This window comes from Leopardus geoffroyi, chromosome A2 (genome assembly GCF_018350155.1).
Source record: "Leopardus geoffroyi isolate Oge1 chromosome A2, O.geoffroyi_Oge1_pat1.0, whole genome shotgun sequence".
NCBI classification, from domain to species: Eukaryota; Metazoa; Chordata; class Mammalia; order Carnivora; family Felidae; genus Leopardus; species Leopardus geoffroyi.
The window spans coordinates 3,361,114-3,567,346 of record NC_059331.1 but is presented as its reverse complement, the minus strand read 5'-3'; the positions used below and the strand labels follow the sequence as shown (position 1 = coordinate 3,567,346).

The following is a 206,233-nucleotide window of genomic DNA, read 5'->3' as shown; positions in this document are numbered from 1 at the left end:
AAGTTTATTTATTTTGAGAGAGAAAGAGAGAGCAAGCACACGTGAGCAGGGGAGAGGGAGAGAGGGAAGAGAGAGTCCCAAGCAGGTTCTGTGCTGTCAGCATGGAACCCGATACAGGGCTCGAACCCACGAACCGCGACATCATGACCTGAGCCCAAGCCAAGAAAGAGTCAGACGCTTAACCGACCGAGCCCCCCCCCCCCCCCCCAGGCACCCATCCACCTTTTTGGTCTATCCAGACCCTCAACAGATTAGATGAGGCCCACCCTCATCGGTGAGGCCATCTTGCTTACTCCATCTACGGATACAAATGCTAGTCTCTTCCAGAGACACCTTCACAGACACTCGCAGAGCAGTTGAGCGCATTACCCGCTCTCTCGGCATCTCGTAGCCCCGGCAGGTTGGCACATAAAATAAACCATCGCAGTGGCTACAAGGACAAAACATTTATTTCCCACAGTTTGGGAGGCTAGCAGTTGGGAGACCAGGACGCCAGGGCGGCTGGGTTCCGGCAGGGCCCTTTTCCTGGTTTGGAGATGCCGCCTTCTCACTGGGTGCCCACGTGGAGGAGGGACGGTTCCGGTCTCTTCGTCCCCTGACAAGGGCGCTAATCCCACGTGACTTCAGCTGACTCTGATCGCCGCGGAAAGGCGCCACTGCCCAGAGCCATCCCACCCGGGATGGGGCCTCGCCGTGGGGATTCGGGGCACACGAATGTTCGGTGCATAGCGCGCTCCAAAACGGCTTCCTGAGATTTGGGGCCTGTTAGTGGAATTTCTCGATTGCTGCACTAAAGGAGGGGGAAAAGCGAGCGGCCCGAGGAAGGAGAGGTGAGGACAGAACCCCTCACACAGGCTGGGTGGGGCTTGTTTCGAACGCGGGGACCAGAGGCAAAGGCAGCTACGAAGGCCCCTGGGCTCACGAGTGGTGTGATGGGGGTTCGAACCCAGGCCCGGTGGCTCCAGACGGGGCCTGGACCTTTAGTCACAGCAACGTAGGGTCCAGCAAATTGTGATATCGTTTATGTCCTCGGCCGTACGTAGTTTCCACAGTGTTTCCTGTTGCACAAACGTTATACATTCTCTACAGGGTAAAAACTAAAAGTCAGAAAAGCTGAAAACTCCGTACCATATCCCCTCGCCAGAAACAAAACTGCGAGTGACCTACAGACATTCCTTTAAAAAAAAGGGGGAGGGGTGGGGTCGCTGCGTGGCTCAGTTGGTTAAGCGTCCCACTACTGGTATTGGCTCAGGTCATGATCTCGTGGCTCGTGAGATCGAGCCCCGCATCGGGCTCCGCGCTGACGTTGTGGTGCCTGCTCAGGACTCTCTCTAAATAAATAAATACACCTTAAAAAAAAAAGAAAAAGAAACAATTTAAAAAAAGATTTGAAATAATTTTCACACCCAACGTGGGGTTCGAACCCACAACCCTGAGATCAAGAGTTACACGCGCTCCCAAGCTCTCCCGGCTGAGCCAGCCGGGTGCCCTGACCTACAAACGGGTCTCTTGTATATCGTGTTCTGTGCACATGTCTGAATTTCTTTCATCCTTGAGTGCCATCAGGTGTTGAAAACAACACCTTTTTTTTTTTTTTTTTTTTTTTTTGTCCTTAAAGTGGGCTTCATGCCCAGCACGGAGTCCAACATGGGGCTTGAACTCAGGACCCTGAGATCAAGACCTGAGCTGAGGTCCAGAGTTGGACGCTTAACCGACTGAGCCACCCAGGCGTCCCTTCCTTCAATGTAATAACGCTCTCCAGGGGGAAAAAGAAAAATAAAAACAAACACCCCTCCCCCCCCCAAAAAAAAACACCAAAAAACACCCCCCACCATGCTACACACGCCCATGGCTTTAAGTTAGATATAGTTCAGCATTTCTTTCTGTTTCCTGCGTCGATAAAACATGGAAAAGTGGTCATTTGAGGGACCAAGAAATTACAGGTGTTACATTACCTCCTCTTGTGCCCTTAGCATTATAGCTTGAATATTGTACCATTCATTCAACAGGTACCACATTTTACACGCACAGTCTCCCGCTGGTGGGTATATATTGGGTGCCCACTAGGTGCCAGGTACCTCTCCGGACATCAGGGGTATGAAAATGAACAGGACGGACAAAACTCTGCTCTGAAAGAGCTGACACTCAAATGACAGATTTTCCCAGCAGTATTTTTGGGATAGTGTAGTATTCCATTGTGGGGAATTGTGCGTAGATAACCAATCCCCTGCTATTAAAACCCCCACTAGCTACATATTTGTGGCCAAACATTTCTGCGTTTTCTTTAATTATTTTTTTGATTGGGGTAAAATATACATAACATAAAATTAGCCTTTTGACCGTCTCCAAGTGCACAGCTCAGAGGCGTCAGGCACGCTCACGCTGTCGTGCAAACGCCCCTGCCACCCGTCTCCAGAACTTTCCATCTCCCCGAACCGAGACTCTGTCCCCATGAAGCACGGACTCCCCACCCCTGGCTCCCACCATCTGCTCTCTGTCTCCGTGGACGGGACTCCTCTGGGGACCCCCCTGTGCCTGGGGTCACGCAGGGATGTGTCCTTCTGTGTCTGGCTTCTGTCCCTGCCCACAGTGGCCTCCGGGGCCATCCATGTGGTGGCAGGTGGCAGGAGGTCCTAACCCACTTCCTGTCTATGGATTTGCCTGTTCTGGACATTTTGCAGAAATGGAATCACACGCCGTGTGGCCTTTTGTGTTTGGTTGTCTCACCCATGCTGCAGATTCTTCTGGAAGCCACTATAATTCTGGATTTTCTGACCCACAGTGGGGGTGCATCATCCTAACTGGTCCACTCTTAGGGGAGAGCCAGGGACCAGGGGAGGAAGGGCTGAAGTTTGCATGAGATTAGGGGTAACAGATAAGTCAGGACAGCAGAGGAATTGTGGGGGGGGGGGTGGGAAGGGGGGATCCATAAAGTGGCTTGAACTGACCCTGGATGCATCTACCCTCCGGAAGGAAGACCGAGAACAGGATTTAGGCCTGGCAGTGGAGAGATTTGGGGAACCAGGTCTCTTGCCCCAGGGCAGAGTAGGGACCCGCCCACAGGACTTTTGAGACTTTTGATTTCGATGGTGTGTGAGGACCTCAGTCTTCTCTCCTGGCAGAGCGGGACCCTGCCCCCGGGGTACTGCCTTCCAAGAGTTGATTGTCAAATTTTCAGCATTTTTGACAACTAGATGTTAAACCCGGCCAGTATTGAAATTAAATTCTAGGTGCCTAAAAGTTAACAAATCACGAAAAACAACCACCACAACAACAAAAACCAAAGGTGATGAATACAGAACACGCATCACGTCCTCATTATTCTACTACTTACTGATTTTAGCCGGGCCCTCGGGGTGATCCATGCCTACCACGTGGGCAGGGTGGAAATCCTCCCCGACCCTGACCGTGACCCGGTGACCCTACCCATTTCTTCCCAGTTTCCTGCTCTGCGACTCCACTCCCCCAAGCGGGAAACCATCCTGGTGGGAGTTCCTTCACCGCAGAAACGGACTCATGATTAAAATGAGCTACCCCGCAGGGGCGCCTGGGTGGCTCAGTCGGCTAAGCGCCCAACCTCGGCTCAGGTCATGTTCTCGCGGTTCGTGAGTTCGAGCCCCGCGTCCGGCTCTGTGCCGACAGCTCAGAGCCCGGAGCCTGCTTCGGATTCTGTGTCCCCCTCTCTCTTTGTCCCTCCCCTGCTCGCGCTCCGTCGTCTCTCTGCCAGCCACCCCTCCCCCCAAGGCCCCCTGACTCTGCTCCGTCACATGTCACCTTGCATCCAAATCTACTCTAGAATTTATATATCGAAGCCATTATTCTCAGTCTGCGCTCGCGACGCGGGCTGGGACGAGCCGCGATGTTTGCCTGTGGGTGCTCGGGGCTGTGTGTTTGCTCAGCAGGGCCTGGCATACAGCAGGCGCTCCATATATGACGTCGAGTGGACAAAGGAATCGTTCCAGGCAGGCACAGCACCACCCTGCCTGAGGACGGTGGCCGAGATCGCCCCGGTGCCGGCACCGTCCACCTCCTTCTCTTTCGCTCCGAGGTTTTCCTGCCGCCCTCAGGCTTCGGGAGGCAGCGCGGGAAGACAGGGTGGGGGTGGGGCCGCCGTTCGGCCGGGACTGTGGCCCGGGGCCAGGCGACCGCCCCCTCCCCAGCCCCTCCGCAGCCCCTCCGCCTCCGGGGAGCCCGCTGTCCCGCTTCCGGTCCGTCCCCGCGCGGGACAAACGTCGGGCCGCACCCGGGGCGGTCGGCCCGGGGCGCCGGGCGGGACTTCCTAGCGCCCCGCGTGGTGGCCACCGGCGCGGCCGCGCTCCGGACGCACCAAGTTGGCCAAGAGGCCAGGCGACCGCTAGGGGGCGCCAAACCTCGGCTGGGGGCTGGGGGCTGGGGGCTGGGGGCTGGGGGCTGGGGGCTGGGGGCTGGGGGGTGAGACGTGATGCCTTGCCCGTTACTGGGTTACCGGCTGCATGCCTCCCACCCAGAGGCTGAAATCCTAACCCGCAAAAGGCAACGGTTTTAGGAGGTGGGGCCTCCGGGAGGCGATTAGGTCAGAGGGCGGAGCCCCCCTCGAGAGAGAGAGAGAGAGGCCCCGAGAGCCAGAGCCGGCGCCCTGTCCCCTTCCTCCGCGTCAGGACGTGGCGAGCAGAGGGCCCGTCCCCCAAGCAAGGGGGCGCCCGGGGTCATCGGCGCCCCCAGCCTGCTCACCCGGAGGAAACAGGAATCTGCGGTTTGGAGGCCCCCAGTTCGTGGCATTTCGCGGCCGCGGCCGGGACAGGCCCAGGCGGGCTGCTACAGCAAAGTGTCCCCGACGGGGTGGCTTAAACAGAGACGGATCCTCCCACACTTCCGGAGTCTAGATGTCACAGGTCAAAACGTCAGCAGATGGGGCGCCTGGGTGGTGGTGACCCCGCGGTTTGCGGGATCGGGCCCCGCGTCTGGATCTGCGCTTGGGATCCTCTCTCGCCCTCCCTCTGCTCCTCCCCCACTCACGCTCTGACTCTCTCAAAATAAATAAATAAAGTAAAAAAAAAAAATGCCAGCAGGACTCCTGGGTCCTGTCTCCCTCCCCCTCCTCCTCCTCTTCCTCCCCTTCCTCCTCCCCCTCCTCCCCTTCTTTGTCCTCCCCCTCCTCCTGCTCCTCTCCTTCCTCCCCTCCTCCTCCCCTTTCTCCTCTCCCTCCCTCCCCCTCCTCCTCCTCCTCCCCCCTCCTTCTTTGCTTATTTAATAGCTGTTTGTGGCACTTTTATAACACGGCCCCCACACTCTCTGACCCTTCTCCCGTTCTCTATGTCCCCTCCCCGTGAATGTGTGTGGTCACATGTCTGCTTGACCTGTAGAGTAAAGTGGAAGTCATTCTGGGATTTCTTTTTTTTTTTTTTTTTTAATTTTTTTTTTTTCAACGTTTATTTATTTTTGGGACAGAGAGAGACAGAGCATGAACGGGGGAGGGGCAGAGAGAGAGGGAGACACAGAATCGGAAACAGGCTCCAGGCTCTGAGCCATCAGCCCAGAGCCCCACGCGGGGCTCGAACTCACGGACTGCAAGATCGTGACCTGGCTGAAGTCGGACGCTTAACCGACTGCGCCACCCAGGCGCCCCCATTCTGGGATTTCTGAGGCTAGGGCATAGAAGGCTGGAAGCTTCCCCCTCCCCCCCCCCCCCCCCCCCCCCAGTTCTCTTGAGCTGCCCATCACCATGAAGGAAGTCAACAACCCAGAGATCATGGTGCTGGGCAGGCCACTAGCTGACCCCCCGTCCACCATCCCAGAAGGGCTCAGCCTTCTGGCCGTCTGCTCCCAGCTGTCCCCTGCAGAGTAAAGGCCTCTTGGACCTTCCAGCCCAGCCATCCGGGAGCTGCCACCACCCACGTGGTTACAGAAGCCCCCCCTCCCCCCCCCCCACGCCCAACGTCCTCACCTACAGAATCAGTGACATCTGTGACAAGATGATTGTTTCAAGCCTGTGTGCCCTCGGGTGGTGGTCGGGGAGGCAGCAGTGATACTGGGAACGGTGTTGCCTGTAGCTTGTGGCTCTAATTTGCATGTCTGTCTCCCCCCCCCCCCCACCCCGGGAGCTGCCTGCCTGCCCGCTGGGGGAACCCCGCCACGGTTCAGTTCCCAAGAAACGGGCTTGACGTGTCCTTGCGGGGAGTAGACAGATCTGTGCCAAGTGCGTCTTTTGCTCCATTCAGCCCTCCAGCCACAGTTCTTGACGTTCTGGGTACCTACAGTGTTCGGGGTCATGTGCTAGAGGCTGGGAGTGCAGCACCGAGCGGCCCAACGCCATTCTCAAGGGCCCGGAATCTGGCCGACGGCGATAACTCAAGTCCGGCTGTGTGGTTAGGGACGTAGGGGCCCGGGGGATGGACAGACAGCCCCTGGCTGGGGAGGGAAGGAGAAAGTAGGGGGCTGTTTGTTTCACAGACAAGGATTTTCCGGGATAGCTGTTACAAAAAGTGGAGTCCCACATCATTCTAGTTGTCTGTTTTGGCTTAACAAACTCCCCCAAGCTCCGTGACTTCTGTGGACTGCCTTGCGTCGTCCCCAAATCCGTATGTAGAAGGCCTAAGCCCCAACGCGACCCCATCTGGAGATCATCTGTAGGGGGTATCCCGCAACCCTGGGGGTCACACTCTGGTGTCACCCGGGCCCCCGTTCTATCGGCTGGAAGGCACTCACTAAGTCTGGTCCACTTCAGAGGGAGGGAACCAGACGTCCCCCTCTCCAGGGAAGGAGATTCAATGTGAGAGGGATGTCCTAAAGTTTGTGGATGTTTTTAAGCCACACGCTTGAGCAGAGACCAAGAGCCTGGACCACAGAGCAGGCACGACCCAGTCGGTGCCTCCTTGAGTCGCCCCACGCCTACAACTCAGCGTTGTAGCGGAGATCTCCAACGCAGGGGTCCTCCACTGGAGACCGTGGTGCATCATTCTAGGTACAGCTTCTGCAAGCAGGGATGATTGACGTCAGTGGCGTGTCATGTATTTCTTTTTTTTTTTTTCTTTCTCGTTAAGGGTCTTCAGAAGCGACCCTCCAGCCCTCCTCCAGCCTCTAGCAGGAATGTTACTGAGTAGCAGGTGTATACGCTTCCTTAGGAAAACAAACAAGAGAGAAGCGTTGTGTTTGTTATTTTCTTTTAATTGAAATAAATTAACCATGTTCAAGTGTATAAATGAAACATTCAAGGGGAGCCTGGGTGGCTCAGTCCGTTAAGTGTCAGACTTCAGCGCAGGTCATGATCTCACCGTTTGAGGGTTCGAGCCCCACGTGGGGCTCTGTGCTGACAGCTGGGAGCCTGGAGCCTGTTTCCGATTCTGTGTCTCCCTCTCTCTCTGCCCTTCACCCGTTTAGGCTCTGTCTCTCTCTCTCTCCCAGAAGTAAATAAACATTTAAAAAGTTTGATGAAACATTAAAATAACCACCTTGAAATGTACGATTCGGTGGCATTTAGACCATTCTAAGTGCAACCTCGACTCCTGTCTAGTTCCGAAATATTTCCAACGGCCCTAAAGGAAACCCCATCCCCAACGGACGGTCCCCACCCAACTTCTTTGGACCCGCTTCTTCTGGACAATTCATGTAACTGGAATCACACCCCAAGTATCTGGCTTCTCTCCCTGAGCATCACGTTTCCAAGATGTATCTACATTGTATCGTGTGTGAGTGCTTTGTGCATTTTTGTGGCTGAATAATATTCCCGCCTAGGGATGGACCACATTTTGTCTCTCCACTCATCTGCTGATGGACATTTGGGTTGTTTCCACCTTTTGCCTGTTAGGACTAGTGCTGCAATGATAAGAATTTGTTTGAATCTGTTTCCAATGTTTTTTTTTTTTTTTTTTTTTTTTTTTTTAAAGTGGCCTCACGCTCAGCACGGAGCCCAACGCAGGGCTTGAACTCAAGACCCTGAGATCAAGATCTGAGCTGAGATCAAGAGTCAGATGCTTAACCAACTGAGCCACCCAGGCGCCCCTCAGTTCTCTCGGGTATAAATCTAGGTGTGGAATTGCCAGATTATATGCTAATTCTATGTTTTAACTCTTTGAGGAACCATCAAGCTGTTTTCGTGTATCTGTGATTAAAAAAAAAACAGCTTTATGGAGGCATAATTGGTATATAATAAATTATGCATATTAAAACTGCACAATCACATCATCCGCGAATAGAGACAGGTGGTTTTTTTTTTTCACTTCCTTCCAAAATGGATGCTTTTGATTCCTTTTCTCACTGCTGTAGCTACGACAGACCTGTTCTGTTCCCAGTCTTGGAGGGAAGCAACCAGTCTTGTATCACGGGAGTGTGCCGGTCACTGTGGGGTTTCATAGGTGTCCTTTGTTGGCAAGAAAACTCCCTTCTATTACCCTTATCCCCAGACTTAAAAAAAAAAAAAAAAAAAAAAAAAAAGGATAGATGTCGGATTTTGTCAAGCGTTCTCTCTGCATTTATCGAGATGATCGTGCAGTTTGCTTTTGGTGACTATATCGCGAATGACGCGGACTGATTTTTCAAAAGTTAAACCACCCCTGCCTGGCTTGTAACTTCTTGTTTTGCTAGAATTTCAAGCTTATAGAAAAGTTGCGAGAAGAGGCAAAGTAGTTTTGCTTATCCTTTACCCAGATTCCTCAGTCGTTTGCATGTTATCATGTTTGCTTTATCTATGTGGTCTAATTATGTAGATTATTGTTTATATAACATTTATTATATAGGAGTATATAATATGATACATAATATTTATATTATGCTCTATATTTTAAAGTGTATTTATTTATTTTGAGAGAGAGAGAGAGCAGGGGAGGGGCAGAGAGAGAGTCCCAGGCAGGCTCCACTCAGAGCCCAACGCGGGGCTCGAACCCACAAACCGTGAGATCATGACCTGAGCCGAAACCGAGAATCGGACATTTAACTGACCGCATCACCCAGGTGCCCCTACGTTATAATTTATAACAAAATATGGTAAGGTGTTACAAGTAATACATTACATAATTATATAAAACATATAAAATAACGCATAATGTATAAAATACAAATTCAGATGACAGAGAATAAAATGTAATGCATTTGTACACATACATATACACATAATGCATATATGTTTTCTGAACCATTTGAGTCAGGAAGTTGGGGTCTTGACCACCTTTACTCTTTTTTTTTTTTTCTGGAGAAAGAGAGAGACAGAGAGAGAGAGAGAGAGCTCACGCGTGTGCGGGGAAGGGGCAGAGAAAGAGAGACTCCCAAGCAGGCTCCCAGCCCCGGGCTCGATCTCACAGCCCTGGAATCATGACCTGAGCTGAAACCAAGATTCGGACGCTCAACCGTCTGAACCCCCCCTCCCCAGGTGCCCCATTGACTAACTTTACTCTTAAACACGTTGGTGGGCGTTCCCTTGGAACAAGGACTTCTCCTACAGAGCCACAGTTCAAGGATCAAAATTGGGATATTTGACACGGATGAGCCTACGGGCTTTGCCATGCGGATTCCAGTGCTCCCTCCTCCCTTCACAGCTGTGCTCCTGGAAGGTCAGGAGCGTTCGCCAGCCGCTGATGCTTTCCTTCTCTCCACGGCTGGTTTTATCCCTGAGTCCGAACCAGGCGGGCTGAAACAAGGATGGTTTTGTGTGTGTGTGTGTGTGTGTGTGTGTGTGTGTGTGTGTGTGTTTTCTCCAACTGTTTCCTCCCCGCTGTCTGTAAAAATCTCTCTTCTCTGCCCTGAGAAGCAAATTCTGTGACCTGTCTGGTCACTGTCAGCTAAAAAAGTCTTGGGGCCCTTGGGTGGCTCAGTCGGTTGAGCGTCCAACTTCGGCTCAGGGCATGATCTCAGAGTTTTGTGAGTTCGAGCCCCGCGTCGGGCTCTGTGCCGACGGCTCGGAGCCTGGAGATTCTGTGTCTCCCTCTCTCTCTCTGCCCCTCCCTGGCTTGTGCTCTGTCTCTCTCTGTCTCAAAAATAAATAAACACAACCACAAAAATCTTGCCCTGCCCAGTTTCCATCTGACAGCTTTTTCCATCTCCTCCTTGGCTGGCTAAACGTCTCTGGGCGTGGCATGGTGCCCCCCCCCCCCCCGGGACAGGACCCAGTGCCCTGTCCTTCCTGCATCTCTTTGCACCTGTGCCTGGCCATGTGCTGTTTCTGTCCCTTCCGTCCCTCACCAGGCTGGGGCAGGGCCAAGAAGCAGGAGCACGGAGCAAACCAACAGGTGTGAGCGCTGACCCCCCCCCCCCACAGATGCCCTCTCTGGTCAGCACTGGGCACAGGCTGGGCTCCTGGGATCCAGAAAGGCAGGTACGGAAGGGGACAGATTCCAGAGCCAGATGTGGGTCAGGGGAGGAAGCTCAGCCATCTCCTTGTGATGCTGCCTGCCTGTCGTCATGGAAACCGAAGCCACTCTCTTTTGAAGGACCCATTAAGGTACTGGATGGGACGTAATCAACTCTCCCCCGGGGTGGCCCCCAGCCACCCTTGGGACCAACAGGAAAGGCAAGTCCTGGAGACCATGCAGCGTCTGAGCTCTGCCCTCGCCATCCTGACTGCTGCCGATGCACTGCACGACCGCAAGTCGGCTTCTGTTTGCATCTCGACATGCAAATGTCGTGGAAATGACAGAGGGACACGTCACAATCGCCACACTGTCTCTGAGCACCAGGCTATGGGAGGAGCATAAGGTAATGGCTTGAAATGCGGACGCTGGCTGCACACTGCCCGCGTTCAAATCCTGGCTCTGTCCCCCACTAGCTGTGCGGGCCCCAGAAGCCTGCTCATCTCTGGCCTGGGCCTCTTGTCCTACAAAACGGAGCGTGACAGTCATAACCACTTCATGCAAGGTAGTGTATCTAAAGCTATGAAAACAGTGTCTGGAGAAAGAAAATGTGGTATGGTCATGCAGTGGAATATTATGTGGCCATAAAAAGGAAAGAAGCGCTTTCTGACTCTTGATACAATGTAGATGAATATTGGAAACATTATGCAACATGTCCGACATTATGGAAACATTATTATCCGAGAGAAGTCAAACATAACAGCCCACACAGCATAGTATAGTATTTATGTGAAATATTCAGAGTAGGCAAATTAATACAGGTTAGTGGAGCTGGGGGGGGCGGGGTGTAGAAGGAGCATGGGAAGTGACTGCTTAACGGGATGGGGTTCTTTCTGGGGGTGATGGAATGTTCTGGAAGTAAGTAGTGGTGATGATTGCAGAACACTGGGAATGTACTGAATGTCACTCAATTGCCACTTTAAAATGGTTAAAATGCAAGTTTTATGTTATGTGCATTTGTTTGATGAGATTGTAATGTTTGTTTTACTTTTGAGAGAGACAGAGCGTGAGCAGGGGAGGGGCAGAGAGAGAGGGAGATACAGAATCCGAAGCAGGCTCCAGGCTCCGAGCTGTCAGCACAGAGCTGACTCGGGGCTCGAACCCACAGACCGCAAGATCATGACCTGGGCCAAAGTTGGGTGCTCAACCGACTGAGCCACCCAGGCGCCCCATGTTGTATAAGATTTTTTCTGGTGGCATATCACAACACAGTGACACTTGCAGAGAAGACGTGCAGAACACTTTGTCACTTGGAGTTCCAAATAAGAGAAGGATACGGGGCATGCCCTGGGGGGCGGGGGACAGCAAGCTGGAGCTGTAAGCAAGCTGAGTAGGGTTCGCTAGGTTTCCAGGACTTCTTGGGATTGGCTAATTTGAATAACTTCCCGGGCTCCTGGACAATGAGGCTGTCCCTAGTTGCCTGGCTCCCAGCCCTGGGGCAATCGAAGCAGGTGCACATTGTCCCTTGAACATGAGAGCTGATAGGGAAGTGGTCCAGGTGTTGGATTTCATCAGCTGCTCAAGAGGAAGGACCTCGTGGGCCTCTGGCCTGTGGCTCAGAAATGGGTCCCTCTCTTACTCCCTTCCTTCTCCTTTTCCATCTGTCAATCCGTTACGTATCCACCTTTATACTTTTCTTCCTACTACCCACTTATTTATCTGTCACTATTGCCAATGTGCTCGTTGTAATTTCTTGAGCACCTACTATGTACTAGGCGTGGTGCCATGCATTAACACAATCATCTTGACCTCTGCAACAGCCCGAAGAAATTGCCACAATTGTCACTATTTTTGCAGATAGGGAAGCTGAGCTGGGAGGGAACGCTCTTGCCCGATGTCCCCACTCAGCATTCTTCACCTTTCTGCCCCACTGACCTGTGGAGAGGTCTCTAATCCCATCACAGAACTAGAATTTTTGCTCGCACCAAGAGCTGGCTGATTTTAATTTTCAGCCCACATAGTGTTCCAAAGGCAGGGTCCCACACACTTCCCATGAGTCTCTGAGGTGTTTCATTCCACATTTCAAACTCTACATTTTCCTACGGCTGCTTTTTGCCTTCGGAACTGTGTTGCATCCGCTGTCGACTGGATCGCGTGTTTTATTTGTTCTGTCCTTGTCTATCTCCCCAGGATATGGGCGTGTCTTTTAGGCAGCTCTGCCATGTGAGCCATTCGTATGCCTTCCCTCTCCAGGAGCTTATAACTCTCTTTTGAAACGTGAGCCTGGAGATACAGGCTCACAGGAGGTCCCAGTTGGAAGCTGGCTTGGAAAATGTGAACAACACTGGGTGGGCTTCCAACTGTTTGAGATACGTGTAGCAGAGATTGTTGGCTGTTCTCAGCAACCGTTCTCTCTTTCTCTCTCGCAGCGCTAGAACCCGCGATTTAAAGCTGAGCACATCTGGCCTCAGAAAACAGAAACAATATTCCAATACATGGTGTATCATTTTGGACCACGGGGGGTGAGCGCGATGCACGAAGGGCAGCAGAGCAATGATGCAGAAGGAGCCTGGGCCCTGCCATCATGGGCACTAAACCATCCCTGAAGTGCATACACCCAGTTATGTGACATAAAATGAATGCATTAAATGGTTTTTTTTTTAATAAAAAAAATAAGTTGGATTTTTTTTTTTCACATAGTAAAATGCACAGAACTTAATTAAGTGGGTAGATGCTTGGCAATTGTATATACCCCCATATGGTCACTCCCCTAATCAAGAGAGAGAACTTTTTCCAGAACCTCGGACAGCTCCACTGACCCATTTCCAATGGATTCCTACCCACCTGGAGGCACCCAATCCTCCAACAAATATCTCCTTCCTCCTCCTCCTCCTCCTCCCCCCTCCTCCTTCCTCTTCCTGTTCCTCCTCCTCTCCCCCTCCTCCCTCTCCCTCTCCTCCTCCTCCTTCTTCTGAGTAATCTCTATGCCCAACGTGGGGCTTGAGCTCATGAGCCTGAGATCACGAGCTGCACTCTCCTCCGACTAAGCCAGCCAGGCACCAAAGCCCAATGTTCCGACTTCTCTCAATATAGATTAGTTTTGCCCATTGTTCTGTGTCCTGTAAATGGAATCATGCATATGTGCTCAAACTTATTTTGTTCAGCATGACTTTCTAGTCCTCTATACTTCCGTGTGTATCATAAGTTTGTTTCTTTCTTTTTGAAGTTTATTTATTTATTTATTTTGAGAGAGGGAGCGAGAGAGCACAAGCAGGGGAGGGGCAGAGAGAGAGAGAGAGAGAGAGAGAGAGAGAATCCCCAGCAGGCTCTGTGCTCCATGCTGAACCCAATGTGAGGCTCAATCTTATGACCGTGAGACCATGATCATGAGATCATGGCCGTGAGATCATGACCTGAGCCAGAATCGAGATTTAGATGCTTAGCCAACTGAGCCACCCGGGGGCCTCTCATTAGTTTGTTTCTCCCCCCTCCCACACACACACACACACACACACACACTGAGTAGCCCATGGTGGGATAACCATAATTTGTTTACCCACTCACCAGTTAGTTTTTGGCTATTATGACTATAACTGTTGAGGTTGTTTCTGTAAAATTCATTCTGTGGAAACACATGTTTGTTTCTCTTCTATGTAAATCTAGGCATGGGATTGCTGTGCCAAAGGGGGGAAATTTATTTCCATTTCATTTAAGCACTGCTATTTTGAGTCTATCAGCATAACCGGGCCACATTCTTGTAGATTGGCCTTGCTTGCTTCTTTGCCTTATTCTCAGGTCCCTTGACTTCTACTTTCTGGGACCACCTTCCCAAGAAACTACACTCGTCTCGTGGATTCCCAAATGAAGATAAATGGGCACAGATCAAATACAATAGGATAACTCAGTGGGTTGTATCTTCAGTTCAGACGCCCACAGCAGCTCTGTGTGCTGGTTTATGTTTATAGGTGCACATGGCCTGCGTGATTTTGTGTCTGGTGAAGGTAACAGGGGCTTGGACACCAGCATTTATATCTCAACTGAATGCTTAGCATGTCGCTGGCATGAGGGCGTATGAAGGTGAACCTGATGAGATTAGCTGAAGTGTCTCCCCAGAGATCTTTGGGAGAAATAAAAGGTTGGTGGTCTTTCTTAATCAAAAGAAGAATTCCCTAAGAATCAGTGGAGAAGCTGATCGAAATGCAGGTTTCTGGGTCTCCCTCACCTCTGCTTATGGAAGCTGGGAGGGTCCTTGGAATGTGCATTCTCTATGAGTTTCTCAGGAGAATCATCCTCACGTTAAAGTTGGGGAATCCGGGGCGCCTGGGTGGCGCAGTCGGTTAAGCGTCCGACTTCAGCCAGGTCACGATCTCGCGGTCCGGGAGTTCGAGCCCCGCGTCGGGCTCTGGGCTGATGGCTCAGAGCCTGGAGCCTGTTTCTGATTCTGTGTCTCCCTCTCTCTCTGCCCCTCCCCTGTTCATGCTCTGTCTCTCTCTGTCCCAAAAATAAATAAACGTTGAAAAAAAAATTAAAATAAAGTTGGGGAATCCAAGGAAGAGGTGGTCCTGGGTGGGCTAATTGCAGGGAAATGACGTGCAATTCCTCTCGGCAGGTGCCAGACCAGGTGAGCTATGTGAGGATATTTGAATTTTATCCTGCAGGCAATGGGAGTCTTTGAAGGATTGAAGACAAAAGTGGGACTTGATCAGATTTGCGCTTTAGACGACCCCTAATGTACGTGGAGAAGGAGTTGGCTGTGTGCGTGTTGGGGAAGGAGGGAAGAGACCACAGATGGCCAGGCAATGGTGGAGGCAGGGGGCTGGGGGAGAGGTGGGTTTAGCCAGAATGACTTACCTTGGAGGACACAGGGATGGAAGTTGCTGGATGAGGAGGGGAGGGTCTCCGGGTGTCTGTGTCCCCCTGCCACATTGACGGGGACGTGGAGGGAGGGGCATACTGGTGGCTGGGTGGATTGGGCGTTCAGTTTGGAATGATTAACTTGGAGTGAGTGTGAAACACTCAGGGGAAGGCATTCACAGAACTACCAGGGCAGGATCTCTCCTTTCAACCGAGTCCCTAAGTGGGGGGACAGTATTCAGGTGTCTTTTCCTATCCAAAAGCTCTCCCACACCCAGAGGGTGATTCTAAATATACCAGATAATTTCACAATTAGCCTTCACCCAGACATTGAACCCCCTCTCCCCACACCATTCATGAAGCGCCTCTGGCATTTAGGTGTCTTAGTAATCGTGTTTCTCTGCTTGTTAATGGACCCACTGAGGCAGTACTCCTGGGAGAGAGAAAGATTTCATTTGTCTGGGACTGAAGAGGGAGACAGGGGTTGCCGGAGCTAATGAGGAATCAATGCTTCATAATTGCTAATTAAATGAGCCTGGCTCTCTCCTGGGGCTATTAGTTGGCTGGCTGGCCCTTGAGTGTCCACAAATTTAATTACACTCCCCAATAAACACCTGCAGCAACCATCACCCTATGGTATGTCTCTGGGGGAGACCAAGGAGAAGCAGGATCTTTGTGTATGCGTGCTGAAGCCATCAATTAATTTATTGATTGATGTATTGGTTTATTCTCTGGTGCCTTTATTGATCCAACAAATGTTTATTGAGCACCTGCTGTGTGCCAGGCCCTGAATTGGGTGCTGGGGGCACAGCTGTGAAGATACAAACACAATCTCTGCCTTCATGGGGCTCACAGTGTGATGGGAGACAGTCCTGCAAACAGATAACTGAAGTTATTGGAGAGAAGTTCTGGAGAGAAGATATCCCAGGTCTATGCGAATGTGTAATATAGACTTGACATGGGGGGGGCGGTGAGGCAACCAGGAAAACCTCCCTTGATGACACGAAGCTTGGTGAAGAGGGTACAGTGAGCCGTGGGGGTGCTGTAGGGGGCGGAGTTTTCCAAGTTGATGGAGTCGCAAAGACAAAGGTTCTAAGGCTACAACGAGCTCGAGCTCGCTGTGGTGTCTGTGACTTGATTAGGATGCCATAGAGAATTGGGGGTGAGCCTCATGGAGGCCACAACTCACCTACCAGGCACAAGTTTACCTTGTCCTGTAAGTGGTCCATGGAACTGATGGCAGGATGGGGGAGGAAAAAACCATTCCTTGAAATGTTATTGAGAAGGCGCCAAAGAACTATGGTCTAGGGAGGGCTTCACATGCCATTCCTTCATTGATTTCCATCAGGAAAGTGTAGTAAGATGGTTAAAGACCCTGGGCTCTGAGTCAGATGTTTTGTAATTCCCGGCCTGTGGGGGTGTACAAGTGACATGGCCAATACCATATATGGCACGTCGCTGTATGCTTCTGGGGCGCGTGTCCCTGTTTTATTCCCTCCCTTATCCTTGGTCCTCTCCCTGGATGTAAGTGATCCTCTATGATCCCCTGTCCCCCACACTTGCTCGTCCGTCTCAGGCGGAGGCCGACGGGAGTCCACGCAATGAGGAAGCTGTGACTTGTTGTCATAATACATCAGAACAACAAAATCACTAGTCTTCCACACAGCACTAGACCACAACCGCTCCAGTCTTCTTTGCCACCCTCTGCCCCTCCCCTGGGAGCCCCCACCCAGCTTCTACCCCTCACTTGAGCCAAGCCATAACATCTGGGCTTCCTATTTCTCCAGTGCCTCTTCTGGTCCTCCTGGAGAGAGGCAGGATCTGATTCCCACGGGCCCACCTCCCACCCAGGCACGTCAGGAACATGAAATTTGGAGTTGGACGGAGGTGGGGTTGACTTACAGCTTCATTCACCCTTGGGCTAGTTGCATCCCTGCCAATCTCTGGGTCTCGGTTTCCTCATGTGTCACCTGGGCCCAATAACACCCATGTCCTAGGGATGAAAGATGGCGTGATATAATGTACAGAAAACGCTTGGCACAATGCTTCTCACAGAAGTCTGGAAAGAGCACAGCAATGTCATCTTGGCAGGCGCGTGTTCCCCCACGGTCCTACTGACTGGCCATCTCACCTGTTAACAGGGAATTACAGGTTTGTGTATGTGGTTTCATTTCACCTGCTGATCTAGAAGAGAATTCGTCGAAACGTCCATTAAATGAGGGGCAGGTCTCCAGAAGCGTCAGACCATCCTCTGTTCCCCCATCAGGGCGCAAGGGCGAGCTCCCCCGTTACCAGGGAAGCTGCCCGGTTTCCTGGTGCTGAAATTAAGTCGGCCCCGGAAAGCCTCTGGGAGCTGTCCGGAGTCCTGGTGCTGAAGCAGATCGCGGTTCCCTTCCTGGTCCCCGGGAGGCGCTGTCCGGAGTCTCGGTGCTGAAACAAATAGCAATTTCCTTCCGTGGTGGTCGGTGAGCTATCCAAAGCCTCCGTGCTGAAGAAAACTTGACTTGCTTCCCGCTCTTCCCTTGGCTCCCCCCACTCCCCTCTGTTATCTGTCCTTTTGACTCTTCCCCTCCCCCAGATTTCTTTACCTTCCTATTTTCTTCCCGGGGAGCTTCAGAATGATAGTAGGGGAGACACGGAGAGGTCGCAACCAGGACTCATACCTGCTCCCCACCTCGTGGCTGTTCCCAGACTTACCTCCCAGGTAGTCAGCCCCGTTGGTCTCCGCTTCCCAGACCGCCAAACTTTGCCGTCTTTGTCACTTTCTTGGAGGATATCCATGCGCTGAGCTGCACACCAGCCCCATCCCCGGGGTCCCTGGTCCCTCAGACCACCCTCCCCACCACCACCAGGCAGCCTCTGTATGCCTCACCTGCTTCCAATCTCGTGGGCAGATGCAGGTGACCAGTGGCTGCCAAGGCGAGGACGTGCACTTTTATGGGCTTTGGGGAAGGCGGGGCACCGGGAACCCGAGGAGGGGCTTCACCGGCCGGCCAATGGGACTCCGTCTGGAATGCAGCTCCAAAGATTACCTCATAGGCTGTGGTCTCGGTTTCAGAATAAAAGTCTGGCATCTGCCCAAAAACTGGGTTGGGGTTTTCTGGAGTTGGGAGGGGGCACTCACTACGGTCCTCAAGGTCTCCCCACTACTCAGCCCAACCCCCTCCTAGGTCTCTCACATCCAGTTTGGCCCAAAAGCCCTGGATGGTACCTACATCTCCCCATCTCCAGCTTGTGCTATTGCTGGATCAGAAGAGAGAAAACTGGTAAACTGAGTTGGGGAAAAAACAGGGCAAGCTCAGAATATTTAAGTTCAGTTCCAGATAGGGAAACTGAGGTCTGTGGGAGTGGAGGGCTCAGAAGAGCCTGGGGCAGAAGTGGGTCTCAAGACTAGATCTTTTGATTCCTCAGTTCAAAACCCATCTCATAACTTCGTTTATTGTTTTACTTTACTGAGCAGGCTCTGAGTCAAAAACACAAATCCAGACTTTTCTCCTTCTGGCTAGGACTTTGGGCACAGTCGAACCTCTCTGTGCTTCAGTTTCCTTACCGGTGAAATGGGGATAATGGTAGTACCTTCTCAGAGCGTTGTGATGAGGAATTAGTGGTATGGTGTGGATGGATGTTAGAAATAACGCATGTGAGCCAAGACTAGGATAAGCAAGACACCTGCCTCAGGTGCACATTTAAGAAGGCACCAAAAAAAAAAAAAAAAAAAAAAACAAAACAAAAAAAAAAAAACCCCAACCCCTCCCACACCTCAGCAATCAAGGTAAATAATCTTCCAATGCAATGTTCTAAGAAATCAAAATTAATGTATGTAAAAAGTCAACAATGAATAATTTATCAATTTTTTAAAAATTTTAAACATTTATTTATTATTGAGAGACAGAGAGACATAGAGCATGAGCAGGGGAGGGGTAGAGAGAGGGGGAGACATAGAATCGGAAGCAGGCTCCAGGCTCTCAGCTGTCAGCACGGAGCCCGACGCGGGGCTCAAGCCCACCAACTGCGAGATCATGACCTGAGCCGAAGGCGGTCGCTTAACCAACTGAGTCCCCCGGGCGCCCCTATCAAATTTTTAAATAAAGATAGGATCCGCATTACTGGATTTTTCCTTTTGCCTCAGGGTCTAATGCGTGGCATGGCACCAGAAATAATGTATAAACATGGTAAGCTTTCTGATAATGTAGCTTAATCACCCAACTTTTTTGTAGTCGGCATGGGGTAGGGGTGCATACATGAATTCAGCAACCAAACTTGTCCTTAGGGAGAGTGACAACCTGAAAGTATAAGCATACTCAGATGCAGTCTGGTGACAACAGAGGGATCTGTGTCCCAGCTTGTGCTCTCCCCGGTATGAAAGTCCCCTAAAGGGGCTGCTCATTTTGTGGAATCTGAACTCACAAATGAGCTGTCTGCACATCACCTACGGAGCCAGGAGCATCAGATGAGGCACCTAGCATTTGTCAACAAAGATGCCCAAACCCAGAGTTAATTCCACTGATGCACCGGGGAAAAGTTCAGTCAAACCCATGGGAAGCGGGTGCAGAAACTATAATTCTGACACATAGTAGATACTCAACAAGTCCATTGTGAAGTGTGGACTCCACTGGGTGCGTCTGAAACACTCGAAACTGCTACATCTGTTTCCTTCTCAGAGGTCAGTTCTGGCCTCCCAGTTCCTAAGGAGCACCAGGGAGCATGCCACAGAAGGGACCAGAATAGATGGGAAGGCAGCCTGGAGATGGCTGCCTTGGTTATTTGTTTCTCTCTCTTTTCTTTTATTTTGGAAAAAAATTGTTTTTCCAACCCACAGGAAAGTTGCAAGAATCGTGCAATGAACTTCCATGTTATCTTTAAAAAAAATTTTTTTTAAAGTTTATTTATTTTTGAGAAAGACACAGAAACTGAGGCAGGCTCCAGGCTCTGAACCGTCTGGACAGAGCCCGACACAGGGCTCGAACCCGCACACCTAGAGATCATGACCTGAGCTGGTCGGACGCTTAACCAACTGAGCCCCCCAGGCGCCCCTCCGTATCATCTTTAACTAGATTCACCCAGGCATTGGTAACATTGTTGCCACATTTGCTTTATCTTTGTTTATTTCTCTATGTCTATCTTTGTATCTGTCCCAACCCTGTAGGTTTCAAACACAACTGCGCCTTCATTCCCAAATACTTCAGCATGCACCCCCTCCAAGATCAAAGACAGTCTCCTACGTAACCCGAATGTAATGATCACAACCGAGAAGTTAAAACTGTTACAACGCTACTGTCTAACCCCCGACCCACGTTCCTGCCTCACCGCTCTCCTGAGACTGCGTTTTAGGGCATTTCTTCCCAAGCTCGGATCCAAGTCAGGTTTGGGCACAGCGTTTCGTCGTCCTGTGTGTCCCATCTCTACCGCAGAGAGGAGGGTCACAAGATGATTCTTAGACCCTAGGATTCGCCTCTCAGTCCTGGGATCAGGCTTCCTCACTGTCCTCCCTGCGGGTGTCCACTCTACACCGTGTCTGGCCCCCCTTATTTACAACGAGAGTCTGTTTAGAGGACTTCTTAAGTCTCTTTCTCCTCCAACATTCTGGAAAGACATAGCCAGATGTACGCACCCCCAAGCCTACTTTATGAATTCATTCACGCTGCAAAAAATATATTTTTTTAATGCCTGCTATGTGCTATGTGGGAATCCAGCAGGGAACCAAGCTGATGTGATTTCTGTCTTCCATTTAGTGCAGAAGACAGATGATAAGCAAGCAAACAAATAAAGGAACAAAGTGACCTCACACAGCAATGACGGCTAGGAAGATAATAGATCAGGAAGGTTAGACAAGAATTTCTGTTGAGGGCCAGAAAGTAAATATTCTTGGCTTTGTAGGACAGCCAGTCTCTTGTGGCTACCCCACTGTGCTGTCGTAGCTCAAAGGCAGCCTCGGAGAATATGGAAATGAATGGGTGTCACTGTGTGCCAATAAAACTTTATTTATAAAAATGGCAGCAGTTTATTTGAGCCGAGGGCTGCAACTTGCTGGCTCCATGTCAAACCCTCTACATGCCAGGTATTCCTAAGGCCTTGGGGGCAACCCTATACTGCAGCTACAGTTGTCCCCACTTCACAGATGAGGAAAGTGAGACTCAGAGAGACTAGCCCAAGGCCACCTAGAAAGCAAGCAGCAAAGCTGGGATGTGAACACAGCCCTGTCTCTTGGCTCTAAAACTCATGCTCTTGACCATTCCCCACCCTATCATTTGGGGTCCTCCTTACGCCTCTAGGAGACGCCTTGACACCTAGGATTCTGAGATTCTCTTGCCAATTCTTCTAGGCTGCAGAGAAGATGTGATAAGCACTGGGTTTACGGACATGGCAGGAAGCTCAGACAGGGAAAGAGACCTGCCCAGAGAACGCAGTGAGACGGGGTTGGAGCTCGGATGGGGACCCTGGTCCACCACCTGCAAGGTCAAAGCTCTCGTCAGTCGTCCATTGTCTTCTCTGCCCCTTTCCAGATCCTTCATCCATGAGGAAGCTCATACATCATTCTCCTCCTGCACACACACACACCTTTTAAAAATCTTTTTCAGAGTTCTTTTTATGTTTTTTTTGTGTGGTAACATTCATGTGTTCAGATGTCCAGTTCTAGGCATTTCGGCAAATGCAAAATCATGTCTCCCGTGCCACAGTCGAGACGCAGAACAGCTTCACCACCCCCAAAAGTTCCCTCATGCCCCCTGTGTCGACTCTCCTCTCCCCACTCCCCTAATCCCTGGGAACCGTGGATCCGATCTCCATCAGTATAGTTTGTCTTTTCCAGAACGGCGTGTAAATGGAATTACGCGGTGTGCAGCTCTCTGTCTCTGGTTTCTTTCACTCAGCATAATGCACTGAACGCTCGCCCCTGTTGTTTGTGAGTATCAGGAATGAACTCCTGCCTGTTACCGAGTGGCATTCCATTATGTGAATGGACTTCGGTTTGTTTATCCACTCACCAGTGCAGGGACATTGGGTTCGGGAACATCTCTAGCTTTTGGAGATGATGAATAAAGGGGCTATAAACATTCGTGTACAGGAGTCTGTGTGGACAGTATGTTTTCATTTCTCTAGGGTAAATACTTAGGAGTGGGTTGGCTGGGTCGAAGAGTAAGGGTATGTTTGACTTTCTAAGAAACCGCCAAATGTATGTTTCAGAGTGGCCATATAACTTTGCGTTTCTGTAAACAGCAGACGAGGTGTCCCAATAGTTCCACATTTTCATAAGCACTGGGCATGGTCAGCTTTTTAGCCACCTAATAAGTGCTGTGTCTTCTCCCGTTTTGATGCATAAACTAGCATTCTATACGTACCTTGTAAAACGTGTTTTCTTTTTTTTTTTTTAAGTTTATTTATTTTGAGAGAGAGAGAGAGAGAGAGAGAGAGCAGGGGAGGGCCAGAGAGAGAGAGGAGAGAGCTAGAATCCCAAGCAGGCTCCCTGCTGGTAGCTCAGAGCCCGAGCTGGGGCTCCACCCCACGAATCGTGAGATCATGGCCCGAGCCCAAGTCGGACGCTCAACCAACTGAGCCACCCAGGTGCCCCCAAACCTGTTATCTTTCATGTACTAGTATATGTAGGAGAAAAAGACATAATCCTCAACAAAAGGTCTAATTGGAGAGGCAGACAGTCCCAGGCTATTACAACTCAGAATGAACAAAGCTGTGATGCAGGAACCCAGTGCAGTCACCTGCTCCGATCCAGGTTGAGGAAGGAGGGGGCGGGAATCACGGAGGGCTTCCTGGAGGAGGCTCCGCGGTCTAAATTGAGACCTAAGGCTGAGGAGGAGTGAGCTGGGCAAGGTTGCAGGGAAGCAACTTCCTGACACAAAGAACAGCATGTGCAAAGGCCAGGAGAAGATTCTGGACTTGGCACGCTGGGACCCAGGACCAATTGGTTGCGGAGTCCCTCCTCCTTCTCCTCCTTTCTGCCTGCCTTCGGGTCCGACGGATCCTTTTAAACAGAGGTGGCGACTTTCCCTTGCGAACACACTGGCACCTTAGGAGGCTCCATTCCGCCTTCCAGAATAATCCGAGCTGGCATTTTTAAATCACTTGCTGTGTCCGCACTAATTTGGGCTCTGCCCTTGCCATCTCGCTGGGGAGCTCAGCTTCATAGAGAGTCGCCTTTGTTCCACTTTCTCCCCTCTGGGTCCCCAGGGTCTGCAGCATTTGCCCATGTCCTAGGAGGAAGGCAGGTGTAGGTAGGCAGAAGTGAATGAATCGCTTTAGCAAATGTTCCCCATGGGACTCCAGTTCGGAACAGTATCTAATTATCTCCTGGGATAATAAAGCAGCAGCGAGTATTAATTAATAGCTCATCACGGTAGGAAAAAAGGTTTGAGAATAAGGTTTGGGGCTGATCCTTCCTCCCTGTCCTCTGCCTTGCACACACAGACACACACACACACACACACACACACACACACAGCCCCTTCCTCAGCCGTTACTATAGAGACCTCTTTCCTGCCACCCTCGTGAGCATTTACAAATCGAGACCTGCACAGATGGTGGCCTCAGCAGGCCTGTTGTTCTCTCTTCTAAGGACAATTTCTGGAGCCCCGAGGATTAAGGAAACAGGGCTACTCTGGACAACATCTGCCTGGGGCCCCGAAACCTGACCCGCAAGCCCTGGCAGGGGGAGATTCATGGAGGCATTTACCCAGAAGGACTGGAACACACAAACAGGACCACACACAGGTTGCCCTCCCCACCTGCGGCCGCCGGGGAATCCCTAATGAAGGTCTCGGTCGGGTCTCGGTCCGGTCGGTCCCCAAGCCCCTGAACAAGAGTCACACTTCAACGCTTCACCCTCTGCGAAAGGAAACAATCTCGCCGTGTGTGTCTGGAGTTGTTCCATAATATAAACTAGTGTTTCCTGAGCATCTGCTTTGGGCCAAACGCCGCGCACATTTTATGTATCACGAGTGCACACTGATGCCCTTTGTGTATAATAATCGTGATGATGTGGGGGCTCTTTTCTTTGTCATCAGCTATCGGCTAAGAGTTTTTCGAATGGATTTTTTTTTAAATTTATTTATTTCTGAGAGAGAGGGAGAGAGAGCGTGTGCACACACATGTGCGTGGGGGGAGGGGCAGGCAGCAAGCGAAAGAGAGAGAATCCCGAGCAGGCTCAGCGCGGTCAGCGCCGAGGCGGACGCGGGGCTCGAACCCACGAACCGTGAGATCACGACGGGAGCTAAAATTAAAGAGTCAGGGGCTCCTATGCTAAGGGCTTCATATATCGGGGAAGGGCAAGGATTGTTAGTAATTGAATGAAAGAATGAATGAATGATCTCATTTGCTCGTCGTACCCACCCTGGACCATATTAACTGCACCCCATTTTGCAGATGTGGAAACTGAGGCTCAGGGAGGTGGAGAGATTCTCACCAAGGACACGCGGCAACTAGGCGGTGGAGGAGGGCTCTGAAAGGAGGTCTTCCTGTTATGGCGCCCCCTACCCCTGGTCTTGACGAGGCCCGGAGAGGAAAGCAACTTTGTCCAGCCCCTGAAGCAGGTCAGGGATCCGGCCAGGACTAGAACCCCTCTCTCCTGTGCATTTTTCTTTGGCTCTCTCTTATTCCCTTGCAGCCTTAGCACCAAGCACAGTGGCCCACAAAAAAACCAGGTAGATATTTTCAGATGATGCTGTAAGTACCAGGTTCAGGCCTTCCAGAATCTTCTGGACTCCTTCTCAGGCGGTCACGTCCCTCCAGGAGGCCGGGACATGGAGTTTTGTCCCTCTTTGAAACACGCCAGGGAGACAAACACGAGTCGATTGCCGGATTGTGGTCACACCCAGAGGGGCAGGCTGGCTGGGCTGGATATTTCCCCCTACGCCATTCTGCTGTTCCCCGGAATGGTTCCCCTTGACATCTGCCAGTTTCCAAAATCAATTTTCTAGCTTTCCTGTTGGTTCTGTGACCTTCACAACGTCCTTCCAATAACCCCCTTTCCTGTTGAAGTAATAGCTCCAGTTACCATGTATTGAGCGCCGACCAAGTGTGGGCTCTCTCGACCTATCTCATCCTTACACCGGCCTCCAAGCTCTGTGCAATTCCCCATTTCCAGAGACAGAAGCAGGCCCAGGGAGGTTGAGACACCTGCCTGAGCTCACAGAGCAAAGAAGTGGGGAGAGCCGCCACTGGAAAACAGAACCCCCGCTTGCAGTCACATCCCGTGACAGGTGTCTGTGTCCTGAGTGGGAGCAGCCCCCAGCCTCTGAAAGGTGGCTCTCGGGCTGCAGAGTCAAGGAGGAAAGCCAAGTCCCCGCAGGCCTGGGTTCCACTCCACCCTGACTCCTGGAAGAACCTGGAAAGAATAGCAGGAACAAAGCGTCCTCCCTTCTGGGCTTTCTGAGATGCTTCAGGAACTGGTATGGACAAAATTTCCCCTACAACCCTCCCCCGCAACTGTCCTCCCTCTGACTCTCCCTCCTAGTGGCTGGGGAGGGGATGGGAACAGAATTCCCGGCAACCGCAGTGGCGGAGGGGAGCGTATCCCTAGAGGAGGCAGAGAATAAGATGTGCGAGTGTCAGGGAGGCCCCTTCGAGGAGGTGCCATCTGTGCAGAGAAGGGGAAAGGCGAGAAAGAGCCAATCAGCGGGAAGAGACGTCCAGGCCGAGGGAACAGCAGGTGCAACGGCCCGGAGGTGGGAGCGGGCGCTGCAGAAACTGAGAGCAGGCCAGGTGCACGGTCTTGTCCACTGAGAGCCTGGGCCACTTCCTGTGGCCAGTGATAGAGCTGGTTCTTGGAGCCTGCATTCTCCATCATGAGAATGAGGGCTCGGACCCACAGCGGGGCTCAGTCCACAGTAGGTGCTCAATTAATGCACGCTAATGAAAGAAAGGACGAAGAGAAGGGACCCAGAAGGGACAGAGGGATCAGCCAGTCCAGGAATCAAAAACTCACATGCCCGCAGGAGCCTTCCACACAAAGACTCCCACAACAAAAACACCCTGTGATGAACAGACTCGGTGGCAGCCAATTCAGCGTGAGGCCTCCTGCCCAACCCCTTTATTTTATCTACGAAAGCAAAACAAAACAAAAAACAAAACTGAATTCAGAGCGCTTAAAGGGCAGGTGGACGTTCTCACAGCTCATAATTAAGCTGGACCATGATGATAACTTGTCTACTGACTGCAAACCACATGCCTCACACACATACTCTCCATAAATACCCAAAACTCTCACGAATAAATACCGCGCCCCCCCCCCCCCCGTTTGCTATTTTAACTGACAAGAAATCAGAGGCTCAGAGAGGTTAAGGGATTCATCTAGAGTCACACAGCGGTAAGTGGCAGAGACTGGCTTGGAACCCCGTCTGCCCGGCGCTGAGTCTTGTATGGACGCTCCCTTCAAAAGTTAAACTTTCCGTATTTTTGTAGCAAAGGAAACAGACTCCAAGGACTGCAGAGGGTGTGTGTGTGTGTGTGTGTGTGTGTGTGTGTGTGTGATTTAGTACAGTCAAGAGTTCTGAGACCCCAAATCTTAAGAATCATACCCACCGAGCTGATTCACGCCTCCAAACCCAGTTTACCCCGCCTGGAGGAGGCTCGGGTTCCCCGCCCCCACTGCAAGCGCTCCGTCCTCCCCCCACCCCCGCCCACACCGGGTGTACACAGTAGGCGCTTAATAAGCGCTCCGACGGCGGCCACGGCGGCGGCTTCGAGAAGGCGCGACGGAGAGGGTCCCGCAGGTCCGCCCTCCGCGCCCAGCGACTCGGGGCCCGCCCAGCCCCCCGCCCCGGCCCCCGCGCCCCCGCGCCCCCGCGCCCCCGGCCCCGCGGAGCTCTCCCGCCGCAATTACGGTAATTAGCTCGGCGCTGCGCGCCCGGGAGGGAGGAGGCGGGAGGCGGACTTTGGCCCGGGCTGACCTGCTTCCGCGCGGGTCCCCGGATTGGTCGGCGCCGGGCACGTGACGCGCGGCGCGGACTTGTTGCTGGGCATCCCGGCGTTGCCGGGGCAACGCCCGCCGCGTGTCCTCTCCGCCGAGGGCCGCGGAGAAGTGGCTGCGCCGAGGGTCTCCAGACTCGGCGGGAGGCGAGGAGGTGGGGGGGGGGGGGGATCGGCAGAGCGAGGCTGGCTGCCTCCCTCCCCCCGCTCTCCCCGGGCCCCAGGCCTCCCCCCTCCCCCCTGCCCAGTCGCCCCAGGCCCCCACGGACATGACATGCACGTGGGTGGTCACATCCCGAGAACCAAGGGGCGCACGCGCAGCCACCACGCACGGGCCCCACTCCAGGGGCAGACACAACACAGACGCACAGAGCTTGCATTTAACAAGCAGTACTGACCCCCCCCCCCAACCGAGGTGTCACAGCATGTCCGACAGGGGGTGACGCTAGACAAGGTGGCAGGGACACAGTCCCTGTTCCCAATCCTTATCCTCGTCCCAGGAGCCCCTGCACCTGACCACCCCCGCGTGCGGGGCCCCAGCTAACCGCTTTCCCTGCGTTTCATCCTCATTACCCTCCTATACTGACCCCATTTTACAGATGAGGAAACTGAGGTTAAGACTAGGTCCAGCACCTAGCTGGGAGAAGGGGACTCCACCCGCAGGGATGTCTACGACAGCTCACGTCCTCACTGTATAAAACTTACTCTAATAATAACAATAGTAATAAATCTAGCTCTTGCCACCTAATATATTACCCCAAAATATACTGGCTTGAATTGTATTATCTCATGGCGTCTGTGATTCAGAAGTTCAGGTAGGGCTTAGCTGGGTGCTGTGCCTCACAGCCTTTCAGGCTGCACCACGTGAGACCTGAAGGTCTGAGCGGAGAAGGATCCACTTCCAAACTCGGTGTGTGTGGGGGGGGGGCGGTGTTAGCAGGACTCAGGTTTTGAAAGGCTGCTGGCGGGAGCCTGCCCTGAGGTCTTTGCCATGTGGGTGTCCCCAACACGGTGGGTTGCTTCAGTAAATTTTTAAAAACGTTTATTGATTTTCGAGAGCGAGAAAGACACAGAGCGTGAGCTGGGGAGGGGCAGAGAGAGGTGGGGGGGAGACACGGAATCCGAAGCAGGCTCCAGGCTCCGAGCTGTCAGCACAGAGCATGACCAGGGGCTCGAACTCACAAACTGTGGATCGTGACCTGAGCCGAAGTCAGATGCCCAACGGACTGAGCCCCCCGCCCCGGGCGCCCCGATTGCTTCATTAAACCGTCCAAGGCCAGGAGACAAGAGCCCTCGAGCAAGATAGAAGTCAGTTTCTTTTATTTTTTTTTATTTTTTTTTTTTATTTTTTTTTTTTAAATTTTTTTTTTTTTTCCAAGGTTTATTTATTTTTGGGACAGAGAGAGACAGAGCATGAACGGGGGAGGGGCAGAGAGAGAGGGAGACACAGAATCGGAAACAGGCTCCAGGCTCTGAGCCATCAGCCCAGAGCCCGACGCGGGGCTCGAACTCATGGACGGCGAGATCGTGACCTGGCTGAAGTCGGACGCCCAACCGACTGCGCCACCCAGGCGCCCCAGTTTCTTTTATAACCTAATCATTGAAACGTCAGCTCATTCCTTTGTGTGGGTTCATGTTGGTTACATGCATACGTGGATAAAGTGGCAAATAGAGAGAGAGCCACTAAGTTACAGTTGAGTATACATTTAAGTACATTCACAATGGAGGGTACCTGGGTGGCTCAGTCGGTTGGGCGTCGGACTCTTGATTTCAGCTCAGGTCATGATCCCAGGGTCGTGGGATCGAGCCCTGCGTCGGGCTCTGTGCTGAGCACGGAACCTGCTGAAGATTCTTTCTGTCTTTCCCTCTGCCCCTCCTGCTCCTTCCCTTTCAAAAGCACACACATACGTACATTCACAATGTTGTGCAGCCATCACCACTATTCCCAAGCATTTGCATCACCGCACACGGAACTCGTCAGGGGCCTCTTCCGCGTGGAACTGCACCGTGTTTGTCCTGTGGCGTCGGGCTTATTCTGCTCAGCATGTTTGCAAGGCTCATCCATGGTGGAGCGGAAGTCAGAGCTTTGACTCCTTTCCAAGGCTGGGTGACGTTCCCTCGCGAGTACCTAGTACCATTGGCTTGTTCAGCCGTTCCCGGACACTTGGGTTGTTCCTACCTTTGGGGTACTGTGCCGCGTGCTGCTGTGAACCCGGGAGAGCGAGTACCCGAGCATCCCATTGCCTTGACTATGTTTCCTTTGTTAGAAGCAAGTCCTTTGTAATGCACGAGACAGAGGCTTAGGGGAGAGGGGCTGCTTTAGGTTCCGGAGTGGTCAAGGGAGGGTTTTCTGAAGAAGGAAGAGACATTTAGGCTGAGATGATGAGCCAGAGATCTGGCAACTTGGTGGAAGGATAACCCAGGCGGGGACCCAACTCCTGGAGGCAGGAGGGAGCTTGCGCTTTGGGCCCCGGGGATGCCAAAGCGGCTGCGGGGCAGGAGGAAGCGGGCTGGAGGGCCTGGGGGTTCCCCGGGTGTCACCACGGCGGGTGGAGGCTCCCATCTGTCCGGATGTGTGCATGTTTTTGTGAGAAGTAAGGGAGACGATTCATTTTCAGAAATGCCCAAGAGGAGCTGTGCTGTGTAATTAACAACAGGGTTACAACCTAGTGGAGATGTGGGCGGACCCTCCCCCCAGGGCACGCCCAGACCCTGGAGGGCTGGTTCACTTCCTGGTTCCTCCCTGCCCTCCCTCCGCGTCTCAGGCTTGTTTTCACAGGGTTTGCAAGGAGCACGCGCCAAAGAAGCCAGCGGGGACTGTAAGAAAGTCTCTGGGTCAGCTCCGGAATTGTCCGTGTGTCCCAATCGGGCTACTTTTTGCCGTACGTGGACATAGGCGACTTCTGGGTAAGGCTGCACCCTCTGCGGTATTCAGCCAATGAGGAGCCAGGGGAGGGACCAGCACGCTGGGAGATAAATGGTCTGCTGCACACCTGCTCTTGCAAGAACGTTGGTCAAAACCTCCCCTCGCTGTCCGTGTCCCTCCTTTGATTGAGTCAGGGGGTTGATTTCTCACAGTTTTCCAACTGTTCTGGAAGCTGATACAGGTGCGGAGGAGGGGAGACGCGGATGCACTGTGTCTATTGTGGTGAAAACGGAACACGAAATTTGCCACCTTCATCATTTTAGGCGCGTAGCTCAGTAACGTTGAGTACGTTCACGCTGTTGCGACACAGAGCTCCAGAACTTGGTCAAGTTGCAGAGCTGGACCTGGGTCCCCATGAAGCAGGGACTCCCCGCCCCCAGCCCCAGCCCTGGCCCCCACCGTCTGCTCTCTGTCTCTGTGGACCGGGACTCCTCTAAGGACCCCCTGTGAGTGGGATCCTACAGAATTTGTCCTGTTGCGCCTGGCGTCTCTCGCCACGCACCGTGACCTCCGGGTTCATCCACGCGGTGGCAGGTGTCAGCATTTCCTTCCTTCTCAAAGCCAGACGCTCTCCCACCGTGCGCAGAGACCACATCTTGTTGGTCTGGTCTTTGATCGGTGCCTTGGTTTGCTCTACCTTTAGGGCCGCTATCCACAAGCCCCCACCTTCGGTTCCTTCGTGTTACACACCCACAGCTGGAATTGTGGGATCGCGCGATCATTTCATTTTTAACGTCTGAGGAAATGCCAAACAGCTCATACTATCTTCCACGGTGGCCGTTTTACATTCCCACCGACAGGGCACAAAGGGCTCCAGTTCCTCCGCATCCACACCCTCTCGTGCCGTTTCCTGCTCTTGTGGTTTATTTGGTTGGTTGTTGTTTTTATGTTTATCCTCATCGGCGTGAGAATTGGCTGCCTTTTGTATCAGAGTCTCGTGTGGTGAGTTTGAAAAGCTTGGAGGACAAGATGCAAATGAATACTGGGGGACAGCTTTGGCCATGGAAGGGGGGTTACAGGTTCACACCACAGGTTCGGGGTCATGGGGAGGGAAGGCCAAGAGGATTATGGGGTAAAAATTCAGAGAGGAAAGCCGGTGGGAGGGCTCCTTGAGGAGGTACGATATTGTGATTTTTTTTTTTTTTTTGGTGAGTTTGTTTACTTGTTTTGAGAGAGACAGAGAGAGTGTGAGCAGGGGAGGGGCAGAGAGAGAGAGGGAGAATCCCAAGCACAGAGCCCGATGTGGGGCTCGAACTCATGTAACCGTGAGATCCTGCCCGGAGCCAAAAGCAAGAGTCGGACGCTCAACCGCCTGAGCCACCCAGGTGCCCCGGGATATTGTGATTTTCAATGAGATGGATATAGATCTGGGTCTAGAGCGAGGTGCGTTTGGTCTTTCTCCCTGTTCCGGGCACCGCGCTGCTCAAGCCCTTGGAATTTCCTAAAGAATAAGAGTAATAAAGGTGACATGAGTGTCTTCACCCAATGACCGATGATTTAATCAATCATGCCTACATAATGACGTCTCCATATAAATTCCCTAAAGTCTGGGGTTTGGAGAGGTGGGTTGGTGAGCGCTCGGGGACGCTGGAGGGAGGGCGTGGCAGCTCTGGACCCTTCCCCGTGCCTCGCTCTGTGTGCCTCCTCCATCTGACTGTGGCTGAGTGTATCCTTTTATACGAAGCCAGTAGTCTCGTCAGTAAACGGTTTTTCTTGAACCTTGGGAGGTTTTCTTGAACCAGAGAGCTGGCAAATGATCCAACCCTCGGTGGGGGAGTCTTTGGAACCCCCGACCTATACACACAAGTGACAACCTGAATTTTTTTTTTTTTTTTTTTTGCTTATTTCTTTTTGAGAGAGAGAGAGTAGGGGAGGGGCAGAGAGAGAGGGAGACACAGAATCAGAAGCAGGCTCCAGGTTCTGAGCCATCAGCACAGAGCCCGATGCGGGGTTCGAACTCACGAACCCTGAGATCATGACCTGAGCTGAAGTCAGACCCTCAACCAACTGAGCCACCCAGGCGCCCCATATGATTCGTGATTTTACAGAACGACGGTGATTCGAGCCATCCACAATGAGATAAAACGCTCCGCGTCGACGCAGCTGAGGCCCGAGAGAGGCCAGCGAGTCTGATGTCACTTTCTAAGCATCTTTGAGCCTCGGGTCTCTGCTGGCACGGGGTTGAGATTCCCCAAGCTGTGCTCACACACTCCATTTGCTGCCCAGACAGGCCCCCCGGAGCACCGCCACCCCGGCTCATCTGCGGTGTCCCCGGTGGGTCCGGGAGAAGAGGGGCTCAGGTTTCTGCTCAGGGCAGCTGTCGGGAGGCCCCCGGGCAGGTGAAAAGCTTGGGAGTGAGGCTCCGGCAACGGAGATAGAACCTGATAATCCCGTGTTGCTCTCGTCCCTCACAGAGTGTCCCAGCTCACCTGTGACAGCCAGCTCGGGGACCCGGGACACAGGGAGCCTGTGCAGGGGGGGGGGGGGTGGGTCTGGAGACATTTCTGGGCTGCAAGGACCCTGGTCTGTGTCACCGGAAAGGAGTCAGAGCCGGGTCTCCGCACGCGTAACCCACCTTCAGCCCCGGACGGCCACACCCCGCCCCTGGCCACGGCATTCATCTCCGCTTCTCCAAAATAACCTGCCGTGTTGTCTTTCCATTATTCAGCGAGCACATGTTCCCTGCAGATAATTCAAAAGCCGGGGGAAAACAACAAAGAAAATAAAAGTCACCCACGACCACCCCACGGCAGGGAGTTGTTGCCAGAAGTTTCTAACATCCTCCCCCACTCGTCCCTAATATATCTGCTCTCCTTCGTGTGTTTACCAAAAAGGGAATCGTGCAGCACATTGCTTCCCTTCGTAGACGGAAAACATCTTCTCCTGCCTCAAAATTCTGTCCTCTGCTAGCTCTCCCGGTTCAGCTCTCCCGCAGCGTAAGTGACGTGCACCCCGTCATTGGACATCTAGGTTGTTCGCCGTTGGGGGGGGCGAAGCGACTTGGTAACCAGCTCTTTGTACAAGTTTGTGGAGGCAGAATTGTCCTGTCTGTAAATGTGCTCATTTAAAGCATTAAAAAAAAATTGCTTAAACATTGTTTTTAGCACGTTCATTTTTGAGAGCGAGAGGAGAGAGAGAGAGCAGGGGAGGGGCAGAGAGAGGGGGAGACACAGAATCGGAAGCAGGCTCCAGGCTCCGAGCTGTCAGCACAGAGCCCGACGCGGGGCTCGAACCCACGGACTGTGAGATCATGACCGGAGTCGAAGTCGGACACGCAACAGATCGAGCCACCCGGGTGTCCCTTAAGGGACAGCTTTCTTCCACCCACAGCGGCAGGGCAGTTGATAACTTCATTATTAACTCCAATGCAATTTGTGAATAAAGGCAAAGAGGGCCAGTGAGTTCACGCTTGATAGTCTGGAGCGAACCCTGACGCAGCCTTCTCTGGATGGACACAAACCTATGTTCGTGAATTTCACTTTTGCAAAAGAGGAGTTCGCTCTGTTCTTGACCGCAAACCCCCCCCCCCTTTAAAATGAGTAAGACGAGGGGCGCCTGGGTGGCGCAGTCGGTTAAGCGTCCAACTTCAGCCAGGTCACGATCTCGCGGTCCGTGAGTTCGAGCCCCGCGTCGGGCTCTGGGCTGATGGCTCAGAGCCTGGAGCCTGTTTCCGATTCTGTGTCTCCCTCTCTCTCTGCCCCTCCCCCGTTCATGCTCTGTCTCTCTCTGTCCCAAAAAAAATAAATAAACGTTGAAAAAAAATGTTAAAATGAGTAAGACGGGGGCACCTGGGGGGCTCGGTCGCTTAAGCGTCTGGCTTCGGCTCAGATCATGATGTCTGGTCTGTGAGTTCGAGCCCCGCGTCGGGCTCTGTCTCCGTCTCTCTCTCTCTCTCAAAAAAAGTAAACAAACATTAAACAATTCAAAAAGTAAAATAAAATGAGTAAAACCATCTCCATCCCCCTCTTTTTTGTGTTTGAATCACCCCCAACGCCTGGACCCATCTGACCCAGTTTTCCATTGGTGGCATGGCCCGATGGCTGGACATCTCTTCATTCATTTGTTCACTCGGCAAGTATTTATTAAGCACCTGCTGTGTGCCAGGCATCGTTCCAAACGAGCAGTGAACAAGGTAGACAGACATCCCTGTCCACGTGGGGTTTAGAATCGAGAGAGGGAGACGGACACTAGACCGGGAAGCGGCTGGGGAAACTGCCTCACACAGGCAGCTGGAGGAAAGTGTAGCGTGACGTCAGTGAGGACGTAACAGGTGACCAGGGCGGGCTTCCCCGAGGAGGCGATGTCCGAGCTGAGACCGGAGAATGCGTTGGCACAGCTAAGAGAAGCAGTCAGGAGAGCATTACTGGAGGGGGGCACAGCGTGTGCAAAGGCCCTGGGATGGATGCAAGCCCGTGTGGAGCAAAGCGAGTGACAAGGGTCCTGGTTGGAAATGTCACTGGAAGGACCCTGATTCTGATGCCAGCTGAGACCAAGCTGGGTGTGTGGGTGGGAGGGTGGGGGGGGGGTGGGACCGGGGTTGGAAACAGAGGAGGAGGCAAGGGGGCCTCGCAAGATTCTGGCCTCTGAAGCAGGACAGGTGGTGGTGAGGTTTGATGCGGGCAAGGTTTACAAGGTCTGGAGCAGGAGTTCAAGTTTGGATGCACTGAGGTATCTGTTAGTGGGGGGCGGGGGAGGGGGCACTGAGGAGGGGTCAGAGGTCAGGCGGGAAGTGGCCGAGAGGCCGGGCTAAAGGAGAAACTCGGTCTCACAAGTACCACAGAGGGACAGGCAGAGTGAGGAACGGGGGGCCTAATGGCCTGCGCACCTGCTTTGGGGTCTGGGAGAGCCACCCTTGGGTCCCCCCCACCCCCAGCCGCCAGCAGGATCCCTTCCTCCGACACCCGAACAAGCACAGAGCCTGGAGAGGGGGCTGCGAGGGCTCCACTCGCGGGCCTCGGTCCAGCTTTATTTCTCTTCCCTTCCAGAACTTTGAATACATTTCTCTACCTATTAAATTCAAAGCCAGAAAAACGTCCACCGAGGCGGCAAATGTGTTCTTCAAACACCGAGAGACAGAGAGAGAGAGAGAGAGAGAGAGAGAGAGAGAGATGGGGAGGGGAGGGGAGAGAGGCAGACAGCATCCTCCTGAAACCATGGTGACCAGTATGATTTGGGGGGGGGGGCGCTGATGACATTAATCATAATTCCCTGTGTGGATTTTTCCAGCATGGGTTATTGTATGCGCCAGGCCGCGTGCGTGCGTGTGTGCGTGTGTGCATCTGTGTAGGTGTCTGAACGCGTGTGTAACACTGCATGGATTGCAGGCATGTGGCTGCGCGTGCACGAGCGGCACACAGATCTCACTGCTCACGTGTGACTTTTACACGGATGTTCAAAGCTGGGTGTGGATGTGGGAGTCCCACGCGCGTCTGAGCGGCCCCGCACAAGCATGCGTGTGCTTCGCCGCGAGCCCCCGTGCATCCGGGGGCGTGACGGTGCACGTTGGCGTCTGCCCTCGAATCTGCTTGCGCGTGCGTGTGCACGCAGCGCTGTGGGAGCGACCCGCGGGCTTGCGTCACGCCTGAGCGGCCCCAGAAGTGTGTACCCACACGTGTCGCTGTGTGTGCACGAGGGGAGCTGGAAATAAAAACCTGGGAAGCGAAACCCCGTGGTCTAGTTGACAGTCTCCTACCAGAGTCGGTTCCCCGATTTAGAGGATGTGCTAGAGTTTTGCGAGATGTTACGATGGGGGAAGCTGGGGGCAGGGTACCAGGGACGGCTGTGCTATTTTTGCTGCTTCCTGTGGCGCCTATAATTATTTTAAAAAATCAAAGGTTAAAAGACTCTGGGGGTGAGCAACAGGAATTTCACACGTTTGTGTCTCCTCAAGACAAGCAGGAGAAAAAGGGGGGGGAATGGTAAGCAGCTAACCTGTGATTTTTTTTTTTAAAGTAGGATTTTCACCGAGAACACGGTCGGTGCCCCGAGTCTCCCAGGTGGAGGGTGGCCATCCAGGTGCTGTGCGTGTGTGTGTGTGTGTGTGTGTGTGTGTGTGTATGTGTGTGTGTGTCGGGGGCCGGGGGTGGGAGGTGTGGCGTGGGAGGCTTAGATCCTGCGACCCAGGCAGGTGCAGTGGTGTTATCAGGCATGTGGCCGTCTGGTGACCCAGGAGGACGTGGCGGGCCTGGGAACGCGTACAGAGTGAATGGTGAGTGCGTGGGACTTCCCAGGCGAAGGGGAGGAAATTTGATCAAGGCGGAGTTAAAAAGGCAGCGGCCTCAAATCCCTTGGGGCTCGGGGAGTGGGGGGCAGAGCAGCTAATCCCCTGGGTGTCAGTTGTCGGACCACCTGCCTCAATGGGGTTCGCCCCCCACCCCAGGGTCCCAAGCTTAAAGGGGGGCAGGGAGAGAGGCAGAGACACGGAGGTGCAGAGGGGAGGGGCAGGGAGGGAGAGAGACAGAGCCCAGGCAGAACAGAGAGAGACAGAGAGACAGGGACAGAGGGAGAGAGAAAGAGAGACGAGACAGAGAGAAGCTGTCCAAACATCTTCTTCCTCGACGAAGCCATCGTCTGCTTGCTTCAAAGGACCGATTAGTCCATTCCAGGGCATTCTCTTGGCCAGCCAGTAATGTATCAGTTACCTGTTGCTGTGTAACAAACCACCCCCAAAATGCAGAGGCTTAAACGACAACAATTTCTTATTTGTCATGATTCCGTGGCTTGGCCGGGGGACTCTTGCCTGGGCTCATTCGTGCGGCTGCAGTCAAAGGGCAGCTGAGCTGGGCTGGAAGGTCTCAGCTGGTCCCATCCACTGGTCTGGGGTCTTGTGTGGAGGTGGACGGGCTGGGACCTCTCTCCCTCTACTTGCCTCGCTGCTGGGGGCCGGAAGCCTAGAAACTACAGTTCCCAGAATCCCCTGCAGCTGAGCTCGGGAGGCCATTAAGTTCTAAGTAAGGGAGCATATAGTCATGCCATGCTCCATGCAGAGGCTGTGTTTCTGTTCTTCTTCTTTTTTTAATGTTTTATTTATTTATTTATTTATTTATTTATTTGTTTTATTTTTATTTTTTAAAAAATTTTTTTTTTCAACGTTTATTTATTTTTGGGACAGAGAGAGACAGAGCATGAACGAGGGAGGGAGACACAGAATCGGAAACAGGCTCCAGGCTCTGAGCCATCAGCCCAGAGCCCGACGCGGGGCTCGAACTCACGGACCGCGAGATCGTGACCTGGCTGAAGTCGGACGCTTAACCGACTGCGCCACCCAGGCGCCCCTGTTTTATGTATTTTTGAGAGAGACGGAGACAGAGTGTGAGCGGGGGAGGGGCCGAGAGAGAGAGGGAGACACAGAATCCGAAGCGGGCTCCAGGCTCCGAGCCATCAGCACAGAGCCCGACGTGGGGCTCGAACTCACGGACCGCGAGATCATGACCTGAGCAGAAGTCAGATGCTCAACCCACTGAGCCACCCAGGCGCCCCAACCCAGAGAATCTGAACCACCACAAGGTAAACTGAGTCCAGCAGGGACGGGGGCTGGGCCACACAGTGATGCCAGATGAAGCTCTTTTCCTGCCGGTGGCCGTGGAGGGGGGGGGGGGGAAGGTGTGGGAGGGAACGGTAGGCAATTTCTCTGAGTGCAGGATCGCTACTAAAATAGGGATAAAAAATGAGTCATTAGCGAGATTGACAGGCAGAGCTTTAAAATGTCGCTGGTCCGGGAAGAGCCAGCTATGAGAAAGGATGGAGAGATGTACAGACGTCAGGGGAGATCGTGGCACGGACAGTGCTTTTCTCCAAGCCCTCCACCTGGTGTCTGATGTTGCCAAGGTCACAGGCACAAAAATGACTCCTGTTGTGCTAGATGTAGACGTACCAACAGTTACACTACGTTACGTTGGACCAGGTCACGCAAGATCTCTGGTTGTGTCTGTGGTGGAGACAAGGAGATGTCAGAAACCCAGGGGTGTATCAGTTAGGGAAGGTTATACGCGGTAACAAACATCCCCCAGATCTCCGTGGCTCAAAAGTGACCCAAGATGCATCTCCTGCTTGCGTTCATCCCTCTGTCGGGGTTTGGCTGAGGATGTGTTGCATCCTCCTTCTACAGGCACCGGTTGGTGGAGCCACCGCCCCCTCTGACTTGCCGGTCACTGCCGCTGAAGAAAAGAGGCAACGTGACAAGTGGTAGCCTGGCTGCAGAAGTTTCCGTCCGGAGGGGGCACGTGTCACTTCAGCTCCCATTTAATTGGTCAAAGCAGCTCCCGTGGCTCCCACGGGGCTTCGGGGGGAGGAGAGAAGGGCAATTCCGCCTGGGAAAATGACCGGACATCTTTTTTGGGGACAGCGTCAATGGTTAACTTAGGGGATGGGGGAAGGGCAATGTTCGCCAGCAACGAAACTCACACCAGAAAAAAAGTACCCGAACATCGGCCAAGGCCAGCTACCTCTAATGCTCCTGGATGTCGGCAACCTTCTAGAATCTGATAGGGTTTAATTCGTGTGATCCTCAAAGCAATTCCATTTGACGGACGAGGAAACCGAGCACAGAGAGGTTAGGTATATTTTCCGAGGACCCACAGCTCTGAAGCAGCAGACGGGGAGATTTGATCCTAAGCAATGTGGCCCTAAACCGGGTGCATTTAAATGCTACAGCAGAACGCCTCAGACCCAGAGAAGCTTCCGGAAGACAAAAAGGGCCAAGAAATGTCGGCCGCAGTGACTGATTCAGGGATAGGCCGGTGATCCCCCCTGAGCCAATCGGATCCTTCACTGGGACTCTGGCTGGATCCCGTAGGGAAGAGTCTCTGCGTCCACCCGAGTTGCTAGGAGAGAAGGGTGTGGGTCTGGGGAGCTGGTGACTGCGTGGAGGGTTGCAAGATGGCGACGATCATGTTTGAACCCCTGGAGGCAGCCGTGTCTGAAGCCAGCTTAATCCTGGCTTCCCAGTCCACAAGCCGGCACGCCCGCCCCCCTTATTATATCTGTTTTTCAAGGCAGTTTGAGTTGAGTTGCTTTCCCTTGTAAGCAAAAGATCCCTACAGAGGGCCAGTGTCCTTGTGCAGATCCCCGGAGAACTGACTCGAGACGCTGATGCCCTGGAAAACGAGGGTGTCTCTACTATGTGACAGATGCCGGTGAGCCCGTGCCTCAGAGCAGGGAACTCGAGTCCAATTCAGCCTCCAACACGGACCCCACGACCCCCGCCTCCTGGTGTTTACAGCGGGGTAGGCTTCTCCCTCTCTGTGTCAGGCTGGGTCCCTGTGACCAATAGATGCGGTCACACAGAGGTGATGACTGTCGCTACCGAGATTAGGTTGTAAAAGACTGTGTTTTCTACCTCATTTGTTCCGCGCGTGAGCTTCTCTCTCTCTCATCTCCCCCTCCCACGGCCGCCTCCCTCTCTCTCTCTTGTCTCTCCCTCCTCCCTGGCTCCCGGCCGGTCCTGCTCTCGGACCAGCCTTGGTCTCTCCTGCTTTCCTTCCGCTCTCATCTCCCTCCCCCTCCTCCCTTGACCTCTGGTCTGTCTCCCATCTGTTTCCTCTGTCTCCCTCTGTCTCTCCGTCTCTCTATCTCTGCATCTCTCTTCCGCCTCGTCTCTGGCTCCCTGCCCCCACCTGACCCTGTGTGCATCTCTGGGGCTCTCGGTCCGGGTTCCCTGCCCCCTCCCCGCGCAGGCAGGCAGCCCAGTGGGCCTGGGACACCCCCTCCGTGGTTGCCAAGCTCTGGGGCTGGGAGGGGCCCAGAGCTCATTACCCAAGGTTGCCAGCCAGCCCCGGAAGCGGGCCACTTAAGCCCCTTGGAGCTGATGGCAGCCTGAGGCCACTTCTCCCCACCCGGAGCTGGGAGAGGGGAAGGGAGGAGGGAGAAGGAGAGAGGGGAGGGCGGGAGGAGGAGGGAGGGGGGATGATGGAGGGGGGCGTATCTCCATTGTCCTGGGAAAATGCCCTGGGGCGGTTGGCAGGGGCGAGGAGGCGGGGCCAGGCTCCAGGACCCGGGGCCCCCCTTGCACACACCCTCGCACACCTCGGAGAGCACCGCCCCCACATTGTCACTCGGTCCCCCGGAGCCACACATGCCCGCGGTCACCGGCGCCCCTCTGCTGCCCAGGCGGGTCTTGGGACATCCCACCGGGTCCCCGCAGCGGGTCCAGCCCCATCGGCTAATTTCTTTCCAGAGGAGCTGGGGATCTGGATCTTTCTGGGAAGCCATTTATGGTGTTTTTAATGTTTATTTAGTTATTTTTGGGAGAGAGAGTGGGAGCAGGGGAGGGGCAGAGAGGGAGAGAGAGAGTCCAAAGCAGGTGCCGAGCCGTCAGCACGGAGCCCCACACGGGGCTCAAACTCACAGCCCGTGAGATTATGACCCCAGCCGACGTTGGACGCTTAACCGACTGAGCCACCCAGGCGCCCCTGGGTGAAACCATTTAAAAGAAAGCGGGGGGGGGGGGGGGGGCCCTGGGTGGTCCAGTCGGTTAAGCGCCCGACGTCAGCTCAGGTCATGATCTCCTGGTTCCTGGGTTCGAGTCCTATGTCGGGCTCTGTGCTCACAGTGTGGAGCCTGCTTCAGATTCTGGGTCTCCCTCTCTCTCTGCCCCTCCCTTGCTCTCTCTCTTTCTCTCTCTGTCTCTCGCTCTCAAAAATAAATAAATTAAAAGCAATTAATAGTAAAAAAAAAAAAAGAAAGCGAAAAGGAGGTATACACTCCCACCCAGCAGAGCTAATGGTCCAGACCCCAGCCTCTGATTTGCAAAGGGACTCCAGTCAGGTCGCTAAGAGTTGGGCCGGGCCTCTCCCAGCCTCCACCTTCTCTTCTGGAAAATGCAGTCAAACATTCCTCATCTCAAGGGCCTATTTTGAGGACTGACGCAGGAGGCCAGCTCAGCCAGGGACCGGAGGGAGGGCCTCCTGTCCTCTCCATCTCCCCGCCGCCCCTGACTCTGCTTCCGTCCTTCTCTGGTGTGGTTTTACCCCATCTCTGCCCCCCCCCCTCACACACACACACACACACCCCCTCTCACACTAGTGCTCTGAAGGCCCTACCAGGAGGAGGCAGGGAGGCTACTTGCCTGACCTAGAATCTCACGGAAGCTTTGATTTAGAAGAATCACAAGCGGAGTGTGCACGCGGGGGCCTGTGTGTGTGTGTGTGTGCACGCGCACACACGTGTGTACCTATGGCCGCGTGCCAGCGTAGCCCGCGAGTTACCCCTGTGGGCATGTGCGGCTGTGTGGGCCCCGGGGGGGGGGGGGGATGTTGGGGGTGGGGGCAGGGGTGGGGCTCCTCCGGGGAGGGATGTGGCCTTGAGACCAGCCTCTGCTTCCCTCTTCATTTCTGTCCAAGGCCTTAGGGGCCCCTTTGGCGCTGAGCTGGAATAGAGGCCCCTCCCTCCCTCCTCTGTGGGTGGGGCACCCACCCAGGAGCCCCTCCCCCCACCCCCTGGTCACCAGGGTCACATCAGCCTGGCCTCCAGTCCTGGCCGTGACTCGCTCTTGGTCTGTGACTCTGGGCAAGACACTGCCCCTCTCTGAGCCTCAGTTTCCTCATCTGTAAAGTGGGGAGGAGAATGGCTTCTTGCCAGGCAGGGTGATTGGACACTTAAAAAAAAAAAATGAAAAAAAAAGAGAGAAAAAAAAAAAGAGGGACACCTGGGTGGCTCAGTCGGTTAAGCGTCCAACTTCGGCTCAGGTCACGATCTCACGGTCTGTGAGTTCGAGCCCCGCGTCGGGCTCTGGGCTGATGGCTCAGAGCCTGGAGCCTGTTTCCGATTCTGTGTCTCCCTCTCTCTCTGCCCCTCCCCCGTTCATGCTCTGTCTCTCTCTGTCCCAAAAATAAATAAACATTGAAAAAAAAAATTAAAAAAAAATAAGATTAATGGAAAAGAACAATTAAAAGAAGAAAGAATTTAAAAAGCAAATGATCCGAATAGGATCAATATCTCCAAGAAGACACAAATCCTGCCAATGAGGAAAAGACGCCCAACAGTCATGGTCAGAGGGAAGATACAAGTTTGAACCACGAGGAGAGACCGCCTCACCCCCACGAGGACAGCGACAACACAAAAAAGCAGACAAGAGCACGGGCCGGCGAGGAGGGGGGGACGTTGGAAGCGCCACACGTGGCTGGTGGGGAAGCAAAACGGGGCAGTTACTGCGGAAGAAAACAGTCTGGCGGTTCCTCCCGAAGTCAGACGTAGAATTTCCAGAGGACCCAGCCCTTCGGCAGAACCGGAAACGTACATCCACGTGGAAACCCACACACGCGAGGTCAGGACCGCATGATCCGAGTGACCCGGGGACACCTGCAGGGGACCCTGTAAACCTCATAAACTTTCCTCGCAGAAGCAGAGCGCGTTCGTTAGCAAAGATCTGGAAGGAATGGAAACACCACACGCCGTGGAGGGATTAGCCATAAGGTCACCGTGTTCAAGGACTCGTTTTAAAAGGCGCTTTTTAAGGAGCCAGAGTCCCCGCCAATCCCCGCCGGTAACTTTCTAGGCAGAATGGCCGCGAGCGACAGCGCGGGGGACGCGTTCTGACGGAATTCAGGCTGGACCGCCCATCTCTGTCTCTCCCTCCTCCCTGGCCTTCCCTCCTTACTGTCATTTCGTTGAGTTTTCATTGATTGACCTGATCTCCCACATCCTTTCAAATCCCACCACCCTGTTTAAAAAAAAAAAATAGGGTCTGGGACACCTGGGTGGCTCAGTCGGTTAAGCGTCCAACTTCGGCTCAGGTCATGATCTCACGGTCTGTGAGTTCGAGCCCCGCGTCGGGCTCTGCGCTGACAGCAGGAAGCCTGCTTGGGATTCTCTCTCTCCCTCAAAATAAACTGAAAAAATTAAAAAAAAAATTTAAAGCAAGCTCTATGCCCAATATGGAGCTTTTGCTCTGTACGTGTGGGTGGGTGTCTGTGTATTCTGTTACTTTTTTCCCCCAGTTTTTAAAAAAAATTTTTGATGTTTATTTTTCCGAGAGACAGAGTACGAGGGAGAGAGAGGGGAGAGAGAGAGAGAGAGAGATACAGAATCGGAAGCAGGATCCAGGCTCTGAGCTGTCAGCACAGAGCCCGATGTGGGGCTCGAACCCACGAACCGTGAGATCATGACCTGAGCCGAAGTCCGACGCCCATCCAACCGAGGCACCCAGGCGCCCCTCCCCCAGTTTTACTGAGACATTATTAAATTATAACATTGTGTTAATACACGGTGTACAAAGTAATGATTAGACATTCCTATGTATTGACACAGTGATCACCGTTTAACCAACATCCCTCCCCTCACAAAGTCTCCCCCCTGTGATGAGACCTTTTCAGGTTTACTCTCTTAGCAAGTTTCAAACATTCGATACAGTATTGCCATCTTTTTACATAAAGGGAATGACTTAGCCAGTTCCCATTAGGGAACACTCTGATGATGGCTTTTGAAGGATGCTAGAATGACATCCTGTGGACCACAGTTGCACACAGGCGTGGGAGAAATTTTGCAGGTGCGTGTGTCTCAAAATACAGTGCATGGGCTGGAGGGAGGGTGGGAACAGAGAGCTAGTGTTTCACGGGGACGCCGTTTCCGTTTGGCAGGGTGAAAAGGGTCTGGCAGGCGGTGGGAACGGTGGCCTAGCGTTCCTAACGGTTAGGACGAGAAACAGGTTTTACGGGTATTTTACCAAAGTTTGAGAAAAAAATAAATAAGTTGTATTTTTGATTGGAGTTTATTGATTTATTCTGAGAGGGAGAGAGTGCACGCAAGCATGAGCAGGGGAGGGACAGACACCGAATCCGAAGCAGGCTCCGGGCTGCGAGCTGTCCGCACAGAGCCCGGCGCGGGGCTCGAACCCACAAACCGTGAGATCATGAAATCGAGAGTGGGATGCTTAACCAGCTGAGCCATCCAGGCGCCCCCGAAGTAGATGAGTTTTAAAATATAGTGTATGGGGGCGCCTGGGTGGCTCAGTCGGTTGAGCGTCTGACTTTGGCTCAGGTCATGATCTTGTGGTTTGTGAGTTTCGGGCTGTTTGCTGCTGTGGGCACAGGGCCTGCTTGGGATCCTCTGTCTCCCTCTCTCTCTGCCCCTCCCCCATTTGTGTTCTCTCTCTATCTCTCTCTCTGACAAAAATAAACAAACTTAAAAAAAAAAAAAAAAAAATATATATATATATATATATATATATATATAGTGTATTAAATGTTGAGATTTACCAAGGCCAACAGATGAAGAGACAATTGCCATTGACAAGAAAGTGTTTTAGTTTCCAGAAGGCGGGGGCTCACCACACCCCACAGGCCCACACGGGGAGGCGGCGGGGGCGGACCGGGCAAGAGACGTGATTGCAGTTTCCATAGAAAGAAAAGGGTAAGGCAGGGGTAGCAGGTTTAGGACCAGCTCGTAGGAATAACTTCAGCGGTCCCTGGGACCTGGGAGCCGTCCCTAGTCCCCGTCCCTAGTCCCCCTGGCACCAGCCCCAGGGGATCAGGGCAGGAGGTAGCGACCCTGGACCCTGAGTGTGAGAACCCCACCACCACGGAAGGGGTGTTGGGGGCGGGGGCTCTGGATCGGCTGGTTTGTCTTTGAAAAACCTACTGATGGACAGGTTGTTTACTATCTCTGGGAATGAGCTGGGAGGGGCCGTCGTCCAGGGTCAGCAAGGCCCCAGATGGCAGAGCATCAGAAGTTAAAAGGCATGGTTAATAGAATGTTCCCAGGAGGGGACATCTGGGTCCTGGAGACAGCGCCTTTCCGGTCCCCACGCCACTGTTCCCTTTTGGCTGCTCTGAGGCCTGTCTCTGCAGGTAAGGCCTGGGGAACAGGGTTCTTTTGAAGAACTTAACTCTTTCTGGGCAAAATTTAAAACCGGCCGCTGCCGTGACTGCCCAAGTTCGGGGGCCACTAGGGGAGCCCGGAGTTTTGCTGAGATGAGACGAACAACCATCCAGATCCTGAAACTTAACCACGTGAAGGCGGCCAATTGCTTTGGTTGCAAAATGCCCGGGGCCACCTGGCGACCAAGCCGGTCTTTGCCTTGGCGGTTTTTCTGGACAACTTTTGTATTTATTTATTTTTATTTACTTTAGCACTTTTTAATGTTTATTTTTGAGAGAGAGAGAGGGAGCCAGACAGAGTGTGAGCGGGCAAGGAGCAGAGAGAGAGAGGGAGGGAGACACAGAATCCGAAGCAGGCTCCAGGCTCCGAGCTGTCAGCACAGAGCCCGACGCGGGGCTCGAACTCACACACCGTGACATCATGACCTGAGCTGAAATCAAGAGTTGGAAGCTTAACCGACTGAGTCCCCCAGGCGCCCCGGAAGCAGATACTATTTCCCACCCGTTATATAGGTGGGGAAGATAAGGTATGGAGCATTCAGGTTGCTGGAAGGCAAACTTGGCCAGCTACACTGGAAGCCAGGCAGTGTGGCTCCAGAGCTCGCCCTCTTCAGCCCTGTGTGCCACCCCGTGGCTCAGGCCCTACTGCTCATTGGGCCTCACCACTCACCATTCCCATCACCTGGGTTCTTTATCCACCAACCAGCTTGTTTCTGCCTCAGGGCCTTTGCACCTGCTGTTCTCGGCTCCAGGAATGCCCGGCCTCTAAATGCTCCCAGGGCTGCTTCTTGTTACCCAGGTGTGTGGTCCCAGCCCTTCCCCAAATCTGTCTCTTGTCATCGAGTCTCTGTCTCTGGGTCTCCTTAGCCTCCTTCCTGTGGGCAAAAGCGCACGTGCGCATCCGTGTGTGTGTGTGTAGACGGTGGCCCCTGTGAGTGGGCTCGCACACGCTCATTCACGAGCCATGCTCCCCGCCTCCATGCACTGAATCCCCAGGTGTACCCCCCACGGCTGACAGCCACAGAGTGGTCTCAAACTGCGGCCCCCGCCCCCACGTCACCCCCAAAATATTGACTGTAGACTCAGAGCCCCCTGCTCTGCTACTGAGAAGGGGGGGGGGTGGTGGGAAGGCCCCTCCCCCCATCCCAGAAACCTGGCTGGGCAAGAATCCTCGAGCCCCTCAAGCCAGGCCCAGCTGAGACTTCAAGCCCCAGGTCCCAGGGACAGAGAGCTAAGGGGTCTCCGGAGGAGGAGGAAGGTTTAGAGAGGAGAAGGGCTCAGACAGGGAAAGGGGGCTCAGAGAGTGGAGGGGGGGAGTCTGAGTGTGGCTCAGAGAAGGGAAGGAAGTCTCAGAGGTGGGGCTCAGGGAGGGGGAGGAGGTTCCCAGAGGCCTGGGGGGAGGCAGAGAGGGGACAGACAGGAGGGGAGGGCCCCAGAGAAGGGCCTGCAGCATTCCTGGAAGGCTTCCCGGAGGCAAGGCCTGCTTTGCCCTGCCAGGGTCTTGAAGGAGTGGACCCCTTGAGCGGTGGCTGGCCAAGGGGTGGACCAGCTGACCCTTGTTGACCAAGGAAATCCGGCCTCCTGTTCAGCATTCTCCGGGGGGGGGGGGGGGGCAGAGGGCAGGGGTGAGGGGGGGTGCTTCCCAGGCTGTCCCTCCACGTTTTATGCCCCAGGGCCCTGTCACCCTCCTGGGGCTCGATGGCTTCCGTCTTCCTAATCAGGAGTTTGGTGTGCGCAGCCCGGGGAAGGGAGCGCTTCACCCCTCCTGCGATGCCCCCACGCAGGTCTCTCTCCAAGGCACCCCCCCCCCCAGCCTAGCTCACGTGGGGGCCCCCTCCCCCCCTGCCTCCCGGTCTCCCGTTTGGCCCCCTGCAGGCTTTAATTGGCTTTCGTGGAGCTGAATTCATTGGCGCTCAGCCACCCCCCCTCGGCCCCGCCCTCCGCCGCATGGTGGGCGGGGCCGCAGCTCCCCCAGCCTGGCTGCCTTGGGGGGGCTCCATTGTCGGGGGGGGGGGGCGGGGGGCGCACCGCCCCCTCCCCCAGCCCTGTGCCCGCTCCGGAGACAATGCCAATGCGCGGAGCCCGCTGTCCTTAAGGCCAGGCTGCTGTCGGACAGACCCCCATCCTGCTTTGTCTCGGCCGCCCCCCCCCCAGTTGCCCCCTCCCCTTCGCCCAGCCCCCCTCTCGGCTCCGCCTCCCTTCCCCCTGCCAGCAGAGGGCAGGAAAGGCCGGGCGTGCCTTAGTTTTGCCATCTAGGGACAGCTTGCTGCGTTGGACCCCAGAACTGGTGTCCCCCTGTGTCCCCTCTCAAACGGACCCCCTCCCCAATGTCCTGGAGACACCAACCGGTGCCATCCCTCCTTCTGATCGCCCTGCCTTCCTTTCCCTCTCTCTTTACTGCACCCCGGTTTTTTTGGGGGGAAGGGGCCGTTCCAGGCAGGTCAGGGTCCTGCAGACAGAGCTGGCTGGCTCCGGAAGGGGGTGGGGAGAGAATTCCATGCAGGGTTCCTTGGTTCACAGAGGCGAGGGCAGGGCCCGGGGAGCGAACAAGGGAGCAGACAGGAAAGTTCCAGAGAGAACGTAGGGAGGCCCCACCAGGCATCTGGGCTCCCAGGGCCCAGTCAGGCTGCCCATCAGATCGAAACTAACGCTCGGCAAACCTACTTTTTATGAGGATTAACTCATTAAACTCTTCCCGCCAACCAGGCCTCACAAGTGAACACCCGAAGCACAGAGAGGGACAGTAGCTTAGCGGCTGTTGCAGAGCAAGTCAGCGGGTGTCAAGGCGGAGGCCGCCTGGCCCCAGGGTGTGTGTGTGTAACAACCAGACTGTGGGACCTTGCAGTCGGTTTGGAGCCATCGCAATGGGTTCTTGAGCCCGTGGGGCCTTACTTCCTCACGGGAGAGAAATTTCTAGAAGGGAGTCAGATCGTTCATGGAATTAATGTCTTTGCTGAACACCACGGGCTGTGCATACCGTGGGCAGAGCAAAGGCTGAGGCACATGGGCCGTGCTGGGGAAGAGTGGAAATGGCAAGCGGGGAGAGCGGACAGGGGCCTTGTGTCCCTGCCTGAAGGGGGACAGGCCAGTGGGGGAAGGGGCCGGCTGAAGAAGAGGGAAAGAGAAAGGCCTCAGCCCCACGGGCCTGTTTCAGGCCAGCTGCCCGATGGGGGACGCCCTTCCCAGCATCGCGGCCCCTTTATTTATCTTTTGAAAACTTTTTTTTTTTTTTTTTTTAAATTTTTTTTTCAACGTTTATTTATTTATTTTTGGGACAGAGAGAGACAGAGCATGAACGGGGGAGGGACAGAGAGAGAGGGAGACACAGAATCGGAAACAGGCTCCAGGCTCTGAGCCGTCAGCCCAGAGCCCGACGCGGGGCTCGAACTCACGGATCGCAAGATCGTGACCTGGCTGAAGTCGGACGCTTAACCGACTGCGCCACCCAGGCGCCCCTGAAAACTTTTTTAATGTTTATTTATTTTTGAAAGAGAGAGCGGGAGTGGAGGAGGAAGAGAGCGAGGGAGACACAGAATCCGACGCGGGGCTCGAACTCGTGAACCGTGAGATCATGACCTGAGCCGGAGTCGGACGCTTAACCGACTGAGCCCCCCAGGCGCCCCTCGCTGCCTATTTATTTAGCGCTCAGGAGGCGGGTGCTGTTGTGACCCCCGGTTTTCAGATGAGCGAACCGAGGTCAGGGCAGGACCCGGCTTGCCCAGTATCACCAGTGGCTGCGGACAAGCCGTACTTGGTTGTTGGAGCCTCAGCGTCGTTTGTTACGTGACCCTCCAGTGGTGAGCTGGACCCGGAGACCGCGCAGCGGAGGAACCGGGTAAGGGAGCACCTACTCTGTGCCAAGTTCCGTGGCTTGCCCTTGGTTTATGTAATCCGCCCCCCACCATCACCCTCCAGGAGAGAGCACTGTTATCGTACCCATTTCACAGACGAGGAGGCTGAGGCTCAGGGAGAGAAAGCCACGTGCCCAGTGCCGCACGGTGAGGCCGAATTTGCCAGGCTACCCACGACCACGAGAGAACGAGCGAGAAACCCAGTCCCGGGGAAATTCCAGCCGCTTCGAGGGGGTGGGGGGTGTGGGGAGACAGACAAGTGTCCCCATCGCTCCCCCTCTGACGTCCATCTCTCCCTACGTTTAGCCTTCAGACTGTGCTGCTTTGATGGTGCAGAGCTAAGAATATCCCCGAACAATGCGGTGGCCTCGAGATGGAGGGGGTTGAGGGGCAGCGAGGGAAGGGAGGAGGCAGCGGGGACCGGCTCAGCCAGGCGAGTGACCCAGACTCCCCCTTGCCAGCCACTCAGGGCTCCTGCCTCTTTCCTTCCCATTCCTGCAGCCCTAACACGCCTACTTTGCCATCATTTGTGACCGATTTCTCTACTGGCTGGGTTCACTGTGGAAAGGTTTAGAAATGTGAGTTCTGGGGGCGCCTGGGTGGCTCGGTCGGTGGAGCGTCCGACTTCGGCTCAGAGTCTGTGAGTTCGAGCCCCGCGTCGGGCTCTGTGCTGACCGCTCGGAGCCTGGAGCCTGCTTCCGGTTCTGCGTCTCCCTCCCTCTCTCTCTCTCTGCCCCTAAACCCATTCGCATATTATAAATAAATAAATATTTTTAAGAAAATAAATAATAAATAAAAATAAATAAATATTTTTAAATAAATTTAAAATAAAAATAAATAAATATTTTTAAGAAATCGAGAAATGTGAGTTCTGGAGTCAGAATGCCAGGGTCCAAATCCCCACTCCCCAGCGAGGAGAATTGCAGATGTAAAGTGGGGCGGAAATTTCCAGCTGCTGCAAACCTCCTTGGGGGCTGGAATCCCAGAATTGCCACCAACGGTATTTGAGAATAAAGACGACTGTTGTTCTGACACCACAGAAACCAATAATTTCATTGTCACGTGTCTGGCTATGGCAGAATTTCCTCTTAGGGAAACGGCCCCGTTGCAGGGGGTTGGTGTGGGGGTGAAGCCCGTGAGATTGTTTATAGAAATCAATCTCCCTCCAGAACACAGCTCCTTCGGTAACTCAAACCTTTCAGCCTTACTTTCCCCATCTGTAAAATGGACATAAAGGCAATCTCGACTCCCAGAGGGTCAGTTATGAGAAGGAAGCGATTACAACACCTAGCTCAAGACCTGGCACCTTGGGGCGCCTGGGTGGCGCCGTCGGTTAAGCGTCTGACTTCAGCCAGGTCACGATCTCGCGGTCCGTGAGTTCGAGCCCCGCGTCGGGCTCAGGGCCGATGGCTCAGAGCCTGGAGCCTGTTTCCGATTCTGTGTCTCCCTCTCTCTCTGCCCCTCCCCCGTTCATGCTCTGTCTCTCTCTGTCCCAAAAATAAATAAAGGTTGAAAAAAAAATTAAAAAAAAAAGGACCTGGCACCTTACCCGTCACTATTTAACTAGTTGGTTGACTAGTAGGGAACTGTCGTTATTTTCAACTGGTTTTTCACCGAAAGAGTGCCGGCTCACGGAGAAGATCAGTTCTAGCCGAAGGATCTTATTTACTGTTTTTATTTATTTTTTGAAAGTTTATTTGTTTCTGAGAGAGAGAGAGTGGGGGGGGGGTGCGGGAGAGGTGGGGGGGGAGAGGGAGAATCCCAAGCAGGCTCCACACTGTCAACGCAGAGCCTGACTTGGGGCTCGAACCCACAAACCGTGAGATCATGACCTGAGCCCAAATCAAGAGTCGGACGCTTAACCGACTGAGCCACCCAGGCGCCCCCAGACCACTATGTCTTAATATGCTCATGACCCTGATAAGGTCCAGGGCGGATCTTCTAATGGCTGGTTCAGAGCCAATGGGCTTTTCTTTCCTTTTCTTTTTAGGTACGTTGACTACCTTGAACTTCATCTGTGGAGAAGGCAGCCTAGTCTTGTGCCGAGGACTTTGGAGCCAGACCACCCGGCTTCAGATCTCAACTCTCGTTACTACACGCTGTGTGACCTTGGGCGAGTTACTTAACCCCTCTGTGCCTTGGTTTCCTCACCATTAAAAGGGGGCTGCTGCTGCTGATCGTGCCCATATCATGGGATTATTGGGTAGACCAAGTGAGTTTAAAGTGTGACATTTCCTGGGAATGCAAACTGGTGCAGCCACTCTGGAAAACAGTATGGAGGTTCCTCAAAAAATTAGAAACAGAACTACCCTACGACCCAGCCATTGCACTACGAGGCATTTATCCACGGGATACAGGGGTGCTGTTTCGAAGGGACACATGCACCCCCATGTTTATAGCAGCCCTATCGGCAATAGCCAAAGTATGGAAAGAACCCAAATGTCCATCGACGGATGAACGGATAAAGAAAATGTGGTCTATATACACAATGGGGTATTACTCGGCAATCAAAAAGAATGCAATCTTGCCATTTGCAACTACGTGGATGGAACTGGAGGGGATTATACTAAGTGAAATTAGAGGAAAATATCATATGACTTCACTCATATGAGGACTTTAAGATACAAAACAGATGAACACCAGGGAAGGGAAACAAAAAATAATATAAAAACAGGGAGGGGGCCAAAACAGAAGAGACTCTTAAATATGGAGAACTGAGGGCTGCTGGAGGGGTCGTGGGCAGGGGGGTGGGCTACATGGACCAGGGGCATGGAGGAGAACACTTGTTGGCATGAGCACTGGGTGACTGGGTGTCATATGTAGGGGACGAATCACTGGGATCTACTCCTGAAATTATTGCGCAATATGCTAACTCACTTGGATGTAAATTAAAAAAAAAAAAAGTAAAAAAAAAAAAAAAAAAAAAGAACCCCGCCCCCAAATAAAAATGAACCGGGAAAAGACAGAAAAATAAAAAAATAAATAATAAAGAGTGACATTTCCGGGGCACCTGGGTGGCTCCGTCGGTTAAGCGTCCGATCTTGGCTCAGGCCGTGATCTCGCGGTTTGTGAGTTCGAGCCCCACGTCAGGCTCTGTGCTGACAGCTCAGAAGCCTGGAGCCTGCTTTGGATTCTGTCTCCCTCTCTCTCTGCCCCTCCCCTGCTCGCGCTCTGTCTCTGTCCCAGAAATAAATAATAAAACATTTGTAAAAATTTTTTTTAAATAAATGAAGTGCGACATCTCCTTAGAATGTTTCCCAGCACGTATTCCGCTACTCGATGCGTGTTATTCTCTGACACCCCAAGGGATCCGAGGCAGCTAGCCTTTGCAACAGATATTTCCCAGCCTGGAAACACTGCATCCCTGTACGCTTCCCTTCTTTCTCTCTTTTCTCTTTCCGCTTCCTGCCTCCAACTCCAAGAATGGCTAGCCACCTGCTAGAACAATCCAGCAAGTGGCCACCAATCCCATCTGCTGAGGCGGCCAGCTTGGGGACAGGGACACTCTTGCAAGTGCTGGGGTGCGTATTGGGGGGAGCGGAGTGTCTGACTTTGAGACGCTGAGGTCTGGGGCTCAGAGCGGGGCTGGAAGGGAGGGTGGTGTGGGCAGAGGGAGGGGTGGTGTTGGGAGGCCGGGGACCCTGCAGGACGCCCGGTGGTCGCGCTCCTGCTGACACCTGCTGGAGGGACGGAGGTATCGTCCTTTTCAGCCAAGGCGCCTCTCTCGGATGGTGGACCCCTCCCCCCCCCTCCCCAGGATCCCTGGCAGGACCTCACTGGCAAACAAGCGCCCCCAAGTGCGTTTGAACGACCCAAGTAATCCTTTGAAGGGAGTTTTTGTTGTTTCGTTTGGCGGGTGAACGAGCTCTCAGGGCTTGACGGGGTTCACAGGGAGACAACATGTTTTCTGAGCTACTCCCCCTCCACCAGGAAGCCCACCTGTATTGCTTCGTTCCCGCGCCCAGGCCTTTTCTCCTCCGGCCAGCTCTCCGTAATTTCAAGAAACGGTTACTGAAGAAACAGAAGGCAAACAAACAGGCAAACTGTGCACTGGGGGAGGAGGCTGCAGTCTAGGGGAGGAGACAGAAGAGAGACGAGAAAACAAATCCACAAATGGGATCGTTTCGGAGACTGATAAGCCTTTGAAAGAACACGGTGCAACGGTGGAAACTGAATTTGTGGATGCCAAGGCGGGAGGGGCGCAGGGAGGCCTCCTCTGAGAAGGTAACATTGAAATCAAGAATCGCAGGAGGAGAGATAATGAGCTCGAAAAAATACCTGGGAGAAACCAGAGGTCACAGCCCGTGCAAAGGTCCTGGGGCAGGGCTCTGCCTGGCAGTTGGAGGCGCAAGCAGCGAGGAGGAGGCCTGTTTGGCTGGAGCGGAGTGAGGGAGCGTGAGAAAGGTTAGACATGAGGGCAGGGAGGGGACTGCCACAGGTCAAGCGGGGCCTTGAGGATTATGGGAAGGACTCGGGCTTCTGCCTCTGGGAGGTGGGAGCCCTGGAGGGCTGCCGAGAGAGGAGGGTGGGCCCTGACTCGGTGCTTACAGGCACCCTCTGGTGGCCACTGCGGGAAGGACGGACTGGGGGGGGGGCGGGGAGAGCAGGAGGCTTGGCAGGGGGCAGAGGGACACAGGTACAGGACTGTGGCGATGGGGCGGACCAGCGCGATGGCCGTCCGGTGGGGAAGAAGTGATCAGATTTTGGGCGTGTTTGAAAGCAGCGCTAATCGGATGTGCTGGGTGATTGGACGTGGGTGGGGGAGAAAAGAGCCCAGGGCAGCTCCCAGGTTCCGGGTGAGCGTCTGGAAGGAAGGAGCTGCCTCCAGCTCAGTGGAGGAGGCGGTGGACGGAACAATGTCCGAGTCTGGCCAGGCTGCCCACAGACTCTGCCACCGTCCGTGGCACTTTGTCCCAGCAGCAGTAGGAAAGGAGTATAGGTCTTCATGATACATGGCCGTGACAGTGGTCTGCCGGGCCCCAGGGGGCTCTGGGGCACAAGGAACGACGAGCGTCCCGTCAACGGGTGTTTCACATGCTGTTCCTTGGTTAATTTTCCCGCAGAAGCAGATGTTGAAAGTATTGATGTGTTTGTTTCCGTTAAGCGCAGGAGAGTAACAGTACCATAAAGTTCTTAATGTTTTGAATTGAATTGTCATACACTTTAAGTTTCAATATTTTCTTGAGGATACTCGGGGGGGGGGAGGATAGCCACTCAAAAATGCACATTCTTGGTTCTGCCTCAGACTCCACTGCGGTTGGGCAAGGCACTGCCGAAACCTGTCCCCACGTACGGTTTTGATACATTGTTCGTTAGGGAATTCTATTGCTAGTAACAGTATTTTGGTATGTTGCCTGAAAATATCCATTTGTCTTGATTGTTGCGTTTTCTGGCACCCCCTTCATGTCTGCACCTGAGGCCACTGCCTCGCTCTCCTCGCTCTAATCCTGGTCTGGGGGGGGTGGGGAGGGGGAAGCGCGCTCCTCCGAGACCCCCCCCCAACCGGCCCCCCTCCCCCGCCCCTCCTCCCTTCAGCGTCCGCGGCAGCGAGCTGGCGGGGCGCGGGCCGGAAGCGCGGGAATCCCCGCAAAAGCAGGCTGTATAGGCGTCCCAGAAATCCCGCTTCTCGCCAGTTTCCGTAGTGTAGCGGTTATCACGTTCGCCTCACACGCGAAAGGTCCCCGGTTCGATCCCGGGCGGAAACAGGCGTTTTCTCAGCGTAGGACGGCAGGTAAACCCTACGCCAGGGTCGCCGGGACGAGGTTTTTAAATTTCTCCCGTCGCTTTTAAAGTCATTGCAAGGTACGAAAAAACTTTAATTCGACAACTTTTTTTTTTTCTTATAAAGGACGTTGCAACCGGGTATGGGGGGGGGGGGGGATGAAAAACAACACCGTCGCCTGCGTTGGCCGGGAATCGAACCCGGGTCAACTGCTTGGAAGGCAGCTATGCTAACCACTATACCACCAACGCTCCGGCAGGCACCGCTTTCTCTGAGCGCCATTAGTAGACGCGCCATCGGTCGGGCTGGGCGATACCAAACCGCACAGGGGCGCCTCTCTCCAATGTCCCCTCCAGCTCCCCGCGCCGGAAGATGCTGCCGAGGGAAATTCCAAGCCTCTGGCCGCCAGGGACTGTGCGGGCGCGTCCCCCCCCCAGGATCGCAGCCACCTTGGTACCGTCCGGGCGGCGGCCAATCGTAGGTCGCCGCCTGGGCCGCTCAACTTCCGGGTCAAAGGGGTCCGAGCCACCGGCTCCCCCGTGTCCGCCGCCGCCGCTGTCCCCCGCGCCCGCCACTTCCGGGGCCGCAGTCCCGGGCATGGAGCCTCTAGCGTGAGGCGCCTCCGGCCCCGGGACGCCCTTCCCAGCCCGGCCGCCGCTCCGCGCCTGCCCCGAGCCCGGTGAGCAGCGCCTGCGCGCCCCGTCCCGCCTCGGCCGCGACCCCGAACCCGCCATTGACCGGCCCCACCTCAGCCCTGACCCCGGACCCGCCATTGGCCGGCCTCTCGGGTGCCCTCCGCCCCGGCCTCCCCGCGCCCCGGCCCTGCCTTTGGCCACACTCCCGGTTCCAACGGCCCCCGCCTCGGTTTCCCTTCCGCCCCGGGCCCTCCTCGGCCCTTCTTCCCCTTCTGCCTCCTCCGGCGGCCGGGCCACCTCTCAGCCTCGCTCGGCCCAGCCTCCCCTCTCGTCCCGTCGCTGCCCAAGCCACCTGGCTCCGGTCCCTTCCGGGAGCGGCCGCACCCACGACGGCGCTCCTTCCCTGCAGGCCCTGGAGGTCCCCTCCCCATGCAAACACATGCTCCCCGTCCGAGAGCAGAGGCCGCCTCCCGGACCTGCTTCCTGCCCCCACCCACTCACCCCTCCCCGGGCCCTTGGCTTCCCCTAATCCACACCCCCACAGGTTCCAGCCCCTTCTCAGCCTCCCTTCCGGCCCTGTCCAGCCGCCCACCTGCTTCCCACCGGGCTCTAGACCAGTCTTGACACTTCCCCATCCACGCTGCCTCCGAGCCGTCAGAAGGGCCCCGCTCGTTCCGTTTTCCCCCGCCGCCGTCGTTCTCCCCACCGGGAGGAAGTCACTTGCCTCAGTGGCAAGAACCAGCGTGCTTTCCAGGAGCTTGGACTAAAGCCCTGGAGGTGTGCACTGTGGTCGAGTCCCTGGCTGGTTCCCGGGAGGATTGGGCCAGATGGGGGAGGTCTTTCCTCCCCGGTGCAGTTCAGGGCACGCAGGCGGCATTGCAGGGCGGTGAGGTGGCTCTCGGATCTGTCCAGGTAGAGAGAATGGGGCTGGGGGGGTCAGGACTCGAGGGGAAGGAGAGCGGGCTGTTTTGGCCAGGCTCTCCGCTGACCTGCCGCGCTAACGGCATGCTTGTTCCATCAGGGTCTGTATCCCACGCCTGCGGCTGGAATGGAGGCTTTCTGGACCCTTTAGAAGGTCAGTGGTGCCGGCCGTGGGGTGACGGTGGCGGCTGGCGTGTGGGCTGGCGGGATTCATTTGCGTGCTCCAGGATATAGACATCTGCAGGAAGTGGTTTTCTGCAACTCCGGGGTCACTGCCCTCGGGCCGCTGGGGGGGCGTGGCTGCATCCTCCCCACCCGGAGCCCAGCGCCTGGCCCTCAGTCAGCCTTTGGTGGGGATCCTGGCTCTTAGGGGCGCATCGGTCCAATCCCGCCCCCCGCCCGATGGTCAGTAACTTGTCTAGGTGACAGTATTGGCTGTGACATAGGTTCCGTCGCATCTGGTGTTTTATTTGAGCGCTTAATTGTCACAGCAGCCCTCCGCGCAGGTACGGTGGCCCCATCTCACAGCTGCGGAAACTGAAGCACAAAGTAACCGAGAGGTTACACTCAGCCTAATTTGACTTAACCGAGAGGTCGAGTGGTTTCTCAAGGTCACAGAGACCAAACGTCGTAGAGTCAGGATTTGAACCCATCTCTCTGACCACAGCGACCCCTCTTTTCACCACAGGACTAAGAGTGAGGCCAGGGCTCGCCCACGATGGCGGTGCTGTGACCAGGCTCTGCTTTCTTTTTCTCAAATATTTATTTATTTCTGGGAGAGTGCAAGCGGGGGAGGGAAGGGCAGGGGGGTGGGGAGGGGGGCTCTGCGCTGACAGGCTGGACAGCAGCGAGCCCGACGCAGGGCTCGAACTCTCGAGCTGCCAGATGGTGACCTGAGCCAAAGTGGGACGCTCAACTGACTGAGCCACCCAGGGGCCCCTGCTTCCCTTTTCTTGAAGCCTCTCGGCACCCGCCCAGCCACCTGGGGCCTGGCTCATCACAAGGGTGTTCGGGTGCTGACCAAAGCAGGGCTCCCTTTGACTTCAGACAGCGTTCAAGGGAGGACCAGGACTCATTAACTCTACCGAAAACCCTGTGTGTGCCAGGCATGGAACAGGACGGGTGTAAGCCTGCCCCCCTGGAGTGACATCCCGGGGAAGGGTGTCCCCTCACCCAGAGCAGGGGTTCTCAGCCTCAGCACTGGGGATGTTTGGGGCCACGTCACTCTTCGCAGTGGGGGTGGAGGCGAGCGTCCTGTGCTTTGTGGTGTGATTAGCAGCCTCCGGTCTGCGTGCCGGGGGCCCGTCTCCCAGCCATGATGACCGAAAGTGGCTCGTGGGGGCACAATTGACCCTGGTTGAGACCCGCTGGGTGACGGGATGCAGTTGGCCCCAAAGAGACTCTGTATTCCATAATCGTTTGGGCTCCCGAGGTCCTGGGACGTTGCACCGTTTACATTTGTGAACTGAGAGAGAGGGGAGGTCACTCACAGACGCTGGGGTCACCGTGGTTTGTACGGTCTGACCCATCAGGGATTTATTCGAGTGTCCCGTGTGGGCCCGAGGATCTGACTCCACTGCCCCGTCAAGTTAAGAATGCAGAGTTTCTCTGCCTCGGCACACTCAGTGCCAGGAGCACCCCCAGTTGTGACAACCACAGCTGTCCCCAGTCATTCTCTGGGGAGGGGGGGCAGAGTCCTCCCCTGTGAGAGCCACTACCCCAGACTTAGCTCTGTATGGAAGGACAGGATGCTGTGTGGGGGTGACACAGCGGTGACTTTGGATTGGGGGTCCGGAAAGACCTCTGCAGAGGTGAGACCGGGGCGTGAAGGAGAAGAGGGGCGAGTCCCACAGATGGCAGGGAAGGGCCCCTGGGCCGTGGGACCGGCAAGCGCAAAGGCCCTGGGGTGGGAAGGAGTCGGTGTGTGTAGGGGAGAGTAAGGCCAGCGCGGTTGGAGATCACGGTCAGGGGCGAGAAGGGGAGGTCAGGAAGGCCATCAGAGTGTGGCTACAGTGGGGACCCTGGGACTTTTGGGTTTCTGGTGAGCACCGGGGGTGGCGTCCTTGGCGTCACTTAAGACTGCCGTCTTCTCGGGGACTTCTCGCCTTGGGAGGACTGCACGACAAAAAGGATGCTGGTTTCTGGCAAATGCCGGGCACCCTCTCGAATTTCCGGGCAGAGCCTCTTCAGAACGCCCCTGGCATTGGGTGTCCCCGGAGTAACGGAGGGCTGCCTAGAGCGGTGGGCAGGCGAGGAGGGCCGAGAGCGGGCACGCCCAGACTGCTGGGGGTTGCAGCCCGGGGGTCTCTCTGCCCGCAGGCTCCCCCACTCTCCTGAGGTCAGCCGAGTAGTTAATGCGGAAGGTTAAGAAGCTCCGCCTGGATCACGACCACACAGAAGGTTGGAGAAGGTAAGGGGTGTGGCCGCGGGAGCCCTGGCCTGTGGGGGTGTCGTTGAGGTTCCCAAATTTCCGATGATGTCCTAGGTCTGGGAAGACCGCTGCCTCCCCCTGCCACCCCCTCCCTTTCTGCGATGCCCCAGGACTCTGTTCTGGCTGTTCCGCATGAGGTGGCAACGTAGGCGAGAGCAGGGTTTCCTAGCCTCGGGACCGCTCACGTGGGGCCAAGCCATTCTCTGTGGGGGCGTCCTGGGCGCCGTGGGGGGTGGAGCAGGCCCCTGGCCCCCAGCCCCTCGATGCTAGGAGCACCCCTGTGTGACAACCACAGATGTCCCCAGACATCACCCGGTGTCCCCTGGGGCAGGATCCGGCCCGGCTGAGAACCGTTGGTCCGGAGGTTAGAATGTGGGTTCAGGGTCCGTCAGACTCAGGTGATATCTGATATCGGGCGGGTCATTTGATCCCTCTGAGCCTGCTTGGCAGCCTCCCAGATGGGGCTGGCCGCAGAACTCACCTGTCAGGGTCACGGTGAGGAGTAATCATAATTGTCCACGTGAGGCCCTGGGGCACTTGGTGAGCCTCACGTCTGGGGCCGTGCACGAGGCGGAGGCCACAGGAAGCCCTCCGGCGAGCGGGCTTCTAGCCCCCGTGGCTTCGTTTGCTTTCAGCCGGTGGGAGCGCCCGGGAGGGCAGGAAGGGCAGTAAAGAGCTCCTGGAAGACAGGGGTGACGCTGAGCAGTCTGCTTCGCTCCCCGGACGCGGGCTCCGCTGTCCGGTGGGGAAATGCATCAGCAGGTCTCGGCTGGTGACGGAGACCCGAGTGCCCCTTCTCACGTGCGTTAGGTCCCCGGCGGCCACGGCGTGGGCCGCAAACTGAGTCTGCGCCGGCCGGTCGTGACGGTGGGAGGCCCGCACGGTGCCGGAGGCAGGCCTTGGAGGGCAGAGCACGGCCCGCTGTTTCCCGGGAGCCCCCGCCCCACGGGGCCACGGCGAGTGTCCTGAGGGCGAGTGTCCTGAGGGCCGCTCAGGCATCTCCTCCCCGGAGCACGGCGGGCCCCCGCCCCTCACCTCCCCCGGCGCCTGCCTCCCTGCCCGCCTTCTCTCTCTGCGCTTGGCCGAATGCTCCCAGACCTGCGGCCGGCCCCGAGAAGCCGCAGTTCCTTCTTCCTTCTGCCTGCTGCCCTTGTCGCGGGCCCCGCTTGGGTCTCTGGCGGATGCCCCGCGGGGCGGTGGTCCTGGCTCTCGGAGCACCCGTTCACAGGCCGCAGACCTCCCGTGGGGCCTTGACGGTGATGGCACCGGAGGGCCCGAGCCGCCTGCCGGTGGCCTCGTGGTCCGCGAGGCGTCCTGCTGACTGGCAGAAGGAAAGCGTAGGTGGACCCGGCCCAAGCGGCTTGGAATCCGCTTCCGTTTCCCCAGCTGTGTAAACCCTTGACTGGAGGAGCTCAGGCTGGCCTAGGATGGGAAGCGGGGCTCTTGGTTCACCTGTTCCTCCCCCTCCCCCGCCTCCTCCGCAGTCTCTCTGCACTTCTGGGGAAGAGAGAGGTGAGTGGAGGACCAAGTCCTAGCACCGAGCCTTGGCCTGTCTGGGAGCTCAGACCGCCTGGCCACATCTAGAAGATTCCTAGAAGTTTCTCCCGATGTTTCATTTCATTTCTCATCTCCTGGATCACATTTTTGCTCCTTGGGCTCTCTGCAGTGATCGGAGGCAAGATCATTTTTATTGTTCCTTGCTATGGAAATAAGCCACATGATTCTGTGAGCGTTTCTGCCCGGCTCTCAGCTTATGGGGTCCCCTTTGGGAACCCTGGAGGTTGTGATCGGTTTTGCTGCCGTGAGCAAGGCCTGAACGGTGGCCGCAGTTTCGGGGGGGGGGGGGTAGGGTGGGGGTGGGGGCTGGGCCGGTCGGAGGAGTCCCCTGGCCTGGTTTTCTGGGCTGGTTGTCAGCAGCGCTCGGGGCCATGTGGGTTCCGGAGCGCTCCGCCCGTCCTGGCCCCAGCCCCTGCCTGACACGGCCCGTGCCCAGCGCCGCCCGTGGAGGTAAACCACAGCTCTGGGGGCGGGGGGGGGGGGGGGGGGGAAGGGGGGCGGGCCAGGACACGCTGCACGTGACCCTCACTGGGTCTCCCGTCTTTTCTGGCTTGGGTTCATTTGCCCCGAGGGTCCTGAAAGCCCTGATGGCCTGTGATTCGTGTCTTCAAAGCCATCGTAGGAAGTTGTGAACCGGGGGCACTCTTTGTGGCTGGGGAGCAGGAACCGCCTGCTTGTCGTGCCCCCCGAGCCCCCCGAGCCCTGGCTTTTCTGTCCCTCGTCTGATACAGGGTCGGGGTGGAAAGGGAACTCTGAAAATCGGCCCACAGAGGCCATGCTCAGAAGCGTCTCCTCTTGCCCCTCGAAGCAGGAGACAGGGGTCCTTCCTCCCGTATGGGGACTCGGGGGGGGCGTCTTGCTGTGAAGGGGTCTTGCCCCCTTCTGGGAATTGGAGGGCACCGTGTGAAGGTGGGCACAGCTCTGCCTGGTGCTTCTCTGAAGCCCTCGACCTGGGCTGTCCCTGTCCCTGTCCCTGTGTAGCAGTAACAGCTCCCACTTTTGACCAGTGAAGCCCGGGCTCCGCCGGTAAAGCAAAGCCACTAATCCCGGAGCAAAGCCGCTAATCCCAGAGCACAAGGAGGCCCAGCATTCAGCGAGACCTTAGGCCGTCCGATGCCCACGGAGGAGAGGGAGGCCGCCCCGCTCACCTTGGCGGCCTCGCTAGAGAGCCCGGCTCTTCCGGAACCGGGTCACTGTGGCTATGTTTAGATTTTCCTAAAGCAAATATTTGCCTGGCTAGTCCAGTCCGCTCAAGAAATGTGCCCAACAGCCAGGGGGAGAGAAGGGAGGGACGGGGCCTCGGCCACAGCTGCTCAGGGAGCGGGGGAGGGGTGGGGCGGGCTGTCCCGGGGGGCATCCGTTCTCTCTGCTGGGGTTCTCACACCGTCTGTGCACAGCTGCTTGTCTCTCTGAGCCTGTCCCGTGAGGCACGAGTTTCCCCTGCTGGACCCCAAGCTGGATGGCACGGGGGACGAGCTGTGCCGATTAATTCTTTACGCTCAGTTCTTTGCGTGTGAGCGAGCGTGTCTCCCCGAGGGCTTAATGCAAGATAACCATTCCACACGGCCCTCTGTGGAATGCGTCCTGGGAGCCAGGGGCCTCCTGAGGTTCTGGGGCCACTGCCACGAACGGGACAGGTGATCAACAGACAACCCTTGTGCCAGTGCTCTGAGGGCAGGGGACATTAGTCGCTGACACGCCTAACGGAGAGACCGGCTTCGGTACAGATGGTCATGGAAGGTTTCTGAGGACCCGACAGATACTTACGCTGAGATCTGATTGGACGTTAGTCAAGCAGAGAGAGGGGAAAAGTGTTTCAGGCAGAAGGAAGCACGTGCAAAGGTGGGAAGGAGTCTGGCCTGTTTGAAGAGCCAACGGAAGGCCAGTTTGGCTGGGCAACTGATAAAAGGGGGATGAGGTTCGAGGGGCTGGCGGGGGTCAGAGGACAGAGAGCCTTGAAGGCCGTGACAAGGACTGGTTTTTACCCCCAGGACTGTGGAAGATCAAGGAAGACGTTTAAGCGATGGGGTCAGATCTGCGGTGGATGTGTTGGGTCCGTTAGCGAGGTGTTGGGGTCATTCGGCACACAGGTGGCAGTGGTTTGGATCTCGGAAGCATTTGTGGTGTTCGAAAGAAATAGAAGGACGCATTTGGGACATATTTAGGGGGGCTGGGGCAGTTGCAGGGGGGCTCGTCGGGGGGGGTTCAGGAGCGTCTGACGAGGGGGCAGCTTGTCAGTGACACATGGGCGTCATCCTCCCTTCTCATCGTCTCCCCGCTGTCCCCTCCCCCTTACAGCTTGTCGCTGAATTCTGAGGGGACGGAGAGGATGGCCACTGGGGCGCCAGCGTCTGAGCGGGGTGACGCGGTCGGGACGGAGGACCCGGCCTCCCGCTTCCAGGTGCAGAAACACTCGTGGGACGGGCTCCGGAACATCATCCACGGCAGCCGCAAGAACTCGGGCCTCATCGTCAACAAGGCTCCCCACGACTTCCAGTTCGTGCAGAAGACAGACGAGTCGGGCCCCCACTCCCACCGCCTGTACTACTTGGGTGAGCCCCTCAGGCGCCCTCAGGCCCAGCCGGTCCTGTCGGCTAGGAGGTCCAAAAAGAAGGGCCTGGCCCTGGGCAGACGTCCCATGAGGCCGTGCCACCCACGGTGACTTCCGTTGGCAGCAGCGGTCTGGCGCAAGGGTGCCGCGGGGGAAGGTGGGGGGGGGGGCGGGTGTGCAGGTGAGTGGAGCAGAGGGCGGCCCTGCCCCGTTGGGTTGCAGCCGTGCCGTGGCTGGGCCTTGGGTGTGGCTCTGAGCCGCTGGATCGTCTCCAGAACCAGGGCGGCTGGGTCTGCCCCTGAGTCGTTTCCCCGCCCCCCCGGGCCGGGCCGGGCCAGTGAGCGGCTCCTGGCCGTCGGAGTCACAAGTAACTCCCGTGGGTGCGCGCCGTGGGCCCACGCGTGGGAAGGCTCTTTGAGTGCGCCCTGGGATAAACGACACAAGCGGCTTGTCCCACGATCGCGGTCCTCGCCCCAGGCGCCTGGATAAGCACGTTACCTGCTCGTCGCTTCCTTCTGCGTCACGTGCCTCGGGGGCAGTGCTGTCTGCATCCCCGGCGGCCGTTCGTGGGTTTGTGTTCCCTGCCGGCCCCGGGAGGGCCTGTGGGGGAACCGGTGGGGCCTCACGTAGGCCTGGCTGCTGGCGGGTGGGCAGCGAGTACCGAGCAAGCGGGCGTTGCCTTGCTTTGCCCGAAGGTCTCGCGGGGCCCCTGCGGCAACAGGGCCGGGCGTGTCCCTGTGGAAGCAGCAACGGCCCACGATTGGCGACCCGGGGCAGGGGTTCAGCCTCGGCCCTCGACTCGACATTCAGGGCCTGACCGTCCTCTAAGGACCCACGGCCCCTCCGGGATGATGCTGGCCCCGGCCGGGCCCTCGGTCAGCATTGGTGTGAGGGGTGGCACGCACTGGTCAGCGAGGGGCGTCCTCTGCCTGCGGCTGACCCCCGCCGAGGGCCACGGCAGCCACTGGACGCCGGGTGGCTCTGCCCTCCGCAGACCCGGTGCAGCACCCCTTCGTAGAGACAGACGTGTGTGGAAAGCACGTTGGTGGTTTGGTGAGCACGGGGTTGGAAGAGGAGGGATCGGGAACAGAGCTCAGCAAGCGACCGCCGTCTGTTTTGGAGATCTGGTTCTGCTGGGCTGCAGCCGCCCCCGTTCGTCTCTGTCCCCTCCGCGGCCGCTCCCGGGCGTAGTTGCAGCACAAGCCGTGTGCCCCCCGCCGCCGCCGAAAATCTGCACCGCGTGGCCCTTTACAGAGAAGGGAGGCCAGCTCGGGCCTGGGAGAGACGAGGGTTGGGCGTGCTTTGGGCGGCGGTCATTCAGGGGGCGTGGCTCTCGGGGTCAGAGGTGGCCGGGACACGTGGACTGTGGCGGCCGCTGCTTCTCTCTTCCCCGTGGAGCCGCGGCCCCCAGCTCGGTTTTCCTCGCCGACTCAAGGTCAGGCTGCCGTCCTGGGCTGGATACGTGTATGAGTTTCGTGGGGCTCCCTCTGTCGCAAATCACTGCTGACTCGATGGCTTAAAACAAACAGAAACGTATCCTGTCGCGGTTCTGGAGACCAGAAGTCCGAAATCCGTTTCTCCGGGCCAAAGTCAAGGTGTCCGCAGGCCGCACTACGCTTCCTGCAGAGGCTGCTGGGGGGGGACCCGTTGCTTGCCTCTTCCGAGTTCAGGTGTGGCCACCGGGGCACGGGGCCTCCTCCTCTGCCTTGTGTCTGAAGTCTGCCTCGGTCTCCCTTATGAGGGCACGGGATTCCATTCGGGGCCCACCCGGGCAATCCAGGCTTCTCCTCAACTCCAGACCCTTAACTGAATCCCCTCTGCAGGTTTCCCTCTTGCCGCAGAAGGTGACGAACTCACAGGGTCTGGGGATCAGGACCTGAGCATTTGGGGGCCACTGTTCAGCCAACCGCAGAGCTGCCGAAAGGGATGGAAACCCCCTGAGGTGGTTTGAACCACCAAGGGCACCTCACAGGAAGGACTCGGGTGTGCCGGGGAGCCCCCACCCCGGGCCTCAGGCCGTGGCCCTGGGAACCAGGAGCTGCGAGGGGCCCAGGCGTCTGCCCCGCACACGCTCTACTCCACACATCTGCCCCCACTGGACACCTGCCTTCCACCGTCACGCGCCCAGGGTGACCCATCTCAGGTTCCAGCCACCCGCACAAATGGACGAGCTCTTGGAATTTCTGGGAGCGGGAACTAGGTCGGTTCGACGTAGGTCAGATGTCTTGTCTGCGGCCCGTGCATGTGTCTGGGGCTGGGGTGAGTGGGTCCCTGCAGTCCGTAGGACGCCTGCCACCATGGCGGGTAGGGGACAGACAGCCCTAGACAAGGACTGTGGACTTGGTGGAGACCCCAGAACCTTCCCCGGACATCTCCGAGCCATCCTGCTCTTTTAGGGTGACGTAGCTCACCTTTGAGGCCATCCGTCTGCATCACTCAGTACCTTCGGGGTGCCCCGAAGCTCACTTCGTGTCCAGGTTCTTGGGGCACGCCCCCCTGGAGCCCCCGAGTACTTTCATGATAGGTCATTGTGCTGGTCTGGCCCCAGGAACGCTGCAGCCAGCCGTGTTTGCGGATGGAACAGAAGGGGCCTCCGAGGGCCATGCCGGCGTGCTTCCCCTGGGGGCCCCTCCCCCCTGAGTGAGCGCCGGCCTCACCGTCACCGGGGCCTCAGGGAGGGCTCTGTCGGATGCATACGACGGATGAGTCCAGCGCGAAGAAAATCAGCAGAGGAGGGAATGTGCGGGCTTCCGTGGCCGACGATGGTGGCGGTCAGGTTCCAGGGCTCGGACCGCAGCTTCTCCGGCTCCGCGTGGGTTGGTCGGCTTGTCCCCCTGCAGGTGGGCGTCTCCTGTAGGACAGAGGACGACGCAGGGCCCGTGACCACTCTGGGAGTCCCTCAGCAGGGGGAGGGCGCCTCTTGTGTCCTCGTGACCTAGAGGAGAGCCCGGGCCCAGTGTGGGTCACATGCCCATCACGCTGGCTCCTGAGGCCACAGTGCCCGAAGATGGTGCTTGTGCACATCTGGGCCACCTGCCACCCCGGTGGATTTTGGGGGCCAGGGTGCTGTCCCCAGAGGTGGGGTGGAGCTGGCAAGGGGGGAGACAGGGGAGGGGCAGGGGCAGCAGAAATCAGACCCCGGGCTTACACGCCCAGTGTGTGACATCACCGTCACAGGTGCCAGGGCGCCGCAGGGAATGTGCTGCTCTGTGCCATTTGGTGCCGTCACTTATTAATGCGCTGGGCGGAGGAGGTGGCTCCGATGTCCTTGGCAAGGCCGTTCTGTTGACTTCCTGTTGGGAAGCCTCTGGCTCTCCCGCTGAGCCCCGAGGACAGGGGGTCCGGAGCTCGGAGCTCGGGCTGCCGGCTGCTTCCTCCCGGCCCTCCACACGGCCCCCGCGCGGCTCTTAACGAGGTGTAATCCACAGAGCCTAAAACTCGCCCTTCTAAAGGTGGGCGCCTCTGGCTTTTAGTGCACTCACAGCGTTGTGCCACCCCCACCGTCTAATTCCAGAACGTTTCCGTCACCCCAGAAAGAAACTCTGGAGCCATTAGCTCTCGCTCCCCTCCCGCCCCCGGCTCCTGGCCACCATGAGTCCGCTTCCTGTCTCTCTGGGGTTGCCTGTCCTGGATGTTGCACGGAAATGGGGTCATGCACCGTGAGATTCTTGTCCCCACCTGTCTGTCCCCACCTGTCACATGAACTTGAGAAGGAAGAATGCCCGGGGTGGGGGGGGCGGCGTCACGCCTGTGCCTCGAGCTGGGGATGAGAGGCAGACGGCACAGTGTCGAGGGGCCTTGGCCGGGAAACCGTGGGTGTGGCCCACACGCATGTCTGCATCACCTTTGCGTTTTCCTCCGCGTGAGCTTCCTAAGGTTGCCCTTGAAACCTTTCCTCTTGAGATACGTTCTCCCGTTGCTAACTGAACTTCCCGTGCCACGTTGATCGGAAGTGGAAAGCCCTCGTGGGTTGCCACACGAACCAGCTGTCCGTAAAGAGAGTCGTGATGAGAACAGACATTATGTGTCAGGCTCTGGCCCCAGAGGCGCCGAGCGCGGGGCCTCCCTGTCCCCCGCTCGTAGAGGCCAGAGCGCATACGAGGAGGTCCCCGAAGAGGCCGCCACCGCCACATGGAGTCTTCCGCTTGGAGAGCACGAGACCGAGAGGGGCCCGGCGTTGTTAGCCGTTAACAACAGCCCCGCCGTCATCTGTTGACTCGAAGACGCTGCGGGTTGGAAGAGAGGCTGTTGCTTCGTTTGCCACTGAGAACACGACCACCCCTTTGACAGTAGGACGCAGCCGAGAGGCAAGAACACGAGAAACAGCGACTTCACTGGCGAAGTGGCCCACGTCCCTCCGAGCGACCCATCGGGGACACCGCGTGACGCGCCTCCTGCGTCCAGCTCGTTTCGTCCACACGGAGTCCTCACCAGGCGGCTACTGTCCTCTCGCAGACAGGCTCAGATTAGATCAGCGGGGGCATCTGGGGGCGACTGTGGCTGTCACCACCCAGGCGCTCCTGGTGTCGAGCGGGTGGGGGCCGGCGGGGCCCAGCGGAGCCGAGGGGAGGGGTGCTGGTGGGGTGCACGTTTCCCGGCTCCCTTCCTACGATTGCTCTTTCTCTGACCCTGGATTGATCCTTGGCCTCCGCAGAAGCCTTTGACGGGAACAGACACCTGAGCCCCGAGCCTCACCTGTTGAGAGCTGGGTTTCCCCGACCCCTTTTGTTCTCTTGCATGCTAGTCCTTCGGTAACTTAGCACAAGGCGTCTGTCCAAACCTCTCAGATGTGGAAGATCCCATTACTGTTGCTAATGGGCTCGAACCCGGGCCCGGAGCATCTGTGGGGAGGACTGTGCAAGGGGGGGGGGGGGGGGGGAGGGAGAGGTTGGAGAGGAGCCAGCCGCGGGGAGCCAGCGTCACCACTGAGGCCGGCCCTTGCCCCAGGCCCTCTCCTCGCCCTGGGCAAGGTCACCCATTCTGGTTTTTCTCTCTTCTCCCCAAGGGATGCCTTATGGCAGCCGCGAGAACTCCCTCCTCTACTCAGAGATCCCCAGGAAGGTCCGGAAGGAGGCTCTGTTGCTCCTGTCCTGGAAGCAGATGCTGGATCACTTCCAGGTGAGCCCGTGCTGCGGGGCTCCGTGCTGCGGGGGCTCCGGCGCTGCCCTGGGCCCCCTCTCCACGCCCCCCACTCCCGCCCAGGGCGAGGGAGACAGGTGCAGGCCCCCCCTGCCCGCTGTGCTCCAGCCCCAGCGCGGGCTCTGATGAGCACTCTTACCAGAAGTTCCTTTTCCATGCCTCACAAAGACTTGGAACCAACCTGGTTCCCGCAGGGGAGACTTGGCTAGTACTTAACCTCATCCAAAGTCGGCTCACCTAGGGAGAAGAGGGCCGGCGAGGGACGGGGGTGCCTTTTGCCGTGGTTGATGTTGATCTCTTTGTGGTCGTGGCAGCAGGAGGTGGTGGGTGGAGGCACATCGTGCATTTCTCCACACCCGTGTGACCGCCCTCAGTTCTGCCCCAGGCCCACCAGGCGGGGTGGGCAGGGGGCAGGGGGCGGTCGTTGCACTCCGGGTTCTGCTTTTCAAAAACGCGTTTCTTGCCGGGAATGTTGCCCTGTCGTGTTCAGAGTTCTCGGGGCAGCCGCACGCCCAGACCCCTCCGGGTTGGGTGTTTGGGTGGCCAGGTGGTCCTGAATTTGCCCCGCTCCCCCCCGTGCAGAAAGCGGAAGTGTGTGGTGGAGGGAGGGTTCACCCAAAGCTCTGGTTGGATGGGATGGTGCTCAGGGCAGGAGGGAGGGCGTCTGCGGCATTGGCATTGGGGAGCAGGGGAGAGCCCCGTCTGCCTCACAGAGGATCTCTGGGCAGATGTGGGCCCGGGCGAGCCCAGAGACGGGCCCAGAGGGGAGGAAGCCTCGGGTGAGCCCGGAGCCTGTCAACCAGCCCTGTTGCCGAGCCCGCCTGGGCACCTCATGGCCCCCCGGGCTCGGGCCGCTCTGGCCCCCTGGTTGGGGAGCTCCGCTGGACAGCTCTGCTCAGCAGAAAGTTCTCTCTGGTGTGGAGCCACAGCAGGTGCGCCGAGCCCTCCCAGGAGTGCCCGGGTGCCGGGCTCCTGGCTGCTGACGCGGGCCCATCTGTGTGTGTCCCCAGGCCACTCCCCACCACGGAGTCTACTCTCGGGAGGAAGAGCTCCTTCGGGAACGGAAGCGCCTGGGGGTCTTTGGCATCACCTCCTACGACTTCCACAGCGAGAGCGGCCTCTTCCTCTTCCAGGCCAGCAACAGCCTCTTCCACTGTCGGGACGGGGGCAAGAACGGCTTCATGGTGAGCCCTGGTCACTGGCTGGGGGCAGGGCGGGTGGCCAGGCAACCTCCCGTCCCCCTGAGCCAGACCTCTGTGTCCCCAGGTGTCCCCCATGAAGCCCCTGGAAATCAAGACCCAGTGCACCGGGCCCCGCATGGACCCCAAGATCTGCCCTGCCGACCCCGCCTTCTTCTCCTTCATCAACAACAATGACCTGTGGGTGGCCAACATTGAGACGGGCGAGGAGCGGCGGCTGACCTTCTGCCATAGAGGTGAGGCCACGCAGGGGGGCCGCGCTCCTGTCCCGGGTGGGTGCTCGTGTGGACTGCCGCTCTGGCCCCCAGCGCAGCTCCCAGAGAGGCCCCCGTTCCCACTCCCGTTACCCCGACCACCGGGCGCCTTCTCGGACCCTGCTGTCCCGGTTCCCCCGCCTGCGTGTCCTGCGTGGCTCTGCCCCGGCCTCACGGGGACTCCGGCTGCCTGGTCCATAGTTTTCTCTGTGTGAGTCGGCCGGGGTGGCCTCTCCCCCCACCAGGTGAACCCCCCCCCCTTCCCGTCCGTCTCCTCCGAGTCGGGCTCGGGTCTCACGTGCTCCCTGAGTTCTCCCTCACCCCCCTGCTCCCCAGAAGTGACCTCCTTCTCCTGCGTGTTGTGTGGAGCTCTGCACCAGTCAGGGGCTCCGGTCCCACGGCCCTTCCTGCCCGCAGCCCCAGCGCTGTCTCCCTAAACCTGAAGCTTAGCCCAGGCGGCGCGGACGCTGGCTGCGTCCGGAGACACCGTCAGCTGTGGTGGCTGGTTAAGGACGCTCCTGGCATTGAGCGGGCAGGGGCCAGGGCTGCGGGTCAACCCCTCAGCGCTCCGGACGCCCTCAGCCGTAGGATGTTTCAGCCTCGAATGTGCGCGGCGCTTGGGGGCGGAGGCCGGCTGTGCACTGGGTTCCTCACCGCGTGTGGCTCTCTCCCTGTCCAGGCTCACCCAGTGTCCTCGATGACCCCAGGTCTGCGGGCGTGGCCACCTTCGTCATCCAGGAAGAATTCGACCGCTTCACCGGCTACTGGTGGTGCCCTGCCGCCTCCGGGGAGGGTAGGCGCCCTCGCGTTTGCCAAAGCGCTTCCCGCGCGTTCCTTCTGGTAGCGGAGCCGCGGTCTGCCTGCTTTTCTGCTCCCGGCTCTTTTCGCTTAAAACAAACCGCAGAGCCGTTTGTGTCGATAGTCGTGTCCCCAGCCGTTCAGGCCGCTCTGACGGGACCCCACAGGCCCGGGGGGGCTGGGGAACGACAGGCATCTTCTCCTCCGGGTTCTGGAGGCGAGCCGTCCAAGGCCGGGGCGCCAGCGGATACGGCGTCTGTTGAGAACCTTGCGCCTGGCTCACGACCACTGTCCTCTCCCCGCGTGCTCACAGGGCAGAAGGGCAGGGCGCTCGCTGGGCCTCTGTCGTGAGGACACGCTCGTGTCATTCCCAGGGCTCCCGCCCTCCTGACTTAATCCCCTCCCGGAGGCCCCACCTCCCCCCACCAGCGCCTTCGGGTAGGATTTGACATTTGAATTTGGGGGTACGAGCTTTCTGTCTGTTGCAGTCAGGACACAGAGGACTCTGATGACTAACTGTCCCCGGGGTGACGATGGGCCACGGCGTGTTTAACTGGTTCCACACCTACCGACACTTTGGCTGTTGCCAGTGTTTGGTTTGGGTCTCGCCTTTTGTTATAAACGGTGCTATGGCGAACATTTTTTAAAAAATTTTTTTAATGTTTACTATTTTTGAGATAGAGACAGAGAGCAAGCAGGGAAGGGGCAGAGACACAGGGAGACACAGACTCCGAAGCAGACTCCAGGTTCTGAGCTGTCAGCACAGCCCGACACGGGGCTCGAACCCACGAACCGTGAGATCGTGACCTGAGCCGAAGTCGGACGCTTAACCGACTGAGCCACCCAGGCGCCCCTGAACATTTTCATATACACCTTCTGATCTTCTGGGAGTTTCTCAGTGGCTCTTAGCCAGGGACGATTCTGCTCCCAGGAGACCCCAGGTGACATCTGTGGTTGTCACGACTGGGTGGCTACTGGTACCGAGCAGGCAGGAGCCACAGGTGCTGCTCTGCGCCCCACAGTGGCCAGGACGGCTCTCTCCCACAAGGAGTGATCCAGCCCCAAATGTCAGCAGGCCTGAGGATCCTGAATCCTGCCACAGAGAAAATTCCAGCTATAAGAGAGCTGAGCGGAAGCTACACACAGCTTCGATCTTGATGGATTTCCTCTTTATGGAAGAAACCAGATCAGTGGGTCCTTTTGTATCTCTGTGTCTTTGTCCCCGTAGCGCGGGGGTATCTTGTCTCCTCCAGTGTTCGGTCAAGCAAGATCCACCTTCTCTGGGTGGGGGACTTGTTTCTGGAATGTGCCGGTAGCATCAGACCCTCTTGTGCTGCTAATTGATTTCTCCGTGGCCTTCGTACCCCTGTGAGCTTCAGCGGTGCTCACGTCCCGGCCCGGGCTCCGGCCGTCTGCCGTCAGAGCCCCGTCTCCTGTTCGCTTTTGCCTCTAGTTCAACTCACCTTGTCCTTAAATTAACTTGAAAGAAGACTTTGTGGTCCTGCCATCAGCAGAAGCAAGACACTAAACCCTGTGATACAGAGAAGCCGGCACGATATGTTTAAGTCGGCTCCCAGGGACAGGAGGGGTCGCCCCATCAGAGGGGCACCTGAGGCCGCCTGGTGCTGCCGAGACTCAGGCCGGGTCGCAGGTCACAGGGGACAGCGCCGCGACCTCTCCTTCCACCCGGGCCGGGCTCCTCAGTGCGCTGCCATGCGGCGTGCAGCCCCGGGGCCCGTGCCTCTGGAGCTAGGGTCCGGGGTCAGCTCTTCCAGCCTGTGGCTGTCTGCAGGCCTGAAGCGTCCTGGTCGGTAAGACGGGGTCCTTGGCCACGAACCGGATCTCTCCCCCTCGGCGCTCTGGACTTCGGGGCTGGCTCGTCCTCTGTGCTGGGGGCCGTCCTGAGCAGTGTGAGGTGTTGACAGCATCCCTGACCTCGACTTGAGGTGTTCTCGGGCTCTGACCAGCTCAGGTGACCGACCTCTGGGCACGCAGAACGGCCCTTGGTTGGGGTCCGCTGGTCTAGATGATCTCAGAGGTCCTTTCTCTGGCGTGCTGGTGCCAGCTCAGAAACCCCTTCGAGGAAGACCACCCCCCCCCCCGACGCCACGGCCGTCAGCCATCTGGGGTAGCCCCCTCCCAGACCCCACACCCGGGGTCACCCCCTGTGCTGTCTCGCGTGAAGGATGGGGCTTTTCCTCGGCCACGGCAACCCGAGAGTATTCTTCCTGGCTGTCGGGGTCTGGGGTCCGGCAGTCCTTCGTGCGGGGCAGGTGGACACAGAAGTCTGAGGCAGGGGTTCGGGCTGCGGTGCGGCCAGTCCCACACCGCGTGGCCTCAGGCCAGCGGCTCACCCCTCCTGTGCCCCCTCCCCGCCTGCAGACCGGGTGGGGCTGGGCCGCTGGTTCTGGAGGCACCCCTGCTCCATCTGGGGCGAGTCTCCGGTGGGGCTATAGGACGCTGCAGATGGGGACCCTTTTCGGCAGCCTCAGGAGGAAGCAACAGCCGTGGGCTCCCTCCCCGTGAGGTCAGCACTGCCCGTGCTGCGTTCCTTTCCAAGCGGCCACCGCTCGGGGATTCACACACTTGTCACGATTCTTATCCCGAGCCTTCTTGAGCCGAGCCCCGCGTGTTACTCCGCTGGGGCCGCCAGAACCAAGCCCCCCAGACACGGCGGCTCAATAATAAGCATTTACCGTCCTGGTCCTGGAGGCGGGAGGTCGGCCATCAGGTGTCCCCGGGGCTGCTTCCTCCTGGGGCCGCTCTCCTCGGTGTGCGGGCGGACGGCCGTCTTCTCCCCGTGTCCTCACGTGGTCGTCCCTCTGCGTGTCTGTGCCCTCATGTCTTGTGATGAGGACACCAATCAGATTGGATCGGGCCAGTCTGATGACCTCCTCTCAAACTCATCATCTAACACCCTGTCCCCAAATAACAGCCCCATTTTGAGGTGCTGGGGGCTCCCAACACGGGATTTCAGTTCAGCCCCATAATACCACATAGGGCCACCTCTCATGCCATTTTGTGCTAGGAACAGCTTGGTTCTTCCCATCGCGCAGGTGAGAACACTGAGGCCCTGGCATGAGATGTAACGGTTACAGTAAACAGCAGGGCCAGGCTTCTAGCCCGGGGGCTCAGGCTCTTAACCGGGCCCTGCCATGGTAGAGCTGGGGGTCCCCTTTACGTGCGGCAGAAGGTGGGGTGACAGCAGGGACGTGTGGCGCCCCCAGCAGCTCCCCCTGCCCCTTCCAGGTCCGGAAGGCTGTAAGACGCTGCGGATCCTGTATGAGGAAGTTGACGAGTCTGAGGTGGAAATTATTCATGTGCCCTCTCCCGCGCTAGAAGAAAGGAAGACGGACTCCTACCGATACCCCAGGACAGGTGAGGGCACTGGGCAGTGGCCCGGGCTGCCCAGCAGGGCAGGCGTGCACCAGCCAGGACCCAGAGAGGCAGGCCGGGCTCGACAACGGCAGTGGGGCCGGTGCCGCTATCGGTGACCTCGGGGCCCGGGGAGACGGTGCGAGAGGGGGGGGCCTGGGGGTGCGGCCCCATCCAAGGGCACGTCAGATACTTGGCACCTCGTGAGAATGCAGGCTCGAGTTTGCCCTGTTTCTCGAGGAGGCCAGAAATCCAGATGGCTCCAAGAAACGGCCTGCTTCTTAAACGCTCCTCGAATTATTTAAAAATGCTTGGCGAGCTAACTGAAAATACGTTGCGGGCCGGGTTTGGCCTGTTTTTGGTCCCCTGGGAAGCGTGTGGGAAGCACCGACTGTGTGCCCCACCCGACAGGGCCTTCCAGGGACACTTCCAGTCCCTGGTGCAAGTGGGAAAGGTCCGCCCTCCTCCTGCCCCGCTGCGCGGGTGGGAAGCTGAGGCTCAGAGGGGCTGCCCGTCCCGGGGCGAGCACTGATCGCAGGTGGGGCTGGAGCCGGACCCGCACCTGTCTGTGGCGAGTGCCATTTGGCCATCCCAGCCAGTAAGCCACGTGCCTCCCGACAGCTCGGGGCCCAGCGGAGGCACGGGGGACACGTGTCACCTGTCCGCATCGTTGACGGTCTTATTGTGGACGTGTCCTGTCTTTGCGACCAACTGTCAGGCTCTCCAAAGGCAGGGAGGCATGTTCTTTACGTTTTGTCCCCCCACGACCCGCCTTCCCACCCAGCACGGGGTCTGGCCTGCATTCTTAAATGGTAAAGACAGTTGTCACGGAACAAGGTCCAGGGCCAGAGTCAGAAAGGCCTGCCCGAGGGACTTTGTGACCGGACCAGAGCGTTGACGTGCCCATGGAGAGACCTTTGGATACCTGGTCCCTTCCTGCCCCTCCCTCCCACGCTGGCTTTGTCACCTTCCTAGGGCATCACCCTACAACCTCCACCCCAGACACCTGCTCTCAGCCCTCACGGGCGACACCTGCCAGCCTCACCTCCCTTTCATTTCTGCAGGCAGCAAGAATCCCAAGATCGCCCTGAAGCTGGCCGAGTTTCAGACCGATAGTCAGGGCAAGGTGAGCGTGGCCAGGGTGCCCGGGGGGGAGCTGGGTGAGGAGGGGTGGGGGCCGGGGTAGGTGGTGGAGATGGGGGGACAGTTGGGTGACATCAGCAGGCCGCTTGCCCCCTTTCCAGGGGCACGTGAACCCGAAAAGGCACTGCCTCCGTAGCGCCCCATCACCCTGCCTCGGTCTCGAAAATGAGTGGTGGCCTGGCCTCATCTGCCTCTGGGTGGTCCTGGGGTGTGAGGAGGCGATGCTGAGGAGCGGTCCTTGAGCAGAAGGTCCCACAAGAGCTTCCAGAACAGTCTCCAGAGCAGAAAGCTCCGTTGGGTAGTCGTCCAGGGGACTAGAGCTCCGCCCCGGCCACTCCCCGTCCCTGGCATTTGGGCAGGTCCTCACCTATAACTTCGCCGGGATGGTCAGTGCTCCAGACGCTTCTCTCTGTCACCCCGGGTCAGTATCGACAACAAGCGTCCTTATCACCCCGGGAGCACTCGCTCAGGACCCCGCAGCCGGGAGGGCAGGAGAGGCTATAACCGAGAAGGGCCGAGGGGATGCAGACGGAAACCACCGCCCCCCCCCCCCCCCCCCAGGTCAGAGGTCAGAGCACTCAGACAGGCTGAGGAAGCTCTGGGACGTCTGTGCTGGGATGACTTTTTGTGTGAGGTTTCCCAAAAAGCGGAAGATAAAATGTCCTTATTTTCACGATCGGGGGTTAGGTTTTGGTTTCGGAATGATCAGACCCTGACCAAAACCTTTCTACACTCCACACCAGAACGTTCTGGCAGATCTTACACAGACCTGACGTTAGGTGGCTTCACTGAGCCCCTGCCAGCAACGTGGTTCTCGGCCCATCCTCCGGAACTGCCGAGCTCCGGCCCCGTTAGCCTCCGGGAAGCTGCGGCAGCTGGACGTTGTGTCGCCCAAGGCTGCCTGGCTCTGTGGTGACAGCCCAGGCCAGAGCCCTCGCTTTCCAGCCAACAGGCCGTCCTGACAGAGCTCCACATGCCGGGGGCTCAGACCACAGAAGCATGTTGCCTCCTGGCCCTGGAGCCTAAACGTCTGATAGCAAGGTGTGGGCAGTCCGGCTCCTTCTGCGGCCGTGAGGGGGTCTGTTCCCAGCCCCGCTCCTCGCTTTGTCCTGCCTTTTGTCACAAGGTGTCCTCTGCCTGGCAGCTGAGTCCTCACATCCCCCTTACGAAAGGGGGCTACCCTATTCCAGCACCACCTTAACTAATGCCACTGTAGCCGCCCTGCTTCGAATAAGGCCCTTTCTGAGGCACCGGGAGTCAGGACCCCAAGATAGGGATTTGGGGGACACAGTATATATATATATCCCCAAGATAGGGATTTTGGGGGACACAGGGCCCCAGCAGCGGCCATCTCCTCCCAGGCAACATGTGGTCGGGCCCAAGTGTGACCTGAGTCTGCTCTCCCTTTAGATCGTGGCGACCCAAGAGAAGGAGCTGGCACAACCCTTCAGCACGCTCTTCCCCAGGGTGGAGTACATCGCCAGGGCCGGGTGGACCCGGGACGGCAAATAGTGAGTGTTGCCTTGTCACTCACCTCGTGACCCTGCGGCCACATCAAGGGCAAGTCTCTGGAGCCAGGCCCCGGGGCCACCGCACGCAGGCCAGGCAGCCCGATGTCAGTTTCCGTATGGCCCACGAGCCAAGAGCGGCCTTCATGCTTTCTAAACAGTTAGAAGTCAGAAAATCCAAAGAAGAATACCTCATCACACACGAAAATGATATGAAATCCGCATTTCAGCGTCCAGGAATAAAGTTTTATGGTCACGGGGCCGCACTTGCTGGTGTACAGATCGTCCGTAGCTGCTTTCACGCCACGTTGGCGGGGTTGATGGGCTGCTTTTAAAAGGAACCGTGTGGCGCACGAGGCTGGAATATTTACTTGCTGGCCCCTGATTCACAGAGGCAGCCTCGACCGAGGGGCCGGGCCTTTGGCGGGCGGCAGGCTCTGGCTGGAATCTCCTGTCCCTGTGGCATCGCTCTTTGGTTTTAGTCGTTCTCGCTCCGTGTTGAGATTCAGCTTCTCTACTTACGGGACCGACATCTCCGTTTAAAACATTGTCCGTTTACAGTCGGGGAAGGTGGAGGGGCACCTGGGTGGCTCAGGAGGTTAAGCATCTGCCTTCGGCTCAGGTCATGATCTCACAGTTCATGGGTTTAAGCCCCGTGTCGGGCTCTGTGCCGACAGCTCAGAGCCTGGAGCCTGCTTGGGATTTTGTGTCTCCCTGTCTCTGCCTCTCCTCCCCTGCTTGTCTCTGTCTCTCTCTCTCTCTCTGTTAAAAATAAACATTAAAAAAGTTTTTTTAAATAAAAATAAATAAATAAAATAAAATAAAATCTAAAATAAAATAAAATTAAATTAAATTAAAATAAAATAAAAATAAAAAAACCAAAAACATAAGGCGCCTAGGTGGCTTAGTCCGTTAAGCACCCGACTTCGGCTCAGGTCATGATCTCACGGCTTGTGGGTTCAAGACCCGCGTCGCGCTCTGTGCCACAGCACAGAACCTGGAGCCTGCTTTGGATTCTCTGTCTCCTCTCTCTGCCCCTCCCCGACTTGTGCTCTGTCTCTCTCAAAAATAAATCAACGTTAAAAAAAAAAAAGGTACAGAGAACTTTTTTCCCCCCAGTTTTGAGAAGTTTTATTTTAAAACAGTTGTTTTGAGGACAGAACATAATGATGGAGTAGCTCCCAAACGTGATTTTTAAGTGATACCTACACCAACGCGGGGCTCGAATTCACGACCCTTCCACCGACTGAGCCAGCCAGGTGTCCCCACCTCCAACGGGATTTTGTCTTTTTTAGGTTGACGTTTGCCTGCCTCTATCCCAAGTCCTTAAGGACTCCGGTTGTTTGACAGGATGAACAATTTATTAACACACACACACACACAAAAGTACAATGTCCATTCAGAGCAAAACAGGAAATAAAGGATAGTGAATGTGGGCTGAGGACTTGGCAGAAATTGCAGACGTCTTCGAAACGCTGCTCTGAGCCCTAATGACACCCGATGTTTCCAGAATGGTTGAGTTAGAGTTCTGTCGCCCCCCCCCCCCCCATCTTCTCCAGAGGGCCTGTGCTAACGAGAAGCCTTTGTGTGCTACGGGGTTACTCGGTCGAGTGTAGGCAAGGCCGCCAGAGGAAGGGTGGTTGTGACGCCACGCGTTCGGAAAGGGAGGCGTCTGTCACCCGGCTTCCCCCGCTGGGCCCTGAGGCCTCCGGCCGCTCTCTCTTGTCGCCCTCTCAGCGCCTGGGCTATGTTCCTGGACCGGCCCCAGCAGCGGCTCCAGCTTGTCCTCCTCCCCCCGGCCCTGTTCATCCCCGCCACCGAGGATGAGCAGGAACGGGTGGCCTTGGCCAGAGCGGTGCCCAGGAACGTCCAGCCGCACGTGGTGTACGAGGAGGTCACCGACGTGTGGATCAACGTAAGCGTGGGGAGACGCCGGGTGTTGCGCCCCGCCCGGGCCCCCAGATCCCCGGCTGGGCGGGGCCAGGAGGGGGCGGGGCAGCAGGCCGAGTTCGCCTTCCACGGCCGGGACGCCTGGCCACGCGGCGGCGGCGGCGGCGGCGGCGGCCCGCCTCCTGACGCACGTTCCGTCTTCTGCCCGGACAGGTTCATGACATCTTCTACCCGTTCCCCCAGTCCGAGGGAGAGGGCGAGCTCTGCTTCCTCCGTGCCAACGAGTGCAAGACCGGCTTCTGCCACTTGTACAAGGTCACCGCCATCTTAAAGCCCGGAGGCTACGACTGGAGTGAGCCCTTCAGCCCCAGGGAAGGTGAGCAAAGCCCGACTGACCCCCGCCCCGTGAGCGTGAGCGGTCCGCGAAGGGGCGGGGGTGGGAGGAGTCAGAAAGCCAGCCTCTCTGGAACATCTTTCGCCGTCTGGCAGGGGCGGTCTGGCAGGGGTTCTCGCAGCCGACCGTCTGTTCATCCGGTCGGTAGCGTGTATTCAGCGCCGACTACGTGCCAGGCCCTTGTCACACCAGGGGCGGGCACACCACGGCCACAGATCAAATCCGGCCCACTGCCCGTTTTCGCAAATAAAGTTTTATTGGCACACGGTCGCGCTCATTTATTTACAGGCTGTCTGTGGCTGATCTCATGCCGCGATGACAGAGTAGGGTGGCGGCAGTGTGACATATGTCTTGCATCGCTGAAAACATGTGCTGTTTGGCCCCTTATGGGAAAAGCGGCCGACCCCTGCTCTAGGTGCCAGGGGTATGAATCTAAAGAGAGAAAGGAAAATCCCTGCTCTTGTGGAACTCTCTAGTGGAGGAGGGTGGGCAGTCATCCAAAAACAATTGAAGACCTTACCTCGGGGTGAGTGTGGGAGCACGTGCAGCGGGACAGCAGGTTAGAGAGTGAGGGGCCTTCTTTCTAGCGGGGGGGGGGGGGGTCAGAGGGACGTCTCTGCCGACGGGTCACGCGCAGAGACCCGGAACAGGTGGCCGTGGCAGCCACACAGATCATTCCAGGTGGAGGGCACAGCCTGTGCAGAGGTCCTGGGGCAGCAGCTGCCTGGCCTGGTGGACACACAGCAAGGAGGCCCGTGTGGCTGGAGAAGAGTGACCTGGGGGAGGGAGGGAGGAGAAGAGGGAGGAGAGGGGCCAGGGCACGTTGTACCGGGCCTTGGGGGCCTCAGGGAGGACTTGGGCTTTTACCACTGATCTCACATCAGTTTAAGCGGTTCCTGGGGTTGCTGTGTGGAGCGTAGCCAGGATGGGTCAGGGCAGCAGGCTGGGCCAACCCAGGTGGATTCGATTCTGGATGCGCTTTGACCTCTGAGTCAGCAGTCTGCCAGTGGATTGGATGTAGGGTCTGAGAGAGAAACCGGAAGGTTCTTGGAGTGTCAGCGTGAGACAGAAAGAGTGTGGGAGGGACAGATTTAGGAGAGAAACGTCCAGTTGGGGTTTGGATGTGTTCACGTCAGTGCCCGGGAGTGGACATGCTGTGTGGGCAGGTCTGCGTGCCTGGAGTCCCAGGGAGCAGAAGGATACCCGCAGCGGGTATGCGGGGGTCCTCACGCAGATGGCATCTCGGCCTCGGGACAGGGTGGGGAAGCAGCGTGGGCTGAGAGCCAGCCAGAGCCCCTCAGGCACCCCACCCCCGGCCACTGCGGACGCTGGGCTGGGTGGTCCTCAGCGGGGACGTCGTAGGCTCTGTTGGGGGCTGAGCGGCATCCCTGACCCCCCCCCCCCACCCACTCAGTGCCAGGAGCCCCCCTCGTGACGGCCCCAGATGTCCCCGACATCGCCCAGTGTCCCCCAGTGTAGAGTCAGCTCCCGCACAGGGAATGGAGGCCTGAGAGCGTGTGGTGTCCGGGGAGCCACGCCCGAGCGTCAGGAACAGGCGAAGCCTCGAGCTGATGGGACTCGAGTAAGACGGCAACAGCGGAGTGACTGCTGTCTCGGGGACCTGTCACTGCTGTCACTCGGGGTGCAACCCAGCACGGGCTGGCTAGGCCATCCCGAAGGCGGGCTTCCTGTGGCTCACTGCTCTTGAGCTTTCCCGCCGCGTGTCCCTCTGACTTGACCGCCACCACCTGATGTGAGCTTGGGAGCCTTCGCTTGGAACAGCCTCGTTCCTGCCTGTGGTGGTCGCCGGGTGGAGCTCGTGGCAGGTGCCCCTCACGGACCTCCTGCCTTCGTAGTGGGCACGCCAGCTCTCCCTCCCACCCCGTGCGGCCCGCCTGGTCCCCAGCTTGCGCTTACCATCGCGTGGCTCGTGCCTGCTAGGCGGCCGTTGGGTAGCCGAGAAGGCGAGACCTCGGTCACTTTGGACCAGAAGGCGTGAGTTCTTGAAAGTTGCCATCGGGGCGCCTGGGGAAGAGGAGGGAAGGTCAGGAGCCTGGGGTGCCAGCCAGAAGTGGGATGCTGGCTGGGGCAGTGTGTCCAGGCCGCGTGAGGGGCCCTTCGCGGCAGAGGGTCCCGCGAGAGAGGGCCGAGCAGGTGTGGGCAGCCCCTCCACTGAGAAGTGTGGCCTTGAACCCGGAAGGCTGAGAGGACGTGGCAGCCGGGCGGGCGGCGCATGGCCAGCCGTCAGTGGGCTCCGGTAAGGATCTGAAGGAGTGAAAAGTCAGCCGTGTCCAGCCTCCGCGAGCGGGGACCGCGGGAGGAGCGTCCCTCCCTCCCAGATCCAGCTGTGACCAATCTCTGGGCCCAGATCTCTGCAGCAGGAGTCGATGTCTGCCGGGCCTCTGTCAGGCGGGCACGGCATGAAACCGCCGTCACTCGTAAACCGTCTTAATAAATTTGTAATGCGTGCCTACTAGCATCCGTAGTTATTTACCTGATGGAAATTCAAAAGTGAGATCTACCAAAACAACAAAAACCCCAAAGGTCTGTCATAGGATCTCAGCTGAGCCTTTGCTCAGCCCAAGTGTTCTAATCAAGACCTCGTTCTCCAAAACCGAACACATTCTGAGAGGTCACCGGTCGAGAGTCCAGAAGTCGCTGGTTTGGCCCGTGCCGGGTTCTAAAATCGGTGCTTCCGGTAAAAACGCAGAGGTCTGGTTTCCCCCGGGAGGTGCCAGCACCCTGCACTGGCCCCGCACCTTACCGTGTCCCAGGCTCGGCTGGCTCGGCCTCGCCTCCCTCCTCCCTCCTGGCCCCGGCCGCCTGGGCTCCGGTGGAGTTTGGCCTCAGTGGCTTTGCATCCCCTTCACGGCTTCCTGGGCCCCTTTCACCTCTTCCTCTCCTTACTTGCAGATGAATTTAAGTGCCCCATCAAGGAGGAGATCGCGCTGACTAGCGGCGAGTGGGAGGTTTTGGCAAGGCACGGCTCCAAGGTACCAGAATCTCTTTGCAACCCTCCCCGCCCGCCCTGCACGCACGCTTGTATACACACACGTGCACAGACACACGCGTGCGCACGCTTCAGCTGCCCTGCCGACCCCGTGTGCCTGTGGCTTCTCTCTTCCCTCCTGGCTGCGTCCTCCTCCTGCTCTGCTCCGCCCGGCTCCGTCCACGGCTCCGTCCACGGCTCCCGCGGGCCCAGGGCCGCGGGGCTCCGCTTCCGGCCAGCCGGAGACAGCCCCGGTCCGGGAATCGGGGGCTGCTCTGTGCACCTGTTGCATCCCGTTAGCCTTCCCCCGCTCCATGAGACCACCTCTCCCTGGGAGAGCAGCTTATGGGACACTTGTCCTGCAGCTTCTGGCCGTCATAAGGACGTGGCAGGACTTGCCTCTGACCAAATCTTCACCTGGGTCCACTTCTACAAAATTCCAAATATTATGGAGAAACCGCTTTTTTTTTTTAGTGATCGTTTTAGTGTTTTATTTTATTTTGGGGGGAGAGAGAGAGAGCGCGTGCGTGAGCACACAGAGGTGGGGGAGGGGCAGAGAGACAGGGAGACGCAGAATCCGCAGCAGGCTCCAGGCTCCGAGCCGTCAGCACAGAGCCCGACGCGGGGCTCGAACTCATGAACCGTGAAATCATGACCTGAGTCGAAGTCAGACGCTTAACTGACTGGGCCACCCAGGTGCCCCAGCTTTTACGTTTTATTTATTTTTAAGTTTCTTATAAGTTTATTTAGTTTGAGAGTGAGAGAGAGCAAGTAAGAGCGGGTTAGGGGCAGGGAGAGAGAGGGAGAGAATCCGAGGCCGGCTCCATGCCATCAGCGCGGAGCCCGACGCGGGGCTCGAACCCACGAACCGCGAGATCATGACCCGAGCCGAAGTCGGATGCTCAACCGACTGAGCCACCCGGGCCTTTCAGTGGAGAGAGCTCTTAATCAGACTTCCTGTGTCCCTTCTTCACACCAGCATAAGTGCCTCCTGGACCAAAAGCAGACGTGAGAGATGTTAGCACACGTGCGTGCCTCACAGGGCTGTCCGTGCAGCCGCAGTGGTTAGTGAGCCCTTGAGTGAGCAAGCGAGGAGTGACGTGGATAGGTCCAGGTCCCTTAGACACGGGCGTTGATGAGAGCATGACCTCCCCCGACCGCGGACCCCTCCACTGAGTTGGAAGGACGCCCCTGTGGATTGTTGGAAGGAAGCCGGTGGGGACGCCACGTGGTACGTGCGGTCCTGATTCTGTCAGATTTCACACCCCGCTCTGACTTGCGAGGCGAGGTCGGAAGGTCGGGTGCCAGAAGGTTAAAGGCTGCCTCGTTGGCTCTGCTACGGTCGATGCGCGCGAAGAGGTGCCTCCTGCCTCTCAGCAGCCGGGAGCTAACACTCAGTTCGTCGTCTGTGAAATGGGACCATCAGAGAGCTCTGGTCTGCTCGCGTTTACAGCAGAGCCTCTGCCCCCAGCGGGGCGTCCCGAGCACCGTGGGGCATCAGCAGCCTCCCCAGCCCCAGCCGCCCCAGGTGTGACAACCACAGAGGTCCCCGGACATCGCCGGATGTCCCCCGAGGGGACTTGAGCCGGAAGCCCCCGGCACAGCGTCTGGCGGACCCACCAGCCAGGATTCTCCCTTTCCTCTGCCGCTGGGGGCGTTACGGTGTTTGCTCGCCTGGGTTTTTACCCAGAAATTAAAAAAAAGCCGTGGCAACACTTGATGTTATTTTTAACTGAAGTATGGTTGACGACACAGCAGCATTTAAGACTTACAAAGGGAAGGGAGGGCCTCTCGCCCTTCCGGAGGGTCTGTGCCGCCCGTGCTGTTTGGGGACCTGGGAGGGTCCCGAGCGCCCCCTTCGTGTGCCTCGTCTCACGTGGCCCTTGTGACAAAACCGGCGAATGACTGCAGGTGCCTGGGGGTTTTCCAACGACGCCCTCTGTTTCTAGAAAACTTGCATTTGTTTTGAAAGGATGGCGACAACGGATACGTCGTGTTTGTTGTGCGGACTGAACCGTTCCGAGTGACCCTGCGTTTGCGAATCCCCTCACTTGCCTCACCCCAGACTCCCCGTAACCTCTTCCCCTGGGAGGTGACCGACCACGGTGGAAACCCCGGCAGATCTTTTCTGTTTGCACACGGCTCCACGGGACATCGTTTTAGGGGCTACGCAGGGTGTTTTTTGTTGTTTTTTGTTTGTTTTAGAAAATACGGTTTTACGTGGCCACGGAGCATCGTGCCATAATTTTGAAAGCGATCTGTACTCGGGGATGTTCGAGTCGTTGTCTTTTTTTGGTATTAAGAGCACAGCAGAACCCTCTGGAACAGCTCCCGGGAACGTACTTTTGCTGCATCAGAGGACACACTTTTTTAAGGGTTTTGCCTCCGTGTTACCAGGTCGCGGGGTCGTTCCCTGCTTTCCCCCGGAGGCCTCACCATGTCAATGTCACACTGGAGTCTGATGGGCGTTCACCCAGGAAGCAAGTGGCGGCGGGGGGTTGGCCCACTTCTTCACCCTGAGAACCTGGGTCCGAAGGGCGGGCTGACACCTTGGGGGACCAGGCTTGGGGACTGGGGGGCCCTCAGGCAAGGCCAGCCCCTCCCTCAGCCCCTGTCCCAGGCCCTGTGCCCTCTGCTTCTGCGTCTCTGTCTGGGGTTGGCATTCCGACTTCAAGTCCTCCCAGAGGTCTTAGCGAGGTCGCTGTCCACTCCTGCCTCACCAGGTCTGAGAGGTGCTTCTCTCCTAGAAAGCCCTTCTCCAGCTGGTGGGCTAAAGAAACTGGGGAGAGGGCGAGTCTCCCATCCCCAGAGCTCTGGGCCCTCCCTGTGGGGGCAGGGAGAAGAGCCTGGGTCTCTCCGCCAGGCATCGGCCCCCTCCCCCAGCCACTGCGAGAGCAAAGGCCTGGGAAGTTCAGGGTCCGGCCTGGGGCTGCTTCACGAGGAGCCCCTGTGTCCCCACAGATCTGGGTCAACGAGGAGACGAAGCTGGTGTACTTCCAAGGTACGAAGGACACGCCCCTGGAGCATCACCTGTACGTGGTCAGCTATGAGTCGGCGGGCGAGATCGTGCGCCTCACCACACCCGGCTTCTCCCACAGCTGCTCCATGAGCCAGGTGGGCACTCCCCCGACGTGCCTGATGGCACCATTCTTGCCCCCCCCCCGCCTTAGCCTGTGGGAACGTTCTAGAAAGTCAGCCAGGTGGGCACTCCCCCGACATGCTAGATGGCAGCATTACGGCCCCACCCTCTTAGCTTGGGGGAACGTTCTAGAAAGTCAGGCCGTGAACGTGCACAGGGCTACTTCCAGTCCAGGGCAAGCGTTTGGTAGTTTGCCGGCTGTAGAGCCAGCGACGTGAGCACGCTCTGGCATCGGAAGGATCCGGGTGTGACCCTGGGTCCATCAGTTACCACGGGGGGTTGGGGTGGGGGTGTACCCCTGGCCAGAGGACCAATTCCTCTTGGCCTCAGTTTGCTTACCTGTGAAATGGGGGTGCCGGTAATAGCGCCCCTCTCGCGGGGGCAGAGGAGTTTGAAGCTTAAACAAGTGAGCACCCAGGGCAAAGACAGCAAATAGGTTGGTGGGTGACGGAGGGCGGGGAAGGACGCTGGTGTCGTGCGGTGCTCAGCGCCCCGTCCCGCCTACAGAACTTCGACATGTTCATCAGCCACTACAGCAGCGTGGGCACGCCGCCCTGCGTGCACGTCTATAAGCTGAGCGGCCCCGACGACGACCCTCTGCACAAGCAGCCCCGGTTCTGGGCCAGCATGATGGAGGCGGCCAGTGAGTAGCCCCACATCCCTGGGGACCTTGACCGAGGCCCCCACCCCTGCCAGGAGCCTCGGCTTGCCCATCTGTGAAATGGGATGCGACCCTCTCAAGTAACACCGATGAGAGGGGGCCGTCCCGGCAGCCTCGAGGCCATGAGGGGCCCGGGGCCTTGCCTGCTGGCCCTTCCCCGGAGCCCTGAGAGCTCCTCATTGGGCATTACCGGTGGCCCTGACTGTCCCGTGGGGCCTGCCACCTGGACAGTGTCTCATTTCTGTGCTGCAGTTAACGACGACACAGCACAGGGTGCAGATTCCGCTCACGACCAGCTGCCACACACGGGCAGGCCCTGTGCGGGGCGTCCTCACCCGTGGGCAGCTGTCTCCGAGGGCACCTGCACGGGGCACACATCCCGAAGGCTTTGTGTGTGGTGGAGCTGGGGGTGGGGGCGCGAGCACGGCCTCGGGGGACACGAGGCATCTTGCCGGTTTGCCCGGGAGCCCGCAGGGTAGCCCCAGAGCCTAATGCTGGCGGCGGAATCCTAGGCCAGGCGGTCAGGCTCCCTCAGATGTGTCCCTTCTCTATGAAATGGCACGATGGCAGGCGGTCCCTAGGAAGAAGGCCTTAATATTCCGTACCTCGCCTGGCACACGGGAATCACTCGCTAAAAAAGACACCCTTGCCTGACCCCAGAGATGCCGTCTGCTAGATTTCCAGAACATTCTAGGTAATGAGAATCCCTGGTGTTTGTGGGCTGGAAAGCATCTTGTTACATCGTCACTCTCTGGGACCAGCTCGGTCCGTGACGTGCCCTACATCACCACGGACGTGACAGAGCAGGGACTCTGGTCCCAGTTTCACCGACGGGGACACCCAGGGGAGGATGGGTCCTACCGGGACACACGGCACAGCAGTGGGGACAGCAGTGGGAAGTCAGGTGTCCCGGCCCCGGGCTTGCAGGCGGGTGGACCGAGGCACCATGTCCCGAAACTCCCGATCTTGCCATGTTTGTAGACCGTCTCTATGAGAAGTTGGCACGCCGTGGCCTGGGAGCCAGGTCTGGCTGCTCCCGGTCACTTAGGTACCACGTTAGGGCCGCAACAGCAAAGCTGTGTAGTTAAGACACGGAGACAATACTTACCATCCGACCCTTTACACGGAGCAGTTGCCAACCCCCAACCTACCTTACAGTTGATTGGTTTTTCTTTTTAAATTGCCTTCCTCTATCTGCCACCTAAATAAACTTGCGAGATAAGCTTAAAAGATTTTGCCTCACTGTCATGATTGGAAAACCAGTGTTGCTTTGCAAAACCAAAGGTGAAAGTCAGAGAAGCAGACGATTAAAACTGGCTGCTACTCAGATCCCAGGGGTGGCGTTTACACCCCCACAGGAGGTCAGATGAGCGGGTGTCAGAGGGCTGTACCCCGGGCACGCTCCCAGGACCAGAGTCCCCTCGGGCCCTCGGATTGTCATTTAAACTGTCAGGAAGCACAGAAGGTGCCCTCTGCAGCTGAGGGCCGGCCAGTGGAGCGTGGGTTTTGGCCAGAGTGCTTCGCGGGCGCCCCCGGCCCGAGGAGCCATAGCCGCTGTGTCTCTGCAGGCTGCCCCCCGGATTACGTGCCCCCCGAAATCTTCCATTTCCACACGCGGTCGGACGTGCGGCTCTACGGCATGATCTACAAGCCACACGCCGTGCAGCCAGGAAGGAAGCACCCCACTGTCCTCTTTGTGTATGGAGGCCCCCAGGTGGGTGCCAGCCCTGCTCCCACACCCCCCCTTCCTTCGTGCCAGGACCTGGGCACCAGCCAGGCCAAAGAAGGGTTAGTGCACGGAGGCCCCGTCCCCAGTGGCTACACGGGGTCCTTGGGTCTCTGTACACCCCCCCCTCCCGTGCATCCCCCTTCCCCTTCCGACTGCTGATGTTCCCTTGTCCCTCTGGGAAACCCCGCTAACACCCGTGTGTCCTTCTGGCCCACCTGCCCAGCAGTGACCCCCTCTCACCTCTGGTCACCAGCTTGGGGACAGAGGTGGCCCTGGGCCCAGTTCTCCAACAAGGGGACAAGACAGGCCCAGGTGGCCGAGTTGGAATTGGGGTCCATCTAAGACAGCAGTTCTCACCCGGGGGTGTTCCGTCCCCCAGGGGATATTTGGCGATGTCTAGGGACATTTGTAGTCATCACAGCTGGGGGTGGGGGCCTGGGTCAGTCAACACCCTGCGGCCCCTGACACGGCCCCCCGTGACGGAGACCGATAAGGCTCCGGACGTCAGTAGGGCCAAAACGAGGAACTGGATGAACTCAAGTGACTCAGGGAACACAGCTGTCGGGCACGACAGCTCTCGTCTGTTTTCTTAGAGGTAACGGCGGGGGAGAAAGAGGGCAGACTGTGGCTCAAGAAATCAGGGAGTAATTCCAGGGAAGGCCAGCGGCAGAGGCCCTGGCCGAGGAGGGAGCCTGAGCGGGGCTTTCCCTTCTGTTTTCCTGAGCACGGGCTTGGGGCAGAGTGGGCCCGTCTGACCCGCTCCCCCGTGGCTAGAACCCTTCCAGGGCCATCCGCAGCCTTCACAGCAAAGGACAGGAGCCTCGATGAGGCTGTGAGACCCCCCCGGCCCCGGCCCACCGGCCTCTGGCCCATCCAGCCCCTCCTGCTTGGTGTCACGCACTGGGTGCCTCTGCACTTGTCCAAAGCTCCATGGCCCCTCCTCGCCTTCCCTCTCAGGTGCAGCTGGTAAACAACTCCTTCAAAGGCATCAAGTATTTGCGGCTCAACACGCTGGCATCCCTGGGCTATGCCGTGGTCGTGATCGATGGCAGGGGCTCGTGTCAGCGGGGGCTTCGGTTCGAAGGAGCCCTGAAAAACCAAATGGTAACACCTCTTCACGGTCTCTCCGGGCCTTTCTGCGTGGTGAGGGGAGCCCCGGGGTGTGGGGGCGGCCCCGGAGCCCCTCCCTGAGGGCAGGCCTGGCTGGGATGCCAGGAATAAGCAGGGCAACCTTTTGGAGCCAAGGAAGATGTCCACTTTGGTGCCCTCCTTTGAGCGGCACCCCACGGGAGACAGGTATGCGCGCATCCCACCTGGTGCCTGAGGCCCAGATGAGCCAGACACATCAGCATAGGTCCCATCGGCAGGACGTCCCAAGGGCTGGACCAGCCGGGGGCTGGCGGCTATAGAAGTGGTACTGATGGTGACGGCGGTGGTGGTGGTGATGAAGATAGGGGTGATGGTGGTGATGATGGGAATGATAATGGTGGTGGTGATGATGGTGCTGTTGACGGCAACGATGATGGTCGTGATGATGGGAATGGCGGTGGTGAAGACAGGAACGATGGCAGTGGTGGTGATGAGGATAGAGATGATGGTGATGATGGGAATGACGGTTGGGTGATGAGGCTGAAGATGATAGTGGTGGTGAGGGTGGAGAGGATGGTGTGATGATGTAAATGATGGCGGTGGTGATGATGGGGATGGAGAGGATGGGGATGATGGTGATGGTGATGATGAAGGGAATGGTGGTGGTGATGGGAATGATCATGGTGGTGGTGGTGATGATGGGGATGATGGCGGTGATGATGACGAGAATGATAATGGTGGTGGTGATGATGGTGCTGTTGACGGCAACGATGATGGTCGTGATGATGGGAATGGCGGTGGTGAAGACAGGAACGATGGCGGTGGTGGTGATGAGGAATGAGAGGATGGGAACAGTGGCAGTGGTGGTGATGATGATGAAGAGAATGGTGGTGGTGATGGGAATGATCGTGGTGGTGGTGATGATGGGGATGATGGCGGTGGTGATGGGGATGATGGCGGTGGTGGTGATGGTGATGGGGATGATGAAGGTGATGTTCGCTGAGCCCTTAGCAGGTGGCAGCCTCTGAGTGCAGGACACTCAGCGTCCCGTTTCCTCTTTGTGCCCACTGTGAAATGGGCCCTATCATGCCGACATCCTGTTTTAGGGATTAGGAGACAGAGGCCCAGAGAACGGATGTGACTTTCTCAGAGCCAGCCAGGCAGAGGCAGGGCAGGGCTGGCGCCGGGCCCGTCTGGCCGCCACCCCAGAGAGCAGGTTCGAACAGGGTCTGGAGAGAGGGGGAGCTTCCAGAGACCCGTTTCTGGTCCACGAGGGACGGAGGCGGGGCGGCAGGGCGCACGTGCGGAAGAAGTCCTCTGAGAGGTGCCTGGCCTCATCCCTCAGGGCCAGGTGGAGATCGAGGACCAGGTCGAGGGCTTGCAGTTCGTGGCCGAGAAGTACGGCTTCGTCGACCTGAGCCGGGTTGCCATCCACGGGTGGTCGTACGGAGGCTTCCTCTCGCTCATGGGGCTGATCCATAAGCCCCAAGTGTTCAAGGTGGGTGCCGCACCGTCCCCCCCCGCTCCGTTTGCTGGCACCCTCCCGTGCCCCTCGGAACCCGCCCCCCCTGGAGAGGCATCTCGGCAGGGGCCTTGCCACGTGGCTGTTTCTCCCCGCAGCAGCCCCGTGGGGCCGAGCCCCCCTCCTCATTGCCCGCCACTGCTGACCCCAGGATGGCATCCGGCTGCACAAAACCCCACCAGCAGCTCTCTGTGGGAGGCTGAGCCCGGGACCCCGGCCTCGGATGGGCAGAGGTGGGGCATGGTGTGAAGAGCGTCGGGGGAGGGGCCCCCAGGCCGGTGGCGCTGACAGGGCACCGCGGGGCGGCGATGAGGAGGAGGAGGAGGCAGGAAGGCGGTGGGACCGGGGAGGGGCCGATCCCGGCCTGAACGTACTCGTTCAGCTCACCCGCCCTCCCTCGACGGCGCTCGATCCACGATCCACGGGGGCGCACGGTCTGAGGGCCCCCCCCCCCGCCAGTCCCCCCGTGCATGCCCATTCCTCACGTCCTTCGGGGGAGGCCCCGGGACAGCCGGCAGGCGAGCGAGGGCTCCCGAGACCTGACCTGTGCGTGTGTGTGTCTCCTCTCCTCTCCTCTCCTCTCTCTCTCTTCTCTCCCTCTCCCTCCCCCGCCCCTCTCTGTCTCTCCAACCCCACTCTGTCCACTGTGGCCCTCAGGTGGCCATCGCGGGCGCCCCGGTCACAGTCTGGATGGCCTACGACACCGGCTACACTGAGCGCTACATGGACGTCCCGGAGAACAACCAGCTCGGCTACGAGGCGGGTTCTGTGGCTCTGCACGTGGAGAAGCTGCCCAATGAGTAAGGCCCCGCCCACTCCAGCCTTCTGGGTCGCCAAGCCCCCCCCCCCCCCCACTTTCTCTCCCACCACCCCTCCCCGGCCCCTGCCGTTTCTGTGTCCGGGAGGCCGCCCCAGGCCGGTCCTCCACGAAGCTGGGTGTCCACGGTGCCTCCCGCATTGGCGCCTCCCGCCCCCTTGAGGGCCTCCCTGCTTGCTGCCTACCGAGGCAGGTGGGCACCCGGGTGCTCTTGGAGGGAGGAGGCCTCGGCCCTACCCTCAGCATGATGGAAAGAAGGCCCTAGAGTCCCACTGCCTTGCACACGCGGGCCTCCCTCCCTCCCCAAGCACGTGTCCCGCTGTGGGGCCATCGGTCGGTCTTGAACCTGATCGGTCTCTGTTCTGTGGGACTTGACGTGCGGTGGTTCAGGACACAAGCCCACGTGGTTGTAACATCCGGGTCCGTGGGACCGGCTTAGACGCACCGAGTCACGCTTTGCTAGTGGCCTTTCTCTGAAGGAAGGAACTGTGTCGCCACCTTCTGGTGTGGCTCTGTCTGGTGAACGGCTGCCCTGGGCCGGGCACTCCAAGCAGGCTGACCCCACCTGGGCCCCCGGTCCCGGTGAGGCTGCTCTCCTCAGTCTCGAGTGTGGTCCGGGCTCCCTGGGGACAGCCAAGCTGGAACCCCAGTGCTCTGGGCCTGTGCCGCCCAGTACGGAAGCCAGGAGCCGTATGTGGCCTTGAATTTAAGCTTGCGTTTGTGCACAGCCACCAAACGAATAACTCCATCGAGGCAGATTGGTGGTTGTGGGAGGCCGGGTTGGGGGGGGTGGGCCTTGCCAGAACTGGATGCAGGCGGCAGTCACACAACGCTGGGAATGCGCCAAATGCCCCTGAATCGTTCGATTTAAAATGAGGTATTTTTAGGTTATGTGAACTTCAATAAGTTAGTTTTTAAAATCCACTTAAAAAAACAAGCCAACAAACTACTGTTCCTTAGCCACTCTTGCCACATTTTAAGTGCTCGAGAGCCACACGTGGTGATGACTGTGATAACCGCATTCAGTAGGGCAGGTCTAGAACATTCCATCGTCCCACAGCGCCGTGGGGCAGCACTGCTCTAAAAACTTCCCCGTAGCTCAGGGCATTCCACACGGAGAGCCCACACACCCGCACCCCTCCTTGCCTGGGAGGAGGCGAGGGAGTCTCCAGACCCACCTGTGCCCCCCGGTGCCCTCGCGCTCTCCTGGCCGCCCCCGGGGCCGAGTGTGTGAAGAGGGTGCCACCAGACCCTCACTCAGCCTTGTCTTCCAGGCCCAACCGCCTGCTGATCCTGCACGGCTTCCTGGATGAGAACGTGCACTTTTTCCACACAAACTTCCTCGTCTCCCAGCTGATCCGAGCCGGAAAACCTTACCAGCTCCAGGTGGGTGGCCCCTCCCCCCAAACGGCCTCCCCCAACCTTCCCCAGGCCCCGTGTCCCCCGCGTCCATTCAGCGGTCACTACTGATCACCGATGGTGCCCGGGGCCACGCTGCCCTCCGTGCCGGGCACGCCGAGGGGACAGGCCAGACCCACCCCAGCCCAGCCTGGTGGAGAGAGGCCGGTGTTCTGAAAATCCTCGCTCACACGCCATTTTATCTGGAACCGAGAAACGGTACAGGGTGCTGAAAGCATCTGTGTGTGACTGGGCTCAGAGAAGCGCTCCCCCAGGAGGGGACGTTTGAGGGTGCTAGAGAGTAGGGATGGGATTCAGCCTGCTGGGGCGGTGGGGGCGGTGGGCAGACACCAGGCTCAGGACGCTGTCAGAGACAGCAGCGCGCGGGGGCGAAAGACCAGGGTGGATGGGGGGAGCAGGAGAGGAGTTGGGGCCAAGGCGGGGCAGAGGGCGGCCCCTCTGGCGAGGGGTGGGGTTTGGGGCAGCAGGCTTCCAAGGCTTATAAGGGGCCAGGGGGTTGGAGGCGAGGGGCGGGGCTTCAGTGGTGGAGGCGGGGCCTCGGCTGGATTTTGATCGAAGGGTGAGGAGAGGTGTCAGCCAGCTTCCGGAGTGACCAGCCTCTGGCTGCCTTGTGGACAGGGGCCCATGGGAACCAGAGGGACGTGAGCCATAGCCCGTTGTCCCAGCAGGAAAGGGGCCGGCTGAGCGAGTGGGAGGCCTGGTAGACTCAGGAGGAGTTTGGGAGGTGAGAGGGACAGATTTTATCACAGGCTGCCACCCCCAGATGCCTCCACGCGCCCTGTCCTCGGGGAGTGCCGTGTTGCTAGTTCAACAGATGGGGAAACTGAGGGCCACGGGGCAGTGGGGACGGGCCATAGGGACCTGTGGCTGGGCATGCCTTTCCAGACAGGGCCGGAGGGCAGGCAGAGCTCACTCTTGGGAGGCCTCCCCCAGCCGCACACACGTCTCACAAACAGACCAGCGGCAGCTGCACATCAGGGTGAGGCAGGGCCAGGATGAAACCTCAACTGTCTTTTTTTTTTTTTTTTTTTTTTTTGAGAGAGAGAGAGTGCACACACACGTACACACAAGCAGGGAAGGGACGGGGGAGAGAGAGAATCTCAAGCAGACTTCACCGTCAGCGAGGAACCCGGTGCGGGGCTTGATCTCACGACTGGGAAATCATGACCCAAGTGGAAATCAAAGGTGGACGCTTAACTGACTGAGCCGCCCAGGTGCCCCCTCACACATCCTTTTTGAGCGTGAGACCCTGAGCCGGGTGGCTGGGATGGCTTCCGTGTGTGGCCATAGGTGAGGCTACGAGGGCCAAATGGGTTCTCTCGGGAGAGCGTTGAGCACACAGGTGGGCCCGTAGTCCTGTACCCCTGCCTCCCTGGGAGAAGCTGGAGGCGAGCTGAGACACTCCACTGGGGATGGGAGCCTGGCAGCTTGTGAAGGAGGTGGAACGCACCCCCCTTTTGTTTCCCAGTTGGCTGGGAGCCTGGTGGGGCCCTCCTTGTTCACACATCACACTTGTCCCAGGCCAGGCCCGGGGCACAGCGGGGAATGCACAGACCCCTCTCCCTGCCCTCACAGCCATGAGGAGGAAGAAGTGACCAGGCAGCCAGGACCCAGGCTGGTGTGAAGGGTCTGTCACAGGCAGTGCTGGTGCCCAAAGTGTGGAAGGAGTGAGGCCTGGGAGGACGTAGGGGCAACGGGACTGGGGAGGCAGGTCTTGATGTCAGGCTGGCGGGTCCTTGCGGAGCTCTGAGCTGGGGACAGTAGTCGGGCCAGAGTTGGGCTTCATCCAGGGATGGATTAAAGAAGGCAAGGGAGGAGGAGGGGAGACCCCTGGGCACTTGGACATATTCTAGGGTAGTGAGCTGGGGCAGTGGCCATGGGCCTGGAGAGGAAAGCATAGTTCGGTTCACAAACCTGCCTTGCCGGCAGGAAGACATGAGGAACAGGCCCCCGGCCCTGACACCAGCCAGCCCTGTCCCGCTTGAGACCAGGGTTGGGTACTTTGGGAGAGTCTGGAGCAGGTTTCAAAGCTGTCCGGTGAATCCCCATGGTCTGAGACCTGTTCGAGTGCCAGGGCCCTCATTTCGTGGTCAGAAGCAAGGCGCGAAGGCCTGTCGCCGTCCACCCTAGGGCCTGGATGTCAGCTCCACCAGGTCTCAAGGACCGGGTGATTCCTTAGGTGTGGCCCTTGGCACCAACATGCCACTGCCCCCTGTGGGGATAATGCCCCCTTGGGTGGTAAGACAAAGCCTGGGGCCGGACGCCTGTCCTGGGGGCCTCGGCACGTGCAGTCCTAATGTGGCCTTCCGCTGAAGTCGAAGTGGCCCCAGTGGACAGCAGCAAGTGTCCCTGAGACCCGCTGCAGCGCCCCCCTGTGTCCCCAGGTTTGGGGGGCAGCTCCTAGCTTGGGGGCAGATGCTCGGCGGGTGGAGCCTGGAGCTTGGCGAGCCCTTGAAAGGACCTGCAAAGAAAGGCCCGAGTTCTTCATCCGGTTTATTTTGGGGGTGGGGCTGCCGTCAGGGAGCTCGTCGGGGGCCCGGGGTTGCACAGCACGTGGGTGGCGGAGGGGGACTGGAACCCAGGTCCGCGAGCTCTTTCCTCTCCACGACCCCCCAGGAGCCCAGGGCCGGAGCGGGGAACACAGGATGCCAGGGCGGGTCAGCACCTGGGGCAGAGTCCCTCCGTGCCACCAGCCCTGCCTCCTCTGTCCCCCCAGATCTACCCCAACGAGAGACACAGCATCCGCTGCCCCGAGTCCGGCGAGCACTATGAAGTCACGCTGCTGCACTTTCTACAGGAGTACCTCTGAGCCCCGCGCCCTGGGGCCTGCACATTCAGAGCACAAGTGGCTTCGCCGCCGCCGCCGCCGCCGCCGCCTCCGCCGCCACCGCAGGGGGAGCGGGCGGGAGGGGCCGAGTGGCCCCCGAAGGCCCCTCCACTCGGCGCCTCCTCCCGCCGCCCCCGCTGGCCAGCCCCGCCCCGGGGCCTCCGCCTTCGCCGCCCCCGCGCCTTTTATCATTGTTTTAATGCTCCTGGCTGTTTTGCCTGCTGCTTCTCGGTGGCCAGGACGGCGACCTGAGGCCCGCGTCCCAGAGGCGCGTCCTCAAGCCATCCCCTCCTCTCCACGCTGTCCGGGAGCCCCGACTCCGCCGCGCACGGGGCGGGGGGTGTGGAGGGGGGCGAAGACCCTGGGGGGACCGGGCCTCCGTCGCGGGGCCTCCCCACCCGGCCCCCGGCCCCGGCCCGCAGCGCGCCGGCCGCCACCGAAGCATGCGACTGCCTTGCCCTCCAGCCCCGCCCACTTCATGTCGCGTTCTGTTGGGGGGGCGCTTCTGACGACTATTTAAGAGACCGAGCAGAGCAGAGGGTGCCTAAACCGGGGATGGGGTCCGCCGCCAGCCCCGGGCGGGCTCCCGTGCTCTCCCGGCCCGGAGCGGGGAGCCTCCTGCCCGGCTCTGAAGCGCGCGCAGACCGGGGGCTCCGGGCTTGGGACGGAGCCGTCCCCGCCTCAGGGTTCGCCTTCCCCCTCCCCTCCCCTCCCCGCCAAGACTCCTGCCTGCCGGGGGGGGCGGGCGAAAAGGAAAACAAAAGAAGCAAAAAAACAAAACAAAACAAAAACCACACACACAAACGAAAACCCCCACCGGAAACGAACCACCTCTACATATTATGGAAAGAAAATATTTTTGTCGATTCTTATTCTTTTATAATTATGCGTGTAAGAAGTAGACTCATTAAACAATTCCGGACGGAAGCGCTGCCACCTGCCTAAGGTTCCTTCCCAGCCCCGGGGCCGCTGATGGCTGTGCCTCTGCCTGGGCGGGTCCCGGGAGGCGACCGAGCCGCGAGCCGCCCGGGCTGGAGGGTGCCCCGCCCCCATCAGACTGGTCCCGTCGAGGACCGCCGCGGGGTCCTGATGCAGCCACTGCAAGTCGCCTAGGGACCCAGCCCAGGATGTCACGGCCGGCCTGGTCCAGCCCACAGACTTCCTCAGGGCCACAGCGTAAGCCAAGGTGCAAGTCCTTCTGGTGGTCACTCTGCCCTGGCCGCCTTCACTTCCTTTGGTGCCTGTGTTTGTCCAGAGGCTTGACTCCGTGGTTGGGGCATCGGGAAATGCCGACCGAGGAGGGCAGGCCGTTCCCCTCTCACGTCTGACCCAGCAGCCCTGACCCAGGGAGACCGGAGACTGCCTGAGCAGGTGGCACTCTGGTACATGAGTTCCTAACAGCAGGGTGGCCTCTCCTTGCGCCTTCACCCTCTCCGTACTTCGGGAAGCCCCGCTTTTATTTTTAATGGCTTAAAAAATATAATAAAACTTGAGTGCAAAAGCATATATAGAGGAAAGATACCTTCGCTCCAGACAGGGAATCACATCCCAGTCTCTATTTTTTAATACCTGTATTCTATTCCTGCTTATGAATGTGCCATAATTTATTTTGCCAGGCACCTATCAAGGGATAACAGGTTATTCGGGGCTTTTTGAATCCACATAAATCAGGGGTCAACAGACTTCGTCTCTAAAAGGCCAGAGAGTAAATATTTTCGGCTTTGCAGGCCAGACCGGTACAACCACTCTGCTCTCCTGGCCCAAAAGCAGCCACAGACAATATGTAAATGTGTGGGTTTGGCTGCGTGCCAATAAAACCTTCGTTAGGAAACCAGGCAGCTGACCAGATTTAACCCCCAGGCTGTGGTTGGCCAGCCCCCAGTATAAGTGATAGCTGTTAACAGTCTTGTACATATTTTGGGCCTATATTTGAGTTTATAGGGGTAACTTCCTAGAACTATCCAAAGGCATATTCGATTTTAGTTTCGAGTATTGCCGAATTGCCTTCCAAAGAGAACACCTCAATGTAAACTTTTCCAATAAGGGCGAAGTACGCCCGTGTCTCCATTTCTTCACCAGAACCACCTGTTATCAATTATTTTTTTATCTTTGCCAGTGAGGTGTGGCATCTCACTGTAATTTTATCTGCGGCAATATTTTCATGTTTTAAGATACTTGTTTACTAGTGACCATCTGCCCACCTTTCTTTTGATCTGTTGGCCTCAACGATGTGTGGACACTCTTTATATATGAAGGAAATCAGTCCCTTGTCATCCATGTTGCAAACTGAACTGCGTTGTCGATCTCCGTGTGTTTTGCAGATAGGAAGCTCAGCCAGTGAATGTTTTAAAAAATCCGTCCCGGGAATTAGTAGTCTTTCACTTAAAGTGAAGGAGGGGACTGATCACAAGTCACAGAATGACAGAACCGGTGGGAAAGGACACTGGGCGTGCTCCAGGAGCCTCGACAGCTGGAAACCTGCATTTGTCTCAAAGCGGGAACTCTTCGTCGGAAACTTCTACCCCTGCCTCCCACAGTCAGTACTCAAGATTGTCGTGAGACAGCATCCATTGGCCAAACTCCAGTCACATTCCTACCCTGACAGTGAAGCCCGGAAGTGTCAGTGGGGTGCCAACAGGAAGGAAGGATGGGTGAAGGCCAGCTACAAGAGGACGAGTGTCCGCTGGCCGAAAGTCTCGGTCGCGGAGGTGGCAGGGAGAGGCATCTGTCTCTTCCAGGCTGATACGTGGGCCACTCTTCTCCACCACTGGCGGGGGATCCGTCAGCAGGAGGGTGCCCGGTACCTTCTGAGGTTGCCTGTGCACGGGCTGGCTTGCTTTCCTGCTGGAAAAGTTCCTGTCTTCCCTAACTGGCAGGAACCCACGCGTGATGGACACAAAAGCCTGTGTCCTGCCGGTTGAAGCTCTTTCCCGGTTTGTCATTTGCCTAACAGGTTTGTGGTGTTTCAACACAAACAGAAAACAAAAACACACAAAAACTTTAACTCTGGACACACAGGAAGTTGTGAAAATAGTACAGGGAATCCCAGGTACCCTCCATCCAGCTCACATCTTACCCAACCCTGGGCCATTGTCAAAATCAGGAAACTGACCCGAGTGCAGTGCAATTAACTAGACTCTATTCCTGATTTGGATTTTATCAGCTTTTACATGTGTTGGCTGGTGAGAGCGTGTATGCGTGTGTGTCTTTTCCTTTCTGTCGCCCGCATAGATGCCTGTAACCAACACCCCAATCATAATACAAAACTGTTTGTTCTCCAGAAAGGAGGTCCACACCCACCCCATTTATGGTGTCCTGAGCAGAGAGAGAGATGTCCACTGACATTTGTGTCATCAAATGGTTTCCTTAAGGACTGCCAGAGTTCACGTCATGATTAAAAAGCAGGATCTCTGGAATGATGTTTATTTTTTCTTTCAATCTCTCCAGTATGTGGGTTTTTTGTTTTTGTTTTTTTTTTTAGGCAAAAAGGAAAAACACGCACACGCCAACCTACCTCTCTTCGGTAGGAGACTCAAACAGCACACAGTTGAAGTATCTTGTTAGCAACAGCACATGGCCGCTAACTGAATCCTTCACAGTGAGGGGCTGAAGGTCAAACACAGCAGGGGAGGTCATGGGGAAGACATCAACAGAACCGGAACATGCTCTGTGAAACAGCAAGACTCTGATCGTCTGGTTTCTGGAGCCGATTTCCTTTTAAAGGGTCCAGAGCAGGCAGCTGCAAGGAGAAAGAGATTTCTTCAAGCAAACAGGTGTCCCAAGTCAGGCCAGGCTGCCCATTCCCTGAAAATGGCCTTCACCCTCTCGAGGCCCCGAAAGTTGGCACTCGAGCTCAGCTTAGGGGCAACCTGTGAGATTTTCTTTCTGGATTCTGTTCTCTCAAGTCAGGAAGGACCAGGGAAACAAGTTTAATCCTGGACCCTCTGGCCCTCACCATTGTGGTGCTTCCTCGGAAACTCAAGCCATGTATGACCAAAAAAATTGGGGGGAAAAGCTACGATTCAGAGTCCTTGTAAAAAAGGTCACCTGCATGTTCTCAGTTAATTATCCCGACAACCCCATGAGAGAGGGACTATTTTCTTTTTAGTTTATTCTGAAATAACGTTAGGCTGACAAAAAAGTTACAGAAATAGTACCGAGTTCCTAGATGCCCTCCACCCAGCTTCCCCTCATGTGAACATCTTAGGTAACCATGGTTCCATCAGGAAATGAGCATCAATACAATCCTGTTATGTAATGTGTAGAGGCCATTTCTCTGGTCCAGGATTGTTATGCACGAACCGGTCCCTCCAAAATTCATATGGTGAAAGCTGATGCCCAGGGTGACGGTGTCAGGAGGTGGGGCCTCCGGGAGGAGGTTAGGTCAAGAGGGTGGAGCCCCCGGGATGGGATGAGCACCCCCACCAGAGACGCCCCGGAGAGCGCCCTGCCCCTTGCGCCCTGGGAGGACCGAGGACCCTGAGAATATGAGCACTGAGCTGCCTCCGAACCAGGAGGTGGGCCTCACCTGACGCCAAAGCCACCGTTGCCTTGATCTTGAACTTCCGGCCTCCAGAACCCTGAGCGATAAGCATGTGTTTCTTTATAGGCCGCCAGATTGCGCTGTGTTTGTTAGAACAGACTGAACTAAGACAAGGAGCCAATCCAGGAGCCCGCGTCGTGTTTTGTTGTCCTGGTCTCCCCATCCTGTGATGGTTCCTCAGCCTTTTATTTATTTATTTATTTTTAGGAGTACTGCCCAGGTACCTTGTGGAATGGCCCTCAGCTTCGGATTCTGTCTGACATTTGCTTATAATGAGCTTGAAGTCATGCACGTGGGGCAGGAAGGCTAGAGGCGCCACTGAAAATGCCCTTCTCCGTGCACCCTGTGAGCGGCTCCACGTTGCGGCCTCATTGGCGCCCTTAACTTAGATCACTGGGCTAAAGACGTGTCTTCGTTGTAAAATTACTACTTTTCCCTTTATAACGAATAACTATCTTGGGGGAAAGTACTTTGAGGCTACAGAAATAACCAGTTTCTCATCTTTTCCCCCACTAATTGTTAGATCTGTTAACCTTAAAAAATAAAAGTTATTTTACCAGTAAAACCAGGAATGGCAGAGCACTGCAACCTGGGACAGGCAAACTAAGGACGGCAAAACCATTGGGAAATCTGCAGAACAAGGGAGAGGGATAGTATCTTACTGAAGAAAGAGGAACTTGCAAGGGACTCTTCTAAACAAAAAAAGTCCGCTGCCCCACCTCGGCGGTGCCAGGTGTGGTGGCTTCTCATTGGCTGGGCTGTGGCTGCCTCTCATTGGCTGCGCTGTGGCTGCCTCTCATTGGCGGCGCTGTTGTGGGGCAAGGGAAAAACTTCCTCTTGCTGGGCCTGCGCAGTAGTGGCTAACACACTGTGGACTTGCGAGGCGCTGGACTTCCTGTTGGGCCTGCAATTGACCAGAAGTCCTAGGGTGCAGAGCTTTCCCTGCCGGCCTCCCCATTCCATTCTAAATGAGGTTTCCCGTTATTGAACTTCAGATCCACCCAGGGATCTTGGCTGCAACAACTATAAGGTATTTACCCAATGGCCATCGTCCATTTCCCTCACTCCGTCTACATGCACGAACTGGGAGAGCTGTAGGGTCAGTCGCAAGGCTAGGAATGGAGGCAGGAAGGCAGTCTATGGCCACTCCCCCCCGGAGACGCCCCCTGGAAGCCTAAGCCCCGCCCCAACATGGCGGCCAGAGCCAGGGAAGGGGCGGGGCGCGCCTGGTCACGTGCCCGCGCCGCCGCCGACGTGGCCTCCAGCGGTCGCCCCACGTGTCCCTTGCCGCGTCCCGTCGCCACCCTGCCCTGCGGATCCGATCCCAACATGGCGGCGCCCAGCAAAAGGAGGAACGGCGAAGGCGCGAGCTGGTGGGCTGCGTTGCTCCTGGCGGCTGTGGCGTTGAGGCCGGGGGAGGCGGTGTCCGAGCCCACGACGGTGGCGTTCGACGTGCGACCTGGCGGCGTCGTGCACTCTTTCTCCCAGAACGTGGGCCCGGGGGTACGTATCGCCGCCGCCCCGGGGGCTTGAGCGGTGGCGCCGGTGGGGGCGGGTCCTGAGAAGGGGGCCTGGACCGTCAGGGGCGGGGCCTGGCTTGGGAAGGGACTCTGGGGGCGCGGTCATCTCGGAGATAGGGCTGAATTTACGCGGAGCGGGACCTTCTGGGGTCTGGCGACTTGGAGAGGGTGGGCCACTAGCCTCGGTCCCTGTTTCCTCTCGCGTGCCTCGCGTGCGCAAGCAGCCCTAACTCCCAGACCGGGCGAGTCCCCGGCCATTGGAGGGCAGAGCCGGCCCAGAAGTGGGAGGAGAGGAGGCCGAGGGGGTATTTCACCTCCAGGCCCTGCAGAGGGTCAGCCTCGCTGCGGCTCTGACTGCGGAGGAGGTGGGCAGACGTTGCCCCTTCTCCATTGCACAAGGAGAAGGATGTCCTTCAACCCTTTCACCGAGGTGGGAGGCTAGGCCCTCCTTAGCCGTCAGTCAGCAAGCCTGGGGCTAGCCCAGCGCCGCCCCTAGCTCGTTGGAGAAGCCCTTCCCCTCCCATCTTCATTTTCCCTGTCTGTTACAGGTGTCACTAGCTGAGATGTACCACTTCCTCATAGCCAGATGTCGCCCCAAGTGCTTTATTTGCTAGGACCGTTTCACAGATGAGGAAAACAGACTCAGCAAAGTTTTCACTTGTCTGAGGCCCATAGCAGAGCAGAGAAGGGCCTCCTGGTGGCCCTGCTTCCAGAGTCCCCAGATGGGTGGGTGCTTGGAGGGTGGGGGACTTCCCCCTTCCTGTTCTCCATCCCCCAGAAGCCACGTGGGCTGTTTGTCCTGACTTAGGAGCTCACTAGCAGGGAGACAGGCAGGGGAGTTCTAGGTCTGTACACACTGGGAGGCCCTGTGGGGCTGGCCTCCAGGCACATCAGCACTTTCCTTAGTGCAGATGTTCAAAAGCCGGATGTTATTTATTTTTTTAATTTTATTTATTAGTATTATTTTGTTAGTAATTAGTATTTTTTAAATGTTTATTTACTTTTGAGAGAGCATGAGTTGGGGGGGAGGGGCAGAGAGAGAGAGAGAGAGAGAGAGAGGAGGACAGGGGATCCACAACGGGCTATGGGCTGGCAGGAACAAGCCCGACGCGGGGCTCGAACTCACAAACTGTGAGATCATGACCCAAGCTAAAGTAGGACGCTCAACCGACTGAGCCACCCACGTGCCCCAAAAGCCAGATCCTCTGGATTTTGGATCTCGGAAGGACATCCACCGTAAGCACTTCCTAACAAACTTTTTTCCATCTTCAATTTGTCTCCAGGACAAATATACATGCACGTTCACCTACGCTTCTCAAGGAGGGACCAACGAGGTGAGTTGTTCCAAATTCCACGTAGTTTTGTATGGCGGTATCCGTTGTCGTGGAGAAATGCTCTCCAGGGAACAGTAGAGGTGGGTCACACCCACATTAACTCACACTCGTGGAGCTCTTCTTGTGTCACCAATGAAAGAGCATACTCCAGTTCACTAACGATGGCAGGTTTCCCCCTATAATTCCACACAGTGAACAAAAGTCTGGCTGCGAAGAGGCACGTGAGCTGCGGCTCTGTTCCCGGGAGCCTCTGTCAGGGGTATTTTGTTTCCCTTCCGTGATGCATGACAAATCATGATAAATTTAGCAGCTTAAAACAACCCCCGTTTACTGTCTCCCGGTTCTGAAGGTTAGAAGCCGTGGTCAGCGCGGCCGGGCGCTTCATAAAGCCAAAATCAAGGCGGCAGCCGGCCAGCTCTCATCTCCAGGCTCCTTCGAGTTGTCGGCAGAACCCAGTTCCTCGCCACGTGCGACTGAGGTCCCCATTTCGTGGTGGCTGTTTTCTCCGGCGGCCGGTGGCCGAAGAGGAAATAAGATTCGAAACCTAAGAAGGATGTGATTTACCCTTGCCGGCTGTGCAGGGGAGCGCGAGGCAAGGAGCGCAGATGGCCTCTGGGAGCAGATGGCAGCTCCTGGCTGGCGGCCGGGCTTCAGTCTTCCAGCCGCAGGAACTGAGCTCTGCCCCAAGCACGTTGGGAAGAGTTGGAAGGGGAGTCCAAGCCTCCGATGGGAGTGCACTTCGCTGACACCTTGCGTCTGGTCTTGGGAGACGCTGAGTTGGGCCCACCATACCCAGCCTGTGTCGGGGACCGAGAGCTGCTTAGTGGGCAGTGCAGTGAAGCTGCTAAACTTGCGGTCACACAAGGGTGGTGAGTTGAACGGTGCTCCCCCAGAAGCCACGTTCACTTCCTAATCCCTGGAACCTGTGACTTTAACCTTATTTACGTATTTATTTTCGTTTGTTTTTTAACGTGTATTTTACTTTTGAAAGATGGACAGAGGCAGAATGTGAGCAGGGGAGGGGCGGAGGGAGAGGGAGGCACCTGAAGCAGGCTCCAGGCTCCGAGCCGTCAGCACCCAGCCCGACGCGGGGCACGAACCCACGAACGGTGAGATTATGACCTGAGCCAGAGTCGGACGCTTAACCGACCGAGCCACCCAGGCGCCCCTAACCTTATTTAGAAGAAAAAGAATATATCTGCAGGCGTGAGTTAAGGACTGTGCAACGAGGAGATCGTGCTGGGTTATCCCAGTGGACCCTGAATCCAATGACAGTAACTCTTACAAGAGATACTCCGGGGAGATTTGATAGAAGAGGAGAAGACACTCAGAGGAAAAGGCCAAGTAAAGACAGAGGCAGAGATGGAGGGACGCGGCCACAAGCCAAGGGACACCTGGAGCCACCAGAAACCAGAAGAGGCAGGAAGGATCCTTCCCTAGAGCCTTGGAACTGTTCTTGCGTCGCCCATGAAAGAGCATACTCCAGTTCGCTAACGATGGCAGGTTCCCCCTGTAATTCCACACAGTGAACAAAAGTCTGGCTGCGAAGAGGCACGTGAGCTGCGGCTCTGTTCCCGGGAGCCTCTGTCAGGGGTATTTTGTTTGCCTTCCGTGGCAGCCTGGCGGTGACACCTTGGTTTGGACTTCCGGCCTCCAGAACCGGGAGGGAAGACAGCGTAGCGGCTGTAAGGGAGGAGGTTTGTGATACTTCGTGACGGCAGCCCCGGGAAATAATGCCCGCGGCCACAGACTACAAAACAGCCAGGAACGGACGCACCAGTACAAAGAAGAACTCCGAGAATAAGGTACTGGTTTATTCAGGAGGGAGAGCTTCAAGGGTTCGGGAAGAGGCACAAACAGACTTTCCCAAAATCGTTAGAAGAAAAAGGGAAGAATTCATCGTCCCTGTAAAAATCAGTAAACAGCATCTCCCTGTATCCCTGATTATGCTTTGCTCCCAATCAACCAGACTTTGGGGAAAGCCTGCTCTCCTTCCAGAACAGTCTGTGGCATTGTGTCGCCCTACTGTGGCCGTTTATCGGGTGCCGTGCGCTGTGCTGAGCCGTGCACACGTCTCATTTCTTCCTCTCCACGGCCCCAGGAGGCCATACTGTTCTGCCATGACCTAGTTTCACACACGAGGGCACAGAGGCCCGGGGTCCCCCAGCTGGAAAGTGACCGAGGTCCCCGGGGCATATACACCCCTAACCACTGCTCTGTGCAGGAAACACCAGCAACGTGGAAAAGAGCGCGCACGCACACACACACACACACACACACCCGCCACCGACGAAACTCTCAGAGCTACAGCATTGGGGGAGGGAGAGCCAAGTTCAGTGGCGCCGGCTGGGGTGACTGTAGGCTGGAGCCTTGTCTTGGAGTAGCCGTTGCGTCACAAACTGGAATTCCAGCACTGGGCTGCTTTCGTTCATCTTGGAGGAGGGGGCTCATCCTGGAGGAAACCACCTAAGAAAAGCAGGTGCGCTGTGGTGCGGACTCGTTCCAGGAGCACCCGTCTGGAACTGTGACCGAGATCACAGGTAGCCGGCTGCCGGGGCGGGTGGCGCTGTGGGAGCCCGACGGGGCGCTCGGTGGCTGCTGAACGTGGCTGGCGCCCGGGACCCATGGGCTCCCCCCCTCACCAGCGAACGGCTGGCCGGATTCTCAGCGGATGTGCAGGGATGGTTTGAGACGTTCTGTGGGTTCTCCCTAGCGACATACAGGGCAGCACAGCAGAGGTGGCCCTCGGAGCAGCTGGAACGGCAGTCCGGGGGGCCGTCGCGGCCTCTCTGCAGAGGCGTCACCAGCAGAGAGAAGAGAAGAAACCCCGATTCCTAGCCGGCTCCCAGTGCCCCGCTCTCCAGCAGCTCGGACCCGAGGCGCCTGAGGGAGAACAGCCCATGCTTGCTTCTTCGACAGTGGTTCTGCAGGGGGTCGCTTGGGGGGCCGGTGCTGTCGGGTGACATTAGATCCAGGGTGACTCCTAATCTCTCAGTGCCCGCCAGGAGGCCCGGCAGCTGGAGCGCTTGGCCGTGGCCGGTGGGGATGCAGAGTGGCCATTTCTTACCAAGTCAAACGTACACTTGCCCTGTAACCCGGCACTTCCACTGCCAGGGGGTCTGCCCGCGGGTAACGTGCACGACCGTCACAGCAGCGGGATTCACAGTGGCCAACGAGGGAAACAGCCCGAGCGTCCGTCGGCAGGTGAGTGGATACACACAGTGTGTCCACCACACACGCAGGGCAACATCACTTGGTCACGGACAGCAGCGAGGAGGCGCCCACACCCGCTGCCCCGCAAGGGACCCTGAACACACGACGCCCAGGGAAGGAACCAGACACGAGAGGCCCCAGAGTATATGATTCGACTTACGTGAAACGTCCAGAGCAGGCTCATCCACCAACAAAGAAATGAGTTCCAGCTGCCAGAGACTGGGGAGACGGTGTGTGTGTGTGTGTGTGTGAGCGCGCACACACGTGCGGGGGAGGGGTGACTGCCGAGGGAGATGGGGTTCTTTTCCGGGGAGGCGGAATGTTCCGGAACTAGGTCGTGGTGATGGGATGCACACCTGGGAACGTGCTAGAAAACACAGACTTGTTTGCTTTAGAAAAGTGAAAGGTCCAGTACGTAAATATTGCCCAACGAAGCCATTGAACAAGTGACCTGTGGTCGCCCGCAGCAGCGTGGGTGAGCGTCCGGGGCCGCGTGCTGAGTGGAAACATACACAAGACCTGCCTACTGCCTGATTCCTCTCGGAGGACGGTTTTGTAAAGGCCCAGCTCTGAGACGGGAGATGAGGTCCGCGGTTACCAGGATTTCGCGGGGAGGGGTTAAGTGCAGAGGGAAGGGGCCGGGGGATTTGGGGAGACAGAACGGGTCTGTACCTTGATGGGGTGGGGGACACACAACTGGGGGCGTTTGTCAGAGCCCCGGAACTGGGCTCTGTCATGTCCCATCTGTCGTGTGTGTCCTAATAAAAACTGCTAGCAGCTGCCACTAGGCGTCCTCTGTCACACCCAGCCACTTCTGTGCCCGGTTCCCCTAGCTGCACAGACAAGGTCCCAGGGGCTCAGGCTGTCCCAGAACACACACGAGCGTCTGATGCCAGAGCTGGAGCCTTAGCAGCTGCCCACCGTGCCAGCCACGAGACCACAGTCAAGTTCATGTAACCACAAGGTCACTCACAGTTGACCCTGCTGCTTAGAAGCTCTTGGTTTTAAACTGGGTTGGCGTTCGTTTTTTTCAAACCGTGTTTAAATGTTTGCCTCATTTTCAAGAACCTTTTCAGAGCCGTGGCAGACCTCTGTCTCCCAGCATAAAACCATTTCCGGGTGCTCAGAGGCCTTGGGGCCATGGACAGGTGCTTTTAAAAATTTTTTTCAGTTTTTAATTAATTTTAGACAGAGTGAGGGCATGATCAGGGGAAGGGCACAGTGGGAGAGGAAGAGAGAGAGAGGGAGAGAGGGAGAATCTTAAGCAGGCTGCATGTTCCGTGCGGAACCCAGTGCGGGGCTCAATCCCACAACCCTGGGATCTGGACCTGAACCTAAATCAAGGGTCAGGCACGCAACCGACCGAGCCCCCCGGGCGCCCCTGGACAGGTGCTAATTTTAAACAGGGAGGAAAAAAAATCAGGTGTGGGCTGCAGCCGTCCCACCAGAATAATCGGTCCCCACCTCCATGCTGCAGGCAAGTGGCATCTAGATGACCATTTACTCCCATTATAATTAACCTAAACACGGCCTTGCTCTCCTTAATGAAGACGCTCTAACGTTAAATCAGGAATGCCAGTACTCGGTGCATATTATTAGTCCCGGGAGGGGACTGTAAACTCGCATTTTACTAGCAAAATACACAGATGCCGCAGGCAGCCCAGAACCGGCCGTGGTTGTCTGTTTCCATTCGCCGGGTTTTCAGAGGCCGTGAAAACTAGAAGAGACTGTTAGCGGTGTATTTGGGAATCACAACGTTTTTGATTAAAAAAAAAAATTTTTTTTAGCGTTTATTTATTTTTGAGAGACAGAGACAGAAGAGGGGCAGAGAGAGAGGGAGACACAGAATCTGAAACAGGCTCCAGGCTCTGAGCTGTCAGCACAGAGCCCGACCGCGGGGCTCGAACTCACGAACCGCGAGATCATGACCTGAGCCGAAGTCGGACGCTTCGCCGACTGAGCCCCCCAGGCGCCCCTTTAATTGGATTTCTAGAAAGCTAACACGTCCACGTCATTGAAAAAGAAAAACACATACAAAAGCTTTCTGGTGCCTTCCATTGTCCAGGCCCCACCCGCGTCCTCCGTGTAACCATGAGTATCACGGTCTTGGCGTTTGCGCTGAGGACGTTCTGGTCATGCAACGAGCATGAATATAGTGTGTTGCCTTTTATTTTACTCTTTATTTTTCTTGATAGGCTTTATTTTTCAGGGAAGTTTGAGATTCACAGCCAAAGTGGGCAGAAGGCACAGATTTTGATACCCACCCCCCCCCCCCGGGCCCCCCGTGCACGGCCTCCCCCGTCAATGACGGCCGCCACCAGAGGGGACATCTGTTAGAGTCGCCGAACCCGCCCTGCCGCGTCATTGTGAGTCCCGGCCCGTAGCGGACACGGGGCTTCACGCTTGGTCCCGCTCCTGTGGGTTTGGACGAACGTGTGAGGGCACGTCCCCACCGTTATGGCCTCACCGCCCCTGAGCCAGACTCCAGCCGGCTGGCCCAGGGAAGGTTCGCTCACTTTGCAGAGCCAGAGCTGAACCTGAAACCCGCAGAGTGTGCCGTGAGCAGTGAGGCCGCGGGCCCGGGACCCACCTGTGTCTTTCTCTCCCCAGAAGTGGCAGATGAGTCTGGGGACCAGCAAAGACCACCAGCACTTTACTTGCACCATCTGGAGGTAAGTCAGGGGTCCCGGGGTGGCGCCTCGCTGAGTCTGCTGTGGGTGCTCGCCTGGGGTGCTGGGAAGACAGGGTCCTACACCCCAGAGGGCGCACAGGCTGGGGCAGACGTCACACAGGTACAGATCGGAGAGGGGGTTTGCCACTGTGCGGGGGGGGGCAGGGAGGGCGCCCCAGGCAAGCGCATTGACACTGAGGCCAAGAGGGGAGGGGGGAGGAAAGCCGCCCCGGGGGAGGGGTGGGGCTCCCCCCCCCATCGTCACCCTCAGTCCCCCGCCCAGGCTTTGCAGTCCCGGAGCGCCACGCGCGAGCGAGCCACAGCCCAAGAAGGGACAGGAACGGGGGGTGCTCAGCCCAGTGGGGGGTAGGGCGCTGGGGCTGTGTCACATCATGTCCCTGCTCCCCTGGGCCCTGTGGCCTGGAACCGACTTCTCAAGCACTGGTTGTGGGTCTGGCACAGTGCAGGCCCTTTGGGGGAGACACGGAAGTCCGGGCCGGGATGCCCCCCCTCAGGGGGCTGGGGTGAGCACGGGGGGACGGATCCACAGACAGGAGATACTTGGGTTGTGGCAGCAACAGCCATAAAAAGACATGGGGTGTTTTAATTCGCTCATAGGTGCCACCTCACAGTCCCCTGCCTGGTGCTTTACAGACAGCAGGTGCCTGTCAGCAGAGTCGGGGGACCTTCTCCCCCACGCTCTGCGCTGGCCCCTGTTGGCAACAGGCAGAGGCCCCAGGGGCCAGGAGCCTAGCGTCCTAGTCAGGCCCCGCCGAGAGGAGACCCCGTCCGCAGCCCCCTGGCCTCAGAAGCGTCCCCAGGGCAAGGGGCCCCGGGGCGCCCGTCTGTCTGCAGATCACCGCCCGGCCCCAGGGCGGGCGTGTGAGCACCAGCCCTCTAGGTGCCCAAGGACCTGCTGGCCGCAGGGCCACCCGCTCAGCAAGAGGTCACGCCTACCTGGGCTGGCCCCCCGGTTCCGGACACTGACCGATCAGGCCCTGGCAGCCACCAGGGCTTAGAGAATCTGGGAGGCCCCCTGGACCCCCTCCCCCCCCCCACCTGCCCTGGTGCGCCCCCAGTGGGGCTTTTCACATGGCACGCGCTGCCGGCCCTTCTCAGCCCCTCGCTGCTCTGGCCGTGCTGACCTTGTGGTCCTTCACCTGCCCCCATTTGCACCCTCCCCGGGACCTTTGCCCTCCGCCCAGGGCAGCTGTCTCCCTCCCCTGCCTAGTTAACTCCTGTACTTCTCACCGCCGGGGATGTTGCCATTTCTTGGTCCCCAGCACAATGCCTGGAAATGCCTTTGGCCCTCGATGACAAAGCATTCAGTGAATGAACATAAGGCTTCCCATCCTAGAACAGCTGGGGCCCAGAAGGAGAAACGGACCTGTCAGTAAATGAGCCGGACGAATGTTCTAGCAAAGAGGAAAGGCTGACCCTCTTGCCTGCCCCTCTTTCGCAGGCCCCAGGGCAAGTCCTACCTGTACTTCACGCAGTTCAAGGCGGAGGTGCGGGGCGCGGAGATCGAGTACGGCATGGCCTACGTGAGTACAGGCCGCGCGTGCGGGGGTGGCTGCCGCGGTTCGTGCCATCGCAGACTGCTCCTTTCAGACCGCCGGCAGGGGTGGGGAGGCGGGTGAAGTGAGACAGACCTCAAGCCCCCAGGGGGAGATTCTGTAACCCGGGAGGACACGGGACGCCTCGCAGACTCTGGACCCGGACGTGTCAGGGAGATGGCACTGGGCCCAGAGGCCCCCAGAGACCCGGTGGGCGGGGCAGGACACCTGGCCTCCCTCTCCTACCACCTGCCAGTCTCTGGCCAGTGCCCCGCTGCTGGCCAGGCCAACAGGAAGCCAGAGGGGAGGGGCCCACTCTCAAAGTCCTGGATGCTCAGCCCTGGGGACGCGGGACGGCAGGGACGGCAAGGGCAGCAGCGCAGGCGGTGTGCTCACGGGGGTGGGGGAGGGCCCCACGTGCCTCGGCTCCCGTGACCTGTCATTCATGGCCCGGGCCCCTCCCCTGGTCCCCCCTTCTGCCTTTGGGTCAGAAACAGTTGGAAAACCACTTTATTGGTCCAAGAAGGGGAACCAGGAGGGACAGGCATGAAGAGATCTGTTGCCAGGAACTGGCAAGGCCCTTGCAAAGCCTGCAGGCCAGGCCGGCTCGAGGGGGGCGGGGGGGGGGTGGGGGGGGGCGGGGGAGGCGGCTGGCACTGTAGGGACTTCTGCAGGGACCTCGGTCCTGCTCTGCAGGCCCACCCCGGGGTCGTTGAGGATAATCTCTTTTTCTTAAAGTCGGCTCCTGATGGACTTTGATCACCCCGACAAAATACCTTCCCACTCTCGAGGGCCTGATTGCAGAACTGGGGCAAACAGACACGCCGCTGATCGAATTGCTCTCTGGGGTCCTGTCTTCCTTTAAAACTCTTGTTTAGCTGACTTGAGACACAAGTCTGACATTTAAAAATTACAGTCGACAGGCTGCCGTGTTTGTGTCCTTTCCATACGTTAACTGAAGGAAAAAAACATAACCTTCCTCGAGGATTTGCAGCAAAGGCGTGACGTTTTAAGCCGGTTGACAATCTCTTAAGTGGATTAACCACCGGCTCCTCTGGATTTTCTTTCCTGCTTAGAAAAGCGCCAGGCGCCCCTTTGGTAAAAGCAGGTGGCTTTAGCCTGTGCTGCTCTGGGAAGCAGACCGGATCGTGTTCTTTCCTGATTAGAAAAGCTTCTGCGGGTTCTTTTTCAGTCCAAAGCTGCGTTTGAAAGAGAAAGCGACGTCCCCCTGAAAAACGAGGAATTTGAAGTGACCAAAACAGCAGGTATGAAGGGGGGGGGGGGGGGGGGGCGGGGCGCAGTCGGTTAAGCGAGCGGCTCTCGGTTCCGGCCCAGGGCATGATCTCCCGCTTTGTGGGTGTGAGCCCCGTGTGGAGCTCTGCATGGACAGCGAGGGGTCTGCTTGGGATTCTCTCTCTCTTTGCCTCTCCCCCACCTGCTCCCTCTCTCTCAAATAAGTTTTTAAAAAACACTTAAATAAAAAAAAAAACAAACAAAAAAACAAGGGATGTTTGGTGCAGATAGGCCCCAGGTACACAGGCAGAGAAGATGGGGGGGCAGGGCGCCCCATCGGAGAGAGGGGAGGCTACCCCTCAGCGCCCCAGCTTATAGCCCAGCGTCTGCGGACTGTTGCCCGAAAGGGCCACTAGTAGTTATTTTCGGCTTCGTGGGGCAGACAGCCTCTGAGAGGGCAAAGGCGATCCGTAAGGCGCCACAGGTCACTGAGTAGGCGTGGCTGCGTTCTAATAAAACTTTATTGTATGAACACGGAAGCGTGAACTGCCTATCCCTAAAATACCATTTTCCTGTCGGTTCTTGTTAAAGTTGTTTAAAACGTAGAAGCCGCCCTGAGCTCATGGCGCAGGCCACGCTTGTCCAGTCCCTGCTAGAGAACGGAGGGCGCGAGAGTCTGCTCGGAGCCCTGTGGCCCTTGGGGACGCTCGGGGTCGCTCCACAGCAAGGGGTCCTGTGACACCCACACAGCCTGGCCGTCCCGGGCTCTGGGACGAGGAAGAGTTCCTGCGCTTTTCACGCAGAAGGTGTCCGCGAGGCATCGAGGTTGCTGCCTGCCCCGTGTGTCACGGGGAGGCGGGGTTACCTGTGAGGTCGGGGAGCCCCTGGTGTCCTGAGCCGTGTTGGGCTCTGCGGGGCGGGTGCTGGGCAGGAGGAGGGGTGGGAAGCTCCACAGCCGGGGCTCCGGGGAGGGCGAGCGATTAGGACGATGGACACGGGAGTGGGGCCGTGTGGCGGGGAGCCCTGAGGGTCCTGAGGGACAGCAAAGATAAGGTGAAGGACCCCTGTGATTGTGGGAGTCACCGGGCATAGGGATGGAGGAGGGGGGTGCAGTGAGCGGGGGTTTGGGGCATGAGGGGCCTTGGGTCTGGAAGGAGCCCTGTCCTACCTGCAGGTCCTTCTTGGAGGTGTGGGACTGTAGCGGTCAAGGACAAAGGAGGTGGGGTTGCCAGTGCAAACGGGAGGTGATGCAGCTCGGCCGCCATCCATTCTCGCAGGATGACCTCGGCTCTTCCCACGCTGAGCTTTCCGGGGGCTTCTGCTGCCCTCGGGACAGCCTCCCTTGTGTCCCTCACCCAGTGGACTTCAGGCCTGGGGGCCTTTCCGTGTCGGGTCCACTGTGGGGACGGCGCCCGGGCCTGGCCCGGGGCCCGGAGCGTCTCACCCCAGTCCTTCTTCTCTTGCAGTGTCCCACCGGCCCGGGGCGTTCAAGGCCGAGCTGTCCAAGCTGGTGATTGTGGCCAAGGCATCCCGCAGTGAGCTGTGACCGGGAGCCCCCGGCAAGGGTGGCTCTTCCCCATCCCCGCCGAGGGAGCTGGGCCCTGGGAGAGCTGGCGCGTCACTGGTCTTCTGGTTGGGGGGGGGGGGGGGGGGCGCGACTGTCGGTCGACGTCCTCTGAGCATGGAGCACGGGTCTGGGACCCACTGCCCGTCTCTCTTACCTAAAGAGGCACTGACTGAGGCACTCGGTGGGGGGACTCCCAGGGGGACTCCCGGCTTTTCTGAAACCAGTGCGCGCCTCCCTGTGGATCCGGCCAGGCCCCAGGTCACTCCCTGGAAGAGCGATCCTGCCGCCCTGCCTCCAAGCCTGCCGCTTTCTTGCAGTTTCCCCGGGGGACCTTCTTCCAGACTACCTGGGAGGAAATGAAGTGTTCTTTCGTATTTAAATAAATAAGACGATCGAAGAGCTACCACCCAGACTTGGCGACGGGCAGTAGGGGCTGCCTGTCTGGGCGCTCGGGGCTGGGGGCCCAGGGACGGGGCAGGGCCCGGGTGCCGGCACGCCCCTGCCTTGCTGGAGACCTGCGTCGGCCCGGGCACCTGCACTCTCCGCGTTGCCCGCAGAAGCGCCGGGCCCACGGGGGCCGAGCGCTCCAGGGTGGTTGGCTCAGCTAATCTCTTGGATGGCGGCGTGGCGACTTAAAACACCAGCGGGGACAAACACCCACAGGCAAACATAAATAAACCCCCCAAGTGTCCCAGCCACTCAGAAGGGCCCTGGTCCTCCCAGCAGTGGGCCTGGGAGTGTGACCCCCAGCTTGCCCGCCAGCCTGCCCTCTCACCGTGTCCTCTCGTGAGCACACGAGGGGAAAGAGAAACCGCGAAACTCTGGGCTTTGGTCCGCCGGGCTGTGAATCGGATCCTTGCTAATGAGACACACCTCGTGGGCTGGCCTCCCTCGTGCCGACCTGAGCAACGGGGCGCTGCGGTGACCCCAGTTGCCAGAGAAGAGGCGGGTGTTGGGGCTCCCGCCCAAGAGCGCACACCTACAGGAGGTGGGGTAGGACCGTCACCCCGTCTACACCCGCGGCGGGCACCCGTGTCAGGAGCAATTTCAGAGCTCGGTGTGGGCGCGTGAACAACGGCTGTTTCCGGAACAAATAACAAAGGGGGACTTCGGGGGGCCCGCTTGACCCAAGAATGGAATGGCTTTGAGGTCTGGTAAGCACAGGGACCTGTGGGTGTCACAGGGACCCCGGTGAGGGCCGCGAGCCTCTGCCACTCCTGGCTGTGAGGCTCGATGGACTGAAAAACCAAGTGATTCTCAACAGGCCCCCAGAAGTGGATGGCTGTCCGGGGCCTCCTGCAGAAGCAAGGCAGCCGGAAACTGGCAGAAGGGACGCGGCCCCCGGGGCCGCTGAGGGTCACGTGGGCTGGACCCCGGCAGGAGGGACAGATGCTTCCACGGTCAGCCCGGAACCACTGAGCACGTCTGAATCCCTGGGCGTCCTCAAGGATGCAGAGCCCCGGGACACGGCAGGACATCTGGACACAAACTGGCGCCTCCTCGCCCCCGCCAGCCACGTGGGGGCATCCCCTTGGAGCTTTCGGGCAAACCCGCAAAGGACGCCACGCTGGCCCCGGGGGCTGTGGTCGTGATGAGGGGCCGAACCCGACGAGCCATACAGGCCATCTGTGCGGGCCCGCTGGTCTGTCCCGGTGCCCGCTGGAGCGGAAAGGAAACCCGTCGGCGAGGCCCACGGGCGGGTGACATTACACGCAAGCTCGACTTGAAAGGCAAAAGCCCCGAGCCCCGGGAGGACAGGAGAAAGCCGTCAGCCCCAGCGATTCAGTCGCCAGTTGCACATAATGCCAACCGAAGATGTGTGCTTTTATTTAGAGAGCCGTGTCGTGCTCTTTGGTTTTTCTAAATTAAATCTCAGATTTATGGAAAGAGTCCAGGCAGGCTGGACAGCCCAGCAGGGCACAAGTACAGAGCGTTCTGCACGTTGGTTGATGTAGTCCGCATGCAAAGCCGAGGACAAAGGCTCTCATGGGGGGGCTTCTCGGGTACTCAGAATGCGCGTCCCTTCCTGAATGTGAACTGTCCCCCGACGGAAGATGGGAGGACAGGTTTGCCTTCGAGGGCTGGGGCAGAGGTGGGAACAGTGGCTCTTGGGCAAGAGACCTTGGGCTTTTTCAGGGAAAAGCCACAGAAAGGCCACCCTGCATCTGGGGCCGTAATGTCTTGTGGGCCATTGCAGCAGGCCGGGGTGGGGGGAGGGTGGGGGGGGTGGGCGAAAGGGCCAGGTGGGGACTGTGGCAGGCCAGGGGGGCCGCGCCCATGCGGCCTCACCAGCAGGCAGTGCAGGCTCAGGCCAAGTTTTCGAGAAAACTCCAAACCTAGATTGGTACGTGTAACTTCCTTGTTTTTAACTAATGCCAAACGTCTCGAACGATGGACGGAGTCAACCAAACCCATCTTCTGGCCTAAAAAGGCCTGCAGGCCTCCCGTGTGAAGGCTTCGCCCAACAGACCTGGCTCTGCAAAAAACGGTCCCGGGACGTCATTTTCCCCGTCCCCACGGGCGCCCAGAGTAACCTTCCCCGCGCGTCAGGGGACCGGCCTGTAGAGCGTTCTGCGGCCTGTTAAGACGCGTGTCCCCTTCCGACACACAGAAGTCACAGATTCACTCCCACACCCCACGTGCCCATCTGTGCCCCGAGGTGAGAGTGGCGCATCTTCTGGGGGTGTCACCAAAGCCAAAATTGGCTGAGCCTTGCTTTCGGAGGTCTTGGGAAAACGCCTGCCACCAAGCACAAGTGAAATAACCAGTTTTAAACGGGCGCGCGTCTCCGATGGCTTTCCCCTTGAGCCCCGAGCAAGGGGCACACTCCGTCCCCTCCCGCGTGGGAGTCAGGGCAGCGATCCCAACCAAATCCTCGCCCACAGCCCCCACCCCAGCGCTCTCCTGGCTGCCTGCGCTCGACCCCCAGGGCAAGAGCGGGAATCTGTGCCCTCCTAGCCCTGGAGGCAGAGGCGGGAGTCTGCAGTCAAGGTGTCCCTTGGGCTGGTTCCTTCCGAAGGCCGTTCAGGCGGCTCTCCCAGCTTCTGGAGGCTGCTGGCAGTCCTGGCTGGTAGGCACAGCCATCCAGAGTCTGCCCCCACCTTCACACGGCCTTCTCTGTCTGAATGTCCCCTTACGAGGACGCCAGTCATGCTGCATCAGGGGCCCACCCCCGCTCCAGCGTGACCTCAACTGATTCCACCGGCGAGGACCCTATTTCCAAACAAGGGCGCATTCAGAGGTTCTGGGGGCTAGAACTTCAAAGAATTTGGGGAGCTGCAGCTCACCCCCACAACACTCCCTTTCTTCCCGTTCACCACGACCCTGTCGGAAGGAACAGGCAACATCGTTAACATGACGAGGTGGCAGGTGCCAGCCTTCAGAAGCATCGAGGGAGTGTAGGGGTGCTGGGGGTCAGGTCAGGCAGGCCTGGGTGGGCAGCAGCCTCGGGGTGCGCGGGGAGGCCGCGCCCCCGCAGGCTGAGCTCTTCTCCTGTTGAGACGGTGCGGGAGGAGAGGCGACCAGAGTCCTCCAACGGATCAGCATCCTCTCGGGGGGACGGGCGCCTGTCCCGGGGATTTGGCCAGAATCGGGCGGGAGAAAAGAGGTTCTAGAACGACCCCCACCCCCCTCCCCCCTCAGGAAACCCCGGGCCGGAGGTCATATGCTGTCCTCGTCCAGCATCCGGGTGAGGCCCTCGCAGATCCGGCGCAGGTGCGAGCGGTAGGGCTCGGTGGGGCCGTAGAGCGCGGCCAGGAAGTCGCAGTCGGCCAAGTGGCCGAAGACGTGGTTGATGCGGCCGTGGGACTTGGCGGTCAGGTGCGCGCCCACGGCCTGGTGCAGCAGGTCCCGGCACTCGTGCAGGCCGGCGGCCAGCACGCGCCGGTCGAAGGTGAAGTCCACCTGGTGGAAGCTGACGGCCGTCATGGCGAGGCGGCGCGCCCCCTGGCGGAAGCGCTGCAGCAGCGCCAGCTCCTCGCCGCCCAGCTGGCCGCCGCGGAGCAGGACGCCCAGCTTCACGGCCACCTTGACCAGGTTCTTGACCATCCTCTGGGCCTCCTTGCGGCTGCGGGTGAACTCCTTGGTGGCGCGGTACAGCTCGTCCAGCACCTCGCCGCTCGCGTCATCGATGAACACGGCCACCGTGGCCTTGGACGCCATCTTGCCCAGCAGCTTCTTCTGCGCCTGCAGGGCCAGGCTCTTGGTGCTGAACGTGTCCATCCGCCCTGCCAGGGGGAGAGGCAGAGGGTCGTCAGTCCCCGCGCCCCGTCAGTTCCGGGGACCTTCCCGGAGGGCCCCTTTGGGGTGCTACCGCGTCATCCCAGTCTGTGAAATGGGCCCGAGCCTGCCAACCCCCGAGCCCACTGCGAGGCACACGACTGGGTGCAGGGGGGGGCGGGGCACGTCGGCCGCGACCGGGAGCCACGCGATGCCACGGTGTGGGCTCCCCAGAGCTGCCGGGCACAGGCAGGCCTCCCGGAGGAAGCGACAGGCGAGAAAGCGGGCGGAGGGGCACTGCCCGGGCCGACAGAGCTTCAGGCCTGGAGGCGGGCCGTTTTGTTTCTCTGTTTAACGAAGCTCTGTGCCCAAGGCGGGGCTTGAGCTCAAGACTCTGATGCTCGGGGCACCTGGGTGGCACGGTCGGTCGAGTGACTCTTCGTTTGGGCTCAGGTCATGGTCTCGGGGTCGGGGGATCGAGCCCCACCCGAGGCTCCGCGCCGAGCGGAGAAAGATCCTCTCTCTGTCACACCCTTTCCCCACTCTCTAAAAAATAAAAAATAAAAATAAAAATAAAAATAAAAAAGGAAGGAGGGTGTCAACTCAACAGAGTTGAGGCATGACGGTGACATCTGGGCAGGATGTTCTGAAGGCCACCGCTTGCGGGCCTGGCACCAGCCTTGCCGCGGGGTTGAGGAGGACCTCACGGTGCGTTGCGACAGGTGGAGTCCAAGCCCCTGAAGTCCCGCCGGGCATTCCCCGCCCCCATCCTGCAGTGAGACGGGGTCCCAGGCCCCAGCTGTTCAGAGTGGCGGAGCCCAGTTGTTCCCAATCCCGCAGCCTTACTGGCCCTGTGCGATTATAGCAGACGGCCAAGGCCCGCCTCCGACGTGGGCAGCATCCTGGGCTGTGGGGCCTGGGGGGGGTCACAAGTGAGGTTTCTAGAAACATTGCTCCAACGACCCCGCCTGTGATATGGAAACACTGACCTGTGACAGCTCCCACCCTTCCTGGGCTGGGACAGTGGCAAGGGGCGTGGCAGTCCAGCCCTCGGTGAACAGGGACCTGTCTCCATGCAGACTACTGGATTCCCCAAGCTCTGGAGCCTCCCTCCAGCCGCCTCCTTCCTATAGTGCCAGAACCTTCCTAAGCTGCACATCTGGGCATGGACCGTTTTCTTCTGAGGACGCGGGTCCCAGGACCAAGCCCCACACCCCATTCAGATCCCGGCATCTTTGCCGGTAAACTCCTATTCATCCCCCAAAGCCCTGGCCCCTGAGCCCCGGCCTCTTCTCGAAGTTTCATCCCTCAGCTCCGCTTCGATACTGTCTCCTCCCGAACAAACCCACGGTGAGGCACGGCCTCTGGGCCACACACTGCCCCTCCGTCCCCCATCACTGCTCCGCCCCTGCCCCGGGCTTCACTCCCCAACCGTCCCTTGTCACCCCAGCCCACGGGGGAGGGAAGGGGCCTGATTCCTTACCTGCTGTGTCCTTGGAGACTCCAGAAAAATGAATGAGGCGATCCTGAGAGCCACCTCCGGCCCGCACCCATCGCCCCAGGCCCTGGTCGAAGCCACCCCCACCCTAGCCCCAGGCCAGCCGGACCAGGAATGCCCCGTGGGTGCCCACTCAGCCCAGAGCCCCCACAAAGACCATCTTTGTGCGAGCTCACACCCCGGGAGAAGTCCCCTCCGCCTGCGCTGCCCTCAGAGGTCAGGGTGGCCACGGCGAGTACTGGACCGCCTTCCCTGCCCCCCACACCAGTCACCAGACCCCGGGGCTACGCGGGCCTGGGCCGGAGCAGGGGTGCTGCTGACTCAGCACCACGGGGCAGGCCCTGAGCCGGCAGCGTGTGACCGTTTCCTCATATCCACCGGGTATTAGGATGGCTGCCAGTTTGCTGAAGAAATGACACAGGCTCAGAGAGCCTGAGCCACTGCCCTAAGGCCACACAGCAATACCCTTGACCGCCCGCCTCTGCGTGCCTAACTTCCTCCGCCTTCCCTGCTTGACGGCTTCAAATCACCCGAGTTTCTCGGGCGCCGGGAGCTGTGTCAGCCACAGATCCAGCCCCCCGGGGCCTGACGGCTTAGCCAAGCAACATAACCGCCCCCTGCCTCAGTTTCCCCATCTGTAAAATGGGGAAGATAGAACTAACTCTGTCCTAGGGCAGAAGGTTGTGGCCAATCCAATGCCCCCCCCCCACCCCCACCCAGGCTGCGAGCTTCCCTTGGGCCAGAAGCTGGATGCCCCGGCCTAGAATTCTGCCATTCCAGCTCCCTGAATGCACACACCTACTCCTCTGTCGGACTCTCTGGAAAAAGAGCGGCTTGGCACAAGGGGTGCCCGTGCCTCCCTGATGCCTCCCACCCGTTTCTCTAGAATGTTCTGTCCTGTTCCCTCTACCGGGGCCCCTCCTCTCCCTATTACTCATCCTGTAAACTGCTCATCCAAATCTCAGTGTCACAGTCACCTCCTCCTGGAAGGCTTCCTGGATGTCCCAGGCTGGGCCAGGTGCCTGGCGGCTCCCGTGGCGCCCTGGCGTGCTCCATTTTGGCCTCGCACCCTTTGGTTTCATTGCTCATCTCCCTGGCCTGACGGTGCAGGCAGGGCCTGGGTCTCCCTTGTCCACACCGTGCCTCCAGCAGTCAGCCCGGGGCCTGGCACACAGCGGGCACCCCGCAAGCGTTCGTCGAATGCATGAGGGAAAGGATGTCCGCGAACGGAAATGAGAAGAAACCCCAAGGTCCTGAGTCCAGTCTCCCCAGCTTACAGATGAACAAACTGAGGCTCGGAGAGGAAAAGGCCTTTCCCTGGGTCCAGGGATGAGGCCAAGGTACCTGGGCCCTAAGTGCCCTGGAGCCCTGGTCTTGCGGCCTATCTCAGTCGCTGTGTGACCCTCGGGAGGATTCCATCCGTCTCTGGGCCTTGGCTCTCCAATCTGCCAAGTCCTGAGGTGCGATGTGCCGGGAGGGGAGCTGGGCCCTCAGCAGGACCTCCCTCCTCAGCCCAGAAGGAAAAGGGAGCCTCCCTCTCGGCCTCCACACTCCTAACCCCTCCGGCCAGTCCCCAGACCCGCTGACACCTGGGCCAGCCCAGCTGCGTGACCCCCCCCCCCCCATCCCCGACCCATTGTTCTGCCAGGAACCCCCCATCCACGCAGCCAGACAGGGAGATGACTACTGTCCCGGGGGAGCGGGCCACAGACTAAAATAGACCCCGGCCTTCCTTCCTTCCTGTGCACTCACCCTGGTCTGAGGGCGGGCAAGCCAGGAGGCGGCCAGACGGCCACATCAGCCCTTCTGGGGCGGGGCCTTCCCAGGGACTGCCGAGGGGCTCGGGGACCAGACGGTCAAGTGTCCACAGTCCCTGATCACCAAATGCCAGGGCACCCCACTGTCCTCAAAGCTGAAAAAGCCTGCTAAAGGATCCAGGGCACGGCTGGACCATCCCCTCGGTCACTGTATGAGCATTTATGGAGCACCAACTGTGTCCCAGGCACTTGGGGGTACTGGAATGACCAAAAGAGCTCCCGTCCCTGCCTTCCGGGGGACTCCAGCCTTCTAGAGCCAAGCCACCTTGTCACTCACAAAATACTTTGGGAGGGGGCACCCAGCTGGCTCAGTCGGGAGAGTGTGCGACGCTTGATCTTGGGGTCGTGAGTTCGAGCCCCACCTCGGGTGTAGAGATTACTTAAAAATAAAATCTTTTTGACATACATAAGGCTATTAAACAGCCTGAGGCAGACGGATCAGGGAAGGGGGTGGAACATCCCATGTTTTGTACAAAATGTTTGTACGAGTGCAAAAAGCCATCAGGCTTCTGTGGTTGTGCGACTCTGATCATGCTGAAACCCGACAAGCTGCACACTTTGAAAGGGCAAGTTCTATGGTTATGTGAATTAGATCCCGATCACACACACACACACACACACACACACACACACACTCTAACCTCTCTCCAGAGAAGATCCATAAATGGCCAGCCAGCAGCTGAAAAGATGCTCAGCCTCATTGGCCAGTAGGGAAATCACGATGACTTCACCGCCCCCTCCCCCCACGCCCCACCTCCCAAGCGTCAGCAAGGGTGCGGAGACACCACGGCCCTCGGACACGGCTGGTGGGAGTGGGAAACGGGGCAGCTGCTGTGTAAACCGGTTTTCCGGCAGCTCCTCAAACACCCACAGACTTACCCCCACGACCCAGCAATTCCGCTCCCAGGCATCTGCCCAGAAGACGGGGGAACGCACGGCCATGCAGACCGCGCACGCGCACGGCAGCGCGGTTCACGTGGCCAAGGAGTGGCGTCAACCCAAGTGGCCGTCAGTGGGTGAAGGGACAAACAGGGCGTGTCCGCAGGGTGCTGGAATATTGCCCTGGAACGTCACTCGGCCGCGAGCAGGAGCGAGGCGCCCGTGGACGGACCCGAACACACGCCGCTCAGGGAGGGAGCCAGACACGAGAGGCCACACGGGCTGTGAGTCCGCGGGTGTGAAACGCCCACAACGGGCTCGTCCAGGGACGGGAAGGGGGCTCGTGGTTGTCAGGGGCTGATGGCTGATGCGGATGGGGCTTCATTTGGGGGAGAGGGAATATTCTGGAAGTTGAACACTTTTTTTTTTTTTTTTTTTAATTTTTTTTTTTCAACGTTTATTTATTTCTGGGACAGAGAGAGACAGAGCATGAACGGGGAAGGGGCAGAGAGAGAGGGAGACACAGAATCGGAAACAGGCTCCAGGCTCTGAGCCATCAGCCCAGAGCCCGACGCGGGGCTCGAACTCCCAGACCGTGAGATCGTGACCTGGCTGAAGTCGGACGCTTAACCGACTGCGCCACCCAGGCGCCCCTGGAAGTTGAACACTTTAAAGCAGTGAATTTTATATGAGGATTACATCTCCTCAAGCCAAACACTTCCTATATATATATGTATATATATATATATAAAGTGTATATATTTTACACCTCTGTGCCCCTTCCTGTATACATTTTAGGCCTCATTTTTTAAATGTTAAATAAATTTATCAGGATTTGGCCCATATTGTGGCACAAATAAAAGGATGGCACGAGTTGAGATCTGTAAATCACTTCTACCTTGCCAGGCACACGGCGGGCAGCCGGGGATACGTGGCTGATCGAAAATGATTCCCTCCTGGCAAGGTCAGGCCCCCGCACTTGAGGACAGAGCGTCTCTTACAGGTTGGCATAGGGGGCGTCGCGGTGACCTTGTAGCTACAAATTCCCATCAGAGAGCGCCCCCACCAGGCGCCTGGCTGGCTCAGTCGGTTAAGCATCCAACTCTTGGTTTCGGCCCAGGTCCCGATCTCACGGTTTGTGACATCGAGCTCCAAGTCAGGCTGCACGATGGCACAGTGGCACCTGCTTGGGATTCTCTCTCTCCTTCTCTCTGCCCCTCCCCCAGTCGTTCTCTCTCTCTCTCTCTCTCTCTCTCTCAAAATAAATAAATAAACGTAAAAAAAATTTTTTTTAAGTTAAAAAATAAAATAAAAGCGTGCAAAACCCCACTCGGTGGTTTATGTTTTTGGCAGAACGTTAGGAAGTGGGGGCCCGGGGGCTGCTCCAGGCACGTGGCTGGCTGCCTCGTGTCTCTGGTCCCTGCCCCGCCCCCCCCCCCCCCAAGTGCCAGAACATCCTGTTATCATCACAAGCAAAAAGAAAGCCCTCCAAATCTCCAAAAAGGCCCCCAAGAGGCATCTCCTTTGCCGGAAGGCAGAGACACCAGAACCCAGTGAACACAAAACAAACAGGGTAATTTCAGAGAGAGAGAGGGGCCAAGGGGGTGGTGACAGCCAGGGACAGCAGGTGACCTTGGCCAGGGTAGTCAGGAAAGCCTCTCTAGAGGTGGAGCTGCTGGAACTGGGACCTGGAAGGACAAGGTCTGGGGGAAAGGTGAGCCAGGCAGAGGACATAGCTAGTGCAAAGGCCCTGGGGCAGGACTGTGCCTGGTGTGTTAGGGGAGCAGCGAGGAGAGTGAAGGCCACCGTCCAGGTCCTCCCACAGCCCCGACCCCTCCCCACTGGGACTCCACACAGGCCCCATGCCCTTGGGGGCAGCTTTCCTATCTATGAAATGGGTGTCCAGGTACAGAGTCCTTGGCTCTGTTGCCTCCTGCCCTGCCCCAGCACTCTAGAGCCCAGTCCTCCTCTGCCAACCCCACTTTGTCTTTTGGACTCCAAGCTTTGCCCTCGTCCCCAGTATGGACACTCCCAACGCCCTGCACATTGGCCACCGACGCTGACCTTGAACGTGCAGACGCAAAGGTCGGAGGCAGGACCGTACCTGAGCCTCCCTGGGCAGGGGCAGGGCACACACCCGTCCCCCCAGTGGCCCCTGTTCTGTCTGATCCCCTTGGTTCCCAAACTCAGGAGCCGGGCCAACCTCCCCCTCGCTCGGGCCACGACCCCGTCCACCAGTCTCCCCGGGGCTCAGTCGGTTCCAGCCTCGCCCATGCCCTCGCCGCCCCTGCGTGTGCGGCGCCTCCGGGGTTGGGGGTAGGGGGCCTTCTCAGCCTCGAGAACCCCCCGCTCCGAGAGGCTCTCCCTGACGTGCCAAACCATTCACCCCTGGTCTCCCCCGTCCAACCTGGGCTCGCTACAACCCACCCACACATGCCCAGGGCACAGTCCCACTGCGGGGGGCCCCTCAGCCCCCACACGTTTCTGGTTCGACACCCTGGGCGGGGGGACGACAGGGATGTGGAGGTGGGGGGGCGGGGGACAGGGATGCCCCAGGGCAGGAGATCCAACTTTCCGGCGTCCTCACTGCCCCACAGGTGCCCCGCGAAGGCGACATCCCATTCGCCCCGCGCTGAAAACTTCGTACCCGTTACCAGCTTTCCAGAAGAAACAAACGTGCCCCCGTATGTTTCTCCCCACATGAAGGACGTGCGTCCCACGATTTGCAAACACAGTAAACTATACCGGCTCTGCGGAGCCGATCGAGTCTCACCAAACGCTCCCGATGGGTTTTGCCAAACTGGTTTCGGTAGCGAAACCAGGGGCGTGCTTGGCAAACACGTGCGGGGCCGGCACGGGTGGCCTCTGACCTGTGCCTGCACACGAACGAGCCAGACGAGCGTGAAACAAGCCAGAGAACGAGGACTCCGCGCATCCATCAGCAGGGAGAGCAAGTTCCGGGCCGAATCCGACTGGTCATTTTCCAACAGGGGGAGGAGACTGCCTCCTCAGGGCTTTGGTGCTACCCACAAGGACACAGCCGCAGATGTGACACTTTCTTAAGTTTAATTTTCCTCATCGACAGTTTGTTCGGCGCCTCTTTCTTGAGTCAGACCGGGAGGTGGCAAACTAAGGCCCACCGTCTGTTTTTATCAATAAAGTTTTATTGGCACACGGCCACAGTCACGGGCTCCCCTGCTCCCTATGGCTGTCTTCACGCTCTAACGGCAGCCGCGAATACATGGGACGCGACCCAACGGCGTAAGAAGCCGACAATACTTACTACTGGGCCCTTCGTGGAAAAAGTTGGCCAACCCCGGGTCTAGACGACCAACAGAACAATAAATCCCACCCCGATCTGTGGTGGTTGCCAATTTCCATGGTGTAAATTTCCCCACCGTGGCCAATTTCAAGCTTCGGACGCGACGTGAGCGGACGTGGGGGCTCACCGTCTCCCCCAAACACATACGGCAGATAAACGTGGCTTCAAGAGCGCAGATTATAGTAAGAGGCGGAAGAATAATTAGAAAGTTACAATTTATGACTATTTATGACTTTGCTTTTTGTAAGTTTTATCAACATACGATTCACATACCATATAATCCGCCCTTTAGTTTTTGAGGTCTATTTATTTTTTTTTAGTAATCTCTACGCCCAACGTGGGGCTCAGACTCACGACCCCAAGATCAAGAGTCACGCACTCTGCGGACTGAACCAGCCAGGGGCCCCAAACTTCGCCCTCTTAAAGTGTACGACCGAGGGGCACCTGGGTGGTTCAGTAAGGGAAGCTACCACCTCCTGATTTCGGCTCAGGTGGCGATCTCACAGTTCGTGGGATCGAGCCCCACGTCGGGCTCTGCAATGACAGTGTGGAGCCTGCTTGGGATTCTCTGTCTCTCCCTCTCTCTGCCCCTCCCCTGCTTGTTTTCTTTTTCATTTTTTTTAAATTTATTTTTGAGAGAGAGAGAGAGAGAGCCAGCGGGAGAGGGGCAGAGAGGGAGACACAGCATCCGAAACAGGCTCCAGGCTCCGAGCTGTCAGTACAGAGCCCGACGTGGGGCTTGAACCCATGAACCGTGAGATCGTGACCTGAGCCGAAGTCGGACGCTCAACCGACTGAGCCACCCAGACGCCTCCCCGCCTCACCCCCTGCTTGTTTTCTCTCTCTCTCAAAATAAATAAATTAACTTAAAAAAAAAATAAAGTGTAAAACTCAGCGGCTTTGATACCTTCATAGAGTTGTGGAACCATCACCACTAATTCCAGAACATTCCATCACCCTAAAAAGAAGCCCCATCCCCATCAGCAGCCACCCCCTCCCCCCATCCCTGGCCCCTACGAAACCCCTTCCTGTCCGTGGAGGAGCCTGTTCTGGACGTTTCACACACGCGGACTCACGCCCCGCGTGGCCTCTCGTGTCTGCTTCCCTCCCTGAGTGTCGTGTGTTCGGAGCCCGTCCGCGGGGCGGCGGGGGTGGGCGCCTCGCTCCTTTTTATGGCCAAATAATATTCTACACCTCCGTTAGAATAAACATTATTAAAACATAATGTATTGAACTGTAGGGTCAGTCTGTCGCTTTTCATAATGGCTGTGTTTAACAACCCGACCGTGAAATTCCTGACCGGGTGGCAAGTGACTCCCGCGGGCTGGGACGAGCCAGCTGCCGCCAGCCCCTGGTCCACGGGCACCCTGTCCCCACCACATGAATTCTTTATGTCCCACACAAAGGGTGTCAATAATTGATGAGCCAGCTCAGCAGGGCCAGGCCGCCACTCCACCCCGCGTCTCCGAGCCCCAGCTGCGGTGGCCCACGGTGGCCTCGGGGGCCCCAGGCCTCTGTCCACAGCAGCAAATGCCCCCGCCGTCCCTGTTCCCGCACGATACCCACTGCCAACACGAGGGCACCCAGTGCGTCGGGCTCTGACCAACCGTCGCTCGGACCTCACACTCTGTGCCCGTTTTAAGTAAGGCAAGAGGAAGAAAGGAATCTCTGGTCTGAGGGGCCTGGGGCACCCACGGTTTTCAAAGCGGGTTCTCCAGAGCCCTCGAGTGGCCTCCCCAAGGACGGGCGGGGTTTGGCCACCTGCTGGCGGCAGCGGGAGCCCGATTTCCGCTGAAGCAGAGCTTGGGGGCCAAGCAAGAGTGTCGGGAGACCACGGCCCACCCTCTGCAGGAAAGGCCAGGCCGGGCTGGGGCTCGGGCCAAGCAGGTGTTTAGCAGCAAGTGGAGGAGGCTTCAGGGTCCTGTGGCAGGAATGTGGACGCAGCCCCGCCTCCCCTCTTCACAGCCCGAGCTGGGCCCCTGGGCCCAGGGCCCCCCCTCCCCAGGATCCTGCTCTCACAACTCCCCATCAGGCCTCCCTGCAGCAGCCACCGGGGGGCGCCCGTGAGCACCTGAGTCAGGACCCAGTCCTCTGCCAGGGTAAAAGTCCAAGTTCTCCCCTTTGCCCACGAAACCGTTCAGGACCTGCCTCCAACTCCATCCCCTCGCTGCCCTCCCCTCCTCCCTCCTCCCCTCACTCACTGTGCTCCTGGGCCTCCTCACTATTCCTCCAAAACTCCAGGCCTGGCCCTGCCCCAGGGCCTTTGCATGGGTTGCGTCCTCTGACTGGAATGCCCTTCCCACCAGGCCTCCACGTGACTGTTTCTTTCTTGCCGTTCAGGCCTCAGCTCACATGTCGCCTCGTCAGGAGTCCCTCCTGCATCCCCCACCTAAACTGACTTCCACATCCCGCCCGCCTGTCTCTCTATCATCTTCATGCAGTTACAATGAAGCATGAGGATATTTCTGGATGGATGAACACCCATATCCCCCGAGTCCGATCTGAGAGCCAAGCGAGGGAGGGCCCCGGCTCGGCCTTGGTCGGTGCTGAGTCCTCGGCGCCCTGCACCAGGCTGTGGCTCACTGCAGGTGTTCAGAACCTGTCGAATGAATAAATGACCTCCCGGCACCAGGGAGGGATAAAGTCCAAGAGCTCATACGAGGTCCTCACTGTCCAGCCAGGGAAACTAAGGCCCACAGAGAGAGACAGAGGCAGCCCAAGGTCCCATAGCAGTATAGCACGAGCCCCTCTAGAGGGGGGCTCCCCCAGGTAAATGCTCCCCCAATTCCACTACCCCACTGGATAGCAGTGGAAATCGAGGCCTGGAGAATGGGGCCTTAGGAGATCCCAAGGGCTCAGCCAGAGGAGCTCTGGATCCCAGGGAGATCCCCCCAGGCGGGGGATCCCAGGGAGTTATCTCGTGGTGGGGGGCCCAGGGGAGGTGCCCCGGTACCTGGTCCTGGCCTGTCCATCTCTAGGACCCCACCTCTAAGTCTCTAACCCCTGGGGCTGCACCCAGACAACCTCCAGTCATTATTCAGCATCTGCCTCTGGGCGGGGACCTTTCCGCCACCGCAGCTGGAGCTGTGTCCTCAGGCACCCCCTCCTGGCCCCATGGGACCGACAGGGGCACTGAAGCCTCTGAAACCCCACCACATGGGATCACCAAGCAACGGAAGGCCCCTCTCCTCCCCAGGCTTGAGATGAGGAAACAGGTTCAGAGGGGCGTCTGACCTGCCCAAGGCCACACAGCCAGAGGGGACGTCACGGGGCCTCCAATCTGCACCTGTCTGACTCATCTATTGGCTTAAGGACCTCCCGCTTTCATCAGAGCAGGGTTCAAGCACCCCCCCGCCGCGAGCACTCCCCCCCCCCCACCTCAGGGGCCTGGGCACTCACCCACCACCAGCATCCCAGACCACCAGGCCCGTCGAGTGGGAAAAGCACAGCCCAGGTGTTTGTGTGGCTGGGGCTTTGTTCCGGTTTCCATAGGTACAGCGTCCCTGGGCCGGCCCCTCCAGGCTCCTCCCAGCTGCCCAGCCCTGGTCTGGCAGTCCCCTGGCCCAGCCCATCTAGGCAACTTGTTATGTTTTAAAATTGGTGCCCGCGGACCCGGCATAGCCGTGAAGGAACAGCCCGGGCAGAGACCCCGGGGCAGGACCCCCTCTGGCGTGTTGGAGGAACGTGGAGGTTGGTAAGCCTGGAGCAGAGCGAATGAGTGAAGGGGAGAGAGGGAGGGCCAGGAGGAGACACATTCCTGCATTTCATCCTGGAAGCAGCCCTCTCCCCCAGGGAACTGTGGTCCTTCCCACTTTACAGACAGGAAACTGAGGCTCAGAGAATCCAATCACTGGTTTCTGATACCAAGGTGAGTGGCAGATCGAGAACCTATCCCTCTGATTCCAAGGTCTAGACCCTACGACCACTAGGCTGAACTGCCCTCACCCCACTGTGCTCCCCCTCCCGGGCATTCAGCTCCCCAAACTGGGCTCAGGTATGCTCAGGAAGCAACCTCGGAGGCCTGTTTACAGCTGCGACTGTCCCTCCTCCAGGAGAACGCCCCCAGGATAGAGGAGGCGGTGATGCGTGCGGATATGGGTCAGGTCACCCGCCAATTACCTTGGCAGCTACAGTCCCAATTCACAGCTGACAAAACTGAGGCCAAAGCTTCAGGGCACTGAGGAGCTCCCAGGTGGCCAGTCTGGGTGGGCCTGGCCATGACTCTTCCAGCTGCCTGGACCAGTCAGAAGCCACACGCATGCCCATCGTCACACCTGTGGCCAGGCTGTCCACCACTGGAATGCCCTCCCGACTCTGGAATCTGGCCCTAGCGCCTGGCACCCTGCACTGTGAAAGGGGCAGAGTCCATCAGAGTCCCCATGCGGGTGAGGGGACGCTGGACTCAGAGCACAGCCCCACGGTAGGGAGGGCAGTTCACCCAGTCTGCCTCCCCCTACCCCACGCAGTCAGAGTGACAGGGACACCGAAGGAAAGGAAGAAACAGAGGCAGGAATACAGACAGGAGGAGCAGGGGCATGGGGGCGACACAGACAGGGCGTCCAGACGGCCCCCGAGGTGCGGAGCGCCGCGGCATCGCTCGCTCACCTACTCTCCGGGTCCTGTCCGTCGGTCCGACCGTCGAGGCTCCGTAAGGCCGCTCCCGAGGGGCCGTTGCGGCGGCCGCGGGACTCGCGCGGGAGGACTGAGAAGGGACTGGACGGGCGGGGCGGGGCGGGAAGCTCGGCCCCGCCCCCATCGCCCCGCCCCCATCGCCCCGCCCCGCGGCTCCGCCCCGCTCCGGCCCCGCCCGCGCGGAAAGGCCCGAAGAGGGGCCGGCGGCGGGGGCGGGCGGAGGACGTAGGCTCAGCCAATGGCAGAGCCGGCGACGTACGAAGAGGCCAATGGGAGAAAGTCGCCGGGAGGGGCGGGGTCTGGGGCGGGGCCAAGCAGCTGCGGGGAGGTTCCTCCGGAATCGTGAAATGGGCCGGATGCGGCGTGGGGCGGGGGCGAATGAGGCAAAGAAAGGAGAGGAAGGAGATCCTGAGTCGAAAACAGCGAGAGACCCGGTGGGGAGGGGGCGGGGAGACAGAGACTGAGAGAAGCAAAAAGAAAAACAGGCCAACTCTGGCTCCGGGCAAGCCCCTTACTCCTTTGAGACTCCCTTTACCCACCTGGGTAATTGGAAATTTGGGCCGAAGCACGTTTCTTAGAGTACGTCCCTGAGGAACCCTTTCTATCAGAATCACCTGGGAGCCCCTTTAAAAAATGTAGATTCCTGTAGCCCCAGATGGGCTGAATCTGACCCAAGGTTGGACATAAATCTTCCCGGGCTCAAGTAAATTCTCAGGTGAGGTTTGGGGCAGTGGCTGGGTGGACGGAGCCTGGAAACCCCACCAGGGACTCCCAGATCCAGCCTCGATTTCCATGGGAATGAGCCGGCAGAGCACACTGGAGCCTCGTGGCCGCCAGCGGGTAAGGTGGCTGGGCCAGCGGCCCCCCCCCCCCCCCCCCCGCCCCCAGGAGGATGCAGCTGTGAGTCCTGGGAACTGGGCCCAGGAGCGGCTCCCAGCTCCCCTGCTGCTCGGTTTCCTCCCCGCATCCCGGCTCTGGGTCCCAGTTCCAGCGAGGGCCAGGGGTGGTCAGGGGAGGCCAGACAGCACATGTCTGTGAAGTGCCTGCCGTGTCCACTGGGACACACACAGCCCCGGCACAGATTTTTGCTCATGAGGCAAAAATAAATGAAATGTCCCCTTATCCCATTTTGGACAGGGAAAACTGAGGCCCAGAGAGGGGCAGTGACTTGCCTGAGGGCACACAGACGCAGGTGGCTAGCCCATTCAAACCTAAGAATGCTGGTCCCACCTCTTGCCCTCAGCCGGGTCCTGCCCTCTCCCTATCCAGTGCTTATCCTCGGCACCGTTGACATTCAGGTCCTGTATTCCTGCTGCGGGGGGGTGGGGAGACGTCCTGGGCACTGTGGGGGCTGAGCAGCATCCCTGGCCCCCACCCACTGGCCACCAGGAGCCCCCTATCCCCCCTCCAGGTCCCGACAATTAAAAATGCCACCAGCCGTTACCAAGTGTCCCCTAGGGGGCAGAATCACCCCAGCTGAGACCCACTGTTAGAGCTCCATTTCTTGGAGCCTGGGCCCCAAACTGTGAACACCCCTTCTTTCGAGCAGGGTGGCTAATGAGGCCGCAGAGGCCGAGCGAACTGTTCTTAGCGTCTCATCAAACGACAGCAAATCGTTCCCGTGAGTCCAGGGTGGGGCATGGGTGGAGTGTGGCCAAGGTGGGCGCGCACCCAGCTCTTTCGTGGTCTGCCCTTACGTGTTGACCTCTCAGAGCCCTGGTTTTCCGAATCTGTGACGTGGGGGTAAGAAGGGCTACGGGTTCTCAAATGAGGACAAAGGAAAAGTGCCCACACAGATGTGCAGAAATCAGTTCGTCCGCGCGTTGTGGGTGAGAATGCGAAAAAGGTGCAGGCAGACGCAGCGGAACAGTCTGGTGGGTCCTCAGAAAGCGAAATGACCATATGATCCAGGAGATCCCCTCCTAGGTGTCTCTCTGAAGGCAGGGGCTCGAACAGATGATCACACGAATGTGCGTAACAGCGGTATTCACAAGAGCCAAAAGGTGGAAGCAACCCAAATGTCCGTCAGCGGATGGACAGGTAAACAAAACAGGGGCCAAACATACCCTGGAATACTATTCAGCCACAGAAGGAAGGAAGTTCTGACTCATGCCGCAACACGGATAAACCTCGAAAACATAAGTTTACGATGCCAGGCATAGGACAAGTATTGTATGATTCCAATTTCCTTTTTTTTTTTTAACTTAAAAAAAATTTTTTTTTAATTTTTTCAATATTTATTTATTTTTGAGAGAAACAGAGCGTGAGCAGGGGAGGGGCAGAGAGAGAGGGAGACACAGAATCCAGAGCAGGCTCCAGGCTCTGAGCCATCAGTACAGAGCCCATCGCAGGACTGGAACCCACGAACTGTGAGATCATGATCTGAGCCGAAGTCGGAGGCTTGACTGATTGAACCGCCCAGGCGCCCCCTTATTCCACTTTCTTGAGGGACCCAGAGTAGGCGAATCCATAGAGATGAAAAGTAGGGCAGAGGTGACCAGGAGGCTGGGGAGAAGAGAATGGTTAGTGTTTAATGCACACAGAATGTGTTGGGGACGATGGAGAATGTCTGAAGATAGATGGTGAGGTGGTCGAGACAACAGTGTTTGTGGGCTTAATGCCCTGAGTTAGACACGTAAAAATGGTTATAAGCATACACTTTATATTGTATATTTACCGCAATTTTAGAAAACGAATAATGTAATATACCGAAACCACTGACTTGGATGTTTTAAATGGGTGACTTTTATGGTGTACGAATTACATATTTTTTTTTTATTTTTTTTTCAACGTTTATTTATTTTTGGGACAGAGAGAGACAGAGCATGAACGGGGGAGGGGCAGAGAGAGAGGGAGACACAGAATCGGAAACAGGCTCCAGGCTCTGAGCCATCAGCCCAGAGCCTGACGCGGGGCTCGAACTCACGGACCGCAAGATCGTGACCTGGCTGAAGTCGGACGCCCAACCGACTGCGCCACCCAGGCGCCCCACATATTTTTTTTTTTAATAAAGCTGTTTTTTAAGTGCCCAGCAGCATACCTGGTAAGAATAACATCAGAGCAAGGGTTTTTTTTTTTTTTTTTTTAATTTTTTTAAATGTTAAAATTTAAATAAATGTTATTTATTTTCAAGAGAGAGAGAGAGTGTGTGTGTGAGTGGAGGAGGGGCAGAGAGAGAGGCGGGGCTGGGGGCGGTTGGGGACACAGAATCCGAAGCAGGCTCCAGGCTCTGAGCTGTCAGCACAGAGCCCCACACCGGGCTCCAACTCACAAGCCGTGAGATCATGACCTGAGCCAGGGTCAGACATTTAACCGACTGAGCCACTCGGGTGCCCCTCAGGGCTAGTTTTTATCCAGTACCTATTACGTGGCAGTCGGGGGTCGGCTTAAAGTTAATCACTGTACGTAGATTAATTCACCAAAACTTCAAAGCAACTCTGCGTTGGGATACAAACGTCCCATTTCACCGATGATGACGTCGAGGCTCAGAGGAAGCAAGTGACCGTCCCAGGTGGTGACAGAAGTAGGCTCAGAACCTGGGACAGTACGGATTGTGTGTCATGTGCACAGATCCTCTGGGTGGCCCCAACATCCTTGAGGTCTCCCCAGCTGGGCGGGGGTGGGGAGTGGGGGGCTACACCCAGCAAAAGACCAGGGGCTCTCTCTGGGGTCAGGGACTCAACTCGGAATGGAGGCTCGGCCCGGGATAAAGGGCTATAGCCACGGCTGTGGCTCTGCCGGGATCGGGGGACACTCAGCGGGTGTCGCAGCTCAGCCCAGAGCTCCGGGCTCCACCGGGAATGCGGGCTCAGCGGGGACAGGGGCTCTGTCCCACGTGGCTGGGTCCTAGCTGCGCGGATTCCGGCCGCGCCCGACAGGGGGCGTGTTCGGCGCGCAGCCCGGGCCGCGGTGCCTTCCCTTTGCCCGGAATAGGCGGCCGGGGCGCGAGCGGTGTGCGTGCCGCGGCGGGGTTCCCACGGCCAAGTCACCCTAGACGACGCGTCCAGTGTCACCTGCACCCCAAGACCAGGCCTCACACCCCGCTGGGCTGTGTGACCCACTTCTCTGGGCCCCTGGCTTGCGCCTACGCGAAGGGAGCACGATGATGGGGCGTTGCGGGAGGCGTGGGGGAGGTCGGTGCTCCCAGAAGCTCCCTGAGCCCCTCCGCGCCCTCCTGGCGGCTTCCCCCGTCGCCCCGGGCGCTTTTTATACCGGACTCGGGGGCCAGAGCACCCCAACCCCCCGCCCCAAGCCCAGGCGTAACTCCCACGGGCCGCGATCCCTCAGTGCTCCCAGCCCGTCTGCCTGCCCCCTCCCAAGACCCCTCCCAAGGCCGCTTAGGACGGGAGGACGGCGGGCAGGCCCAGAGGCGCCCGGGAGGAGGGAGCCAGCCTTGCTGCCGCCCCCACCGCGGCCCAGCCCGGGGGGTAGCCTCATGGACCTTTCCCGAGAGCAGTCAGCAGGGAGGTGAGGGGCTGCCTTCACTCCGGGTCACGGCCGTAGCCTCGGGTCAGGGTCACGGGGCCCGGGCAGCTCTCTGCTCCCGCCGACGGGAAGGCGGAGGAAGGTGGGGCGGGACGGTCCCCAAGCAATTTCAGTTCCCAGCCTCCGCCGTCCCCACCGCCTGCGCCTCTCGGGCTGCAGCAGCCGGGCGCCGGGGCCCCAGCCGAGGAGGTGTTTACAAGGGACAGCCGCGCAGACGACGGCCGCCTGCGTGTGGGAGGCGGGCGTGCGCTGAGCCCAACCGCGGGTGTGGATGTGGGTGCGTGCGGTTCAGGTGGGGCTGGGCCCGACCTGCGGCTGCTTCTGCGGGTCGCGAGCCCCCCGTCATTCCTCGGCACGCACGAGAGGCCCGGCGGCAGCGACAGGGCTGTGATGGGGAACACACGGGCAGCTGTGGGAGCCCGGACCGGTCGCCTGACCCCAACTGGCGATCCGGGGAGGCTTCCGGGAGGAGGTGACTAGTGAGCTGAGCCTTTAAGCAAGGGCGGGAGTCAGCCATGGAAGAGGCAGGAAGGAGGGCCCCTTTTATTCTTGGCTTGCTGACCGTGGGCAAATCATAGGTCCTCTCTGAACCTCTGTTTCCTCATCTGTGAATCAGACCCATGATATCCATCTTTGGGGGGCAGTTGTAAAGACTGGCAGAGAGGATTCGGGAAGGTGCTTACCCCGCTGCGAGGGCCCAGCCTGAGGACCCGCTCTTACTATTTGAGGCAGGTCTTTCCCTCCGGCCCGGAGCTCCCAGGCTAAGAGAAGAAGGCATACAGACATTGTGGAATGTCTGAGCAAGGGTACAGAGGTTGGGACGTTCTGGAAGCTGACAGGAAACAGTGTGTCCTGATCAGACCACAGGGACCCTCGGGACATCAAAGGCTGGGTATAAAATTCCAGACTTCACCCTGAGGGCAATGGGGAGCCATGGAGGGTGTTAGAGCCCGAGAGAGATTGGGGTATCGGGAAACTCCTCTAGTAGCCAGAGTGGGGTAGACAGCAGTGGGCAAGACTGGAGCCGGTAGCCAGGGCGGAGGTGTAGGGAAGGAGAAGGGGGTGCCCTGTGACACCCCGCCCCAATCATACCCCACAGGGTGGAGGAGGAGCCGTTGGGGTCCTGAGAAGAGGAGACTGCAGGCCCAGCCGGCGTGTGCGGGGACCTGGCTGGGCTGCCTTTCCCTGGGGACGTAGCTGGGGGCAGAGGCGACTGGAGGGAGTCATTGGCAAGATGGGAAAACCAGCTGTTGGGGAGAGGGCAAGGGCCAAGAAAGGTCAAGGTCAGAGTTGGGGGCACAGTGGGTGCTGAGCCAGATTTGGTTGTGACTTCCCCACCTCCTTCCTCACCCCAGGCTCCCGGGATCCCACAGCCCTGTCTCTCCGGGCGGGTCCCCTCAGCTCACCTGTTCCCTACAGGGCTGGATGGCCCTCCCACGCCGACTTCGGCTCGGGTCGTGGTCTCACGGTTCGTGGGTTCGAGTCCCCTGAGGGTATGTCGGGTTCTGGTGGGCGTGCCCCCATGTCTGCGCTGTGCCTCCAAGCTGGCTCTCGCGCATGGCTCTTGGTTGGGGGCCTCAGCTCTTTACCACGTGGTCTGCCTGGGTGGCCTTGCACCATGGCGGCCGGCCTTCCCCAGAAAGGGCGATGAGCCAGGGGAGGCCGGCGCTGCGACTCCATTTGGCATCACAGGAGAGGCGCCCTCAAACTGGGGAAGCATCGGGCCGGGATCGGCCGAGGGCCAGTCTGAGAGGCGGGTGCTCTCGGCCCAGAGGCCAATGGGGGACGGCAGAGCCGGGTCACGGGTGGAGAGTGAGTTCCCAGGCTCTTTGATCAAGCTGTGCCTGAAATCCTCAGGCTTCCCGGCTTCTGGAATCCGCGGATCCAGCAAGGCCATCTCCTTCGTTGCGCTTCTGTCAGCACAGAGCCCGACGCGGGGCTCCGACTGGTGAACCATGAGATCACGACCTGAGCCGAAGTCGGACGCTTAATCGACTGAGCCCCCCCCGGGCGCCCCCAGCGGTCACCTTAGAAGGCAGGTCCCCCTTGATCTACCGCCCCTCCCCGCAAGCCGAATCAGGGCCTCCCCTGGGGTCCCCGGGGCCCCAGGTGCCCTTCGCCAAATCCACGATCACCCAGCGTCCCAGCAACCCGGTGATACGTCCATCTCTCTGCTCCGGCCTGAGTAGGCCTCGCTCCGGGCGGGTCCCTCCCTGGGGCTTCCCGATATTTGTTGAGCGCCTTAAGGAGGCTTTTTTCTCCACTTGGCGGCTGAGGAAACGGAGCCCAGAAAAGACTCGTCCAGGGTCACCAAGCAAGCGAGAGTCTGAGCCAGGATTCAGCCCCACAGCGGCCTGACTTCCCGTCTGGCTCGGCGCTTTCCTTCACCCTTTGGGCCCCGCTGCTGTCCTGTCTTTCCCTCTCATGGCCAGCCTCTCTGGGTTCCTCACTCTTTCCCTGAGATCCTCCCTCCCCTCCCCGACCGCTGCCTCCAGAACCCCAAAGGGCCAAGGCAATCTAGGAGGGCTTCCTGGAGGAGGGAGCTCCCGGGCAGCGAGGCGTCCCGAGGATTGCGCGCCTGCGACGTGCGATACTCCCAACGGTTGGCTCATCCTCGCCGCTCCCCGAGGCACAGGGCACAGGCGGGAAGTCTATTTCTACAGCCGTCCTCACACCCGCCCCTCTGACTTGGTGACTTCATCGGGGCCAGAGCCGGGGTGGGGGGTGGGGGGGGGGCGGCTGACCTCATCCTCCCACCTCGGGGAAGATGTGTGAGCAGAACCCGGACACCAGGAAACACTAACTCAGCAGCCCCACGCTCGGCCAGAATCTAGGGCAACAAGCACTTTCTGAGCCTTGTCTCAGAGTTCCTGCCGTGGCGCCTGGGGGAAAGGCCTGGTGAAGGCCCTTCTTTACTAGACAGGAAAACGGAGCCCAGAGAGGGAATTGGCTTGCCTGGGGACACACAGCGAGGGGGAGACAGAGCTGAGGCTGGTCTCGCCTCAGCCACTGCCCTCCCTCTCGCTGCATTCTCCCGGAGGCCACCAGAAGAAGCCTGTGAGGACCCGGGTCGGGTCACAGCCTCCCGTGACCCTGGGCCTCCAGAGTTCCCACCCCTCTGGGGGCAAAAGCCCAAGTCCTCCCTATAGCCCCCAAGGCTCTGCCCCATCCCCTCCCCGCCCTCCCTCTCTGCCCCCTGTTCACTCTGCTCCAGCCACTTGGGTCTCCCCCCTGTTCATCGTGCCAGGCAGGTCCCGCCCCAGGGCCTTTGCATGAGCTTCCCCTTTCCTGGGCGTCTGTTTCCCCATGCGTAAAACGGACGGGTCACATCTCCCGGAACTGTGCCAATGGTTTCTACCATGTTACATCCTCCCTAAGTCCGTGATCGTTTAATTAACGTTGTCCTTGAAGCCCGGCCCACATTTGGAACACCAATAAAGGTACTGGGATTTGTTTTTTTTAATTTTTTAATGTTTATTTATTTCTGAGAGAGAGAGAGCGACAGACAGGGCATGAGTGCGGGAGGGGCAGAGAGAGAGGGGGAGACACGGAATCTGAAGCAGGCTCCAGGCTCTGAGCTGTCAGCACAGAGCCCGACGCAAGGCTTGAACCCATGAACCATGAGATCATGACCTGAGCCGAAGTCAGACGTGTAACCAACTGAGCAGCCCAGGGGCCCCAAGGTATTGGTTTTTTCAAAGTCTTTTTCCTTGAATCGCAAAGAAAAATTAGCCTCCTCCTCGTGGCTGGGAGGTGACTGAAGGATGTCATCTGAATCTCACTGGTTATGGCAGCCTTCCGAACCGCTGGTCCCCTGGCAGGTGACAGAGTCGCGGGTGGAAGAGATGTCACAGACCCCCCGGGACCCGACTGGGACTCGAGAAAACCGGAAATAGCATTGAACTGAGCCTTCGCAACTGGATTTTAAGGTTGTTCCGTACCCTGCTGAGTACCCCCCAGAGTCACGCTATGGGTGACAAGGGACGTGGGGCGCTTTGGGCAAGTCTGGCCACAAGATTCGGGGGCCGGGGGCCGAGACGTCACCCTCTCAGGCAGGCCCTTCCGGACAGCCAGCGTTACTCTGCTTCCTCGGTCGTGTTTCCTGTCTCTCCCTAGAATTCATGTCCGGGTGACTGCCTGCCTTGCTCCCTGCTGTGTCTCCAGCACCTAGAACAACTTGGTATACAGTAGGCGCCAAATAAGTGCAGGACGAATGCATGCATCCAGGTCCGCATCTCCTCGTGCCTGGCAGAATGGCGTCCCCAAATGACGTCCCCGTCCCAGTCCCCAGAACCCGTGCCCGTGTCACCTCGTCATGGCAGAAAAGACTTTGCAGGTGGGACTCAGTGAAGAGTCTTGAGATCCTGGACTCTCCGGGGAGCTCACGGGCATCCCGAGGGCTGTTATCAGAGGGAGGCAGGAGCACCGGCGTCTGAGAAGTGACAATGGGGGTGGAGAACCGCTTTCTCGATGTCATTCGAGAAAGACTTGACCGGCGCTTGCTGGCTTTGAAGGTGGAGAAGAAGGTCGTGGGCCAAGGAGCGCAGGAAGCTTCTAGAAGCCGGGAAGAGCAAGGAAACGGGTTCTCCCCTGGAACATCCAGAAGGCGTGGTACCCTGCTGACGCCTCGATGTTAGCTTAGGGGGAGCACAGGACGGAACTATCGGGAAACAAAAGCGTCAGGACCCCGGAGAGCTGCCTCCGAGCCTGATGCCTGCCCGGCAATATCTATGAGACGCCCACCGTGCGCCGACACGGTTCTGGGCGCTGGGGATACAGCGGTGCAGACAATGACAAAATTCCCTGCCTACACGGAGCCGACGCTCCAGTGGGGGAGACACGCAAAAACACAATGTAATAAAGCGCATAATATAACGGCAGGTCATCACTTCTCCGACCAGAGACCTGAAGGAGTAGGGAGCCACGTGGATATTTGTGGAAAGAGCGGGCCAGGCAGAGCAGCAGCACGTGCAAAGGCCCTGAGGCACTCACTCCGGTGAGCTGGGGTGTGGGGGGGGGGCGGGTGGGAGATGGTGGAGGAGAACGGGTGTTCACTGAGTGCACACCGCCAGTGCCCGGGAGATGCCACCTTTAGCCCTCGTCCTTAGGGAAATCCTTTGCCGTACCCAGCGGGATGCGCAGAGGCTGTTCGCGGCAGCACCGTTTGTCACATTAAAACCAGGCATTAACGCAAAAGTCCGTCAAGAGGTGACCAGGTACAGGAAGACGTATTCGTACGATGGAATAGTACACAGCCGCCAAAGGGGAATTAATCAGATCCATACAATCATTTCGGACATTTACTGAGCACCTATGCTCAGTCGGTCAAGCGTCCGACTCTTGATGTCGGCTCGGGTCCTGATCTCACAGTTCACGAGATTAGTCCCCCGTGGAGCCCGCTTGGGATTCTCTCTCTCTCTCTCTCTCTCTCTCTCTCTCTCAAAAACAAATAAAGATATTTTTAATAAAATAAGAGGAAAAAAGCAAGCTGTATTAAGTGTCTACACTATGTGAGTACAGTAATGCATTTTTTTTTAGTAATGCGTGTTTTTAATGCACAAAATAGTCGTATTCACTGTCGGTGGCCGTGACGGTGGCCACGTGAGCTGAGCGTCTCCTTAGTTCTAACGTTTTGTCTGCTTCTTACGAGATGCAAAAAAACCTGCAGCAAATAGGACAGGGGTTAACCCCTCATAGCCGGTCCTGGCGGGAAGGTCCCGGCGTTTGCTAAATTCGTCTTCGCGCTTTTCTCGTTGACTTTTTTTTTTTTTTCAAAATCAAAAATGATTCAAATGCAGGGAGAGAGTCTTGGGGGGTTGAAACAGGTGGGGCAGAGGCGGGGAGGGTGTCTCGGGCAGGAGCCCGGCTTTGGCAAAGTCCTGGCAGGAGCAGGGAGCGCAGCCTTGTGGGAAATGAGGAAGCCTGGAACCTTCGATCGCGTGCTGGCACGTCCCGGTCTTGTGCCCACCCCCCAACTCCAGACCGAGTCCTTCAGACTCTCCCACGTTGTGGGGGATGGGCAGGGCAAGGCAGGAGGTGGCGGTCAGAGTCAACATCTCCCCAGTGGTTGGGAACCAGCGGATACACGGTCTAGTGCAGTAGCCACTCAAAACGTGTGTGCTGAGTGGTGAAGGAATTATTTGGGGAGGGCAGCTGAGAAGGAGAACGAGATACACAGGCTACGTCCGGTTCCCACAATTGTGCTTTATGACTTGCTGTCGTGAGCCACGAGGATGGCGAGGGGACAAAGAAAACGTAACATGACGGCAGGGCGCCCGGGGAGCTCAGTCCGCTAAGCGTCCGACTCTTGGTTTTCGGCTCAGGTCCTGACCTCGCGGCCTGCGGGTTGGAGCCCCGCGTCGGGTCCTGCGCCTACAGTGCGGGGCCTGCTGGGGATTGTCTCTTCCCCACCCCACCCCCGTCCCCCCTCCTTCCCCCCCCTGCTCGCACACTCTCTCAAAGTAAAGAATAAAAAATACACAAATGCAAGAAGATGTAAGACGATGGCATAGAAAGTGAGTGGGGCAGCTTTCTGAGCTGGGGTGGTCAGGGAGGGCTTCCCAGAGAAGGCGACACGGGAGCTGAGACTAATGCGTGGGGCAAGTTGTGCCAGGTGGAGGGGACAGCCGAAGCAAAGCCCCAAGGAGGTGACAAACATAGAAACAGGCGGGTTCCAGAACAGGGCGACCAGGGCTGTGACTGGGGACCCCAGAGATGACCCCCTGGCTCAGACGGAGGGGGGCGGGTCAGCGTCAGGTTTCAGGGAGGAGGCAACTGAGATCCGGGTGTGAATCTTCCCGACTCGGCCCGGTGCCCCCCGGCCGGAAAGCACCCCCCCCCCCAGCCCCGCCGCCCAGCACCCCCCCAGCCAGGAGCCATCCAGAACCCGGACTCACCGCAGCCCAGCCCATCTGGCTCTCCCAGACCACCCTTGGCTCCCACCGCCCTGCGACCCCAGCCCAAACGCCCCCTCTCTGAGCCCCAGCCTGTCCCACCGCTAAGCCCCTGCCTCTGCGGTTCCCTCCGCCTCTCTCCCACCCCTTCCAGAAGCAGCCCCCAAGGAAGAAACTCCGCCTGCCGTCTCCGTCATCTCTGGCTGCGTGAGAAACGACCCCGAACCTGGAGGCCTCGAGGAACACGTATTTCCTGTGGGTCCAGACCCCAGGCAGGGCTTAGCCGGGGGTCCCGCTTCAGGGCCTCACAGGACCACATTCCAGGAGACACCAGGGTGTGGTCTCATCTGGGGGCACGACCAGGGCAGGCTTGGCTGCCGAGTCTGGTCGCGTGCATGTGGGTGGCGTTCGCTTTCCCCGCCAGGTGGCCTTCTCCATCAGGACAGGCGTATGAGAAGAGTCACGGGGGGGGGGGGGTGGACAAGAAGCGGGGTAGAGGGAGGGGGAGGTCCTCTGTCCCCCTCGCTCTCTGCCCCTCCCCTGCTCGTGCTCTCTCTTTCAAAAATAAATAAAACATCAAAAAATCATTTTCAAAATCGTGACAAGGGAGCTTTGAGTCAGAGTTTTTCCCCGTTGCTGTTAAAAAAGAAAAACGTGTATGTATAAACATCCCTCATAATCCAGTTAACAGCCCTGCCTCAGAGCCTTTACACATGCTGTGCCCTTGGCCCAGAATGCTCTCGCTTTGTGTCTCTGCATGGCTCCCTCCTTCACCTCCTCCAGGTCTATGTTCAAGCGTCACCTCCTCAAAGAGGCCCTCCCTGACCACACTGTCTGAAATAAAAATCCTCGCGGGGCGCCTGGGAGGCTCAGTCGGTTGGGCGTCCGGCTTCGGCTCGGGTCACGATCTCGCGGTTCGTGAGTTCGAGCCCCGCGCCGGGCTCTGTGCTGACGGCTCGGAGCCCGGAGCCTGTTTCGGATTCTGTGTCTCCCTCTCTCTGCCCCTTCCCCGCTCATGCTCTGTCTCTGTCTCAAAAATAAATAAAACATTAAAAAAAATTTAGTAAATAAAAATCCCCTTCCCCGACCCCCACCCTCCCTGGTCTTGTCCCCAGCACAGCTCACCTTGTACGTTTATCTTGTTAACCCTCCCTCTCCCCGACCGGAATGTCAACTCCATGAGGGCAGAGACTTCTGTCGGCTTTGTTCACTGTGGTGTTTCTATTACGCAGCATACAGTAGGCGCTTAATGATGGATAGAACCAATGAATTCACATGCACACGCACACACACACGCACATTCTCTGATTACTCTTGCCCCCCCCCCACCCCCCAGCAGAATCCTGAATGTCGACCCCCTTTTCTTAAGTGCCTCCCCACGCCGGTCCCTGGGACATCTGTGGTCTTGACCCTGTCTGTCAGCTCTATGCTCGTTGCTAGGCAACCCAATGCTCAAGGCGTCCCCAGCCCGCCACAATCCACCCTCCTTTCTGGGATAGAAACAGACCAGCCCTTCCCATCTGCCCGCACCCAGCCCCTGCACCCCCAGTTACCCTTCCTGGGAATATCCGCGACCCCCCGCTGGCTTGTTTAATTGCCACCCCTTGAGGTGGCACTCTCGCTGTCCCCAGACAGATGAGGAAGCTGAACTTCTGGGGGTCACACAGTAAGCAGGGACTGAGGCTGTGGGGGGGGGGGTGCGGTTTCGGGCCAGTTGCTGTGTGACCTTGGGGAGGCTCCCTTCCCTCTCTGGTCCCTCCACCTGCACTCTGCCAGAAAAGGAGAGGGTGAGGCCACAGGATACATTTCAATGCCACCTGCCAGCTCTAAGTCGAGTACCTGGGGAGCCGGGGGAACAGATGGAGGGACCTGGAAATAGAGGAAGGGGGGCCCCCCCTCGGTAGAGAAGGGGAAGGTGGAGCTCAGAGATGGGCAACACTGGGGGAGGGTGCCCAGCACATCTGATCTGAGATCCCTGCTACCAAAGACGGAAATAGACTGTCAGGGGAGAGAGGAGAGGCAGAGATGGGAGGTGGAGGTTGGGGGGGGGGCGCGGCACTGAGGAAACAAGGTCACACCCTCCATCCCCCCCCACCCCCGGCCCTGAGACCAGTGATGGAAGGGAATGCGGGCCCACAGCGGGGGCGTGGGGGAGGGGAGCGGGGGGAGGGGGGCAGGGAGGGGCACCAGGAGGAAGAAGTTGAGGGAGGGAGGCAGGTGCCCCACGGGAGGCACAGAGACAAAGGGGAGAGAGAGGCGGACACAGAGAGAGGCGCTCGGGATCAGAGACGAGCACAGATGAGGAGCGCGGCAGAGAGCCTCGCAGAGATCCGGGAGAGCCCTGGTCTTCCTCAGAAACTCAGAATGACATTCAGATCATACGTGATTTGCTGTTCTGTGTTCCTTCAGAAGCTATTTGGGGTGCCCGGGTGGGTGCTTAAGCCCAGGAAGTTCCTCCACAGACCGCTTCCTGGCCCTGGTGGCCAGGCTGGAGGGGAAGGAGACAGGGGCTCCTTGGGGAAGGGCAGTCCAGACAGAGGAAGCGCCCCGTGCAAAGGCCCTGGGGCAGCACCACGTGGCTGGAGCAGAGTGAGGGGGAGAGAGGGAAGGGGGGAGGACAGGGAGTGGATGGGGCGGGTCCTGCCCTGGGGGACTTTACCCCAGGGAGGTGGGAGCCCCTGGAAGGCTGTGGACAAAGGAGGGATAGATCCGACTTAGATTTCAAATTGATCACTCTGAATCCTTTCACATGAGAACAAACACAAAAAGCTCAGGCAAAAATGACAAAACATGAACCGTATTCATTAACTGAGGTGGTCTTTACAGGATATGATTCTCTGGACTTCGTAAAAAAAAAAAAAAAAAAAAAAGATCCTCCAGCCATAAATCAACTCATAAATGAGCCACGACAAGTTGAACCCTGGTTGGTGTCCAACTCCAGCTCCGGCTGGACCCCCTGACTCTGGGACATCCACATCTGACCCTTTCCTGGGCCTGGGGGCCCCCCACTGCTATCCCCTCACCTTGAGCCTCTCTGGCAGGGAGACTGGCTTCTTCCCTGAACTCGTGTACAAGTGCCTCAGCTCTGAAGGCTAATTGTGCATGAAATCCAATCGAATTATCAGACCCCGATGAGCAATTCCCAAGATTATTTAGCTCAGTGAAGTAAATAATGACATTAGCATCCTGCTTCAGCTCCTGAAGCCCCCTCATTTCAGTCCCACACTCCAGTTGCCGCACAATCTCTTGCCTGAGTGGTGGGAACAAAGGAGAGAGAGAGGACTCAAAATCCAGATGTTAGCACAAGAGAGACTTGGGGCGCCGGGGCGGCTCAGTCGGTTGAGCGTCCGACTTCGGCACAGGTCATGATCTCACGGCTCGTGAGTTCGAGCCCGGCGTCGGGCTCTGCGCTGACAGCTCGGAGCCTGGAGCCTGCTTCGGATTCTGTGTCTCCCTCTCTCTCTGCCCCAACCCACTCGCATTCTGTCTCTGTCTCTCTCAAAAATAAATAAACATCAAAAAATTTGTAAATAAAAAAAGAGAGACTCATAATGCTTTCCTGCAGATGGAGAAACTGAGGCCCAGTGCAGGATGCCTCTGAAGTCACACAGAGAGTTAGGACGTCTGGAATCTGTATCTATTTCTTCTGCCATGCCAGCCAACGATGACCCACCCGGACACACCACTCTCCTCTCCATCCCTGGGGGTGCATCGCTGGGACTCAAATACCAGGCAAGAGTGGCATGCAGAGTGGAGGCGGGGTGGGGGGCAGTGTGTATGTCTGATGTGCCTGAATCCTAAGACCTTGTCTTGTCGTCAGATGCAAAGAGACACTGATTACCTTTCTGCGATGATAAGCTAAGTATGCATGTTGGAACATATAAGGATGACTGCCCAGAGGACAGGAATAGAACCAATAATTTCCGAATCACCAGAAGGAATAGAAAAGGAAACAAAGAAAACCCAACAAGTTCAGCAGACAGTTGAAGAGGAGGGAAAAAGGAAACAACAGAAAAGATCACATTGAACAGAAAACACAGTGAAAGAAGGTGATGAACATATATCCAAATATGTCTGTTAATGCAATAAATGTAAATGAACTAAACTCACCACTTGAAAGACACAGACTCTCAGGCTGGATGCATAGAAACAACCCCAAACAAACAAAATCCAACTCTATGTTCTTTTGAAGATGCACACCTAAAACAGAAATGCTACATCATCGGGGCGCCTGGGTGGCTCAGTCGGTTAAGCGTCCGACTTCGGCTCAGGTCATGATCTCACAGTCTGTGAGATCAAGCCCCATGTCGGGCTCTGTGCTGATGGCTCAGAGCCTGGAGCCTGCTTCCGATTCTGTGTCTCCCGCTCTCTCTGACCCTCCCCCATTCATGCTCTGTCTCTCTCTGTCTCAAAAATAAATAAACATTAAAAAAAAAAAAAGAAATGCTACATCATCAATAAGGAAATTGCAGAGAAAACAAGAGAAGGACGGGAACCCATAGACTAAAAGAGGCTTAAAGACAAATCAGTCAATGATGTGTGTGGATCTTATCTGGGTCCTGCTTTAAACGGTAAGAAAAAAACTATAACATTTCTTACATAATTGGAAATTTAAAGACTGATGAGATATTCGATGATATTATGGAAGTGTTGTTAAATGTTTAGCCATGACTCCTTATCTTTTAGAGAAACACACTGATCTATGCATGGATAAATTATATGCTATCTAGAATTTTCATCAAAATAATATCTAAAGAGGTATTAGTCATGAAACAGGATTAGTCATGCATTGATAAATGTTGACTTGACTATGGGTAGCTGGGGTGTCATTGCAGTGTGTTCTCGTCTTTTATACATGTTTATGATTTTCCATAGTAAAATATTTTTAAAAAGCGATGCAGATAAGCTTAAAAGTCAACGGATAGAAAAAGATTTATCAGGTAAATATGAAGCCCCCCAAAAGACCTCAAAATCATAAGCCAGATCCACCCCTGCATGGGCTGAATTGTCAGCACAGAGCCCGACGCGGGGCTTGAACTCACAGACCGCGAGATCATGACCTGCGCTGAAGTCGGACGCTTCACCCACTGAGCCACCCAGGCGCCCCACATGGGTGGATTCTTATCAACATATCCACCATAGTCCCTTCTTCAGTTCTTTTTTTTTTTTTTTTTAATTTTTTTTTTCAACGTTTATTTATTTTTGGGACAGAGAGAGACAGAGCATGAACGGGGGAGGGGCAGAGAGAGAGGGAGACACAGAATCGGAAACAGGCTCCAGGCTCTGAGCCATCAGCCCAGAGCCTGACGCGGGGCTCGAACTCACGGACCGCGAGATCGTGACCTGGCTGAAGTCGGACGCTTAACCGACTGCGCCACCCAGGCGCCCCCCTTCTTCAGTTCTTATAAAGAATCTTTCCTCTGGTTCTCACCCCAGGCCTTTTGCACATGCTGTACCTCTGCCTGGACCGTGCTCTCTCTGCTCCCTACTCTTACTCAGCTTTCAGGTCTCAACTTCAATGGCCCCTGCTCTGAGCAGCCTTCCCTGATCCCCACACTGGGCCAGGTGCCTTGCCTGCCTCCCCAAAATACCTGGGGGGCCCCCATCATGACCCTCATCATCCTAAGTTGTAAACCCCTGGTGTCCGTCCATCATTTGTACAGGACTGTGAGCCCCATGGAGACAGGACCCCCCGAACAGTCTTGGCCACTGCAATGAACCCAGAACCCCCAGCATAGGATCTGGCCCACGTGGGTACTCGGTAACATCTTCTGGGTGAATGAACCTGTGCCCCTCGACCATCCCTCCCTGTCTCTGGGCCTTGGCTTCCCCCCACTGTAAGATGGGTGACACCCTCCCACACAGGCTCTGGGTGAGGTGTTGGAGAGAAGGCAGGGAAAATGCCCAGGCGGTCGCGAACAGTATGGGTAGCGTAAATGTGGCCTGTCAGTTTAGGCCTGGTCAGTTTAGACCAGGTCCTGATCTCTGGCTCTGGCTGAGTTGGGGGGCAGGACCTTGATCCCCAGAGGGTCTCAAGGCTGAGCCCAGGACCTCCGCGGTGGGGAGACCCCACATTAAAGACTATGGCCCCTCGGGGCGGGGCCTCAGCCAGGGGAATGGGAAGGGGGCCAGGACAGGGTCAGGGGTGCCCGAGAGGGGACAAGGGGGCACCTGTACTGGGGGGGTCTCCCACACACCTCTCTTTCTGTCTCTGCCTCTCCTCACCGCCCCCATCACTCCACGTGGGCTTTCTCCCGGCCCACCCCCATCTTGGTGCACGTGGGGAGCCCCCCACCCAAGCACACACACGTCCTGAGTGCCTACAGTATTCCAGGCACAGGGGACGCTGCGGGACCCAAGATGGGCCGAGCTCCTGCCCCCCCGGCGTTGACACCTCCCGGGACGAAACAGACAAAAGTCAAATATGAATCTGTTGCCTCCCCGGCCCTCAGAATGAGACCTTATCCGGAAATAGGCTCTTGGCCGGCGCAATCAGTCCCTACCTCCCGGGAGTGGCGGCTTCGTACCAGAAGGGGGAGGCTGGTGCCACACACCGGGGCTCGGCCGCGTGAAGACAGGGAGACAGGGCCACAGGCCAAGGACCACCCCCCAAGGTTTGCCCCAAAGGTGTGGCTTAAAACAACGCACGTTTCTTATTTTAAAGTTCTGGAGGTCGGAAGTCTGGCATCGGGTCTCGCCAGGGTGACGCCCAGGGGTGGGCAGGACGGATCCTTCTGGAGGCTCCAGGGAAGACCCGTGTCCCAGCCTTTTCCAGATTCTGAAGGCCAGCATTCCTGGGCCCTGCCCTCCCTCCGCCGTCACACTCAGCAACTAGCCTTCCCACATTGTTTCCCTCTTATCAGAACCCCCGTGGTTCCCTTGGGCTCACCCGGATAATCTACAACAATCTGTTCCTTTTGACATCACCTGATTAGCAGCCTTAATTCCCTCTGCAGCCCGAGACGTCAGAGAACACATAGGCACAGGTCCCGGGGCTCTGGACTTGTCTCGTCTCGTCTTGCACGGTTGGTGATGCATCTGTAGACAACCGGAACGTGTGGGGTGATTCCTAACCACGCCACGATAGTCTCTCTCCCTTCCCTCCTTCAGGACTCGTTTCTATTCATCCTTCAGCTCTCGGTTTATGTATCACCTCCTCCGGGAAGCCTGCCCTGATGTCCGATGCTCCCCCCCCCCCCCCCCCCCCCCCCCGGTCCTCACTGCGCCCGTGCGTTCCCATCACAGCCCTTAACACCCTGTGTGGGTTGCCTGGGGACATGTCTGCCACTCCCACCGGACCTCGAGGCCCCCGGGAGGGCACAGCTGGTGAATCTTGCCCCCCTGCCTTTCTCTTGCACCCGGTCGCCCCCGGCCCAGCCTGGCTCGGCCCGGCGGCTGCAGCCCGCAGAGCTCTTCCGGCCTCCTCATTAAAGGAAGCCTTTTACTTACACAGCCCTGCCAATTCGAATTGATTACCTGCATCCCCGTGGGGGGACTCAAGTTCCCGAGGCCGGGGCAGCTGGGCCAGGGCCAGGCCACGGCAGGTGGACACATCCAGACAAACCCACAGCCCACCAGATGCAGAGGCAGAGCAACAGGGTCGCGGGGTGCCTCAGGGCCCCCACGGAGGCTTGGAATTAAGTTGGTTACCATTACCAAATGCGGGGCGCCTGGCTGGCTCAGTCAGCAAGCATGCGGGTCTTGATCTCGGGGTTGTAAGTTCGAGCCCCACATTGTGCATAAAGGTTGCTTCAAAATAAAATCTTAAAAAAAAAAAAAAAATATATATATATATATATATATATATATATATATATGGTCAGTTAAACGTCCAGCCCTTGATCTCGATCTCGGCTCAGGTGACGATATCGCGGTTGGTGAGTTCGAGCCCCGCGTCAGGCTCCGTGCTGACGGCTCGGAGCCTGGAGCCTGCTCGGGATTCTGTGTCTCCCTCTGTCTCTGCCCCTCCCCCGCCCGCGCTCTGTCTGTCTGTCTCTCTCTCAGAAAAGCAAACATTTCACAAATTAAAAAGAAGAAGAAGAATTTAAAAGAAGTCACTATTGGAATGCCCCGGGGGTGGGGACACAGGTGGACACGTGCATCCGCACTCACAACCTGAGGGACTGTCACCATTTCCGTTTCACGGGTGGGGTAAGTGAGGCTCCGAGAGGAGGATACAATGGGCTTGTTCGGGGCATGTGGCCCCCGGACCTTTGCCACGCACCCTTCCTTCTCCCCTCCTGTCCTCAGCTCAAGGGTCTCTAGCTCCCTCTCTCCTTGTGAGTCTCTGATTCCTTAAACCCTGGGCATCAGGGAGCTGATTTCATTAATATCTGGCACAGCCACCACTGAGTTCCCAGAGTCCCAGACAGGCCCGGTACACAGTAGGCACTCAATAAATGTGCACGGGCAGAAAGTACCAGCATTCGGACCCACTTACTTGAATCTGCAGGCTCCTGGGCTTTGAAACCAATGCATGAAAATGGAAACGACGCCTCCACGTGGACACCCTTGGGTCTAGACCTCGGGCTTCGAGCCCCTGGCGCCTGCTGTCCCTTTTAGCCCTTCCTTGGTGGGCTGAAGGCAGTGACAGACTTCGGGGCCGTTTGGGATTTGCCCAAAGCGTCGGCAACTGATAATAACCGTCATTAGGATAATGATTTTAATTATTATCTAATAAAAGTATATTTAGCAGCGTCCGTTTGCTGAGCGTTCACACTGCTCAAGACACTTGTGGTCTTTTTAAGCCCCTCTGGTTGATCCTACGTTCCTCTCCAGCCCCCCAACAGGAAAACACACTCGGGGAAGGTGGTCCCCGTAGGAGCATGTGCCTTGGTGGCAGGGGACAGCCAGGCCCTACCTCTGCTCGGGGAAGCTGCCGTCACCTCACTGGCCTGGAGCCCTCGGCCCCCTGCACCCAGCCGACTCACGGCCCAGGAGCGGGGGAATAGGGGCTTTGCTCCCCACTCTCTAGGGATTATCCAGGCGGGCTGGGGGTTGGGGGAGGGGGCTTCCGGCTTCCGGGGCTCCGGGTGATTGATGGATCCACAGTCCAGAGGGAGGAGAGGGGGGCCGAGGTGGAAACCGCGTATACCGCTCATCGCGCAGCGGGATCAGTCCCAGCCACACCCACCCCAACCCCTGACCCCAAGCCTGGGGGCCCGCGAGGCCCTGGGAATACGATGCCCCCATACACACAGCACCTCTGAGCCTCGAAAAGCCCCTGAGGACGGTACTTCCCAAGGTCCCTTTACTGTCTCGGGAGCCTTAGGAAGCAAGTATCAGGACAATCCCCATTTTACGGATGAGCAAACCGAGGCACGGAGCGGCCAAGTGGCCTGGCCAGGTGCACAGCTGGTGAGCGGCCACCTGAGCTTGGACCGGCCTGGGCCCGGCGTCCTATTTCCCACGAGGGAGCCACGGGGGTCCAGAGAAGAGTCTGCCGGGTGGCTCAGCTCCCTGCACAGGGGACAGAGCAGGAAACAGGTTCAGGGGACAGGGTGGGCGGTGTTGGGAGGAAATGCAGAGCGGGGAGTGGGGGGGGGGCGGTCTGAACCCCAGAACCTGGTCCCCAGACCACTGCAGTCATCAAATGGGATGACTGGGCCGGGGTTCCCCATGGCTGAGGTGGGTCTCTGGGCAGCATGCAGAGAGGAGGTTGGGAGGGGCGCACAGCACCCATGTTGGGTCTGGAGGAAGGGGGGGCTGTTAAGTGAGTTGGGGGACACAGTGCGGACAGCGCAGGGAAGAGATCTCCCATGCCCCACCCACCCCCACTCACCTCTCTCCAACCTGGGGCCGTTAGATGCGCCTGCTGCCCGAGCCCCCCTTCCCCAGCTGTCACCTAGCGCCCCGCCCCCCCCCCCCCCCCCGGCCGCGCCCGGGGGACAGCGCCGCCTCTGTGTCCAGGCTCGCGGGGCCAGCCGTCCTCGAGGCCTGCCAGCGTTGCCCAGAGACCGGTGGGCAGCAGGCGCGCTCCAGCCCCCTGCGCGCAGACCCCCGCCCGCCCAGCGCCCCGCACTCGGATCCGGGACAATGGGCAGGGCAGAGGGGAGCCGGGCAGGCGGGGCTGGGGGCCTTGGGGGCCTGGGAACGAGGCGGCTGCGCAGAGAGGGGGGCTTGAGATCGGGCCCCGGGGGGCTCCGAGGGCGGGCGGGCGGGACAGGAGGGGGAGACTTGGGGAAGGGGGCGGCAGGAGGGGCGGGGCCTCGGAGAGAGGAGGGAGGCGGAGCCTAGCCCCCTCTCCCACCACGGCCGCCCCCTGTCCCCGGCCTCGAGGCTCGTGCCGGGAACAGGTGTGTGGGGGGGGAGGGGGGGTTCTGAGGGCAGGAATCAGGGACACAATCCGTTTCGGAAGTACAGCGACATGGGCCCTCTCCGCTATAAATACGGACACAGCTGACTGGGGGGGGGGGGGATACAGCCCCAACCTGAGGGGACCCGCAGTCTAGGGGGGGAGCTGGTCGGTGGGCTCGTGGGGGTCAAAGGCTGTGCCGGAGGCACCCAGGCAGCCAGGCGGGTTAGGGAGCCGGCGGACGGGGAAAGGTCTGTCGCACAAGGTGCCACCTGAACAGGACTAAAGGCGAATCGGGAGGGGGTCGGAGGAGGAGGCAGAGAGAACAGCCAGTGCAAAGGTCCTGAGGCAGGAGCAAGAGCCCCCGGCCTGCCATCCCAGCTTTGCTGTTCTGACCTGGACAGGTGACCGTCTCTTTCTGAGCCTTAGTTTCACAGTGTTTAAGGAGAGGGCTCGGCGGGGCCCATGGCACCCAGCGAGCGCTCCATAAATATTTGCCACATGTTGAAGGAATGGAGGCCCGGAGGACGGTCGTGAAAGACAAGGCTCAAGGCCCCTGTCTGGGGGTGGCTTCGTGGGGGCGGCGCATGACCTCCTTTCCTGGCCAAGGTGCCCCCTTCCCCCGGGCCCCTCCTCCCTGGCCCACCAGCCCTCGCCAGCTGTCCCTCCCTGTGTGTGTGGCCTGTGTCTAGAGCAGCCGCCTGTTCCGGAACACCTGATGCCTTGCTTCCCAGGGATTTCAGACGGGTAGATGCACGGAAGTTCAGCTGCCACGCGGGCTTAACCCTGGAGCCTGGGCGCCGGGTCCTCAGAGGCCTGCCGCCGTCCCTCTTGACCCTGGGGACGCCCCTGGCACTGCTCCGACCTCAGCTCCAAAGACCCCACTTCAACTCCTAGCTCTGGGGCCTTGGGAAGCGAGTCCGCGTCTTTGGTCACAGCCACCACCAAGGGTAACAACAGTTCGGGGCGCCTGGGGGGCTCGGTCGGTTAAGCGTCCGACTCCGGCTCGGGTCACGATCTCGCGGTCCGTGGATTCTGTGTCTCCTTCGCTCTCTGTTCCTCCCCGGCTCACGCTCTGTCTCTCGCTCTCAAAAATAAATAAAGATTTTTAAAAAATTTTTTTGAAACGACAAATGAGGCAGGCAGCCTCCCCAGGGGAACAGCTTCCCATAAGCCCGCCTCATTTTACAAATGGAGAAATTGAGGCCCCCGGAGGTGAGGTCTAGACAGGGTCTCTGCCCTCTCGTGGCCATCCGTGGACACAAAATAAGAAAACAAGGAATGACTAAAATAATTTCAGATCATTGTAAGGGCCAAGAAGAAAAAAAAAAACAACACAATGAAAAGCAGTAACCGTCTGGGGGCATCAGGGAGGACCTCTTGGAAGAGGTAACATCTGGGCTGAGACCTGAAGAAGTAAGAGCCCCTTGGGGGCAAAAAAAAAAAAAAAAAAAAAAAAAGGGAGAGGGCAGAGGGAACAGTATGTGCAAAGGCCCTGAGGTAGGACGGTTCCTGGCATGTTGGAGGAACCACGAGGAGATCCAGGAGGCCGGAGCAGGTGAGCCAGTGGCAGGGAGGGGGAGCAGGGGAAGGTGGGGAGAAAATGGGGAGCATGGAGAAAAGTTTGGATTTTATTTCAGGGGCACTAGGGAGCCAGGCGAGAGTTGAGAGTGAGCAAGTGAGATGATCTGATTTCACTTGCACAAAGGTCCTTCTGGCTGTCCTTTGGAGAAGATGTAGCCGGGGGGTCCCCGGGGGACCGTGGAGGTGACTGCAGTAGTCCAGGAGAGCAAGTCGGGAGCTCTGGACTCTGAACCCCTTCCCCGGAGTCCCTCCCCCCACCTGCCTCCTCGCCCCCCACTTTTTGGGGGCTCAGCTCATATCACCTCCTCCAGAAAGCCCTCCGGACTGCCCTGGCCAAGTCTCAAGTACCAGCTTCGACCCCGCCGACGTCCCAGTGCTCCGCACAGCCCAGACGCCCCGCATATTCCCTGAGAGGAAGAAGGAAGATTCCAGGTTTCTGGGATCCGAGGATTCTGACAGCCCCGTCGCCCTCACTTCTGGGCTTAGAATCTCATCTTCACCTCCCGGGGGGGGGGACCGGCCCCAGAGGTCCTCCTCTCTTCTCAGTCGCCCGGCAGGGGAGGGAGGTTGAGCCCATTAGGGGAAACCGAGTAGGGGTCCCTGGGGCTGGGGGGCGGGGGGTGGGGGGTGGGCTTTGGCCCCGCGACTGGAGTAGGAGCCCAGCCGGGAAAGATCCAGAGTGGGAGAGAGGCGAGCCCGGGAGGGGCTAGGAAACTCTATTTTTCCTCCTGCAGCTGTATTTATAGATTCCCTTTGATGTCCCAGCGGTTGGCTGACCTGGTTCTCGGCTGCGGCGGGAGGAAGACAGGTTCTTGGAGCTGCTTCTCGGAGCTGGGCAGGGGTGGGGGGGGCGGGGGGCGGTGCCCGGGCGCAGAGAGCCCGGGTGTGTGTGTGTGTGCGCGGTGACCGGGCCCCTGGGCTTGGGAGGGGGAAGGCCGCGAGCCAGCCTCCGTTTCCCTGTCTGCAAAAAGGACTTCTATCGAGTGTCCCCATGGCCTCATTTGCATGAAATAAGCCACTCCATAGGAAGAAGACACACAGGGTGGGGGGTACCTCGGCGGCTCAGTCGGTCAAGAGACTGACGCTCGATTTTGGCTCAGGTCGTGATCCCGGAGTCCCGGGATCGAGCCCTGCGTCAGGCCCTGTGCCGACAGTGCAGAGCCTGCTTGGGATTCTCTCTCTCCCTCTCTCCCTGCCCCTCCCCGGCTCGTGCTCTCTCTTTCTCAGTTTCAAAATAAATAAACTTAAAAAAACAAAAACAAAAACAAAACCAGAAGACACACAGTGAGCTCAAAATACGTGTTCCTGCCGCTACTGTTGGATGGATTCGTCCACCCTGGGAATCATAGAACCTTGCTGTTTTCACATCTGTGAAATGGGGTCAACAATCCTTGAGGGGGGCTCCTGGCCGGCTCGGTCGATGGAGCGGGCGACCCTCGATCTCAGGGGTGTGAGTTCGAGGCCCACGCTGGGCGCAGAGATTACTCGAAAATACGATCTTTAAAAACACCAAAGCCAACGCTTGAGAACTCAGAATCTCGCTATAAGACAAGTTCATTCGTAGGAAGGCTCTAAACGCGGTTCCAGGCACATGGGTGGGGCTGAGGATGCGGTAACTGTTATTACTTTTTTTTTTTTTAATTTTTTTTTTCAACGTTTATTTATTTTTGAGACAGGGAGAGACAGAGCATGAACGGGGGAGGGGCAGAGAGAGAGGGAGACACAGAATCGGAAACAGGCTCCAGGCTCTGAGCCATCAGCCCAGAGCCCGACGCGGGGCTCGAACTCCCGGACCGCGAGATCGTGACCTGGCTGAAGTCGGACGCTTAACCGACTGCGCCACCCAGGCGCCCCTCTCTCTCTCTAAAATAAATGAACATGAAAAATAAAAAAAAAAAATAGAAAGACAGAGCGTGAGTGGGGGAGGGGCAGAGAGAGAGGGAGACACAGAATCCGAAGCAGGCTCTGGGCTCTGAGCTGTCGGCACAGAGCCCGACGCGGGGCTCGAACCCACGAACCGTGAGATCATGCATGACCTGAACCAAAGTCTCAACCGACTGAGCCACCCAGGCGCCCCCTCATTTGTCATCAAATTTACTATTTCCCTTGCCGGTTGACTCCTGCCATCATTATGCACATGATGCTAATTGTGCAAGTTTTATGTAAATGATGTGAGTATATATTCTCCCCCTGCCATCCCCCCGCCCCGCCCCCGCAGCCTTCACCCCCAGAAGTCCCCACTGGCCTTGGGGACCTGGAAGCTGGGACATGAGTCTCAGCCCAGGGCCACCTGGGGATCCACACTCAGGGGAGGGGAGGGGAACCCAGAGATACGGGCAGACTGGGACAGAGACTGGAAGAGAGAGAGAAGGTGAGGCGGGAGGGCATGGCAGGGGCCTCCTGCCACCCCCCCCATCCCCACCCCCTCCCCTCGCCACACGCTTGCTTCGCAAGAGTCACCTTCTGCTGTCACCCCCATGGCAACCTGTTGGAATCTTCTGGAAGGGGAAACTGAGGCTGGACGAGGGCAGCCACTGGCCTCACGGCAATTCCAGGGCAGGGCTGGGATGAGAACTGGTCCATTGCTCTGTTGGACCCTGGAGGCAAGGAAGTTTCCCTGACACCGGGACCTTCCCCGGGCAAAGGCCCTGAGGCAGGGGAAAGCGGTCCCCAAAGCACACAGTGCCCTGCACGACCTGCCCCCTCCCCACACCCCCCCCACCATTCCCTCCTCCCTCTTTCCCCCCTCAGTGCCTCCTGCTCTGGAGGCTCCAGCCAGAGGCCTCCTCTAACAGGTCAGGCATGGTCCTGCCTCAGGGCCTTTGCACTGGCCGTTTCACACCTCCCCCTACCTGGAACTCTCTTCCTCCCCATATCAGCACGACTTTTCCCTCACTTCCTTCAGGTATCCGCTCAGAAGTCACCTCCTTTAGGAGTCTTCCCCTGTCCCCCTGTTTAAATCCGCCCCCCCCCCCGCCCCGACCCTCCCCATCTTCTTTCCTTGCTTAGTCTTTCTCTTTAGCAACATCTGGCCCAGAAGCGACTTCACCCATTTCTACTGCTTCCTACGTCAGCTGCGCAAGGCTAGAGATTTGTCTGCTCTGTTCGTTGCTGGGCTCCCAGTGACCAGAACAAGCTGGGCACCCGGCATCCAGTAGGTGCTTAATAGACGCTCGTTACATAAAATAATCTTCCCTCTGCCAGGACAGGGTCTGGCTCTGTGCTGGTCACCGAGGGATCCCCGGCAGCGCTCGGATCAAGTTAGCTGGCTAAGTAGAGGTACGAGGGTCAGGGCCCCCGGGCTTCCTCTGCCTCTAAAGACCGTGGAGGTTTTGCGACCGGGGCAGAGGCCATCCTGGGGGGGGGGGGGGCGCAAGCGCACAAAACGTGTGAGCTCAGCACCCACCCACGGCACCTCCATACACTGACGTCAGCATCACTTGAGTCGAGAGCCCCGGTGGCAATGACCGAATTGCCACTAGCTGAGGTCATTCACACACACCCTCCGCTGTCGCCCGTCTGCTATTTTTCTCCGTGACAGTTTTGATTTCCTTCCTTTCTTTCTTTCTTTCTTTCTTTCTTTCTTTCTTTCTTTCTCTTTCTTTCCTTCCCTCTTTCTTTCTTTTTCTTTCTTTCTTTCTTTCTTTCTTTCTTTCTCTCTTTCTTTCTTTCCTTTCTTTCTTTTTCTTTCTTTCTTTCTTTTTCTTTCTTTTTTCCTTCCCTCTTTCTTTCTTTCTTTCTTTCTTTTTCTTTCTTTCTTTCTTTCTTTTTTCTTTCTTTCTTTCTTTCTCTTTCTTTCCTTCCCTCTTTCTTTCTTTTTCTTTCTTTCTTTCTTTCTTTCTTTCTTTCTTTCTTTCTTTCTTTTTTTCTTTCTTTCTTTCTCTTTTTCTTTCTTTCTTTTTTCTTTCTTTCTTTTTTTTTTCTTTCTTTCTTTCTTTTTCTTTCTTTCTTTCTTCCGTTCTTTCTTTCTTTCTCTTTCTTTCCTTCCCTCTTTCTTTCTTTCTTTCTTTTTCTTTCTTTCTTTCTCTTTTTCTTTCTTTCTTTTTTTCTTTCTTTCTTTCTTTCTTTCTTTCTTTTTCTTTCTTTCTTTCTTTCTTTCTTTTTCTTTCTTTCTTTTTCTTTCTTTCTTTTCTTTCTTTCTTTCTTTCTTTCTTTCTTTCTCTTTCTTTCCTTCCCTCTTTCTTTCTTTCTTTCTTTCTTTTTTCTTTCTTTCTTTCTTTCTCTTTTTTCTTTCTTTCTTTTCTTTCTTTCTTTCTTTCTTTCTTTCTTTCTTTCTTTCTTTCTTTCTTCTTTCTTTCTTTTTCTTTTTCTTTCTTTTTCTTTCTTTCTTTCTTTTTCTTTCTTTCTTTCTTTCTTTCTTTCTTTCTTTTTTTCTTTCTTTCTTTCTTTTTCTTTCTTTCTTTCTTTCTTTCTTTCTTTCTTTCTTTCTTTCTTTCTTTCTTTCTTTTTCTTTCTCTCTTTCTTCTTTCTTTCTTTCTTTCTTTCTTTCTTTCTTTCTTCCTCTCTTTCTTTCTTTCTTTCTCTTTCTTTCCTTCCCTCTTTCTTTCTTTCTTTCTTCCTTCCTTCCTTCCTTCCTTTCTCTTTCTTTCTTTCTCTTTCTTTCTTTCTTTCTTTCTTTCTTTCTTTTTTATCGTGGTAAACTGTGCATGACGTAATATTTACCGTCTTAATCATTTGTAAGTGTGCTGTTCCATGTTCCAACAGAAACCGTCCCCATGAAACGTTGACTCCCCACCCCCCACCCCATGCCTGGCTCCCAGCCGTCTACTCTCTGTCTCTGTGGACGGGACTCCTCTGGGGACCCCCTGTGAGTGGGGTTGCGCAGGGTCTTCCCGCGTCTGGACAGCGTACTATCCTCAAGGTTCGTCCACATGGTAACGTGTCAGATTTTCCTGCACAGAGCACCCCCCTTCCAGCCCTGGCTGGCTCGCTTCGGACGAAGGGCAGCTCACCGCTCCATTATTGGTTTGAAAACGGGTTGACAAGATGGTTTTCGAGGAAAGAGAACAGGGTGGAAAGAGCTGCCCTGTCCCCCAAAGTGGCCAGAGAAGGCCTCTGGGAGGAAAGAAACACTGGCCAAGCGCGCAAGGATCTCCCCAAGCAGAAGGGGCAGCAGGTGCAAAGGCCCTGAGGACGGACCGAGCGCTGTGTGTTCACTAGCCTGGGACACAGAGCCCAGGGGAGGCATAGGGAGATTTCGAACAGGAATAATGTGACACTTTTCCCCCCTCCCGTCAGGGGACGGTGCACCCGTGCCCTCTCTGTGCCTCCGTTTCCTATCCACAGCCAAGGACAGACCCCGGGAACTCACAGGTCCCTGGTTCCCTCCTCACTTCCCGCTTCTGGTGACCAGGGTGTCCCCTGCCTCATTTGCACATGAAGCCTTGGGGGAGGGGGTCCTCTGGGGGGGGAGGATTTCACCGGTTCTGGGCTGAGGAAGTACTTAGAATTGCTGTAACTTCCTCGCACATCAGGCCGCGCATCCTGTAGCTTGTTTCTAATGTGTCCTGCGTGCGCGCGCGCGCGCGTGTGTGTGTGTGTGTGTGTGGCACTTTTAGCCCCTGTCGGACACAGCCAGCGACAGCCCCTGGGTCCAGGGGGCTGGAGAGGGGGTGTCTGGCCGGGCAGCCCTCAGCCAGTCCCCACTGCCTGCCTGGCTGAAGGCTTACTGTGCGCCCAGACCTTGCACACAGCCTCTGTGGTGGCCGAGGGGGTCTTGGGCAAACTCTGGGGCCCGGTGTCCTGGGTTCAAATCCCCGTCCTGGCGGAAAATGTGCAAAGTGCCTGGGGCCTACTGTGCACACTGTAGGTGCTTAATAAATGTTCCTGTAATTATTATTTCACTGGGTACCCCTCCCCCGCCTGAAGAGGTGACCTCCTGTTGCCCTATTTTGCTACTGAGGGAATCAAATGACCCTGGGCTCCCTGCTGAATGTCAGTCCCCCACTCCATACGGTAAGAACAGGTTCAGAGAGCTCCTGGGCCCTCATTCATTCATTCATTCGTTCGTTCATCTGTTCAACACACTTTGTCGAGTGCCTACTGTGTGCCGGGCCCTGTTCCAGACCCCAGGGACACAGTGGAGACCAAGGTTGGCTAACTGGCAGGGGATGGGGGTGAGGTCGGAAGAGAAAGAAAGAAACAGAAAGAAATGCCATCAATACAAAGCACAGCAAAACAACCACAACAGAGAAAAGGGAACTGATTATTTTGCTTTATTTCTTATGGTTTCCCCTTCAGTGGGATTTCCATTTTTCTTTTTATTCATTTTTTTTTTTTTTTTAAGTAATCTCTACACCCAACACAGGGCTCGACCTCACAACCCCCAGCTCAAGAGTTGTGCGGTCTACCAGCTGAGCCAGCCGGGTGCCCTAAGGGTCGTGATTGTTTAGATGGAGACACGTGGGGCCGCGGGGGAACATTTGAGCTGAGACCAGAGTAGGTGGGGGAGGGAGCCATTCAGAGATCTAGGGGCAGAATATCTCCACCAGGCAGCAGGCATAGCATGTGCAAAGGTCCTGAGGCAGGACTGTTGGGGGGAACAGGGAGGAGGTTGGTGTGGCTGAAGCAGAGTGATGGGGGGGAGGGCCGAAGGAGGTGGGGTCTGGGAGGGCACTTTGGATGAAGGGGGCACAGGACGGGGTCACGGCCCAGGCTCCCGGACATACACCAAGACAGAACTACCACAGGGTCCTTCCCCCTGGCTGCCCTCCGCCCTCCAGCCCTCTATGCGTGCGCCTGTCGCCGAGGTTTCTGGAGACCAAGCATTTGTGGAGCACCTACTGTGTGTCAGGCACTAATTTCTAGGCAATGGGGATTCGGCAGGGAGCAGAACAGTGCTGGGGGGCGGGGGGGGGGAAGAGTGTACAACATTTTGTTGTGAAAAATACAATGAAGAAAACCAAAGCAGGGTAAGAGGACAGAAAGTGATGGCGCAGCTGTAGACGTGCAGGTGACATCTGAACTGAAACTTGAAGGGCGGAGCGTAGGCGCGTAGGCCATATTGGAGATCTGCGGGGACAATATTCCAGGCGGGGAGAACACAAGTGCAAAGGCCCTGGGGCAGGATGGGCTGGGTATAAAACTACACCTTCAAAGACCCACCCAAGCCCTTGACAGCTACACCCCCCCCCCAACATTTCAGAGCGGGGCTGCCTCCGCTTCCTCCTCAGAACTTCCGGATGACAGTGGCACCCAATGGGGCTGAAGAAGCCAAGGAGGGAGGGTCTGTGCCCGGCTGGGGGGGGGGGGGCCCAAACGGAGGGCAGGGAGTGGCCACCAAGAGCCCGCTCGTTCAAGTCCAAGTGCGTGACCCCCAAGTCGTTTGCCTTCCAAGCTAAGGGGTCCCTGAGCCCCCCGGAATCATTAAAAGCACGGGGTTCAAGTTCCAGCTCCGTTTCCTGGCTGGGTGGCCTCCCAAGCCATTCCTCTCTGGGCACCAGATTCTCCCAGCTCCTTCAAGAGCCTGGAGGGTGTTTGAACTTGGGGGAGGGTCCACAAGAGGAGCCCCAACCCACCCCGCCCTGCGTGGGGGGCAGGGGGCAAAGGGCAAGGGGCAGGGCCATGCCCCACCCCCAGGCGCACGGGGGCGCGCGCGCGCGCGCGCACACACACACACACACACCCCTAGCCACCCACCGTGGGTTCGAGGCGGTTAGCTCTGCGGAGGGACCAGCTGGGCGGATTTAGCCGGCGCATCTGCCGCCTGAGCAGCTGCCGTTCTGGGGGGGCTGGAGGGGGATTTGGGACGAGGGAAAAATCTGTCCGAGGAGAATCGCGTCTGCGCTGCCCAGCTGCCGCCTCGGGCTGGGGGCGGGGGGACACCCCGAATCCGCTCGGACCCCGGCCCCTCCCCGGCCGCGGCCACCCCCACGTGCCTCTGGGGGAGGGGGCGTCGGGGAGGCCCTGACGTCACGCGCAGCCTCGGCCAATCGGAGCTGCCCTTTCCGAGCCCCCGGGGGATTCCCGGGGGCCCCGAGCCGCTAACGGGGGCGCGACCCGCCAGCGACGACCCCCTAACCCGGGTTTAAAAGAGCGCCCGCACCGGGCTGGGGAAACCGAGGCCGGGACCCGCCGGGGGGGGGGGGGAGGGCGGGGCGGGGGGGAAGCGAGACCCGGGCGACCTCTCTGAGACGCTGCCCTCCGGCCCGGCTCCGGAGCGGCCCAGAGAGGGGCAGGGACCGGCGGGAGTCACACAGCGGGGCGGCGAGGCCGGGAGCGCTCAAGGGGGGCGCGCAGGCAGCCCGGCGGCGTCTCCCTGCCCCGCAGGCGCCAGGCACCAGGCCAGCCTCGGCCCCAGCCCATCTCGGGGGCCCCCCAGGCCTCCTGGGCCCCTCCGCCTCTCCCCCGGCCCCCTCGGACCCCGGGCTGCAGCCGGGCCGCGCTGGGAAGAAGGTGTCGAGGTCCGCGGGCGCCGGGCAAAACCCGCACTGGAATCCGCCAGGGGTCGGAGCGGGACGGGAGCGCAGCGCTGCTCTACCCGGCGGCTCAGGCGGAGAAACTGAGGCCTCGAGGGGCAGACTTTGCTCAGAGCAACCCAATTAGCAGGGTGTTGCTGGTGCCCGTGACCTCGGGCGAGGCCCTTCCCCTGCCCGGGCCTCCCTAGCTCCCCCGGAGGGCAAACTGTGGACTTCCTGCCACCCCCTCCAGGTCAGGGCTCAGACAGTCAGGAGCCCAGGGCTGGTGGGGGAGGGAGCAGCCGGCCTGACCTTGCCCTGGTCCAGAGCATGAAAAACCCATTCATGTCCTCCCAGGCCTGGGTGGCAGCTGAACCGGCCTGCGGGGGTGGGGCCTCCCTCAGGGCCTTTGTCCCAAGCAGGCCCCTCTAACTAGTATAACCTTCCCACCCCCCACCCCGCACCCCATGTGCATCGCCAGATCTGTCTGTGGTCCTTCTGTGGCCCCCAGATCACCCCCTCGTGGTCCTCCTGGACCCTCCCCCGGTCACAGCGCCCCCGCCCACCTCAGCCTGTATCTTTACCTTGAGTTCTGCCCCCCCCCCATTCTTCCATGCGCCCCTCCCCCAGTCTGAAGGTAGGGGAGAACCTGGCATACAGTAGGTGTCCAATAAATGTTTGTTGAAGGAATAGACTGCAAAGGAGTCCAGTGGGGCCAAGGCCACGGGGTGGGCATAGATAGTGGAGTGGAGGTGGGACCAGGGTGCAGAGCCTGGGGGCCAAGCTGGGGTGCTGAGCTTAGCCCCCTCGCTTGTCGGGCAGGCTATCTTCCCAGGCGGGCAGGACACAGGGGTAGGGCTGGTGGAGAGCAGGTGCCGGCTGATTTGCCTGGGACTCGGGCTCAGCCGGAAAGCGGGTCAGGGCAAAACCACTGGCAGGAAGGCCTGGCGGCCTGCGGAGGCTTGTGGTCTCAGGGATGGCCCCCTGGCTCGTCCCTGGGCTAGGGGACCTGGAAAAGCTGGGTTGTCTCCACAGATGCCAGGGAGGCCGCAGGTTCCCCGGGACCCAGTGTATCCTGAGAAGTAGGGTTCAAAGTCTGAACCCCACTGCCCTGCCGCGTGCGTGGCCAAAGGGAAGCCACATGCCCTGTCCGAGGCAACCCCCCACCCCCACCCCAGGCTGCTGGGAGCCAGCGAGGGGACAAAGTGCGTAAGGCGCTCAGTAACCAGCAGCAAGAGAGGTTATGCTTTCCTCTCGTCCCTGTGTGACGTCAGGCAAGGTCCGTGACCTCTCTGTGCCTCAGGGGGCCATCTAGGGCGGCCTCGTGGGGCTTCCATGAGGAATGAATGAAATGATTTGTTTACTGGTCTTTCGGAAGAGGCCAGCGCGCTGCGTGTGTGTGTGTGTGTGTGTGTGCCCAAGAAGTGTCCCTAGATAAATACATAATAGCATCAAACATTTATTGAACACCTACTTTATAGCGGGGATGCCAGAGGGCCCAGGACAGCACACGACCCAGTGGGGGAGATATACATGTCACACTCGCCCCCCCAGAGGGTCTCTTGCTGTCCTAAGGTCACAGAGGGTCAGGGAGTCCTCCCAAACCGAAAGACGGGTTTGTCTCGGAGTCCTGAAGGCAGGGGGCGGGGCGAGAGTGCTCCCCACCGACTCAGGGAGGCCTGCAGCCCCCGGGAAAACCCTTCCGGGACCAGGCCCCATGGGCGCTGGACAGAGGGCAGCCCGTGCGCCAGGATGCGGCCGGCTCGCCCAGGTTCAAGTCCTCGTTCTGCCAATTTCTGACTGGGTGACCTTGGCCGAGCCGCCTTCCTGTGCCTCAATTGCCTCACATGTCCACTGGGGGTTGTTGAACATTATGCCTGTGGGTTGAATAAATGACCTCATGGATGAGAGGGGCCCTGTAGACCAAGGGGTTCGTGATACCGCATCACCTCCATCATCCCCTTGGGTCTGATTGGGGATGGATCCCGGAGACGCGAGTCTGGCCAGAGCGCACGAGACCAGGGAGTCGGAGGGGGGTGGCAATCAGGCCCCCCTACCTAGACAAAAGCAGGGTGCCTTCTCTTGGGTCGCTCCCCTACCCCCACGTCCGCCTCCAAGCGCCTCCTGCCGCCCACCAGGCTCCTCCCTCCGTTCCGCGCCGCCGTAGCTCTGGGCCGGGTTTTGCGTGGCTCCAGCCCCGCTTTGGGGTTGGGGGGGGGGGTGTCCGAAGCAGTGGGGGGGGGGGGCGGAGGTGGCGGAGCCGCGAGTCGCAGCGGCGGCCGCGGCGGGCGGAGGAGATGCGGCCGCGGCGCGCCCCGGGTCCGGCCGCCGCGCAGCGCCCCCCCCGGAGCCGACGCCAGCGCGCCGGGGGCCGGGGCTGAGCCCCCTCCCCCAGCGAGGCGCCGCGGGCCGGGGGCGGGGAGAGCGCGCGCCCCCAGCCCCCTCCCCGCACAGGATGCCTGGCTGAGCCGGCCGGGCCGGGACAGGTGCGCGCACGGACCCCCCCCCCCCCCCCGCCCGCGCCCTCCCGCCCTCGCGCTCCCTCCCGCGCACTCGCGGCGCGGCGGCTTCGAGGTAAGCGCCCCGGGGCGTCTGCGAGAGGGGGTTGGGGGAGGCGCAGCCCGGGGGTGTCCGGCGGCACGCAGCAGGGGGGCTCGATCGCTGGCCCGGGTGGCCGGGTCAGGCGCCAGGATGGGGGCCTGAGGGCCCCGCCGCTCGGAGGGGTGATGGATTGGGCCGGTGAGGGGGTTTGGGGAGCGCTATCGCCGGAGGATCTAACTGTCAGCAACGCCACCGGGGAGGGGGCTGGGTTTTAGGGGGGTGGCTGCATGGAACGGTGTATTGGGGGTCCGGCGGCAACGCTGGGAAGGGACTGGATTGGGGCCTGGGGCGCTGAATGAGGCACCATAATGAGGGAGTCTAATGGCACCGCAGCTGGGGGGGGCCTGGATTGTTGCCTGGGGGCCTGGATGTGGAGCTATAATGGGGGTTCTGTCGGCACCGCAGCGGGTGGAGACTTTGTCCGGGGGGGGGGGGGGCCGGGGGAGGCACAATAACGGGGCTCGCGGCTGCGCCGCCGGGGAGCTGGATTTGGGCCCAGGTGGGGGGTTCAGGGCCGGCCGGGGCCTGCTGGCCGGGGGTGGGGGGGTGGTGCTGGGGGGGCGGAGCCCGGAGAGCTAAGTCGAGGCCGACCCGGCACCGGTGTGGTGGTCCCGGCACGGCGAGGCCCCTCCACCCCACTCCGCGGTCCAGCCGCCGCACCTTGGGTGCCCCTGAGCCCTTTCCAGCCTCACGCCCGGCCCAGAACGAGTCCAGGGCGCGGGCCGCGGGGGAGGGGCCGCGGGGGGGGGAGAGAGCCAGCCGGTCCGGATTCCCCCCCCCCCGTTGCAGCGGGGGCCCCGGGGTTCGGGGGCCCCCCAAGAGCTGACAAAGGGACAAAGAAAGCGTCTCTCTCCGAGCGCGCCGGGAGAGGTGGGGGCGCCGAGTGTGGCCCCCCTCCTGCGGGCGCTGATTGGTCCCCGGGGTGGGGGTCACGTGCCCCCCCCCCCCCCCCGCCCTGCTCTCCGCCTGCAGGCGCGCTCCGAGTTTAGGGCACCTCCCAGAGGGGGCGCTGCCGGAGGACTCCCCCCCACCCCCATGCCCCTGCCCCTGCCTGGGACGCGTAGATGCCGGTGCCGGGAGTGCGATCCACGGACCCTCCACCGCCGTTCGGCTCTCGCTGGCTGAGGTCTTTGGCACCTCCCCCTAAGGTTGTTACCTTTGACCCACGGACCAGAGGGGAACTGAGGTTTGCAGTCAGGAGAAGGGGCCCTCAAGCTTTGGGGGTCTGGGTTTTTGGGCTTAAGGAGGAAGGTGGGGGGGTGGCTAATGGCTGGGACCACAGAAGGGACCCCCCCCCACCCCGTTTACAAAATTGCATTTCTTGGTATTTCTCCGGGTTCCCTCAGCGTGTCAAAGGGTCCACATTCTCTCTCCAAAATCAAAGTTGGGTATCGCTGGGCACCCCCCACCCCCGCCCCACTCTATGGGCTCCCCACCCAGCCTCTTTCCCACATCCTCCTAGACGCTGTTGGTTTCCTTCAGGGGCGAATTTGGGGATGTGTGTGGGGAATGGCTCAAAACTCTACGTAGAATAGTGCAGGATGTGGCTGGGGCTCCCTGGTGCGGTCAGGGCCCACCTGGGAGAGGGTCCCAGGCTCTCTGGGAAGTTGGCTGGGAGGTCTCTGAGGCCCCTAGGACAGGTGGTAGCCTCACTGAAATGGTGACAGCCCTGAGTTGGCCCCGTTCCCGAGGGTGGATGGGGAAACTGAGGCCCAAGAAATTGGCAGAGCGGGCAAAGAGGGAGGCCGGGCCTGGCCTCTCCCGGGCTTGCTAGACAGGGTGAAGGAGGAAAGGAGGCGTCACATCATTGGAAACTGGATCCCAGCCCCTGTCCGTTCTGGGCTATGTGGAAATTTAGACCTGAGGCTTCCAAGGCCCCAGCCCTCTCCAAAGAGGGACAGGCTGGGACTAAGAGGAGGAGCACAGCTGTGCGACCTCGGACAGGTGTCTAGCCCTCTCTGGGCTGCCATCTCCGCAGGAGGCGATCTTTGGGTTTCGGACCTGAGCGGAGGGAGAGGAGACAGAGAGAGGTCACGCAAGAATGCCCTGGATTCGCCCCCCTCCACTCTCCCTGGTTCCCACCTACCTTCTGCCAGAGCTGAGCACCCACGGTCCTCGGGGTCCTGTCACCTCCTCCGCTTTGAGGAGAGAAGGTGTCTCGGAGCGGAGGCATTGCTTCCCCGGGAGGGGCTACCCCGCTGCTAGGCTTCTGTGCCCGCCTTTGTCCACTGGGCAAAGAAGGTGCTGGAGACGGGAGTTGCTGGGGTTACCTGGGGCTGGACCTGGAAGATAGAAATCAAACTGTCCTTGGAAAGGTGACCCTGACGTCAGGCAGCAGGACAGGTGAGCTGGGTCCCTGGAGGCTGGAGGACGTGCCGGTCGCTCCCGCCTCCTGGGAAAGTGCTATCCCTGGCTGACCCTGGGGTGTGGCCCTGTCCCGTGTGCCTGGCCCTTTGTCAGGAGATGCTGGGTGTCCGGGGAGGCCTGGAGCCAGCGTCGGGACAGGTGGAATCAGGGAAGACTGCCTGGAGGAGGGGGTGGTGGCATCAGACTTGAGGGAGGGGAAGGATGCTGCCAGGAGAAGAGGGGGACAGGGATTCGAGGTCGAGGGGGTGCCCAGTAGAGCCACGGCGGGGTGTGTTGGGGGAGCCCTGAGCGTCTGGCCCATTTTAGGGGTGGGAGACCACAGGCAATAGACCCGAGAGGTGGCTGGGGGCTGAGAATGCCAAACTGAGGAGCGAGCTTTATCCCAAGAGCAATTAGGAGCCATGGGAGGTGTTAGAGCAGGAGAGGGAATGGGCAACATTTTAGACCTTGAGCAGCCAAAAGGAAGGGTAGCTACCAGGCTCCTGGAAACCAAGGGAGCTGCCTGATGGGGGGTTGGGGGGCGGGGGGGAGAGTTGTCCGTCCCGAGAGGTTGGACAGCCGTCTTTGCAGAACCCTGGAAAAATCATTCTGGCATCGGTCAGGGCCCAGGTGACCCTCCACATTTCTTTTCTTTTTTTTAAACTTTTTAATGTTTATTATTTTTGAGAGGCAGAGCGTGAGCAGGGGAGGGACAGAGAGAATGGGGGGAGACACGGAATCTGAAGCAGGTTCCGGGCCCTGAGCAAGCGGTCCGCACAGAGCCCGACGCGGGGCTCGAACCCACGGACCGCGAGATCACGACCTGAGCCGGAGTCGGACGCTCCACCGACGGAGCCACCCCGGGCGCCCCCTTCCGAGTTGCTTTTCAGTGTCTGGGTGCCGTGGGTGTTTTGAACTGTCATGGTTAGGATCCGGTCATTCTGAAAGTCTAAGCCACTTGAGGGGCTGGGGACCCGTAGGCGGATTCCTCCAAGGCCCAGCAGTGATACGGTTTGACCGCGAGCGTGGCCTCATTTAGCAGAAGGAGGGAAATTGAGGCTCAAGGCAGCCCCAGACGCGGGCTCCAGCCACCTGCCCCCCATCCTGTGGTTGAATTCCCCGGGAGCCGGCTGCAGACCGACCCCCCCCCCCACCGTCCTAGACACCCCCACCGTTGCCCACAGCGCAGGTCTGGCCTGTCAGAGCCAAGGTTCAGCGGGTGGCCCGATAGGTCTGGACCCAAGCCATATATTCTCTCATTAGCACGGTCATTGTCACCGGGCCTTTGGGGATGTCCACGTAAAGTGACAGCCATTAGATTATGCTACAGAGGTGACTTGGGAGGCCAGAGACCCCTCTTCCCTTCCTTTGGGCAAGAATACGGGGCCCCCCACCGGCTCTGCCTCCGTGACCCTTCACTGGCCGTCCCAGGGCCCGCCGGGAGGGAGGCCGAGGCTGGTGAGGACTACATTTCCCAGGATGCACCGTGGCCCTGGCTGAGCCTGCCTTCCAAGGGCAGATCTAGGGGAGAACTTCCCAACTGCAGGAGCCCGGAGGAGGATTGTGGATTCTCAGAGGAGCCCTGGGGGAGACCTGGTCCCGGGGAGTTCGGGAGACGCTCCTGGTGGCCCCCGTGTGCCATGCTCCATGCCGGGTGACGCTGGGATCCCCGAGAAAGAGGCTTTAGCTCTAGTGCTTAGTGAGCTCTCAAGGGGCTTCCAGGCTGGAGAAGAGGAAACAGGCAGACGCCAGCCTTTTCTGCAACGTGGAGTCAGAGCCCAGGCACAGGGAGCAAATGGGGCCGGGAGAACTTGGTCTCTGCCCAGTGGATCCGAGAAGATGAATGGAGGAGGGGCATGGAAGCTAGGGCCATGACGGATGTGTAGGAGTTCCCAGTGCAGGCGGCTACACGTTTTCTGAGAGTTCCAGACCCTCCTCCCTTTCCCGGAGCCCCAGGAGTCAGAGCCCCTGGGCAGTTGAGACAACCTCACTGAATTATTGGCCTTAGAGGATTGCCCACCGGGATCAGACTTACCTGGGTTGGAATCCACGGCTTTGCCCACTCACTCACTCACTCTTGGAGGCTCAGTGTACCCATCTGTAAAACAGAAATACTATTCTCTCTCCTTTACGGTTGACCATTTAAAGAAGGAGACACAGGCAAAACGCCAGGGCAAAGTCGTGTTGGTTTTCTTTAGAAAAAGTAACAAGTTTGAAAAGCAGGAACTTGTAGCCTCTGGCCCCGACCTCACTTGGTGCTGTGAGGTCTTTGCTTTCATCAGATGAGTCGACAGATATTTAATCAGTATCTGCCATGTGCTAGGTGCTGGGTCCCCAGCAGTGACCAAGACAGACTGGGCCCTGCCTTTGTTGAACTCACAGCCAGATGGGGACACGGATCCCCACTCGGGAGGTAAAGTAAATTCAGTATAAGTTTGCTGAAGACAATCATCCGGGATGATGTAGCTGAGAAGGGCGGGGCTGTTTTAGCCGATGGTGTCAAAGAAGCGTGTCTCTGAGGAGGTGGCCTCTGAGCTGAGACCCGGAAAATGAGAAGGAGCCAGAGATCTGGAGGAAGAGCATTCCAGGAAGAGGGTATAGCCAGTGCAAAGGCCCTGGGGCAGAACCGTACCAGGTGCGTCGGAAGCCCGTGTGGCCGGAACAGAGTGAGGGGGAGAGGGGGAAAGAGGGGAGGCAGATTGTGCAAGGCCTTGGGGGCCTCAGGGGCCGGCTTGGGCTTTTACCCCCAGTGAGGATGGAACCCTGGAGGGCTGAGGACCGAGGAGGGAGGGCGGCACCTGACTAAGGTGCTCACAGGCGCCCTCTTATGACTGACGTGGGGAAGACAGCCTGGGAGCGGCGAGGGCCGGGAGCTGGGAGGCCAGGGCAGAGGCCGCTGCGCTGGTCCAGGCGAGCGATGCTGGGGACCAGACAGGCTGCGGCAGGAGAGAGGGAAAGGAGTTGGCGCATGGGGTTGACTTGGGACTTGCCTACAGAAGGATGTGGCGAGAAACTGAGGGCCCCTTTCTCTGAGGGGTAGGGAGTACTGGGGTTGAGTGTAGTGTCTAGACCATCTGGCCTGGGTTCAAGTCCTGGCTTGGCCATTTCCTGGCTGTGCAGCCTTGGGCCTGTCACTCACCCACCCCGGGCCTCAGTTTCTTCAACTGTAAAATGATAAGAAGAACCCCTCCCACCGACCCCACTGGTACTTTCTGTAGTGGCCGCAGCACCGGGCTGGGAGCACAATACGTGGCCCGAAGTGTTTACTCTTACTCCCTTTGCAGGTCTGAGCTCTGGGAGGAACGAGGCACAGACCGGGGTCGCAGATCTCCCCGGGGTCACCCAGCAAGCAGGGGCCCACGGCCCTCACTATTTTTCTCCACCGATGCGCCGTTCTCACGCCCCATCGTCACTCTGCCAGCATCTCTGCCATTCCTGAGCCCTGACTCACCAGGACTTGTGGTCCATTCTGACCCCAGGGCCGTCCCCCAGGACCTCTCTCCCGCCTTTGTCTTCTTCAAGTTCATCCTTTCCCAGCAACACTTAGCCCAGCCCCGCCTGCCCGCCACCCAGCACCTCTTAAACGCTGTCCCCTTGCAGACCTGTCCTTCTGGTCCCGTCCCCCTTGGGGATCCCTGTGGCCTTCCAGACGGGGCCTCTGGGGAGGGGCAAAGTGACTGGAGGAATTCGGGATGGAGGGGTGAGCCTGGGGGGCGGGGAGAGGAGGGCTCCCAGAATCCCAAGAAAGGAGGACCGGGCTGGCCGTCTTCTTGAACCCCAAGGGCAAGAACCGTATCTCTTTGTCCTCCCGGGAGTGGACCCCCTAGGGCCAAGCCTTATACCTCTCTGTCCCCCTAAACTGGGCCCCAAGAGCAGGGCCCAGCTCCTGTGTGTCTCCTTCAACTTGGGGCTGAGCACGGGGTCCGTCTGCCCCCAGGCCTACTTGGGAATCTGTGGGTGTCTGCCCCCCCCAACCCCAGCCTCACTCTGGATTCCCTAGGAGCCCCCAGCCCCCTCGAGTGGCCCCCCTCCTGGGCCCTCTAATTACCCGCTGGGTATAAATGACACTTTAATTTCCTCAGAATGGTCGCCGCATCACGGAGAAAGGAGCCCCCCCTTCCCCGTTCCTAATTACAAGTTGCTGCTTCCGATTTGCCTCCTGGCGGCCCAATTTCCAAACAGTGATTAAAATTAATTACCCGGGAGCCCCCCCCCCCTCCCTGTCTGGGCCTGGAGCCCCGGGGGCCTGTCCGTGTCCCCTACTTGAGGTCCTGCCGTCGTGCCCCTGCCACCTGTTCTCCACCCCGGCTCCCCGAGTGGCCTGGGGACAGGAGAGCCTCTCTCCGGGTCTCCGCTCGCTTATCCGCAAAACGTTCATTGAGGCTGTGCAGGCTCGTGGCCAGATGGCACTCGGTGGGCCCAGAGGCACCCTAGCCCCGCGGCCCGGGTTCGGATCCCGGCCGCACCCTTCTGTGGGCTGCGTGACCTTGGCCACGTGGCTTGACTTCTCTGGGCCCGTTTTTCCCACCCGTGAAATGGGGATGACGGTGCCCGTCTCTGCCCCACTGGGGTGGGGTGGACAGAAGCGTGGGGCACCATAGGGTTTCATAAAATCTTAGCTGAGGTCCCCGCTCCGCTGGGCCGCTGGGGGGCGGAGACGGGAGGTGACTCGGGTACTCTTGAGTTCCGTCCCCTCCAAGTTCAGCACGAACTGCGCGTTTCCTGCCTGCCCGGCTCTGCGCCGAGCCCCCCGAGCCCCCCCCCCTCCCCTCCCCCCCCCCCCCCCCCCCCCACCCCCGAGCATGATCACCACGGAGACTCCTGCCGGGAAGGTGCTCAGAGAGCCTGGAGCAAACGTGTCCTTGCGGCTTTTTGCACAAGTAGGGACTGCTCGCGGGACACTGGCCCAGCCGGTGTTAGTGGAGCACCTACTGTGCGCCCCGGAGCTGGGGCCGTCATCCCCGATTTGCAGAGGGAGGAAGCAGAAAGGTAGGCCGCTGTGTCCCGGGCCGGGGAGGGATGAGTCAATCGGCATCGGGCAGGCGTCGGGGGGCGAGGGGGCCTCTCTCCCAGCCCCTCCGTGGCCAGGGCCCCAGGGACTCCCTCTGGGTGCTCTGCCAAGTTCCTAGACAGCCCCGAAGCCCGGCTGGGCTGAGACCGGGGGCGACCGAGGCAGCTGGAGAAGGCAGCTGTAAGCAGAGCCGGTAACTGGACCTGGATGGCACAGGGGCCGGCTGCCGGGCCGGGTTACTCGATCCCCCCGGGGACACCGGGCCCCGGAGCCGGAATCCTGGGGCGGTCAGGCTGTCAGGAGCTCCTTCTATGGAACTGGAAACGGGCATCCCGCCCCCATCCTTGCCGTGGCAGATGGAGAAACAGGGGCTCCGAGCCTGGCCCTGAGTCACCAGGTCGCATACCCCTGTCTCCCCGCTGGAGCGGGGGCCCCATAGGGGCAGGGCTTTGCCTGGAACTGTGCCTCGCATACAGCTGACACTCAATAATTGCTCATCTCATGAGTAACTGAATAGCTCCCAAGGTACAGGGAGCCAGAGTTGGGGGGAGTGGCCTCCAGGATGGGGAGGGGTGGTGGCTGGGGGAGCCCAGGGAGTGTCAGGCTCAGCCAGGGCAGGCAAGGAAGGCTTCCTGGAGGAGGGGACATCCGCATGTAGCTCATAGGGATGGCGAGCAGGAGTTGGCTCCAAGGAGGGAAAGCAAGGTTACTATGTCTGGGTGGTTGAGGGGTTCCTGGGGAGCAGCTGGGCCTTGAGAAGGCTCAACACGTCCCTGGCAGAGGAAGACGTGGGACGGGTGAATTCTGGGCATGCGTGGCAGAAGATGAGGGCAAGTGAAGATTAAGGTCATTGCCAGGGCAGGAGGGGTCCTGAAATGTCCGCGGATAGAAACCGGTTCTCTCTTCCGGGGGGGTACTAGGGAGCCATTGCAGGCCTTTGAGCAGGGTGTGGGCTGAGCTTGTGAAGCCCGGGAAAGAGTTGCTTGCGGGGAGGGGGATCGGAGAGGAGGGTGGCATTGCCCTTCGAGGCGAAATTCTCAAAGGCCCAGGGGGGGAATGCCCAGCTTGGGATCGAAACTCCAACCTCCAGGCCTTTTGCTTCTGGGAGCCTCCGGAAGCAAGAGGGGTTTCTGGGAGACTGGAAGGAGAACTTCCCTGCTAAGGCCCAGAGGATGGGAGGCCCCCCCAGGGGCCTGCTTATTCCTGAGGAGCAGTGGCCACACCCCCCCAACCTGCACTTGGGAATCAGGGGTGATGTTTGAATAATAACAGCGACGATGATAGGGGCGCCTGGGTGGCCCAGTCGGTTGAGCATCTGACTTTGGGCTCAGGTCACGATCTCGCGGTTCCTTGAGTTCCAGCCCCGCGTTGGGCTCTGTACTGATGGCTCAGAGCCGGGAGCCTGCTTTCCGATTCTGTGTCTCCCTCTCTCTCTGCCCCTCCCCCGTTCATGCTCTCTCTCTCTCTCTCTCTCTCTCTGTCAAAAATAAACATTAAAAAAAAAATTTTTTTTTTTAAATAACAGCGACAATGATAGGAATGACCACTGTGGGCCAGTCACCCTGTTCAGCACTTCCTCTGGAGCTGGGCTGTCCGGGGCCACTGGCCACATGTGGCTGTTGAATCACGTGTGGCCGGCCCGAATCCAGATGTGCTCTCAGTGTGAAACACATGCCAGTTTCCAAAGATTAAACGCGAAAAACAGCGTGTTGAAATGTCTCGTTAATCATTTTTACATTGATTACTTGTGGAAATAACAGTATTTTGGACCCATTGGGGTAAATAAATTATTAAAACGAGTTTCCCCCTTTGAGTGTGGCCACCAGGAAATTCAAAGTGACACATGTGTGCACACGGCTGTCTGCGGGATGGCGTTGGTCTGGATTATGCCTTCCTATCGCCACAGCAACAGTGTCGGGTTGGGCTTGTAGCCGCCTGCTGCTTATAGGTGGGGAAACTGAGGCCCACACGGGGGAAGTGGCCGTCGGAGGGCTCACAGCGGACAGGAGGCAGTGCCGGGATTCGGACCGGGGCCATACGAGTCTGGAGACGGCTGCCCTGGAGTTCTTCAGCTGGCAGGGTTTTCTGTCCAGCCCTCATTCTGGGCCTCAGTTTCCCCAACCCACCAAGATGAGGCTGGCTGGGGTGGGAGGGTGGGTAAGACCCCGGGGTTGGCCAGCTGGGTGCCCACAGTTAATTGAGGTCCGTGGAGACAGTTTGAGGGCCAGAAAGCCATCAGTGGGGGTCGCAGGCAGCAGCCTCACGGGGGGCGCGTGCACACACAGGCAGACGGCCTGCCATTGCTGGGGCACATGCGTGTGCCGTGGGCGCATCTACGGATACGCGTGAACACACAGAAGCTCACAGGGGCCCGTGGGCGTCCGCGGGGAGGACCCACACACCTGCAGACACTTGCGTGTTGTGGGGGTGACAGGCAAAGTGGAACCAGGGAGGAGGGCAGATCCGGATTCAAGCCCTGATGCTGACACTTAGTGCATTCACTTACGAGCCATTATTGAGCACCAACGGTGTGCCAGACGCTGCGGGGACACCAGTGGACCGACACATACCCAAGACTGCCTGCCGTCACAGGGCTCGGCATCCAGGGGGGCGGATGGGTGGGCGACTAGGTATCCATGCACAAAGTTTGACGTGCGCCCGGATCCCTGCGAGATCTGACTACAAGCGGCCTCCGGTTGGGCAGGTCTGGGTGGGGCCCTGGGACTCTGCATTTCTAAAAAAAAAAAAAGAATTTTTTTTTTTTTTAATTTATTTTTGAGAGCGAGAGAGAGACAGAGCGTGAGCGGGGGAGAGGCAGAGAGAGAGGGAGACACAGAATCGGAATCAGGCTGCTGGCTCACAGCTGTCAGCACAGAGCCCACCGTGGGGCTGGAACTCGGGAACCGCGAGATCATGACCTGAGCCCAAGTTGGGCGCTTGGCCCCCCCCCCCGAGCCCCCCCCCAGGCGCCCCCTCCCCCATTCTGTATTTCTAAGGGCTCCCAAGTGAGGCTGATGCTACAGGTCTGAGGAGTGGCAAACGGGCTAAATCGGACCCTTTGGGAGTGTGACACCGGGTGGGGAGGGGAGCAGGGGTGCGGGGAAAGGGTAGGGGCTACTAAGGTGAAAGGAGGTGGGAGCCCTCGAGGGCTGTGGGCGGAGGCGGGGGGGGGGGGGAGGGGGGCGGGACCTGACTCCGGTGCTCACGGGCGCCCTCCGGTGGCCGCTGCGGGGATGACGGCTGGGGGCGAGGGCGGGAGCCTGAGAACCGGGGTTGCGGGGGGGGGGGGGGCGGGGATCGCGCTGGTCCGCGCGGTAGATGAGGCGGGCGCCCTGGGAGCGGACTGGGAAGGGAAGGGGTGAGAATTCCGGATAACTGTGAAGGCAGGGCCCACGGGGCTTGCCGGCGTTGGGCGTGAGGGTGAGGGAATGAGGCTGGGGGCGGGGGAAGATCCGCAGGCGGGGCCTGAGGCATCAGCGGAGGCAGGGATGACGGCGGGGGGGGGGGGGGGGGAGGGAGGAGCGGGGGGAGCACCGGCTGGCAGTCAGCAGATCCACCTGATCTGTGCGATCGGCACCGTTCCGGTGAAAACCCCCGCCAGGTTTTATGTTTTCTCTGTTGTTTGCAACTTAACCAGCTGATCCTAAAATTTATACCCAAGTGCGGGGGGGGGGGGGGGGGGGGGGGGGGGGGGGTAGCCCCGACGCCTGGGCCTGAAGGAGGGCCGGGTGGGAGTTTTCCGGAAGGAAACTGGACCGTGCCTCAGAGCGGTACGGTGCGGGGCAGACAGGAGGGCCTCCGGACCAGCGGAGGAGGTGGAGAAGGCTTGAGGATGTCTCCGTCCGCCTCAGTCTTCCCGTCTGTACAATGGGAGGGTGCGCCAAGAGGTGGCCCGATGGTCGGGGTTCCAGGGGAGAGGCCCTGCCCCAGCGTGAGCCCTCCCGGATGGGGGCTGACGCTCTATTGCTCTATGACCGTCCCTTCTGCTCCCCAGGGGCACGAATGTCTGTCCTCAGGGCTGCTGGCAGGGGCGCCTCGAGTTTCATGGAGAGGAGCAGATGGTCTGGGGGGGGCGGGGGGGGGCCGTGCTGAGGCCTCCATAACCCCGGGTCAGGGGGTAAACTGAGGCCACGCGCAGCGGGTGGAGCCCGGGCTTCCCAGAAAGGGCGTGTGGGTTTCAGTTCTGCATTATAATCCAAATAACGAATGTGGGCCGAACAGATTTCAGTCTCAGCTCCGTGCTTGCATTTGGGCCAATGCACCTCAGTCTCCCCATCTGCATAAGGGGCACGTTAACGGCACCCACCTCTTGGGTTGCGTTGTGCTTGGATTCAATGAGTCCGCTTTGGTTTTTGCAATGCCTGGCGAGAAGCAGGTGCTTGGCGTGTGCCACCTGTATTTTTTTCTTTTAATTAAAAAAAATTTTTTAACATGTATGCATTTTTGAAAGAGAGAGGCAGAGCGGAGGCGGGGGAGGGGCAGAGAGAGAGAGGGAGACACAGAATCCGAAGCGGGCTCCAGGCTCCCAGCTGCCGGCACAGAGCCCGATGTGGGGCTCGAACTCATGAACCTGGAGAGCATGACCTGAGCTGAAACCGAGAGCCAGACACTGAAACGACTGAGCCACCCAGGCACTCCTGCTGCCTTTATTATGTATCGAGCTCCCACTGTATGCCGGGCCCTGCCCTGGGTGGTGGGGACACATAGCAGCCAAGACCCTGTCCTGCCCTCTCAGGAGGCTCACAGTCCAGTGAGGAAGACGGACAGCTGGTAGGGTGATGAGGGCACTGATGGGGGACACACAGGCCCCTAGGAACCTGGAGGAAGCCCATTTGGGGTGATCTGGGAAGGCTTCCTGGAAGAGGCGGCTGAGACCCGAAAAACAAGTTTACCAGGCTACTGGGAGCAGGAAGGTGAACCAGGCAGAGGGAACAGCGTGTGCAGATGTCCAGGGGTGGAGACGGAAAGGTGGGGAGAAGCTGGGATGTCATTTTGAGGATACTGGGGAGCCATAGAAGGGTCTAGCGCAGAAGTGTTCATCTGGGGGTGATTTTGCCTCCCAGGGAACACTGGACAACGTCTGGGGACATCTGTGGTTGTCACACTGCAGGGGGACCCCGGCATCAAGTGGGTGGGAGCCAGCCTGCTGCTCGACACCCCACGGTGCCCAGGACAGCGCCCCCCCCCCCCGCCCCGAGAGAACAGTGGCACATGAATGCCACGGGTGCCAAGGGGAAGAGACCCTGGTGAGATCTGCATTCTAGAAAGATTCCTTTGCTACCTTGAGGGGCATACTGAAAGGGCAGGAGGCGGGACTGGAGGCGGGAGCTGGGTTACAGAGTACTCGGGGCAGGGGAGGGGCGGGGAGGTCGAGACCCCGCTCTTTGCCTAGGGGACCACCGGACTGTCCTTAAGTCGAGAGACTGGTAGGAGCAGCGGGTTCCGGCGAGAGAAGGCCAGTTTGGGACCCAGGGGTCCTTGGATGGGTCCGTGGCGCAGGGGGGCAGGGGGGCAGGAGGAGGAAATGAACTTCCCAGCCTCGAAGTGCTGCATCACAAGGTTAAGAAAACCAGGAGAAGAAATTAGCCGTGGGGTCCCACCCCAACCAGGGCCTCTGTCTGCCCATCCGTGCCCTGGGTCTTAAGTTACTGCCAGCCCCTCTGGGTGGAGGGTCGAGGGAATGGCCTGGGTGATTATTAATCTTGTGACCAGTTGTATGCTCAACAGCTAGGAGCAGAATCCTGAAGCCAGAGAGCCCTGGGTTCGACCCAGCTGCCACATCCTCTCTCGTGGGGCCATAGCCCCCGAATTGGACCCTCAGCGTTCACATCTGCAGAATGGGCCGAATATTACACCCCTCCTACTACAGCCACCGGGGGGCTCTGTGAAGTAGTTCCTGGGAACCCCCCAGCCTCGCTTCTGGTACTTACTATGCCAGCAGCAACAACAGGAATCAGAATAATCAGCATTTATTGAGCACCTATGGTGTGCTAACACCCACCACAGGCCTATGAGATCAGTGCTGTCACTGTGCCCATTGTACAGATGAGGAAACTGAGGTCCAGAGGCGGGGGGTGGGGGGGTGGGGGTGGGTAACCTGTCCAGGGTCACACAGCCTGGAAATGGCAAAGCTGGGATTTGGACCCTTGGAGCCTGGCTCCGGGGCTAGGCTCCAGAATGGAATGGAAGGTTTGACCCCACTCCTAGGCAGGCACCCACAGGAGTTGAAAGGAGGGTCTCAAAGAGATGTTTGCCAACCCACCTGCACAGCAGCATCACTCGCGATAGCCAAGAGGTGGAAACAACACACGTTTCCGTCGACAGGTAGATGGATAAGTAAAATGTGGCCCATCCACACGCTGGAATATGATCCGGCCTTAGGAAGGAAGGACGTCCTGCCGCCCGCCACCACGTGGATGGACCCGGAGGACACTGTGCGCGGGGACAGAAGCCGGACACAGAAGGACGCGTCCCGCGTGACCCCACGCACAGGGGGTCCTAGAGGCATCCCGTCCAGAGAGACAGAGAGTAGATGGCGGGAGCCAGGGCTGGGGCAGGGGCGGGGAGTCCGTGCTTCATGGGGACAGAGTCTCAGTCTGGGGAGATGGAAAGTTCTAGAGACGGAGGGTGGGGGTGGTTGCACGACAGCGTGAATGTGCTTAACTGACGTGTATACTGAAAAATGGTTAAGATGGTAAATTTAGGGGGCGCCTGGGTGGCTCAGTCGGTTAAGCGGCCGACTTTGGCTCAGGTCATGATCTCGTGGTCCGTGAGTTCGAGCCCCGCGTCGGGCTCTGTGCTGACAGCTCAGAGGCTGGAGCCTGCTTTGGATTCTTTGTCTCCCTCCCTCTCTGCCCCTCCCCTACTTGTGCTCTGTCTCTCTGTCTCTCTCAAAAATAAATTAAAAAATATAAAAAAAGTGTTTTTAAGATGGTAAATTTATATTATATATATTCAATACAATGTCAAAAGAAAAATGTTTGGAAAAAAAAAAAAAAAAGGACAGAACCCCTGAGAGGCCAGGGTGACCCAGGCAGGTGTCGGGGAGGAGGTCAGGGGTCCAGCAGCAGGAGGGTTCATCAGGCAAGAGCAGGCCGGCGGCCGCACTGTGAGACTTGACTGCTCTGCGGGGGCCGTGGCCTGGGGCCTAGATCGGGGTCACTGGGAGCCATGGGTGGCTCCGGAGCAGGGGAGGGGCCAGGGAAGGAAGCTCTTAAGGAAGCAGAACCATGTCCCACGAACATGTGGGATCCGGGCGTCTGCTGAGTCACAAATCCCGGAAGCCCAGGGTCATGGAGAGGAAGCCACGCTGGTCCACGCAAGGCCTTCCTGTTTTTTGGCCCCAAATCCTCAGAGGCAGGGACTCCAGGGCCAAAGTTCCCACACCACCTTCACCTCCAGGGGTTCAGAAACCTGGGGCTCTGAGGCCAGGACACCGTGTGCCGATGTCCCTGCTGCTCAGACGGGGAAACTGAGGCACAGGGCTTGCCCGAGGCTTCCCGGAAGGACGAGGCTGCAGGTTTCTTACTCAGGACGTCCGGACTGCACCCCTGCGGGTAGGGGTGTGGCGGGCTGGGTTCCAGAGGGTGAGTTCTGCTCGCTTCCATCAACCGATCGTTACGTGAGGGGAAGTCTCCACTCGACACACCGGGAAGGTTCTTCAAATTATCTTCAACAGGAGGGTGACGCCAGCTCCCTTAAGAGGTAGTGAGGTGCCTGTCACAGAGGTATTCCAGCAGAGGCCAGAAAGGCCGGACTCGGGAAGGAAGTCAGACTAACGGGGGGGCCTCTGAGGTCCCAGGCCAGCTGGCATATTCTGCGATTCTAGTGTGACAATTCCCAGATGGCGGTTTATAAAATTCCAAGAGACTTTGAGGGTTGTTGTTGTTGTTGGTTGTTTGAGCCTTTCATTTTACGAATGTTGTGTTTTAATTCGAAGGATTCTTGAATATATGTTTTGAGGCTGAATTATTTAAATACGTGTCTTGAAGTGTTGTTGTCTATCGTGACCATTCAGCGTTTTACAGTGATTGAAAACCCCCTTTGTTCAAAAGTTATTTAAACATTGTCACTACGAAGTTGTTGGAAACCGTTTCCTGAGCTTTCACTGCGCTGTGGCCGGAAAGTTTTTCTGATAATTAGACTGAAGTGCGGGCATCACCGTTATTACCGTGGTTGGGGGTGTTTTTTTGTCATTGTCCCCCCTTAATGGGGAATTTTTTGGCTGCTTGAAGGGCCAGGCCGCTGCGGCTCGTGTGCGCCATCTCTCGGCGATGGGCGGGACTGCAGGTCGCGCCGCTCACCGCCAGGCCCTTCGCTCTCAGGTGTCGCTTCTCGTCACCCCGACCTCGCCATGCGGACCCCGCGAGCGCCCCCTCCTCGCCCGGCCCCACTGCTCCTACTGCTGCTACTGGGGGAAGCTAATGGCCTCTTCCCCGAGGAGCCGCCGCCGCTCAGCGTGGCCCCCAGGGACTGTGAGTGGGGCGGTCCCAGGGGAGGGGGAGTCGCGAGGGAGGGTCTTGCTTCCCAGCTGGGTCTGCGGCCCACTTTCCTCAGGGGCTCACCAGGCCAGGCTCATCCCGGCCCGGGATCACACCCCTCCCAACCCCTCCCCCAGACCTGAACCACTACCCCGTGTTCGTGGGCAGCGGGCCAGGACGCCTGACCCCAGCAGAGGGTACTGACGACCTCAACATCCAGCGGGTCCTGCGGGTCAACAGGACGCTGTTCATCGGGGACAGGTATGAGGGATTGTCGGGCAGAGTGTGCAGGGTGAGGCGTGGAGAGCAGGTGATAGCATTTGGGGGAGGTTTGCATGATGGGGCAGGTCGTTGGCTGGAGTACAGATTTGTGCCCTTGGGGTGTGATTTTATAAAGGGTGCTGACTGAACTCTCTTGTGGGTACAGCCCGGTTTGCCCCCGGTGGGGACAGCTCTTTGGTCAAAATTCACTGGGTTTCTACAGAGGGTGCCGGTGTGGGGCACGAGGGCTTCTCTGGGAGGGTGACATTTGAGTTGAGACCTGAGTGGGGTCCCCAGGCTTGGGGACATCTCGAGGGGGAGGGAGAAATCTGGGTAGAGAGCATGGTCTGTGCAAAGGCCCTGGGACAGGATCCGGCCCGGTGTGTTGGAGGAACATTGAGGAGGCCCAACTGACTGGAGCAGAGTGAGCAAACTGGGAGAGGGTGAGGAGGGAAGGGCAGGGAGGGGACGGAGTGAGAAGGCAGCTCTGGAGGGCTGTGGGCAGAGGAAGGCAGGACCTGACCCAGGTGCCCACAGGCACCTTCTGGTGATGGCTGAGGGGAGGACGGACGGAGGGCAGGAGCAGGGGCACCAAGGCAAGGCTACTGCACTGGTTCAGGATAAACTAGGGTGGTGGCCGCGGAGGGCATGAGAAGTGGGTAAATTCTTGATAGACATTAAAGGCAGAGCACAGATGTGTGTTGAGGGTGACTCCTAAGTTGTGGCCTTCGTCCCTGGAAGCAATGAGCAGCCTCAGCCAAGATGAGGGACAAGGCAGGAGCAGGTGTGGGGGACAGTTGGGTGCAGCGTGGCCAAGCTGAGTGTGAGACGCCCGGGAGCCCCCCGCACAGAGACTCCAGGATCAGCCGGACCCCGAGTCTGGAGCTCGAGGGGAGGCCCGAGCTGGAGACAGGGCTGTGGGCATGATGGGGCTGAGACGCGGTTCCAGTGCTGAGAGTGGACGAGGCTGCCCTGGAGAAGAGGCCCGAGGACCCAGCCTGCACACCAGGGAAGGGGTGGGAGACGGAGGGGACTGGAGAGATGGGAGGAAAGCCAGGTCCCTGAGGCGCTCCCAGCCGGAGGGGGGACGGGCCAGACACTGCGGGCTAGGGGGAGGAATAGAGACCATGTGACTGCTGGACTTCGCACGAGGTCGCTAGTGACCTTGACCAGGGAAGTTTCTGCGGCATGGGGGGGAGGGGAAGAGCCTGGGGGAGACTGAGAGGTGCCCAGAGGGCACCCGATGAAAGGGCTTTGGACAGTTCATCACGTTGGGTGTAGCCCCCTAGGGCAGAGGGGCGTGTGAACGTGAGGTGGCCTATGTCAAGGTATGTGGGGCGTGCTGGAACCTGTGGGTCACTTTAGGGGACGAGGAGGCATGTGGTGCCGGCGCAAGCACACGAAGGCTCGTTCGGTGTTGCAGTTGCTTGGGGCTGAGGCTCTGGCACACCCCTGCGTGTTCGGTGTTGGATACGACTTCTGCCCCATGGAGAATGGAGAGTGGGGGCAGGGGCTGGAGGCTCCCTTGCTCACCAACTATACCTTCCCCGCTCCCCCCAGGGACAACCTGTACCGGGTGGAGCTGGAGCCCCCCACGACCACGGAGCTGCGGTACCAGCGGGTGAGGAGGGGACACAGGTGGGAGAGGTGGGGGCGCATTTGAGGTTTCTGCTGGGGGGGGGTGGGGGAGGTGGGGGGGGTGGGGCCTGACACGGTGCTGGGGAGCCAGAATTGGGCGCGGCCCCGCGGGGGTTCCTAGGGCTGCGGGGATCCCTCACCACTCCCTGTGCCCTCAGAAACTGACCTGGCGCTCCAACCCCAGTGACATCAACGTGTGTCGGATGAAGGGCAAGCAGGAGGTGAGTGGACTCTGGCCACGCCCCCAGCCGCTCCCCGATCCCGCCCAGCCCGGGGCAAATCTTCCTCTGCCTTCATCCCAGGCCAGCACCCTCCTGTGGCCACGGCTCCGCCCAGAGTATGGCCACGCCCCCAGAATGCCCTCAGTCCTGGTCACGCCCACATCCCCGCCCCGCCCCCTCCCAGATCTGCTCTGCCCTGCCCCCGCCCCCTGCACTGGGCACGCCCACAGTCCGGCCCCGCCCCGCCCCCTCCCAGATCTGCCCTGCCCCCGCCCCCTGCACTGGGCACGCCCACAGCCCGGCCCCGCCCCGCCCCCTCCCGGATCTGCTCTGCCCTGCCCCCGCCCCCTGCACTGGGCACGCCCACAGCCCGGCCCCGCCCCGCACGCTCCCAGATCTGCTCTGCTCTGCCCCCGCCCCCTGCACTGGGCACGCCCACAACCCGGCCCCTACCCGCCCCCTCCCAGATCTGCTCTGCCCTGCCCCCGCCCCCTGCACTGGGCACGCCCACAACCCGGCCCCTACCCGCCCCCTCCCAGATCTGCTCTGCCCTGCCCCCGCCCCCTGCACTGGGCACGCCCACAACCCGGCCCCTACCCGCCCCCTCCCAGATCTGCTCTGCCCTGCCCCCGCCCCCTGCACTGGGCACGCCCACAACCCGGCCCCTACCCGCCCCCTCCCAGATCTGCTCTGCCCTGCCCCCGCCCCCTGCACTGGGCACGCCCACAGCCCGGCCCCGCCCCGCCCCCTCCCGGATCTGCTCTGCCCTGCCCCCGCCCCCTGCACTGGGCACGCCCACAGCCCGGCCCCGCCCCGCACGCTCCCAGATCTGCTCTGCTCTGCCCCCGCCCCTGCACTGGACACGCCCACACCCGTGACCACGCCCACCACGGCTTCTCTCTTCCCGCCCCATCCCAGGGCGAGTGTCGGAATTTTGTAAAGGTGCTGCTACTTCGCGACGAATCCACGCTCTTCGTGTGCGGTTCCAATGCCTTCAACCCCGTGTGTGCCAACTACAGCGTGAGTCTCCGCCCTTCGAAGCCCAGCCTGCCCCAGGCCCCAACCTCCTGGTCTTTGCTCACCTGCCCTCTACTGGCCCTACTCTTGCCTCAGGCCACATCACCTCCTTCGGGAAGTCTTGCTGGATAAGCCCTCCTCGGCCCCTCAACGGGAGCTCCAGAGGAGGCTTCCAAAGGAGATCAGGGAAGCCATAGCTACTTAAGCTACAAGCCAGTTATAGGATTAACTAGGATTGACTCTTAGACCCGTTCACAGATCAGTAAACTAAGCCCTAGAGGGGCTAAGTGAGCAAATCACACAGCATCCAGGGTAGAGCCACGATTCCCTGGAGGGGGGGGGGGGGGGCGGGGCTGCCAGGTGTGGCCAGGAGCTCTGTTACTCAGGCCCTGTCCCCCCCCTGCAGATGGACACACTGCAGCCCCTGGGGGACAATATCAGCGGCATGGCCCGTTGCCCATACGATCCCAAACATGCCAACGTTGCCCTCTTCTCTGGTGAGTGCCCCCCAACTCTGACCGTCTGATGGGACCCCAGCCCTGAGCACCGTGTGGCATTTTCCACTCTTGGAGTTGGGTTATTATGAAGGCGGCTGGGAGACCATCTGTCCAGCTGGGAAGCGGGTAGAATCTCAGCCACAGTCAGGACTCAGCCAAGGTCAGGGCTCAGCTGGGGGGTTGGAGATCAGCCTGGGTTCGGGCTTCGATGGGGTCAGGGCTCAGCCTAGGGACCGAGCTCCCCTGGGCTCTGGGCTCAGTCTTGGAAGATCAAGTATTGACCCACCCCACCCCTGGCCTCTATGATCTAATTTCTTACCTGCTTCCCCCCACTCACACCCATCCAGAAGGGATGCTCTTCACGGCCACCGTTACTGACTTCCTAGCCATCGATGCCGTCATCTACCGCAGCCTGGGGGACCGGCCCACTCTGCGTACCGTGAAACACGACTCCAAGTGGTTCAAAGGTGGGGTAGGCATTCATCAAATCCCCCCACCAGAATAAGAGTCCCAGCAGAGACGGAGGCGGTTGGGGGGGGGGGGCTCCTATTTCATCTTTGCAACTCACTGGCCTCTTTGAGGATAAAGCCAGAGGAAAGATTTGCGTTGGAGCTAAAGTAGATCTTGCTGGAAGCGGGTAACTTAGAAGCCTGAAGTAGGAATCACAAGAGGGGGATAGCGGGAGCTTAGGCTCTTCAACACGTGAGGGAGGAAGGTGACCAAAATAGTAGACATTGCTGTTTGGGGAGGGTAGACACAGTGATTTTAGGATTCTGACACCCCACACCGCCCCCCTCCCCGAAAATTCTTTGAGTCTATTTTATTTTGCCTGGGTAATCAGCGAATGTCCCCCCTTCACTATAAAAGCAGTCACCCCAGCTGATGTGTTCATAGCCCCAGAAACACCATTTCTCGTATCAGGGGCTGGGTTCTGACCCCTCCTCTCCTACAGAGCCCTACTTTGTCCATGCGGTGGAGTGGGGCAGCCACATCTATTTCTTCTTCCGGGAGATCGCGATGGAGTTTAACTATCTGGAGAAGGTAAGGTCCGATCCTCACCCCTACCCTCCCACTGAGAGGCCCTTGCAGTGGGGCGTGGAGCTGAGAGGCTCTGGTCAGCGGCAGTGGGGAGCAGAGGGGGACCCACGAATCTCCACCTGGGGCGAGAGGGTCCGCCCTCTACCTCCAGTCCTCAAGACCCTCCACTCCAGCCAGGACCCGGCCTCTGAGGCCGGAAGACATTCACGGGCGCGGTTCATGGGTTTGAGGGCAGGGGACGCTTCTGGCTTCCAGTCCTAGTGCTGTCGCTGTTGGCCTGTCCCCCCGCCCCGTCCCCCAACCCTCTGTCCATCCTCTACCCGCTGCCCACTCCTCTGCCCACCCACCAACTCGACATCATCCAACCACGCATCTGTCCATCCCCCCACCCCGGTGGGCACCCTCCCGCCCATTCGTCTCTACCCATCTGTCCATCCATCCATACACGGATAAAGTCCCTGGCCCATAGTGGGCGATCCGTAAACAGACGAGGTTCAGGGCCGCGACGATCATCGCTGACGTCCCCCCGTTTCCGCTGGGGAGCGCGTTGCTCAGAGGGGTGTGGCGACTGGGATCCCTCAGGGCCACACTCCTCCGTCGTGGCCTGGCTGACGGCCAGCGCGGCCCGCGGGCGGGCCTTCCCGGACACAGGGCTCAGACGCCCCCGCCTGTCTGCTGTTGCCCCAGGTGGTGGTGTCCCGAGTGGCCCGGGTGTGCAAGAATGACGTGGGGGGCTCCCCCCGGGTGCTGGAGAAGCAGTGGACGTCCTTCCTGAAGGCGCGGCTCAACTGCTCCGTGCCTGGCGACTCCCATTTCTACTTCAACGTGCTGCAGGCTGTCACGGGCGTGGTCAGCCTGGGGGGCCGGCCGGTGGTCCTCGCTGTCTTCTCCACCCCCAGCAACAGGTCAGAGAACCCCGATGGGAGCAAACTGGGCCACTGGGCGGACGTAAGCGGAGGGGTCCCACGTTCGTCATGTATTTCCGGGGTCCATTCCAAGTTGGAGGAATAACATGTGCAAAGGCCCCGAGGCAGCAGTGAGTTTGGTAGGTTTCACCAATAGAAAGGAAGCCCCTGTGGCTGGAGAGGAGCAAGCGAGGGCGACAGCAGAGGATAGGAGGGCAGGGAGGTGACGAGCCACTGGGAGAAGAGTGGACTATATCCTGAGAGCTCTAGGGAGCCACGGGAGAGTGAGGAGCGAAAGAGAGACAAGGTCAGATTTGCGTGTTTGGAAAGCCCCCTGGGGAATGGTCTGGAAGGAGCCACGAGCGGCATGTGGGAGACTGGACGTCAAGCAAGTCATGGGGGGAGGGGGGGGGACGCCTGGACACCGGTGGCCACAGAGGAGCCCTGTTCAGGAAGCAGAGCGACCGGGTTGGGTGGGGGCATCTCCGGCCCAGGGGACTGGACATCCGACAGCCTCACAGGGACAAAGACTCTCTCCCACACGCGTCCAAGGCCCTGCCCTCCGCCGGGCTCACCGCTCCCTTTCACCTAACTCCCCCAGCATCCCCGGCTCGGCCGTCTGCGCCTTCGACATGACGCAGGTGGCTGCCGTGTTTGAAGGCCGCTTCCGTGAGCAGAAGTCCCCCGAGTCCATCTGGACCCCCGTGCCGGAGGACCAGGTGCCACGGCCCCGGTAAGAGGCCCCCCCCCCCCGCCGGATCCCGAGGCGGGTGCCCGGGTGGGGGTCCTGACCCCGGGGACCGAGGGCTGGGACTTCCAGGTGGTCCTCTGTGGCTGAGGTCAGCTGTACCCATTACACAGATGCAGAAAGCTGAGGCCGTTTGGGCAGGGCGGCAGGTCCCCCTGGCAAACCAGAGCCCCTGGGTGGGGATGTTCAAGTCCACCGCTTCCTCCCCACCTAGACCTGGGTGCTGCGCGGCTCCCGGCATGCAGTACAACGCCTCTAGCGCCTTCCCCGATGAGATCCTCAACTTTGTCAAGACCCACCCCCTGATGGACGAAGCGGTGCCCTCTCTGGGCCACGCACCCTGGATCGTGCGGACTCTAATGCGGTCAGTCCCCATGCGTGGCGGGGGCGGCGGGGCAGGCCCAGACCGGAGCCCGGCCTGGTGGTCTGTCTGTCCCGGATACACACCCACGCCACCGCCCCCGTGTCTGCCTTGCCTGGCCCGGGTGCTGTCTCGTCACGCCTGACCCCTGCCCGCCCTGGCCCCAGGCACCAGCTGACACGAGTGGCTGTGGACGTGGGCGCCGGCCCCTGGGGCAACCACACCGTCGTCTTCCTGGGTTCCGAGGTGGGCACCGTCCTCAAGTTCCTCATCTGGCCCAACGCCAGCGCCTCAGGCACCGCTGGGCCCAGTGTCTTCCTAGAGGAGTTCGAGACCTACCGGCCGGACAGGTGGAGTGCACAGAGGCGGCCCGGCGGGCGGGGCGGCGGGGCGCGCCCTTGACTCTTACCAATCCGCTCACCCCTAGGTGTGGACGGTTCAGCAGCGGTGAGGCGGGGCGGCGGCTGTTGAGTCTGGAGCTGGACACGGCCTCGGGTGGCCTGCTGGCAGCCTTCCCCCGCTGCGTGGTCCGCGTGCCCGTGGCCCGCTGCCAGCAGTACTCAGGGTGCATGAAGTGAGTGCCCCCTGGGGCGGGCTGCGGAGGTGACCCGGGGTGGGGGGAGGCAAGGGGCGATGAGCACGGGAAGTGGGAAAAGTCCATCAAGTCCGGGGCCCGGCAGCCTCCTGGCTTATTGAAGAATGAGCCAGGCAGGGGACACCGCCCGTGCAAAGGCCCTGGGGCAGGATCGGGCCTGGTACGTTGGAAGAACAGCAAGGAGGCCAGATTGACTGGAGCAAGAGAGAGCGAGGGGAAGAGAGGGAAGCAGGGAGGGCAGGGAAGACCTGGGCTTTACCGAGGGGGGAAGCCCTGGAGGGTTGCGGGCAGAGGAAGGCGTGAGACCTGGCTGACATCTTTAAGACCAGCAGGTGCGGAAGAAGCTGGGGACCGGGGAGACAGCTGTCTCCCCGCCTTTAAAGTGGGTGGCAGGAGCAGGTGTGCAGGCTGAGACCCCCCTAGTCTCAGCGTGAGCCCCTCAACGCGGCGAAACCCTTTCCTGAGCCCGCCGTCCCGAGCCTCATCTCTAAGGGGGGGGTGAGGGGGATAGTAGCCGCCGATTTGTCACAAGCACCCCTGGAATTGACACTGAAAGGCGCCTCGTAAGGGACTGTGGTTGATGGCTCACCGTCTGCTCTAGGAACTGTATTGGCAGTCAGGACCCCTACTGTGGGTGGGCCCCTGATGGTTCCTGTGTCTTCCTCAGCCCCGGCACCAGGTACTGGGGGACAGGGGGTGGGGGAGGGGGTCTGCCCCCCCCCTCTGACCATCAGGCTCTGAGAGAGGTTTCTGCTGACTGCCCCTCTCGCCCCCCACCTCCCCGTCAGAGGCACCTTTGAGCAGGACGTGTCTGGGGCCAGCACCTCAGGCTTAGGGGACTGTACAGGTAAGTGGAGTGCGCGCGCGTGTGTGCGCGTGCGCGTGTGTGTTGGGGGCGGGTGCTGGCCTCCCTCAGGGCATGGGAGGGGCGGGGGGCCTCACTTCCAGCAGGGGTGGGGGGGAGGGACACAGAGATGCCACCGAGCGGCCGGACGGACTCACTGGCGGAGGGCGGCCGGCCGGCCGGCGGGGGCCAGCGGGGCGCGGGGCGGGCGGGGCGGGGACCCCAGCGTCCCCGCCGCCCCGGCTCACGCGGCCCCGCCCGCCCTCCCCGGCCAGGACTCCTGCGGGCCAGCCTGGCGGAGGAGCGCGCCGGGCTGGTGTCGGTGAACCTGCTGGTGACGTCGTCCGTGGCAGCCTTCGTGGTGGGCGCCGTCGTGTCCGGCTTCAGCGTGGGCTGGTACGTGGGCCTCCGCGAGCGGCGCGAGCTGGCGCGCCGCAAGGACAAGGAGGCCATCCTGGCGCACGGCGGCGGCGAGGCCGTGCTGAGCGTGAGCCGGCTGGGCGAGCGCAGGGCGGCCGGGGGCCGGGGCGGCGGCGGGGGCGGCGGCGGCGGCGGGGGCGGCGGCGGCGGGGGGCCCCCCGAGGCCCTGCTGGCGCCCCTGATGCAGAACGGCTGGGCCAAGGCCACGCTGCTGCAGGGCGGCCCCCACGACCTGGACTCGGGGCTGCTGCCCACGCCCGAGCAGACGCCGCTGCCGCAGAAGCGCCTGCCCGCCCCGCACCCCCACGCCCTGGGCGCGCGCGCCTGGGAGCACGGCCACCCGCTGCTCTCGGCGTCCGCGTCCTCCTCCCTGCTGCTGCTGGCGCCGGCCCGCGCCCCCGAGCCGCCGCCCGCGCCCCCCGCGCCCCCCGTGCCCGGAGAGCCGGGCCCCGACGCGCGCCTCTACGCCCGGCCCGGCCGCGCGGCGCTCGGCGACTTCCCGCTGACCCCGCACGCCAGCCCGGACCGCCGGCGCGTCGTGTCGGCGCCCACCGGGCCCTCGGACCCGGCCCCCGCCGCCGCCGCCTCCGCCGACGGCCTCCCGCGGCCCTGGAGCCCGCCGCCCACGGGCAGCCTGCGGAGGCCCGGCCCCCACGGCCCGCCGGCCGCCGCCCTGCGCCGCACGCACACGTTCAACAGCGGCGAGGGCCGGCCGGGCGACCGCCACCGCGGCCGCCACGCGCGGCCCGGCACGGACTTGGCCCACCTCCTCTCCTACGGGGGCACGGACAGGACTGCGCCCCCCGTGCCCTAGGCCGGGGCCCCGACGCCTCGGCGGTGCCAGCCACGGGAACCAGGAGCGAGAGGGCCGGCCCAAGCTCTCCAGTGGGTGCTCACGACCCCCGCCCCGCCCCGCCCCGCCCCGCGTGGGGGGCCCCCTCGGCCGCACGGAAGCACAACGAGCTCGGCGCCCCCGCCCCGCCCCGCCCCGCCTGGGGCCGCGGGACACTGAGGCGGCGGTGGGGGCGGGGGTGGGGGCGGGAGGAATGTGCTATGGATTTGAGGTTGACCTTCTGCGCGTGGATTTGGGTTTGTTTTCCAGTTGGCGTTTCTTTTGCAGATTTCTATCCAATTGCACAACTCCGTTCTTGGGGTGTCAGCCGGGGGAGGGGGGGGAGGGGGACGCGGGGCGGGACGCTTGGAGGCGGTGGGATGGGGAGGGGCCGCGTCTGCGACCCGAGCTCCCCACCCCCAGCCCCACCCCCCACGCCCCTCCTCAACCCAGGTTCCTGGCGTGTGTGGGTGTGCGTGCGCGTGTGCATGCCGTGTTCGTGTGCAAGGGGCCAGGAAGGGGAGGGACGTGTGTGTGTGTGCGCGCGTGTGCGTGCGCCCACGAGGGCTGCTGCCGGCGTGCGTGTGTGTGTGTGTGTGTGTGTGTGTGTGTGTGTGTGTGTCGGGGCGGGCCGCGCGTGCCGTGTACGTGTCCGTGTGCGAGGCGGTGGCCCCAGCGGCCTGGGCGTTGGCTGAGCCGGCGCCGGGGCTTCCAGAAGGCCGGGGGGCCTCCAAGGTGCCGGTTAGGACTTTGAGGGGAGACAAGCAGGGGTTTCGGGCAGGGGGGCCGGGAGGGCCTGCCCGGAAGTCACATTGGCAGCAGCTGTCCAAAGGGCTTGGTGGTCCGGGGGCGGGGAAGGCGGGCGGGCCCCACTGTAAATACGGCCCCAGGGTGGTCAGAGGGTCCCATGCCACCCGTCCCCTCGTGACCTCCCCCTCGACCTCCAGCTGACCATGCATGCCAGCTGAGTGGCCAGCTGAGTCCTGGACCCTCTCTGGACTTTGCCTCCCCCAACCCCCTCCCCATCAATAAAACTGTTTACAACCACCGGCCCCCCAAGGCTTTGGCTCTGCTCTGTCTCCTGGGGGCGGGACCTGGACCATGGTGTTGCCCCGGGGGCCAGCTGGGAGCCCCTGTGTCACTCGTGGTGGCAAGCAGAATTCTGGGGAGCTGGGTGTGGAAATGGGGGGGGCATCTTCCTCTGGATGGGGCCGGTTCCCGATTTGTTCTTGAGCGGATATTTACTGTGCACCTGCTATATGCCAGGCACCGTTGGGGACAAAGATCCCTGTCCTCATGGAGTTCGTAGCCTAGTTGGGGCGACCGGTCCTGTACTTGCAAATTAGGACTGGATTTGAAGGAGTGATGTGTGCAGTGGGGAAAAGGCCAGGTAATGTGCTAGGTAGAGGGTGAGGGTGTGGGGGGTGGCCAAGGAGGGCCTGTCGAGGTGACCCTTGAGCTGAGATGTGCTGAGTGAGAAAGCAGCTGTGGGGAGGCGTGCGGGCAGAGGGAACAATGTGGGGGACGTGGGAACACGCTTGGAGGAGGGGGCAAGGTGGCCACGGCGGCCCCGGGAGGGGAGGCGGCAGGAGCAGGTGCAGATCAGGAGGGAGAGGAGGGCCAGGGCTCGGGGCAGGCAGGGCCCCACAGATCAGGAGCGTAAAAAAATGTTTTTATTGTGGCAAAATCCACATAAATCCACATGAATTCAAATGCACCATGGGAAGTGTTTTAAAGGGCACAGTTCAGGGGTGACCAGGTGGCTCAGTTGGTTAAGCATCTGACTTGGCCTCCGGTCATGATCTCAAGGTCCGTGGGTTCGAGCCCCGCGCCGGGCTCCATGCTGGCAGCTCAGAGCCTAGAGCCTGCTTGGGATTCCGTCTCCCTCTCTCTCTGCCCCTCCCCTGCTTGTGCTCTGTCTCTCTCTCTCAAAAGTAAACATTAAAAAAAAATTTTTTTTAAGTGAACAGGTCAGTGGCATGAGGTCCATTCACACTGTTGGGCACCCATCCCCACCATCCATCTCCAGAACTTTCTCATCTTTTCCAAACTAAAACCCTGCCTCTGTTACACATTAACTCCCCATCCTCCTCCCCCCAGCCTGATGGAGTTTAAGTGGGACAGGGAACCACCCGAGGCTTTGAAGCAGGGGCGGGCTCTGATTGCACATTCAGAGATCTCTGTAGCATTTTGCCTTTAGGGTTCACACCCCTTCCTTCCCGCCCGCTTCCGATGAAGCACCTACTGTGTGCTGGGCTCTGGGGGTGGAGCAGTGGTCGAGACAGATCTGGCTCCCCCTTGTCCCAGAGGAGACTGTTAGCCTAGTAAACACATGCAAAACACCCGGAGGACATCGCCTAGCTTCTCCTGAACGCGGGAGAGGTTTGACCTACAACATTGTGTAAGTTTCAGATGTTTGATACATGCCAATATCGCACCATGAAAGGTTAACACATCCATTATTTCAGGTACTTCTGTGTGTGTGTGTGTGTGTGTGTGTGCGCGCGATGGGACCATTTAAGATCTACTCACCCACCGGGCGCCTGGGTGGCTCAGTCTGTTAAGCGTCCAACTCTTGACTTCAGCTCAGGTCATGATCTCAAGGTCCGTGGAATCCAGCCCTGAGTTGGGCTCTTCGCTGCCAGTGCAGAGCCTGCTTGGGATTCTCTCTCTCCCTCTCTCTGCCCCTCCCCCACTCTCTCAAAATAAATAAAATTAAAAAAAAAAAAAAGATCTACTCTCTTAGCAATTTTCAAGTATGTAATACAGGAACGTTAATGATAGTCACCGGGCTGTACGTTACAACTCCTGGATGTATTCATCTTGTGACCATGCATTTGTACCCTTAGACCCACATCTCCCCATTTCCTGCACCCCCAGCTCCAGGCAGCCACCATTCTACTCTGTTTCTAGTTTTTTTTTTTATTTTAAAGAAGTTTTTTAATGTTTATTTTTGAGAGAGAGAGAGAGAGAGAGAGAGAGGCAGAGTGCAAGCAGGGGAGGAACAGAGAGAGAGAGGGAGACACGGAATCCGAGGCAGGCTCCAGGCTCTGAGCAGTGAGCACAGAGACCAATTCGGGGCTCGAACCCACAGATCATGACCTGAGCCAAAATCGGATGCTTAATCGAATGAGCCACCCAGGCACCCCTTCTGTCTTTTTGATAATAGCCATCTGACAGGTGTGAGGTGGTATCTCATTGTGGTTTTGATTTACATTTCCCTGCGGATGATTGAGGCTGAGAACCTTTCATGTACCTGTTGACCATCTGCATGTCCTCCTCGGGAAACTATTATTCGGGTCCTTTGTCTATTTTGTGCATATGTTTTTGTGTGTCCATCTCAACGGGTCTGTTATTCTGTCCTGCTTTGTCTGTGTCTCTGTGTTGTATCTGTATCTGTGTATTCATGAGGGTATTCACCCGTCTTTCTTTACGCCTGTCACAGTCAGCTTGTACATATGTCTCTGAATCTGTGTGCCCACAAGACAGAACTCACATTCATTCTCACGGCTCGAGACAAAACTCTTCAGAGATTGGGCTGTGGAGAGACTGGGCCATGGCCAGGCGTGACCAAAGTCCAGGGGCATGTAAAGTTAACACATCACACCTGAATGTTTAGAACCCAACAAGAATGAAAGCGCTGAGTAACCAAACCCGTGAGATGCAGCCAAAGCAGTTCTCAAAGGCACATTTGTAGCTTCCGGATGCATTTATTAGGGAATGAGGGAGACCCCAAACAAAGAGCTCATTAGCCTTCAGATGAAGAAAGAAAGAGCAGAAGGGGCCCTTGGAGACTTGAGTTCCACTTCACGGATGTGGAAGCCGAGGCCAAGAAAAGTTAGGGTTAGGGCTCGCCTAAGATCACAAAACAGAGCAGTTTCTTTCTTTCTTTTTTTTTTTTAAGTTTTTTTTCAACGTTTATTTATTTTTGGGACAGAGAGAGACAGAGCATGAACGGGGGAGGGGCAGAGAGAGAGGGAGACACAGAATCGGAAACAGGCTCCAGGCTCTGAGCCATCAGCCCAGAGCCCGACGCGGGGCTCGAACTCACGGACCGCGAGATCGGGACCTGGCTGAAGTCGGACGCTTAACCGACTGCGCCACCCAGGCGCCCCTAGAGCAGTTTCTATAGAGCTGGGAGCCGGAGCATGATTTAGTCCCTCCCAGGCCATTGTTTGAAGACTGTGGAGACTTTAGGCATCACTCCCTTTTGAATTCTATTTTTTAGAATTCCTCTTTGTTCCTTCCATTGAACTTCCTGGTTGCTTAGATTTATTGCAAAGACTAGCTCTTGCTTAGAGAGCTGTCCCTCCCCTGCCCAGGAACGGAGCCTTGCAAACGTGACCCTTGATTCCTGGAGTGGGAGGAAGTGAGGATTCAGCCCCAGAGACTCTGGGAGTACCCACCCCCCAAAAGCAGGAGTCAGGGGGATGAAACACCAGGTAGAAGCAGGCAGAGAAGGGAGCACGCCCCTCCCCTGCCAGGAAGCAATTTTGCAATTCTGACCACCCCCCTTCCCTTGCCTGGCTCAGGTCCAGCCACTAACGGGAACGGGACGTGGGTGAGGACTTCCCTGGGGCGGGCGGCCCTGCCCCCAGTCCAGGCAGGTATAAGGCTACCTCACCGGGCTGAGCGAGCCCAGATGGAAAAGGGGGAGGCCATCATGTCTTCTCGGAGGCCACAGCGAAAGCACAGGTGAGTCCCCCCACCCTGCCCATGGTGGGCAGAACTCCATCTGATGCACGGAGGTCACGGGGCGAGATGTAGACCCAGGGGCTGGAACAGAGCGACAGGCTCTAACTGTGGACAGACTCGCTGTCACTCACACTTGCTACAGCAGTGCTCCACGGGCCACACAGAGAGCGGGAGGCCCACCAACGCCTCCCGATCAACACCCCACCAGAGGCCTGCTGGAGGGACCGCGAGGGGCAGAAGCCCAGCCCTGGAAGGATTATGGTGCCGCCTGTAAACCACCCCACCCCAGGGCCAAATGCCTGCTCCGATCTGCACAAAGCTGGATGCGCTTTCTGTGTTCAGGGTTCCCTTTGGAGCCCTGGGTTGCCCTCGAGCACTTTGGAGCAAGATAGAGCTGGACACAGCAAGTAACCTTGTTTGGCCGGCGCTGGGCAGAAAGGGCAGAAAGTTTCCCAGAGGGGACAACTTGGGAAAGTCGGAGAAAGTTTCACTGGGCAAGGGAGCATCGGAGCCGGGGCTTTGCAGGACAAGTAGGAGTTCGCTGCCCCGGCCTTCAACATATGGAGCCGGGGAGGTAAGAAATGACCCAGAAAACAAGCTAGAGCAGAAGGAATTAGCACATGTGACTGTAAATAATGAACAACCCGTTGGGTCAAGGCTGGCAGTTGGGGGGGGGGGGGCGGGTAACACTTCTGGGTCAGACTGAGAAACGCAGTCTTCAGAGAGTTCGAATTCTCTCTGGAACAACAGCTATCTCTGGCAGCTGTGAGGGGTGCGGGTGGAAGCCAGGAGAGGAACAGGAGGTGACTGCACTCGTCCCGGGGACCGATGCGGTGGCATGGGCCCAGGTAGCAGACAGGAACGGGCTGGCTGATTCTGGGGACGTTTTCACCCAGCCGGGTGTCTCTTCTGTCGTTGCCCGCAGCCCCGGAGGCCTGGACTCCCGGCTTTCTAGAACGCTGCTCCTGCTGCTGCTGTCTACGGCCTCCGCCCAGGAGGTCACCCCCAACCGTGCCGCCTGCGTGGTGTCCCGTGCGGTCAACGGCAGCTCCGTCTCCTGCCACCCCCCTGCCCACATCCCCCGCCGCTTCCCAGCCGACACCGTCTACCTGGTGATGGAGTTCTTCAACCTCACGCAGCTGCCAGACGACACCCTCCGGGGCCTCGCTCGCCTCCAGGAACTGCACCTGTCCAGCAACCAGCTGGAGAGCCTCTCGCCCAAGTTCCTGCTGCCCGCCCGCACCTCTGCTTCAGGTGCTGGATCTAACCCGCAACCTCCTGGCCCGCCTGCCCCCCGGCCTCTTCCAGGCCTTGGCTGCTCTCCACACCCTGGTGCTGAAGGAAAACCAGCTGGAGGCTCTGGAGCCCTCGTGGCTGCTTGGCCTGAAAGCCCTGCGGCATCTGGACCTTTCCGAAAACCGCCTCCAGACCCTGCCCCCGGGGCTGTTGGCCAGCGTCACCTCCCTGCGCATCCTTGACCTCAGCAATAACCAGTTGAAGGCTTTGCCCCCAGACCTTCTGAAAGGCCCCCTGCGGTTGGAAAGGCTGCATCTGGAAGGCAACGGACTGCAGGTGCTTGGCGAGGGGCTCCTGGCACCCCAGCCAGACCTCCGCTACCTTTTCCTGAATGACAACAAGCTGGCCACCGTGGCAGCGGGCGCCCTCCAGGGTCTGCGGCAGCTGGACTTCCTGGATCTGTCCAACAACTTGCTTACCGGCACACCTAAGGGGCTCTGGACGTCCCTGGGGCGGCCCACCCGGGACATGAAGGATGGCTTTGACATCTCTGGTAACCCCTGGATCTGTGATGGGAACCTAGAAGACCTCTACGGGTGGCTTGTGGCCAATAAAGACCAGATGTTCTCTCGGAACGCGACGCGCTGCGCTGGGCCTGAAGCCTGGAAGGGCCAGATGCTCCTGGTTGCAGCCGAGTCCCACTGAGGCCTGGGGCTGGGCTGGGGAGACAGGCCTGGGAGCACGCTGCCTGCTACTTGGCAAAGAATTCACCTCCAGCTTTCCAGAGCTGCTGGCTGGACCCGCCTGGCCCGTGCTTCCCCAAACACATCTTGGGCTCTCTGGCCTCCCGGTACCCTCTCCCAAGAAAGCCTTTCCCTGTTTTCCGGATCTCTTGGCCTCCAGGCGCCCCCAGCCTGCCCGGCCTCCCTCTGGCCCAGCCCTGGCCGCACTGGGGTTGTCTCTGTCTGGCTCTGTCTCCCCCACTTTGAGGGGCTCTCCGAATGCAGGGCCTGGGGCTGGGGTGCCTTCTAGCCAGCATCACTCAGTTTGGGGTCAGAACGGAGGGGTTAATAAATAACTGTGGAAAGGGACTGGGCGTACTGGAATTCAGTGTTACAAGCATCTCCCAAGTTGACTTCCTAGGTCTCCAGGAGGAAGGAGAAGGAAAGAAGAAAGAGGAGAGACCCAGGGCCTGGGGGCGCAGGACACAAGCTTCTAGAGCTTCTAAAGGGATTGCAGTTGGGATATGATGGCCTGTGGCTTCCCCTCTCCCTCCCCCCATCCAGGACTTAACTCCAAATAAAACCCTGACCGTTGCCCAGAGTGTCATTTGACCGGTGGATTCCTGCCACAGCTGTGTCCCGGGGAAGGTTTAAATTAAACTGGATGCTTCAGGTCTCCAAACAATTCATCATGCTGGCCGGTGACAACCTAGGGGGATAGCCACCCAGGGCAGGCCTGAGCAGGCTGGGCGAAGCTGAAAGCTGTGTTCTCCCAACTCGCAACCTTGAGCCACCTGCTGACACAGTACTGGGCATGCTGGAGCCCGAGTCAGACTCGGGGGACCCCTGGGTGTTAGGGGGGGACATGCCCAGTGTTTTCAGCTCCCTGGAAGGAGGGTCGTTGGTGGTCATTCCAGGTATGATGACGAAAGCCAGGGAGGGGCCTGGAGTCTGGCAGAGAGGGGTTTGAATCGGGTCCCTCAATTTGCTCATCTGTAAAATGGGGACCCAAGGGAACGGGCCGGCCTGAATCCTGGCTGAGTTCCACGGCAGATTTTTCTAAATAAAAACGCCTTGAAGGGGTGCCTGGGTGGCGCAGTTGGTTAAGCGTCCGACTTCAGCCAGGTCACGATCTCGCGGTCCGTGAGTTCGAGCCCCGCGTCAGGCTCTGGGCTGATGGCTCAGAGCCTGGAGCCTGTTTCCGATTCTGTGTCTCCCTCTCTCTCTGCCCCTCCCCCGTTCATGCTCTGTCTCTCTCTGTCCCAAAAGTAAATAAACGTTGAAAAAAAAAAAAAACGCCTTGAAGACTTGCCCAAAGTCACTCCTCAGCGACGGGGTGGGGGCTGTGATGGCCCTCCACCGTCTGCGTGGCAACGGCAGGGTGACGGGTGGCCAAACCTGGCCAACGGAAGTAGTCCAATCCTGGGGCATCCAGCGCCCCCCAAGTTACCATGACAACCGCGGAGCGCCGGCGAGAACCCCAGGGAAGCGCCGGGAGGTGGGCGGGTGGGCTGGGTCGCTGGAGCCCCGCCCCCGGGCCACGCCTCCACACGGCCTCTCCCCATTGGTCAGTAGGGAAGCCCCCACCCCCCCCCCCTCCAGGAGGCTATAAGGCGGGCGGGACCGGCGGTGGGCCGAGCCTGGAGCCCTAGTCGGGGGGCGGCGGCGGCGGCGGCGGCGGCGGCGGCGGCGGCCGGGGGCTGTGGCTGCGCGCGCCCGGGTGAGTGCCACGTGGGGGCGTCCCGGAGGACCACGCAGGTTGGGGGCTCCTGATCGGGTGGGCGGGAGAGGATCCAGCGGCGTGACAGGGGCGGGGGGTGAAGGGCTGGAGCAGGTGGCCGAGACCCTTGGCCCAGTTGGCTAAAGCTCAGGACCCAGTTGAGCGGCGACCAGGGCCCTGAGGGCACAGGGTGGGGAGAGGGGAAGAACTTCGAGCGAGCGGGGAGTCTCGGGTCGAACTCCCCACTCTGAGCCTGCTCAGATGTGTGGTCCTGGAAGCAGCATGGACCTCACCTCTGGGTGCCTCAGTTTCCCTGTCAATCTTTAGGTTTATTGGGATCCCGCAGCTACCACCTCCGCCCCTGCGGGGGGCTGCGTGTGCAGTTCTGTCCGGGGCGGGGGGGGGTGGGGGGGGAGGTGAGGGGGAGCTGGGGGGTGCACAGGGGTAAGAGGGGCCTCTTCTCCTTTGCCGAAGAGGAAAGAGCTCAGAGAGGGGAAGGCACTTGCCCAAAGTCACACAGCAGGTAACGGCAGGATGCGAACCCCAGTGTTTCTCTCTCCAGAGCCCATGCTTTGAACCCCTGCCATGTCCCCACCTTGCCAGAGGCTCTCTGGCAAGTGTGTGCAGGACCCTGTGCCTCCAGTGTCCGTGTCCCTCACGACGCTGCGAGGAAGGGTAGCATCATAACTCTGTTTTTGAGGAAACGGAGGTTCCCGGAGGGAACAATACTTTGCCCAGGTCGCAAAGCCCAGCGGGACAGAGCCCAAGGCCTGGAAGGCCCTCTCACTCGGCCCTGCCCCTCAGGATGTCTGCAGCCGACATGTCAGAAGATGAGCCTATGCGGCCCCCCAGAGACAGCCTGTGGGAGCAGGACAGGCAGGTGAGGGGCCGCCCCTCCCGAGGACAGGGGCACAGGGAGGGGCGGGGGGACCGTCCCTCCTGGGACAGTGTCGCGCCAGGGGCCCCCTCCCATGCCCATCCTTGCTGGACCTTGCGGGGGAGGGCTGCTGGCACAGGCTACCCACCTCCCAGGGGGGGCGCGGTGAGGCCCCGGGCGGGGAGCCTCTCTGCAGCCACACCCGGCTCCCCCTCCCCCACCTCGGGGTCTCTGCCCGGGTCTGTCTCTGTGCCCACCGCCTCGGCACTCTCAACGGCAGCAGCACGAGTGACAGCGATCACAGCACATGCTCTGCACCGGTCCCCGTTCCAAGCTCTTCGCGCACGTCGGCTCCTTGAATCTCCCGGCTCTAGAAACCCATTTTACAGATGGGGAGGCCGGAGCCCCAAGCTAAGCGTGCAGCCCACCCCCCCCCCACCCGCTCGCTCGCCCCTCAACCCGGCCCAGAGAAGGGCAGCGGACCGAGGGGCGGCCGAGCTCCCCGCACCCCCTCGGGCCCCGCTGATGCCACCCGTCCCCGCAGAACGTGGTGCAGCGCGTGGTGGCCCTGCCCCTGGTCAGGACCACGTGCACCGCCATCTTGGAGGCTTACAGTGCCGCTAAGGACAGGCACCCGCTGCTGGGCTCCGCCTGCCGCCTGGCCGAGCACTGCGTGTGTGACCTGACCGCCCGTGCCCTGGACCACGCCCAGCCGCTCCTGAGCCACCTGCAGCCCCAGCGTGAGCACCCCCCCTCCCCGCCACCGCGTCCCCGGGTCCTGCCTTTGATCTCCTGGACCTCCACCCTTAGCTGTCTGCTTGTGGCCCCCTCGTTCTGTGTCCTGACGCCCTCCCTCGTGGCCTGACGTACCTCAGGTATCTCCCTCCCCACCTGCCTCTCTGTCCTTGCCTCTGTGTGTCCTGAGCCCCACGTCCCCCCCGGACTCCTGTGATCAGCTGAGGGGTCCAACCTGACAGACGGGGGGGGGGGGCACAAGACCCTTGGCCTCACGTCTGACCCAGGAAGGGGGTCACCTCCCCCGCCTCCTTCCCAGCCAGTGTGCGTGACCTTGAGCCCGCTCTCTGGGGCATCTGAGCCGGCCCTGGGCGAGGAGTCACTTTGGTGCTGGCAGCCCAGCCGGGTGGCAGGGCTGAGGCGGGGAGGGAAGTGCAGGTGGGGCCCGGCCTGGTGACCCACCCACACCCTAAGGGTCCCCAGCCCCTCCCAGGGTGGCCCGGGCCTCCCTCTGCCTCTCCCTACGTCTCCCTCCCTCACTCCCTGACTCTCCCCCCTCCAGTGGCCTCCGTGAACAATCTCGCCTGCAGGGGTCTGGACAAGCTGGAAGAGAAGTTGCCCTTTCTCCAGCAACCTTCGGAGACGGTGCCGTGGGGACCTAGAGGGGGCTGGGGGCGGGAAGGAGCAGGGTAACCTCCTCCGGGACCGGACCGGTCGAGACCGCACCAGCCAGATTAAAATAATCAGCACCCGGGGCGGGGGAGAGGGGAAAGGGGTGACAGGCATTGAGGGCACCTGTTGGGATGAGCACTGGGTGTTGTATGGAAGCCAATTTGACAATAAATTACATTTAAAAATAGAATAGAATAGAATAGAATAGAATAATGAAATTGAAAAAAACCCCAAAAGTAATAATAATAAACAGCACCCGAGTTTACTGAGCACTTACTATGTGCCAGGTGGTGCTGGTAACGCCTTCAACGACCCTGTAAGGGAGAACTTTTACTCTCCTCCATGTTTTAGAGGGGAAACTGAGTCCCAGAGCCAGGAAGGGCCAGGGACCCTGGGCACCCAGCCCCAAGGAGCTGGGGGAAGGGAAGGGAAGGGAGCCCAAACCTGGAAGGGGACCCCTCTCAGCAGGTGGTGACCTCGGCCAAGGACACGGTGGCCAGCAGTGTGACGGGCGTGGTGGGCCTGGCCCGGCAGAGCCGCCGCTGGAGTGTGGACCTGAAACGCTCCGTGAGCCACGCCGTGGATGTCGTGCTGGGCAAGTCGGAGGAGCTGGTGGACCACTTCCTGCCCATGACCGAGGACGAGCTCGGTGAGCCCGGCTCGCGCCCACCCTGCCCCCGAATCCTTCTGCCCACTCCCCATCCCCAGAGGTTACGGATCAGAGAAGCCCGGGACTTGCCCAGGGCCACACAGCAGTTCAGGAGGAACCACACGGGGCTGGAGCCCAGGCCTGAGCCCCCCGGGCATTCCCACGGCCCCCCGCCCCACCCCCTACGATTAACCAGACCACACAGACCCTAGGGCTGTACGGGGCTTACAGACTTGAGGGCCCCGGTCTCAAACGGATGTCCCTTCCGATGGTCACACTGGCCTAAGCAGTGCCTTTAAAATGCTTTAGTGCATTGTGTGCATTTAACAATCAGATTTTGCCCTACAAATCCTGATTTGTGGCTGGTCCTCAAAAACTAAACACTTGGGGCGCCTGGGTGGCGCAGTCGGTTGGGCGTCCGACTTCAGCCAGGTCACGATCTCGCGGTCCGTGAGTTCGAGCCCCGCGTCGGGCTCTGGGCTGATGGCTCAGAGCCTGGAGCCTGTTTCCGATTCTGTGTCTCCCTCTCTCTCTGCCCCTCCCCCGTTCATGCTCTGTCTCTCTCTGTCCCAAAAATAAATAAACGTTGAAAAAAAAAAAAACAAAAAAACTAAACACTTGGGCTGAACGGCATCTGCCCCTTTATACGGTTCCCGTAGCCCCACCATTGTCACAGGGCTCCAGGCTGGCTCAGTGAGTGGAGCATGTGACTCTTGATCTTGGGTTTGTAAGTTTGAGCCACACGTTGGGGGTAGAGATTACTTAAAAAAAAAGAAAAAATCTTAAAAAAGCAAAACACAAAAACACCATTCTCCAGTTTTCTACATCTTGTTTCTGACCCCAGAGACGATCTGACTTCTCTCAACCCCTGCTTTAGGGGGGCTAGAAGAACATGTCGATGCACTCCCTCCTCTGCAGAAAGGCTTTGAGGCATTTATGAGGCACCTACTGTGTACCAAGCGTTTGTAGTATACCCTTTTTTTTTTTAGGATTTTTTTTAAAGTTTATTTTGAGAGATCGCTTCTTGGCCTTTTGGCTAAGATCAAGTGTAGTAAAGTTTATTTTGAGAGAGAGAGAGAGAATGGGGGAGGGGAGAGAGAGGGAGAGAGAGAGAAGCCCAAGCAGGCGCCTCACCATCAGCGCAGAGCCCGACGCAGGGCTCGAACTCACAAACCATGAGATCATGACCTGAGCCAAAGTCAAGAGTCGGATGCTTACGCAGCTGAGCCACCCAGCTCCCCATAGTATATTCTTTTTTTTTTTTTTTTTTTTTAATTTAAAAAAAAATTTTTTTTCAACGTTTATTTATTTTTGGGACAGAGAGAGAGCATGAACAGGGGAGGGGCAGAGAGAGAGGGAGACACAGAATCGGAAACAGGCTCCAGGCTCTGAGCCATCAGCCCAGAGCCCGACGCGGGGCTCGAACTCACGGACCGCGAGATCGTGACCTGGCTGAAGTCGGACGCTTAACCGACTGCGCCACCCAGGCGCCCCAGTATATTCTTAACAGACCGTTTCATAGAGGGGCTAAGAGTGTCTGGGTTGGAATCCCAGGTCCGCCTCTTGCAGACTGTGGGGCTTCATCGCCCCTGGCCTCAGTGTTCCTCATCTGTAAATGGGGCTAATAATAGTGCCTACGTCATAGGGTTTGGGGAAATGAGTTGATGTCCCTAAAAACTATAGGAAAACTATAAATTTCGGAGCCCGCGGGCTCGTCGACGCACAAGGAGGGTGAGCAGACGTGGCGGGGGCGGCCGTGCTGACCCCCATCCCCCCCGCCCGTCCTCCAGCGGCCCTGGCAGCGGAGGCCGAGGGCCCGGAAGTGGGGTCCGTGGAGGAGCAGAGGAGACGACAGGGCTATTTCGTGCGCCTGGGCTCCCTGTCGGCGCGGCTCCGCCACCTGGCGTATGAACACTCTCTGGGGAAACTGAGGCAGAAGAAACACCACGCCCAGGACACGCTGGCCCAGCTGCAGGAGACACTGGAGTTGGTGAGATCCTTCCGTTCACTTCCTCCCCGTGATGCGGGCGGTGAGCGTGGGTCGAGTGCCAGCTGGGGACCTGGTCCTGAGCTGGTCTGACGGGGGAGGCAAAGCCGGGCTCAGCTGCCTGCAGCTCGGTGTGTTCAAGGCTGGGGCGGAGAGGGCACATCGTCTGGGGAAGCTCAGGGGGGTCGAGGTTCAGCCTGGGGAGACAGGAAGGGGCTTCAGTGGGGGCAGAGCCAGTAGGAGCTGGAATTTATAGGTAGTTAACGTAGTTCAGGAGAGAAAGAAAACACCCCTCCCCTGGCTTTCCTGCCACCAATCCCGAGCCACCCCAGCTTTTAGGTTCTAGACTCTGCCCTCACTGTGTGTCCCTCCCTGCTCCAAAGGAACACGGAGCCCCCACTTTTTTTTTTAACTGTATTTATTTTGAGAGAGAGAAAACACGAGCAGGGGAGGGGAGGAGGGAGAGAGTGAATCCCAAGCAAGCTCTGCACGCTCAGCGCAGAGCCCCAGGCAGGGCTCGAACTCACAAACCGGGAGATCGTGACCTGAGTGGAAGTCAGAGCTTAATCCATCGAGCCACCCAGGGGCCCGCGGGAGCTCCCGCTTGGCTCAGCTTGATGACGTCAGACACCCCCAACCTGCTCCCACATCCGAACCTCCATTCACCTGGGTGGGGGGGGGGGGGTCAGGTCTCGGCTTCCCGCTTCTCCGCACCCACACCAGGCACCTCAGCCGGGATGCTGGCTCCGCCCACAGGTCCCCTTCCCCTTCCTCATCCCCAGGCCCAGCCCCCCAAGCGGCACCTGGTCCCCCAGCTCCGTCCGGGTCCCAGGCTGTCGTCCCCGCAGCGGCCACCAGAGGGCGCCGATGAGCGCCCGAGTGGGTTTCTATCCCTGAACACCATGTCCTCAAGGTCAGGTGTCAGAACGGGCTTCCTTTTCAAGGCTGAATAATACTCGAGTACAGATGGACCACAATTCCTGTTTGTCTTCTAATACCTGCCCCATCCTGGGCACCGAAGGCACAGTGGCCTCGTCAGGACGCTCAAAGTGCAGGAGGGGAATGAAGGTCATGATGAAAAAACATACCAGGCGCTGGGGCATCTGCCCAGCCAGGAGGCAGGGAGGGAAGACTTCCGTCCGCTCGGAAACACTGGAATGAGCCAGGCAGGGGTGTGGGGCGGAGGGAGGAGCGCACCCAGCCCACCGGCCAGCGTAGCCGAAGTGAGTCTGAGTGACGGGGGAACCGCGAGTGGCGGCGTCTGGCCAAGAGCAGAGGAGAGAATGGGCCGGTTGGCCAGGCTGGATCAGCAGGGGAAGGTTGCAGGGAAGAATGTTCTCTACATGGTTATCGAGACCAGATCCACGCTAGGGTCCTGGCTCCCCCGAGCCCCCGGATCCTCACCTCCACCCCCGCCCCTGTCCCCTCAGATCAACCTCATGCAGTGCGGGGCCACACCCACTGCCCCCGCCCGCCCTGGGAAGGTGCACGAGCTCTGGGAGGACTGGAGCCAGCGCTCCCCAGAAAACGGCCGTCGCCGCAGCCAGGTAGGGTGGCGGCGAGAGGGTGGGCGGGGGGTGTGAGGGGGCGTTCTGGATCTATCCAGGGTGGCGGGGAGGGGGGGAGGGGTGGGGCCGGGCTCCAGCCGTCTCAAACCAAGGGCTGAGGTCAGCGGTTTGGAGTGTCCACGGGGAAGCTGGCCGGATGGTCCTACGGGGTGCCCTGTGGGGAAACTGAGGCAGGGCGCTGGTCCGGGGGGGGGGGGGCCCGTCGGGGACGCTCAGGCCCCTCCCCTCCCCCGCAGGCAGAGCTGGAGACGCTGGTCCTGTCCCGGAGTCTGATGCGGGAGCTGCAGGGCACAATGGACGCGCTGGAGACCAGCGTGCGGGGCCTGCCCCCCAGCGCCCAGGAGAAGGTGGCCGAGGTGCGGCGCAGCGTGGACGCCCTGCAGTCCGCGTTCGCCGACGCCCGCTGCTTCGGCGACGTGCCGGCGGCCGCCCTGGCCGAGGGCCGGGGCAGCGTGGCCCGGGCCCACGCCTGCGTGGACGAGCTCCTGGAGCTGGTGGTGCAGGCCGTGCCGCTGCCCTGGCTGGTGGGGCCCTTCGCGCCCATCCTCGTGGAGCGGCCCGCGCCCCCGCCTGACCTGGAGGCTCTGGTGGACGAGGTCGTGGGGGGCCCTGACCCCCGCTGGGCTCACCTGGACTGGCCGGCCCAGCAGAGAGCCTGGGAAGCCGAGCACGGGGACGGGCCAGCCCTCCCAGGCGACACTTGCAAGGAGGAACCCACGCCCCCCAGCCGCGCCAAGCACACCCTGATGCCAGAGCTGGACTTCTGACCAGATGGGGCCGTGGGGCAGCAGACGCGGCCCTCGGGAGGTCGCCCTGCACCGCACCCCGCCCCCCCCCACACACACCCCGAGGTCCCTGCTGCCCCCTAGTGGCCATGCACGTGCACTAACAGGCCGCAAGGGGGAGGTCGCCCTGCCCCCCTCCAGGTCCCCGCTGCCCCCTAGTGGCCATGAATATGCACTAACGGACTGCGCGGTGGCCTTGGCCCAGGTGCGCGGTGGGGGTGGGGGGCTAAATTCACACGCCTAGACCAGCTTCACTGATCTCAGACGCTCCCCAGTCTTTCCCTTGGACACAGGGGGACTGGAGCCCAATTCAGGTCTCATTTGCCCCAAGCTGGGTGCCTCTGTCTGTGGTCCCTGTCCCTGCACCCCCCAAAAAAGCGGATCAAAACTCCCCAAAGAAGCTCAGTTTGCCCAGCAGCTGTCTGGGGGTTTGGAAAAGTAGGCACCCTCCTTCCACCCCCCAGCCTTGTACATCCTGGACGGGGCGGGGTGGGGGGAGGGGGGAGTCCCTGAGAATACCCAGCCTCGTCCGCTGGGCCTGCTGGATCCACGTGATTTGCCCTCTGGGGTCCACGCTCCAGAATAAAGGTGCTTTGTGTTGTCCAAAGGCCTATGGCCTCCGTTCAGGTCGGGGTGGGTGTTGGTTCCAGGGTGCGGGGGGCCTCAGGCGTGTGGGGCCGCAAGGCCCAAGCCAGGGTTCAAGGTTTGAAAGGAGTGATACTCCTCCCCAGGCCTGCGGGGGCTCATCATGCTGCAATTCCTCCAGCCGCACTGGTCCGGATGGGGCAGACCGAGGTAGGGGAAGGGCCACAGGCCAGTCTCCTGGGGGCCCTCCCATCCTTTCACCGAATTCTCAGCCGCCCCCGAGACTCCCCTGTGGCCGTGTGGGGTGTTAGGAAACCACAGTCTGATGTGGTGAGGTCAGGGTGGCCCCTGGCTTCCCTAGGACCCGGCCCAGGGGCGGTTCTGGGAGGTTGGACCACTTCCCACCGGCCGGATTCACTTCCCTGCCCCTGCGTAGAAACCTCCATGGCTCCCAGTCACCCTCAGACCAAATATCCAAACTCCTTTGCTGAGGCCGTGCCCTCCCACCCTCCCACCCGTCTCTCGGACTCGTCCATCTTGTAGCCCCAGCTCCAATGCCGCCGCCTCCAGGAAGCTCTCCCTCACTCCACCCCAGTGGCCTAGCTCTGACAGTCCACAGTCCACCTTCTTGGGACTCCAAGCCCCCTCCACCTGCACTTGGGAGCCACAGGCAACCTTGCCTTCTCTTCCCCTGGTGAGGCTGGGGGTTCCCAGAGGGCCAGGCTAGGTAAGGATGGGCAGAATGGCACACAGGAAGGGCATTTTGGCAGAGGGAAGGGCTCAGGCAGAGGCACGGCAGTGGGGGAATCAGTCTGACAGAGTGGGGAGAGAAAGATAATGGGTCGAGGTAAGTCTGGGAGTGGGTGGAGCAGTAGATAAGGTCCTGGGGTTGAGTCTCAGCCTTGCCTACGCCTGGGTGGGCAAGCTCCTTCCCTTGCTGAGCTGTGCCCGGCAGGGCGCAAACCAGATACGAATCCTGCCCTCGGGGACCCCACAATACAGTGGGAGAGACAGACAATAAACAAGAAACAGACGGAAATCGTCTTGGTGTTAGTAGGTGATGAAAAACATAACAGGGCTGAGGGATGGGGAGCGTGTGAGGGCAGGAGGAGGGGTGTATATTTTTTAACAGGGGACGAAGGGGCCAAGAAGACTTGTCTGAGGAGGTGAGATAGAAGCAAAGACCAAGGAGCGTTCCAGGCAGGGGGCACCACCGGTGCAAAGGTCCTGGGGCAGCAGCGGGCCGAGTGTGTTGGAGGAACAGTGAGGAGGCCCGTGTGTTTGCAGCCGAGTGAGTCAAGGGGAGAAAGGGAAGAGGGGAGGACAGGGAGGTGACGGGGGCCAGGGGCGGGAGGAGGACTCAGGTTTTCCCCCAGGGAGGGCAGAGGCTTGGGGGGCTGTGGGCAGAGGAGGGCGGGACCTGACTCCGGTGTTTACGGGCACTTTGATGGTCTTTGCTGGGTTTCTCCGCCATCATTGTGCCGCAGCGGCCCTGTGGGAAGGGGAGGGGCCCACGCAGGGGTTCCCGCCTCCCCTGCCACCTTTGGGAAGCGTTGGCCGGGAGGACAGAGTTTGGGGGACATCCGCATTTTGTTCCCCAACTGTTTGGTAAACACGCGATTGCTCCAAGGAGATGACCTGGGGGTCATCGGGCTGTGTCTGAACCCTCCCTCCTCCCAGCTCAGCGCCCAGAACGGCCAACTGGGTCTCCACCAGCGTGCAGCTGGGGCCCCTGTCCCAGGAGCGGGCAGGGGGGAGACTTAGCTCGGGGAGAGAGGTCACTTCTCTGCTGGCCTGTGCCCCTACCCACCGTCAGCCCACCCTGTACACAGGCTCTGGGTCTGGGTTTGAATCCTGTCCCTGCCACTTCCTGGCTCTGTGGTCTCCGGCCCAGGACGCCTCCTCCAGGAAGCCACCCTGGGTTGTCCCAAGCCCACCAGGCCGGCATCTCACTGCCAGGATCCCCCTGTTCTCTTGGCACTCTGTATCCATCCGCATTTTGGCCCTAATTTATCAAGGGAAGTCCCTCCCGGAGAGTGACGCATCCCCTCCCTGCTCAGGCGAGACCGGGCTCCTCTCTCCCCGCCCGGACAATGCGAAGCTCACGTTTGTTGAGTACCTGCTCGGTACCCGGCACTGGGGTAAACAGGTCCCATGCTTGACCACATTTCACACTCAGAACTATCCTATGAGCTGGCCCATCCAGC

The 206,233-nt window shown here is 58.7% G+C and overlaps 6 protein-coding genes, 2 long non-coding RNA genes and 3 other non-coding genes across 30 annotated transcripts; 7 read left to right on the top strand and 4 right to left on the bottom strand.

Moving 5' to 3' along the window:
* Positions 1–19,922: 19,922 nt before the first annotated feature.
* On the top strand, positions 19,923–39,486 carry LOC123605148. The gene is made up of 3 exons (XR_006715598.1): positions 19,923–19,933; positions 20,993–20,995; positions 37,441–39,486. It is a non-coding gene; the product is annotated as an uncharacterized LOC123605148 (long non-coding RNA).
* Positions 39,487–54,248: 14,762 nt separating this feature from the next.
* Positions 54,249–54,321, top strand: TRNAV-CAC. The gene has a single exon. It is a non-coding gene; the product is annotated as a tRNA-Val (tRNA).
* A 196-nt stretch (positions 54,322–54,517) lies between these two features.
* On the bottom strand, positions 54,518–54,589 carry TRNAG-UCC. The gene has a single exon. It is a non-coding gene; the product is annotated as a tRNA-Gly (tRNA).
* A 48-nt stretch (positions 54,590–54,637) lies between these two features.
* On the top strand, positions 54,638–95,829 carry DPP9 (dipeptidyl peptidase 9). 8 transcript variants are annotated; one of them, XM_045491599.1, is made up of 22 exons: positions 54,737–55,017; positions 55,995–56,048; positions 58,214–58,304; positions 62,181–62,434; positions 67,439–67,551; positions 68,583–68,756; positions 68,839–69,007; positions 69,705–69,818; positions 73,073–73,201; positions 74,263–74,324; positions 75,752–75,852; positions 77,587–77,764; positions 77,953–78,115; positions 81,047–81,126; positions 84,084–84,236; positions 84,769–84,904; positions 86,491–86,636; positions 87,609–87,755; positions 89,086–89,238; positions 89,920–90,062; positions 91,354–91,465; positions 94,215–95,829. In XM_045491599.1, the coding sequence occupies exons 3-22, from the start codon at positions 58,249–58,251 to the stop codon at positions 94,305–94,307; spliced, it is 2,676 nt and encodes an 891-aa protein (XP_045347555.1). In that variant the 5' UTR covers positions 54,737–55,017; positions 55,995–56,048; positions 58,214–58,248; the 3' UTR covers positions 94,308–95,829. The 8 variants fall into 8 exon arrangements, with proteins under 8 accessions (XP_045347557.1, XP_045347561.1, XP_045347555.1 ...); XM_045491600.1 differs by lacking the exon at positions 54,737–55,017 and adding an exon at positions 55,079–55,885; XM_045491601.1 differs by lacking the exon at positions 58,214–58,304 and having other exon boundaries at positions 54,638–55,017.
* On the bottom strand, positions 78,115–100,014 carry LOC123605147. Of its 5 annotated transcripts, XR_006715596.1 has the most exons (5): positions 99,588–99,996; positions 97,840–98,064; positions 80,051–80,158; positions 78,654–79,157; positions 78,115–78,565 (listed from the first exon to the last, which is right to left on the bottom strand). It is a non-coding gene; the product is annotated as an uncharacterized LOC123605147 (long non-coding RNA). The 5 variants fall into 5 exon arrangements; XR_006715597.1 differs by lacking the exon at positions 80,051–80,158; XR_006715594.1 differs by lacking the exons at positions 78,115–78,565; positions 78,654–79,157; positions 80,051–80,158 and having other exon boundaries at positions 95,166–98,064; positions 99,588–99,772; positions 99,907–100,014.
* Positions 81,963–82,047, bottom strand: TRNAR-UCG. The gene has a single exon. It is a non-coding gene; the product is annotated as a tRNA-Arg (tRNA).
* An 87-nt stretch (positions 100,015–100,101) lies between the features above and the next one.
* MYDGF (myeloid derived growth factor) lies at positions 100,102–112,365 on the top strand. The gene is made up of 6 exons (XM_045491610.1): positions 100,102–100,371; positions 101,672–101,722; positions 107,546–107,607; positions 109,069–109,150; positions 110,355–110,427; positions 111,862–112,365. Exons 1-6 carry the CDS (start codon positions 100,198–100,200, stop codon positions 111,939–111,941), a joined length of 522 nt encoding a protein of 173 aa, XP_045347566.1. The 5' UTR covers positions 100,102–100,197; the 3' UTR covers positions 111,942–112,365.
* TNFAIP8L1 (TNF alpha induced protein 8 like 1) lies at positions 110,899–128,431 on the bottom strand. 3 transcript variants are annotated; one of them, XM_045491608.1, is made up of 2 exons: positions 128,302–128,431; positions 110,899–116,188 (listed from the first exon to the last, which is right to left on the bottom strand). In XM_045491608.1, the coding sequence occupies exon 2, from the start codon at positions 116,181–116,183 to the stop codon at positions 115,623–115,625; it is 561 nt and encodes a 186-aa protein (XP_045347564.1). In that variant the 5' UTR covers positions 116,184–116,188; positions 128,302–128,431; the 3' UTR covers positions 110,899–115,622. The 3 variants fall into 3 exon arrangements, with proteins under 3 accessions (XP_045347564.1, XP_045347563.1, XP_045347565.1); XM_045491607.1 differs by lacking the exon at positions 128,302–128,431 and adding an exon at positions 127,096–127,510 and having other exon boundaries at positions 114,713–116,188; XM_045491609.1 differs by lacking the exon at positions 128,302–128,431 and adding an exon at positions 117,664–117,980 and having other exon boundaries at positions 114,713–116,188.
* Positions 128,432–162,211: 33,780 nt separating this feature from the next.
* SEMA6B (semaphorin 6B) lies at positions 162,212–188,847 on the top strand. Of its 5 annotated transcripts, none has more exons than XM_045491592.1 (17): positions 162,212–162,554; positions 178,263–178,412; positions 178,556–178,679; positions 180,240–180,300; positions 180,476–180,538; positions 181,457–181,558; positions 181,962–182,052; positions 182,400–182,519; positions 183,005–183,093; positions 183,778–183,995; positions 184,597–184,728; positions 184,958–185,107; positions 185,272–185,454; positions 185,532–185,678; positions 186,301–186,378; positions 186,488–186,546; positions 186,819–188,847. In XM_045491592.1, exons 2-17 carry the CDS (start codon positions 178,292–178,294, stop codon positions 187,775–187,777), a joined length of 2,697 nt encoding a protein of 898 aa, XP_045347548.1. In that variant the 5' UTR covers positions 162,212–162,554; positions 178,263–178,291; the 3' UTR covers positions 187,778–188,847. The 5 variants fall into 5 exon arrangements, with proteins under 5 accessions (XP_045347548.1, XP_045347550.1, XP_045347549.1 ...); XM_045491594.1 differs by lacking the exon at positions 162,212–162,554 and adding an exon at positions 177,185–177,494; XM_045491593.1 differs by lacking the exon at positions 162,212–162,554 and adding an exon at positions 177,185–177,524.
* Positions 188,848–192,357: 3,510 nt separating this feature from the next.
* On the top strand, positions 192,358–194,817 carry LRG1 (leucine rich alpha-2-glycoprotein 1). Its single transcript, XM_045491591.1, is given in 3 exon segments — positions 192,358–192,490; positions 193,416–193,722; positions 193,724–194,817. Coding segments are annotated over 3 exon segments (1,068 nt in total). The 5' UTR covers positions 192,358–192,437; the 3' UTR covers positions 194,432–194,817.
* A 1,216-nt stretch (positions 194,818–196,033) lies between these two features.
* Positions 196,034–204,044, top strand: PLIN5 (perilipin 5). 3 transcript variants are annotated; one of them, XM_045491588.1, is made up of 8 exons: positions 196,034–196,168; positions 196,907–197,048; positions 197,590–197,785; positions 198,343–198,425; positions 198,921–199,101; positions 200,892–201,091; positions 202,519–202,635; positions 202,893–204,044. In XM_045491588.1, exons 2-8 carry the CDS (start codon positions 196,974–196,976, stop codon positions 203,421–203,423), a joined length of 1,383 nt encoding a protein of 460 aa, XP_045347544.1. In that variant the 5' UTR covers positions 196,034–196,168; positions 196,907–196,973; the 3' UTR covers positions 203,424–204,044. The 3 variants fall into 3 exon arrangements, with proteins under 3 accessions (XP_045347544.1, XP_045347546.1, XP_045347545.1); XM_045491590.1 differs by having other exon boundaries at positions 196,066–196,168; positions 196,973–197,048; XM_045491589.1 differs by having other exon boundaries at positions 196,145–196,168; positions 196,731–197,048.
* The last annotated feature ends 2,189 nt before the right edge of the window (positions 204,045–206,233 follow it).

Bases quoted from the DNA above. Each gene is read 5' to 3' on its own strand.
- DPP9 (XM_045491598.1), top strand. From the start codon at position 59,933: ATGTTTCATTTCATTTCTCATCTCCTGGATCACATTTTTGCTCCTTGG. The intron at 74,325-75,751 runs GTGAGCGTGGCC...CTCTCCCTTTAG, and splicing joins AGACCGATAGTCAGGGCAAG to ATCGTGGCGACCCAAGAGAA. The intron at 86,637-87,608 runs GTGGGTGCCAGC...CTTCCCTCTCAG, and splicing joins TTGTGTATGGAGGCCCCCAG to GTGCAGCTGGTAAACAACTC.
- MYDGF (XM_045491610.1), top strand. From the start codon at position 100,198: ATGGCGGCGCCCAGCAAAAGGAGGAACGGCGAAGGCGCGAGCTGGTGG. The intron at 100,372-101,671 runs GTACGTATCGCC...ATTTGTCTCCAG, and splicing joins CCCAGAACGTGGGCCCGGGG to GACAAATATACATGCACGTT. The intron at 101,723-107,545 runs GTGAGTTGTTCC...TTCTCTCCCCAG, and splicing joins CTCAAGGAGGGACCAACGAG to AAGTGGCAGATGAGTCTGGG.
- TNFAIP8L1 (XM_045491607.1), bottom strand. From the start codon at position 127,459: ATGCAGGAATGTGTCTCCTCCTGGCCCTCCCTCTCTCCCCTTCACTCA. The intron at 116,189-127,095 runs GTGAGTGCCCAG...TCCCCCTGGCAG, and splicing joins GTCTGGGATGCTGGTGGTGG to GGCGGATGGACACGTTCAGC.
- SEMA6B (XM_045491592.1), top strand. From the start codon at position 178,292: ATGCGGACCCCGCGAGCGCCCCCTCCTCGCCCGGCCCCACTGCTCCTA. The intron at 178,680-180,239 runs GTATGAGGGATT...CGCTCCCCCCAG, and splicing joins ACGCTGTTCATCGGGGACAG to GGACAACCTGTACCGGGTGG. The intron at 182,053-182,399 runs GTGAGTGCCCCC...ACACCCATCCAG, and splicing joins CAACGTTGCCCTCTTCTCTG to AAGGGATGCTCTTCACGGCC.
- PLIN5 (XM_045491588.1), top strand. From the start codon at position 196,974: ATGTCTGCAGCCGACATGTCAGAAGATGAGCCTATGCGGCCCCCCAGA. The intron at 197,786-198,342 runs GTGAGCACCCCC...TCCCCCCTCCAG, and splicing joins GAGCCACCTGCAGCCCCAGC to TGGCCTCCGTGAACAATCTC. The intron at 198,426-198,920 runs GTGCCGTGGGGA...CCCTCTCAGCAG, and splicing joins TCCAGCAACCTTCGGAGACG to GTGGTGACCTCGGCCAAGGA.